Raw genomic sequence first — 288,358 nt, forward strand, 5'->3', positions numbered from 1 at the left:
ACTTTTTGATAGACCCAGGAACCCATGTTATCTTGGGACCTCAAGAGTAGAGGAAGTTACCCAACTCATAGGTATTTGAGGGTACAAACCCATGGTTGGCTGGGCTTTTTTTTTTAAAAAAAAGTCTTTTCTGAGATTCCTTATGAAACAGAGTTTCATCAAAGCCAATTTAAAAAGCCCATGTGAAAAATAATTATTCTTGCTGTACTGTATGCAAATAATCAGGCCGAATATAATAAAGCATATTGGTCTTACTATGATTTGATTTGTTTTTAGTAAAAATGGGAGACTGGAGAGAGAAAATTATGTTTCAAAAAATGTGATACACCTGTTATTAGATTCTAGTCTCATCAGTTGTTTTTGAGGTTTTTTTCCCTGCAATTTATATTAACCCTGCTTATTCTTGTGACCCAACCAGTGATCTCTTGTTGCTGCTCAGAAGAAACAAGAGAGATGGGTAATGTAAAAATCTGGATTAGTATTCTAATTCTGGGCACATATTAGAATCGTCTAGTGACTCCATATTAGCTTGTCTTCAACAATTGCCCAGTTCATGGAAGGCCTTCTTATTTAATTTACTTGGGGTAGCATTACTTATTTATCTTTACTGTTGTGGAATATATTGTATTGTATTCTATGTGTAAGAATCCAGGATAAGCATACTCAATGTTCTCTTAAACTAAACATGTATTAATCTTCCCAATATTACCTTTTGCCAGAGTTCAAGAGTTCTGAGTGGGCCCTTGACATACCGACGCTTTCTGTCTGAGCTCCTCTCTACCCTTAATACAAGAGACCCTAATAGTTAGGAATATCATTGTCCTTACTCAGCCTGAAGAAGTTACAGAAAATGAATCTACATCTCTCCATAACTCTTAAGGTTAAGGGTTCCCTTATAAAAGGGAGGGGAGAAATATGTCAGAGGCATTTGAACCACATCAACTTCATCTTGTATAGGGGCTGGTAAAATAAGACTGAGACCTGCTGGGCTGCATCCCAGGAAGCTAGACATTCTTAGTCACATAATGAGATAGGAGGTCAGCACAAGATACAGGTCACAAAGACCTTGCTGATAGGACAGGTTGTGGTAAAGAAGCCAGCCAAAACCCACCAAACCCAAGATAGCAATGAGCGTGATCTCTGGTTGTCCTCACTGCTTATTACACCATTTCACACTAGTTATAATACATTAGCACCCCAAAAGACATTCCCACCAGTGCCATGACAGTTTACAAATGCCATGGCAATACTAGGAAGTTACTATATATGGTTTAAAAGGAGGAGAAACCCTCAGTTCTGGGCATTGCCCATTTTTTCCCCAGAAAACTAATGAATCATCTACCTCTTTTTAAGCACATAATCAAGAAATAACTATAAATATCCTTAGTTGAGAAGCCCATGCCACTGCTCTGCCAATGAAGTAACCATTCTTTTATTTATTTGCGTCTCTAATAAACTTGCTTTCACTTTATGGATTTGCCTTGATTTCTTTCTTGTGCAAGATCTAAGAACCCTCCCTTGTAACAGTGGTATGAAGCTGCAATGTGTTGAGATCACTTACTAAAGGTCAAAGTTACCAGTGGAACTTCAAGATGCTTCAACTTCCCAGGAGTTGGTTCACTAGATGTATAAGGAAATACAAACTAATAATGAAAAAGTGAAATACTCAATCTCTTTGTTATTGTTATCTGTAACAGTTAAAATGAAATTAAAAGAGAATGCTGTGATGGATTTCAATCTGGGCTTAGGGCACCAGCCTCAAAGACACCCCCAAGGGCAAAATTACACAGTAACAACAGAAAGTACCTCTAAGACCCATGGTTGCCAAGAAGATGGTCAATGTGAGAGAAGGGCAAAACCAAGCAACTCTTGAAACCAGAGGGCACAGTGTGAGGACTTGTTTTGTAGATAAATATCATTAGCTTCCTATGGAAATGGATTATGAGAGTGACTAACGTCGGGGCAGTATTTTTGGTTTTAAATGCTGCAGAGTGCAAGAGTATGTTTGGATTGATGCCGGACCCACTGCTTACCATTGAACAATTGCTGATGAATATATCATGCAGACACACAGGAGGTTAATCCTGATAGAAAGCCAGCCTGGTGGGCTGGATAAAAGCCACTGTAAACTCTGTTTACTGTGAGAGAGGGATTATCCAAGACTACCTATAAATGCCAAGTGGAACACCCCAGATGAGGCAGCTGATACGCTTTGTTTGCAAGCCATGTGGGACTGGCTTTATGATGACAGGAATATTCACCTGCTGAATATGTACATTACCTAAGTCATGATAAATGCTGTGGTTAAGGGGGCCCCTTCTATGTGGGTACCCCATGTGATGTTACTCCTGCAGAATTGAACAACAGTTCAAGAAGCTTTGTCAAATTTACTGTCTCAGCTTGCCAAGTCTTACAGATGCTAAGAAAAACATTAAGCTAATTAACAAGAGAATTGGGAAAGGCCAAAAGGAGAGTCAAAGGGCTCATCCAGGAAGGTGGAAATTTTTAAACAGTTATTAAGGAATAAGGTGAATAAAGAAAGTAGTAATGGGGTAGAACTAAGAAGAAAAAGAAAGGGAGAGTCATGTGACACATCCCAGCAGGGTGGAAATCTCTAGAGGGTTATTAAGAAATGAAATGAATAAAATGAAAATTGATGGGTTAGAACAAAGGACTTACCACATGAATGAAGGCTGAGTGAACCAAAGGGAGCCCCTTCTTGTCCCCTAACTTTGAAGGGCCCCAAACTACTTTGCTGCATTTCTCCCAGTTTGGAGAAATTTTAAAAGTTGGAAGGCAGAGATTATAATGAAAAATCTGACCTGAAACCACCTAGGGCAATAGTCAGGCCCACTAATCAAGAAAGATTGACAAAGGGGCCAGGATCCTTTGAATCAGCTGAGGTTTCACAGCCTTTTGAACAAATGAGGGTAAATGGGTCTGGGAGCAGAGAAGAGACATTCTTGAAACTAGAATATAAAAATGTAAAGGTTGATAGGATTATGAAAGCTGGTATGTTTGAATACACTTCATGGGAATTGATTCCATCTCTTTTACCTGATTGTGTCATGGGAATGAACATTGTATCTGATTGGGGAATGTTTCCCATACCAGGCACTATAAAACAGAAGGCATGTAAATCTGCCCTTCAAGCGATGTTAGCTGGACATGCTAACGGTAAACCAGTGAGATTGCCCAAGCCAACACAATGAATAGCAGAACTTAGAGTGCTAATAGGGACAACTTCTCTACTTGATAACTCTCTGTGGAACATTCCTGGAGCTTATGGCAAAAGCCTCTGAGCACCTCCCGGCAACACCTACTGAGAGACTAGACTAGAGAATATCCACCTGAGAAGCATTTACTGTCTTGCTGTGAAATGTTAGCTGAAGCTACCCCTATGACACCTGAAATACCCATACCATCTTGGATGATGTCAGAGAAACATTTTAATGCGGATGGCAGTGCCCAGAGGAGTCCCATAATATGGGAATTGTTTGTAGAGGATCATGCCACTTAGGGAATGCAAGGAGGAGATACTCTCCAGCAGGGAGTTTCTTTTCCCCTAGGACTGACTCTGAAACTGTAAGAAATTGCTAGATTCTACAATGCCCAATAAACAGCTCTCAGTTGACCAACCAAGAGCTGGTTTGTTTGTGGATGGTAATTCAAAGATAAATGGACACCATCCGTTCTGAAAGGTTGCTACTTTGACCGAAAAAAGGTAGAAACAGATCTGCTTGGTGGGCTGAATCGAGTGCTGTTTTCTAACAGTGATGGACTAATGGAGCAGTGGTAGAAGCCCCTGAATTTGAGTTTTTACTGACTCATTGGTAGTTACAATAGCTTGGCCCTACTCATGAAAGAGGGCAATGGAAACCTGGCCTAATAAAAGGATGCCTTTATGGAGCAAGCCCTATGGAAATGTGAAGGTTGGATTAATGTAGAACAAGTCAATGCCCGTAAGAAGAACTAACCTCCAGGTTCAGAAGGTGACTGGAATCGACAAGCAGATATTCCCATTTTTCCCCTTGAGGTGGCTACCTGGTTCCATGGAATGAGTGGGTATTGCAGCAATGCAGAGATGAGATGGGCTGAATCTAGTAATGTTCCTTTTGCACCCTTTCAGGCACGAAATGCCAGGAAGAACTATTCTGTTTCTCAGTAAGAGTGACAGAGACTGCTGATGGCTACGAGGCAGATTCTCTGGTGAGAAGGCCCTGAACACAGTGGGCAAGTAAGACCGAAGTTGCTAGCCTTGCAGGGCTACAGATGGGTCTTGACAGGAATAGACACTGACTCTGGAGTAAGCTTTGCTTATTCAGTGAAAGATGAAAATGCTCAGAGTGCCATAAAAATAATTAAAAAAAAAAAAACAGAATAGAAGGTATTGCTTGGCTGTTTGGATTGCTGACCATCATTTCCTCAGACCAAGAAACTCACTGTACAGTCCATAAAGTCTAACAACAAGCAGAGAGTTATCTATGTTGGAGTAATAGTTTGATATAAAAGTAGAATGGGCAATTGAAACATTGGTTGTCTAAAATAAGGGGAAATAAAGGCAGGAAGGGCTGGCTTACATACTGTCACAAAGTCGGTGCTCACACTCAATGTGAATAGGACTAGAGTGTTGCTGCTTGATTGTTTTCTGGTTGACTTGGGGAAGAGGAGGTGGGAAGGATGCTGGTATGATGTTGCAATTCTTGTCAAGGGAGGAGTACATTGGTATAATGACTATAATTTTTTCTTTCTTCCTGAAGTCACTGCAAAAAAAAAATTAGTTTTTCCCCTCTACCTGATGCAGAGGTCCTAACACTAGGGCTGCAACTACAAGTTGTAACAGCAGAGGGATGATTTATAAGCAAAAAACTGTAACTATATTTTTAACCTTATGTCAAAATTCCTAAGGGTATAGTTGGGGTAGGTTGTGCCTTCACTCCCTCTAGCAATATTGGAGTTAGGATTGAATGCAGCTATATTGCTCGGTGGTAAAAATAGCTCACTAGCTCTGCACCTATGTAACCTTACCCCATCTGGATGAGAATTAACTGAGGAGGAGCTACTTAAGGAGCAATAGATTTGTATTGTAATTTAGACCAGCACAGTGGTGATTCTAGTGTCTCTTCCAAAGGCAAAAACTTTGGGTATTAATGGAGAGAAGGAGGAATCATAGCTGAGAGTAAAGAAGTGAATAAACGTGTTACTGAGGAAAATGTTATCCCAGATGCCTGAATGGGTGAAACTGTATATTTACCATGGCCACTTTTGCTTTTGGAAGATGACGAGATTGAGAGGAAGCCTGCAAATCTGAGTGGTCTCAGGAGACATTCATACAATCTGATGAACTGGATTAATTATTAATGATTGTGTGTAATATATGTTTCACATGCATATTTATGGGAGCACAAATTGTAGTTGCAAAAATATGGAATCAGCCCAAATGCCCATCACCAATGAGCAGATAAAGAAAATGTGGTGTATACATTTATACACACACACACACCATGTAATACTCTTCAGCCATAAAAAGAAACTAAATAATGGCATTCAGAGCAACCTGGATGGTGTTGGAGACCATTATTCTAAGTGAAGTAACTCAGGAATGGACAACCAAACATTATATGTTCTCCCTTATAAGTGGGAACTAAGCTATGAGGACATAAAGGCAAAAGAATGATAAATTGGACTTTGGGGACTCAGGGGGAAGGGTGGAATAAAAGACTATTCTTTCAGGGGGATGAGGAATAAAAGACTACACATTGGGAGCAGTGTATACTGATCAGGTGACAGATGCACCAAAATCTCAGAAATCACCACTAAAGAACTTTTCCATCCAACCAAACACCACTTGTTCTCCAAAAACTATTGAAATAAAAAAGCAAAGCAAAACGAAACAGGAGCTGTGGTGTTATGGTATGTATCGGTTTTATCCAGGGTTCCTGGCTCACAAATCTCATTGTCCTTGTTTCAATCTTTTGTTATAATGTTGGATTTGTCAGGCCTCAGGGGCAGGCCTAAGACCTTTCCCTGTCTTCATTTTACTCTAATGTTTCCCTGCTTTTCTGATTGTGGGTCTTAAGATGCTCCCACGAGAGGGTCCACCCTATACCCTGGAGGAAGGAACACTGATGTCACGAAGCTTCCATAAAAACCCGAGAGGAGAAAGTTCAGTGATCTTCTGGGTAGCTGAACATGTAGGGGTTCCTGGAGGGTGGCATGCTCATGGAGGGCACAGAAACTCTACATCCCTTCCCTGTAACTCACCCTATGTGTCTCTTCATCTTCATTCTCTGCAATATGCTTTATAATAAGTCAATAAGTGGGAAAAAAAAGAAATTGAAATTGAAGGGACAGACAAGTGTGCAGTGCTCAATAAAGCAAGCAGGAGGAGAGTTCCAGGCTTTACTGTCTTTAAAGTTTCTATCTCTTGCTCAGAGGCTGGGATTCCACTGTGCCTTGAGCCATTCACCTGAGTAATGTGGGGTACATGGGAACTTGGAGGCACACATCCATGTAGCAGGCAGACCTAGTGTCCTTGTACTTTGGGAAAATTCTCCTGGAGTCATGCATATCTATAACAGTACAACCATCATTCAGAACCCGCAAGGTAAAGATGGAGAACTCTCCATTTCACTCATAATAGCCACAAACTATTGACCTGAGTGTTTGGATCTGACCCAGAAGCTGGTCTCAGGAGGCTCAACTGATAGGCTCCAGTGCCTCACACTTTTTGCTCTGGGCCCCTCCGTCTGAGCCAGGAACCAAAGTAGGAAGAGCTGGAGAGGGACCCTGGGGAGCAAGTGGTTAACAGGGAGAAGACAGCAGGAAGCAGAGGATACTATTGGTTGGGTAGAGGGTCGGAGGGTCTTCCAATACTGAAGCCGATACTGACCTTTCGGCCTTTAGGCTGAACTGAGAGATTGAAACCTCTGAGAAATTAAAACCAATATGGTCAGAGTAGGGGAGGCTGAGAGGAGGGAGTAGAAGAACTGAAGAGCCCTTAGCACAGCCTAGCCCCTGCCCTCAACTGCTATGCTCATGTGATACATGACATAGTGAGAAGATGCTGGACAGGCAGTCACAGAAAACTGGGTTCTAGTCCTGGCTCCACAACTCCATGGCCTGGTGCAAACTCCTCCCCATCTTTCAGCCTCAGTTCACTCATCTCTACAAGGAGAAGGTGTGGATGATCTGGAAATTGAAACATTTCCTGCTTGGCCATCAGGATGCTGTGATGATTCTAAGGAAGTGGAGGCAATCTCTGGGGATCTCTGGAAAGTATTACTGGAAGCTTAAAAAATTAAAACAAAACAAAACAGAAACAATAAAAAAGTGATTCCCATCCCCTGGCTTCCTGTTGTGACTCTCAGATTTTCAGACGTGACATCTGAGAGTTCCCAAATACAGGTATCTGACATGGGTGAAGCAAGAACAGAACACCCACGAGCACTTTGCAGTGCCCACAGAGAGGAAAGGTATGAAGCATGGGACAAATGAGAGCATCCATTCAAAAATCACTCTGGTGGCAGATGTTGCTAATGCATGGGGCTGTTAGTGTGTGGGGACAGGGAGTGAGTGTATAGGAACTCTACTTTCCACTCAATTTTGCTATGAATTTAAAATTTCTCTAAAAGTCAATTTTTCTAATTAAAAAAACCTCTCATCCACTTTTCTAAAGACTTTTATCTCCTTCACTCACAAGTTTTATCCTGAGAAAACGTCCTTATTTAGTTAAATACACAAAGGATTGAATTTCAGTGTGTTCGAGAGCAGAGAGGCTTTGCCTTTCAAAGAGGATTTTTTCCTATTTTCTTTGAAAACCTTAATGTTTTGTCATATGACTTAAACATTTTCATGACTCCAGACCAAATAGAGGCGTTCAAAGGTCAGAGAAAAAACAAGAGAGAGAGGAATCTTGAAATCAAGAAGTTGAATAATCTTCCTTAGCAGAGATTTCTAAGTAAATAGGGAATCCTTTATGAGGTTTAATTCCAAAGTCTTTATTCAGACAAAAATTATCTTAGTTAATGGAAATTTTATTTGGATAGAGAACATAGAATTAGGAGATTGAGAGGCAGGTTATAAGGAATCCAAAAGACCTGACCCTTGCTTAGCAGAATTCCTGTTGGAAGCCAAGTAGTCTGATCCGAGGCACTTTCCTTTTTCCCTCTCCTTGCCCTCTATATTTCTTTCTTCCTTTGTTTTTTCAGACAGGCTCTCACTCTCTCACCTAGGCTGAAGTGCAGTGGTGAGATCATGGCTCACTGCAGTCTCAATCTAGGCTCAAGTAATCCTCTGACCTCAGCCTCCTGAGTAGCTGGGACGACATGTGTGCACCAGCACTTGCTCCCCGTCTTAGCCCAATGCTCTTTAGTGCCTTCTCGCATTTACCAAACGAGATCTTTAAGGGGGCAAGTTTGGCAGATTGTGGTTAAAATATGAGCCAAACAGTTTCTCCTCCACCTCCCTTCCACCCTGTTCCTCTTTGTAGCTTTAAAGGGTCCTCCATGCTTATTCTATGATTCATTTTTATAAAGCTTTGCCCTCTTGTTGCAGCTCAGAGATCTCTTTGAGGTGGTAACTGATCACATCTTAACAAAGACTTATTTCTTAAGAGGAGCTATTGAAAACTTACAGTATCAGCTCTGTCTCATTCCCTCAGCCAAGGTTTTCTATCCCTCCTTGAGGGTGAACCCAGTTGGCTTTATTCCTAAGACTTCCCCTGAGTGCTGGGACACACTTGATATTCTTTCTCACTAACAATTGGATTTGGAATTAAGTACTATTCATCAGATTTGGGACCTGGGACCTATGACATCTTTATACCCATATTCCTAAGTTTTCTCTTCTTCTCCAGTTGTTGAACATAACTGGGAATCAGAGCACAAGGTTAGGGTTTCTGGAGTCACCACACCCTTCCCTGGGAGGCTAAGAGGGTCTTGCTTTTCATCGAAAGGAGGTTAAGTCTGTCTGATCTCCAGTTAGAGACATAACAGGGAACTACCAAAGACAAAATGGCACAATGTTGGGAATTGTTGAGACCAAGAAAAATGTCAAGACTGGGCCACAAGTAGAATCAGGGTTGGGGGTTTCCAGAGCAAAGCAAACTAAACAATCTGGTTTGGGGATAAAAATCTACTCATGTGGGATGGTAAGACCCCTGTTATGCCTCTCTTGCATGTCTGACTGAGGTATTAAAAGAAAGCTTCAATGCTCAAAAAATAAAAGTACAACACTGGGAATGACAGGCTGAGGAATTGAAGCTTTTGTTAGGGTCTCAGCCAGGTACTTCTGCACACTGTACTAGGTCACTGGCTCTCTTCTGCTAGTGCAAGAGTGACTAGATTATTATTTTAGAGACAACTGTTTCCTTTCTGCCTTCCCGTCTTTCATGATGGCAAAGCCTATCTCTCCCTTGTTCTTCTGTATGTTCACGTATCACAGAAATCCCATAACTCTCTTAATTCGCTCTGCAGGAAATCTGCTCTAGAAATGTACAATGTGCTGTGTTATAAAAATGTGTTATATAAAAAGAAGCTATTAGACTTTGGCTTCTGGGAAGATGGAGTAGACATTCTTTTCCTTATTCCTTCCACTAAGTACAACTAAAAACACAGAATATTATAAACCATACAAACATAACACTTTAGAAAAAAGAGAGAAGACAGACTGCCTAGGGACATTGGGACCTAAGGAGTGCCATAGTGGTGAGTCACCTAGGTTTTCTTTTTGCTTTGCATGTACCAAACTTAGAGCTGAATAAGCCTGCAACCAGCAAACACCAGTGGGCACAGACAAAACAAAAACAACAAAATAAAAACCAACAAAAGTCATTCCTCTCCAGTCAAAGGATCAGAAAAGGGTCAGCACAGCATGAGAGAAAACTTTTAGATAGCAACTGCTCCAATCTATTCAATCACCACAGTCAAAAGGCAGCCCTATGATCACTCACACCAGCAAAGTGGGGCACCTAGATTTTCACCCGCTTGAGACTGTAACAAAGCATCCCAACATCCCCTCCACATTGTCTCCACTGACCCCACAAATGTCCCCCCACCTCAAATGTTAAGGAGGCAAAGTGGGGAACCTGGACTTCTACCTCCCCCTGAGAGCTCCATGAGGCAGCACATCATTCTTCTTCTGTTGGAGATGGGTCAGAGAGAAAGCCAGCTAAAAGAGAAAGTTTAAATAAAATCCTGGGTCTCATAACATAATTCAGTCATGTGTCACTTAATGATGGAGAAATGCATTGTTAGGTGATTTTGTCATTGTTTGAACATTTTCGATATGGTTTGGCTCTGTGTCCCCACCCAAATCTCATCTTGAATTGTAATTCCCACTTCAGGGAGGGACCTGGTGGGAGGCAATTGGCTTATGGGGACATTGTTTTCTATGCTGTTTTCATGATAGTGAGTGAGTTCTCACAAGATATGATGGTTTAAAGTGTTTGGCAGTTCCTCACCTACTGCTCTCTCTTTCTCCTGACACCCTGTGAAGAAGGTGCCTGCTTACCCTTTGCCTTCTGCCACGATAGTAACTTTCCTGAGGTTTCCTTAGTCATGTGGAACTGTGAATCAATTAAACCTCTTTCCTTCATAAATTATCCAGTCTTAGGTAGTTCTTTGTAAGAGTGTGAAAATGGACTAATATAATTATAGGGTGCACTTACATAAACCTAGGTGGTACAGCCTACAACACACCTAGCCTTCATGGTGCAGCTTGTTGCTCCTTGTGTTACTGCACTGAATACTATAAGCACTTGTAGCAAAATGGCAAGTATTTGTGTACCTAAACATATCTGAACGTTAAAAAGGTACAGCAAAAATATGGTGTTATAATATTATTATTTTAGACAGAGTCTGATGTGATTAAAAATGTATATGGAAAAAATATCCTATATAAGACAATCTTAGTATAAATAAAATAATTAAAAGGATGTTAAAGGAAGTAAGATTTTTATTCTTTACTTGAACAGAAAAAATAATGGCATCAGTAGGTTATGATTAAGATCTCTCTCTCTCTCTATGTCTAAAATAAAAGGTACAAATATCAGCAGAACATATAATGTTTTCAAGTGCTCACAGTGCATATACCTACATAGACCATATCCTGGGCTGTGAAACAAACTTCGATTATTTTAAAATAATTGAAATCATACAGAATGTGTTTTCTGAACACCATTGAATCAAACTAGAAATCAATAGCAGAAATATTTCAAGAACTTAGAAAAAGAAGAACAAACTAAAACTAAAGCAAATGGAAAGAAGAATAAAAATAAGAACAGAAGTCAGTAGGACGCAGTGGCTCACGCCTGTAATCCCAGCACTTTGAGGGGCTGAGGCAGTTGGATCACTAGAGGTCAGAAGTTCGAGATCAGCCTGGCCAACATGGCAAAACCTTGTCTATACTAAAAATACAAAAATTAGCTGGGCATGGTGGCGTGTGCCAGTAATCCCAACTACTCTGGAGGCTGAGGCAGGAGAATTGCTTGAACCGGGACCCAAAAGGTGGAGGTTGCAGTGAACCGAGATCATGCCACTGCACTCCAGCCTGGGCTACAGAGCTAGACTCTGTTTCAAAAACAAAACAAAACAGAAGTCAATGAAATTAAAAACAGAAGGCCAGGCACGGTGGCTCACACCTGTAATCCTAGCATTTTGGGGGGCCGAGGCAGTTGGATCACCTGAGGTCAGGAGTTTGAGACCAGCCTGGCCAACATGGCAAAACCCCGTTTCTACTAAAAGTACAAAGTAGCTGGGCATGGTGGCAGGTACCTGTAATCCTAGCTACTCAGGAACCTGAGGCAGGAGAATTGCTTGAACCCTGGAGGTGGAGGTTGTAGTGAGCCAAGATCTTGCCACTGCACTACAGTCTGCATGACAAGAGTGAGACTCCATCTCAAAAAAAAAAAAGGAAGAAATTAAAGACAGAAAACAATAGAAAAAATAGGTAAAATAGATTTGGATCTTTGAGAAGATCAACAAAATTGACAAACTTTCAGCAAGACTGGCAAAGAGAATAGAGAGAATATATAGATTACCAGTACCAGGAATAAAACAAGGGATATCATTACAGATTTTGCAGACAGCAACAGGAAAATGTTGAAATCCATTACTATAAACAACTCTACACACATAAATTTGACAACTTAGATGTAGTGAGTCACTTCCTTGGAAAACAAGAATTACTACAATTTACCCAATGTGAAAGAGATAAATAGCGCTTTAGCTATTAAGAAAATTGAATGTATAATTTTAAAGCTTTCAAAAAGAAATCAGCAGGCCAGAAGGTTTCACTGGAGAATTCTACGAAATATTTTAAAAAGAATCAACATCAATTATACACAACCTTTACAGAAAAGGAGGGAACACTTTCCACTTCATTTTATAAAGCTGATTTTATTCTCATACCAAAACAGACAATAAAAACAGAACAAACAACTTTCAGGCCAATATTTCTGATGATTATATATACAAAAATCCTTAACAAAATATTAGCAAATAGAATTCAGCAATATATCAAAAATGTACACCATATTTATGTTTGTTCCAGGGATGCAAGGCTGGTTCCATATTTGAAAATTAATCAGTGTGAATCACCATATCATCAGACTAAAGAAAACAATTTACATGGTCATATCAATTGATGCATGACAGACATTTGACAAAATTCAGTAGTCACTAATGAAATAACTTTCAGAAAAATAGAAATAAAGGGGAATATTCTCAACTTGATTTTTAAAAATTCACAAAAAATCCTACTGCTAACATTATACCTAATGGTGAAAGCATGATGCTTTTTTCCTAAGATTGGGAACAAGGTAAGGGTGTTTTCTCCTCTTACCATTCTTATTCAACATGGTGCTGGAAGTTCTAGTCAGTTCAGTAAGGCAAAAACAAAAACAAAGCAGGCAAGGAAAAAAAAAAAAAAACAAGCCAGAAAAAAAAAAAGACATGAAAAGGAAGAAATAAAAAATAAGAATCTCTATTTGTAAATTATATTATTGGTTATATAGAAAATTCCAAAGAACCAACCAAAAAATTTCTAGGCCACATAAATGCGCTCAGAAATAAATTGCTGAATATAATGTAAGTATACAAAAATCGTATTTCTGTATGCTAGCAGTAAATGGGTAAATGTCAAGAATATAAGTATAAGACTGTTTATAACTGCTTAAAACATAAAATATTTAGGTGTAAATCTATGAAAATGAGTATAAGACTTGTATGCTGATAACTACAAAAAGCTGATGAAATAAACCAAATGAAAGTAACCAGAAAGGATCTAAAGTAGATGGAGAATTATACTGTGCTGATGAACTGGAAAACTCCACATAGTGAAGATGTCAATTTTGCCTAAATTTATATATAGGTTTAATGCAATTCCTATCAAAATCTCAAAAATATTTTTTGTAGGCACAGATAAAATTATTTTTAAAAATATATGGAAAGGCAAAGGAACCAGAATAGCTAAAACAATTTTTATAAAGACCAGTAAAGTGGGAGGTATATGTCTTTCCCATATATAGCCTTAACATATAGCTACATAATATGGCACTGGTAAAAAGACACATAGACTAGTGGGACAGAACAAAGAACCCAGAAGTAGCTGCATACAAATATGCCCAACTTATTTGTGAAAGAAGTGCAAAAGAGGCTTTTCAACAAATGGTGCTGAAGCAACTGGACATCCACAGGCAAAACAAAAACAAAAACAAGAACCTTAACCAACACAACTTATCCAAAAATTAACTCAAAATGGATTGTGTCTTAAGTGTTAAAAAGACTAAACTTTAGAAAAACCATGGGAGAAAATCTTCAGTGTCTAGGGCTGGGTAGAAATTCCTATACTTGGTATTTTAAATGCACAATCCATAAAAAGAAAAATTAATAAATGAAACTACACAAAAATTAAAAAGATTTGTTCTGCAAAAAATGTCCAAGAGAATTAAAAAACATGTTACAGAGTAGAAAACATATTTTCCAACCACATATCTGACAAAAGACCTGTATTTTGAGCATATAAAGAACTCCCAATATTCAACAGTAAAAAACCTGAGCAATCCCATTAGAAAATGGGAAAAAGACATGAAGAAACATACAATCTAAGAAGATATATAGATTATAAATAAGCACATGTAAAGATGCTGAGCATCACTATTGCTTGGGGAAGTGCAAGTTAAGACTATATGCTAACAGTAAACTTATAATGGCTAAAATAAAATGGTGATAACACCAAATACTGGTGAAGACATAGAGAAACTGACCACTCATTCACTCCTGGTGGGATTATAAAATGGCACACCCACTCCAGAAAATAATTTGGCAGTTTCTTAAAATACTAAACATGCAGCTCTATACAAACTGGCAATCACACTCATGAACACTTATTACAGAGAAAGAAATACTCATATTCACATAAAAACCTGTATGCAAATGTTTATAGCAGCTTTATTCATAATATCCAAATTCTGGAAACAATTCAGATATCTTTCAATGAATGAATGAGTGGTGAAACAGTGGAATACTGCTCAGCGAAGAAAGCAAGAAGCTATTGGTACATACATCAGCTTAAGTAAATTGCCAGATTCATTCCATATTGTGCTGAGTGAAAAAGCCAGTAACAAAACGTCATATGCTATATGATTCTGTTCATATAACACTTTGGAAATGACAGAGTTTTAGAAACGGAGAGTACATTGGTGATTGCCAGGTGTTAAAGGGTGGGGGCAGCAGTGGGGAAGTGGTGTAGCTCTAAGAGGGTGACATGAGGGATCCCAGTGGTCATGGAAATGGTTGTGTCTTGACTGTATCAATATCAACATCCGGGTAGTGATACTGCACAATTGTTTGTTGATGGTACTGGTAGGAAAAATTGGGTAAAGAGTGTTCACTAGGTCTCTCTGTATAAATTCTTACAACTACATGTGAATCAAAAATTATCTCAAATTTAAAAGTAAAAAAAATATTTTAAAGAGCTGTCAAAACTTTTTTTTTTTTTTTTTTTTTTTTTTTTTTTTTTTTTTTTTTTTTGAGATAGAGTCTTGCTCTGTAGCCTAGGCTAGAGCACAATGGTGCAATCTCAGCTCACTGCAACCTCTGCTTCCCGGGTCCTGGTTCAAGCAATTCTCCTGCCTCAATCTCCCGAGTAGCTGGGATTACAGGTGCACACCACCATGCCCAGCTAACTTTTGTGTTTTTAGTAAAGACAAGATTTCACCATGTTGGCCAGGCTGGTCTTGAACTCCTGACCTCCTGATCTGCCCATCTTGGCCTCCCAAAGTTCTGGGATTACAGGCATGAGCCACCATGTTCGGTCAAAACTTTGTAGTAATAAGAGAAATGTGAGTTTTCAGTGCAATGAGATACTAATTTACACTGACGAGAATGGCAAAGATAGAAAGTTGGATAATACAACATTTGGTGGGGTTTTTGGGTCACAGGAACACTCCTGCCCTGCTGGAGGGAATGTAGGCTAGTATAGCTCATGATTTTGCAGTCCTCAGTCAAATTAGGTACCCATAGCTCTACTACCCTTCTGGGATCATAACAGGACATGAATAGAAAGTAAAGGAGTTAAGATGTCCATCACTTGGAGTGAGCAAGTAAACTGTGGTGGATGTACACCATGGAGCACAATATCACCTTCAGAAGCAATGAATTAGATGTACACATAATAGCACAGACAGAGCTTTAAAACATGATGTGGAGTAAGAAAAGTAAAGCGTAGATTAGAACCATTATATGTTTTAAAACAGACAAAGGTTTTAAAATAGACAAACAAGAATACTTTTTTTTTACAAGGTTGCATACAAATTCAAGAAAGCATATAAGCCATATTACAACTGTTGCCTATAGTTGGAAAAAGAACAGGGATGGTAGGTAAATAGTATATACATAAATAAACAAAAAGGGACTGGGTATGGACCTTGATGATGATACTGTGCCTTGAAATGAGTATGATTAGCTCCATCCTGGCACCTGAGGGAATTAAAGGAGGAAGAGATGAAGAAGTAAGGGAAGGCTGGTGATATGGAATTGAAAGCTGGGTGGACTGAATGTAAACAGCAGCTAAGAGGTGTTGATAAATTTAGTGCTCGCTTCGGCAGCACGTATACTAAAATTGGTATGATATAGAGAAGATTAGCATGGCCCCTCGCAAGGGATGACACTCAAATTTGTGAAGCATTCCATATTTTTTAAATTCCCTACTCATCAACTAGGAAGAACCAAATTTGCATATTCATTCACACAAACATTTACTCATTTAGTAAATAACTTTTCCCTGTCCACTGGGAAAAAAAAAAAGGAGAGAGAGAGAGAGATTGGCAAATTTAGAAAGATGCCAGAAGCATGCATAGCTCAGCTCTTCATCTTTCTCTTGGGAGTCAGCCTCCATTGTGAGGACTTGCTTAGGTTTGAGCCTCCTAGGATTGAGTGGGTAAATCTTCCTAATTCTGTGGTTTAGCCAGTAGGCCCATTTGGGGGGGTCCACACTTGCAGCTGAATTTGATTAATAATGACTTCCATTCTTATTTTCTTACTCAAATTACTCACCACTGGGTAGGTAAGAGGGGTGTTACTAATTGGGAGCCCCTCTTGGAGATTACAGCTTTCACAGGCATGCAAGTCACTTAAACTTTGTTATGACTATGATTTGCCAACTGATTTATCTATCATCTTATCCACCTGGATCAAGGTACAGCCTGGACTTAGCAAAAAGCAGCATATTGAGCTAAGGAATAAAGGTACTATTCTCACCGCTAGAGAGGAGTGAAGCTGTTATCAGAGCTTCATATCAGAATCTGTTGACTCAGGTTTGTGTGTAAAAGTAATTCACAGATTAAACAAGCTTGCTTATCAGGCTTTCACTGGACATTTTCAATTATTATTATGTTTCTAGGGTGGGGTATTCTAGAAGGAAAAATGAAAAGAGGATTGTAGACATGCTGGGAACAATGGGTAGGAGATAGCAAGAGAGTCAAACAGCTCTTAGGAACAGTAGCCATCAAGGAGAACAACAACCGACATCCACAGCCTCAGGACAAAGCTAACTTCTGCTCCATATTCTGCTCATTAGGTGAGAAAATATCAAATCCAGTTTAAATAGTTTGTCATTTTAAAAAAGAAGTTTGAAATGGCTAACTTTGGCTATTTGAAAAATCACTAATGTGCAACACCTCATCCTTCAGTCTTACTTGATAAATGAGATACGGTTTGATATTAGTATCTTAAAATAATTGTATATTTGTAAAGTCTACTTTTGATACTATTCTAAAAATGTACACCTTATTCCTTTCTGTAGTGATCTAAATAATAAAGCCAAGTTTATTAATATGAATTCTTTGTAATTCTAAGGTCTTTTCTAAACCAGTTAAACATGTATGTTAAATAAAGAAGTATCTTCAATGTAAACCATTAACTTAGATGCTCTCTTGCTTTATAGAATGCTGTGAATTTGCAATATGTGTGTTTTATATTATGCAATGGTAGACTTTGATCAGGTGAAGCATAGTTAAATAGTAATCTGTAATAAATTTATATTACATATATAGCCTTGTTTGCAAAACTTCTTTCCAACTTAGAATGCTAATAATGACTTTAATTTTTAATTTCTTCAGTTCTAGTTTGAGGAAACTGTGAGTGTGTTTGGAAACCTTGGCTGGCACGAATGTTTCTAATAGCATTAGAACACACATCTTCTAGTGTGTTAGAAACACACATCTGATCTCTGGGATCATTATATTCACTAAAATGCATAGATCTTCATCCACACTGAATTAGAAGGAATCAATATAAATATGAGTAGATATCTTCATAATGCAGAGTAGAACCTGCTGAGAATTGTTTATCACATACTCCAGAAGCCAAACATAAACAACAATGTAAGTGTTTTTATGTTTAAAATGCAATATGTGATTATTGTATAAAGGTAAACATTTCAAAAGTATAGGACAGAGTTAGTTTTGTGTCTTCTTAATTTCTTTTCTGACGGTCCTCAGATAACCACTGTTATATTTTGTGTGTATCCCTCCAGAACTTCCAAAACTTAATTTTGATTTTTTGGCACAAGAATGTTGCTATTCAAATATAATTATTATACTGTGACTACATTGACCATCACACAGATAAAGTTTTAAATGCAGATAAAACATGGTTTCATATATGTAAAGTTATAACAGGGACTTTGAGGAATCATTTTACAGTGTTGAACCTGACTCATTTTAAATTCAATTCTTTTGTACCAGAAAAGCTGGTTAGGCTTGTTTCTCTTGGTTTCCACAGTTTTCCTGGTTCAATCCATCTTTAGTAAAAATTTTTGCACACCCAGTGAAAATTTGCTTTTGCAATATCTATATATTTAACTTGTAAAAATTGTAAGGTAAATAGCTTTTCTGCTTTTCTTTTTGGTAGGAAAAAAGTCAATTATTATAGGCAATAGTAGCTTGAACTCTGCCTCTGACATATTGAATACTTTGAAGATGGTTATTGCCAAGTTTTTGAGTCTTAAATAAATCAAAAGCTTAACGACTTGCCATTTCAGGCTTTTAAGTACATCAAATGGAGTTGGATGAACTTAAGTAGAGGATTAATTTTCAGTTTTATATTTTCAATTATCAATCCTTGATTAGAGTGAGCAAATACTAAATAAATGCATAAAAATGCTTACTAAATAAATGGGTATGTAAGTGGCTCTAATAAAAATGTTGCAATATTTTCTCATCAATAATTGAAAAGACAAATGATTCCAAGTTCATTCATTCATTCATTCACTTGATTCTTGATTAGTGCATCCAACTATCCATCCATCCATCCATCTATCCATCCATCCATCAATCCATTCATCCTTCTACTCATGCACTCTTTTAAAAAATACTTTTTAAACACCTTCTCTGGGCATGGCATGTAAGAAGATATTAAAACAAAACAAAACAAAACACATCAATGATATCTCCAAGAAGCTAAACATCAACAGCCTAGTTAAAATTCTTGGAGAGGATATTTTGGGGTAATATTTCTCAAGAAAAAGAATCATAAAGTTGATTTACACAGGCCTAAAGTAAATTGTAAAATTAGAGATAGAAATTTGTATTTCATGACCATACCCTGGAGGATCTTGATTTAATAGATCTGGATTTGCATACATAGTTATTAACTGTGAGTTCTTGATCAAATTGCTTTTTTCAATGCTGGATTCCTCATCTATCACAGATAATTAAATCTACTTCTCAAACTTATCAGCAATATTAAAATATTATACTTGAAAGCCTTTGTAATTCTAAAGTGTGGTACAGTTCTAAGGTCACTTTTATAGGTATTTCCTTCTTTCTTTTATTTTTCAAAACAGGGTCTCACTCTGTTGCCCATGCTGGCCTGCAGTAGTGTAATCATAGCTCACTGCAATCCCCACTTCCTGGGCTCAGGTGATCTGGGACTACCGGCATGCACCATCATGCCGAGCTAATTTTTTATATTTTTCGTAGAGACAGGGTTTCTTCCTGTTGCCCAGGCTGGTCTTGAACTGGGCTCAAGCAATCTGCCTGCTTTGGCCTCCCAAAGTGTTAGGATTACAGGTGCGAGCCATCACACCCAGCCAAATTTTTGATGTTCTGTAGAGACAAGTTCTCACTATGTTGCCCAGGCTGGTCTCAAACTTCTGGACACAAGTGACTCTCCCATCTCGGCCTCTCAAGGTGCTGGGATTACAGGTGTGAGCCACTATGTCCAGCCTACAGGTATTTCAGTGAGGTAAAAGCACATTTTCAGAAGTACAGAAGGTTTTTTCTTATACCGTACAACCACTGTGTTTGCATAATGGTTAATGATACTTTGTTCCAATGTAAAATTAGTCCATGTTGATAAGCCAAGATAAATCTGTATCTAAATATTTGGTCTAGTTGATTTCAGTATAGGAAGGAGTGCCGAAAGCAAGGAAGGGTGGACAGAAGAGAAAGATAGTGCTGCAGTGTGGGGTGAGAAAACAGGAGTGGGCATGAGAGATGGTGTGGGCTGGTAGCTGTACAGAGCTGGCCTTACCATAGATTGTTTTATGCTGGCGATCATTATGGAGATGATCATTTCAATTAATCTGAGGGCCCATGGAAATTTTGAAAGACGTACATAGAGGAGCTGGTACCATTCCTTCTGAAACAATTCCAAACAATACAAAAAGAGAGAATCCTCCCTAACTCATTTTATGAGACCAACATCATCCTAATACCAAAACTGGGCAGAGACACAACTAAAAAAGAAAACTTCAGGTTGTTATCTATGACGAACATTGACACAAAAATCTTCAATAAAATACTGGCAAACAGAGTGCAAGAGCAAATCAAAAAGCTAATTCATCATGATCAAGTAGGCTTCATCCTGGGGATGCAAGGCTGGTTCAACATACACAAGTCTATAAATGTAATCCATCACATAAACAGAACCAAAGACAAAAACCACATGATTATATCAATAGATGCATTGAAGGCCTTCGACAAAATTCAACAGCGCTTTATGCTAAAAACCCTCAATAAACTAGGTATCGATGGTACATATCACAAAATAATAAAAGCTATTTATGATAAACCCACAGCCAATATCATACTGAATGGGCAAAAACTGGAAGCATTCCCTTTGAAATCTGGCACTAGACAAGGATGCCCTCTCTCACCACTCATATTCAATATAATATTGGAAGTTCTAGCCAGAGTAATCAAGCAAGAAAAAGAAATAAAGGGTATTCAATTAGGAAAAGAGGAAGTCAAATTGTCTCTATTTGCAGATGACATGATTGTATATTTGGAAGACTACATCATTTCATCCCAAAATCTCCTGAAACTGATAAGCAATTTCAGCAAAGTCTCAGGATACAAAATCAATGTGAAGAAATCACAAGCATTTCTATACACCAATAACAGACAAACAGAGAGCCAAATCAAAATTGAACTCCCATTCACAATTGCTACAAAGACAATAAATACCTAGGAATATAACTAATAAAGGATGTAGAGGACCTCTTCAAGGAGAACTACAAGCCACTGCTCAATAAAATAAGAGAGGACACAAACAGATGGAAAAACATTCCATGCTCATGGTTGGGAAGAATTAACATTGTGAAAATGGCCACACTGCCCAAAGTTATTTATAGAATCAATGCTATCCCCATCAAGCTACCAATGACCTTCTTCACAGAACTGGAAAACACCACTTCAAACTTCATATGGAACCAAAAGAGAGCCCATATAGCCAAAACAATCCTAAGCAAAAAGAACAAAGCTGGAGGCATCATGCTGCCTGACTTCAAACTATACTTCAAGGCCGCAGTAATCAAAACAGCATGGTACTGGTACCAAAACAGAGATATAGACAAATGGAACAGAACAGAGGCCTCAGAAGCAACAACACACATCTATAATCATCTGATCTTTGACAAACCTGAGAAAAACGAGCAATGGGGAAAGGATTTCCTGTTTAATAAATGGTGTTGGGAAAACTGTCTAGCAATGTGCAGAAAGGAGAAACTGGACCCCTTCCTGACCCCTTACACTAAAATTAACTCCAGATGGATTAAAGATCTAAATATAAGACCTAACGCCATAAAAACCCTAGAAGAAAACCTAGGCAAAACCATTTGGGACATAGGCACAGGCAAGGACTTCATGGCTAAAACACCGAAAGTAATGGCAACAAAAGCCAAAATAGACAAATGGAATCTAATTAAACTCTAGAGCTTCTGTACAGCAAAGGAAACAATCATTAGTGTGAACCGGCAACCAACAGAATGGGAAAAAAATTTTGCAATCTACCCATCTGACAAAGGGCTAATATCCAGAATTTACAAAGAACTAAAACAGATTTACAAGAAAACAAACAAACAAACAAACCCATCCAAAAGTGGGAGAAGGATATGAACAAACACTTTTCAAAAGAAGACATATATGAGGCCAACAAACATATGAAAAATGCTCATCATCACTGGTCATTAAAGAATTGCAAATCAAAACTACATTGAGATACCATCTCACGCCAGTTAGAGTGTCAATCATTAAAAAATCTGGAGACAACAGATGCTGAGAGGATGTGGAGAAATAGGAACACTTTTACACTGTTGGTGGGAATGCAAATTAGTGCAGCCATTGTGGAAGACAGTGTGTTGATTCCTCAAGGACCTAGAAATAGAAATACCATTTGATCCAGCAATGGGATTTTACTGGGTATATACCCAAAGAATTATAAATTGTTCTATTGTAAAGACACATGCAGATATCTTTATTTACAATACAAAATATGCTATATTTACAATAGCAAAGACCTGGAACCAACCCAAATGTCCATCAATGATAGACTGGATAAAGAAAATGTGGCACATATACACCATGGAATACTACACAGCCATAAAAAATGATGAGTTAGTGTCCTTCACAGGGACATGGATGAATCTGGAGCCATCATTCTCAGCAAACTGACATAAGAACAGAAAACCAAACACTGCATATTATCACTCATGGGTGGGTGTTGAAGAATTAGAACACATGGATACAGGGTGGGGAGCATCACACACTGTGGTCAGTTGGTGGAGGCTAGGGGAGGGACAGCGGGGTGTGGCGAGAGTGGGGAGGGATAATGAGGGGAGAAATACCAGATATAGGTGATGGGGGATGAAGGCAGCAAACCCCCTTGCCATGTTTATACCTATGCCACAATCCTGCATGATCTGCACATGTACCCTAGAACCTAAAGTACAATTCCAAAAAATATAATAATAATAATAAAAGAAAGTACACCTTAAAATTCTAGAATGTTAACTCTAGAGGAGGATGCAAACCTATCCATTCCAACCCTTTCATTTTTAGAGGAGGAAATGATAGCAGAGGAAATGATAGAGGAGGAAATTATATTTTCCTGCCACTCACTATGTGACTTTGGGCAAGTCACTGAGCTACGCAGGAGGCTGAGACAGAAGGATCACTTGAGCCTGGGAGGTGGAGGTTGCAGTGAGCCAACATGGTGCCACTGCACTCCAGCCTGGGTAATGGAATGAGACTGTCTCAAAAAAAGAGAAAATAAGTACCTTCATTGCCTTAAAAATTACAAAAGTAATAGGTACATGGAAATTCCAAACCACATAGACATGAGTAAAGCAGAAAAAGCCTTGAAATGAGGCAAAGTTAGGGAAGGATAAGAGGCAGGGATATCTTAAAGAACCACTGATGACATTTTGTTGGAGGCAAGTGTTCTGTCTCAGTAGTTCTAGGGCAGGGGCCACAGCTGTCCAGCTTTCTACCTTGCAATAGGACCCATGTCACTGTCTTACTGCTTCTTGGGTTAGCCATACAGGTATTTCCCATACAAGCCCCCGTCTTCTCTTGTATAAGGAGCCCCAGGGCAACAGGATGCCTCCATGGAAAAAGGTCAAGGTCAAGGTCACTATCAGACCCCGGTTCAAACCTTGCTCTGTGCTAAGTAGGTCACTGAGCTTTCCAATCTGTTTCTTCATTTGCACCCGTGGATAAAAACCACTTTGTGGTGTTGCAAGGATTAAACAGCTAGTCTGGGTAGTAAAGAGTTCAGTAAGTGTGAGCTATTATGATTGCCACACTCAGGTAGTTCTAGTTTGAACTTCAGGACCTCAAAAATAGTAACTCAGATTTTCAGAAGTCACCACAGGCAGCTCCAGGGGAAGTTTCTGCAGACAAACCTTAATGAGCTCAGAAAGCTGGTTTTGCATGCCAGAGCAACCAACAACAGACAGGTTGCCTTCATGGGCCTTTGAAATCTGTTACAAAGGTGAGCGACCATCCCTAAAAGAAACATTGAAGACTTAGTTTTCAAAAGCATCATTCATCTCAAAAGAGTGCTTGTGTTGCCTATTCTACCAGACAGGATGTTATTATATAAACTTCAGGATTTATTGAGAAACTCTCCACGTGGGAAGTCCCTGCCTCGTGGGAAAAGAGAGTACTTGTATTAACTAATTAGCAAAGGATCACTTTACACATATCAGGCAATATTACTTACAGAAAGAATTATTTAACTCCGACTAATACGGGAGTTTTCACACTCCTAGTATATATTTTATGCCTCAAAGTTCCTCTGCAGCAAGAGGATTGCAGTCCAGGAGGATAGTTGTTAATATTAAAAACAAACAAACCAAAAAAACCCTCAGATCAATCTAATTGTTGTTATCCAGTAGTTTTGTTTAGAAGAGTCATAGGAGTAGGTATTTAGATTGTCAAAATCAACATTCATAGACAGAACAGGGTAGATAATTTAAACACGTGCTGTCTTAGTCTCTCCTAGATTAAATTTTCACTGTCTACATGTTTGGATTTCAGCACTGCCATCATAAATGGTCTGAATCAATGTGGCTAAAAGAAACACCACTAAGATTGAACTGAAGACTTCTAAAAGAAAACAGATAACAGCATAAAAAGCCCTGAGAGATCAAATTGCCTTTTCTTCCATGGAAATCATAATCTGATACAAAAAGGGAAGAAAATACAAATATGTATCACCAGGTTCAAATTTAGTTTGTGTTTATCTTTCTTTTGCTAAATTATCTTTGCTCAGCTGTTGAGACTATGGTGCCTCATTATTAACAGAAGGTGAAAGCTGGCCTGGGGTGACAGTTACCAACATAACAAAGAAGCTGCTTTTCTCAGAGATTTCAGTGTTGTTTTTTAATCATGTAAGTTGCTGGTGCATACATTTTCCCTTACTTTTAATCACATGAACAAACTAAAATAGCTTCTAAATTCCAAGTCTGTTGCTGTTTGCTAGAAAAAGTATATGTTTTCTTCTAGACTCTTTTTTCTTTTCCTGGGGAAAAAAGAGTCTAGAAGAAAAAAATATACAAAATAAATGTCAGGCTTGCAAACACTGACTTTATGCTAATGGTGCTGATGCAGATAAAAGGTCATTGTTTTCGCGTTCATTTCCCTGAGGGTAGATATCTGTTAAGGATGTTGTAGGAGTGGGTCCTGCATTCAATGCAAGGTTGTACTAAGATCATGCTTTCTTACTTTAAGGACTCTCACACACACTTGTGTTGGGATTGACCGTAAACCATGTAGAAGTAAGTCATTTCTAAAAATCAAGGATTGAAGCCAGGGAATAATTAATTTAAAAATAAAGATTTGAGATTACCCTTATAATGTCCCTTAAAGTCACTCATGTGAATTTCAATATTCTTTCTTAAGTGAAAGCAAAGAGGTGAAGTTGCATTCTATTAAATATTATAAGCATATATAGAACTAGAAATGTGACTTGTGGCTCTTTTGGTGGGAAAATGTCTGAAAATACTAAGTTGTGTGATTTCTAAGGTTTCTATGATTCTATAATTCTGTCAAAAGCATTTTTTTTTTTTTGAGACAGAGTCTCGCTCTGTCACTCAGGCTGGAGCACAGTGGCACAATCTCGGCTCACTGCAGCCTCCATCTCCTGGGTTCAAGTGATTCTCCTGCCTCAGCCTCTCGAGTAGTTGGGACTATAGGTACCCGCCACCACACCCAGCTAATTTTTTGTATTTTAGTAGAGACAGGGTTTCACTGTGTTGCTCAGGCTGGTCTCGAACTCTTGACCTGGTGATCTGCCCACCTTGGCCTCCCAAAGTGCTGGGATTACACGTATGAGCCACCGCACCCCGCCAGCATTTTTAAAACAACCTCCAAAAAAGGTATTATTTGTATTTCCTGTCTTTAACCTGTGGTTCAGATATATCCATAGTTAGCCAGTGACTGTTTATTACTCTAAAATAAAGCCACTTGTTTCACAAGTAAAAATGGTTGGTCTGATCCATTTTCCTATAAAATCACTTAGTTTCAGTAAATGATGAAGTTGATTAATTTAGCTTTTACGTCAATTCTGAGTTTGCAGAGTATCACACCGCCACCCTGTGGACATAAGTTTTTCAGCTTTTAGCAAGGCTTTTTTTTTTTTTTTTTTTTTTTTTTTTTTCCTGTCTTTGAGACAGGGTCTTGCTCTGCCATCCAGAATGGAGTACAGTGGCATCATCTCTGCTCAATGCAATCTCTGCCTTCAGGGCTCAAGTGAGCCTCTCATCTCAGCCTCCGAGAGGCTGGAGGTCCAGGCCCATGCCACAACCCCAATTAATTTTTGTATTTTTTTGTAGAGATGAAGGGTTTTACAATGTTGGCTGGGCTGCTCTCAAACTCTTGGGCTCACGTGATCCACCCACCCCGGCCTTCCAAGTGTTAGAATAGTAGGTGTGAGCCACTGTGCCTGGCCCCAACAAGGCCTTTGAATATGTAACTAGTATTCTACTTAAAAATTATGCAAGACAAATAGCTGCATCAATTGTAACTCCAAAATGAGTATATATAAAAATGTGAGGCATTGTTCACTACGTAAGAATTAAAAATAATTTTTTCCTGTTAAAGTATGAAAAATGATGGTTACTGCATAAGCTAGTTTCTTTAAATATAACTACACCATTATCAGAAACCACAGAACATCCCCAAAGTAGATTTTCTAGAGTTGTCTTCTGAGCTAAATCCCAGTCTAGGATGATCAACTGTTGCATTTTTCCTGGGACAAAGTTTCCCCAAGACTTTAAGTACCAAAAATGGGAGAGCTGTGGGAAACTGGGCAGAGTGGATCAGCCTGCATATGACACACATATGGCTGTCTTGCTCAGGGATCGTCAGCTTTTTTGCTTCCAGCAATTTGTTACTTACGGGAGCTCACGGTAACCTTCAGGGTGAAATGAAAGTCTGATGAATTAAAAGTAAACGGATTCAATGTTATTAACAATATTATTTACTATAGTCACAAAGTGAGGACAATCTAAATGTTTGCCAACTGTGAATGGGTAAAGAAAATGTGGCATATTCATGTAATAGAGTATTATTCAGAAATAAAATTTAATGACGTACTGACACATGATACAACCTGGATAAACCCTGAAGACATTATACTAAGTGAAGAAGCCAGACACAAAAGACCACATTTTGTATGATTCATTTATATGAAATGTTCAGAGCTGGCAGTAAAGACAGAAAGTAGATTAGTGGTTACCAGGGACTGGAGGGAAGGAGAATGAGGAGTGACTGTTAAAGGGTTGGGGTTTCTTTTTGGGTGATGAAAACGCTCTGGAATTCGATAGCAGTGCTGGTTGCACTACTCTGTAAATATGCTAAAAGCCACTGAATAGCACATTTTAAATAGGCGAATTGTATGGTATGTGAATTATATCACACTAAAGCTGCTTTAAAATAAGGTAAATAGAGCCTTGGTGTTATGTTTACATTGCAGCAGACTGTCAGCAAAAGGGATGATGAGTAGAATGGCAGTAAATGAAAAACCAGTTTATTTCTCAACGTTTCCATGATTAACTGCTTTCAGGTCTGTAAAATGTAGAATCAACTCACTTGAAATAATTTAAGAGAGTCAAGAAGCCATGAATTTCAGATGCAATGTTGGCCTGTATAGAGATTTGGAGATGTAGTGTCAGACACATCTGGGTTTGACCTCTGGCTCGATCAATCAAGCTTCAGTTTCCTCAAAATTATCAAAATAGGTTTGATAATTGTGCTGACTGAATTGGGCTGTAAGGAATAAAGGAGTGGGGACCTTGAGTGATCCGGTTGGCCTCCTGAGCAGGATGACCGTGACCGTTGTGTGTACACCCTCTCCTTTTCCTGTTGTTGCCATTGTTTCCTATTGTTGCCGGGTACAGACCAAGTGCTGAGTCTGGGTGAAGGAGAGAAAATTTCTTTTCTCAGGCAATGTTGGCTCTTTGCCCCTCGAAGAGTGGCTGTGGTCTGGTTATGTGGATAAGCTCCACAGAGCTGCTATCTATCAGAAATTCAAATCAGCAGATTGTTACTGGGAGAGTTTTTCACCCTAAGCTTCTGGGAGAGACAGGGCTTCAGGCATTCTGGATCGAAAGCAGCTTCTGAGGTGGGATGAGGGACAGGGTGTGATGTTTTCAAGAACCTTCCTTCTGAAGAACTTGCTCCTTTCTTCTTACACCACGTGTTCTTCCTTTATCTTTGCTTTCTTCTGGCATCATTTTATTTCATGATGCATAATATCCTGTTCTATATTTAAAGCACGCATTCTGTAGTGGTCCAAAACATGGGCACTTAGCAAAAGTTTTAAGTTTTAGTAGCCAGCCATTTCGGTTCCTTTCTTTTTGATCATTCCTATTTTTCTCTATGTCATCAATTTATCTCTTCTTCTTTTTTTAAAATTATTTTTGTTTTTTTGAGACATGTTCTTGCTCTGTCACCCAGGCTGGAGTGCAGTGGTGTGATCATGGCTCACTGCAGTCACGACCTCTTGGGCTCAAACATTCCCCCCATCTAAGCTTCCCAAATAGCTGGGACTACAAGTTAAAAAATTTAAAAACTAGCACCCACCATGCCAGGCTAGTGTTTAAAATATTCTGTTCAGATGAGGTTTTGCCATGTTGACCAGGCTGGCCTTGAACTACTGGGCTCAAGTGATCATCCTGCCTCAGCCTCCCAAAGTGCTGTGATTACAGGTGTGAGCCACCTTGCCTGGAAACTTATCTCTTCTTTACCTTCCTTGGTCCTCATGAGCCAGGATGCCAGTGCTTCTAAGGTGCCAGTTATCACAGAACTGGCACATAGGATATGCCTATTGAATGCTTGCTTGAGGTGGGCAAACCGTTTAATTTATGAGCATTTGGGGTGAAGACAGAATTCTGTGCAGTCTTTATTAAGTCCCACGTCACTGCCTTCTCCTGTTTTTCCGGATGTTTTCCTCCCTCAGTATTCCTCTCATTCGGAGTCTCTGAGCGGGTGACTCTGTGGGAGGAATAAAACGGAATGTTTTTAAAGTGCCTTAGCTTGGCTTAACTATGGTACCTCAGACGTGGTATCACCATACCACTCATTTTTTGTTGCGCATGAATGAGAAGAATTACATGGAGTTACAAATGTTAGGGGAGTTTGGGCCAAGCATTTCTGGAGAGGAGTTTCTGTGTGGGAGAATAGTCACGGTCTTAAATGGCTGAATCAGTTTCAGGAGGACAGAATCAAGAAGGGTTTCTGGCCATTACTGTCTAGCCTAATGCTCAGGGATAGAAGGGGGTGCTGGTTCAAAATTTGGATCTGTTCCTGGTTCCTCCTTCCACAGGTCAGAAGGAAGTCATGCAGAAATCACCTGCAAGGAATCCAGAGAGCTCAACAGGTGACTGAATTTAATCTCACAGAAAAATAAAGAAAACTCAGGAGAATAGAAAATTAACCTAAGATCAAAGGAGTTGAGGGAAATTGCCAAATTTGTATTTCTAGTAGGGCCAATTTTTGAAATTTGTTGTTGTATTTAACTTTGAAAATTATCTATAAAACTTAATGAAATAAATTTTAAAAATTAGCAGAACTTAAGGAGTTTCTTTTTAAAATAAATGTTTACATTAATAGCTGAACACACACACACACACACACACACACACACACACACACACACACACGCACAGAGCCTAAAACCACAATGCATGGTTTATTAATGTATTTATTTGATAAATATTTATTGAAGGCTTATTGAATTAGATTATATAAAATTGACTTTTTTTTTTTTTAAGACAGTGTCTTCCTCTGCCATCCAGGCTGGAGTACGATGGCACGATCACAGCTCACTGCAGCCTCGACTTCCTGGGCTCAAGTAATCCTCCTGTCTCAGCCTTCCAAGTAGCTAGGACCACAGGCACGCACCACCATGCCTGGGTAATGTTTTCTTTTTTTTCTAGAGAAGGGGTCTTGCTATGTTGCCCAGGCTGGTGTTGCATTTCTGAACTTAAGTTATCCACCTGCTTTGGCCTCCAAATGTGCTGCGATTACAGGCATTAGCCACTGCACACAGCCTAAAATAGACTTTTTTTAAGATCAAGATGTTGGACTATCAGCTATTTCACATGGTTGAACCTATCAGCTAAAATAATTGTTCAAGGAATTAGCAGTGAAACCTCCTCTAGTCTCAGGGGAATAAACAATCAAAAAGTTCTATAAAACAACAAAATAATTACAAGTGTGGCATCTGTAGGCAAAAAGAGCATGCAATGAACCCTGGGACCATACAATGAAGAAAGAATTTAGTCTTGGGGGTAAAAGGTGCCTCTAGGAAAGTGATGTGAGGGATGGGTAGGATGAATCTGCTGGAGAGAGCGATGGGCTTTCTAGGTAGTGGAGATTTTTGGGAAAGGCCATGGGGGAGGGAAGGACCAGAAGAAGTCTGGCTGATTGAAGGGTGATGTAGGAGAGGAAGGTCAGAGAGGGAGAGGGTGACCAGGTAGGCTGGGGAAGTCCTTGTACACCATATAAACTTTAGGGATTTCAGAGATTGTTCTAAGGAAAATGTAAAAGTTTCTTAAGAAGGGGAACAACTGATTTTTACACAGTGTGTTGGTATAGAATTAGATTTGGTAGACTGCCATGTTGACATTTCCAAGTGTTGCAGTAAAATCCAAAGAGAATGAAGTGTCTGGAGTTTGACTTGGTATCCAGCAACTCAAGTCTGCGGGGAGCAAAAAAATGTGTACCTGTCCCTCTAGATAGAGTATTCACTCCTGATGAGGCCAGTGCCTGTCCTGAGGACCGCAGGCCAGCTATCTTAAGATAGCCCTCACAGTTGGGTTGCTTGAGACCCATTTCCAGGCTCTCTTGTTCCTTTGGGCATCTCTGACTCTTCAGTTTCCAGAGGAAGAGATGGAAGTAGAGGTTTAGGAGGCAGGTGGGGTGAGGAAGGGAACATAGTTTTCTTGTAACTTAGAATAAGTGGCTTGGGGTATACCGGCTATTGAGAAATCCTCTCAAAAACAATTGAGCAAGGGTTTCAGAGTGAGTATTACAGTAAGAATTCAGGGTAGATATAAAAGCAACTAGAAAAGCCAAAATGCCTACACTAGCTGTGTCATCTATACTACATATACTATGTGAACATACAGCTTTCTTGGCTGTGAACAGTAAACTGTAGTTGAGCAAGACTACTTGACATCTGGGATGAATCTTACTGGTAAATAAACACCATGTGCTCCTGAGGTTTAACTGGGACCCATCCTGAATGTGTTAGTGAAATAAGCTCCCAGAAAAATAGATATTTTGGGGGGGATATTTTTGAGATTAAAACTTCTCCTTTGATAGTTATATCCATGAACATTTTTGGAATATCTACTACATCCAAGGTGTTATGCTTCACCTTTTGTTAACACTTTATATTCTTTTGCTTCTATTATATCAATTGAAAAGTTCCTGACTAAGAATTAAAATAACAAACTGAAAATGTCTTAACACAAACCTGATCTCACTTAAAGAAATCTGGTGGATTCAGTGTTAATTTTTAATTGATTTTTATATTAAAACATATCATAGAGTAAAATCCTAAGTTTGTATGAATTTTAGAGCCAAAACTAGAGATATGAAGAAAATTTGACCTTGTGCAAAGCTCAAAGCTCAAAACTCAAAGCCCACATCCAGAGATGGGCATCATCACCACTTAATTCTTATTGCTCTTCTACAATATGTTAAAGTGATTTGGTTAGGAAAGATTAGAATTTAGTTATAAGAAGAGAAAAACAGATGAGCCAGTGACTCCAGGAATCTAAACCTATTATTAAATATTTGTTTAAGAAGTGTTACTATTACAATGGATAATAATAGACTTAAAATATTACCATTACCCCTGAAAGCTTTACTCAGATTTCAAAATGGAGAGATGTTTAGCTATGGCAACCCATAGAATGCAGTTCCCTATAGTTGAGGGATTGTTTCTCCTCTGTGTTTGATTACTGGTTTTCGTTTTTATTTTTTGTGGTGGTAGGGGTTATTCTAAACTTTGAAGTGATAGTTATACATAAAATAAATTCCCTCCTTAAAAGGGGCAGGACCATTCAAATGAGATAGTCCAGCCTCCTAAAATGAAAAGAATACTAATGACTCATTTAAAACATTACCTGGTTAATGGCAGTTTAATGTTAAGGTTAAGGTCAAAAACTTTACGGTTACATAAACGTAGGTTTTATTTCCAATTCTGCTACCTCCTATCTATGTGTACCTATGAAACTTTTAAAATCTCTTTATCCCCCACTTTTCTCAGCTATAAATGGATATGCTAACAATAATTTTATTGAGTCTTAAGAGAATGGAACAAGATAATGCTCATAAACCATTCTCCAGTGAATAGTTAATACTCATTAAGTTTAAGTTAAGAGACCATGCCTCATGTCTGTTTCAAAATGGTTATGATTCTGTGTCAAAGGCAGAAACCATCAGAACCATTCTGAATTACATGTATTTTCAAAATAAGGGAATTAAACTTTGATATGTTATGTAAAAATTTAAATAGCTCATATGTTTTGGCTGTGTCCCCATCCAAATCTCATTTTGAATTCCCATGAGCTATGGGAGGCACCTGGTGGGAGGTAATTGAATCATGGGGGCAGGTCTTTCCAGTACTGTTCTCAGGATAGCACATAAGTCTCATGAGATCTGATGGTTTTAAAAAGGGGGAGTTGCTCTGCCCAAATTCTCTTTTTGCCTGCTGTCATTCATGTAAGATGTGACTTGGTCCTCCTTGCCTTCCACCATGGTTGTGAGGCCTCCCCAGCCATGCGAAACTGTAAGTCCATTAAAACTCCTTTTCTTTCCAGTTTCAGGTATGTCTTTATCAGTAACGTGAAAACGAACTAATACAATAGCATATCTTCAAAATTCCTACTGTAGACTCTCTTTTCCTTAACAATGACCTTTTAAATAGGAATCCTGAAAGAAGCTCCCAAAGCAGTTTACTTCCCACTCACTAGGCAGACAATGGGCACACAAGCCTGCTTCCTTAATGAATCTGCAGCTCTGCACTGAGGACAGTCTCCTATTAATGTTTTGATGCCCGTGGTTTGCACTAACCTGCTTTTGAAGCCCAGTCTTCGAGAGTAAAGTAAAAATTGTATTGTTATATGTTAGATGGGTTTTGCAACCATTTTGCATTGTGAAATTTCTTTGTATCAAAGAGTACAATTGAAAACTTTGTCTGAAATATATATTGCAATGTTTGCAAATGCAGACTAGCTGATTGAAGAAAGAAATGCAAATCTTTGCTAAGTCTGAAGTCGTGGTTTCCGACTCCTTCATCCTCTATGAGTTTAAATGGTACTTATATCATAGAAGTACTAAAATGAGGTACTTTATGCTTACTTGTAATCTTTAAGTGGTCAAAGTGCTCTCGTTGAAAGCATGTAAGAAATACTGATAAACTTTTTTATTAAATATAAATAGCTTCAAAAGTTTGTGTAGATGTTTTTAATTTAATTTGTGAGCAGATAACCTTGCTAACTTAGGAAATACTAATTCATGGTTTTAATTAAAATCATAAATTTAATATCTCACTAACAATAACATTGTGCAAGGTATAAGTAATGTTATTATATTTAAAATAGCAGCCTGCAAACCTAGCCCTCTATCCCTACAAGCCTGTCCTTTTTTCTCTTTAACAGTTTTCATTATATAATAACCTAATACATGAATTACTTGCTTATATCTGCCCTGTCCTCCCCTAGCCCTACCCAGATGAGGACAGCAATTTTTATCTGTTTAGTTCACTGTTGACTTCACAGTGCTTTGTACAGTCTTTGGAAAATAGCCAGCACTAAATAACTGTTGAATCTTTATGCGACACATCATTATGACTAATTTACCCTCTAACTTGAACAACATGAATTTCTAAAATTTTTAAACATATGAGGTAATTTATTGGGAATTTCCCATGTTTTGGGTACCAAAATTTTGAGGTTATTACCTCCATTTACAGATGAGAAAATTGAGGCAGACAGATCTTAAGTAATTCCTGAGGTCACTTGGCTTATTATAGGTGGTTACATCAGGGTTGGACATTGACGAATGTGGAAGTCCATGTCATAACTAGTGTATTATTTTAGGAGATGGTGTCAGACTAAATAAGCAGAAGGCCATTTGCCTGAGGCTATCTTCATTCTTTAATTTTTAATGTAACAAATTGCAATATAACTTAGTACTTAAGTAAATAAACAATTTAGGATCATACTTTTGTAACAAACAGCTAAGCTTCATCCAATCACAGGCTGGCAACTGATCGGACTCATCATACCATGCCTAAATAAGGTAACTGTTGAGCCGTAGCCAATCAGATGATTTCTATACTTTCTTCAGTGTTCAGCCTGTAAAAAGGTCATTGCTCATCCTGCTGGGTGGAACTCTCTGAACCTCTCCTGATTCTGAATGCTGCCTGATTCATGAATCATTCTTTACTCAAATAAACTCTGTTAAATTTAATTTGCCTCAAGTTTTGTTTCTTCAAATTGTTTTTAAACAATAGAAAAGGCAAGGGCTTTAGTGTTACAGACCTGATGTAGTGGATAAGAGAAAGTGCATCACAATATCTAACAATATGTTCTACCACCTGATAAACTCTCCATACCCATTAAAGTTCAAGAACCATTTCTTGATTTCTCAAGAACCTCACTTTAACACTGCAATAATTTTTGAAGCAAAGAAACCTGAAAGATTCTTATTCTTTTTGTTCCTAGATGAACCTTAAGGTAACTTAGAAGGATAGTTTTTTTAGTCTGAAGATGATATTCATAGTTGATTTTGTGCTCAGAGCAATTAGTTGTAAGTGGCTAACAACCATAAATGATGTAATTAGTAGGGTTTCCTTTTTTCTTTTTCATTTTATTGGTTTCTCAGTATCTGTTTAAAAGCCAGTGTTGGAGTTTTTTCTATATTACTTATAGCTTAATAATTACAGTGATGATAGCAACCTTCTTAAAGTGTGTGATGTGATTAAAAGACAAAAGTTCTGAGACTTAAATTCTAACCAATGGCAGCATTGAGAGCCCAAACCTGGGCACAGATGAATTACTTGTTGGGGGTGTCACTTGAGAGAAGTCGGGGGCCATGGGTGACGGAAATCAGAGGAACAGACAAAAGATTTCATGAAATTCGTATAAACAAATCTCTAAAGATGGTACTGGAAGTAATGAAACTACTGCTCTTATTGTAGCACTTGTCTTGCAGAAAATATGTAAACTAGGGAAACGTGTAAAGACACAGAAGTTTTATTTTTTAGACCACTCAGAGATAAATATTTTGGTATATTTCTATCAAGTTTTTCTATTTTATTTTACATAGTTGAGATCATTATCATAAAAAGTATATAGTTTTATATACAGTCATACATCACTTAATGATGAAGTACATTCTAAGAAATGCATTGGTAGGCAATTTTGTGTGAATATCATAGTGTGTGCTTTCATAAACTTAGATGGTATAGCCAACTACATACCTAGGCTATGTGGTATAGCCTATTGCTTCTAGGCCACAGACCTGTATAGCATGTTACTGTACTGGATGACGTAGGCAATTGTAACACAATGGCAAATATGTGTGTATCTAAATATATTTAAACATAGAAAAGGTCCAGTAATATATGGCATATAAGATAAAAAATGATACACCTGTGCAGGGCACTTATAATGAATGGAGCCTGCAGGACTGAAAGTGGCTCTGGGTAATTCAGTGTGTGAGTGGTGAGTGAATACGAAGGCAAAGGATGTTATTGTACACTGCTACAGACTTTATAAACACTGTATACTTCAGCTGCACTAAGTTTATAAAACTATTTTTCTTTCTTCAATAATAAAATAACCTTAGCTTACTTTATAAACTTTCTTAAAATTTTGACTTTTTTGTAATAACACAGCATAAAATACACACATTGTACAGCTATCCAAAAATATTTTCTTTATTTATATCCTTATTCTATTAGCTTTCCTCTAATTTTTGTATTTTAATTTTTTACTTTTAAAACGTTCTTGTTAAAAACTGGAACACAAACATGCATTAGCTTAGGCTTGCACAAGATCAGGATCATCAATATCTCTATATTCCCCCTCCAGATCTTGTCCCACTGGAAAGTTTTAAGTGGTAATAACACACATGGAGCTGCCATCTCTTATGATAACAAGGCCTCCTTCTGGAATACCTTCTGCCTAAGGATCTGCCTAAGGCTGTTTTATAGTTAACTTCCTTTTTAATAAGTAGAAGAAGCCTACTCTAAAATAATGATAAAAAGTATAGTTTAGTAAACACATGCAGTATGACCACAAACACACAAGTAATACTTTGTACTATGATGTTATGACAGCTACAATGTCACTAGGCAATAAGAACTTTTCACCTCTATTGCAGTCTTATGGGACCACCTCCATATATCTGGTCCATCATTGACTGCAACGTCATTAGATGGTTAATGATTGCATTTCTTTCTACCTAATATCATAGCATTAATTTCCTCAAGTCATTAACATTTCTTATGAAACTGATTTTTTAAAAAACAGGTTTATACTCTGTCACCCAGGCTGGAGTGTTGACTGCACCCTTCACCTCCTGGCTCAAGTGATCCTCCTACCTCAACATTCCAGAGACTGATTTTTAATGACTATTAAATATACTCATTCAAATAAAGAGCACCACTTAAAATCCAGCCTTTTAGAACTTTAAGCTTCTGAAAAAGCTCCAGACTTGAAAGTGGCAGGGAAAAATGCTCTGAATAATAATAACAACAACGACAATGATGAAAACATCCCCTGTGCACTCAGAAGTAAATATTTGAGGACAATGAAAAAAAGCCTAAATTATGCCTTTTACAATGTGATTTTATTTTTCATTATGTCAAGCAAAAGGCATGCTGTGATTGATCCCATTTTCATCTTCAAGCCTCAGGGATGGAATACAGAGAGCAAAAATGTCAAATAACCTACTTATGCATTTCATCAACCAAGTTCCTAGCCTAAAATAAAATTTTAATTTAAAAATTATGTAGCATTGGCTGAGCATGGCGGCTCATGCCTGTAATCTTGGCACTTTGGGAGGCCAAGGCAGCTGGATCACTTGAGGTCAGGAGTTTGAGACCAGCCTGACAATATGGTGAAACTCTGTCTCTATTAAAAATACAAAAATTAGCTGTGCATGGTGGCACAGACCTGTAATCCCAGCTACTTGGGAGGCTGAGGCAGAAGAATTGCTTGAACCTGGGAGGCAAGGTTGCAGTGAGCTGAGATTGCACCATTGCACTCCCTTCTAGGTAGCAAGAGTGAAACTCCATCTCCAAAAAAATAAAATTATATAGCAACAAAAACAAATGGGGTTATATCAAGCTAAAAACCTGCACAGCAAAGAAAACAATCAACAGAGTAAAAAGATAACCTACAAAATGGGAGAAAAACATTTGCAAACTATTCATCTGACAGAGAATTAATATCCAGAACAGAATAAAGAAGAAACTCAAGCATCTCAGCAGCAAAAAAAAAATCAAACAATTTGATTTAGAATATGGGCAAATGATCTGAGAATCATTAGCATTAACAAATTGCAGACTAGAAACTAAGCTTCTTTTCTGTTTTCTGCTTCTGTTCTTCTAGGCTGAGACAGGGCTTTTAAAACTCAAATATAAATTTTTAATATTTCTATTCCTGGGATTCTGTGGCATTATCTCTTTCCCAAGACATACAGATGAGATGCACTGGGTGTAAGGAACTTATAAATAAGAACAATATCAGGTGGGATATCTTGTGATATCATTGATTAATATCACAAAATGTCCCATGAGAGAAATAATTATTGCTCTGGTGATGTTCAGTGTATCTGTGTTTTGGCCAATTTTAACCTGTGGTAGACCATGACCAGGATTGCCATGGGCCTGATACTGCAGTAAGAGATGATGGCAAGCCACAGCAATTGGGCAAAAGAAAGAAATAATTTTCCAAATTGGAAAGGAGGAAGTCAAATTGTCCCTGTTTGTAGATGACATGATCTTAAATATAGTAAAACCTAAAGACTACTGCAAAACTCTTGGAACTGATAAATACATTTGGTAAAGTTGTAGGATACAAAATCAATATACAGAAATCCGTATATTTCAGACAAAGAACTAGCTGAAAAGGAAATCAAGACTGTAATCTCATTTACAATAGCTACAAAAAATACCTAGCAATAAATTTAACCAATGAGGTGAAATGCCTTTATGAGGAAAACAACAAAACACTGATGAAAGAAATCGAAGAATATTCAAACAAATAAAAAGCATGCCATGCTCATGGATTGGAAGAATATTGTTAAAATGACCATACTATCTAAAGCCCTCTGCATTTGATACAATCCATATCAAAATATCAATGTCATTTTTTATAGAAATAGGAAAAAAATCCTAAATTTGTATGGCACCACAAAAGACTCCAAATAGCTAAGGAAATCCTAAGTAAAAGAACAAAGCTGCAGGTGTCACACGACCAGACTTCAAAATATACTACAAAGCTGTAGTAAGCAAAACAGCCTTGTACTGGCATAAAACAGACACATAGACCAATGGAAAAAATAGAGAGCCCGGAAATTAATTTGCATATGTCTAGCCAACTGATTTTTTGACAAAGGTGCCAAGAGCACTCATTGCAGAAAGGACAGTCTCTTCAATAAATGGTGCCAAGAAAACTGAATATTCATATGTAGAAGAATGAAACTAAACACACACCTCTCACTCTATACAAAAATCAACTCAGAATGGATCAAATACCTAAATGTAAGACCAAAAACTATAAAATTACTAAAATAAAATCTAGGAGAAATTCTTCAGGACATTAGTTTAAAAAAAGTTTATGAATAAGAGCTCAAAAGCACAAGCAACGAAAGCAAACAAATGGGGTTATATCAAACTAGAAACCTTCTGCACAGCAAAGAAAACAATCAACAGGGTAAAAAGATAACCTACAGAATGGGAGAAAACATTTGCAAATAATTCATCTGACAAGGAATCAATATCCAGAATATAGAAGAGACTCACAATCAAACAATTTTATTTGGAAAATGAGCAAGTGATCTGAGAAGACATTTCTCAGAAGACACACAAATGGCCAACAAATACATAAAAAAATGCTCAGTATCATTAATCATTAGGGAACAGAAAATAAAAACCACATTGAGATGCCATGTCATTTAAGGTAGGATGGCTATCACAAAAAAGACAAAAAACAACAATGGCTGGCGAGGATGTGGACAGAAGGGAACTCTTACACACAATTGGTGGGAATGTAAGCTAGTAAAGCTACCATGGAAAACAGTTTGGAGGTTCTTTTAAAAAAAACCACAAAGGAACTACTACTATATAACCCAGCAATCCCACTACTGGGCATTTATCCAAAGGAAGAATATCAGTATGTTAAAGAGATCTCTTCCCCCACATGTTTTTTGCAGCACTATTTACAATAGCCAAGATATAAAATCAACCTAGATATCCAACAACAGATAAATAGGTAAAGAAAATCTAGTACGTATACACAATGGAGTACTATTCCACCATAAAAAGAATGACTTTCTGTCATTTGCAGCAACATAGAATTAGAGGACATTAGGTTAAGTGAAATAAGCCAGAAACAGAAAGCTACAAACACTGTATGTTCTCACTTACATATGGAAGTGAGTTTTTAAAAAGTTGATCTAATATAAGTAAAAAGTAGAAAGAAGGATATTAGAAACTGGGAAGGGTAGAGAGAATGGAGGGATAGAGAGATATTTGTTAAAGAACACTAAATTACAGCTAGAAAGGAGGAATAAATTCTAGTGTTCCATATCATTGTAAGATGACTATAGTTAACAACAATATATTACATAGTTTCAAATAGCTAGAAGGAGGATATTAAATGTTCCAAACACAAAGAAATGATAAATGTTTGATATGATGAATATGTTAATTTCCCTGATCTGATCACTATACATTATGCATATATAAACATCACTATGTATCCCATAAATTGTGTCAACTAAAAAAAGAGAGAGAGAAAGATGATGGCAGAAGTGTGTGCTTGAGTAAGAATTTTCTTACATGGAAAATTCTGAGGTCTTGAATGTTGACATGGCTCCTCTCTAGCCTCATGGTAAAAAGGTAGTGGATCCATATTTGAGGCTCTTTTTCATGATTGTGCAATTTAACTTCCCTTGGGTCATATGATATTGACTGTGTACAACTGAGTCTGAGGATATACACTTTATATTTTCAATACATACAATTTCAGAACTCCTAAATGTATCTCATGACATAAAGTAGATTCTGTTACTAACTAGTTGTAGTGCTAATCCCCAGGAAGAAAGATTAGGCAATGAGAACCATTTTAACAATTTGCTCTTTTACAAAGCTACCTCACTGATGCAGTTTATAAAAAAGGCTATTGTTTCAGAATGTAATCTCTTAACTGTAGAATTGATCTGATGAAAAATTTGATTTAGTATAAGGGACTGTGCAGAAGTTTTAGTTTTGTTTATTAGGACAACACTTTAATACTTTCACCTAAAATTTTGTTCAGACACTTCAGAGGAACTTACTTGGTCTGAACTTTTGTCATGTATTTAGAATTTCTTTTTCTAAATTGAGTTAAATTCAGAGGCTTATAAGTCTTACTATTTCAAATCCTAGTACAGAATAATTTTTAAATTGTTACTTTTCAATTAATTTTTAAATCTCTAATGCTCATGGCACAAAATTCAACCATAATGACTAGGTAGTCAGTAAATCTTTTTCTTTCTCCTTTGAGGAGACCACCAGTTGTCTGTAAACTATGACCCTCTACCCCGATAGTGACTTACTATACAGGCAGTCTTTATCTTACATGGTCATGCATAAAAGTGTGTAAGCTGAAACCATACAAAGTGATATTAATAATGGGTGGGCAACTTACAATTGTTCTTTATTCTCTTCTCATCCTACAACTTAATTCAAAGAGCCTCCTTTTTATGCCTTGGCAAACTGTCAACTGCTTTCTAAGTTTGAATCAGTGTTCAATGTTTTATGCTTTGCACTTTTAGTGTCATAAAATGTTTCTAAGAGATATGTTTAATGTGAACTTTTTTGCCAGCATGACTTCCTCTGGAACATCTTCATCTTGTTCATCACGATAACTCTCCTCATTTACATTCAATTTACCTTCACTTATTTCTTCTGACTGCATATCTGTTAAAAAGTAGCAATATGAAGACTGTCATGGTCAGCTATTTCTTTTATAACTCCATTTGTGTTTGATTCAAATCTCACTTTAAGTTTTATCATTTTTTCATTTCTTTGCTGCATTTTTATCTTTGTTGGCCAATTTTCCGTTTCAATTATCTATTTTTCTAAGTATCATTTCATAAAATGTCACATGGATTTACCACTGGGAGACAAGGAGGCAACACAGCTATCTGCTTTGCTGTCTGGGCATGAACTGAATGACAGATGTGCCAGGACCAATCACTGACAGACATTGAAAGAAGTGACATGATTGGCTTACCACAATTACCATCTATTATTTACAGCTGATGTGTGGCTGAAGGGATAGCTGAGAAGTTTGAAATTTATGTTGTCATTCACAGTTAATCTACTATGGGAACTAAAGTATGAAATGTGTTATTGGGAAATGTGTTATTTAAGTAAACTGTGGTATTGTAAATATTTGCATATCAGAACCATACAAATTATGACTACCTATATGAAAGCAGATCACATTTTCCAAAAGTGGTGTAATAATCTCTTCCATCCCACATGTTCTTCTAGAATCCTTACTTTCCCACATTAAGAGACAGGATTCTAATTATCTCCTTAAATCTGGGCAGGTTTGTGACTCTCTTGTAATAAATAGAATGTAGCAAATATGACTGTGACTTCTATAGCTGGGTCATAAAATAAAATATGGCTTATGTTTCGAGAGCTGGAATACTTCCCTCAAGCTCTAAGCCACCAGGTAAGCAGTCTGATTGCCCAGAGACTATCATGCTTCAAGGAGGTCCAAATAAACTTATGTGGAAAAAACACATGGAGAAGATTATGTGAGTGAATTGATCCAGTATTATGTTATTGGACTTTTTTCATGTTTTCAATATTTTCCTGATATGAATAATTCTGCAGCAAGTATCTTTGAACACACTTCATCTTGCATGAGTACAAATTTGTGTGCCAGTAAATTCCAAAAAGCAGAATAAACACTGAATCTTGTAATTGGAAGGATACTTCTTTTTCACAATAAAGCTAGGTCAAGTAAGATAAAGAATGAATTTCGGTTTTAAAAAACATATTTGCTGGTTCATTTTGTTAGTGAAGTAAAAGTTACAATTATTACTTATATTAGCAAGGTAAAAGTGAAAGAGTTAAATTTTGTTGGGATGATAAAATCTTTAAGCAAGCTACTTTATTCTCCGATTTTAAAGTGCATTTTGTAGAAAGATGGCCACATTCCTCTGACCAAGAAGTTGAGTAGCTGCATATTCTTTAATATATATTCCTAAAAATGCAGAAAATGGGCAAAGAAAAAGCGGACAACAAATTTTTTTTTTTCAAGGAAACACGTTTAGGGATCAAGTCTGGGGTGAGTATCTAGTCATCTTTATGTTTTACACTAGTTTTGTCAACCTTCAGAAAACGACATTCAGCTCAGGAGGCAGAGCAAGATGGTGGAATAGAAAGCTCCACCAATCATGCCCCCAGTGAAAACACCAAGCTAACAACTATCTACACAGAAAAACACCTTTGTAAGAATGAAAAAGCGGGCAAGCACTCACAGTACTTGATTTTACCTTCATTTCACTGAAAGAGGCACTGAAGAGATTGAAAAAACAGTCCTGAGTCACTGACACCACCACTTTCCTACCCCTGGTAGATGTTGCGCAGTGCAGAGAGCATCTCTGGGCTATGGAGCAGGAAGAAAACAGCAATTGTGAGGCACTGAACTCAGTGCTGTCCTGTTAGAGCAGAAACGAAAAGCAGACCAAACCTAGCTGACGCCTGCTCACAGAGGGAGCATTGAAACCAGCACTAGTCGGAGGAGAATCATTGATCCCAGTGGTCCAAACTTGAGTGCCCACAGGTCTCACAAGGGCCAAAATGCTCTTGTTCTCTAAGTAATTTTGAAAGGCAGTCTAGGCCATAAAGACTGCAATTCCTGGCAAGTCCTGGGCTGAACTAGGCCCAGAGACAGTGGACTGGTGGGGCATACTGAGGCACCAGCTGGGGTAGACAAGGGAGTGCCGGGCTGCACAACTCATGGCTCTAAAAGAGACCTCCTCCTTCTGCTTCAGGAGAGGAGAGGGAAGAGTGAAAAGGACTTTGTCTTGCATCTTGGATACTCGTTTGGCCAAGAGATAGGGCACTGGTGAGAGTCATGAGATCCCCATTCTAGGGCCTAGCTCCCAAATGACATTTCTATACATACAGCCAGAAGGAAACCCACTGCCTTGAAGGAAAGGAGCCAGCCCTGCCAGTATTCATCACTTGCTAACTGAAGAGCCCTTGGGCCCTGAATAACCAGCAATGAAACCCAGGTACTACATCAGGGACCTTGCTGAGTCTCTGAGACTTGCTGGCTTCAAGTGAGACTCAACAAGATACCAGTCAAGGTGTCTACAGGGCAAATCTCCTGCTTAACCAAAGCAGAGGGAAAAGTAAAGGGGACTGTCTTGCATCTTAGGTACCAATACTGCCATAGATGGGTAGAGCACCAAGTGGGTTCTTGGGGTCCCTGATTCTAGGACTTAACTTTTAGACAGCATTTCTGGACCTGCTCTGGGACAGAGAGGAGCCCACTACCCTGAAGGGTGAGTCCCAGGCCAGGAAGCATTCACCACAAGGTGACTTAAGAGACCTTGGGTCTTACAAGACCATCAGTGGTAGCCTGGCAGTACTCCTCATGGCCAAGGGTGGTGGTGTCTAGGGGTGAGGGTTCTGTGCCTTTAGAAAGGAAAGGGAGAGGTGGGAAGGACTGCATATTGTAGTTTGAGTGCCAGCTCAGCCATAATACAATAGAATACCAGGTATACTTCTAAAGTTTTTGACTCTAGTCCCTGACTCTGAGATGGCACTTCTGGACCCACCTGGAGCCTGGTGGACATCAGTGCCCTGAAGGGAAGGACACAGGCCTGGCTGGCTTTGCCACCTGCTGATTGTAGAGCCTCAGGATCTTGAGCAGACATAGGCAGCAGCCAGGGAGTGGTGACAGCAGGCCTTGGGCAAGACCCAATGCTGTGCTGGCTTTAGGTCTGACCTGGTGCAGTCATAGTGATGGTGGCCACAGGGGTGCTTGTGTCACTCCGCCCCAGTGCTTGGTGACTCAGAACAGAGAGAGAGAGAGAGAGAGAGAGAGAGAGAGAGAGAGAGAGAGACTCTCTGTATATTTGAGAGAAAGTAAGGGAAGAAAACAAGAATCTCTGCCTGATAATCCAGAAAATTCTCCTGGATCTTGTCCAAGACCATCAAGGCAGTACTTCTATGAGTCTGTAAGAACCATAGTGTGACTGGGATTGAGATGCCCTCTGAAGTAGAAACAGCTTAGATTATAACATGCAAGCCCTTTCAAGTGTCTGGAAAACCTTCCCAAGAATTACAGCTACAAATAAGCCCAGACAATGAAGGCTACAATAAATATCTATTCAATGCTCCAACACCAAAAAACATCTACCAGCCTCAACACCATTTAGGAAAACACGACCTCACCAAAGGAATTAAATAAGGCACCAGGAACCAATGCTGGAGAAACAGAGATATGTGAGCTTTCAGACACAGAATTCAAAATAGCTGTATTGAGGAAACTCGAAGAAATTCAAGATAATGCAGAGGAGAAATTCAAGATTTCATCAGATAAATTAAACAAAGAGATTGAAATAATTAAAAAGACATGAGCAGAAATTCTGGAGCTGAAAAACACAATTGGCATACTAATCAATGCATCAGAATCCTTTAGTAACAGAATGGATCAAGCAGAAGAAAGAATTAGTGAGCTTGAAGACAGGCTATTGTGAAAATACACAGTCAGAGGAGACAAAATAAAGAATAAAAAAGAGGCCAACAAGATCTAGAAAATACCTTCAAAATGGCAAATCTAAGAGTTATTGGTCTTAAGGAGGAGGTAGAGAAACACATAGGGGTAAAAAGTTTATTCAAAGGGACCATAACCCAGAACTTCCCAAACCTAGAGAAAGATATCAATATCCAATTACAAGAAAGTTATAGAACACCAAGGAAATTTAGCCCAAAGAAGACTACTTCAAGGCATTCAATAATCAAACTTCCAAACATCAAGAATAAAGAAAAAAATCCTAAAAGTAGCAAGAGAAAATAAACAACAAATAGCATGCAATGGAGCTTCAATATGTCTGGCAGCAAACGTTTGGCGGAAACCTTACAGACCAGGAGAGAGTGGCATGATATATTTAAAGTGATAAAGAAAAAAAATCTTTTACCCTGCAATTGTAACAGATCCATCTTACAAGAAATGCTAAAGGGAGTACTTCAATCAGAAAGAAAAGCACATTAATGAGCAATAAATAATCACCTGAAGGTACAAAACTTACTGGTGAAAGTAAGTACACCCCAAACCACAGAATATTATAACACTGTAACTGTGGCATGTAAACTACTCTTATCCTAAGTAAAAGACTGAACAAAAGGCTGGGCGTGATGGCTCATGCCTATAATCTTAGCACTTTGGGAGGCCAAGGCAGATGGATCACCTGAGGTCAGGAGTTCCAGACCAGCCTGGCCAATCTGGTGAAATGCTGTCTCTACTAAAAATAGAAAAATTAGCTAGATGTGGTGGCAGATGCCTGTATTCCCAGCTACTCTGGAGGCTGAGACAGGAAAATCATTTGAACTTGCAGTGAGCTGAGATTGCGCCATTGCACTCCAGTCTGGGTGACAGAGCAAGACTCGACTCAAAAAAAAAAAAAAGACTGAACAATATACGAATCAAAACTAATAACTAACTACAACTTTTCAAGACATAGTACAATAAAATATAAATAGAAACAACAAGAAGTTAAAAAGCAGGGGGATAAAGTTAAGGTGAGTTTTTATTAGCTTTATTTTTGCTTGTTTATGCAAATAGTGTTAAGTTGTTATCAGGTTAAAATAATGAGTGTTATTTTTTTCTTTTTTAACAATGCAAACACTTGGCATGGCAATCCAAATTTATTGAGCTACTGATGCTGTTATGCAAAGTTGCACCACCTTAATTAGGGCTTTTAGTTTACATTTGGCCATTTTAAAGTAGTTGTAACATGAGGTTGATCACTTTAAATATTGTGGCTTTCTGTTAGATAGACATACTATCTTTACATCCAAACATTAATGCATGCAAGGCAACAAGGCATTGTTAGGTAACAACAGTTACTGCAAATTAGTCTTTGTGACCAATTACACATGATTAAAATTACTTCCTACATTTATGTCCACATTACTCATCCACCATTTAACATGTCAACTAAAATGTTACACTGTGAAACAATCAATAACAGGCAAAAATACTAAACCTGTATATTTGGTATTACAAATACATATATTTGTATGAGCAAGCAAGGAATCCACAGTGAGAATCTATAGCTGCAGAAGTCTGAAAATAATTTAGAATGAAAATATCCACTTCTTGTAGACTCACACTGTGCACACAACTATAAACACTGTTTCCTATGTAAACAGAAAGGGAAAATATAATAAGAGATTTGAAAAGTCTGGACATTTCCTTCCCAACAGATAGCAAAGGCAACATCTTTAATTTAAGATATTATACTGAAAGGACTATCAAATTTTAAAGGCAAGATCACTGTCTTCATAGTTTCTTTTTTAAAACATTAAAAAACTATATACCTGTGTTAATCAAAATGCATATTTTGTACAATGATAATAATCTTGGTTTTTTTAAATTATGATAAGCTACAAGTATAAACAAAGCAAAGTTATCTGGAGTAGTCTGTATAGGACCTCTTTGGACTTTCTTTTATTATGCTAAAATAGTGGTGCTTTTAGGATTTGCATTATTGTACTCTCCAATACAAAGCAGGGGGCATGTTCAAGTGTACAGTACACCATTTTCATACATGTATAACATTGGTGGGTGAAAAATGTTGTAATTAGCATTAATAAGAATGTAGCGTCTGGTTTTACCAGCTGCATACTCTACGACTATTATATAAGTAAAAATCTCTCTTGTGATACTGGAAAGTTATTGGAATGTGCAAACTGATATAGTATCTTTCATCTCTCTCTTAAAGGGTACCACCACAGGAGAGTCTACTTAAGATGTTGGTAGGTTTAACAAAGTTGGAATTGCTCAGGCACTATTGAATTGGGCAACATTCTTCAGACCTAGCTCAGAGCTATAATACATTTAGTACATTAAAACAGCTGACATGATGACTTTTTGCAAGCCTTCCCAGGCACTGAAGTTTTTCTGTTAATTTGCCACACTAGGTCATAAAAGTGTCGTTAACTATTTTTTTTTTCTTTTGAGATGGAGTTTCACTCTTTTTGCCCACTATGGAGAGCAATGGCGTGATCTCAGTTCACTGCAACCTCTGCCTTCTAGGTTCAAGTGATTGTCCTGCCTCAGCCTCTCGAGTAGCTGAGATTACAGGCATGTGCCACCATGCCCAGCTAACTTTGTATTTTTAGTGGAAACAGGGTTTTACCCTGTTGATCAGGCTGGTCTTAAACTCCTGGCCTCAGGTGACCCACCTGCCTCGGCCTCCCAGAATGTTGGGATTACATTACATTTATTTTTTATTTTGGAGAAGATCCTAAGACTGCACAGTTGTTCCATTGTCTTGCTAGATTTTGACCTTGCTCCTTCCCTACAAATCTTTTATCTTCCGAGTCACCTTTATTAGCAAGAATCATTGGGACATCATCGGTGTCTTTGACTTGAAGACTCTGCTCTCTCAGATCTTGTAAATCATAAAATGTAGACTGTGGTGAGATGGAATAAGCTAATGTAAAGCCTTGTCCATTTTTTAATGTACAAGTCCCTCATTGCTATAAATTGTTCTGTTCCTGTAGCATTCAAGATTTCAAGCAAATAGAATTGTGCATGTATTTCTACTTGCTTTCTGTAGTATCTTCTATTGTAGGATCATGTTTTTCAACAAAAATTCTTTGTACAAATTGTACAGTCAAAGCAGAATTTCCAAAACTTCCTGAGCCAAGAATGACTAATTTATACTCAAGCATGATACAAATTTTTAAAACCTGGTACTTCTCATGCTGTCACCAGATCTCTGCCCCCAGTGCTGCTCTGTGCTTTTTCTGGGTTGCTACTCCAGGTGCTATGGTGGTCTTGCCTCTGCCACTGCCACTCTGGCTGGTTTATATCCCTGAATAATAAGTTTGAAAATAGTATTTGCAAACCCCATGGTAACCTCAAATTAAAAAACATACAACGAATGCACAAAAAATAAAAAGCAAGAAACTAATTCATATCACCAGAGAAAATCATCTTCACGAGAGGAAGAAAATAATGAAAGAAAGAAGGGAGACCACAAAACAAGAAGAAGACAACAAAATGACAGGAGTAAGTCCTTACTTGTCCATAATAACCTTGAATATAAATGGACAAAACCCTCCAATTGAAAGACATAGACTGGCTGAATGGATAAAAACAAAAAACAAAAAACAAAAAACCTTTGATCTTTTGCCTACAAGAAACACGCTTCACATATAAAGACACACAGAAACTGAAAATAAAGGGTTATAAAAAATATTCCATACCAAGAGCAGGAATAGCTATACTTACATCAGACAAAAGAGAATTCAAGACAAAAGCATTAAGAAGAGAAGTAGGTCACTATATAATGACAAAGGGAGTCAACACAGCAAGAGGATACAATAATTTTAAATATATATGCACCCAACACTGGAGAGCACCCAAATATATATAAGAAATACTATTAGAGATAAGGAGAAAGATAGATTCTAATACAATAATAGCTGGAGACTTCCATACCCCACTTTCAGTATTGGACAGATCATTCAGACAGAAAATCAATGAGGAAACATCAGACTTAACCTGCACTATAGATCAAACGGATCTAATAGATATTTACAGAACATTTCGCCCAAGAGCTACAGAATACACATTCTTTTCCTCAGCACATGGATCATTCTTAAGGATAGACCATATGTTAGGTCACAAAACAAATCTTAAAACATTAAAAAATTGAAATAATATCAAGTATCTTCTCTGACCACAATGCAATAAAACTAGAAATTAATAACAAGAGCAATTCTGGAAATGATTCACATACATAGAATTTAAACAATATGTTCCTGAATGACCAGTGAGTCAATGAAAAAATTAAGAAGCAAATTGAAAAATTTCTTGAAACAAATGATCATGAAAACACAATATACCAAAACCTATGGCATACAGCAAAAGCTGCACTAAGAGAGAATTTTATAGCTCTAATGCTTATACCAAAAAAAGAAAGAAAGAAAGAAAGAGAAAGAAAGAAAAAACTTCAAATGAACAATCTAATGATGCATTTTAAAGAACTAGAAGGGCAAGAAGAGCAAACCAAACCCAAAATTAGTAGAGAAAAAGAAATAATAAAGATCAGAGCAGGAAAAAAAAATGGAAAAAATATCACTGAAACAAAAACATTATTTTGAAAAGTTAAATAAAATTGACAAACCTTTAGCCAGACTGAGGAAAAAAAAGAAAGAAGATAAAATAAATAAAATCAAAATGAAAAGGGAGACATTACAACTGATATCTGCAGATATTCAAGGGATTATTAGTGGCTACTATGAGCAACTATATGCTAATAAATGGAAACACAGAAGCAGTGGAGAAGTTCCTGGATACATATAACCTGCCAATATTGGAAGAGGAAAAAATCCAAAACCTGAGCAGACCAATAACAAGTAATGAGATTGAAGCTGTAATAAAGTCTCCCAGTAAAGAAAAGCCTGAGACCTAATACTTCATTGCTGAGTGCTAGCAAACATTTAAAGAAAAACTAATACCAATCCTACTCAATTTATTCTGAAAAACAGAGCAGGAGGGAATACTTCCAAAATCATTCCTTGATATCAGAATTATCCTGACACTAAAACCAGACACAGACACACCAAAAAAGAAAACTACAGGCCAATCTTTAATGAATATTGATGCAAAAGTCTGCAACCAAATACTAGCAAATTGAATTCAACAATACATTAGAAAGACCATTCATCATGGCCAAGTGGAGTTTATCCCTGGGATGGAAAGATGATTCAACATATACAAATCAATCAGTGTGATACGTCATATCAAAAGAATGAAGGATAAAAACCATATGGTAATTTCAATTGGTGCTGAAAAAACATTTGTTAAAATTCAACGTCCCTTTATGATAAAAACCCTTAAAAAACTGGGAATAGAAGGAACATACATCACCATAATAAAAGTCACATATAAACTACCCACAGCTAATGTTATACTGAATGGGGAAAAACTTAAAGCCTTTTCCGTAACGTCTGGAACATAACAAGGATGATCACTTCACCACTTTTGTTCAACACAGTACTGGACATCCCAACTAGAGCAAGCAGACAAGAGAAAGATATTAAGGGTGTCCAAATTGGAAAGGAAGAAGTCAAAATATCCTTGTTTGCAGATGATCTATCTTAAAGTTGTAGAAACCTGAAGACTCCACAAGAAAACTACTATGGCTGATAAGCAAATTTAGTAAAGTTGCAGGATACAAAACTAACATACAAAAATCAGTAGCAGAATTTCTATATGTCAAGAATGAACAATCTGAAAAAGAATTCAAAAAAGCAATCCCATTTACAATAGCTACAAATAAAGTTAAGTATCTAGGAATTAACAAAGAAGTGAAAGATCTCTACAATGAAAACTATAAAACACAGATTAAAGACACTGATTAGGATTCACAAAAATTGGGAAAAAAATTCCATGTTCATTGATTGGAAGAATCGATACTGTTAAAATGTCCATACTCCCCAAAGCAATCTACAGATTCAATGCAATCCCTATCAAAATACCAATGACATTCTTCACAGAAATAGAAAAAACAATCCTAAAATATATATTGAACCACAAGAGACCAAGAATAGGCTTCGGATAGCCAAAGCAATCCTAAGCAAAAGAATAAAACCGGAGGAATTACATTACCTGACTTCAAATTGTACTACAGAGCTATAGTAATGAAAACAGCATGGTACTGGCATAAAAATAAACACATAGACCAATGAAACAGACTAGAGAACCCAGAAACAAATCTACACACCTACAGTAAACTCATTTTTGACAAAGATGCCAAGAACTTACACCGGGGAAAAGGCGATCTCTTCAATAAATGCTGTGGGGAAAACTGGATATCAGTATGCAAAAGAATGAAACTAGAACCCCATTTCTCTCCATATACAAAACTCAAATCAAAATGGACTAAAGACTTAAATCTAAGACCTCAAACTATGAAACTACTACAAAAAACATGGGGGAATCTCTAGGACATTGGTTAGGGAAAAATTTCTTGAGCAATACCCCACAAGCACAGGTAACCAAAGCAAAAATGGACAAACAAGATCATATCAAGTTAAAACCCTTCTGTACAGCAAAGGATACAATTAACAAAGTAAAGAGACAACCCCTAGAATGGGAGAAAATATTTGCAAACTACCCATCTGACAAGGGATTAATAACCAGAATATATAAGGAGCTGAAACAACTCTATAGGAAAAAATCTAATGATCCAATTAAAGGACATACAAAAGATTTGAATAGACATTTCTCAAATGAAGATATATGAATGATAAACAGGCATATGAAAAGGTGTTCAAACATCATTGATCATCAGAAAAACGCAAATGAAAACTAAAATGGGATATCATCTTACTCAGTTAAAATGGCTTATATCCAGAAGACAGGCAATAATAAATGCGGGTGGCAACGTGGAGAAAAGGGAACCCTTGTACATTTTTGGTGAGAATGTAAATCAATACAACCACTATGGAGAACAGTTTGAAGTTTCCTCAAAAAACTAAAAATTGAGCTACTGTATGATCCAGCAATTCTACTACTGGGTGTATACCCAAAAGAAAGGAAATCAGTGTATCAAATAGATATGTGCATACTAATGTTTGTTGCAGCACTGTTTGCAATAGCTAAGATTTGCTAGCAACCTAAGTGTGCATTGACAGATGAATGAATAAAGAAAATGTGGTACATATGAATGAATAAAGAAAATGTGGTACATATACACAATTAAGAACCATTCAGCCATATTCAGTCATTTGCAACAACACGGATGGAACTAGAGATTATTATGTTAAGTGAATTGATGTTGGCACAGAAAGGTGAATATTGCGTGTTTTCAATTATTTATGGGATCTAAAAATCAAAACAATTGAATTCATGGACATAGAGAGTAGAAGGATGGTTGCCAGAGGCTGGGAAGGGTTGTGGTGGGTGGAGTAGGGGGTGGAAGATGGGAACAGTTAATGGGTACAAAAAATGTAGAAAGAATAAAGAAGGCCTACTATTTGATAGCACAACAGGGTGACTATAGTCAATAATAATAAACATATTAAAAATAATAGTTTAATATGTATAGTCAAAACTGTACATGTTAAAATGACTTAGGGTGTACTTGGATTGTTAGCACCTCAGTGGATAAGTGCTTGAGGGAATGGATGCACCATTCTTGACGATGTGCTCACTTCACATTGCCTACCTGTTGCAAAACATCTGTACCCCATAAATCTATACACCTACTGTGTACCCACAAAAATTGAAAAAAAAAATCCAATGATAAAGACGTTCGGCTCAAAACAAAATCTCAGGCATGTGTTACTCATAATGAGAACCTTATATTATTAAGAAAAGGTTAAGTTACATTTAGTACAATTTATTTAAGAAAACAAGGAAGCTGGCCGGGCGCAGTGGTTCACGCCTGTAATCCCAGCACTTTGGGAGGCTGAGGTGGGCAGATCACGAGGTCAAGAGATCGAGATCATCCTGGCCAACATGGTGAAATCCCATATCTACGAAAAATACAAAAATTAGTTGTGGTGGTGCCCGTCTGTAGTCTGAGCTACTCGAGAGGCTGAGACAGGAGAATTGCTTGAACCGGTAGGCAGAGGTTGCAGTGAGCCAAGATTGCGCCACTGCACTCCAGCCTGGCAACAGAGTGTGACTCCGTCTCAAAAAACAAAACAAAACAAAAAAGAAAAAAAAAAAAAAGAGAAAAAAAGAAAAGAAAACAAGGAAGTTTATTCAACACCTCAGCTTGCCATGTAGATGGCATCACTACAAAAATATCTGGCTTTTAAGAGTTAACTCTAACAATCTAAAAAGTAGCTATCGAGAATAATTCTCTTCCATACTTTGTAGATTTCAAATTCTTTGTTTTAGGCTTCAGCTTAATTTTATCTTCATGCTTGACTAATTGAAATTCTGTACAATATGGCCTAGTGCAGTGGCTCACACCTGTAATCCCAGCACTTTGGGAGGCCAAGGTGGGGGGATCAGCCTGACCAACATGTAGAAAACCCGTCTCTACTACATATACAAAATTAGCTGGGCGTGGTTGCACGTGCATGTAATCCTAGCTGCTTGGGAGGCTGAGGCAGGAGAATCGCTGGAACTCGGAGGCTGAGGTTGCACTGAGCCAGGATGGCGCCACTGAACTCTAGCCTGGGCGACAGAGTGAGAGTCGGTCTCAAAATAAAAAAAAACCTGTATAATGTTTCCTTCTCAAGGCAGACACTTGTACATATCTTAGGTTTCTGGTAACTAGTTTCAGCTGTTTCAATAGACCTGATAAGGCAGTATTTTAGTTAATATGTAGTGAAGTTCTGAGAGTGCTCTAGTGAACTTCCTTGTTTTTAACTCCCAGGGTATTTGTCTATTAATTTCAGCTTTGTTTGCTCTTAAATTTAAAAATATGTGTTTGGCTTCAGAGTTCTGTTTTCCCTCTCAGTTGCAGTGCTTGAGTTGGGTGCTTTTATTTTTTCAATAATTCTTTATTATAATAGTGCTACTGTTTGCTAAGGCATACGTGGTCAAACCTAATTTCCTGCAGAGCTGAAAGGAGCTCAGAGAAGTAAGGTGGAGAACGTAGTGGACGACCCACTGAAATGTTCCAGTTTCAGGTTATGCGTGTTTCACACCCTTGCTGAAATACAATTTGCGTTTCTTTAATTTCCATGTGAAGTGCTCTTCTAAAAACTAATCTTTAGTCAGTGGGTGACTTTCTTTATGGGAGTAAAAGGAAGCTGTTGTGAAATAGCTATTTTGGAACTGTTACAAGCTTTCAAGGATTTCAAAGGTCTAAATATTATTTCAAAAGTCGAATATATTCTAATACAGCAAGACAAACAAAAGAAGATCCATTAGCTACTCCTTCAATTGAAGTGATGAAGCCCAAATAATTCATACGGCAAAATGGAGAAAATTAGAAGACTGGCTATCTAAAAATCCGCCATTGGTGAAGTGATGAAGAACATTTACTGGCTTATTCTGAAACTTGCCAATTTTGCAACTCTTGGCTGCCTATGGATTTCTGTGGTGCAGTGTACAGTTTTAAATAGCTGCCTAAAATCGTGTGTAACTAATCTGGTAAGTCTCACAATCTAATATTTGTCTTTGCAGGAACTGGAACATGTAGAATTCAGCTTGTTATAACTGGTAGAATTGTTTTTTCTTTAGGAGGAGTTTTCTTATGAGAAGTGGTGGCAGCAAGGCAAGATAGATTATTTTTTCTTAAATAAGTTAGGAGCACTTATAATTGCAGAAGATAAAGCAGAGTATTTTATTTCTTTAGGGTAACTGGTCATGTTTTTGTTTTTGGGCTAAAGGATTGGGTAAAGGAGGTTTAAATGGAATCAATTTTGCACACTTAAAAAATTCAATTTAAACTCACTTGTTACAAAGTCATTAATAGTTATCTTGAAACATGAAATAAGTTTGGCCACAGGATAATGCCTGTTAATTCCAGCATAACAGTAATAATTACATCAGAGATGGATAATGTGTAGGGAGCTGGATGACCAAGGAATGATGACATGATACAGATGCCATGTAAAATAATATATTTTAAAGCAATAATTGTTTATACATTTCTTTATTTCTGTTTATGCATTTATAATTTTAGTTAGTGAGTTTTTTATATGGAAATTTATGATTTCATTCTCATTTCTGGATATCATCCCCTCTGTAAATATTGTATCATCTCTTTTCTGCTGTAATTTAGTTTTAAACATAATACTAGTAATAAATATAGTGCTGATTATATTATGCTGAAGTGTTGGAGATAGAATTCTGTGACAGATTAAAAAAGAAACTTGTACTTACTTTTGATTTAGTTTAAACTGTAGTTTAAAACAATACTTAGGCTTACTGTGGTTAATAGCATTTTTAAAAAAGTTTAGTATTTTATATAAATCTTTACCAATGATTTCATTGCCTTTAATATAGAATTGCATGCTTTAGTTTTTTTATATTTGTAACCCAAACTTAAAAATGGAAGAGTGGAACTAATAAATGTTTTAAAAAGATTTTAATTATTTTAATTATAAGAATATACATTTTAAATAAAATATTTATAAGATATAGAACTAGAGAAGAATAAAAAAACTTTATAATTATGCCCCAGTAAGCTTTTGATTGAATTTTCTTCTAGTATTTTTTCTCATATATATATACGTGTATGTATGCATCTATAATTTACACGCAGCTATGCATCCAGCTTTTCCATTACATTATATTGAGTTTTCCCCTAGACCCTGAAATTTTTTAAGAAACAGAATCTTTAATATCTTTAGAGTATTTCATTATATGACTGTACTACCATAATTTATTTGTTAATTTCCCCACTACTGAAACTGATTTTGGTTGTTTCCAATATTGCAGTCTCCATTTTATTTTACTGTAGTTTCATTTATTCTTATCTTTTTGTGTGGGCTCCTTGCTTTCAGGATTTGGCAGTAGGAACAGACACTTTGTTCCTTTGTTGAGTTGCCTTCCGTTCACCACCTACACAGAAAAGCACAGCTGATATGCGACGACAGCAAGAGAGACCCAGTCTGCCAATTTGACCAGTGAAAGTACAACATGTTCCCACACAGGGCTTGGAGGGACAAAAGTGAAGTGAATAAACAATTGAATGTAGCCATTGTTCACAGGAGAGGATATACAAAGTGCTCAAATTTATTATATTTTCTGTGCCATTTTTAAAAACATAAGCATTTACTCTGAAGGTCATCTATAATTTTATTGGTTGATTCTTGATATTGAGGCATGTTTCCTTAAAAAAGAAAAACACAAAAATGTCTAGTCCAAAAAAAGAAAATGTTAGAACTGCGGACCAAAATGCACAAAGCACAGTTCTATGCTTGAGCATGGGTATTTTACATTAATTTTAGCTTACATTAACAGAGATCTGCATGTATTCGTTTAAAGAATTAAAAGATTTTTTTTGAATTCTAGATGCCATGTACTGCAGAAAACAACAAATGATTAATGCTCTTCAGAACACTAGTATTGTGAGATCCTTTATGAAAAAGAAAAAAGAATTCATGGTTGAGTAATTTGTAGAAGTGTATTTTGCTATGCTCTCTTTTTGTTGATCCACATGGCACGATAGCATAATTATAATTATTAATTATAATTTCCCCATCTTCTTTAGCAACAAAACCCTTTTTGGAATGTTTCCATAAGTTATTGGGGGTACAATTGGTATTTGGTTACATGAGTAAGTTCTTTAGTGGTGATTTGTAAGATTTTGGTGCATCCATCAACCAAGTATATACTGCACCATATTTGTAGTCTTTTATCCCTCCTTCCCCTTCCCACTCTTCCCGAGTTCCCAGAGTCCACTGTATTATTCTTATGCCTTTGTGTCCTCATAGCTTTGCTCTCACTTACTAGTGAGAACGTATGATGTTTGGTTTTCCATTCCTGAATTACATCACAAATCTCTCTCTCTCTTTTTTTTTTTTAAATTAACAAATCACAACAACTGAGGAACTAACATTGACAAGGGCTCAGTTAGGAGTATCAATTCCATTCGATAAATTTTCCTATGTATTGATGTATATTCAACTCTGTGGGGGATGCAATTGGCAATACAAAAGAAGTAAATTATGTAATCAGTGCTCTAAAGGAAGTTATCAAATACTGATGAGGTACCAAGGTTGCTGTCACTAGACAGTTAAAAGCTATTACAAACATGATATGTTTTTATTGTATTAAAGGGTTATGACAAAACATTCATTTTTTATTTGCATCTAAAGTTCCAAAGAAATAAACCAAAAATCAACTGAAAGACTATTAGGAATAACAGCATTTGGAAGATTTTTAAAAATTAATGGATAGACATCAATACTTGTCTTGTATATAAATACATAACATTAAAACAAGATAATATAACAAGATCATAATGCAGAAATTGTATAAAATATCCACAAATTAGCATAGTTTTTATTGATACATGAAACAACCTGTGAGTAAAACAATACAATTGAGAAATAAAACCATGTACATAAGGTAATGTGAAATATGATAAAGATGACAATTCAAGCTAATAAGTTGCTATCCATTTAGAATAAAGAATTCCTACATAACTGCCAGATTCAAACAAATTTCAGGATATATTTTGTAAAAAGGTACAATTTTTGGTTGGGTGTGAAGGCTCATGCCCGTAATTATAGCACTATGGAAGGCTGAGGGAGGCAGATCCTTTCAGCCCAGGAGTTTGAGACCAGCCTGGGCAACATGGTGAGACCCCTGTCTGTACAACAAATACAAAAATTAGCTGGGCATCGTGGTGTGCACATTTTGTCCCAGCTACTCAGGAGGCTGAGGTGGGAGGATTGATTGAACCGGGAGGTCGAAGCTGCAGTCAGCTGTGATCTCACCACTGCATTCCAGCCTGGGTGACTCTGTTTCAAAAAAACAAAAACAAAAAGAAAAAGGTATTATTTAAATACAGACAGACAAAGAAATAAAACAAAGTAAGAGTTTACCTCATAAAAATACTAGAAGAAATTAGGGGTTACTCTTTCTATAATCTTGAAGTAGAAATGCCTTAAGAAGCCTAATTTTAAAAATTCATACTCCCTAAAATGAAATTATCAGTAAATTTGGCTACTTAGAAACTTAAACTGTTATGACAATAAACAGAATACAATAACAGCAAAGCCAAAAAGTGGAGTATTACACATGATAAATAATTTTTTTAAAGAAAAAAATCCAGGCCAGGCACAGTGGCTCATGCCTGTAATCTCAGCACTTTGGGAGGCTGAGGCAGGTGGATCACAAGGTTAGGAGTTCCAGACCAGCCTGACTGACATGGAGAAACCCCATCTCTATTCCAAAAAAAAAAAAAAAAAAAAAAAAAAGAAAAAAGAAAAAAGTCCCTGATACAAATAAAAGCATGTAAGATGAATTTAGAATATAAACAGCTACTTCAAAAAAGAAGTATGTGTCCATTAACCAATGAGAAGATTAAAAAAAGTTACATATATACACCATGGAATACTACTCAGCTATAAAAAGAAATGAAATAATGTCTTTGCAGCAACATGGATGGACCTGGAGGCCATTATTTGGCCAGGAATGAAAAACCAAATACACTATGTTCTCACTTATAAGTGGTAGCTAAGCTATGGGTACACAAAAACACACAGAGTGGTATAACAGATTTTGGAGACTCAGAAGGGGGAGGGAAGGAGAGGAGTGAGGTATGAAAAAACTACATGTTGGGTGCAGTATATACTACCTGGGTGACAGGTGCACTAAGGTATCTGATTTCACCACTATACAATGTATCCATGTAACCAAAAACCACTTAACCATTTGTACCCCAAAAGCTATTGGAAATTTTATATATAATAAAATTTTTACATATTTGTATATATATAGTACATATATATACAATTGTATACATATATTATTTTATATGTACAATTGTATATATGTTAACATTTTAAATATATGTATATATAAAAAAATATAAATGGCTCAAAAGCATGTAATATTCAACCTCACAGCAACCACAGAATTGTGGAGTAAAAATAAATTATCAGTTTTTCTTCTATCAAATTGGTAAAGATAAAAGCATTTATAGCTCGAAAAAGTATGGGTAAACTGCCATTTTCATGAATTGTTGGTTGGGATGTAAATGGATAAATTTCTAGAAAAAATTATTGAATGTCAAAATTAAAAGAGAAAATATACCTCTAATCTTGTACATGAAGAAATTTATCTGAGGATATTATTCCATAACTAACCAAAGATATGTATGCAAAAGGATGTTAACAGCAAGTTGGGACCTAATACTACTAATAAATTCCCAAGTGCCTGCACTGCACTGTAGTAATTAATGGATTTAATTAAATCTTCACAGAAGCTTATGAATTAAGTATTATCCTACTTATGTCCGGGATGCGAACACTAAGTTTGGATGGCACAGGTAACTTTGAAAATATCACATTGAGAGAAAATATCATGTGGAATTAAAATACAGATCATTCTACTCTGTTCCATTTAAATAGGGTAGGAAGTAAAAATGAGATTAGTTTTGGCTGAGCTTGGCGGAATAGAAAACTTAACGTCAGGAAGTAGTTATTAGGTTAAGAAAGTTTGAGATCTGGGACTGAGTTTGACTCTTGGAAGCAGATAATTGGAATAGTTGGAGCCGAAGTAAACCAGTGGGGATCCTAATGTTCAAAATGAAAAATGTGATTTTGTTGGAGATCATGGAAGGCATCTGGTTAAGAGCACAGGTTCTGGAGACAATCACCCTGCCGCCTTCAAATCCTAACCCAGGTAATTTACTAAACTTTCCTGCGCCTCAGCTGTAAAATGAGGTTAATTATAGCACCTACCTTATAGGGTTGCTGAGATGATTCAGTGAGATTTAGTGTAAAACACCTGCAAGAGTACCTGAAATATGGCAATAATTCAATATATGTTAGCTATTATAATTACGAGGAAGAGAATGGGGAATGAATGGAGATTAGGGAAGAGTGTTGACAAAATCTGCCTCATTGGAAACCCTTAGACCCGACTGTTGAGGTTACCTTTCCCAAGACCACTTGATGGTCATTTCACTCAGCCTGTTAAATTTACTCCAGAGAAGATCCATCCAGAAGGACTCAGTGCTGTTACAATGTGACTATGATCATCAAGTAATATCTCTGCTCTCCTACTATTAAAATACAACACAAAGACTACTTAGCACTCACCCTTTTGCTTTTATGAGTTAAAATACATTTTTGAAGGAGTAGGAAAAGATTCAATTTTGAACTCATTATCTCTCACCTGATTTTTACATGCTTGCAATTCAACCACCTTTTGAACAAAATCATGGAAACAAAGTAATATGAAGCACTTGGTTGCAAAATTCATCTAACAGAGTTCTTACTGTCTAAATGCTCGTTATCTAAAAACAAAATCAAATAATCATCCTTCTTCTTTGCCTGCAAATATAACTGGTTATGGAGTTTAAAGGAATCCTCACTCATGCTTCAAAAAAGAAAAAATAGGCAACATTTGTTCTTTGGTTTTTGAGTCTGATTACTTTTCAAGTCAATCCACACAATATTAAGCCATTGGATAATGTTTCCAGGGGACTTCTGGAGCATCCGTACATGAGAAACCTCTTTGAATTCATGGATTTACTCCTTTGGCATATCTGTATTTATTGAACACCTATTTCCATCAGGCACTGTTCTTGGTGTTGAGGATGGCGTGAAAAGCCAAATGAATAAATAGGAGGCTTATGCTCCGTGAGCACAGTAACAGAATGCTGCTCTCTTCCCTCTACCAAGCACGGTCCACTATTTGGGTACTTACCTGATTATCACAGGCCCAGTATTTCTATCCTTTGTAAACGGTCTTGTTTATGACAGACTCTACTCAAGTTATGACCAGAGAGACAATGAGCAATTTATAGATCTCTGTGCTTAGTTCCCATTTCTTTTATTTTCCTCCAGTATAAAAAAGTTCCTACAATTTGTATGTGAGAAACAAAATAATAATCTTATGGTTTATTGTATACCAATTTGCATTTTCTCCCGGCTCTTGATTTTAAAAAGAAAAATCTGAACACAATTCATCACTAATTTAGGACTCCTTTGACTTGATAACTGACCAATGCCACAGGTTTATTTAATTGCCACACCCTTACTCCCACCTTTGTAGTTCCTACAAAATTCTTTGGCATTATGTTTATAATTTGCACGAGCATTTTGTCTGGTAGTGATGGATTTAATGCCTTTAAAACATTTGGCTCCTTATTTTACAGTTACAAAATGCCGAGGAGGCAACATTATTTCAGGAAGCCTTTTTAAAAGGTGTATTAGTTACACAGAACCCAGTACTGATGGCTGGTGTTTACTATCTCCTTCATTTCAGGGCCGGCAGCTTGACCTTGGCACACCACATAATCTGAGTGAACCGGTAAGTAACTGCTTCAGTTGTCAAGAATTTTACAATGTTTGTGTTGATAATGAAGGGACCATGATCAGGTTTTATTACAGCAAGAATTGCTAAGTAAAATATCATTTATCCTTGCTGGAAGAAGACCAATTGAAAATAATGAGAAGTCTGAATTTATATAAAAAGGAAGTGTGTTGAAGTGGAAACAGCACAGGACCAATCCAGGTGCATGATTTTGTCTCTATATAACTGCGTAGCTTCCGACAAATTACTTAATTTTTCTGAGATTTAGCTTTGTTCTATGTTATTTGATAGAATTTCTTCTAACAATTACATTTTATGGTTTTATTGCTGTTCTGCACATGCGTTCATTTGTTTCACAAGTGTTTAGAGACTTGAGGCATAAGTATGCACAAGACACTGTGCCAGGAACTAGAAATTTAACAATGGAAAAAATAGGGTCTCTGTTTAAAAGAACTCTCAACCTTTTTGCGATGCATACTTAAAACCAGAGAGACACAAACACACATAAAACCATGGCCAGATAGTATCATCAGAACCAGAAGTGTGGTGTGTGTGAAGAGTAAAAAGAGAATACGTAAAGGTAAAAGGCATCACACTTGCCTGCAAGACCTTCAAACTAAAACTAGAAAGAGGAAGAGTTTTCCAGATGGACTAAAGGGGAAAAGGCATATTGATGAGACAGGGCCATTAGTGTCAAGACACAAAGGTGTGAAGGAGCCTCAAGTTGTTAAAGTCCTTAACTGAGTATTTGTTAATTTGTTAAACAAAGGTGTGAAGTAGCCTAAGTTGTTAAAGTTGTAAAAGAACTGAGTATTTGTTGCTAAGTTGTTAAGTTGTTTAAGAACCTGAGTATTTCAGCTTGCTTGGAAAATGGGGTACATGTGTAGAAGGTAGGGAGGTGGAAGACCAGTTGTCAAGTTACATGGAACCAGATCATGAAGGGCTTTGTCTGTCATGCTTGCTAAGTTGGTCTTAACCCACAAGATGGTGAAGAGACATACAGAGTTTTAGGTAAGAGAAGAGTGCGACCAGGTTTTGTTTCAAAAAGATCACTCCAAATGTGGGAACAAGAGGGATCTCCCTGAGGTTTTTGGCAAGTGGCATTGGCACAGCAGAAAATCGAGGCAGTGAGTGATGAACCCAGATAGATTTTTAATGACCAGATGAGTCAGTAGAACTTAGCGATGGGTTTTCCATAAGAACGGAGAGTGGGATGAGAGAAGACGACACCCTGGCTCCTGGTTTGGACCACTCAGGAGAATGTAGCGTGTTAATGGGAGACACAGGAGAAAGAGCAAATCTGAGGATGGAAAGTGAGGAATTGAATTCCACATGATGAATTTGAAGTGCTTGTAGGAACTTAAACAGAGATATCCAATGAGCGAGTGGATATCTGGGTCTGGAGCTCAGGAAGGAGCCTCAGCTGCAGTTAAAAGTTTGGGGAATATCAACACCAAGATCACCTGAAGCTGCGGTAGGGGATGAACTCGCTCCAGGAGAACTAGAAGAGTGTGAGGAGAAAAAGGTGAGGATAGAACACAAACACCAAAGGGGTGGAGAGAGGAAAAAAGAGATGGCAAAGTAGGAAAAAGGAATCCAGGTGCCACCATGGCCTGTGGAAGGAGTGGTGGTCAAGACAGGCACAGATGGATCAAGTAAGGTAAGAAGAAACCTGTCGAATCTGCCTACTAGCAGGTCAGGGCAGCTTAGAGTTTTCAGGGCAGCTGTGGGGCGAAAGCTGCTAGTAGACAGCCGACTCCCCAAACTGCCTACCTATTTAGGTTTCAACGTGCTACCATCTGGTTGAATCTCCAGTTTTGAGTTTTACTTGACACGTGTGGACACCTTAGGATATACTAAATGCCACGTTGTCCTGGGCTTTACCTTTGACAACTACCCAGTGTACAGTGTCTTCCCTGAAGATTGGCTGTTCTCTGGCTTCTAGGCCTGCTCATGCCAGGCTTAACTCCACTCAGTAATTTGGCTGCCCTGTAGTAAGCCACAAGCCGCCTTCTACCTGTAGATAGGACAGCTCTGTCTGGAACCCCGAAAGTCCTGATCCTTTGGAGGCCTCAAGTTTCTTGGTAGATTTCTATTTCTAAAACACAGGGTGCTGCTTTGTGTTACCATGTTGTACGTTCAGGTGATGAGAAAAAGTCACATTTCTTCAATCATTCACTCTTGTTTGTTATTGTCTCTTCCAGTGCATCCAAGGATGTCACTTTTGGAACTCTGTAGATCAGAAAAACTGTGCTTTAAAGTGTGTAAGTATTCATTAGGTTTCTATTTTGATACCGTTGTTTCTTTCAAGGGGAAAGTTTTGTAAGAGGAGTCCCATTTGCATTTCCATTGGCTTTCAACTAGTTTGATTGACCCTAAGACAAACCAAAACTAAACTAAAAAGCCGTTAGCATGGATAATACATAGCAATAAAAAAGAGATTGAGATTAACATTTTTAATGCTGCTAGAGGTCAAGGAAGTTTAATGCAAATCATAGAACCCAGGGATGCTCAATTGCTCCCAAACTATAAATTTCTTTTAGTAGACTGTTTGGTATTTGTTAAATTTCCTAGGTCTATGTTCTCAAATTTTAATGTACAATTATCCGGGATCTTTTTAAAATGTTGATTCTGATTCAGTATGTCTTGGGTGGGGCCTGAAATTCTGCACCTGTTACAAGCTCCCAAGTGATGCAAGGCTGTTGGTCCCCAGATCACATTTTGGATTGCAGGGCCGTAGGTCATGTTCAAAGTTTCTATGCAGGAAATATGGCAGGTATCTAATTCAGGGCTGCAAACACCTGGTTTACTCCCTTTTATATAGGAAATACATGCCCAGATATTTTATTTTTTATGTTATTATGTTGCCTTACAGAATGGAAGTTACCGAAATGTAGATCATGTGCTATCTGGACTTAGTAGCTATTAAATATTTCTCAGAAATTGCAGCTCAAACAATTTGTCTAGTTGTGTGTTTTGTATCTTTTATCTCAACGAATTAGCACCACTGGGGCAGGATGCTGTCCGTCTTTTTTAGATTGTTATCTCTTGCGTCGAATGCAGTGAGGGGCATATAGCAGCTGCTCAGTCAACATTTGCTGAAGGAATGAATGGGAAGCATCATTTGTTGCTGGGCAACAATTCAGGAGGTTTTGTGGCTGCTGGAGGGGCCAGCATGGGCAGAGGAATCTGCTGTCCTTTGCTAGCAAGAGCTATTGGTGGTTTTCACTTCCTGTTCTGTTTCCTTTTGGCATTTGCAAATACTCCCTCACTCTCTAACTTGGTCCACCACAGATTATTTTAGCCTGCTGAGATTTTTCTAGTGGATATCATATTCTCCCATTTTTCCAGTGATGCAAACAGTTTACTGTTTTTAGAGCTCCTTGTATAGTGTCTTGCCTAGATAAGAGCTCCAGCTTTGGGCTCCGTTGCTTTTGTTTGTTTGGTCATTTATCAATGGAGGGGCAAGAAATTAATTTGAAATATATGTACAGCTCAGTGTCACTAAAATTATTTACAACTTTCAAGATTTTAAGTAGTCTTTCTTTCTTTTTTTTTTCTATACAGAATGACACTTATACCACTGTTTGTGAGGTGAGTTGGCAATCCCAAAAAAAGATGTCATCAAGCCTCATGTCTTTATCTCTGGTCTCTAAAAAGCTTTTAAAGTAGGAGTGCAGAAACCGAAGGTATTCTCAGTGCACAGAGACATTCTTCCTGAAAGTGCTATTACTCTGAGTATAAAAATGACTGTAAAATTCCATTTTGGCACAAATATTTACTATTTTATGTATCTATGTGCACATATATTATATGTATATATATGTTTGTATATAGATACATGCACATTCACTCTGTGTGTGTGTGTGTGTGTGTGTGTGTGTGTGTGTGTGTGTGTATTACTCTGCTCTGGTTTGGGGCGTTGGAGTTGGGGAAATGGAGAGGGGAGGAAGAAGCGGTACATTCAGAGACATTTCTGCTGATTACGTTTTCTTCCCCACAATGTATAGTGCTCTATCATTAAATATAGGACATTAAAAGAGAATCCTTTAATTGCAACTGTGTCTTTTCTTGCTTTCGTTTTTCTTTTTTCTTTTTCTTCTTTCTTCTCTGTTCTTCTCTTTCTCTCTCTTTCTTCTTTCTTTCTTTTGTTCCTTCTTTCTTCTCTTTCTTTCTTCTCACAGTCTTGCTCTGTCACCCAGGGTGTAGGGTAATGTTGCAATCTCAGCTCACTGCAGCCTCCGCCTCTGGGTTTAAGTGATTCTCCTGCCTCAACCTTCTAAGTAGCTAGGGCTACAGGCCCGTGCCACCACGCCTGGCTAATTTTGTATTTTTAGTAGAGATGGGGTTTTGCCATGTTGACAAGGCTGGTTTCGAACTCCTGATTTCAAGTGATCCACCCACCTCGGCCTCCCAAAGTTCTGGGATTACAGGCATGAGCCACCATGACTGGCCTCAGTTTTCTTTCTTATGCAACAAAATCCTTTGCCAACATTTTGCAACACAGCTTCTCCTGCCCCTCCCCACAATGGTAAGTGGTGTCCCACACTGCCCCTTCCAGGTGTCCTTATGGTCCTCTAAGCAACCTCTGCTGCACTTGATTTTCTCTTTTTCAAAGAGACCTTGACATTTTGATCTTTTCCTACTTGGTCTTCAACTAAGCTTACCTGTTCTGTATTTCATCCCTTCAAAATAAGTTTATTTGACAATAGGTGATATGAAGAAGCTACCTTATTTATTAGTTTAAAGCCTATGGTGGCTGGGTATGATCGTGTGCACCTGTAGTCCCAGCTACTTGGGAGGCTGAAATAGAAGGACTGCTGGAGGTCAGGAATTTGAGAGCATCCTGGGAAACATAGCACGACTGTCCCCTAAGGGAAAAAACATTAAAACCTATGTTGTATTCTATTGAAATATCCTTGAAACTGGTGACCAGAAGCCTGGGGAAGGAGTATAAATTATCATCCATTAGTAAAACAGAAAAATTCCCTCTTACTAGGGAGCAAAAATACAAACAAAAAATTAAATTGGAATATTTTCTCAGTTGTTACCAGCTGGTTATAAAAATTGTGTCTGAGCAATTTTTCTTGGGAATGGGTGGAGGTGAGGGTTGGCTAAGAGAGAAAACAGAGGGGAAAAGTCACCCATATGTAAAGAGACAATTAAAGGTCTCTCCTGATTGAGATAGAAAAAAAGTTGTCTGCAAATCCTTTTATGTGATGAAAGCAAAATTACCCGCAAAGAATAGTCCCTAGGGTAAATGTACCATTGTCAGGAAAATCAGGGAGAGAGTCTTTCAAGCACTGAAGCAGCCCAGGATTGGATTTCTAATGTGCTAGTTCTCTGTTAATCATTATGCTGTTCAGTTTTCTGTGCTTATATAGCATAAATCTTTCCTCTCAGTGTTATAACTTGTATAACTATTCTATTTTTTCTCTTTATACTTTGCTATTTTACACTTTAAAATGTTTCACTTTAAATAAAGTAGAACTGAAGAGGAATACATGCTATATGTATCTCAATGAATCAATCTTCTCTGTCTTCTATCAGTCTATCATCTATCTATTCTGTCTGTCTGTCTGTCATCTCAGTTGTCCACACCTTTAGGAAATCAGACTCCTTAATCATTAATGTTTGAACGTAGGAAGCTTGTTATTTTTGCAATTCATATTTCTTGGAGGGAATAATCTTGAAAGTGATAGGTCAGTGAAATAGAACTTGGAAAATGACAATAGCTAGTGAAATCCCTGATAATTGAAAACATAAATTAGATCTAATTGCCTGTTGGTCTTTTGGCTATTTTCTAAGATCTATTTCACTGAGATATCACTTTCAAGATTACTCTCTCCAAGAAATATGAATTGCAAAAATAATAAGCTTCCTACATTCAAACAGTTATACCCTATGCCTTTGGCTTATTTTCTTCCTGGCAATTTTTATTATTAGAATTATTTTTTCTTTTTAAAAATTTGTCACTCAGTTATTACCTATCTCCTTCTAAGGGAAGTCTTGCATGGCAGGGAATTTAACTTTCTGGCTTACTGTCATATTCTTAGACCCCAAAACCATGGTTGGCATGAAAAAGGCCAACTGTTAAAGTATTCTTGAATGAATAAATAAATGAGCAATATTTAAGGGAACAATGCCACCTTTTATATGGAGGGTGGTGAGGGAGTCTTCCTTGTGTTACAGAAGCTAGAAAGGGCACTGGCAGTCTATTTGCCAGTCTGGGAAACCAAGGATGGAGCCAGAGGGACAATAAAGATGGTCTGACTATGATGGGGAAGATGGGAGTATGGGCGGGAACAGACAGAGCAAGCTAATGTAGCCCCCAGGAAGAGTAAACTTGGCTTCCACTGTGGGAATGGCAGCTCACTAACTTGCAATATGCCACATGAATGTCCCATCCAAGGGCTTCAGGCTCAGATTCTGTAAATTCCTTAAATCCAATCACCTTTAGATTCTCTCTAGGCAACTCGAGCTTGAGAAACACTGGATAACTTTATTTGAAGTCCAGTGTTGAATTGCCACCATGGTTCAGGGAGGGGTGAAGGGAGGTGAAAGGGGTGGGACAATGGGTTGGGGAGAGAGGTAGAAGGAAACATAGTTGTTAGCTTTGTCTCCACTTGAGATCACTTTTAAACTCCCAGAAAGATGGGAATTTTATTATCTATTTCCCCTGAAAGTATCAGAAAAAACAGGAACACGATTTTCTCTGATTGTCAGGACTAGCTATGTTTCAAAATAATCTGTATTTCCAAATATGTCTCCTTTCTTCTCCTCAGTTTTCTTTTTGAAAGAAAAAAACCCCTCATGTTATACAATAATTTTGCTGTAAATTGGTTTGTTTATTCTCTGCAGTTAATAAATATGTTGAATGCTTTATTAAAATATGTAAACAGTATTTGAAATGTATACTAAACTTTGAAGTTAAGTAATTCCAAACCCAAACCGAGGTGTTTAAATTAATCCTTAACTAAAGCAAACCTGGACTTATCAGGCATCCTTCCTTTTAGTGTGCAGATCAAACATTGAACTGTTCATATTTGCAAGTTACAGCCCTTATTTTTTAGGGCAAATGTATTGTGCCATGGTTTCCACTATTATCATGAGAAACAGTAGCATGTTGTCCTAGGTATTATAGTCGCAAATTGAAAGAGAACAGGAAGATAGATCATGACTGTGTTGTACTTTAACAATGTGTACCTTTTCTCCAAGTATGTGTGTGTGTTTTGTAGCTAATGTTAATGCATCTGTTAAGAGTTGCAGGAAATTTGTGTTGCAGTCATCAAATTGTGTACTGTATTTTTCAATAATGAGATAAAATGTAAACATCGTTAAGTTTTCATAGATTTGAAAACTCAACCTTGGTATAAAGATATTCATTAAAATGTTCAGCTACTATATAAATTTATAATCAATGTTTAATTTTCCAAGGAAGACCAGGATATATAAAATAAATAGGTAATCCCTAAGCATCATTTTAGTCTAAAGTTTTAGGTTTTAAGCTCATGAAAACATCGACCAAGTTGGCAGGCACATAATTGTACTGCTGAGTTCAGTGTTTTTTCAACCTATATGACATGATCCATTAGAAGGTCATCAAATCAATTCAGCAAATCAAGAGTCACATTAAACAAAATGAAAAAATAGAATAGAATAGCATTGAACATATAAGAGCACATCACAGACAAGGGATTTCTTTTGAAGAAAAGGAAAATGTTCTAAAATTAGATCGTGGTGATTATTGCACAACTCTGTGACTATTCTAACAGCACTGAACTGTGTACTTTGAATAAGTGAGTTTATGGTGGGTGAATATATCTCAATAAAACTTCTAAAATGGAAGGAAAAGTAAGGATTGTTTCAGGAATCTTTTTTTCCAACATGTATGTGTGTACTAAGCTGTTTTGTTAAATTACTTTTTGTTACAGAGCATGGTCAAAAGTTTGGGAAGTGCCAGTCTAGCAAGTGGGAATTTTACTGCAGTAGAAATAGTTTACATAAAGATGCACTTGTGTATTAGGCAGTCTGATTTCAAAGATTTGCTTACATATTAGGCAAAGATATACTTGCATGTTAGGCATTCAGATTTCAAAATTTAATTGAAGCTTATTAGGAAAACCAGTAACAAGGATGCCCTCACTGGCATGTTACCTGTCTTTCACAGTGGGAATCATGTGAGGTTGGCTGCAGCAGTGCAGAAGGTGCATATGAAGAGGAAGTACTGGGTAAGAGGACACACACGACTTTAAAAAAATAGTCTACACCACTTTAGTGACTTGTACTTATGTAAAGATAATGAAACACCTCTCAAAATCTCTTGACTTCTGCATCTCAGTATGATAAAAAAATACACAGAGAATTCAATAATTTCAAATGTAGAGGCCATTCCGACAAAAGACTCAGCAAGATTCTTCTTTCAGAACAAAACAGAGGAAACAGTACATGACTAATATTTAGGACCAGATTTTGTCCTCAAGTTCAGTAGGTATACTCACTTCTATCTTAATGACAAGATAATATATATCCTGAGCAGACTTGATGTCAGGGAATGCCACTGTTTTAATGAATGGAAAGTATAGGCATATTGTATTGAATGTACCTTCCATCATTAAGCTAACAGTTATCCAGTAGAGTGCCTATTGTGTGAAAGACTCTCCAAAAGGCCCTAGAAATTTGTAAAATGTATAGAAGCTAGGCTTTTTGGTGTTAGATTTTGAGCAAGTAGGGGGTTTGGGTGTTTATCAGCTCCCTCTGCCTGATTTCAAAGTAGGTTGGGCATGTCAAACTGGCCTTGCCTTAGTGTATTAATTCTCCAGTAGTTTCTTAAAGGCCAGTGCTTTGATAAGTCATATCTTGGATGTCAGCAGATAGCATTCCTGAATTCCCTAGGGCATCCTCCCACCAAGAGGTAGACAGTTCCGTTAAGTCTTAGAGATGATTGGTTCTTCCATACGTTGTAGTCCTTGACTCAGTGGCTTGTTCCTTGTTCACAGTGGCTGATAGAATTTGGAAGGGAAATCTTATCTTGCTGTTCTGATTTTCTTCTGCCCTTTAGTGTCCCACGAAAGATACCCTAGACATTTCTGTGGAGAGGTAGTAATATTACATTCTTTTTCTGTGTCATGAGAATTAGCTGTGGATAAAATTTATATTTTATGGTTTTCCCGCTGGGTACTGATGTGCTCCAGGCCATTACAGCAATCCCATAGGTAGCCATGGAGTAGTTTAAACACTCAAGAGAAACATAAGGAGAGGTGAAATCTGTTGGATGGTGATATCCAATCTGATCCTAAGGTTAGAGGAGTTGTGCAGTGCCCAACAGGTACACAGGTCCCATTAGGATGCAATTATTTTTATTTAAGGATGAAATAAATAAACAGTTTTATCTTTCAATTTCTTATTTGTTTCAATTATCTTTCAATTTCTTATTTGTTTCAAATATCTACCAAATTGTGAGATACTAGCAATTAATATCAAATTGTTAATCAATTTGGTATTAACACATACTTATTAAGTTAATACTACTTAAAAAAATGGAACTGTTCTCCAGAGACTTCTTTTGGTTCAGAGAACCAAAAAAAATTTCTGAGAAACTAAGGATACCAGAACTGAGGAAGTATGAAATCTTTTATTTACATTCCTTTATTTTTTTCTAAAATTATATTACCAACTTAATTATACAATTCTGTTAGAATACAAGTGTAATCAATGCTTTATTTTTAGTTTCTCATTGGTAATGGATCAGTGTCTATGTACCACTAACAAATGAGATGTACCAAGTTAAAATAGAGGCATTTGTACTTAGAGACCATATCTGTAGTCTGTTAGAACAAATCATTTTGTTCATGATCCTAAGATTTTACTTGTCTTCAACACATCCGATTCCTGAGTCCTTTATCTGTAGGTTTGCCATATTCATTTTACATATCTCCCATACCCCCTTTCACATGATGGAAAATGATAATAGCTAATAACATATTAAAATGAATAAATATGTATTTGTATATACAAATGTATATGTGCATATATATGTATGTGTGTGTGTATATATGTATATACATATATGAGAGAGAGACAGAGTCTCGCTCTATCACCCAGGCTAGAATATAGTGGCACAGTCACAGCACACTATAACCTCAAACTCCTGAGCTCAAGCAAACCTCCTGCCTCAGCCTCCTGAGTAGTTATGTATGAGCCACCATACCTGGCCAAAAATAGCTATATTTTACTAGACATTTATGAGTTGACTACTTATTTATTCATATGTATCAGCTCCTTTTGTCCTCAGAGTTATACATACTATTATTAACCTCATTTTACAGGTGAGAAAATTGAGGCACAAAGTTTATACATTTGCTTGAGGCTGCATAGCTGGTAAGGGATATTTCTGGAATTATAACCCAGGTGCCTGGTAACAGAGCCTTTTCCAACCCACTCTGCCATATATTGAAAATAGGATGGAGCTCAGTCTAGCTTCCCTTTTTCTTTTGGTTCTTCTTTGCCTTGATAATTTAGCATAAACTACTTTACCTTTTTAAAATATGTATCACCATGGCTTTGAAATATGTCTATATTTAGCTATGATACTTACATTTACTTGTACTTATATAACTGATCACTTCTGCCAGTTCTCAACTTTTGTTTCTGATGCCTCCTGGTTATTTTTTTCTCACTCTGCTGACAACCCCATCACTGGACTCCTCTTCAGGATGTCCACAGCATACTCTAATTCCTGGTACTGAGAGTCTCATAACAAGAAAGGGAAGAAAAGTGGGGCTGTGCTTTGCTTGTTCAGTTATAATAGCCAAAAATTAACTCTAAAAAGAAGAATCAGCAGAGAAGGGTTGTGCTAGGTCCCTTTGTGGGCTAGGTCCTCAGATGGCAATGACTCTGATTTTTCTGGATTACAGAGTATGGACTTTAATTGGTCTATGCTTGGCGTCTGTAGTGATAAGAACTGTATCGATTTTCTCTTAACCAGAAAGACTGAGATCCTGGGAGTTTGTATTTAGCCATTTTAAGTTCCCTACCAAATTTACCATGCTTTCTCAACCAGAGTGCTGATTTTGTTTCCAGAAAAGAAAGCTAAAGCATTAAACTCATCACAATTTTGGAAAAATATAAAAAGTAAAGTAAAATAATTTCATCCCAGTGGGATGTACCACTCAGAAGCCTAGCCCTTAGTACGATGCCTGGTAAGCAGCACCTCAGAAATATGTGCTGCCAATTGTAATATGTCTAATGTTTAGATGTCCTGAAATATTTTATAATGTGAAACAGCTGATCACAGAATCCTTTGGAGTAAAGGCAATTGCTTTGTATGTATAAAAATAATTTGTTGTTAAGATGCACAGCAATAGTAGAATTAGAGTATAAAATTTCAGAAATATGTTGGGGTACATATCCCATGATAATGGATGGTTCTGTTCTGCCACAGCTGTGCTCTGAGCACTGTCTCCCCTCGCTTGTAAGAGAGTGATATTGTAAGAGAAAACTGGACAGATCAGAATGCGCTGTGTCATCTGCCTATAAAATCAAAATCAGAACAAAAAAAAAAGACGATGTTCAAAGATAATAGTAAATTCTGTAGAAGAAAAGGTTGAGAGACTGATTTTTAAAAATAAATTGAATATGCATACCATTGATTATTCAGGTGAGTTATTGTGGCAAAATGCAGTTTTAGCAAGAGAACATGAAGAGCCCTAGATGAGACAGGCACACACTCTCTTGCTCTGATGAACACGAGTGCATAGTGAGTGAAATCTTGTTTTCTCCCCAGAAAATGCAGATCGTCCAACTGCACCCTTTGCTTCTTCCATTGGAAGCTACAATATGACATTACGATGGAAATCTGCCAACTTCTCTGGAGTAAAATACATCATTCAGTGGAAATATGCACAATTTCTGGGAAGCTGGACTTACACTAAGGTATGAAAGGCTGCCTTTGTACCTAAACCGAGACCGATCCCTATTTTTAAAAGCACCAAATTATTACTTACAGTTATAGGCATAAAGGCCTTCTAGAAAAGATTCAAGCATGAGATGGATGGTTGGATTAGATGAAATTTAATCTCAGCCACTCTGTAACATGTTAATGCTAAGCCTTAACATTAAGGCTTATTTTATAAGGAAAATATAATATGTATTTTATAAGGAAAATATAATATTGGACATATGTGCTATTCCTTCAGTATAGCATCACATAACTATTCTTCCCATTAGTCATTATCTGCCCATCCCAGCTAAAATGAGTCCAGGCGGGATAGAGGGCAGAAGAAAGATTTGCATGGGGGCTGTTGCAGTTTAGAAGTACTGTCTATGGTGGTCATCCAGGACTCTGCCTTTTAGGAAAACATGAGAAAGTTTAGAAAGAAAAACAGTCCCAAGACACTATGTGTACTAACATAGAAAAATATAAGTCCTTCAGGTAAATGCCAAATAATTGAATCTGTAATTTTGCTATTTTGAAGGAGACAATTTCTCAGTGAATTCTGCACACTGATATCTGAATGGCTTAGCTCTAAGCTCCAGGCCTCTATTTTGTCTTCTCTGGAAAGCCATCCATCTTCTACAAATTTATCTGTGCTCTTGAGTCCCATTGTGAGGTGGTAATTCTGTGTATGCTGATTATTGATCACTCATTGATCTAGACTGTGTCCAAGCTGTCCTGTGTGGTTAAAGCCCTGCACCCCTTCACGGAGTACATTTTCCGAGTGGCGTGGATCTTCACAGCGCAGCTTCAGCTCTACTCTCCTCCAAGTCCCAGCTACAGGACTCATCCTCATGGAGGTATGTTATGCACACATTGCTTATGAAAAGACATAATTCCAAAGCTTTGATTTAGTTTTTATTTTAAACAATGAAACAAAACTATTCCTTCCTATTAATTGATCCATTCAACAATTGGGTACATAAGTATGTGCCAGGTAGTATTCTAGGTACTCACAATATGTTTATTATCAAAACACACAATGATGCCTGCTCTTGTGGAGCTCACTTTTTTTCTTCTTTTGAGACAGATTCTTGCTCTGTTGCTGAAGCTGGTATACAGTGGTGCGATCTTGGCTCACTGCAACCTCCACCTCCTGGCTTCAAGTGGTTTTCCTGCCTCAGCCTCCCCAGTAGCTGGGACTCAGGCATGTACCACCATGCCTGGCTAATGTTGTGTATTTTTAGTAGAAACAGGGTTTTGCCATGCTGGCCAGGCTGATCCCGTACTCCTGACCTCAAATGATCTGACCGCCTTGGCCTGCCAAAGTGCTGGGATTACAGGTGTCAGCCACCTCGCCCGGCTGGAGCTCATATTTTGGTGGAAGAGAAATATTCTTCAATAAACATAAGAAATAAATAAAGTATGTTATAAGTGGGATGGTGCCATGTGCTATAGTAAGAATAATAATTTGAGCAGATTTGTCCTTTAGGGGACTGGAAATGAAGAGTAAGGAGGGAAGGAGAGGCCAGTGGCAGTATGAAATATGGCCAGAATGAGCTTCAGTGAGATGGCAGGGTAAAGTTTGAGCAAAGACTAAAAGGAGGCAAGGAAGTCAGCCAGAAAGCTATCTCAGATAGAGAGTTCCAGGCAGAGGGCTGGCCTATGTGGAAGACCTAAGGCAAAAACATCCTTGGCCTGATCAAGGAGCAGCTAGGAGGCCCATGTGGCTGAACCAGAGTGAAGGAGGCAGAGGAATAACAACTAAGATCAGAGAGGTGGTGGGGGCCAGATCCCAGTCTACCTCAGGGACCTTGGTAAGGACTGTGGCTTTTATTCTGGAAGGAGAGTCACTACAAGGTTTTGAGGAAAAGAGTGGCATGATCTAATGAGACCTGCCTTATACATTAAAAGATTACTGGCTGCTGTGTGGAGAATGAACTCTGGGGTATGGGAGGAAGCAAGAAGAACTTGTAGAAAGCTTAGCAGTGACCCAGGTGAGAGGCCCAGGGTAGAAGTGGTGTGGTATAGATATGTTTAGATTCTGTTTTTATTTCCTGATATAATTTTAGTCTTTTATTGCCTAGGTTATAAACTTCTTTGGCTGTAGAAAAAATAACATCTGTAAAAAATTCACTTCCTTTTTTTTTTTTACTGGAAAGGTGGTTATTTTTTGTATTATATTTTTAGTATCATTGAAAAGAAGATTGGACAGTTTTTTCATTCATTCAAGTAGTAATCAAGGACCTATATACACCAAACATTGTTCTTGCATTCCAGCTAGGGAAGATAGTTAGATAAGTAATTAAGCAAAAGTATTTGTTGGGTCATGAGAAAACCCAATGAATAGCACCCTTCTTATTCTGAGTACTGGACCAATGGAAGATAAAAAACAAAAATGGCCAGAAGATGGCTGCAGAAGTATCAGTATTATTTCTGATAAAGATTAAATTGGATGATGATAGACTTTAAAACAACCCACTTAAGAGAAGGTTTGAGTCTGCTGAGCAGACATGGCTGCTTCTTGCTGAGTTTGTTAAACAGGGCAGGATAAGGAGACCAAATTACTTCTCTCAAGACCTCTGAATCATCACCGCCACCCTAGAGAGAACCAAGGCTCCTGCTACTAAGCAGGTATTTATCCTTCTCTAAGGGGCAGAGTGAGGTAGGGTAAGAAGCAGAAATAGTTACACAAAATTCATGGGTTGATATAACATGAGGAATGAGGAAGCATCTCACCAAACATTACAGTGTAATTTCACATAGAAGTGAGTGCTAAGAATAAAAGTAAAGTATGCTAATAATAGAGAATAACTGGGGAGGGAACTTGGGCTGGTTGGGGAAGAGCTGCTTTGAATGACATGAGACAAAAAGACATGCAAATATCCAAGAATGTGTTTTCCAGGAAGAGGTATGAGCAAGGACAGAGAGCCTGCCACGGCAATAAGCTGGGTGTACTGAGGATGGCCTTGAGTGGCTGGGGCACCATGAGTCTGGTGGAAAGTAGGAGGTGGGATATGACAGGTAGCCAGAGGCTTGGTCACATGGGGCAATACTGACCCTGATAAGGAGTACAGATTTTATTCTAAGTGTGACAGAATGTCTTTGGAGAGTTCTAAGCAAAGGAAAGACTGGTTCATGTTTTAAAACTTTCAATCTGGCTGTTGCATGGAGAACAGACTGGGAGGGTGGAAGGAGGGCCAGGGAAGCCGGGGAGCTGTTAGGAGGCCAAGCAAGTCAGGCTTGATTTGGTGATGGCTCTGTCAAGGATGATCATGGGAAAAGGGGAAAAGGTTTGTCATATATTTTGAAGATTGAGCTGTTGGGGTTGCTGAACGGATTTGGTCAGGAAGATGGGAAAATCAAACTTGCTAACTTAGGCTTTCAGTCTGAATACCTGAGTATCATCATTTACGGAGACAGGAACAAGGGTAAAGGAGGAGGGGCTTTCCTAGAGAAGATCAACAGTTCTGTTCCAGCCAAGTAAAATTTGGATGTCTATTGGATATCCCAGTGGAATTGCTGAGGAAGCAATGAAATGAATGGATATGGAACTCAGGAGGTAGGTTGAAGGTATCTACACTACCAGTTTAGGAGTTATCCACATAGAGATGTGATTCAAATCATAGGCCTGGAGGCAACATGCTAAACGTGAATGTGTTAGAAAAAAGGAGAATATCAAGGTGTCAGCCTGGGGCCCCCCAATATTTGGTTGCCGGGAAGAAGAGGATGGACAGCAAAGGACACTGAGAAGGAGATATTTGGGAGCTTGTGGTATCTCAAAGCCAAGTGATGAAAGTGTTTCAAAAATGAAGGTGATTGAGTATGACACAGTGACATTATCTCTGGAAAGCAACAAAAAGCTTTTTGTCTGCTAGATTCCTGCTTCCCCACTTTCCCATCCTTCACACAGAATGTTGCCCTAGCAGAATATAACTTTACCTTAGCTGCTGTCCTCTGAATACTAATATATCCTTAGAGCAATTCTAGCTCTACGTAAATGTTATCGTTCTCTTGTTCAAAATACACTCATGGGCTATCTATGGATCATGGATACTGACTTTAAAAAGCTTACTTTCATGTGGAAGAGATAAAGCACACGCCTAATTAACTCCACAATAAGGTAATGCTTGATTAAACTCACAGAAAAGGTACTGACAAATTCCCATGGAAGTTTAGAAGAGGGAAATATTATTTCTGAAATGAAATATCTGAAGAAATCTCTCTGGAGGAAGTTTCGTTTGTTGAGTTAGACATGAGATGAGGAGAGACAAGGACAGGTGCAGGTGTCTGTGTGATCAGAGTTATCAAGATTTGATTCTAAGGCGTGGAGGGAAAACAGTATTTCGTCTGCTGGAAGCATAGGATACAGGAAGAAAAACAGTGAGAATAACATTGGGAAGGCAGACTAGGTACAGATTACCAAGAATATAAAATGTCCTGGCTAAGGAGTTTGTATTTTATCTAGAACATAGTTAGGAGTTGTGGGAGGTTTTAAAGCAGAGCAGTAATTGCTTCACATCCTTCTCAAAAAGAAAATATTGGCAACTGCACATAGAATAGATTGAGAGAATGAAAGAGATTTGCAAGTACAGGGGAAGAGACCAGCTTGGAGACTACTATAATATTTTAAGATTTTATCAAAACTGCTTTTTAAAAACAGAATACATGTTGGGGTATTCTCTGACTTATTATTTTGAAGATGTGACTTCCACACCGGGAAAAGGATTCCAGCCAGAAGCAACTTGCCTTAGAGGAAGGCAAATGCTGGGGCAGACACTAAGGAAGAGTTGTCTGGTGCCTTCACCCCCAGAGTTAGCGGAGGCAACCCAGGAAGACTAGCTTTGGGCTGGATGCCTTAACCCTCAGTTCTGGAGATGCGCCTATGTGCAGAGAGCCTCAGGCTGATCTAGGCCTTGGACCTAAGCAGAGCCAAGCAGCCAATGAAGTTGGTTGGGGCATTTACCCCCTTCCCTCATGAGTGCTCTCTCTTTGCTTGTCAGATCTCAGGGTTTGTGTGGCCACCTCTGCTGATTATTCTGATATTCTTGCTAAGAACCTCAGATCAGACCTTGGCCTAGGACCGTGTTTGAAATTTTCCATATCAGGGTAGAATGAATTCTTTCTGTTCCAAACAATGCCACATGTTATCCAACAGTTTGGGAACATTTTCTGGTGCTAGAGAAATAACCATGCAGATACAATGGCTGGGCAAATTAAAATAGTGAAAGCAACTTTTGCTGTCCATTTCTGAGCCTTTCTCCTGGATAAGCAAGCTCACATACCCTCTGTGTCTTCTAGACCCTATGGATGTCCTTCTTATGGATAGCATCTCATGTTTCTGATTCTATCTCACTTTTCTAGTTACATCAAAACTTAGATACTATCTGTATTATGTTAATTGCCTCATAGTCCTATTCTCTTTTAGCTATGAGAATGACATGATTTTAAATTATGCTATTGCCTTTTTTTTTTTTTTTTTTTTTTTTTTGAGATGAGGTCTCACTCTGTCACCCAGGCTGGAGTGCAGTGGCACAATCTCAGCTCACTACAACCCCTGCCTCCAGGGTTCAAGTGATTCTTGTGCCTCAGCCTCCCGAGTAGCTGGGATTACAGGCATATGCCACCATGCCTGGCTAATTTTTGTAATTTTAGTAGAGATGGGTTTTTGCCATGTAGGCCAGGCTGATCTCAAACGCCTAGCCTCAAGTGATTGGCCCACCTCAGCCTCCTAAAGTTCTGGGATTACAGGCATGAACCACTGCAAGTGGCCTAAATGGCACTATTGTGTTTTAACTGAGTCCTTTCAGAAAATAACTTCTTAGTGAAGATGAGTGATTGCCGGGCAGGGGATACCAGCATTTCAGGGAAGATTTTTGTTTTGTTTTGTTTTGGTGGGGAAGACCTGGACAATCATCACATCTTGCCATGTAGGTGACATTTAACTTGCTTCAACAGTAGCAGGTCACATTTGGGCATTGACCCTAATGGCTTAAATTTTGACATTCTGATTCTATTATAATTCCATGGGAGAAATTTATTTCCTCCCTGTTTATCATGGTGATTGACTACATGGAGCCAAAGAGTGATGCAATGACGCTTGTGTTTGCTGAAAATTAGCCTGAGAGTTGGAGAGGAATTACATCAGAGAAAGGCTGAGAGAGCAATTAAGAGGGCTTTTAAAAGTCAGTGGCGATGCAGAGCATTTGCCAAAAGTGTTCAGAGGGAGAGAAGTCTACTCAAGAGCAGAATGACTTCCAATTGTGTCTTTCTATGGAAAGAGGAAATAAGAGTGTGGTTTCAGGGGTTTGGGTTTGAAAAGTAGATGGTGACACAGATGGAAGCTAGGCTGTCAGATCATTTGCTATCCTTTCTTTTTACACTTAAGTAGCTTCTGGGGACTGTGTGTGAATGCTCAGTCATTTCATACAGGCTCCTTTAATTCCTTTGCAAGGGCAGGGGTGCTGAAGCTCAGTCAGCATGGATTTCCAGGACCTGAGAACTGGGATAAGGAAAGTGTAGTCTGAATCATTAGAGCCGATGCCAACAAAATTGAAGCTGATGGTTCAAATTCCAGCTTATCTGAACCCACATCTCTAGCTGGAACCAGAAAGGCTATCCCAAGTGAGTGAAAAGGCCTCAGATGGACTTTTTTTTTTTTGAAAAAAAAAAAAAAAAAAAAAAAAAAAAACAAAAAAAACCCAAAAACTCATGTCGATCATTGACTCCAGTTTTGGTCAGATTTTCCTTTTTTTCCTAAACTGGTTCCATCCCATGTTTCAACTCATTTAAGTCTCTAGAGATTTCTGATGACTTTTTTTTTTTAAAGAACTGTTATTGTATTTGTATATTACTATATTTAATTTTACTTCATTAATTAGAAGTGAGGAAAGTAACATTTGAAAGAGCCTCTTGAGAAAGGAGCTAACTGGTTTAGACATCTTACCACCTTTCCTCTGTCACATATTTTGAATATTAACACAATTATTATATTTCCATTAATTATTTTTTAAAACAAGACTTTTTAAAATCTCATTTTTAAAACATCACACTTGCACATTTTTCTGTTCACTTTGTTACCATTGTCTCTTCCAGTTCCTGAAACTGCACCTTTGATTGGGAATATTGAGAGCTCAAGTCCCAACACTGTGGAAGTCAGCTGGGATCCACCTCAATTCCCAGGTGGACCTATTTTGGGTTATAACTTAAGGCTGATCAGCAAACATCAAAAATTAGATGCAGGGACACAGAGAACGAGTTTCCAGTTTTACTCCACGTTACCAAATACTATCTACAGGTAAGAATTAAGTGAGGCAGAGGAAAATGTAACCAGCATGGCTGCAGGTATGATAATTATTTAAGAAATATGTCTGTCAAGTAGTTTAAATGTACTTTGAGAAGTGCCACTGACTCCATGGTGTTGGACTGAAGTCATTGTGGTTTTCCTCAAGCTTATATGCTTATTAGATTATAGCATCCTAAGCAAAAACTTCTCAAGTGTTTCTCTTATATACAGAGCATGCTTATAAACATGGGCTAATGAAGACATCATAAACACATGAATGTAAAATTTTCATTGAATCCAGTATGAAAAAAGTAAGGAGGTGGAGTTCTGTTTAGGTGTTTTTCTTAACCACCAGGGGAATTATTTTATTATTGTTAGCTATTCTAGCATTTACTAAGGCCTCTTTAAATTTGGAGAAGAATGGGGGTCGTGCAGATAACAGAGTTCAGCATCTGACCTCCATGACCCTGAACTGTTTTAGGGGAATGCAAACAAGGATGTGATTGATGGTCATTTTAGTGCTGAGCAGTGGTAGCACGTAACTAGACCCATGCATTGCCACATCATCCTTTAAATAGAAATGTTATTGCTCCTTCTATTTTTGTCTCATGTTCACACCATGCCATGTGAAACACATCTCTCCAAATTGTTTTTGGAATAGGTTTTCTGTTGCAGCAGTAAATGAAGTTGGTGAGGGTCCAGAAGCAGAATCTAGTATTACCACTTCATCTTCAGCAGGTATGGCTTAGGCTTGCTTCTTTAGCTACACAGGAATGAGGGTGGCAAGGGTGGTTTCAGAGCCAGGTCACCTGGTAGACCTCAAGACTCACCTCTTCTGCCCAAATGAGTATTATTTTTTGGGTACTTGATAAGTTTTCAATTTAAATGAACCTAAGTATTTAATGAATTGAAGGAAGTGGTTAGATTTAAAGTTTTAATATTAGAATTTGGGAATTAAAAATCAGAATTAAAAGTTCGGGTTTTAAAAAAATGGCCTCAAATCTTTGGTTTCAGTTGAAATTACTAGTGTTTGTGACTCACATTTACTCACTTAGGGGATACATATAACTTTTCTGTCCTAATCCCTATTTTACATTATTTATAATTATTTAATATATATCAGACATCATTTTTCCAGTATCTTTGTTTTTAAATATGTCCAGACTTTAAGATTTATCTTTTACTATATGAGTATTCAATCTGCCAAAGTATCTTTTGTTATCATTTTGTAAGCACTCTTTTTTTTTTTGGCTTTGGTGTTTTAATGATTACCTCAAGAGACTGAATACTTACGGTATGATATATGTGTGAGCAAAATAATAAATGAAAATGCTTTCTAAGAAGTACTGGAAATTTGGGGGAAAACTAGTAAAATATTTTTAAGAACATGCAAAGATTCAGAATTCTAGGAGTCTGTTTCTATTTTTACTAGAACCCTATTTGCTGACTCGTCTGCCCCTTACTCTAATCTGTACATGCCTGTGCCAAAGGATATTGAATGTCATCTATCATCAGCCTTTGTTTTTTTTAGCTGTTCCTAGACTCTAGGAAGGGAGAGGTATTTTTATTATGTCAGAAGCACACCCAAAGGGTGAGTTAAATATAAAGCAGAGTTGAGGTTGTTGTTACTGTGATTATTGCATAACATTCACTAAATACCCTAAAAATGTACACCCTGCATCAGTCTCCACTTGAACAGGTCATCAAGCAGAGTTCTGCAACATCCAAACACCCTTCCTCTAAGGACCTTTCTTCTATCCCAAAGGGAAAGATACTGAAGATAATACAGAGATAACCAGTGTCTGTTTATATACGTGTGTTATACATAACCCACTCTGGTCTGGGGTGGACCACTTCCACCGAGCCAATTCTCATGGCTGAAAATAATGAGCTGAGCTGGGGCAAGACTGTTGTGAAGAGTGATACAGCACATGATGTCATGTCTGGGTTATTTAGGGGCATATGTATATAAATCCTATTTGATTGTTACTGTACTTCCCACCTCCAGTCATAAAATAATGTGGATTATACCACAGATGCAATTCCCCACTGTCTTTGGAGAAAATTTGACCAGCCTCTTTCAAGCACTAGTCCCCTTGCTTTGAAGGGTAATATTGATCTTTTTTGTGTGTGTTAGTGTACCTGTGGTTGGTCTACCTGTCTGCAAATCATGTTGTTGTTTTCAGTTCAAGAAGAGGAACAGTGGCTCTTTTTATCCAGAAAAACTTCTCTAAGAAAGAGATCTTTAAAACATTTAGTAGATGAAGCACATTGCCTTCAGTTGGATGCTATATATCATAATATTACAGGTCAGTATGATAGTGAGAAATAATTTCTTAGTGTGCAAAAAAAGATTCTAAAAGAAGTACTTCTAGAATAAAAGACAATTTTTGAATGTTTCTAGACATATTCTCTTAATATCCTAATAATATTAGAAGAAATTAGAAGAATATTTTCTTTTAAAATAAAAGACTTCTATTTTAATTTATTAAACATTAAATAAATAAATTCTCATTCATATAAGTTTTTTGTCCTGGTTGTTATATAATAATGAATGTGCACTTGCATTGCTTTTCTAGGAATATCAGTTGATGTCCACCAGCAAATTGTTTATTTCTCTGAAGGAACCTTCATATGGGTGAAGAAGGCTGCCAACATGTCTGATGTGTCTGACCTGAGAATTTTCTACAGAGGTTCAGGGTTAATTTCTTCTATTTCCATAGACTGGCTTTATCAAAGAATGTATTTCATCATGGATAAACTGGTTAGTCTGAGAAGTTAAAGAGGAATGGTGATAGGTAGTGCTACTGATATGCACATCTTGGTATATTTAATATTAAATACAATTCTCTTATTCAATAAATTCTCAAGTATTTACTATGCTTTATGTACTAGGTTATCAATGAATCATAGATCTGGCCTATAGGAGGGTATAGACTTTACCTCACCTTTATTCATAATTTTTTAGAGTCATGAGTTCATACTAAAGATAATTCATCTTCCATAAGACAGTGGTGGTACCTGTGTTATCATTAGGTAATACTGCCAGTCATAATAAAAGCCAAACATTTAAAATTATATCATAACCAGAGGGAAATTTAGTAGTTCTCCACAAATACAGTAGTACTGAAATTTTTGGAAGACAGTTTTTTTTTTTGTTGTTGTTGTTGTTGTTTAGTTGCATAAGGATTATTTTGAGCTGATGAAGACACACAGTATTGACATGTTTCAAATTCTATTTCTTTGGAAGGTACAGGCACATCGCAATAAGCAACAGCCATTGCTATGGTTAGAAGCCCATAAACTTAAATATAGCTTAAGTGTTAAAAATAGTCGAATGCCTCTACAAGCCAGGGAATAGGCATTTTTATTGCATTGATGTCAATAATATATAAGCTCATTCGGATATAGGATATAAAACTGCCGTTTAAGGGCTTTTTTGTTTGTTTGTCTTGGACAGTGCTTGTTGCCTAGTACAATGCCAAGCACAGAACAGATCCTTGGGGATACTTGTTGGCTGAATTGAATGCTATACAGATGGATGCTAATCCTACTGGTATATTTTTTATGTCTTAGGTGTGTGTCTGTGATTTAAAGAACTGCTCAAACATCGAGGAAATTACTCCACCTTCTATTAGTACACCTCAAAAAATTGTGGCTGATTCATACAATGGGTAAGTGTTAGCCTTGTAAAAATGAATTCTCTTCCATTGGCAATAAATAGTTTTTGAGAAACTTGCTAAAGAAACATTGTAGTACTAGATGAGCCTATCTATGCATCTTACTTTAAGTAAATTTAATTACATTCAGGCAAATTTTTCATTTGGTAGAGCCAGGAGGAAAATTTTTTTCAAACATAAATCAACTCCTCTAAAGTAATTTCTTTTTCCTTCATGGCCAAATATGGGCACATGGGAAAGACTTGTCTCAGAGTCAGGGACCTGGGTTCTAGTCCTGAATTTGCCACTTCTTTACGGTGGAACTCAGAGTCTCATTGCCCCCCTCAGTACTACCTGTGAGATGCCCCTTTATTGCACCTGTTCCTTTTGCTAAGCCATTCAGCTTTAGTTCACTCCTCTGGTCTGGTTCTTACAACTATCAAGAGTCTTCTTAATAAGAAAGCTACTAGCATCCACCTTAGGAGACAGGAACTGATAGCTCTGCTTCCTACCCACAAATGAAATGGACACATTGTACCGCAGTGCTGTTAAATTGCAGTAGTACCTCAAGAAAGTAACATCATGTCTGTGACCGTTGGTTTATCATTCCATATAGGGAAGGTAAATAATACTTACCCAGTTGGATTATTTTGAGGACAAAATGAGATATTCATTGTGAATGTATTTTGTGAACTCCAAAGATATATGAATGTGAAGGATAAACACATAGAAAGTTATTTTGGGGTTATTATTTCTCAGATATGACCAGATAACATTAGTAACCAATAGACAAAGCCCATATTTGCAAGAGTAAATTTTTTTTGTTCCTGTAGGAATAAAGTTGCTTTCATTTTGAATGAAAAAAAAAAATACAGCTCATAACATGTTTTTCACAAATAAAGCCTTCTTAAAAAAGATTGTTCATTATTGATTTTAAAATCAAGCTTTCTATTCCTATCCATTCACAATTTACTAAGGATTTATTCTAACTTCTTGGGTTTAAGTGAATTACTGAATTATGGGATATTTCAAAACGCTTTGTGATGTAGGACAAGGATCCTCTGGATCTTATTATTTTCATTTGTAAAGGTCTGCGGTCCTATGAAATGTAACTTTGTTATTGACACACAAAATGACTCATTCTGATGATAATGAATTTCACCAACTAATCAATCATTCAAATGAGATCAGTGAGGTCTTCAGTGGCTCTTTTTTTCCATTAGGATAAAATGGGTTTGTGCTTATATTTTGCAATGTGACTAGAAATGATAATAATAATTAGTATTTATACTTAATGTGTGTTTCTAAGTGTATTATGTCCAATAATTCATTTAATTTGTATTCAACGATATGAAATAAGTACTTGTATTATCCTAGTTTCTAGATAAGGAAAGGGAAACACAGGTTGATTCAGTAATTGTCCAAGATAATAGAGCTGTTTTGTGATGGAACCAGTGGAAAAAGTGGAACCAGACAGGCCCTGGAACAAGAAGTTTTGCTACAGGACTTCTTGCTCCACGGCTTGTCTTCTAACCATCTCTCCATACCATGATAGGAGAGTTTCTGTAAAAATCAGCATGTACCTTTTAGCAATAGTTTGTGTACAGTGGTCCTAACGGACAGCAAATGTGTGAAACAGTGTATTTTCCTGGTATTAGAAATATTTTTCCCCATGCTGTTCTTTTTGCACTGCTGAATTATCTCCTCACTGAGGTCAGACTTACTGTAAACCTCTGCTCTTCTTCCTACCACCACTTCCCCATCTTCCTTCCACCCCAGCTTTTCCTCCTCACTCTGTCCTCCTCTTCCAATGCACCAAATCTCTTCACCTACTATTTTTCTTTTTCTTCCTCCCTGCTTCAATATGATAATTGTAATCTTTACCACAGATATTTTTCCTTTTATCTACTCTGATATTTCTCCAAATTCCATTAACAATTTTGAATTTGGGAAACAAAAGCAGAAAATTAAGAACCAAGCTGTTTTTGCTTTTTGCCTGCTACAATCCTTCCTCAGGGAAAAGAATAGCTTCTTATCTCAAAATGGAACTTATATCTTGACATTATTCTAGCATAGGAGTTTTGAAAAAGTTGATAAAGATTTGGAATAGACATCAAGGGAAATTAGAGCGGAACTAAACAAGGACAAGGAAAATGATTTGACAGTTGTGATGAGAGGTTGGAATGCTGCCAGTCCTTGGGGTTGGGATAAGAAGAATTTATCAAAGTATACTTCTGTTAGCACCTGTCTCCATAATCACAAATTGTAAATTAGCTACATCCATATTAATGGTTTTGTATTTTGGTTAAAACGTTATTTATGTATTTCATTGTTAATGAAGTATTTTGGTGGTATGTTTGCTTTTTCATTATTAAAATAACCTGCCTCATTACTGTGAGGTTTGACTTTAAACTAGATGTGCTTCTCTAAATCTTTCATTGGCTTCTTTCTCCTGATTGCTGGGTGGTCCCGCTTCAGTCTTGTGTGGGGTATTTCTTTGTGGTTTATAAAATGGTAGCTCTATTGCCTGAATCAATTGTAGATTTAAAAAACTAGCCCACTGCAAATGCAAAGTAGTCATGCTAGATTGTTATGGCAAAATGATAACTGTGCAACTAAAAATGGCTTAAATGTTTTGCTTTCTTCCTTTTATCACTCAGAATGCATGAGAAAAATTTACTGATAAAATTAGACTTAAGGATGTGTGTTTTTTGGAGGAAGGTATTTTATAATAAATACCATATTTAGCCATGTGATTTCTATATAGTATGTTTTTCTTTAAAAATTTGAAAGACCATTCCTGGCCAGACATGGTGGCTCATGCCTGTAATCTCAGCACACTGGGAAGCCAAGGTGGGGAGATCACTTGAGCCCAGGAATTCAGGACTAGCCTGGGCAATATGGTGACACACTGTCTCCACAAAAAATACAAAAATTAGCCCAGTGCAGTGGCACACCTGTGGTTCCAGCTACTTGGGAGACTGAGGTGTGGGAGGATCACTTGAACCCAGTAGGTTGAGACTGTAGTGAGCTGTGATTACATCACTGCACTCCAGCCTGGGTGACAGAATAAGACATTGTCTCAAAAAAAAAAAAAAAAAAAAAAAAGAGACCCTTTCTGTTTTTGAATTTTTTGATTCCTTAAAAAAAGAACAGAAGGCCAAACACCGTATGTTCTCACTCATAGGCAGGTGTTGAACAACGAGAACACGTGAACTCAGGGAGAGGAGCATCACACACTGGGGGCAGTTGGGTGGGGGTAGGGGAGAGACAGTGGTGGGTGGGGAGGAAGGGAAGGGTAGGGAGGGATAACATGGGGAGAAATGCCAGATATAGTATGTACCTAAAGTAAAATAAGTAAATTAAAAAGAAGTCACTTGTAGTAATTAAGAGACTATGCATTAGAAGTGAGGCTGATTTTTTGTATTTTTAGTAGAGATGGGGTTTCACCATGTTGACCAGCACAGTCTCGATCTCTTGACCTCGTGATCCACCCGCCTTGGCCTCAATTAGCTGGGCATGGTGGCGCGTGCCTGTAATCCCAGCTACTCAGGAGGCTGAGGCAGGAGAATTGCCTGAACCCAGGAGGCAGAGGTTGCGGTAAGCTGAGATCGCGCCATTGGACTCCAGCCTGAGTAACAAGAGTGAAACTCCATCTCAAAAAAAAAAAAAAAAAAAAAAAAAAAAAGAAGTGAGGCTGAAATTTGTTAATGTTCCAACTTGTAACAAACAAATAGAGTATATCTTAGGTAATTACATTTTTGCATCTTGGACAATCCCATACTTAGCAACATCAGAGATACGTAGTTCTGATTGTGCAACGGAATAAAGCAATTAGCCGAGGTTACTCACCCACCTTTGCATTGAATCTCATGAGGTTTTTTTTGTTCCTATGTCAGGTATGTCTTTTACCTTCTGAGAGATGGCATATATAGAGTAGACCTTCCAGTGCCATCTACCCAGTGTGCAGAAGCTGTGCGTATTGTGGAGAGTTGCACGTTAAAGGACTTTGCAATCAAGCCACAGTCCAAGCGAATCATTTACTTCAATGACACCGCCCAAGTCTTCATGTCAACATTTCTAGATGGCTCTGCTTCCCATATCATCCTACCTCACATCCCCATTGCTAATGTGAAAAGCTTTGCTTGTGAAAACAATGACTTCCTTGTCACAAATGGCAAGGTCATTTTCCAACAGGATGCCTTGTCTTTTAATGAGTTCATCGTGGGATGTGACCTCAGCCACATAGAAGAATTTGGGTTTGGTAACTTGGTCATCTTTGGCTCGTCCTCCCAGCCACACCCTCTGCCAGGCCGCCCGCAGGAGCTTTCACTGCTGTTTGGCTCTCACCAGGCTCTTGTTCAATGGAAGCCTCCTGCCCTTGCCATAGGAGCCAGTGAGTGCTCTGTCCCCAGGGTGGTTACTGGCCTTGCTGGAATAAGAGGAAGGCTTGAACTGCTTGGCGTTATGATTCAATTTTGAGAGCCCTAGTGTTTATTTAGTCATCAACCAGAAGCAGCTACTTGGCTTACAAAAAAGTTTATACATTTGTTCTGCATTTATTAGTTTTACATTACGAGAGTATCTATGTTTTCTATGTATATCCCAGTAGAATAATTTGAACATTTATTGAGTGTCTGCTAAGAACCAGGCACTGACATTCTAGTCGGGACAAATAGCCAGGGAGATAGAATGCTTGGGTTGAGATTTTTTGTGCCACTGAAAGCTTGCATGAATTTGAGCAATTCCCTGAAACTCTCTGGACTTGAATCTCCATCTCTAGAGAGAGGTAGTGTGTGTGGTGGGTAAACAGGTGGGCTCTGGAGTCAGCCTGGATGGATTCAAATGCTTGTCTTGCCATTTGTTGACAGAATGACCCTGGGCAAGTAAGCCACTCTGTGCCTCAGTTTCTACAACTGGAAAAGGGGAATATTTATTATATCTTTTGATGGAACTGTCACACAGATAAAATTAAAATACATAAGTAGAGCCCTTAGAATAGTATCTTGCACAAAGGTCAGCAAAATTTTTCTGTAAAGGAAAGGCCAGATAGTAAATATTTTTCTTTACTTTGTGGATCAGATGGTCCCTGTCATAGCTACTCAACTCTGCCATTATAGTGTGAAGACAGCCTTAGATAACATGTAAATGAATAACTGCGGCTGTGTTCCAGTACAACTTTGTTTACAGGAACAGGGGGCCAGGCTTGGCCTGTGAGTGGAGTTTGCCAACCTCTGGTCCCCTAGATAATAGTAAGTATTTAGCAAACATTGGCTGTTTTTTTGCTTTAGAACAAAGTTAATTATGTATGTTTGCTGCAGATCTCAAAGATGGCTGAGAATGAAGAGGTGATTTTTTTTCTTGATTGCACTTCTTGGAGGAAGGCACTATACAAACGGTGGTAATTACCTTAGAGATTCATCATTAAGAATTTTTTATTAAGAGCCTGATTATATCTGTTATTGTTGTAGAGAACCCCTCTGACAATTATATGCAGCAAGCGTGTAGCTTTGACTGAAGGACAGTCCTATTTGTTGGGAATGCTGTCTTCTTCAATGCGGCACGGCCTCATCAATAAACTATCCCTGGTGATTATCAGGGTAGCAGATACTGCTGCTCAGTTGCTCTCCCATTTGAGATGAGGCTGTAGGTGAATTTATTGAGAATCCTTGGTTTGCCCTTACAGCTGTTATCCCGATCAGTGATATTGTTGAACTCTTTGAATTAGGCCCTTCTGCCTGGCAGAACTGGACCTATGAGGTGAAAGTATCCACCCAAGACCCTCCTGAAGTCACTCATATTTTCTTGAACGTAAGTGGAACCATGCTGAATGTACCTGAACTGCAGAGTGCTACAAAATACAGGGTTTCCGTGAGAGCAAGTTCTCCAAAGGGGCCAGGCCCCTGGTCAGAGCCTTCAGTGGGTACCACCCTGGTGCCAGGTGAGAAAATGTTCTGGATTTACGGAGTGACTCTCACAAAATGAGACATAGCTGAGTGTCCTTTAAATTTCCTTGCTTTGGGTATAAAGGAATTAGAATGAGGGTGTATTGACCTCTTGAGTCTGTGTTTGAGTAAACACATACTGAGTATGTATTTATTTTCTGAGATTAGGAAAGCAAATAAAGCATTGTGTGATATTTAATTAGTGTTTCTAACCTGCCACTTTAAAATTTCCAAGATATTTTTAGGAAACACTATAATTGATTCTTTATGGGTTTCTTTTTTCTCATGGTTTATCAAGCAGTGGTGTTCCTGAACTCTGAAGGTCTTGCTGAGAGAAGTTGAGGGCCTGTGAATTATGTTGAATTCCATTCTCTTGGCTAAAAAGGAATGGAAAGATGACTATATCATTTCTGCTGCTATTGCAAAATTGTTTCTGGGTGCTCTGAATGAGACCATGACAAACAGTAGCCAACGCTACCTCAAAAAAAATTCTGCAATGATCAAGGCACTGTCACAGAGGCAATCTCACCATGCATTTTTCTTCAAGTTTCAAAAATTTATGTGAAAATCAGAGTGTGTTTAATGGGATCATTCTTGTTACACAGATCCTTTTATACAATTACTCATATCCTTTTATAGAACTTTTCAAAGTGTTGACGTTCTTTTACTTTATAAAGAAAATCTTAAGATATAAGATGTAGACATAAGTATATAAGGTATCTTTAAAGAGTTTGCTTTTTGTGATGTTTCTTTTAATTTCTTTTTTACCCAACAGCTACTGAGCCACCATTTATCATGGCTGTGAAAGAAGATGGGCTTTGGAGTAAACCATTAAATAGCTTTGGCCCAGGAGAGTTCTTATCTTCTGATATAGGAAATGTATCAGGTAAACACCAAGTCCTCTGTTCACTTGGATGACAGATTTCTACTCTTAAAACTTCCTACGTCATTCAATAAAGCAAAAGAATAGGGTATTTTGGTATTAGGTCAATAGTGAAAGGAAAAATATGATTGAACTCTACTGCCAGTGATTCTTTTAGGAAAATGTCAGTTCTTAAATAGTAATGGTATTTATTAAGTCACAAAATGTGAGGTTGTTTCTAGTTTTCTGCCCACCAGCAAGGCTTTGATATAATGCTCACATATTAATCTACCAAAGTTGTCTCATATTAACAGCCTACCTATCTTGTTCCATGGAGACAGTTATACTTAAAGATAATTTACTATGAGTTTGCTAGAAGACAGGAGCAGAAATTGCTGCATAGAGTTCTGAATAAGGTGTAAGGAACAATTGGTTGACAAAGAGGATTATTAAGTAATAAATGGGTAATTTGCTTGGAAGGCATTAGAAGGAAGAAGACTTCATTCTAGGGTGGCATAAAAGTGATCTTGCCTGAAGATGACATCTTCCATAGTTATCTGACTGTTTATTGATTTATTTGACCATTTAAAGTACAACAGCGTTTCGGACTAACAGGAGCCAGTTGCAGGTAATGTAGCATCAGTGAAGAGAATGCCACTTTGGCGTTGGCTGAGTCTGGGCTCCGTCTCAATATATGTGTGAGCCCTCAGGCAGAACACATGCTCTCACCTTGTCTCAGGTTTACCATCTCAAATGGAGATAATTCCTACTTTATAACTTTATTTTGGGAATTAAGTGAGATCTGCAAAGTGCCTGGGACAATATTTGGCAAATAGGAGATGCTTGATGTGTATTAGTTGTTCTGCCCAGTTCCAGGAGTTAAGATTTTGGGATAACATTACTGAAGTATTCTTGACAGATCCTTAAAGTTCTAGTGAATATATATCAGTGTGTTCTTTAAAATTATGTTGAGGTGCAGATGTGATTTATTGACTCAGCATGTTTTTGTTGGTATGTGTGAAAATTAACTGCTAATAATTCACTTTGTTTTGAGACATGGATTGGTATAACAACAGCCTCTACTACAGTGACACGAAAGGTGATGTTTTTGTGTGGCTGCTGAATGGGACAGATATCTCAGAGAATTATCGCCTACCCAGCATTGCAGGAGCAGGGGCTTTAGCTTTCGAGTGGCTGGGCCACTTTCTCTACTGGGCTGGAAAGACAAATGTGGTGAGTTAAAACATGGCATTCTGGATGCTCTAGAACAATACTTACTTCAGCGACTTGCAAACCAATTTCATTTAAAAAAATATTTGTGTACCACTTGTGTTATTATCTATTTCATGTTTATCTTTAACCAACTCATTTAAGAATATATATTTTTTTGAGACATAGTTTTACCCTACCACCCAGGCTGGAGTGCAGTGGCGTGATCTCAGCTCAGTGCAAACTCTGCCTCCCAAGTAACTGGGATTGCAGGCATGTGTCACCACGCCTGAATAGTTTTTGTATTTTCAGTGGAGACAGGGTTTCAACATGTTGGCCAAACTGGTCTTGAACTCCTGACCTCAAGTGATCTGCCTGCTTCCATGTCCCACCGTGCTGGGATTACAGGCATGAGTCACCACACCTGGCCCCATATCCCTTTTAAAATGGGTTTTTGTGTAAATTAAATTTGTTATCACCATTTGTTGAACTAGTTCTTTTTTTCCCCAAGAACAGTTTAAAATAAATACATAAACATGCTCACCTGAGGGTTGGTGTCTTGGCAGGAACATGGCATGCTCCAAAGTTATTCAAGGAAACTAAATAAAGAGACATTTTCAAAGTCTAGGGAAAATGAACAAATGATGATGAAACATCCTCACGGTTTGCAAGTGTGTGAAGATATAAGTCTAGGTTTGAAGTGGCCAGAGGAAGAAGTGGAAAAATCTGGTGATGGCTGTGACTATAGGAGAGTATCTGATATGAACTGTGACTTTAGGCACAGAAGCCAGCCGCTATCGAGATGCATGGTTTGGCAAGGAGACAGCTAAAGGAATAAGAACCCTTACCCCTCTTTCCCCCTGCCCTCTGATCTGCCAGTGCTTCCATTGGCTGAACCTCACCAGAAGCCAGACAACAACCCATCAGCCTAGCAGATGAAGTCCACAGATGTCGTCCTCTTGTGGGGCACTGAGTAGGATGGAGTAGCGTGGAGATTAGACCTAGAGGCAAAATAAAGACATCCAGCACACCTGTGGAGTGATATACTTTGAAGAGAAAGCTGATGGTTAGTGCCAAGAACATTGGCTTCACAGATCAAGAAATGTGGTATTGAAATCATTTTTAATCAGGAAAGTGCTTGCTGTCCATTCATTTATTTGTCCAGCAATCATTTGTCTACCACCAATGTGTTGAAAGCCTTGAAAGAAGGCAAAGTAGGTGAATATAAAATAAATAGCCAACATGTCCTTTATTGTGTAGAGTTCAGAGATTTTTTGTCATTTCCAGTGTTGTGCAGCCATCATCAGTTGTCCCTGCTCTTCTGATGAGACAAAATACATACATGAAATAAAGAAGCATATGAAGCAATGTATTTAGAGACAAAGCAATATGGTATAATCTGAATTCATAAGTGCCAAAGATGTGCAAGTAGAATGAAATTGAGTGGGGTTAGTCAGAGAATGCTACCTCAAATGAGTTAGTTTAAAAATACTTTTGAAAAAGGAAATGTAAGAGTGGGCATAAAAACCAGTTTTAAGTATTTTTAAAAATTTCTGATAAAAGTGTTTAACTCCAGGACAAATTGTTTAACTTTAACCCACTTTACCTGTGAAAAAATAGGGAATAGAAATCCTTTCCTAGTTTAATGTGAAGACTACAGGAGTTTATATTTTAAATATAAAAGAAGTACAGTGCCCGGCACATTATTGGTACTCAGTAATGAAATATTAGGGAACTATACTGATAGAGAAGAGCAGGAGAGCTGTCATCATTTATAAGGACATATACATCTTTTTTTGGGAGTCTAATCAAATGTATTCTTATCTAGCAGTGTTTACATTGTCTGCACATATAATTAGGAATAGCAGTCATTTTTATGCAAAATAAATTTACTTCCCTTCTCTTTGGAGGCATGTAAAGAGATAAGCCCCATTAGGGCAGGTGCCATGCCTATTTGCTTGTTGCTGTGTTTCCAAGACTTAACACTACTCAGCATATAGTTCCAATAACTATTTGTGGTTGAATGAATGGATTAATCAAGCAATTTATTAATGATTGCAATAAACTATTTAGAAATAACAATATCACTTGAAAGCCATTAACTGACCATACAATTATGCTTTTTAGATACAAAGGCAGTCTATGTTGACAGGACACACAGACATTGTGACCCATGTGAAGCTGTTGGTGAATGACATGGTTGTGGATTCAGTTGGTGGATATCTCTACTGGACCACACTCTATTCAGTGGAAAGCACCAGACTAAATGGGGAAAGTTCCCTTATACTACAGGCACAGCCTTGGTTCTCTGAAAAAAAGGTGACAAATGAAAAGATCTGACCATTTAGTAATACTATATAACTCTATAGTTATGATAATACTGTCTCTTGCTTATTGTGAGTAGTTAAGGCAGACTTCTAAAAAAATACTGTGTTGGTAAGACCTTGGTATAACAAAGATTTCTTTTATTTGAAAAACAAACAAACAAAAAGCCTTATTTGATGGTCATAATTGATTATGTAAGTTCAAATACACTATGAGGATTTTTTCAGTTTGCTTTATTTTGAGTGAACCCAACTTAAAAACATTTTAATTTATTACTGTTTGTATAGTCTTAAGGACTTCTGTTGAATATTTTAGAGCTTCGAATCAGGTGGTGATTAGGCATTTTACTATTTTCAATCAGTTTTGGGTACTGACTGTTCTAAAAACTGTTTCTAAAAACCTAGGCAAATTATTTGACTTCTCTGTATCTCTTTCCTTATCTGAAAAATGGAACTATTAACTATTATTCTACTTTTAGGATTGTTATAAAGATTATATGAGATAATTCATGAGAAGGAGTGGGAATAGTTCCAGGTACAATGTACATGCTCAGTAATTATTATTACTCAACCTGCAAAATATGCTTGATGTAGGAATGTTTCTAAAGCAAATGTTATTTTTACTTCTTCAGCTTCTGCAAGCAATACCTATTTTTCTTGAACCTGTTTACCCACTAGGTATTTTTTTCCGATTACAATAGTGACATAGTTCTATTGTAGAAAACTTGAAAATTGCAGAAATGCATTAAGAATAAATAAATTATTCACACTACTTCTACCTAATACATCTTTTAAAATTTTCTTATTTTTTCTGATTTTAAGTCATTTTTTTCTGCAGAGTTAAAATATACATAATACAGATTACCAGATAATTTTTAAAATATCTACATATTTATATACATATGAACTAATCGTTGAGTCACTTAATCTCCAATTCCAATAACATATATGGGCCTTAAATTTCCCAGGATACTTACAGATCATGATTTGCATTACATGGATTATAACACAGACATTTAAAAGAGAGAGAAATTTATGCACTATATCCATAGATTAATCATTCTTGTCAAATAATAAAAAGGTCCCTTAATTCTATCTTGGAGTCACTTGAATCTGAATACCAAGAAAACATATTTTTGTTTCTCAAATATAATTGTTAGGAAAAAGCATTTTCATTTTTGTAAAAACATATTGATAATATTATCTCTAGAGTAACTTCTCCACCTCAGGGACTTTGTATAATCTTCCCAGTGTTCTGATATGGTTGTTTGAGAACTCTCACCAACCAGGAAAAAGCTCTGGAGTGACCTTGGGACTTTCTTATAAATGAGTGAGTCATTCAACTTCTCAGCATGTTTGGGGGAAATTCATCCTTCTTACTCCTCTTTAAATCCCCACTCCAAATGCTTATACACTGCTGATGGGAATATAAATTAATACAACCTCTATGGAAAACAGTGAAGAGATTTCTTAAAGAACTAACAGTATTTCTTCCATTCGATCCAGCAATCCCACTACTGGGTATCTCCCCAAAGGAAAGGAAGTCATGTCAAAAAGACACCTACACATATATGTTTATGGCAGCACAATTTGCAAGTGCAAAGATAGGGAACCAACTTGAGTATCCATCAACTGATGAGTGGATAAAGGAAATGTGGTATAATTACACCATGGAATACCACTCAGCCATAAAAAAGAAGGAAATAATGCAGCAACTTGGGTGGAGCTGGAAGCCATTATTCTAATTAGAGTAACTCAGGAATGGCAAACCAAATACTGTAAGTTCTGACTTACAAGTGAGAGCTAAGACATGGGTATGCAAAAGCATACAGTGTGATACAATAGACTTTGGAGACACAGGAGGAAGGGTGGAAGTTGGATGAGGGATTAAAAAATGCTTCATTACATTGGGCACATTTTACGCTACTCAAATGACTGGTGCACTAAAATCTCAACCTTTACTGCTGTACATTGATCCATGTAACCAAAAGCTACCTATACCCCAAAAGCTACTGAAATTAAAAATATACATATATTAAAAGCAAAAGAATGGAAATTAAGAAACAAACAAACAAACAAAAACAAAACTTCTCTCCAAATCCTCTACCAGATTGTCAAGTGCTGTTGTTGCTTTTGGAAATCTGTGTTGTGGTTCCATGGTTTGATATCTAATCTATCTGACTCCATTTGTGCCAGTGGCTGTTTTGAAGGCAATGCATTTTGCAACCAGCAAAGCTCTCCATTTGTCTCTTGTTCACTTATATCATGTACAGATTTATTATGCAGTAATAATATATTTTGCAATCAGCAGATATAATGAAATAGCCAATTATTTATAGAAAGTCCCAATTATTTGTGTGATAAAAAAAGAATGAACAAAGTAAGATATTCTTCTAAGGTAAAAAGATATCTTTTGCCACATCTGATGAGCTGAACTCACAGCATATGGTACATTTTACCATAGATTAAAATTTAACCTGAAGGTTTTAGCTTAGATCAGAAAGGTTTGTATATAAGGTTTGGAACACCCTCTGACTGTTTAAATATGAAGCTGCTGACTGCTGCAGAAAAATGGGATGATGACCCAACACCTAAATTTCACTTAAAATTTGAATAGTTTGTTATATTCCAGCAAAAAAAAAAAATTGTAGAATCTTTTAAAAATAGATAAAGTAGACTTAATTTGTAATGTAGAAACTCTAGTGCATCTCATTGTAAATAACCAAACAAGATTAACCTTTTTTTAAAAAAAGATTTATTGAAAAAAAAAACAATAAATCTTTCTTAATATGGAGCAAGGACATAATTCAACTCCTAAAAGGCTGGAAATTGCCAGAATAGATTTTTACCTTCTGGAGAATAAGTTGGTTGAATTTTCCTGAAGATAGAAGGCTGTGATTTATATGACAACTGAAGGGTTTTTGCCACCATGTACCTTACAACTGCTTCTTTGTAGCAGAGTAACTTGTCAGGAAGAACTTTTGGTTCTTAGATACCTTATTGAAGTCTTTTCACATTTTTTCACTGGCTCATCATTTTTGTTCAAATGCTGTTGCATCTTGCTAAAGATGTAGTCGTCAACTTTAATTCTATTGGGGATACTTCACAGCCTCTAGGCATATTATAGGGAGATTCCACTGCTCTGACATCAGGTTACTGGCAATCTTAGCAATATTTGTAAAGCCAAAGAAAGCTAAAACAGAATCTTTGGATAGTAACGTCTATCTCATATATTCTATGTTATAGGAAAAGCAGCCTTTCCTCAGGCCTCACCCAGAAAACTGGATGTAAAATTAAGATACACATTGCAACAAGAAAGTAAAAAGTAGTAAGAAGTAGTTCTCATATGTCATCTGGAAATAGGACTTTATACACACATTACTATTCAAGTTTAATATAAACATCCTGTGTGTATGATCTTTTTAAAGTGTATGAGAATGTTTTGGGTTGCAATTAATAGAAAACACAATTCAAAATAGTTTAAACCATTGGTGGCATGTTGGGATTACCTGGGAAGTTTTAAAACATACTGGAGTCAGGTTCCATCCCCAGCAATCATAATATAATAGAGTGCAGCCTGGGAATAGAGATGTTTAAAAACTACACAGATCATTCCAATATGCAGCTATGTTTGATAACAGGTTTAAACAATAACAAAATTCACTGGCTTATGTTGCTAAAGAGGCCAGAGTTATCACGGTCTTTAGGCAAGCTTGACACAGGATCAGCATTTCAGATTCAGTAGCTCTGGCGTGTGATTGATAATTTGTATGTGTTCCAAGTTTCCAGGTGATGCTGTTGCTGCAGGTCTGAGAATCATACTTTGATAATTACTAGAGCTAAGTACATAAAAGTGAATAATATACTTATTGCCTTTTTGTGCAATTTTAGGACACCAGTGTTTATATCCAAATAACATAGTATAACATAAGCATAATCATATAACTTTTATATTCAGAAAAAAGTAAAAATTACTGAATTTATTATTTCAAAGAGGATGTTAATGAGATATCTATAGCTTAAGTGTGACCTGTTCACAAAGATATGCTTAAAACACGTATTTGGTTTATTTTCTTACCTGACTTTCTCTTTAGGTAACTGCTCTAACTTTAGATCTCAGTGATGGGCTCCTGTATTGGCTGGTTCAAGACAGTCAATGTATTCACCTGTACACAGCTGTTCTTCGGGGACAGAGGTAAGTAGGGTCCCTCAAAGGCATTTGATTGAGAAGAAAACTTGTCCCTAAGTCATAAATGATAATGCATGAAAATTCATTTATTCTTTCAGTAAACATTTCTTGTTATCCACTGTGTTGCAGGCATTGGGCTTGTAGGGGAAAGAGGTTTATAAACAGCTAGTTATAACAGAATATGGCAAGTGCTGTGATGAAGTATGAAGAGAGTACAGAATAGACACTCAGGAGAATGCCGCTCAAGAGCCCAGAAGTGTATGGATAAGCTTTTTTGCTCCTTCACAAAATAGGGTATACGTTATGGAATGAAGGCAGAACTCTTTCTGTGATGTCTTAAATAAAAACCAGAGAGTGAAAGGGACCACATGAATTATCTCCTTGATCTGCATCCTCAAACATATCCCCCTGTCCTGCTCTTGTCAGTATCTCTACATCTTCAACATTATCATTGTCAGATACTTTAAAAACAAAATTTACACTTTTGTTTTAAAAATTAGTTATAATATAAATAATGTGAAATGTTCAGATCTTAAGTGTTCCATTACATCAGTTTAGACAAATGCATTTTGAGACATAGAAAGTATCCATCATTACCAAAAATTCCTGTGCCCTTTCCCAGTCACTCTGCCCCCATCCAGAAATATGAATTTTTTGTGTCTGGCTTCTTTTACTTGGCATAAAATCTTCTGTGATATATCCACATTATGTTGGTAGTTTTTCCTTTTTATTGCTGAGTAGTATTCCATTGTGTGAAGATACCACTGTCTGTGTATCCATTCTATGCATATCTTGATGGAGATTTTAATTGCTTCCTAATTTTGATTATCATGCATAAAACTGAGTATTTGTATACAAGGCTTTTTGTGGATATATACTTGGATAAATACCTAGGAGTAGAATTGTTGGATGACAAGGTAGATAGATGTTTATATTCTTAAGTCATTGCCAAACAATTTTTCGAAATGTTTGTGCCATTTTATATTTCCATAAAAATGTATGAAAATTGTGGTTCTTCCATATCCTCCCAACAGTTGGCTTTGGCAATTGTTTTTATATTCACCATTCTTTGGTATGTGGAGCAGTAAATATTGTGATTTTAATTAGCACTTCCCTGATGACTATCAATATTGATCACTTTTTCTTTTGTTATTGGCCATTTATATATCCTCTTTTATGATGTGCCTGTTTAAGTATTTTTCTCCTTTTTAAATGAGTTGCCTTTTTGTTATTGAGTTGTTCTGTATATAAGTACTTTGTCAAAATATGTGTTGTGAATATTTTCTCTCAGTGTTTAGTTTATCTGCTTATTTTCTTGGTGGTGTGCGTTGATAAGCAGAATTTCATTTTTGATTAAGTCAAATTTCTGCGTTTTCTACATTCTATCCTTTCTGTGTTTTCTGTAAGAAATCTTAGCCTATCCCAAGGTTGCAAAGATTTTACATTGTATTTTTTCTAGAAGTTTTATTGTTTTAGCTTTCATGATTAGATGTATGATTCATCTTAAATTTATTTTGGGGTATGGTCTGAGATATGCATTAAAGATTTCTTTTTTTCCTTTCTGTAAGGATATCCAGTTGTTCTAGCACCATTTGCTGAAGAGATTTTCTCTTTCTTTATTTAATTGCTTTAGGACCTTTATTGAAAATAATTTGACTGTGTGTGTCTGGGTCTATTAATTGACTCTCTATTCTGTTCCTTTGATATATTTGTCTGTTATTTTTGCCAGTACTATATTGTCCTGATTATTAGAGAAATTTAGAGAAAAACTTAAAGATAGGCAAGATTCAGTCCTCCAACTTTGCTTTTCTTTTCCAATATTTTTACTTTGGCTATTCTTAATCTTTTGCCTTTCCAAATAGATTTTAAAATCATCTCACTAATTTCTAGAATAAATCCTGCTGGAATTTTGATTTCTTTTCAGTTTAGGGAGAATGAATATCTTAAAATATTGAATCTTCTAATCAATGAAAATGGTGTCTCTCTTTCATTTATTTAGATTTTCTTTAATTTCTCTTAGCAGTGTTTTATAGTTTTTAGTGTAGATGCCTAACATGTATTTTATTAGGGTAATGGCTAGGTATCTATTTTTTTGATGCTTTATAGATGTTATTTTAAAAAAATTCCATTTTCTAAATGTTCATTAGTAGTGTGGGAAAATACAGCTGCTTTTTGTATATTGACTTTGTGTCTTATACATTATTAACCTCATTTATATGTCCTAGCAGATTCTTCTAGAATATTTTAATAAGAGTGAGTCTTAAAAATGACTTAGGAAGCATTCTCTCCTCAGTTTTTTGAAAGCATTTGTATAGAATTGCTATTAATTCTTCTTTAGTTTTGATAAAATTCACAAGTGAATTCATTTAGATCTGAAGTCTTCTTTGTGGAAAATTGTTTGATTACAAATTCGATATCTTTTAAGGATTAAGGATATTTATTTTTATTTCCAGTTTTGGTAATTCATGTTTTCAAGAATTTGTCATTTTGCATGAGTTGTCAAATTTAATAATATCATCTTATTATCATTTTAAGACCTGTAGGGTCTATAGTGATATTCTTTTATACTTCTGCTATTGGTACATTTTTATCTTGATCACTCCTGCTAAATGTTTATCAGATTTATTCATCTTTTCAAATAATCTGTTTCTGGTATTGTTGATTTTTTTTCTATTTTGTCAAATTTTGATTTCATTAATTTCCAATCTTATTTTTATTATTTTTCCTTTTCTATTGATTTTAGATGTAATTTTCTGTTCTTTTTCTAGCTTTTTAGGGTGAAAAGAGAGGTCATTGTTTTTATATGATTCCACTCGCTGGCATTTAAAACTATGAGTTTCTTTTAAGGTCTATATTAGTTGTATTTAACAAATTTTGGTATGTCTCCAACTATGATTGTAGATTTGTCTATAGTTCTTTTTGGTTAATGCATTTGGGTGCTTTATATTTAGTTATTGGTTATCTATATACTTGATTATATTGCCTTTTTATTATTACAAAATACTTCTATTCATCTATGCTAGTATTCTTTATCTTAAAGATTCCTTTGTCTGATATTAGTGTGGCCACACCAGCTTTCTTTTGCTTATATATATATATATATATATATAAATATATATATATATATATGTTTAAAAGCCACTCATTATATATATTTAAAAGTAACTCATTTTTAAAAGTCACTCATTAATGGGCATTTGGGCTGGTTCTATATTTTTGCAATTGTGCTGCTATAAACATTCACATGCGTGTATCTTTTTCATATAGTGACTTCTTTTCCCCAGGTGGGATACTCAGTAGTGGGATTGCTGGATCAAATGGTAGATCTACTTTTAGTTCTTGAAGGAATTTTCACACTGTTTTCCATAGTGGTTGCACTAGTTTACATCCCTACCAGCAGTGTCAGAGTGTTGCCTTTTGACCACATCTATGTCAACATCTATTTTTTTTTTTTAATTTTTTGATTATGGCCATTTTTTCAGGAGTAAGGTGGTATTGCATTGTGGTTTTGATGTGCATTTCTCTGATAATTAGTGATGCTGAGCATTTTTTCATATGTTTCTTGGCCATTTGTATATCTTTTTTTGAGAATTGTCTATTCATGTCCTTAGCTCACTTTATGATGAGATGGTTTGTTTTTTTCTTGTTGATTTGTTTCAGTTCCTTGTAGATTCTGGATATTTCCCTTGTCAGATGTATAGTTTGTGAATATTTTCTCCCACTCTGTGGGTTGTCTGTTTACTCTGCTGATTATTTCTTTTGCTGCACAGAAGCATTTAGTTTAATTAAGTCCCATCTATTTATCTTTGTTTTTGTTGCATTTGCTTTTGGGTTCTTTGTCATGAAGTCTTTGCCTAAGCCAATGGCTAGAAGGGTTTCTTTGATGTTATCTTCTAGAATTGTTAAGGTTTCAGGTCTTAGGTTTGAGTCTTTGATCCATCTTGAGTTGATTATTGTATAAGGCGAGAGCTGAAAATTTTGTATAAAGTCAGAGATGAGAATTTTCTGCATGTGGCTTGCCAAACTATCCCAGCATTATTTGTTGAATAGGGTATCCTTTCCCTACTTTATGTTTTAGTTTGCTTTGTCAGAGATTTTGAGTACCAAACAAGTGTTATAATTTTAGAAACAACCAAGCAGATTTTTCAAGGAAAAATAATTGCAAAATTTTCTTCCATTGAAGGAAGATAAACCTTGAAACACAAAAACAATAATTTTTACTTGTATTTTCTAGTTTGAAAAGGAGCATCTTGATCAAACTATAGAAACTGATAAGCACATTGAAATGACAGTTGTGAACAGTATAAAGTGAATGACCCAGCAGGCTAAAATAATAAATGGCAGGTAAATCAGATGACTAACCAAGAGTAGGAGGAAGACATGGTTCAATGAGGAGAAACCATTCAAGAGACCATGCTTGCTGGATTGATTTTCCCATTCATCTTGTTATGCCTGGCGGGGTGGTGGGGTCATGGAATTGATTTGTTAAAAATCCATCTTTTTATTTCTTGAGAAAACCACGATGAAATGTGTTCAGCTTCATCCAAAGCTTCACCCAGATTAGATTTGTTAGTGCTATACCCACATTTTATAGATGGTTCAATGAGAGGCTAAGTTATTTGCCTCAAGTCAATCATTTAATAATTGGCTAAGCAGGGGTTCCATGTAGTTCTGTTTGTTTCTGAAGAATCCCCTACATTGCAAACTCATTACTTCACAGTGGGGCCTAGTCTTATTCAGAAATGAAAATAGTCATGTAGACATGCAGGCCATGCCTTCTTGGCATCATGTGAACTGGGTTACATGCATGGTGGTTGCTTTAAGAATAAGGAGTCTGAGTGAGGATTGTTGGACAGAATGGAAGGATGCCCACCTAGGGCAGTGTCAGAGCAGTGATGAACTCAGCTCACAACAGAGTTACTCTGTGTGTCTAGCTAGGGACTGGAGTCCTTATGGCTACCACATTTAAGAACTGTCATTCCTGTCAATTCTGGATAAATGCTTGCAAGTTCTTGCTCTTTCGCTGTGCCCTTTTAAAAAAATTCCTCAATGCAGTAGGCTTCCTTTTTAAAGTAACATGTACCTGAATCCTGGCCAGGAGTGGTGGCTCACATCTGCAATCCCAGCACTTTGGGAGGCTGAGGCCAGTGAATCTCTGGAGGTCAGGAGTTCAACACCAGCGTGACCAACATGGTGAAACCCTGTCTCTATTAAAAATACAAAAATTAGCTGGGCGTGGTGACACACACCTGTAATCCCAGCTACTTGGGAGGTTGAGGCAGGAGAATCACTTGAACCTGAGAGGCAGAGGTTGCAGTGAGCTGAGATCGCGCCATTGCACTCCAGCCTGGGTGACAAAAAAGCAAAACTCTGTCTCAAAAACAAATAAATACATAAATAAATAAACAAGTATCTGAATCCTAATTTGCTGTCTCCATCATGATTTATTGCATTGCTTGGTCCCAAAGCCCTTCTGCTTCATGTCTACCAGCTAACTTTTAACCTTGTGTACAGATGGCAAATTTATGCTTCAGCCATTGGTTTTTATGGGTTTCATTTCTGGATGATTGCCTTATTTCCAGGTCCTGTAAGAACCTTGCCTTGTGTCTTTCTTATGCTAATGCTAGTGTTGTAGGAGCACATAGAATAAACCAAAGATACAATCTCTCAACTAATGAAGTAATGAGAATCCAGGTTGTGCCTTTGTTGTAGAGTATTACCAAAATCACAAGTATTTTTTAGAAAGCTGCAACCTATCTAAACACTCTTGATATTGCAACATCATATTAATAAGAAAAGCCCCCAGAGAGGAGCGCAGTGGCTCATGCTTGTGATTCCAGCACTTTGGGAAGCTGAGGCGGGCTGATCACTTGAGGTTAGGAGTTCGAGACCAGCACCAGCATGGTGAAACCCCATCTCAACTAAAAATATAAAAAATTAGTTAGGCATAGTGGCATGTGTGTGTAATCCCAGCTACTTGAGAGGCTGAGGCAGGAGAATCACTTGAACCTGCAAGGCAGAGGTTGCAGTGAGTTGAGATTGTGCCACTGTACTCTAGCCTGGGCAACAGTGAGACTCCATCTCAAAGAAACAATAAAAGCTCTCAAAAAATTTACTTTAGGTCTACTACTTCAAAAATTTTGAAATAAAAGCTCAACTTAATATGAAACAAAAAAAAATGACAGTAATTGTTAGAAAGTAATGTACACAAGTGTGCACACATACTCACAAACACGTATTCTCATGAGTACTTGGATGGACCAGCCCTTCCACCACTCCAGAAACACACACTAATTGGTGTTATGTTTTAGCAGTGCTGAGGATACCACCATCACAGAATTTGCAGCCTGGAGTACTTCTGAAATTTCCCAGAATGCACTGATGTACTATAGTGGTCGTCTGTTCTGGATCAACGGCCTAAGGATTATCACAACTCAGGAAATAGGTCAGAGAACCAGTGTCTCTGTTTTGGAACCAGCCAAATTTAATCATTTCACAATTATTCAGACATCCCTTAAGCCTCTGCCAGGTACAGTATTTTATTCCTTCCTACTCTACTCCATTATACCTTCTGTTAAATAAATGTTTAGGTTGGGATTTTTTTTTTCTTAACAATTAAGTTTTAAGAGGAACAAGGTTTTACTTTCATTTGGTTTGCTTGCAGTGAGTTTAATCTTAACCCAAATTTATAGACTGAAAAAGTCAGAAAAAGATAATTTTTTTCAGGATATGTTAAAGGAAAATTTTGTTTCAGTTCTAATTATTAGCAATTTCTATTGATTTTCTATGATTTTTATATTGATCAATAATCCCCAATTTTTTTCTTCTATTTTTTTTTTCTTTCATCCTGTAGGGAACTTTTCCTTTACTCCTAAGGTTATTCCAGATTCTGTTCAAGAGTCTTCATTTAGGATCGAAGGAAATGCTTCAAGTTTTCATATTCGGTGGCATGGTCCTCCTGCAGTAGACTGGGGTGTAGTTTTCTACAGTGTAGAATTTAGTGCTCAATCTAAGGTATGGTGTTGGTTCTAGTAATTTTCATTTTACAAACAGACTGTACCATCTGTGTCAGCCCTGCCCACACTGACCTGTACCATCTTGACTTAGCCAAGCCCGTATTCTTTGCCATTTTCATAGCATTTGGTTATTAAGATTATTCCCCAGAAAACTTGTTTACAGCCAGTCTCCGACTGATTGGTACTAACTGCTGTGCTGGATACACTTTAACTGGTCTGTGTGGCACAACATGGAACTTGCCAAGCTTAGCATTTCCTCAATTGCAAGTTTTGATTTTACATGTGAACCAAAGTTTGGAGATTTTAGGTAATAAGGAATGAAAGATTTTAGAATTCTCTCCCTGAGAAAATAATGTTTTGTGTTTATATTTTAGTTCCTGACTAGTGAACAACAGTCTTCACCTGTATTTACTGTGGAAGGACTGGAACCCTATGCCTCATTTAATCTTTCTGTCACTCCTTATACCTATTGGGGAAAGGGCCCCAAAACATCTCTGTCACTTCGAGCACCTGAAACAGGTACAGAGGTTAAAAATCCCTCTTTTTAAAAAAAGCAGAATCTCACTTTTCATGATCTGGAATAGAAAGTTGGTACTTAAAAATAACTTTCAGTTTTTTAGATGTGTTTAGATTCAATATCCTTTCAATGACTTTTTGGAGATTAGAATAGCTCTATTAACATAAATCTGCATAATTTATTCAAAAACAATAGTTCAAAGATTTTTTAACAGCCATTTCATTTGATTGTAGTGATGTAGAAGATGCAGATGCATATTTCAGGTAATTTGTAAAATTCTTCATAAGAAAAATGGTAATTTAAGGGCAGAGACAGTTTTTTTTGGAAGGCAGACTGTTCTTATGGATGGTAACTCAGAATCTTCCGTGGGTGAATAACTGATATCTAAATTTAATGTTGGGGGGAAAAGATATTTTAAAAAGGATACTAGCCATATTGTTACATGTATGTATCACCTTAAAGTGTGCAAAGCACATTTTTATGTATCACTCCATTATTAAACATTTACTACATACCTATCACGTGTCAGAAACATCATTTCATTTGATCCTCACATAGCTCTGAGGTGGGTGGGAAAGTCTTGTTATCTTGATTATGCAAGAAAGAAAACGAAGGCCCAGCAGTTGCTTAAATAGAATAGTTACTAAGTGACTGGGCTGGGACTTAATCTGGACTTTTCACTACAGTTTCATCAAATCTCCATTCAGTCATTTTTACAAATGTTGGTAAATGATAGTATGATTTATTTAATTTATGTAAAGCTAATACAGGATTTGGCAGGTAGAAGAGCTTGATAAATATAGATATCCATTCACCATTGCATTTTTTACTATTAGGATGATTTCAACAATATTCATCTACGAATCACACAACAGGGACATAGTGGGGCCTGGACAGGTTCTGGAGCAGTTAGCATTGGATCCCAGAACATTCTGCTTGAGATTTCCTTGGAATATCAGCTTGGTTGAATTGTTCTGTGGAAATGGACTTGAGTGCATCCATCAGGGGATTTGGTGGGAGCAAGAGCCAACAGCTCTCTGCTGGATATTGGAGGCAATAAGAAAGGATGACAAGATTTGGCCTTTGCCTTCAGGAAATTTACAATACAGCCAGGAAATTATCCAAATTGACCAACCTTTATTAACCACTTACTGTGTGCCAGTTCTATACTACATTTGGGAGGATTTAACAAGGAGTAAGAAGAGATGCTTTCTCTAATGGAGCTCATGAAACACGGGGGAGATAAACTCATGCACAGCAAATGATAATAGATACTAGAGAGTTATACGTGAGCAGCAGTGGCATAGAGTGAGTAGAAAAACCTATGAAACCTTCACCTATATCAAGCTGCCTCAGGCATTCTTAAGAGATAAGATGCCTTTGGGAAATGGAAACTAGTGCACCCTGAAAGATGGAGCAAGGAACGGTATCCCATGTGAGAAGAGAAGCCCAATGTAAGAAGGCTTGGAGATTGAATAATAGCGTGAGTGTTAAACATTAAAAAGAAATGTGATTGGAATGCAGGAGGGAGTGAAGACTTTGTGGAGGAGTCCTAAGAGAGGAGAGGGCCATCTAGAGAGAATGACTTAGAAATCAGACAGAGACATTTCTCTTGATTAAAGGACTGAGAGATACCAAATTGCTTGGTTTGCCTCTAGAATAAATGAATACTCCCAAACCTGACTCTTGGGGTACTATCAGCCTCCCCTTAAACTTTCTGCTTCCTAGGGACTTCAGAGTGACAGGGCCTAGGTCTCTGATGCATGCTGTGTTTTACACCCTGAACTGGCTGAAGGCTGTTTGGACTTACTGCCATTCATCCCGATGATAACATTTTCACCCTCACTGAAATCACTCTGTCAGAATGAAAGTGAATGTTGTATTTTATAGGGAAAACCAGACCTTCCATGTACACAAGGCACAGAGAAGAAAGTTGTGCTTAAGTGGTAGTAGAAAGGATTTTATTTGACATAAGAAGTCCTGCCTGTCAGTCAGATGTGCTGAAATTAGCAGGATGGGTTCCTGAAGAAATCTATGGAATATTCTCTCCTGAAGATCTTTAAGAATGTAATAAATATACTGCAACTGTCTGGAATGAGAAATACTGTTAAGTTGTTTACACTCTCATATAAGTGGTAAAAGTCAGTCTTACATTCTTTTCTGCTCTATCTGTGCCTCTACTTTTCAGTTCCATCAGCACCAGAGAACTCCAGAATATTTGTATTACCAAGTGGAAAATGCTGCAACAAGAATGAAGTTGTGGTGGAATTTAGGTGGAACAAACCTAGGCATGAAAATGGGGTGTTAACAAGATTTGAAATTTTCTACAAAATATCCAGTCAAAGTATTACTAACAAAACATTTGAAGACTGGATTGCTGCCAATGTCACTCCCTCAGTGATGTCTTTTCAACTTGAAGGCATGACTCCTGGATGCTTTGTTGCCTTCCAGGTATGAAAAGAGACAATGGAAGATATGAGGGTCTGAATAGTGCAAACAGAAGAATAATTAAAGGACCAGGTTAAAAATTCTGCCACCCTATCAATAGTTTCGGTATACTGTGATCAGAAAGGTCAAGTGGGAAGCAAAAGTAGAGAGCGAGGTAAAGGACATTTTCACAACTTACTCACATTCAGAGAACTTTGCAAATTCAAAGTAACTCATTCTCTTTCTTTTTGCTTTTGTTTTTGAAGCTGCATCACAATTTAATTTTTTTATGTTACACATTACTTTTGCATTTTTTTATTGATACATATTGTAGTTGTACATACATTTAGGGTACACGTGTTATTTTTATAAACCATTATTTATCAGTAAGATCACTATAGGCCATGCACCACAGTAGGTACTTTTATATTTGTTATCTCATTTAATCCTTATACTGTAAAGGAAAAGTCAAGTCCTTGAGTGTATCAGTTAAATACCAAAGCTGTGTGGCTAGAAAACACTGTGTCATAATGCTTTCCACCATTTCTTTTGGGGGGAAATAACATCTTGGGGAGTGTTTTGGAGATTTGAGTTGCCTAGGGATTTGGCTTTTCTTTTCATAAAATTCTAATTTAATAATTATTTTGATGATTTGTTAAGTCTACATATACCAATCAAATATGTTATACATGAAAGTTAAAGATAATACATATTCCTATTTGGTAAAAATTAGGAGTTTTTTGGTAAAATAAATATTCTGGTTAAGTGTGCCTTTCTATATATATATAATTTCAAATTTTGGTCACCATGGAACCATGCAAAGTGATATATGTGGATATGTATGAGTTTCACTTAACACAGTTCTGTACAAAAGTGAAGACTATTATATATATGCACCATTATGAATCATACACGGATAATATATAAAGTATAGTAAAATGTTTTTAATACTAAGAATATAATACAAATAATACAATGTTTTGCTGATAAAGCACTTGAGGCTTTATATTTTGAGTTCACTGTTATAGATATCAATTTTCTTTGCAGGCTAACGTACATAGGCAAGATTTGGAAATGGAAATAATTTATTGTGTAAAAGAAAATATCTAAAAAAGTAAAAATAAACTTTACTGTCAGGATGTGGCATGGTTCAATGGGAAAAATGTATACAGACCCCAGAAGACTTGCCAATTTCTACATATGTCATTGTGGATGAGTTATTTACCTTAATTAGTATCCTGGTCCAGTTTCCACTCTTAGTAGTTGTGATGATTGAAAGAGACAATGTATGTGAAACTGGTTTGAAATGCACAATCATTTTCAAATGTAAGATTTAATTATTTCCAAAAATTACTCTTTTTAAAAAGTGTGCTAAATTAGGTTTTTAATCTTCTTGAATTGAAGAAAAATGGAAGTTTATCATAATTTATACAGTTTTATTTCTGTTAAATGTTCTACATAACTTAATTTTGAAAATAACCTTATAGTATTTAAAAATATGTAATTGAAAATTTTTTTCATTATACTTTAAATTCTGGAGTACACGTGCAGAACTTGCAGCATTGTTACACAGGTACACATGTGACATGGTGGCTTGCTGCCTCCATTCCCCCCATCATCTATATCAGGCATTTCTCCCAGTGTTATCCCTCCCCTACCTCTCCATCCCTGCTGTCCCTCCCCTAGCCCCACATCCCCTAACAAGCCTTAGTGTATGATGTTCCCCTCCCTGTGTCCATGTGTTCTCATAGTTCAACACCCACCTATGAGTGAGAACATGTGGTGTTTGGTTTTCTGTTCTTGTGTCAGTTTGCTGAGAATTATGGTTTCCAGATTCATCCATGTCCCTGCAAACGACATGAACTTATTATTTTTTTCCAGGGTGTATGTGTGCCACATTTTCTTTATCCAGTCTATCATTGATGGGCATTTGGGTTGGTTCCAGGTCTTTGCTATTGCAAAGAGTGCCGCAATGAACGTACGTGTGCATGTGTCTTTATAATAGAATGATTTATAATCCTTTGGGTATATACCCAGTAATGGGATTGCTGGGTCAAATGGAATTTCTATTTCTAGATCCTTGAGGAATTGCCACACTGTCTTCCACTATGTTTGAACTCATTTTCACTCCCACCAATATTGTATGTATTCAAGCTGTACAACACGAGTTGATAAATGTATACATTGTGTAATGATTATCACAATTGAATTAATTAAACATTCATCACCATCCTTGCTGTATTTTTAATTCCCAGACATTTTTTGGAAATTAGTTTTCTTGCAAGACAGATTTGTTTCGATTCTTGCACTTTTCTAGATAAAAAATCTATCAACATAAATATAGAGCAATATTTTTCCTTAATGATTTATATTGCTATATATTAATATAAATAACTATTAAAAACTATTAATGTTGTGTATCGGGAGTATGAAATGCAACATTTAGTAATCTCTCAGTCTCAGAACTTACATGTTGCCACTGAGAACACTATTGAACGCAGTTTTTGTTTTCTTTTCTTTAGGTTCAGGCCTTTACATCTAAAGGGCCAGGACCATTTTCTGATATTTTAAAGTCTACAACATCAGGTATTTGTTTTATAAAATCTATGCAAATAGTAATTTAGAGGCCTCTGTGTGTGTGTGTGTGTTTGTGTTTGCCCATTGATATCTTTAGGGATATGAACACTGTCTTTGAGCTAAATCTTAGATCAAAAACATGTTTTTGACCCCAAAACGTCACCAAAATAAGTTTAAAGAAACCTAGGGGTAGAGAGTCTAGAAGGTCATCACTGTGACAGATGTATTAGAGGAACCAAAGGGAGCCCAAGGACTTCAAAACTGCCTGATATTAAATCAAGAGACTTTGCTAAACTAAAGTTAATTTTCTCATGTATATTATCTACATGTTTTTTGTTTTCAGAAATCAAATCATTTCCTTACCTCATAACTCTTCTTGATAACAAGATCGCTTTTTTAGATATGGATCAAAATCAAGTTGTGTGGATGTTTTCAGCAGAAAGAGTTATCAGTGCTATGGGCTACACAGCTGATAATGAAATGGGATATTATGCTGAAGGGGACTCACTCTTTCTTCTGAACTTGCATAATCGTTCTAGCTCTGAGGTATTTTACTACATAATTCTTTTGAAATAAAGGAAGTATTTGCATATGACACTACTCTGTAATTAAAATGAGCAGAAAATGCTTTAGTCATTAAGATTAGAATGAAAAGGACAGCTACTGTATAATCCGTTAGCCACAAATGAATACAGAGTACATCTTGGGGAAATGCCATTCAACACTCAGTTAGCAAATAGTTACTGGGTTTAGGATGCTGTGTTAGAGCCTGAGATATTAGAAGGAAATTTTATAGACTTTGCTCTTAATAAACCCGGACTAGTAGTAGTCTAACACTAGGGAGGTGGTATTGCCTAGTGATTAAGAAAGTGAGTTTTAGGATTTGACTACCTAGAATTCAATTTGGGCTCTACTACTTGCTGGATTTATGATCACTGGAAAGTTATTTAATCTCTATGGTTAAGTAATACCCCATCATGGGATTCTCATGAAGATTTAATAGGATAATCCATGTAATGCATTTAGCACAATCCCTGGCATGTGGTAGGCATTCACTAAATGTTAACTGAGAGCAAAGACAGACTAAGATAATTGCTGTGCTGAGAACAGGATGTGGTGGAATCACAGAGAATGAACATGTAGTATAGGTTGGCATGGTGGTGATAGAGTGGAAAAATATCTTGGAAAAAAAGATGACCCTGGTGAAGGCAAGGCAGGTACAAGGACAGGAAAACAAAGAGCCAGGGAGTGTTTGGATGAGAGTGGAGTGAAAGGAAATGGGAAAGCTGGAGAGGTAGTGGGGAGCCTGAACATAATGGACCTGCTTTACTGTGCTAAAGAGCAGGTGTCAGTCTAGAAGCTAACAGCAAGCCAGGGAAGATATTTAGTGGGTCATTAAGATGGTCAAGTTGTGTTTTAGAAAGGCCTGTCTGTTAGCAGCTTGAATAGTGACTTGGAGAGGGTTAAGTCTGAGACAATTAGGAGGCTGTCACAGAAATCTAGTAGAAAATGTTATAGGCCTGAATGAGGGGATGAGCATGAGGTGAGAAAGGAGATGAAAATTTGGACATTTATAATGGGGCTAGTTCGAACTGGGTACAGTGACTCATGCCTATAATCCCAACACTGGGAGGCTGAGGTAGGGGGATCTCCGGAGGCCAGGAATTCAAGACCAGCCTGGCCAAAATGGGGAAACCCTGTCTCTACTAAAAATACAACAATTAGCTGGACGTGGTGGTGTGCGCCTGTAGTCCCAGCTATTGCAAAGCTGAGACAGGAGAATCATTTGAAACCAGGAGATGAAGGTTGCAGTGAGCCAAGATTGCACCACTGCACTCCAGTCTGGGTGTTAGAGCCAGACTCTCTCTCAAAAAAAAAAAAAAAAAAAAAAAAAAAAAGAGAGAGACAGACTAGTTTACTTACTTTGGCTAGTAATGAAAAGAAGAATTCAAGGAGGAACCATATTTGTCAGGATTAGCTTTGGGTGGGCGTTGAAAATCTATAAAAACATAAAATGCAGGAGAAAAAGAGATTTTTGGGGTGGGTAATGAAGTCTGTTTCCTGGGATCATTCATATGGAGATGTTCAGTAGACAGTTTGATATTTGAATCAGTAACTCATTAAAGATGTTGTCTGAAGATATGAATTTGTAGCACTGGTTTGTAGATTGCAGTTAAAGCCATGGTAGTTGAAATCATTTAGGAAAAATGTGAGAAGAGGGCCCATGTCACAATGACACACTATCCAGATAGCTGAGGTTTGGGATTACAAATGAGAAGTACAATAAACAAGTGATATGGGTGATTTTAGAAAAGTCTTCAAATAAAAATAACCACTCTCCTCTTGGCTGTGTTCTCTACCTATTGCTAAGCTTTTCCGAGATTCAGTGATTTCTGAAATCACAGTTATTACAATTGACTGGATTTCAAGGCACCTCTATTTTGCACTAAAAGAATCACAAAATGGATTGCAAATATTTGATGTTGATCTTGAATACAAGGTGAAATACCTCAGAAAGGTGAAGATTTGCAATAAGAATTCCACAATAATTTCTTTTTCTGTGTATCCTCTGTTAAGGTATGTAAATGCAAGTATCTTTATTGTGATGAAATAGATATAGACATATTTAATGTAATGTCTTTGGTTTAATAGTAGAGGACAATTATGAGAAAATAAGATGCTTAGGGCTCTGGGCTTGCTATATTAAAGTAAGTAATTCTGCATGAAAATCAGGAGCCACAACCACACATATGCAAACTTAATGCATACTGACAATTTGACTAACAAATTTAGGCTAATTACCATCAGGAAACAATAGCAGATTTGTATGCTAGGGAATGCAATAATATCATCTGTTGGTAAGCACAAGAAGAGGATTGAGGTGGTGGCAAGCAATGAGCAGGAACAGAGGGGCAGCATGTCTTGCACGGCAAAAGTTATTCTGTGATCATCCATCTTAGTTTAACTAATATCCTCATAAGGTGAGCTTTAAAGTCTCCTTTCAGCACCTAAGTAGCAATTTCCCAGGCTGAAAAGATACATTTTTGTTTGTACCATAAGCATGGGAATAGGTTATTTTGAAACTAGATCATTAACTAGAATTAAGAAGCAGAAACAAACCTGAGAGGAGGGGAATAGAGATGGACATTGATGAAAATTATGCAAATATATTTTATATTTCAGCTATTATGTGGGCCTTTTAACATAGCACCTAAGGTTATTATATTCCAAGACCTTAGTTGTAAACACGTTTATTGAGAAATCACTGGAATTGCTACAAGTTAGACTTCTTGTAACTTCTTTAATCTCAGTAAAACATTACTGGACACTTGATCATGCTCTCTCTAAAGGCTCCATTTGTCCCTCCTAGTCATTAGGAATGGTTGATCTGCATTAGAAACCAATATTTGAAATGATGTATTTTACTCATTAAGTTGGAGGGACTTTTTTTTCCTCCTATAGTCGCTTGTATTGGACAGAAGTTTCCGATTTTGGCTATCAGATGTTCTACTACAGTATTATCAATCACACCTTGCACCGAATTCTGCAACCCACAGCTACAAACCAACAAAGCAAAAGGAACCAATGTTCTTGCAATGTGACTGAATTTGAGTTAACTGGAGCAATGGCTATTGATACCTCTGACTTAGAGAAACCACTGATATACTTTGCCAAAGCACAAGAGATCTGGGTAACAGATCTGGAAGGATGTCAGTGTTGGAGAGTTATCACGGTACCTGCTATGCTTGGTAAGATGCTGATGTATGTGCACAGCCCCTTCAATCACACTGAAAAAGGGCTTGAATTCTCCATATACTCCAAAGAATATACATGTGACATTTGCTGTGCACCATGCCAAGTGTTCTTGTAGAATTTAAATCAAGTTGTTTTCAGGAAAATTGTATGTAGGCATTCACATAATTTTCTAAATCTGTATTTTAAGAATTGTGGTTAATAGTAGAGCTACAATTTAATAGGCTTAACTGTATATGCTTAGCATGTACTAAATGCATTATTTTATTTAATCTTCATAATGCCTCAGTGAAGTAGGTACTAATATCTTCATTTTACAGATGAGGAAACAAAGTCTGAGAAAAGTAAGGTAACTTTTCCCGAGGGCCACAATTAGTAAAGAAGTTGAAACTAGGTCTAATTACAACATGCATGATCTTCCCCCTATCCTAAATTGTTTCCTCTTTGTGATCCCATTTCAACATGGCTGATTCAATATTTGGGTCTATTTGTTGAAATTTAAATGATTGTAGAATAAATATTCTAAAGTCAAGTACAATTTGGAAGTCTCCTAATTAGGAGTTATTCAACAGAAAAAAAAATACACTCTAAATACTCCATATACTCTTAAGAGTCAACTCTTCGTTGCCCAGTATGGTAATCACTAGCTATATGTGGTTATTTAAGTTTAAATTAATTGAAATTAAGGCTGGCTGCCATGGCTCATGCCTGTAATCCCAGCATTTTGGTAGGCAGAGGTGGGTGGATCACTTAAGGTCAGGAGTTGGAGACAAACTGGCCAACATGGTGAAACCCCATCAAATACAAAAATTAGCTGAGCATGGTGGTGCAAGCCTGTAATCCCAGCTACTCAGGAGGCTGAGGCAGGAAGACTCATCTGAAGCCAGGAAGTGGAGGCTGCAGTGAGCCAAGATGGTGCCACTGCACTCAAGCCTGGTGACAGAGTAAGATTCTGTCTCAAAAAAAAAAAAAAAAAAAAAAAAAAAATTAAATAAAATTAAGCATTTAATCTCTCAGTCACACTAGCTACATTTCAAGTGTTCAAAAGCCATAAATAGCTAATGGCCACTGTATTGGACAATGTAGTATAAAACATTTCCATGATCACTATAAGTTCTATTGGTCATTGCTGGATTATACAGTGAAGTTTTGAAATTGCAAATGTGTATGTATGTGTTATAATTGCACATAGCTTTTGTTGACGTGTCAACCAAGCCCTTTTAGAAACAATTCCTAGGTACTCTAAATGGATTTTTAATGGTAGAGGTAATGTTTTGAGTGATTCCTTCTTAGGTATATTACTTGCTTCTGTTAAACCTGTGACAAAGACACCTTCCTTGATTAAACTTTAGTTATGCTCTTCTGAGTCCTCTTCTCGACTAGGCCTCAACCTTGGTCTTCCTGTGTCCATCCTTCTTGACTTCAGTTTTATCAAAAATCCTACAAAGTCAGTTTAGAGAGAACCTTCCCACCACTGATATCTGATCAAGTTCTTCATCTCTCACCCTTGATGGGCATTGGTCTGACTTAAGTAAGAATTGTGTATAGGCTCTTGGCCTGCCTTTAGCCGGAATCCTGTTAGGATAATTTAACAAGGATTGCCTTATCCTTGATGTTATCTCTTACTATCTTTCCACCCACTGACTTCCTCACTCAATTTTTTGGCTATAAAAACCCCACTGTCTTTGTTACATTGCACTGTTTGTCTTTCCTACTGTGCTATTGCAGTTGTCTTGACTAAAGTCTTTCTTACCATTTTAACAAGTGTCAGAATAATTTTTTCTTTAGTGTTTAATACACGAGACACAAGAATTATCTAGTGGACCATTAATATGTATAACACTGGTCAGTTTTTCGTAAAGCTGTAATTAAAATCCTAAAATTAGAAAATTAGAAAGATTTTAGAGATCGTTTAGATGTTATGATGTTGCAAGAAATCTTTTCTTTAAAAATAGTCCTGCATAAACACCTGTTTCTTTAAAAAACCCTGGTAATTTATAAGGAAGTCTGCCTACATTTTTGGACAATTCTGAATATTAGATTTTTTCCTTATATTTAGCCCATCTTCTCTTTGTTTCTCCCATTCATTAGTCTCGGTTCTGACCTCTAAATTTACAAAGAATAATTTAATCACTTTCCACATGATAGCCATTCAACTATGTAGTGATAACTGTCATAGCTCATTGTAAGCATTTTTTTTTTTTTGAGACAGGGTCTCACTCTGTTCTCCAGGCTGGAGTGCAGTGGTGCAATCATGGCTCACTGCAGCCTCATTCTTCTAGGCTCAGGTGATCATCTTGCTTCTGCCTCCCAAGTAGCTGGGACTACAGCTGCACACCACCATGCCTGGCAAATTTTAGTATTTTTTTTTTTTTTTGTAGAGACAGGGTCTTGCTATGCTGCCAGTCTTGAACTCCTGGGCTCAAGTGACCTACCTACCTTGACCTCCCAAAATGCTGGGGTTATAGGCATGAGACACCATGCTGGAACCAAACATTTTCTTTGGAGAAAAAAATTGAGTATCTGCAATTACTCCCCAGGCAATGTGGCGTCTTGATCTTTGCCCTAGTCTTCCACCTGTAATTTCATTCCAGCTGGTTAATATCCTCTTAAATATTGCCCCCATAAAGACACTGCACTCTCAATGTGTTCTGGTCAGTGAAGGGAGACTCTGGCTATGATGGTCTTCTTTTTGTTGTAGCCAAAAGTGGTATCAGATCTTTAGGATACTTGCCATTGAAAGACCACAGTCTTTCCACATTCATTATTATTAAGCCAGATCCCTTTCATGCGTCCATTTACAGAGTTGATATGAAACTTAAATTTAGGATTTTACGTTTATTCCTATAAAATTTGAATCAATTTCCTGATTCTGTTGTGATATTTTTGAATTTCAAGGTTGTAACCGAACCTGCTAGTGACAGTGATAATCATGTATTATCTGTAAACTTGATAAATATATTTACTATGCATTCATTTCAAACCACTGATAAATATATTGAGAAAGTCACTGAGACTTATGCCTATCATTTAATACTTCCCTCAGATTGGCATTATTTAACTTTGAGTCATATAGGTGGGTTTTAAATCCTGGATCTGCCCTTTACTAACCTAGTGTCCTCGAGCAGATTACTTAATTCCTTTAAACGTCAGTTTGCCTTTCCGCAAAATGATGCTGGTAAAAATAGTAGTTACCTGATTGGCTTGATATGGTGCTAAAATTAGAGAACACCCCTAAAACCCTTAGCCAAATGACATAAAAGAAAGTTTTTTTAATATATTAAAATAATAAATTCAAAATTTAAGAGTTACAATATAGAAAAAGAATTTTATATGTTCTTTAGAGTAAAAAATGTAAGACATTTATTTTGTTCTTCATATTCCTTATGCTTTTAACGGCAGGTAAAACACTTGTTAGCTTAACTGTGGATGGAGATTTTGTATATTGGATCATCACAGCAAAGGACAGCACACAAATTTATCAAGCAAAGAAAGGAACTGGGGCCATCGTCTCCCAGGTGAACGCCTTAAGGAGTCAGCATATCTTGGCTTACAGTTCAGTAATGCAACCTTTTCCAGGTAATAAAGTCACATTCATAATCAGCTTGTTCTCCCAATTTAGGTTCAGAAAATTCTCATAATGTCTTCTTCTCCAAGGCTGTCCCTTTAGCCCCTTTGTTGTGCTCTCATCCTTGCTCCAAACTGCCAGTCTTTAATGTGCATTCTGATTACTGTTTGCCCTGGATCACAAATTACTTCTATGTGTAAATGCAGCTTGGGCTGTGGTGGGCAACTTTAGACATGGGAAACCTGCATCCTGTTGTTCTCTCTGCCTGTCCTCTTTCTCTTCTCAGTCCCATAATTTCTCTTCTTTCTCTCATTTCTCCTTTGATCATATTTTAGGCCTCCCAATGGTGTCAAAAAGCATTGCATACAACCTCATTTTCAAGGTAATGGGTCATACTTGTGTTACTATTATGCAGTATTATGTATCAAAGCATTAGGTATTAATATATACTATTATAATATGTGGTACCATTTAACACGAATAAGCCTGTGCTACCATTTTTATTGTTTTAATCTTTTTTAAAAAAGTGTCTCTGATGAAGTTTTTTAGTGCTATGCCCCTCATCCTACTTTTCCCATAAACAGAATTTTACTGTGTGATTTGTATACTGCAGTGATTCCTAGAAAAGCATGTATCATGTTATAGCAGAACTGACTATATATTTTCTACTGACAGTCATAATAAAATCTTGTTGAAATCTAAAAACCATATAAACAAAAACAAAACCGGTATTGCACGGCCTCATTGGTCTCTTGTCAAGTCTCTCTTTGCCACTAAGGTACAAATGCCAGTCTAAACTAAGTATAACTCTTCTCTGGAGAGGGACAGAAATGAATGACATAAACTCCCTTCATTTAAATGTTTTCAGCTATAAAATATGTAAATTGAAAAATGTAAAAATGTATAAATAAAGACTACTTTGTATTTTTGTAAAATAATTTATTTTTCCCTTTGAGAAGTTTAAGGGATTTTGAAAGTTCACGCGGCCTCTGGTTTCTGGCTTAGCATATAAGAAGCTTAGAAATTGCCACTCCACCCAAAAGCAAGTAAAAGGCTGAGCAAATTGAAAACTTAACAGCTCTTCTTGAATCCACAAGAGAAGTGAGGTTACAGAGCAAACTGCTATCCCCAGTATTGGAAGGACATATTGGTAAATACAGAGAAGTACAATTTACCAGAGCAAAAACCCATAAACAGTTTTAGCAGTAGAAAAACCAAAAAAAGCAGTTTTAGCAGTAGAAAAAGCTAAACTGTAATTGAATTACTTGAGGCTCAGTGTGGGTAACTCTGAAAATCAGAGACTTGAGGGGGATCAAGCCATAGGGTGGGGGTGGGGCTTCACACTTTTATAAGTTTTACCTCCAGGAGCTTTAATTGTTTTTTTTTTTTTTTTTTTTTTTTTCTTAGAAAATCTCCTTGTGCTTCCTGCAGCGGGGTGGGTAAAAGGAACAATTGAAAGGGACCAGACCATTCTGTTCTTCTTTACAAGGTCTGCATTCAAGATATACTAACCACAGCTGGACCTGCTTGGGTTTTATCAGAGCTTAATTGACCTGGGCAAAGAGAAGTACCCAACTCCAGCCCACTCCAGCCATCCTGTCCCACCTAAGTAGGGTGGGAGGACTGAAAATAGCCTGTGAAGTTCACAGTTGAAAAGCAAAGCAAAGACCCACTTAAAGGCTGAGATCTAATCTAAGATTATAAAATGCCTCTCCTCTCCTTAAATCTTACCACCACATTGCTAAAGGCCTATTTACAGCAGTTTCTTTCACCCAGTAGTGCATCATATTCAGCTATTAAAAAAAAATTACAAGATATTCTAAAAGGCAGAAAACACAGATCGAAGAGACAGAACTATCACAATCAGATTTAAATATGGCAAGGATGTTAGAATTATTAGACTGATAAATTGAAACAACTATGATTAATATGCTAGGGGTTCTAATGGATAATGTAGTCAGTATGCAAGAACAGATGGTCAAAGTGAGCAAAGCTATGGATGTTTGAGGAAAAATAATGCTAGAGATAAAAACACTGTAACAGATGAAGAATGTTTGATGGGCTTAATAGTAGACTAGATGTGGCTGAGGAAAGAATCTCTGAGCTTGAAAATATCTCAATAGAAACCTCCAAAACTATAAAGCAAAATAATAATAATAAATAAAATAAAAAGGAAAAAAAACCAGAACAGAATATTCAAGAACTATGGGGAAACTACAAAATGCAAACATAGCAGTAGTCACTTTGAAGATCAATGGCCTACATATGCCAACTAAAAGACAGAGGCTGTTTGAGTGGATCAACAAACAAGATTGAACTACACATTGTGTATAAGAAACCCACTTCAAGTATAAAGGTACATCATATAGGGAAAGTAAAGGAATGGAGATAGTATATTATGCTATCACTAATCAAATGAAAGAAGAAATAGCTATGTAAATTTCAGACAGAGCAGACTTCAGAGCAAGGAAAGTTATAAGGGATAAGGAGGGACATTACATCATTATAAAAGGGTCAGTTCTCCAAGAAGACGTAATAATCCTTAAGGCATATGTCCCTAACAACAGAGCATCAAAATACATGAGGCAGCAACAGATAGAACTGCAAGGAGCAGAGGTAGCCACTATCACAATTGAAGACTTCAACATCTGTCTATCAGAAATGGGCAAATCCAGCAGAAAAAAAAAATCACTAAGGATATACTGATGAACTCAATAACAACATCAATTAATTGGTTATAATGGACATCTATCTACTATTAATAATTTGTCCAACAACAGAAGAATAAACATTCTTCTCAGGCTCACATGGAACATTCACCAAGACAGTCCATAAAATATACTTTAACAAATTTAGAAGAATAGAAATCGTACAATATCTGTCCTCAGACTATATGGCATTTAACTAGAAATCAATAACTGAAAAATCTCAGAGCACTTGAAGATTAAACAACACATTTCTAAATAACAAATGGATAAAAGAAGAAATCTCAAATTAAAAATATTTTGAACTAAAAATGAAAACAAAACATTAAAACTTATTGGAATCAGTAAAATCAATGCTTACAGGGAAATTTATAGCATTGACTGTGTATATTAGAAAAAAATCCTAAAATTCTTAAAGGTTTTGCCTTAGGAAATTAGAAAAAAAAGAGTAAATTAAATCCAAAATAATAAAAAGAAACAAAAGAAAAACAAAAGACAAAGAGAAGTATAGCAGAAATCAATGAAATTGAAAACAGGAAATCAATAGATAAAAATCAATGAAACTAATCTGGTGTTTTGAAAAGATGAACAAAATTGATAGCCAGGCTAAGAAAAAAAAGAGACTGTATGTAAATTGCTAATAGTAGAAATGAAGATGAAGACATCTCTATAAACCCATGGAGATTAAAAGGATAATCAAAGAATGGTATTAACAACTCTATGCCCACAAACTTAATAAGCTAGATGAAATGGACCAATTCCTTTAAAGATACAATATGCTAAAACTCACAGAAGAAGAAATGGACACTCTGAATATGTCCATATCTATTAAGTCAAATGAATCTGTAATTAATAGCCTTCTGAAATAGAAAGCACCTGACCCAGATGAATTCAATGGTGTATTCTACCAAACATATATGGAAAAATTATACCATCTCTACAATGTCTTTCAGAAAATTGAACCAGAGGGACTACTTCCAATTAGGCCAATGAATGAATTTATTCTAGGCCAGAATTACCCTAAAACCAAAGGTAGACAAATATATTACAAGAAAAGAACATTTTATACCAGTATTTCTCTTCAATAGTGCAAGAATTGCAGAAAATAAAGCAATATATTAAAATAATTTTATACCACGGTCAAGTGGGATTTATCCCAGCTATGCAAGTTTGAGTCAACATTTGAAAATCAATTAATGTAGTTCATTACATCAACAGTTGAAAGAGAAAAAATCAGATGATCACATTGATAGATGCAGAAAACGCTTTTGACAAAATTCAGCACTCATCCGTGAGGAAAAACTCTTAGCAAACTAAGAATAGGGGAAACTTCCTTGAGAAAAAACACCTATAAAAACCCTATTGTTAACGTCATAATAGTGAGAAATTAGAGGCTTTCCCACTAAATCAGAAACAAGGCAAGGATGTTCCCTCTCCCAGTTTCTTTTCAACATTGCAGTGGAAGTCACAGCACGCAACAATACAAGAAAAGTTATACATAGCATACTGATTGAGAATGAAGAACTAACACTATTTGTTTACAGATGATATGGTCATCTATATAGAAGATCTGAAAGAATTGACAAAAAGACTCCTGGAACTCAAGTGACTATAGCAAGTTTGCAGGACACAAGGTTAATATACGAAGTCAATCACTTTCTTATATACCAGCAATAGACAAGTGAAATTTGAAATTAAACTCACAGTATCATTTACATTAACACCCACAAAAATATGAAATACTGAGGGCCGGGCGCGGTGGCTCAAGCCTGTAATCCCAGCACTTTGGGAGGCCGAGGCGGGTGGATCACGAGGTCGAGAGATCGAGACCATCCTGGTCAACATGGTGAAACCCCGTGTCTATTAAAAATACAAAAAATTAGCTGGGCATGGTGGCACGTGCCTGTAATCCCAGCTACTCAGGAGGCTGAGGCAGGAGAATTGCCTGAACCCAGGAGGCGGAGGTTGCGGTGAGCCGAGATCGCGCCATTGCACTCCAGCCTGGGTAACAAGAGCGAAACTCCGTCTCAAAAAAAAAAAAAAAAAAAAGAAATACTGAGGTACAAATCTAACAACATATGGACAAAAATCCATATGAGGAAAACTACAAAACTCTGATGAAAGAAATCAAAGTACAAAGTAAGTGTAGAGATATTCCATATTCATAGATAGACTCAATATTGTCAACTTATCTATAGATTCGATAAAATCCCAGTGAAAATCCCAGCTAAAATTATTTTGTAGATATTAGCAAACTGATTCTACAGTTAATATGGAGAGGCAAAAGACCTAGAATATGTAGTACCGTATTGAAGGAGAAGAACAAAGTTGGGAAAGACTGATATCACCTGACTTCAAGATTTTCTATAAAGTTACAGTTATCAAGACAGTGTGGTATTGGTGAAAGAATAGACAAATATCAACGGAACAGAATAGAGAGCCCAGAAATATACCCATATTAATATACTCAAGTAATCTTTGACAAAAGGGCAAAAAGATAGAGAATACTTTTCAACAAACTGTGCTGAAACAACTGGACACACACATGCAAAAAAGTTTATGTGGACTCAAACCTTACACCATTCACAAAAATCATTTCAAAATGGAACACGGACCTATAGGTAAAGTCCAAAACTTGAAAATTCCTAGAAAATAATATAAAGTCTAGATGACCTTGGGTTTGATGATGATGTTTAAAGTATGACACCAAAGCCACAATCCATGAAAAAAAGAATTGATAAGCTAGACTTCATTAAAATTTAAAAAAAATTTGCTCTGTAAAGAACACTCTCAAGAGAATGAAAAGACAAGCCACGGACTGGGAGAAAAATATTTGCAAGAGATATATCTGATAAAAAAAAACTTTTAACCAAACTTTACAAAGAACTCTTAAGTCTTGACTATAAGGAAAGAAACATGATTTAAAAATGGGTCAAATATCTTAACAGACACCTCAACAAAAAAAGATAAAACAAATGGCAATTCACATCATGTATGACAAGATATACGAATATTCTACATGTCATCCAAAAAATGCAAATTTAAAACAACAATGTGATATCACTGCACACCTATGAGAAAGGTCAAAATTCAGAACATCGACAAGATCAAATGCTGGCAAGGATGTGGAGAAATGGGAACCTTATTAATTACTGGTGGGAATGCAAAATGGTATAGCCATTTTGGAAGACAGTTTGGTAATTTCTCACAAAATTAAACAAACTCTAGCAAGGATGCTCCTTAGTATTTATCCAAAAGAGCTGAAAACTATGTTTGCACAAAAACTTGCACAGAGTTGTTTGTAGCAGTTTCATTCATAATTGTCAAAATGGAGGAGTCACAAAGATGTTCTTTAGTAGGTGAGTGGATAAAGAGACGTGATACATCCAGATGATGGAATACTATTCAGAAGTAAAAGGAAATGAGCTACAAAGCTATAACAAGACATGAGGAAAACTTAAATGCGTAGAAGTAAGTAAAAGAAATGAATCTGAAAAGGCTACATATAATGACCACAACTATATGACATTCTGGGAAAGTAAAAACTATGTAGACAGTAATAAGATCAGTAGTTGCCAGAAGGCTGGGGGAGGAAGTGGTGAATAGAGCACAGAGGACTTTGAAGACAGTGGAACTATTCCATGTGATATTATAATGGTGGATACAGGTCATCACACATTTGTTCAAACTTGTAAAATGTACAATGCAAAATTGAACTCTAACGTAAACTATGGACTTTGGGTGATAAGAATGTCAGTGTAGAGTCATTGATTGTAACAAATATACCACTTTGGTGGGGGTATTGATAATGGGGGGAAGCTATGCATGTGTGGAGAAAAAGCGTATCTGGGAAATCTCAGTACATTCCTCTCAATTTTGCTGTGAATCTAAAACTGCACCAAAAAATCTTACCAAAAAAAAAAAAAAAAAAAAAAAAAAAAAGTCCAGGCAGTATCAGAAGTTGAACAAAACACATAATCTCTCCCCGCCCCCATACACAAACATCCTCCAAAACGAAGTCCTAAGAGTAGCATGAGGGTTTTTTTTTTTTAAACTGGAACTCATTAAGAATTTGATTAATATAATACTCATTATTTTCTGTAAAATCTAGTCAATTTTATGTTGCTAGTGCCTAGGTACATTATTAAGAGTACTTTATCTCCATCTGCTGGAAATTTTAAGAAATTACAAGTAACCTTGCTCTCTTTTTTTCTGAAGGCATTCATTTAATTATCTTCAAAATGTATGGTATTATAAAAAGGAAAAAGAATGTAAGGGAAAGACCTGTCTTTTTGTCCTGAATAATATTTCCAACACTTCAACATATCATATTTCATCAGTTAAATAAAGAAATGACAAAATTACCAATGATCTTTGAATTAGATAATTGCTCTGACTGCTCACTTGTGTATCCCATTCTCTGTTCAGATCAGAAATCAGTACAAACTAAATATTATTGCATAACTATTGATTGAACTGGAGTGGATCATCTTGTAACTTTAGTAACGTTATCTATCTCCAAACCCCCACACTTTCCAAATGTCCTCAGACTTAGGTTCACAGTGTTATTCTCTGTTGTTGGAGATTTGTGATGTAGTTCTAATTTTAAACATTTTTTTTCTGCATTTTGGAATTTATATTTGGAATTCCCAGACCAGATCAGCATTATTTTATCTAAGTTTTCATTTTAATCTCAGTAATGATGATAATAATAGCTAATATTTATTTAATATGCTCACCATGTGCTAGGGATAGAGTGATATATAAATATCTGTAAAGCAGGCAATCACCTCTGTTTACAGAAGAGCTGGAGTAACACTCCCAAGACCAAAAAGTTAGTAAGTGAGGGTGCTGGCTTGGTCAAGTTATTTGTCACTTAGACATTTACCCCCTAATTTTCTTACTTGTTGAATGTAAAGGATGTATTTTATATGTGGCTAATATAAAGTCATAAGGATCTACAACACTTACTAAATACCTAATATATGTCAGTCATGCGCTGGGGCTCTGGGAGAACAAAGATAAATCAAGCACAGTTTGAGCCAAAGATGCCTACATTCTAGTGGTAGAGGAAGACAAGAAAGCAGCAAAAGAAAACCAAAACCAAAATCACATGTGGCTAGTGCACTGGTAGAAAAACACGTGAAGTGTAGTGAGGACAGAGAGATGTTCTTCACCTGGAATAGGAAGGCAGAAAGGGCTTCGCAGGAGAAATCATGCAAGGACTGAGCCTTAAGTAAGGTTTTGTCGATGGGGAAGATCATTCCAACTTGAAGAGACTCCCTGTGTGAAGGGTCGGATGGGTAGAAGTCCTGCAGTCCTGTGTTTTTAGGTGATGTTTCACATTAAGACTTAGAGTGAATAGATCAGGAAGTTGTGTTCAGCGGCAAGTGACAGAATCGTGATTTTTGAGGCTTAAGCCTGCAGTATGGTTGTGCTACTGTACTGGCCTAGAACAGACCATTCCCATTGCAGTCTATGTGACTAGGGCTCCCTGGAGTTCTGCAGTGTGCAATGTGTTTGGTTGTATGTGGTGGCCAGGGAGCTCCACAATGCCATTAAGCACCTGGGCTTGATATTTCCCCAAACTTCCTTAGTGAGTCTTTTACTCAATTCTCATAAGATGACACTAAGACCCTCCGGCATAGTGTCAGCCTCTAAGGCTGGGAGATGGTGAAGGGCAGAGGTGTGCAACAGTGATAAGCAGGTACCCACCTTACATCTGTCTAACCAGACTGTGTCACATGATTGTCTGGGCTGTAATCAAACTTCAGAAACAGGTTTTCCTCCCAGAACGATGTCAGACGTATATGAACTTGAAGGAAAGAAGGAGGACATTGGGTAGACTGTAGCAGTACGTACTGCACACAGTATCATGATGCAGCCATTTTTGTTTCTTCAAAGAGAACATTATTTCAAAAGCATCTTCATATTTATCTTTTCAAGCAAAAGTTATGTATGCTCTACAAATTTCTAACTTTTGATATTATCCTTGTTAAGATATCTGCTTTTCCTCTCTTACACATATATGTATATATATTTAATCTTTTGCTTTCTTCTTATTTTAGATAAAGTGCTTCTGTCTCTAGCTTCAGACACTGTGGAACCAACTATACTTAATACAACTAACACCAGCCTCACAATCAGATTACGTCTGGTCAAGACAAACCTCACATGGTATGACATCACCAGCCCTACTCCAACATACCTGGTTTGTTATGCAGAAGTTAATGACAGGAAAAACAGCTCTGACTTGAAATATAGAATTCTGGTAAGATTGGAACTACTGGTCTTTGTGTTTTCACAAGACTCTCTTTTATGATATAAAATTATGAGCCATAGTAAAGTATTTCCTATATGTTCTGAAATGGACTAGTATGCAACTTTTTCACAGCTAGTGAGTCATCAGAAGATATTGTGTTCTAGTTTTCTTGACTGTGAGTAAGTTAAGCTTCAAGGAAGTATATCAACTCTTGCCTATTGATAGATTGCCATGGTAACAGTTTTCTGAGTGTCTAGAAAGAATTGGGTTTATTCTCCACTCTGATGGTCTAATTATCCTCAAAGAGAATGATAGAGACTTATTTTTTTTGTGTGCCCTATAGAGTGGATTGAAGATTGAGGAGTAAGAGATGAACTGGGCCAGGTGTGGTGGCTCACGCCTGTCATCCCAGCACTTTGGGAGGCCGAGGTGGGCGAATCACAAGGTCAGGAGTTTGAGACCAGCCTGAACAATATGGTGAAACCCTGTCTCTACTACAAATACAAAAAGTAGCTGGGTGTGATGGTGGGTGTCTGTATTCCCAGCTACTTGGGAGGCTGAGGCAGGACAATTTCTTGAATCTGGGAGGTGAAGGTTGCAGTGAGCCAAGATTGCGCCACTGTACTCCAGCTTGGGTGACAGAGTGAGATTCCATCACAAAAAGAAGAAAGAAAGGAAAGGAAAGAAAGAAAGAAGGGAGGAAAGAAGGAAGGAAAAAAGGAAAAAAGGAAAGAAGGAAAGAAAGAAAGAAGGAAAGAAAGAAAGAGAAAGAAATGGACTGGACAGAAAGAACATTGCCATATACCTCCATAGAATGTATCTAATATGAAAATTGTACATTATATTTTGTCTTTTGTTTCCTGTGTGAAGAGGAATATACTGCTATGCAGATGCTGTTTTTAGGCATCACTGTATCCCTTGCACCTAGCACAGTACTTGGCACTGTCAAGGCATTCACGAGACATTTCTTAAATGAATTGGCACTATTCTTTCAATCATTGAGTGATGAAATATATTCATTAATATTTCAGTTGCCTTAGTGACAGAATCATGTATATCCAATATTTTGCTTTGTGCTTGGCTTTATTTAGCCAATCCAAAAGGTGAAATTTACTAACTATTGGACATTAAACACTATATGCTTTCACATAAAGTATATGTGATTTTTCATTACTTCCTTTATTTGGCTAACTAACGCTTTTTACACATTTTGAACATGAGTAATTTCAGAGATAGATTAGCTCATTTGGCTGGTGAAGACTGGACTTGCGGCATTGGACATGGCTGTTATTAAATTTAATCTATCTTACAGTCTTCCCGTTGATTAACAGTGGTCTAAGACAGTGGTTCTCAACCTTGGTGGCACATGGAAGCTTTAAAAAAAATACTGCATCTAGGCTTCACCCCAGATAACTCAATCAGAATCTCTGGCAATAGAACCCAGACATAGCAGTTTCTTAAAACTTCCCAGATGATAGCAAAGTATAAACAAAGTTGAGAACTGTTGGTCTAAGGAAAGTCTTTTTACTCTCTTAAACTTTATTTCTAAGAATGATTAGGTAACATAACAATCTTTTATTATATTCACTTATGTGTCACACGTTTACTACCATCTTGCTGAATTTCTAACACAATGTTAATGAAATAGTGTCCTCTTCTAGGAATTTAACTTTCCATGTGAAATGATTTATGCCACAAAATCAGCTGAGGGCTACCAGTCACTTGGTATTTATTCCTGGAAATATTGAACAACTCAGGTCTGGGTAGATTAGAACAGTGGTATTACCATTAATAATCTAGAATTTAAAATAAATTAACTCCTTTGAGTTTTTAACTTTGTTCTCTCTTTGATTAAATAATTTCTACCCATTGTATAAAATGTTAAAAATAAGATAATGATTTTTAAAAAATTAATTACAGGAATTTCAGGGCAGTATAGCTCTTATTGAAGACTTACAACCATTTTCGACATACATGATACAGACAGCTGTAAAAAATTATTATTCAGATCCTTTGGAACACTTACCACCAAGAAAAGAGATTTGGGGAAAAACTGAAAGTGGAGGTGAGTTATGGGCTTGGTGTGGGTTTCTCAAGGAGGATATTGTGATATATGTGATGTGTATGTCGATGTTTATTTTTTAAATTTGAATGCAAAGTAATTTTAGCAAATAAGCTTTTTTAATGAGAAAAATGTATTTATAGAAAACTATGATCTGACCCTTACTCTAACCCTTGAAGTTGACTAATACTATTCTATCAAAATGGACACAACTAGGAGGTAAAACATTGAAATTAATATTGTTTGACCAAGAAACACATTATTTGGACTCACCAAACAGTGTCACTCTTTTTCCAGATACTCAGAGGTTTCTGTACATGTGGTGAGCTGTAGAAAAGCCAAGCCTTTTTTCTATGTGAATTTTACTGAGGCCTGAGATGTAAAGTTACACAACAGTATTGCCTTAAAGAAAATAGACCTAAAAAGGTTTTCTAAGATATGATTAGTCATCGATTATTGTGAGGTGATGACATTTATTTCAGATTTCTCTGATAGTCACAAAACTCACCCAAATTGGGTTATTTCCCGTTGTCTATATCCTTGAGTTGGAGTCAGAGAATGATTTACTCACTAGACAAAAGTAAGTGGGAGCCTTTCAGGCAGCCTGTTAACTTACCATTATGTAAGAGGCTTTCTTTCTGGACATCAGTTATTTGTTCTGCTCATACTATATGATTACTCCTCAACCCAAACTCTATTACTTCTTTCCGTCTTTAAGCACTATTGTAGCATCCTTTATCATTCCTTGCTATTTATTTCAGTACCAGAGGCAGTGCAGCTCATTAATACAACTGTGCGGTCAGACACCATCCTCATTATATCTTGGAGAGAATCTCACAAGCCAAATGGACCTAAAGAATCAGTTCGCTACCAGTTGGCAGTCTCGCATCTGGCCCTAACTCCTGAAACTCCTCTCAGGCAAAGTGAATTTCCAAATGGAAGTCTCACTCTCCTTGTTACTGGATTATCTGGTGGAAATATTTATGTGTTAAAGGTACAGTGAGTAAACTAGGCACTCTTTATTGTCATTCTCAAGTGTAAGGCTCTCAAAAGATTAAGCAACTGTTCTTTTTTTACAAAAAGGTTCTGGCCTGCCACTCTGAGAAAATGTGGTGTACAGAGAGTCATCCTGTCACTGTGGAAATGTTTGACACACCAGAGAAACCTTATTCCTTGCTTCCAGAGAACACTAGTTTGCAATTTAATTGGAAAGCTCCATCTAATGTTAACCTCCTCAGACTTTGGTTTGAACTACAGAAGGTAGACTTTTAATGCAACTCTTTATTTTATAATATAGAATAAATTGGAAAGGCCTTTTTCATACATCTAGAGAATGCTTATCTATAAATAAACAATATATTTTGCAACTTTCATTGATTTGGATTTGGCATGTAGAAGCAGTAAGTTATCCTGACTAATTTCTTGTGGGAAGAATTCTCAGGGAGATTAATTGGCTTTTAAAAGGCTTTATGTAAAAGGGTATAAGTTATAGTTACTAATTTTACAATATTTTATTTAGTTTAGATGTTAGCATGGTTCTCTAGCTTAAAGTCCATAGCAACTTGGTGATTTTTATTAAAAAAAATTTAAAAGAACGGAAGAAACAGAAAACCAAAACCTTGTTTAGAAATGTTCTTTTTATCATTTAAGGACTGTGCAGCAACAGGAGAGAAGTAAAACATAAAAACCAGCTTATTCTAAAGTAGTTTTGTTGTTGGCTTGCAAACTTTAAATAATTCCTTATCCAAAACTTTTCATGCTTTAACCAATAAAAAAGACTTTACTTAAATGGATGTCATTGAATTTTAAGACTTCAACAAACCTGATGAATTCATTGATGGGAAAGCCTATGTTGACTTTTATGGTGATAAACTTAAAATTGATTATTAAGTTTTTATAATTGCTGGTTATTTTAAATATTGTATATTTGCATGTGCATGTTAGTGGATTTCTGGGCCTGTGTGTATGTACACATTTTAAAAGATTAGTTAGAAATGTTTTGTTCAGTGGTAACTTAAAAAGCAAATCAGTATAATCATGGCCTCACTATTTCTTAAAATGCAGTTATTCCCCAGGATGTTTAAAAATTATTAAGTAAGATATTTTTATTATCTTATACTTTATAGATAAAACTGTGGAACAACACTGAATATTGAGTTGATAAAATCAAAGGCCGTAGTTTAATTGGACTTTTCCCATTGAGCATGCTTCTGACGATTTATTGCCTATTTAAAAAATGGCCACCTTATAAAAATGCAGTTAAATTGCAGAAATAAGTGTACCTTTTAAAATGACATCAATTTAAGGAAACTTAATGCAGTTCAGTCTAAAGCCAAGGGGAAGGATGTAAAGTTCATTTCCGAGATTATCAAAGAAATGAAATGAGAAAAGACTTTAGAGATGATTGACACTCTGGTCTCTCATTTTATTCATTGGACGATGGAGACCCAGACAGATGTCAGATCTCACCAGCCAGGCAGAGAAAAACCTCAGGCTGACTTCTCCCTATAGCAGTCCTTTTAGGATGCTGTCCATGGAAGGAATAGTAGTTGTTAAGTTGTCCATCCCACTCTGTAAAGTTTGGGGAGAAGGACAGCAGACAGAGACCTCTTGGTCCAGTTCTCTTGACTTTCATGTGGTGCTTTTGTTTCTAAACATCCTCTGCTTTTATACTTGCTCAACACAGATTTCAGACAGATCATTTAGAAAATCTTGAAGCTGCAAATATAAGATATAGTCATTTCTACATGAGTGGCCATCTAAAAATATTAACTATGAGTACAGTAAAAGTCTGTGGTTCTGCAAGTGTTGATGAGTGCTATCTAGTCAGAAGGTGCTGTCTCTTTTGAACAACTTGAACCTACTCCGCAATGACAGTACAGCTGGGAGTGATACTGTAACTTCACACTGAAACTCTGAGGAGTGGGCAATGAAGGGTACTATGTGTCTTTTTAATTAGTAATTTTTTAGAAAGGAAAGAGAAAAAAACGATAAACTTTGTCCCTGTCATTTCTGTCAAAATTCCTTTATCTGAAAAATGAGGGAACTAGAGCACAAGGTAAAGTTTTGATCTGGATCAGGGTGTCCAATCTTGTGGCTTCCTTGGGCCACACTGAAAGAAGAATTGTCTTGGGCCACATGTAAAAATGCTAACATTAACGATAGCTGATGAGCTAAACAAAGTTTGCAAAAAAAATTTCATAATGTGTAAAGAAAGTTTACCAATTTGGGTTCAGCCACATTCAAAGCCATCCTTGGCCACATAAGGCCCACAAGCTGAAAGTTGGATGAGATTGATCTAGATCTTAAATTCTACAGATTAAAAAAAAACAAAACAAAACAAAAAAACTCACAACAGTGTATAAAAGAACATATTGTAAATAGGGAGGAAACAAGTAATTTTGCTTTGGTATATTTTTTCACGGAAGCCCATTAAAATTGTGTTTTTCTCAGCTGTGCAGGAAAATCCCTACCAGAACCATAAATTTCTGAAGTTCCAAACTCTCAGACATCTTAACTCACACTCCCCTCACTCCCACCTGAATAATTGTAGTAGCTTTCACCCCTGCACTTGATATCCTCTAACAAAGAGTAAGTCCTGACATCCTTGTGATTTACTGGGATATCCTGTGGCATGTCTCCAAGTTGGTGGTCTGCCCAGACATTCATTGCTGTAGTGAGGCCAACACTCTATGGTTTTCCAGTGGTGGTACTCTTGGTCAAACACCTCCTGACATTTCAAGGAGCTCTGATAATTTCTGGATGATATGGAATGTTGGGTCACCTAGACTATTCACCTAAGGTAATTTCTCCACCAGATCATGGAGACAGAACCAAAAAGGGTTAAGACTTTTTTTTTTTTTTTTTTTTTTAGCCAGGAATTAATTTCTCTCTCTTTGAGGTTCACAGTAAATACTACGTATTCAATACACCTGTTTCATTAAGCCATTAAGATATATGTCTCAGCAGGATTGCTACATTTATGAGTTTAGTGCAGGTAGTGTCCCTGACATCAGCACTTCTGTTTTTTAATTTTTAATTTTCTCCATTCCCTTATTCCCCTTTCTTATTGTACATAGTGGTCTGCTGACTGAAAAAACTCTAGAGAATCACTCCTTATTGAATAGAAAACTAACATAAAGTGTCCATCTAATGAAACGATGTAACCTCATGAGTGTTAAGTGAAAAAGAAGATGTAAATTAATTTTATTTAAGGAAACTGACCTTTTTATGAAACTCTACAAAGGACAATACACCAAGAACCCTTGAAAGAGTGCCATATCTTTTTGTCTTTTCCTATTTGTATGTTAAGAAATTATCATTTTCAAATAATAATAAGTATCCAAATACAGATTTTTAAAAAGCAGTGTTGCAGAGCAAGAAATTTCAGGTAGCTATAATTAGAGGCCCAGTGTCCAAAGAGGAATGAAAACAAGATTTTCTGTATTTAACTTCTGGCCTTGCTACTTAGTAGCTTCACAATGGTGGGCAAAAATGTTCTTCTTTTGGCTATCTAGGCTTCCAGTATATAAAAATAAAGAATTCTGTTCACATGTCTGAAGAGGGCATTAGGAAGAAAAAAAAGTTAAAATACGTGAAAATACTATTTCTATGACATTAGCAAATCCCTGGAATTTGAAAGTACCATTGTTTTGATCCGTTGTTCCACAGCTGTGGATTTGCATTCTTAGCCATCCTGATTAAATGTAGGTATCTACTCTTTGGGATAACAAGAATTCATAGCTCTGAATATTCGTTGATGATATACAGTCAGAGGTGTATATCCTACCTTGATCTTCTCCCATGAACTGTCATGTAAGTCAGTTATATCTTATCATAAAAAGCAAAACGACTATAGGTAATGAGGTAATGTTTGGGATCATTCATAAAGATGTTCTTATTTTTTAATAGAAAAGAAAGCTTACATTTTAATCACTTGCTATAAACCCATACATTCTTGTGTTTTAAGAAGATTAAGAATACCTTAGAAAAATATTAATCAAGACTTCTTTTTCTAGTGGAAATACAATGAGTTTTACCATGTGAAAACTTCATGCAGTCAAGCTCCTGCTTATGTCTGTAACATCACAGATCTACAACCTTATACTTCATATAATGTCAGAGTAGTGGTGGTTTATAAGACAGGAGAAAGCAGCACCTCACTTCCAGAAAGCTTTATAACAAAAGGTGAGTACTAATATACTCAACACTCAGAAAACCCTGTGCCTCCATTCTTTTCTTATCACTTATTTAACTAATCCTAGAGATTGAAATTTAAAAACAGTACATTATTATTTCTATATTTTTATCTTTAAAAACGTACATTATTATTTCTAGAACCTGAAGAAATTGAGAAAACATAGGAGACCTTGCAGGCAGTAATGAAATAAAACTGACTGGGTCTGGCAGGATCCTGAAGTGGGCAAAGTTATTTCTTCTTTCAGTATCCTTATTTCATGTCTAGCTATGATGGTTTTGTGGTGGTAACTATATGACAATAGTGTTACTGAATGTTCAAAAAATATGTATTGACTACTATGTTCCAGATGCTAAAATAAAAAAATATATAAGAAGTTCATTAAAAATCAACTAGCGTCCTGCAAGATATACCTTAACTCTGAGTTGAGCTCTATAAGAATGGAGGAAACAAAGATCTAGAACGAGAAATACGATTTGACCCAGAAATTCCATGACTATGTTTATACCCAAAGGAATATAAATCATCCTATTACAAAGATACACACATGTGTATGTTCACTGCAGCACTATTCACAATTGCAAATACATGGAATCAATCCAAATGCTCATTAACAATAGACTGGATGAAGAAAATGTGGTACATATACACAATGGATACTATGCAGTCATAAAAAGGAATGAGATCATGTCCTTTGCAGGGACATGGATGAGCTGGAAGCCGTTATTCTCAGCAAACTAACACAGGACGAGAAAAGCAAACATCACATGTTCTCACTTATAAGTCAGAACTGAACAATGAAAACCCATGGACACAAGGAGGGGAACAACACACAGTGAGACCTGTCAGGGTTGAGTGGGGGGAAGGAGAGCATTAGGAAAAATAGCTAATGTGTGCTGGCCTTAATACCTATGTGATGGCTTAATAGGTGTAGTAAACCACTATGGGACATGTTTACCTATAGAACAAACCTGCACATCCTGCACATGTACCCTAGAACTAAAAAGATTTAAAAAAAGAATGGAGGGAAAATGCTCCAAAAACGTATAATTTTCTTTATTTGCATTTATCATTTATTTTGTGCTAAGTCGTGATATATTATTAACCTGACCACTAATTCATCAAATCCATAACTAATAAAAACTTCAAATGTTCATTTAAAAATATGTACTTATATCAAAATATTTCTTTTTAAAAAATATTCTTCTAAAAAGAAATGGGATGCATGTGCAGAATGTGTGGGTTTGTTACATAGGTCTACATATGCCATTTTGGTTTGCTGCACCTATTGACCCATCCTCTAAGTTCCTCCCGTCAGCTCCCATCCGTCAACAGGCCCTGGTGTGTGTTGTTCTCTGTGTCCATGTGTCCTCAATCTTCAACTCCCACTTATGAGTGAGAACATGCAGTGTTTGTTTTTCTGTTCCTGTGTTAATTTGCTGAGGATGATGGCTTCCCACTTCATCCATGTCCCTGCAAAGAACATGATCTCATTCCTTCTTATGGCTGCATAGTATTCCGTGGTATATATGAACCACATTTTCTTTATCCAGTTTATTATTGAAGGACATTTGGCTTGGTTCCATGCCTTTGCTATTGTAAATTGTGCTGCAATAAACATGTGTTTGCATTTGTCTTTATATTAGAATGATTTATATTCCTTTGGGTATATACTCAGTAATGGGATTGCTGGGTCAAATGGTATTTCTGGTTCTAGGTCCTTGAGGAATCACCATACTGTCTTCCACAATGATTGAACTTATTTACTTTCCCACCAACAGTGTAAAACGTTTCTATTTCTCCACAGCCTTGCCACGATATTGTTTGCTGACTTTTTAATAATCACCATCCTGACTGTTGTGAGATGGTATCTCATTGTGGTTTTGATTTGCACTCCCCTGATGATAGTGATGTTAAGATTTTCTCATGTTTGTTGGCTGTGTAAATGTCTTTTTTTGCGAAGTGTCTGTTTATATCCTTTGCCCACTTTTTGATGGGGTTGCTTGTCTTTTTCTTGTAAATATGTTTAAGTTCTTTGTACCTTCTGGATATTAGACCTTTGTCAGATGGGTAGATTGCAAAACATTTCTTCCATTTTGTAGGATGTCTGTTCACGCTGATGATAGTTTCTTTTGCTGTGCAGAAGCTCTTTAGTTTAATTAGATTCCATTTGTCAATTATGGCTTTTGTTGCATTGCTTTTGGTGTTTTTGTCATGAAGTCTTTGCCCATGCCTAGATTTTCTTCTAGAGGTTTTATGGTTTTGGGTTTTACATTTAAGTCTTTAATCCATCTTGAGTTACTTTTGGTATAAGATATGAGGAATGGGTTCAGTGTCAGTTTTTTGCATATGGCTAGCCAGTATTCCCAGCACCATTTACTGAATAGGAGATCCTTTCCTCATTGCTTCTTTTTGTCAGGTTTGTTGCAGATCTGCTGGTTGTAGATGTGTGATGCTATTTCTGAGGTCTCTGTTCTGCTCCATTGGTCTATATGTCTGTTGTGCTACCAGTATCCTGCTGTTTTAGTTACGTGGAGTATAGTTTGAAGTCAGGTAGCATGATGCCTCCAGCTTTGTTCTTTTTGATTAGGGTTGTCTTGGCTATATGGGATCTTATTTGATTCCATATAAAATTAAAATACTTTTATCTAATTCTGTGAAGACTGCCAATGGCAGTTAGATGAGAATAGCATTGAATCTATAAATTACTCTGGGCAATATGGCCATTTTCACGATATTGATTATTCCTGTCCATGGGGATGAAATGTTTTTCCATTTGTTTGTGTCCTCTCTCATTTCCTTGAGTAGTGGTTTGTAGTTATCCTTGAAGAGATCCTTCACATCACTTGTTAGTTGTATTTCTAGGTATTTTATTCTCTTTGTAGCTATTGTAAATGGGAGTTCACTTACGATTTGGCTCTCTGCTGTCTATTGGTGTAAAGGAATGCTTGTGACTTTTGCAAATTGATTTTGTATCTTGAGACTTTACCGAAGTTGCTTATCAGTTCAAGAAGCTTTTGGTCTGAGATGATGGGGTTTTCTAAATATAAAATCATGTTGTCTACAAACAGAGACAACTTGACCTCCTCTCTTCTTATTTGAATGCACTTTGTTTCTTTCTCTTGCCTGATTGCCCTGGCCAGAACTTCCAATACTATGTTGAATAGGAGTGGTGAAAGTGGGCATCCTTGACTTGTACTAGTTTTCAAAGGAAATGCTTCCAGATTTTGCCCATTCAATATGATATGGGCTGTAAGTTTGTCATAAATAACACTTATTATTTAGAGATATGTTCCATCAATACCTAGTTTATTGAGAGTTTTTAACATGAAGTGATGTTGAATTTTATCAAAGGCCTTTTCTGCATTTATTGAGATAATCAGGTGGTTTTTGTCTTTGGTTCTGTTTATGCGATGGATTACATTTATTGATTTGTATATATTGAACCAGGCTTGTACCCCAGGTATGAAGCCACCTTGATTGTGATGGATATATTTTTTGATGTGCTGCTGGATTCAGTTTGCCAGTATTTTGTTGACAATCTTTACATTGATGTTCATCAGGGATATTGGCCTGAAGTTTTTTGTTGTTGTGTCTCTTCCCAGTTTTGGTATCAGGATGATTCTGGCATCATAAAATGAGTTAGGGAAGAATTCCTACTTTTCAATTGTTTGAAATAGTTTCAGAAGGAATGGTACCAACTCCTCTTTGTATTTCTGGTAGAATTCAGCTATGAATCCATCTGGTCCTGGGCTTTATTTCGTTGGTAGGCTATTAATTACTGCCTCCATTTCAGAGCTTGTTACTGGTCTATTCAGGGATTCAACTTCTTACTGATTTAGTCTTGGTAGGATGTATGCATTCAGGAATTTATCCATTTCTTCTGGATTTTTAGTTCATTTGTGTAGAGGTGTTTATGGTATTCTCTGGTGGTAGTTTGTATTTCTGTGGGTCAGTGGTGATATCCCCTTTGTCATTTTTTATTGTGTCCATTTGATTCTTCTCTTTCTTTTTGTTTATTAGTCCAGCAAGCAGTCTATTTGTTATTTTATTCAAAAAACCAGCTCCTGGATGCATTGATTTTTGGAGGGATTTTTCATGTCTCTATTTTATTAAATTCTTCTCTGATCTTAGTTATTTCTTGTCTTCTTCCAGCTTTTGGATTAGTTTGCTCTTGCTTCTCTAGCTCTTTTAACAGTGATGTTAGGGTGGCGATTTGAGATCTTTCTGGCTTTCTGATGTGGGCATTTAGTGCTATGAATTTTCGTCTTAACACTGCTTTAGCTGTGTCCCAGAGATTCTGGTACACTGTCTCTATTCTCATTGGTTTCAGAGAACTTCTTGATTTCTGTCTTAGTTTCTTTATTTACCCAGGAGTCATTCAGGAGCAGGTTGTTCAATTTCCATAAAATTGTGTGGGTTTAATTGAGCTTCTTAATCCTGAGTTCCAATTTGATTGCACAGTGGTCTGACAGACTGTTTGTTATGATTTCAGTTTGTTTGCACTTGTTGAGGAGTGTTTTACTTCCAATTATGTGGCAGATTTTAGAATAAGTGTCATGTGGCACTGAGAAGAATGTATATTCTGTTGATTTGGTGTAGAGAGTTCTGTAGACATCTACTAAGTCCACTTGATCCAGAGCTAAGTTTGAGTCTTGAATATCCTTTTTAATTTTCTCTCTTGTTGATCTTGTTGATCTATCTGATACTGACAGTGGGGTGTTAAAATCTCCTACTATTATTGTGTGGGGTGTCTAAGACTCTTTGTAGGTCTCTAAGAACTTGTTTTATCAATCTGGGTGCTCTTGTATTGGGTGCACATATATTCGGAATAGTTAGCTCTTCTTGTTGAATTGTTCTTCTTACCATTATATAATGCCCTTCTTTTTTGTAATTTTATTCAATGAAAGATCTTTTTTGATCTTTGTTGGTTTAAAGTCTGTTTTGTCAGAGATTAGGATTGCAACCCCCTGATTTTTTTTGCTTTCCATTTGCTTGGTAAATTTTCTTCAGTCTCTTTATTTTGAGCTTGAATGTGTCTTTGCATGTAGAATGGATCTCCTGAATACAGCACATAAATGGGCCTTGGCACTTTATATAGTTTGCCAGTCTATGTCTTTTAATTGGAGCATTTAGCCCATTTACATTTAATGTTAGTATTGCTATGTGAGTTTGATCCTGTTACCATGATGCTATTTGGTTATCTCGCATGCAAGTTGATGCAGTTTCTTCACAGTGTCATTGATCTTTATATTTTGGTATGTTTTCACAGTGGCTGGTACTGGTTTTTCCTTTCCATATTTAGTGTTTCCTTCAGGAGCTCTTGTAAGGCAGGCCTGGTGATGATGAATGCCCTCAGGATTTGCTTGTCTGGAAATGATTTTATTTCTCCTTTACTTTTGGAATTATTTTGGCTGGATATGAAATTCTGGGTTGAAAATTCTTTTCTTTAGGGATGTTGAATATTGGCCTCCAGTCTATTCTGGCTTGTAAGGTTTCTGCTGAGAGGTCCACTGTTAGTTTGATGGGCTTCCCTTTGTAGATGACCTGGCCTTTCTCTCTTGCTGCTCTTAACAGTTTTTCCTTCATTTCAACCGTAGAGAATCTGATGATTATGTGTCTTGGGGTTGATCTTCTCATGAGGTATCCTAATGGTGTTTTCTGTGTTTGCTGAATTTGCATGTTGGCCTGTCTTGCTAGGTTAGGGAAATTCTGAGTAATATCCGGAAGTGTGTTTTCCAGTTCGTTTCCACTTTCTCCATCGCCTTCTGATACTCCAATCAATCGTAGGTTTAGCCTTTTTATGAAGTCTCATATTTCTTGGAGGCTTTGTTCATTCCTTTTCATTCATTTTCCCCCATTCTTATCTTCATGTCTTATTTCAGTAAGGTAGTCTTCAGCTCTGATATCTTTTCTTCCACTTGGTCGATTCAGCTGTTGATACTTGCGTATGCTTTATGAAGCTCTCATACTGTGTTTTTCAGCTCTATCAGTTCGTTTATGTTCCTCTCTAAATTGGTTATTCTAGTTAGCAATTCCTCTAACATTTAATCAAGGTTCTTAGCTTCTTCATATTGGGTTAGAACATGCTCCTTTAGCTTATCATAGTTTTTTATTACCCATCTTCTGAAGCCTACTTCTGTCGTTCATCCATTTGATCCTCCACTCAATTCTGCACCCTTGATGGAGACAGTTCAATCATTTGGAGGAGAAGAGGCACTCTGGCCTTTTGAGTTTTCAGCATTCCTTTGTTTTGTTGATTCTTTCTCATTTTTGTGAGTTTGTCTAGTTTTGGTTTTTGAGGCTGAAGACCCTTGGATGGGTTTTCTGTGGAGAGCCTTGTTGTTATTGTTGTTGATACTGTTATTGTCACTTTGTATTTGTTTTTCTTTCAATAGTCAGGTCCCTATTCTATAGGGCTGCTTCAGTTGGCTGGGTGTTCACTTCAGGCCTTATTCATCTGATTTGCTCCCACGCCTGGATATGTTACTCAAGGAGGCTGGAGAGCAGCAATGATGGGAGTTTGCTCCTTCTTCTGGGACCTCTAACCTCAAGGGGCACCAACCTGATGCCAGTAGAATCACTCCTGTATAGGGTGTCCTGACAACCCTGTTGGAAGGTCTCACCCACTTGGGTGGCACCGGGAGCAGGACCTCTTTAACAAAGCACTATGTGCCTTGGTGGAAAGGGTGTGTTTCACTGGGAGGAAACCCACTTATCTGAGCTTCCCAGATTCCTCAGAACTACCAGGAGGAGAGGCTAAGTCTGAGAGTGTAGCCACCCCTCCCTCTAGGAGCTGAGGCCAAGGGAGATTTGAATTCTGTCCCTGAACCTCTGGCTGGAGTTATTGGAGATCCTGCAGGGAAGCCCCACCCACTGAGGAAGGATGGGTCAGGTTTAGCCCTGAAGAGGCACTCTGGCTGCTGACTGCCACAGCTGGTGTGTTGGGGTGTGGGGACATGTTTTGAGACCAAGCTGTCCAGCCTCCCTGGCTCCAGAAGGGGAAAAGTGCAGCCTGGAGCTACAGAAATGGGGGCTACATTTCCCCCACCCAAGGAGATTAGCGTGTTTGGCAGTTGGCGGTCCCAGTGCTGGCTGCTGCCTCTGCCCCAAAGGAGCTCAAAGGGCTTAGACAGCAGGCAGCAGAAGCCGGTGCTGGTCACCCCTCCCCCAGGGAGTTCTGTAGGCTTATGCAGATTTCAGCTAAGAGGCCATAAGAATCTGCACATTCTGGGTTGGGATGCTAGGCCTCGGTGGCATGGATTCACAAGTGGGATCTTCCCATCTACGGGTTGCTCAGTTCCATGGATAAAGCAGTTTCCCCATCTGGGTAGCCGGCTCACTCGCGGCCACCTCCTTTGGCTGGGGGAGGGAGTTGACCTTCCCCATGTGGCTCTTAGGTGGGCCGCTCCTGCACTACACTGCTCTTCCTTCTCTCTGTGGCTCTTGCCAGCCTTCTAGTCAATTTTGATGAAAGAATCTGGATACCTTGGTTGCTGGTGAAGGATTCCCACACTTACAGTTTTTTCAATGGGAGCCTCTGAATGCAGTTGCTTCTTTGGTCCCACCTCTATGAATATTTCTTTAATCTTATTTGTTCTTTCCCCTTAACATATTCTATAGAAAGATTTCAATGCAGAAGATTAATACTTCAAACATATCAATCAATATTTTCTTTTTTTTTTCAAAGCTGGAGTCCCAAGTAAACCAGGCATTCCCAAATTACTAGAAGGTAATAAAAATTCAATACAGTGGGAGAAAGCTGAAGATAATGGAAGTAGGATTATATACTATATCCTTGAGATAAGGTATGTGTGTTTGCAAAGTACTTTGTAAACTACAGAGAACTAAGCAGTTATTTATAAAGTGATCAAAAGTAACACTATTTACAAAAATGTGTTTATATAGAAACACAAAGACCTTTAGTTTAAGGACCTAAATAATGCATAACATGCATCATTATGTTCTTTGCTCAATTCCTAGAGGTTGGTCTTGGCACGCTAACTGTAAAACAGATCTCATCATTCTCAGAAATATGTAACTGCTCATTGACATTTTACGGAAATTGTTTGGTTATAGGCTCATGCAGCCAATATTTACTTTATCAGTTTTGTTTAAAAAGCTTAGCTGATGTTTAATGTTAAATGATGATGGCATGTAAATTTCTGAAGATAATTTGCTTTAGCAAGGTGAATACTTTCTAGGGAGAATTGGCAATGAAGCAGATATTTTTCGTACTGTAAAATTAGGTCAAGTTCCAAATTGGTCTGAAGCATATAGGTCACACAGGATTCTCTGTTCGTTGTGAAGACTGTAGTTTGCCGTGTGTTTCCAGGGACTGAAAACACACCACCGATGAAAACCAGCCACTGATGAACAGCCTCAGACCTGGCCAGTATGGGGAGCACAGTGAACCATAACTGGCTCAGAAGGGCTGATTCCATGCCAACTTGAGGGGAGAATTCCAAATTCCAAAGACACTTCTCTCACAGGACTATGAAACTGTCTTTTAAGAAGTTCCAAGGACAAAAGTCACTTCCATAATTATAGTCCTGGCACCTTGATCTTTAGGTCTATTTTTGCTTCATCTGGCTCTGGCATTCCCATAACCTTAAAAAATGTTCCTGCTCATACTAGAGAATTCCCTTGACCATATTTCTAATTGAAATCTCCTTGAAGTTTCTATTACTTCTTTTCATGCAGAGTGAAATACATTCTAACCTGCAGAATTATCTTGGTGGCTTGTGACTGTAATTATGTTCATCAGTCAAGTCGCACATCAGATTTTTGCTAAGGCCTCTTTAGTGTGTCACCCTGAGTAACACCTTAAGTGCTACTAAAATGACTCCATCAAATACTCTGCATACTCCTTGCCCCAGGTCTTCACTGTCAGGATGTGGACTATGGGGCAACTAAATGATTTTTGTAACTTCAGTATCTCAAAATAAGTCCCCCAGTCGGGACACTCTAGTTAGACTCTGTGTACATGCTGATAGGGTAGTATAAGTGCCAAGTGCATGAACTTGGGAGTTGAACAAACCTTATCAGTTTCTAGGGCTGCCACAACAAAGGACCACCAACTGGGTGGTTTGAAACAGAAGACATTTATTCTTACAGCTCTAGAGGTAAGAAGTCTGAAACCAAGGTGTCAGTGGGACTGTGCTTGTTCTGATAGTTCTAGGGAAGAATCCATCTTTGCCTCCTAGCTTCTGGCATCTGCTGGCTGTCCCTGGTATTCCCTGGCTTGTAGATGCATCACTCTTACCATCACCTTCTTCATCACAAGGTTTTCTCTGAGTCTAACTTTCTCTCTTCTTATAAGAGCCCCAGTCATTGGATTAGGGTCCACCCTAAACTGCTATGATCTCATCTTAACTTGATTACATTTTTCAAGATCTTATTTCCAAATAAGGTCACATAAAATATTCTGAGTGGGCATGAATTCTGGAAGGACATGACTCTGTCCAGTACACAAACCATGTTTAAGTCCTTGTTCTTTTCCTTTTTTGAACTTACGTTTCCTCATCTGTAAAATGGAGCTGATAATATCTCCATCTCTTTAGGTTGTTGTGGACTCAGTGAATAGAAAGAACATTATGTAAAGCCCCAGTACAGTATGTTGTAAATAAAAGGTGCTCAACTGATATAAAAATTCTTCTTTCTTTTCTCAATGGCCACTGTGTAAAGCCACCTCACAAATTCTTAAGGGCCTCTTTCTTTTGGATCAGAGTTGTTTGGTTAAACAATGAAATTGCCAGTGCTGAACGTGAGACTTCACAAAATGTGTAAAAACACTCTGTCCTAATGCTTTGCTCAGGATGGTCTTTAAAGGGACCCTCAGCTCCTGGGAACAACTGTGACCAACTCTGCTGTCCTGTTGCTCCTCATGTTCTTACCCTTCCTCTGCCTCCTATAAGGGCCAGTCTTCACTGTCTGTTGGTCTTCAGAAGAATGAGCCAATTCACAGGAACAGAACCAGATTCTCTCATGTATCCCAAGCTTACTGTGGATTGGTGCCAAGTCCTGAAACTATTGGTGCCAGGTCTGAAAAGTTTAAAACTCGAAATGTTCTTCACTGTTAGAGAAGACATAAATGGAAGACTTTGAGCTTGCTTTTGATGATTCTGTAAAAAGTCATTCCAGTTACATGTTTTGAACCCAGCCCTTGTGCTCTTTCCATGTTTCATATAAAAAAACAATTGGATTGACTTTGAGGTAGGGTGTAGGTCAATACAAAAGGAAGCAACAAACCTCAGAATCTCAGATACAATGATAACTTTGGTAGCTGAACTGTCACACCTTCCTTATCAATTTTGTATTCTGTATGTTATCCATTATGGTGTAAGTAAACTACAAATAATGTAAAAGATGGAAAATTAAGAAAATGGAAACTTCCCAATTAAAAATCATGGAATAATTGTCTTATAGGTTTAGAATTCTGAAGAAAGTTTGCTTGTGCAATTAGTAGGAAAAAGATGCTCAGCTTTCTCCTGACCACTGATCATTCACAACTTTCTTGGTGGGCTGAGTTGGTTGGCTCCATGCCTCACTAGGATCACTATAAAACCACACTGTGTTCTGTAGCCAGATTATAGGAGAGGAATGAGGTCAAGGATAAAGTGTGCCAAAGGACACTCTCTGGAGTTCAGTCACCAAGAAGATCTATGAACAACTAGAAATAACATGTATGTTGTCATGTATATGTCTATATTTACCATTTTACTGTTTCTTTTGCAGAAAGAGTACTTCAAATAATTCACAGAACCAGAATTTAAGGTGGAAGATGACATTTAATGGATCCTGCAGTAGCATTTGCACATGGAAGTCCAAAAATCTGAAAGGAATATTTCAGTTTAGAGTAGTAGCTGCAAATAATCTAGGGTTTGGTGAATATAGTGGAATCAGTGAGAATATTATATTAGTTGGAGGTATGTTACCATGTCTGACTACACGCTAGCTTATTACTTAAAGGTTTAGTAGTAAATATCAGTACGTTCTTAACATTAGCAATAAACAATGATTAAATATGTGTGTGTGTGTATGCACACACACACACACACACACACACACACACACACACATTCATATCTTATTATCCAAACTATTAAAGTATTCCATTCATGTGATGTGATCTTTCTAAAACATCATCGTCATGTCATTTTTCTTCCCAATAATAATTAGCTACCCCCTTAATTCCTACTGCATCAATTCCATGCTCATAACTAGGCTTTCAAGGCTGTTCACAATCTGTTCTATGCAGCCTTATTTTTCTATTCACATTATACCAGCCTCATTGCCACTCTCACATTTTACGCAACAGGCCTAAGACCTTTGTTTCTTTCCCAATCGCTGCCTCTTCCACTGTGTATCTCATTTTAGCTTATGATATATTGTCTTTCTAATCACATAGGCAGGAAATCTCAGTGCCACATGTGATTTTTTCCTGTACTCAGTCATCAGGTCCTATTGATTTTGCCATCTTGATTTCTCTCTGATGAGTTCTTATCTTCCTCTTTCCACCTTGGCTTTCTTAATTTAAATTGTCATTTCTTGCCTGTGCCCTTAGCTTACTCATACTGCAGACAGTGAAGTCTAGTTGAAGCACAAGCTGGGTTACTTAACCCCTTTCTGAAATACCCACAATGGCTCTCCATTCACTGCTTTCAAAATCAACTACAAACTTCTTTGTGGCATGTAAGCTCTCCCATAATTTGTCCTCCAATTGTGGCCTATCTTTTCCAATATTTATGTCTGTGCTGTAGCCACATCAGACTGGTAAAAAACTTTTATGTCACTTGCTCTTTGGCCTTGTGTTTGCCTCAGCCTAGAATACAGGTCCCTACCACCTACCCTGTGCTCCCTGGCTGGGATGTCCTTTACTTCATTTTCTGCCAACTGAAATTCTTCTCGTCGTTCAAGACTTAAATGAACTCATCAAATGCCTAACCGATGCTCCTTAGTCAAATGAATTATTGCATTTTATGCACTCACATGCTATATAAAACCTATTGTATTCTTCTTTGTATTAGAGTTACTTGTCTACAGAATCATTCTGATTTGTATTATAGTTAGTTGTCTACAGAATCATTCTTATTTGTATTATAGTTAGTTGTCTATAGTTAGTTGTATACAGAGGTTTGCTTCCCAGCTCAGCAAACTTCTTCTGAAAAGAACCAAATAGTAAATATGTCAGACTTTGCAGGCTACATCTGATCTCTGTTCTTCTTTTCCTTTTCTCTTCTTCTTCTCTTTCTCCTTCTTCTTACAAATAACACTTTAAAAAAGTAAAACTTACTCATTACTAATAGGGGGTACAAAATCAGGCTATAGCCAGATTTGGTCTTCATGCCGCAGCTTGCCAGACTCTGGCCTACGTTTGTATCCTCTACACAACTAAAACTGCCTAAGAGAAATTACCGTGTTTATTCCTCAGTTTAATATCCATGAAATTGAATATGTATGAAGATATTATAAAAAATAATAATGCCAACTATTTTGATATGAAGACTGAGATTTCTTGGCTCTAAATATATTAAAAAGATAAACATGTGTGTCCTCAGTGATTTTAAAATAGAAGATTGAGTGGATATATTCCAGTAGTTTGTTGGTAAACTAGCTCTCTGAAAAACAACAACAACAACAAAAACTCCCTGATTTTGGCTCCACATGGCATAAATATTCTCTGTATGGATGCTTTCAAGCTACCAACTGTCTAGCAAACAACTGGCTTGCAAAAATCCAGTAGCAGCCAGCTCTGCCGTATTACTCTATGTGCCTAGGTAGAACTGGGGCTACTTAGCTTTAATCTGTGAATTAATTTCTTTTTCTCATTTTTGTCATTAGTTGATTTTTGGATACCAGAAACAAGTTTCATACTTAGTATTATAGTTGGAATATTTCTGACTGTTACAATCTCACTGACCTTTGGTAAGTATAATCAAATTTTAAAAATAAGCAACAAACTGTTTACTTAATCACACCTGATCGGTTTATCTCTTAGTTGCTCTAACCTCCCACATGAAATATTACCTGATTAAGTTAATAAAATTTATAAGGTTACCTTTGGTTATACATTCATAACCACAAACTTCTGTGAATTGTTTTCTGATCTAGGCATAACTATTTTATTTAAAAAAATGTACATTTCATGGCATACTTTAGATAAAACTACTTACAAGGGCACCAACATTTAGCTTTCTTTAAAACGTTATTTATTTTGGATTGGCTGCATACAAATGTTTTGTGGCTTATAGTTTGAAATAAATAAAAGAAAAATAACCCTGGGTACAGAAAAAAATATAGGATTAATGGGAGGCCAGTGACAATCTTTGGTTGGGATAGTTTTGGTTTCTAAGCAGACAGGCTGGTTTGGAATGAGTAAGGCCTCTGTTGCAGAAGATCCATTTCTGGCTTGTAGGATCCACTCTTGCGAATTTCACATAACCGATTTGCTTATTTCAAATCTCTGCTCATTTACAAATAACCAGGAAAGCAGAAAAATTAGGTGAGGTAGACAGAAAGCTATTTTTAAATAAGATTTACTTTAATGATGATAAAATGCAGTGACAACCTCAAAGGAATGGTCAAGTATTGGACTTTTAGTTATCACGGTGATCATACATTCTTTTTTATTTCAGTTTCAGCACAAATATTAATAGCATTTTCTTTCAGTCCTCAAACTGTCCAGGTTTGGCTTATAAGATATATGGTCCCCTGTCTATTGCTGCTGTTTAGAGTTCCCAACACACTGAATCATTTAAAAAAGGTCATGATTCTTACCAGAAAAGAACACTCAAACACATTAAGAAAGTTGTGGCTTATTTTGTTCACAAATAGGGGTAAGCTTCAAGGGAAAGTTGATGGAAAAGTCACAAACATAAAGTTGAACTCTCAGGATAAAGAAAGCCAACACTTTACTGTGTTCTAAATCTTGATTTTCTTCTGCAAACTGATTGGAGTCACAGTCTATATGAGAGCACTTTGAAGCTAATTTGAGATTTTTTTTCAAAGGTTCCACCCAGACAATATGTGAAACTCCTTTAGCAAACTTGGAAAGCTAAAAATTTCAGCTGACCCTGCCAGGATTTTAACCTGTGGTTCCAGAGAGTCTAAGTATTGCACAGCTGATGTTTGTGCCACTAAGCCAGCCCCTCCAGAATTACGCATATGACTGCAGTATATTTGGCAGTTGGCATATAGGCTTGACTGCTTGTCTGCTTTCCTACTGGGAAGGAGTATTACACGAAGAATCCCTCGGCTGACCTTTGCTTGCTTTCTTGTACATCATCATTGTTTAAACTCATAACTCTAGTGGATGAACATGAGATAATTTCAGACAACCTATTGTGCTTCCAAGACATCCTATGGATATCTGACTTTCTCAGGACTTAAAGGTCTTTATTCCTGTTTGAAAATTCACAAATTTTTGAGTCTAGCTAAGCTAATTCAGTTTTTTGCTTTTAGCAGCAGTGCATGTGGTTTTACTAGTAAGAGTGTGTGCGTGCATGAGCAAAGATTGAGTCATTAAAATAACAGAAAGTCTCAATTATTTGAAAATTTGTATCGTGCTGAGGGCACTCAATGGTTATACTTATAAAATTAAGACAGTGTTAAAAATGAGTGTCGACAGCTTTTGCTTCTGAGTGGTCATATCTAATCTACAACATTAGTCTTCTGCTTCTGCTGGGAGTACAGGGAAATGTAAGCCTATAAAATACAGCTGTTGGCCTCAGGAGCTTGTCATTTAATGAGGGAGGTAAGACATGCCTGTGTGGAAAGATAAATAGCAAGATATGTGTTAAATAATAACAAAAGACAATAGCAGATGAAATAAAGAAGACAGCGCATAGAGTGAGCGCTCATGGAGAGGCACAATTGGTCTTTATAGTTCAGATATGAAAGATCAGCAGAAGTCGTAGAGGTTTCAGAAGGCATCATTGAGGATGTGGGCTTACACTGGGCATTTAAAAGTGAAACAAGGTGGTGAGAACGTTTCAAGTATGAAAAATTAATTTAGTAAGGGTACTTGTGATCTTTCATTGCATAGTCCCTCAAATTGAATTTCACGTGAATAAAACTTTAATTTCTTGCGTATGAAAGCTACTGTGGAATTAAGTTTAAATTTTAATGATCAGCTCTCAAAGCACACTTGCTATTTTCAACTTCTAAGCCAATATTCCAGTAGAGATGAATGATCTTATTGGCATAATTATATTTTAATATTAAAAAATAACATTTTCTTTATCATAAAACTAATACTGCTTATTATATAAAGAAGACAATACAAATCACTCATGATTCTACAACTAGGGCAGGCAACTGCTAACATTTGGTAAGCTTCTTTCCAATACTTTTTTCTACATATTTGAGTGTGCATATATGAACAACAAAGATATACACTCTTGTAGTCTGCAAAAAAAAAAAAAAAAATTGCCATTACACTGAAAGCATTTCCTTTTCTACTGAGGAGTATAACCTGGATATGACTGAACTCAAAAATGATTTTTTTCATTAATAATTATGTTTGTTTTTATTTATTTTGACTCAAGTTTATGGGTGATTTTGACAAATTAATTTTAATATTAAGATACTTTAATTTGTTTATAACAGTAAGAAATATGTTAAACTTTAAAAAGTGAGATTAAAAGTGATGTAGTATGATTCGTGTGCTTTTATATGGCTTTTTACTGGGATTTAATTAGTTTTTTTATGAGCATATTTTAAAATCAGATTATGAAAACTTTTATAACTATTCTATCAATAATGTTCTTACATAAAAACATTTAAAATGCACTGTTAACATTTCCAAAGAAATAAAGAAGCAATATTTTGCTTTGTAAATTATGTCATTTTTTTCTCTATAGTCTGGCATAGAAGATTAAAGAATCAAAAAAGCGCCAGGGAAGGGCCGACAGTGCTTATAAACGAAGACCAAGAGTTGGCTGAACTGCGAGGTCTGGCAGCCGGAGTAGGCCTGGCTAATGCCTGCTATGCCATACAGTACGTAGCTCTGGCTGTCATTACAGAGCACATAGGCACAGGGTGGGCAACAGCAATGAGAGTGCCTATGAATTCCGCATTGCCCAGGACTGTCATGGTTTATACCCATTTTTCTGGCCTATTTATTAATAACTTCCTCTTCCACTCTCAAATGTGGAATGAATGGCAAATTATGTGGTTATAAGAAAAATACAGGAAAGTCCATTATTTTCCAGTGTTTTATTATGTAGCTCAAAAACAAATGACAGAAGGAAAAAAAAAATGCTACATTGATGAGAACAGATGATAACATGGTTGGTTCACCTGGGGGCAGTGTTTGAGAGGAGAGAAGTTTCAGGAACCTTGTGTACATGGTCAGCCTTAAGTCAGTCTTACTCCATTTCAGAAGGTGTATGATAATTGCCCACAAAACCTTCATAAGACTGATGAGTTTCAAACTTCTGTTGTCATCATAATTAAGGAAAATATTCAAGTGTCTTATGCAAAGGTTTATTATATTAGGATCTGTGCAAAAAGGAATTACATGGTCATAGGCCTTGCTTTCAGAAATGTATAATGCAAGGTGTAAAAACAAAGGATTTGAAGTAGACAAAAAGGTGATCTAAATCAAGTGTTTAAAAAAGGTGACTTTCCTTTGAGCAAATATCTGCTACTCAAGATTCTCTATTCAAAACTGAAAACATTTTTAAGATAGCAGCTTTCCACCATCTTGTAGTGTTCCAAGTGAGAAACTATGCTTTCTAAAGTTAACCCGATGGTGATGGGGTGATATTTTTTGGTCGTAGTAAATTTTGTTTTATATAAGATGTCACATGTGTCAAATAGTTAAAAGAAAAGCTTATAAACCCAGATGCATTTGTACTAATTTGCAATAGCTTTTTACACAAATTGGTAATCTGTAGAAGTTAATATCTACTAATTTTGACACAACAAGTAACAATGAAAGTCTTGAGACAATGCATACACATGTATGTTTTTATCAGAATTAAGTGGACTATCATGCTCTGACTGGGTAAAAGGTGGTAGTATAGGAAAGTATATTAGGGTCACAAAGCTCCACATCACCATGTCACATAGAACACACAGTGCCGCAAAGCCATGAGACATTTCTTTCTCTCTCAAACACAATTACCAATACCAACACAAATTTGTATACCCTGTATATGTGGAGGGTGGGGAGACAAAAATGTTACTATTTTACAGTACTCTTCCAACGCAAGAGGAGATTGAAAATCTTCCTGCCTTCCCTCGGGAAAAACTGACTCTGCGTCTCTTGCTGGGAAGTGGAGCCTTTGGAGAAGTGTATGAAGGAACAGCAGTGGACATCTTAGGAGTTGGAAGTGGCGAAATCAAAGTAGCAGTGAAGGTAATCTGGATCTTAGAACTCCTTGAGACATTATATCACCATATCTACAAGGACTGACATGGATATAATTATAACAAAAGTGTTGAAAAGAGCACTGGTAGAATGTCGAAGCCTATCCGTAGCTATAGAAATCACATTTTAAAGAAACATTTCCTAAATAGGAACACTGTCTGTAACCAACAATCTCCAGGCTTTGCATTACCTCTAAGGCTACTAATTAGCTAAGACCTATCAGACAGTCATTTTCCTTCAAATATGCCATAAGAGAACTGGAGCTGTAAAACACATTCTTAAGGTACTAGACCAAGGGTTAGCAAACCTTTTCTTAAATGGGCAGATAGCAAATATTTTAGACTTGCTGGCCGTACAGACTCTGCCATCTTATTGTCATAGATAGTATGTAAATAAATGAGTGTGGCTATGTACCAATAAAACTTTATGATTACTAAAATTTGAATTTCATATCATTTTCATGTTTTATGAAATAATAGTATTCTTTTGACTTTGTCAACCACTTAAAAATGGAAAAACCATTTTCAAATCAGAGGCTACACAAAAAGAGGTAACAGTCTGGATTTGGCCCACAGGCTATAGTTTGTCAGTTTTGGACTACATGATTATTTATCATGGTGTATTTAATGTATTTTTTAAGGAAGCACTGGATATACTGTTATATTTTTGTAAAACTTTCCTTTGATAAAGGGAGGATGAATCCTTTTTTTTTTCTTTTTGAGACAGAGTTTTGCTCTTGTTACCCAGGCTGGAGTGCAATGGCGCCATCTCGGCTCACTGCAACTTCCACCTCCTGGGTTCAGGCAATTCTCCTGCCTCAGCCTCCTGAATAGCTGGGATCACAGGCACGCGCCACATGCTCAGCTAATTTTTGTATTTTTAGTAGAGACAGGATTTCACCTTGTTGACCAGGATGGTCTTGATCTCTTGACCTGGTGATCCACCCGCCTCGGCCTCCCAAAGTGCTGGGATTACAGGCGTGAGCCACCACGCCCGGCGGGAGGATGAATCTTTTATGTCATTGAGCAGTATCCTGATCTCTGCTTTTTAGAAATATATTGTTTTGAGGGTGAGCTATACAACTAGAAAAGTTGGCAAACTTCTGTCTGCTTCCAAATGATGTAATTCAAAAGTTCTTTAACTTACTCCCATCTTCACTGTTTTAAACAAATGTTTATTTCTCAAATAACAAGATGATTGCTGGCTTTGGTTCAGGATAGAATGTCAGGTCAGAGCCAGTATCTTGGAAATTATCTTGGCTATTGTTCACGCTTGCTGCCTCATTGTTCCAAGATGGCTGCCAAAGAGACAAGCATCACATTTTCATTCAGGCCGGGGGGAGGGGCAAAGATGGTGGAAAATGCACATGTGCAGGAAGGCAAAAGTCTTCAAACCTCCTGCCCTGCCTCAGCAGTTTTTCTCTTATATACCATTGGCCATCACTGAGTTATATGACCACCCCAGTTTCCAATGGAGGCTGGAGAATTTCAGAACACAGTTTTCATTGGTAGCTTTGATCAATTGCTTGGGACTGGGAACCTTACCTCCAAGAAATAAATTGAACCCAAGGAGTCAGGGGAAACCTATTGAGGAGAACATTGTGAAAATTAAGAAATTGGCCTAAACAACAAAACTTGGTCTCTTAATTAAATTTCTACCTTTTGGAGGAACATTGTGTAAATACTACTAGAACTTTTTATCTTGCATATTCTTCTACTAGCAATAACAGGAGGTAACATTTGAAAGGTTTACATAATGCATGTACATGCTTTATCTACGATCTGTTTCCAGCTTTCAGGGTAGATATTATAAAACAAACAGAGCAATCTCCATTAACCTACTGAGCTCACAGAAATGTTTGCTATACTGATTCCTGACTTGTTTTTATGTTGCACAGACTTTGAAGAAGGGTTCCACAGACCAGGAAAAGATTGAATTTCTGAAGGAGGCACATCTAATGAGGTAGTTCTGAAATAATTTTCTCTTGATATGAGTAAGAAGTTTTAAGTCTGCTCAACTTATTTTTAACATCCAAAATGACCTGACATAACAGATCATGCCGAAAACAAACATGGTTCAAACATTTAAATGGGACTACATCTGCAGAGCGCCAGAAGTCAATTTTCTAAACCTGGGTATAGGTACTTCTCAGGCAAAAGGTTCTCCTTTCTTTTATCTTCAACAAGGAGAATGTTTTGCAAGTGACTTCTGAAGCTGTTTGGCTTTTGACATGCTTGTGTTCATCTAAATGTGTGATAATGGTCAAGTATACCCAGTAAGAAAGAGTTCTCTCAAATGCTGTAATGTCAATGAAAATATCCCTTGTCCTAGTAAAGTTGTCTGCAACTTTGAGTTTGTGGTCATAAAAACTGCTCAATCACATCTTATAGGGAAAACTTGAGGCAGTGGTTGATTGGGTCTCAAGCTCTGGGTTCCAAATATTAGGTTAGGGCTTACTTGGTTTAATGTCTTGACAAAACTGTTTAGCCAAATCAGCATTTCTGAGTTGTTTTCCTGAAAGGGAGAAGATATATTTCATGCCTGTAATGACCCAAAGCATAATGTTTTACAATATCTTTTCAAGGAGGCTACTAGTCAAAATTGCTTTCTTTTCCAAAATATGCTTAATGCAAATGTTATTTCTTGTAAAAACCAACCGATTTTATCCATACTCACGGCCACTAGGGGTTGCTGTATTACCTCCTTAAGGTAAGCACACAAACCAGTATTTGGAAAAGGAAGGATTAGAGACAGTCAGGGGTTTCAAAGGAAACTATTGATAAAGAATTGCTGTGCCCCATAAAGAGTCCAAGGGGCTAGTACTCCTGCCTCTGTCTCGTCATCCTGTGTCTTTCCACCTTTCAGCAGGTTTAATCATCCCAACATTCTGAAGCAGCTTGGGGTTTGTCTGCTGAATGAACCCCAATACATTATCCTGGAACTGATGGAAGGAGGAGACCTTCTTACCTATTTGCGTAAAGCACGCATGGCAACGGTAGGCAGCTGGGATCTAAATATTGGTTTCATACTGTTAATGCCCTATAATTCCCTATTAATTTTCTTTAAATTTAATAGATGGCAGTGGTAAAGCCTTAGAAGACTTCTACAGAAAAAATTTTTCTATTTCCTTCATGTCAGATTTTGACAATCAGAATCCTTGGTTAACATTCTGGCATTTTCTGATCATGTGAGCTTGAGCCTGCTTTTAGTGTTTAATGGGAGAATAAGACCCTCATTGCCAGAATCATGTTTTTCTGGAGCACAGGGATCATGTGGAGTTTGGAAAGCCATTATCTCTATAATTAATCTATATGCCTGTCTGTCCCAAATTATATTTCCAGTCCTGATGTCTTTATTGAGTACAGACGTGTATGTCCCTTTCTAGTTGACATATCTATTTGGATTTTGGTAGGCATCTCAAACATATTTTGCCCCAAACAGAGCTCTTGATTTTGTACATCCTCCCCTATTCCACCCATCTAGTTCCTTGATTTCAAATCTTTCCCTACATCCATACTAACAAGCTCTGTCTGTAAAATGCAGCCACCCACAGTCCTTCTTCTGTTGTATCCCTGGTGCCTGGAACAGTAGGTGGCATATTATGAGCCCTGAAAATACTGTGGAATAGCTGACAGGGCCAAGGGTGACTACCAGCAGGAGCCTACTTTATACCTTAGATGAAAACACTTGAAATAAGGCAAGTCACCAAAGTTTGAATCTGGTGAATTTAAAACATTTCTTTCTCTATCACAGTAAACATCATATGGCTAAAAATTAAAAATGTGTGACAAAGCATATAGTGAAAAACAGAAGCCTCCTGCACTGCCTCATTCCCACCTCTCAGGCCAGCACATATATTCTAGTATTTACTGTCATGTTCCTAAATAGTCTGCTGATACTGACACACGTTGATTTTTCAATTTAGGGTCAATTGCCCACTATGGAAGAAGAGGATTTAACTCTTTTAGACATCCTCATAATATACTTGTCCAACCCCCACCATGCTACACGCAGGAAAACTTTGCTTGCCCCATCTTCCAACAGTTATCACAGTTTGCAGATAAACCATCCTTCCAGGTTTGCATTATTAGAACTACTTAGTTATTATTTTTTGGAGTTGAATTACCCAAATGTTATTATTGTAAGGTTTTTTTCCTTGGGCTAGTTTAATAAATACCTCTTTTTTAAAAATTTTGATTTTTTATATATGTAAACTCCTCGACTGAATTGTAACACTTTTCTCAATATGGCTAACAATATCAGATTATCCAGTACTTAATTTTTTCTTGGACACTTCCTTCCTGGAAACAGTGTGCATACTTGTGCTCTAGGGTAACTACACAGCTGCTCTTGTAGGGGTTTCCTTCACATTTACCCTGGGAATTTCCCTCAACTCTTGTCCATGTGGGGCTTTTTCCTTGTATCTCATGACTTTTTGTCTATTTGTTTTAGAAAAGAGAAAGTATGAGAAAGTATGCTTGTGCAGCAAAAATCTCCTTTTTCAAAAAATTTCTGAGAAAATGTCCTTTATTTTTCCCCTCACACTTCGTTGATAATTTGACTGGACTTTTAAATTGAAACCTTTTTTTTTTTTTTCTGTGACAAAGTCTTGTTACCCTGTTGCCCAGGCTGGAGTGCAGTGGCATGATTTTGGCTCACTGCAACCTCCTCCTCCCTGGTTCAAACAATTTCCTGTGACAGAAAGTGATTGAATGGCTACTTTTTTTTTTTTTTTTTAGATAGAGTATTGCTCTGTTGCTTAGGCTGGAGTGCAGTGGTGCAATCTCGGCTCACTGCAACCTTTGCCTCCCAGGTTCGAGCAATCCTCCTGCCTCAATCTCCCAAGTAGCTGGGACTACAAGTATCTGGCTAATTTTTGTATTTTGGTAGAGATGGGGTTTCACCATCTTGGCCAGGCTGGTCTTAAACTCTTGACCTCATGATCCACCCATCTCATCCTCCCAAAGTGTTGGGATTACAGGCGTGAGCCACTGCGCCTGGCTGGAAAACTCTTCATCTAACAGATAAAGCCATTACATCTTTGATTCCTAGCTTCTACAATTGCCAATAAGAATTTTTATGCCATTTTGATTCCTGAACTTATTATCAGTAGTCTGTTTTTTGCCTCCTCCCCTTCAAAAATCTGAGGAAAGTTTTATCTGTGGTACTGTTCACTTATAAGAGTACTTATAAGAAAAGTAACAGTTACTTTGCTAATCATTCCCTTCAGTTCCAGGATTTTTTTTTTTGCATTGTTTCTTTGATAATGAATAAAATTCCTTATTCCCTCTATTTCTCTGTTCTAGAAATCCTATTATAATGGACTGCTTTGTTTCATCTTATTCTATTACCTGCTCTCTCCTATTTTCTAGCTTTTGTCATTTTGCTTTCGATTTTGATAGATTTCCTCAACTTTGTCCCCTGATCTTTTTGTAGAATTAAAAATTTTTGTTAATATATTTTAATTCTTCACAGACTTGTTTGTATTTTGACTGCATTTTAAAATAGTATTCTGGTTTTGTTCACAGATGCAAAATTGTACTCATCTTTCTTTAGGATATTAATTATCTTTTTCAAAAAGTGTTAATTTGCTTCCTGAATTGTCTTGGCTTCCTTGTTCATCTTTGTTTTGGAATCTGATTAGATGTGAAAATCTTTCTCAAATGTTCAGTATTCTTGGCTGGTTTCATATTTAATCCTGAGCCTTACAAAATGATGGTCCAAGCAAGCTACATGTCCAGAGAAGCTTCCTTGTGGTGTTAGGTGGAACCCTGCTCTTCCCCTGGGGGTCCTCCAGTGTCAGTAACTGGATCTCTTCCCTGACATACGCCAGTTTAACCTGGGGGGAAATTGCTCATTTCTTCTCTGGGCAGTAAATGCCTGCTACATCCACTCAGGGCGTTTAGAGTGGGCTGGAGGTCTCAAGGCTCAGTATGTGGACTCTCACTTAATTTTAATTCTCCCCATTTCAGTACAGTGCCTCAGTGTGACTGGTAGTATCTCTGAACTTGGAGTTATTTTGGTTCAGATTTCTGTTGTCTGTTTGTTTCCTGTAGACAAAAGACTTCATCTGTGGTAGAGGAATCTATGATTTAGTTAGGTCTTAAATAACCTAAACATTCCTCTTGCTTTCAGTCCTTCTTCTCATCCCTGTGTTCAGGGATGCCTGCTGCCTCCCATTCTCAAGACTTTATGGAGTTCCATAGTGAAAAACAGCTCAATTCTTGCCTCTATTTTCTGTAGGCAGTCAGCTTTCATCTCTCTTGGCTCTGCTAAATTACCATTCCGTTTGCTTTCCCTCTTCTAGAATGCTTTGTCTGCCATGTCAGTTCTCCTGACATTTGATTTGCCCTTGTGAAATTATAAAAACTTTCCCTGCACTGCTATGTTAGTAGGGTTTGGGGAAAGAGTGGAACTAAACATGCACACATTCAATCTCTCATCTGAACAATAAATTTAATCTGTGGATTTTCTTATTTTGTGGTGGGGCTGGGGGTAAGAAAAGAGAAGAGAGGATAAAAAAGGATGGACTGAAAAACACATGGATCTATTTTTTCCAAATCATTTTGATTCATCCAGGATCCTGATGTTTATAAAGATTGCTTCTCAAATGCACTCCAGTTGTTCTGCAGGTTTTCCTGGTGGCTGCCAAAGACAGCTTCCAGGGCTTCGTCTCCATCGCTGCAACCATAGAGATGTCATTAGGTGCTGAGGCAGAATGAGGGCCTGAGGCCTACGGGAGCCACCACAAATGCTCACCCTCAAGCTGAGTTCATGTGAGGCCAGCATCTCTCTACGTGGGATGCTCAGAGGCACCATACCAGAAGAACCAGCAGAAGCCCTTTTCTCTCTCCCTGCATTCAAGGACTGTTTAGTTGGGTTGAATGCCTAAGAATTGACTGCAACTAGGCCCAGAAAGCTTAGTCTAGTCCTTTGCTTTGAGGATTCAGTTTCATCAACAAACGGAATATTTAATCAAAAACTTCCTAAGTCTCCTTGTCACTTTTTTCTTTTTTTTTTTTTGAGACAGAGTCTTGCTTGTACTTCAACTTGCCGAAGTTGAAGTACAGTGGCATGATCTCGGCTAACTGCAACCTCTGCCTCCCAGGTTCAAACAATTCTCCTGCCTCAGCTTCCTGAGAAGCTGGGACTACAGACATATGCTACCATGCCCAGACAATTTTGTGTGTGTGTGTGTGTGTGTGTGTGTGTGTGTGTATATTTATATATATATATTTAGTAGAAGTGAGGTTTCACCGTGTTGGCCAGGCTGGTCTCAAACTCCTGGCCTTAAGTGATCTGCCTGCTTTGGCTCCCCAAACTGCTGAGATTACAGGTATAAGCTAGCACACCTGGCCTTAACTTTTGTTAAAAGGATTGTATTAAGATAGAAAAAATCAAAACAAACAAACAAAAAACTGTCAAATACAAGTATTCAGTAAATATGCTGCCTTCCAGATAAAATTCAGTTCACCAAATTTTTGTTGGGTGTTTACTACACAGCAGTGAAGGATGTGGCTCTTGTAAGGGACTTGCTGCATGGTAGAGATGTTAAGTCACACATAAATAATCCACTTAAAGTAGGAAATAGGTGGACTCATTAGAGTGCAGTGGAGAATATACTGCAGAAGCCCAGAGGAAGGAGACATGATTTTCAACTGAGGAAAGCTGAGGGGCTTCATGGAAGAGGTCTTTTGATTAAGACACAACCAAAGCAGGAAGTAGAAGAGTAGCTGAACTATACTTTCCCACTGAGTTATGAAAGGCTTTGACTAGGGATAGACTGAAATCAAAGTTTAATATGTCTGAAGTGTTTAACAAGAGATAACAGATGGTAAGTCCAGGGTAACATCTACAGTCAAGGAAACCCAACATGGAGTGATGAGGTATCCCAACAGGTTGACACATGGGATATCAGAAGGAAGGAATAGTCAGAGATCCAAGCAGGCATGCAGGCAGGCAGCATTATGAAAATCTGTCAGCAGGGAACAGGGCACTAGCCACCAGAATGAAATTTGGGAGTAAGACCCCAGGCCGAGAGAAAGTCTTCACAGATAGAGTAGCTTTTGCCAAGAGCAGAGGAGGGTTCCATTTACACAGGAACCAGTGAACCATTCAAGACATCCAGCAGACACTCAGATACAGGCAATGAGACAGTGGACCTGAATAATGTTGGAGAGGCATTGATTTGGGAATAAGGTCAGAGCCTAGTTATTAGCTGTAGGTGTGGTTGAGCAGGATCACAGCAATAGTGAGCCCAGAACATCAGGATTCTTCCCAGTTTGGGGGCAAGAGATAAACTTCTCAGGGGAGGTAGGGAGAACAGCACTTAAGAACATTTGTTTTTAAGAAATTGAGGAACTTGGAGGTTGGGAATCATTTGAGATACTCAGCTAAGGCTGCGGATAGAAATCAGGAAACAGGAGGGCATTCCAGGAGAAGAAAATGATAGCAGGAATAAAGAAGACAGGCTGAGAAATGCAGAGTAGGTATAAGGAACTGCAAGTGGGCCAGCGTAACTGAAGCACAGATTGAGAAAGGAGAAACAATCAGAAATTTGTGGACTTGGAGAGAGGCGGGTGCAGCCTGAGGGTGCTGTGGAGGCTATGTTCAGGAATTTATAACAGACTCCACAGGAAGTGGGTCACAACAAAGCAAGCTAATGAAAGCAAAGGAGGCATACATGGGAAATTTTTGAATCTATCAGATTAGGGATGACAAAGGCTTGAACCAGGGTAATTGCAGGGCAATGGTAAGAGACAGACAGTGTAGGAATACAGCTTCAGGGCAGGAACTTTGAATTTTCTCATATGGTACTAATAAAAACTTCGACTGGCTTTTTTTTCACCTAGAAATCATTGCAACCAGTACAGGCTCAAGTGTATATTTGTACTGGCTCTCTTAGATGAGAGGAGTAATTTGGAACCTTGAAATAGGATATTGCTAACAATTTATATGGGGCTTGTATGAGAAACAAGCCCATTGTCATGACTGGCAAAACAGAGTGCCATTGGGTCAGTAATTAAACGAACTAGCACTAAATAAGTGATCATTATTACTACTTATGAGAGCAGTAACTGTTAAGTGCTTGGGTTCTACCAACCATATTATGTAACTTACTTGAGTCTTGCAAGGTCAGTATTATTGCCCATTTTACATATGAGAAATTTGCTTAGTGAGTTAAGTAACTTTAGCAAGTTCACACAACTAGTAAGTAGCAGAACTAGGTTTCACATCTTGATCTGTCTGACCTGACACCTGGAGGTCTCTCTAATGAAAATTCCATATTGCCTCTACTTCCTAAACATAGCCATCATTTACTTATATATATTTGCATAGAAAACACAAGCTTGTTTTCCTCTATGTTTGAATTCTTATAACTATAACTAAAAATCCCTTTAAAGTATCAGATACATACATGTATAAGCATATACATGTATTTACTTATATTCACACATACATGTATATATTTCATGCAAACTAGAAAACCACCTGTAATTTTTTCTTCATTTCTTACAGTTTTATGGTCCTTTGCTCACCTTGGTTGACCTCATAGACCTGTGTGTAGATATTTCAAAAGGCTGTGTCTACTTGGAGCAGATGCACTTCATTCACAGGTACAATCCCCTTCTGGATACAGGGTTATTATGGATATTGGCACAGTAGTTACTTGTAGTGTGGGAAAGCACACATGATAATTAAACATTTTAATTCCTTCAAAATAGCAATAATTTTAATAAAACATCTCTTTTATAAATCATTCTACTATAAAGACACATGCATATGTGTTTATTGCAGCACTATTTGCAATAGTAAAGACTTGTAACCAACCCAAATGCCCATCAGTGATAGACTGGATAAAGATAATGTGGCACATATACACTATGGAATACTATGTAGCCATAAATAACAAAAGAGTTCATATCCTTTGCAGGAACATGGATGAAGCTAGAAACCATTATCTTCAGCAAACTAACACAGGAACAGAAAACCAAACACCCCATGTTTTCACTCATAAATGGGAGTTGAACAATGAGAACACATGGACTCAGGGAGAGGATATCACACACCAGGGCCTGTCATGGGTGGAGGGCAAGGAGAGGGAGAACTTAGGACCAATATCTAATACATGTGGGGCTTTAAATCTAGATGACGGGTTGATAGGTGCAGCAAACTACCATGGCACATGTATACCTATGTAGCAAATATCATGCTCAGCACATGTATCCCAAAACTTAAAGAAAAAAAAAGCCTCTCTTCTTTACAGACCTACTAGGGTTGTCTGTTTGATTTTTGGAATGTTATTGTTATTATTTTATTAAATATAACTTCTGCCATAGGGATCTGGCAGCTCGAAATTGCCTTGTTTCTGTGAAAGACTATACCAGTCCACGGACAGTGAAGATTGGGGACTTTGGACTTGCCAGGGACATCTATAAAAATGATTACTACAGAAAGAGAGGGGAAGGCCTGCTCCCTGTTCGGTGGATGGCTCCAGAAAGTTTGATGGATGGAATCTTCACTACTCACTCTGATGTATGGTAAGTTTAATGAGACACAGAGTAATGCTGACAGAATCATCAGATCTTAGAAGGGATTTTAAAAGGGCATCTAATCTTGCTTTTTTAATGTGAGAAAACAGATGATCAGAGAGATTAAGTGATTTGCCTCAAGCTAAAGTGAGAGTTGGTGGTCATGGTAGGACTATTCCTGGGCCTCAGTAGTTCATGCTTCTCCCTGAATTAGTTTTGTTATGAAATAGATATATTTAATTTAAATATTTTATTACATGCCAAAGTTGAAAAAGTATATGACTAATAGGAATTAGTACTTAGGAATTAATGTCCAAGTGTGTGCCCAAATGACTACTATTTGGGACTGTTTGGTCATTAATTTATTGTAAATTTTAAATCATGGATTTCAAAAAGATCAGGACACTGGGGAGATTTGGACATCTCTTCATTATTTGAATAACACTTCTTATTTTTGTTTGTTGACTCCCAACTTTTGAATGGAACAGCTCAAAATGTAAAGGTTTATTCAATGACTTTTAAGTTGGGCTGGCCCTAGGCAAAATTAGGGATGAAACAAAATGTCTCAGTGCTGCCAATTTTTAGTTATGCCTTCCCTCTCAATGTTTACTGGCACTGTATCACGTGCAAACTTAGGAGGAAAATGCTGAAATGCTTTTGTGCTCACCCTTATGTGTGTCTGCATGTTGATGTTCTGAAAGTCTAAGATAATGGAGACCTAAAGTGGGGTTTCAGACAGGGAGAGTGTGTCTATGAGTGTGTGTATACGTGTATGTATATATGTGTGCATGCATGTGTGTGTGCATGTGTTTCTGTGTGTGCATGCATGTGCCTGTGTGTCTGTTTCTGTGTGTGCATGTGTGTATGTGTGTGTGGATGTGCATATATGTGAGCATGCATATGAGTCTGTGTCTCTGTGTGTGTGCACACATGTGCCTCCTCCAAGCCTTCCTATCACCCTATCACCTTTGAAGTATTTTCTCAAATGCAGTGTCTTGTTCTACTTTTTCTTAAGGTCAGCCTGCTTTTATATCTCCCATTTGCCTTTTATGAGGCCAATAATACCCCAACAAAGTAGATCCTGCTAGCCCCAGGAAAAAATGTTGTTGGAGAAACTACTGTAAACCTGGTGTTTGTAATAAGTATAATTAAAGCAAACCCTCTAATATTCTTAGGTCTTTTGGAATTCTGATTTGGGAGATTTTAACTCTTGGTCATCAGCCTTATCCAGCTCATTCCAATCTTGATGTTTTAAACTATGTGCAAACAGGAGGGAGACTGGAGCCACCAAGAAATTGTCCTGATGATCTGTAAGTTAATTATGTTACCATAAGCACCTCTAAAACAAAAACATGTGCACATACAATCTTTGGTCTCTTGGTATAGCTTGTTAAATTGTTAAAATAAAAATTGGAACTTATATATTTCTATACTCCACATAAATATAAATTCATTGTGTCAGTTTATGAATAGATTATGTTTTCTTTTTATTTGTATATACACATGATATTTCACTGAGAAACAAAATTTTGGAGAGTATAATATATTTATACTTCTGGTTAAGTGAATTCTAATAAATAAAAGCACTCTGTGTGTGTGAGAGAGACAGAGAGAGAGTATACACACACATACACCTTTTATTTTGGGAGATCTGATTTGAATAGTATCTTAATCTACATATTAAAAGATTCTACTAAATAGGAACATATTGTTTAAAAGTTGGATTGCCTTTGTTGATATAGCTGATATTGACTGGTAGGAAATAGTATTACTAAAAGTTATACAGGTTATGATCTGTTTATGAGCTTAAAAAAATGACTAAGTATTGTAACTTCAGTGAATCCTGGCCATTATTGAATTCTAATAGTGATTTCTCAGAAGAGTGAGTGACTTTGAATCAAATTATAAGGAAAAATTTTTATTCTGAGTATTAATCTGCCTCCTTGTGGAAAATCTCAGCAGAAATATTGAGTCTTGACAACTTTTTCCAAGAATTGTCTTATCCAAGAAGTTTCTAAAAGAGCAAAGAAGTATGAACTCTGTACGTGCACTACAGCATGCCAAGGATTTTATGGATTACAGAGGTGTTTAAACCAGGGACCCAGCTCTTCAGCATCTTAGAATGTATTTTGAATGAAAAGACACCCACACGGAGCAGTTGGATGCCAAGCCAACATGTAATAAAGTGCTAAACTGTGTGGTACAGACAAGTGCAAAAGGAATTAGCAGTATGCGGATGCACACCATGGTTGTACTGCCTTGACTATGCTGTGTTATTTAGAGGATTATTCAGACTTGAGCCAAAAGATGATTAAGAGCTGGGCACCTTAGTTGGATGTTGTACTGGTGAATGTTTTTGTGTGATTTAAATCTTCCAGCTAGAAGACGATTAGAATCACTGCTTGTTCTCATTTAGCTTAATAGTCTCCGGGATATTTATAGGAAGATCAGATGCACACACATCTGACCAAATTTGGAAATAGTGCCTAAAAAATGATTCATAATTATTTTGGGGAAAATTATATAAATTAAGGATAATTAATTATACAAAATTTGAATATCTTTCATGTAGGGCTTAAGAAAAAAGACCAGAATACCTAAATACAAAATAAATTTTAACTAAATAATTACAAACTAGTCACTGTTTTGCATCTCTTACATGTCAAACACTCAGAATTTTTGCCAGAATTTCAGTTGCACAAAATTTTCCTAATGCTGTTAGAATGTTATCTGGCTTATTCTACTCTCTCCCCAAGGGTTAACGTGCCTCATCACAATCATGCAATATTTTTGGATAGGCTCCTTAGAAACTGATCACTAAACTATTAATTTTGACTGATACATTTGATGATTTTGTTTGGGGCAGGGTGATTAATAGCAAATTGCTGTATTGTGGAGCAGCAAAATGTAGACATGTTGAACTTTGCTCAATCTAAAGGTATCAAAAATGCAACTAGAAGGAGGAAGAAGTGCTAGAAAAGTATTCCTGATTATGAGTGGAAAAATAAAATATTCTATAGTTTTATCTTAAATAATTTATTGATTGGGTTGCCCTTGTTTTATTAAAAATATAGTTTATTTGAAATGAAAAATTTCCATTGGTGGTTTTGAAGTCCATCTGAACATCATTAATACAAATAAGCCATACAGTGAGCCCTCTAAATGCTGCAGGACTCTGACAAGCCCTGGGAAGGGTTAAAGATCCATTGCCAACCAGGAAAACAAGCTGGGCTAGGAAATGGAGATCTCAGCAATGCCATTCAATCTGGTCATGGCCTTAAGTTGTCATGATAAAGATTAACTACTCTCCTTAGACTACAGAGGGAACTGGTATTTATTTGAAGCAGTTTTCTGAGATCACAGGCCCAGCTTAGGGGTTTGAAAGTCTGCACTGAGCCTTGCTACATCTTCCATTCACTGCTTAAATACTCAGCACCTGGATGCACTCCAGGTCAGGTGAGCCCACAGATAGCTATGCTGTACTCAGCTATTAATGGAATGCTAGGTTCAGAGCATTCCTGCCCTTCTCTCCATAGCCTGGGATGTACGGTAGAAAGCCCAGCCATCAAGATTCTCTTCAGTTTTTAGTTTGCACAACAACTACACCACTCCTGAGAAGAAATAGGATCAAAGGGCAATCTACTTCAAGTGAGAGCTTTTTGGGGTTTTATAACAGATATATTACAGAGGCAACTGGAATTACTGGAGAGTCCCTTGGTTGTAAGAAGCAACCACGGGAGAACACAGAGTTTCACCATCTTATTTTTACATCTTAAAAAATATGTACACCTAGAGACTAATTGGGTGTCTCCAGGTTAGGTATAATGAGTAAGGAAAATCTTAATGTCTGTATTTTATGTACTTTGTATAAATATCTGTAGAAACTTTTTCCTTTAATACTGAAAAACACTATGGCGTTTTCATGTACTAAAATTCAATTGCCTTGTGAATTCAAAGTCTTCAATATTCATAGAGGCTAACACTGGATATAGCCAATGAGTCCTGCGCTATTTTGAAAAAAAAAGTTGAGGAAAAGAGTTGTTAAGGGATTTGCATGGTGAGTGGAGGAATTGGAACCTCTACTTAGTCAAATGAGATACTTCAAGTATAACGAGTATTTTTCTGGAGTCATAACAAACAGCCCAGGTAAATTTTAACAAACTTGAAGGAACTGCAAATTTGTTTAGAGTAATATGTTTGAATATTTGTAACTATAACTTGGTGAAAGCATATACTGCATGATATAGAATGGTGACAAGGGAGTATTTGGAAGGGAAGATCCTCTATGCCAAGATAGTTTTCATTGTTAATTTACTTAAAAGACAAAAGGAATAACCTTTTTAGGATTATTAAAAGCTCTTCATTTCATTCCACTGCCAATTTATTGCTGTTTGAGAACATGAATTTTATTCTTTACTTTTAGATGACTATTTTTATATAGCCCCTCTTTTTTTAGTCCTTATTTATCCCTGGATCATGGAACAGAAATGTTTTATATATTAACAGGTCAAATGTGTTTGTTATCAGAAAATTAAGTAGAGAGTAATGATTGGATTCAACGTCAATTAGAGCCTGCATAAATGAAAAAATTAGGAATTTCTGCTTAAGTGGATTTCACAATTTAAACAAGAGGCTGAACTTTTGGAGACAGAATAAGTGGGTGATATGCAAGTGGCTAGATGGCAGCTATAAGGATGGTTTCTTTCTCCCCCCGCCTTCCTTCTCCCTGACCTCCTCTTCCTTCTTCCTTTTTTTTCTCTCCTAAATAATCTCCATTAAGGATCTTGATTTTTTTTTTTTTTTTTTGCAGAATAAAGCAGGTTACAAATAAGTATGTCAATGGCGATTTTTTGTGAGGGATATATTCCAAGGCCCCCATTGGATGCCTGAAACCAAGAATAATACCTGTATTAGTTTATTCTCACACTGCTTTCAGGAACTGGTAACTTATAAAGAAACTGGGTAATTTATAAAGAGAACTGGGTAATCTATAAAGAAAAGAGGTTTAATTGGCTTGTGGTTTCACAGGCTCTACAGGAAGCATGGCTTGGGAGGCCTCAGGAAACTTACAATCATGGCAGAGGGGGAAGAAGGCACAGTCTTTCACATGGCCAGAACAGGAGGAAGAGAGGGAGCAGGAGGAAGAAAGAAGTAGATGCTACACACTTCCAAACCACCGGATCTCATAAGAACTCTATCACCAAAGCAGCAGTGGACATCTGCCCCCATGATTCAGTCACCTCCCAAGAGGCCCTCCCTTCAACACTGGTGATACAGTTTGACATGAGGTTCGATGGGGACACAGAGCCAAATCATATCAGTACCCAACCTTATATATACTATGTTTTCTTGATCTGACAACCTAGTCAACTAATGAGTAGGTGGCATATACAGCATAGATATGCTGGACAAAGGGATAGTTTCATGTTTCAGGTTCATGTTTCATTACACTATTCAGAATGGAATACAATTTAAAACTTATGAATTGTTTATTTCTGGAATTTTTCATTTAATATTTTTTGGGTGGTTGACCTCAACTGACTGAAACCATAGAAAGCAAAACTGATAAGGAAGGACAACTGTAAAAGCCTCTTAACTGAAATATGATCAACCTTGAGAGATTCTGTCTATGTGCCTTGGCAATATTTTTGAATCACAGCTTTATTTTCAAAAATAAAATGCTTCCTATGGAGAATTATAATACTTCATTTTTTCCTCTCAACTCTGAGGACAACCCTTAGATTAATCATTAAAACTCAGGCCGGGCGCGGTGGCTCAAGCCTGTAATCCCAGCACTTTGGGAGGCCGAGGCGGGTGGATCACGAGGTCGAGAGATCGAGACCATCCTGGTCAACATGGTGAAACCCTGTCTCTACTAAAAATGCAAAAAATTAGCTGGGCATGGTGGCACGTGCCTGTAATCCCAGCTACTCAGGAGGCTGAGGCAGGAGAATTGCCTGAACCCAGGAGGCGGAGGTTGCGGTGAGCCGAGATCGTGCCATTGCACTCCAGCCTGGGTACCAAGAGCGAAACTCCATCTCAAAAAAAAAAAAAAAAAAAAAAAAAATCATTAAAACTCTGTTTTTTAAATTCAGTGATCTGACATTGGTAATAATATCTCATTTCAAAGTCTAATGATCCTTCATTGACATCTTTGTATCATTCCTATTTCTAAATGATACATCTTTGCATCATTCCTATTTCTATAAAAGGTTATAGAGAAATATGTAAAAGATTAGGTTGTCTTTTGGTTATTTCTCAGATATGATTTTCATTTTAAAAAAATAGAGCCAAGTTTGGTATTGTATACACAGTATGTAAATTCTTTGTAATACATGTGAAGTCATCAGTTTAAAACAAAAACATTGAAACAGTCCAGTATTAGTTTTCCCTGATATCATTTATTCTGATACAGAGTATCAACTGTGACCTGAGGTGCTTGTCAAGAAGTGAAATAAATGGAAGTGGAGTTTGCATGCTACATTGGAATGGAATGGAGATTGCATTATAATTCCCAAAATGGATACTGGCTATTTTAAATACAATACCTATAGTAATTTCTGGGCTACTGTTATCTAGTGGTTATAATCTTGTTCTAGCTCCATAGGCATTACCTTAGTCCACACTATCATTATCTCTCACCTAGTCTTCTTTAATAGCTTCCAACCTGCCTCTTTATGACTTATTGTCCACATATCTGCTAGAGTAATCCTTCAAAAAATGTCTGCTTAAAAAATCTTGAAAAGCTTCTCCTTGTAGTGTTGTAAAATCCAACTCCTTTCCTACCCTGTAAGACCTGCATGATCTCGCTTTCCTCCTTTGATCTCATCTCATCCTTTCCCCTCAGTGACTGCACTTTAGCGACACTGGCTTCCTTTCAGGTTCTAAAATGTACCAAGCTCTTTCCAAATTTAGGACTTTACACATGCTTTCCCCACTTGTAGTGTGTTCCCTGACTCCCATCCACACCCTATTCCCATGACTAGCATCTTATTTTCCAACGAAGTTCTTTGGCTTAAATGTCACCTCTTCAGAGGGGCCTTCTGTAAGCAACTTTCCAAAACTGGTTCATGTTTATTAGAATTCATGTTTGTTTTTATTATTACTTTGCAAAAACTTATACTTTGTAATTGTATATTTATTCATATAGTAGTACTAATGTTTTAAGTACCTCCCAATCTGTTTCTTTATCAATTGTCTCTCCCTGATTCTGATCTGCCATATAGCTCCAGCAAGTCAAAAAAGAGAGCAAGTACCTGTTTATAAGAAGTCAGTACACTTGAAAACCAGGTTTGGAATATAGAGAGCATCTATATGCTAAAGATGCTCTCTAAAGTCCTTTGGCTCCTTGTTAACGTTTTAAGTACTAGGTTTAATTGTATGTATAAAAACATACAATTTTATATAAGGTAGTCAAATAAAAAAATGCAGTGGATAGTGTCCTCATTTCTTCCAAGCCCTGAAGAAGTGTAGAAAGAAAGAACTTGACAGAGGTGGGAGGGTGAGATACTGGATATCTGGGTTCAGAAACCTCCTCTGCAGGTTCCAATTAGAAGATATGGGTACCACCAAGGCCAACTGCTCACTCACCCCTAGTTTGGAAGAATTACAAGGAGATCATTGACTGGAGGGCTTTCACTTTTGTGTGAGAGACCCAGCACTTGTACAGACAGGTCTAGCTGATCCTTCCAAACTTCCTTTGTTTCCTGTATTGTGAGCTAGAGATTCTGCCAAGAAGCACCCTGTGGGCATACAGCAGAAATGGGAACGGATTCCCTGGGCCTTGAGAGCATGTGCAGGACTTGAGAGTGTCTGAGAATCCCACAGCTAGAGAGAGACCAGGGTGGACCACTTTAGTGGGGAAACATCAAAAGAATAGGTAAAGAATTCATAGACTATCAATAGGGGCTGCTGCCTAGGCTGGATCAGATCAAACACTCCTTGTTCAATTCTGGATTAGCCACTGAAACTAGCAAAGATCAGGAGAGCACAGTGGGGTTCAAAGGATTCTTCACTGTGCCTCTAGAAGTCACATAAGCCTCATACCCAACCTATATCCTGACACTACCTTAGAAAGGAAGGCAGAGGGAGTGGGGATGGCCTGAAAATAAGAAAGCTTGGGTTACTATCCAGAAAAGATGGAATATTACTTAAACAGATTGCTTAAAATAATGGGACTAAGTTATAAACAACATTGTACTAAATGAAGTTACTTTTCTTCTGCTAAGTAGGGACTCTGAAAAAGACCTAGTTAATTATAAACAACACAAAAGAGTCACAATTTTTCTGCTCATATGAGTTGAGGTGTGATGAATTTTGCCTTTCTCTTATAATTACTATACATACCATCTGTGAGGACGAAAGTCACATGACCATGTCCCTAGCTCCTGATGTACTGCTGGCATAAAGTAAGTGTCCAAAATCTTTGCTGAGTAAATTAATGAATACTACTTAAGAGTGTTGCACAGATATTTCTTGGACAACCATTAAGGAAAAGATAATGTTTAATTAACCAGCTATGAATGTCTGGGAAACTCAACCTCTTACTTAACCTGACTGTATCATGAGCAATAAAAGCACTGGCATAAAATCTGATTTCTGCCTCTGGTTCTGTCACTAAATATCTGTGTGGAATGGAGTAAATCTTCTAAATCTCAGCCTCTTCAACAATTTTTTTAGTTATTACTTTCTTTATGTGTTAAGTAGACATTTTTCAACCATCTACTTATCCATCTATTTATTTGGAATAATAGCTGTTGAAATAATGTCAGCTTTTCAAAAGAAATGTGTTATTTAATAAACATAGTAACATTACAAGCGACTCTTAAATAAGAAACCAAAGCCTTTGTTATGATTTGTTTACATTAATTGTGGAAAACTGGCAATGAATCAAATTCTTTCCTTTCTAAAATGACCCTACCTGGGTTATCAATAATTATATCCAATCACTATTTACTTTTCTATCTTTCTCCATATTTAGGTGGAATTTAATGATCCAGTGCTGGGCCCAAGAACCTGACCAAAGGCCTACTTTTCATAGAATTCAAGACCAACTTCAGTTATTCAGAAATTTTTTCTTAAATAGTATTTATCAGTGCAGAGATGAAGCAAATAATGGAGTCATAAATGAAGGCTTTGAAGGTAAGTTTGATTCTTCAGAATATTCTAGTTTTCTCTCTACTGTGAACTGAACAAGGTTAAAATGGGATGTACACAGAATGCATTTTAGGTTAGGCAGAAAGAATAATATACTGGCGCCTTTGTCATCATAATTAGGTTTTTGTGGCATTCCTCTTGGAAAATTATTTATATTATTAATTGAAAAAATAAAAAATTTTCAATTTTAATTGAAAAACTGAAAAAATAAAGGATACTGCTATGGCCCCTGGATTTATAATCTAAGATAGTAAGGAGGAGAATTAACATGTTAAACTCTATTTTTGCAAGGTCTGTTCTCCTTCTCCTCTCTCCCCACACATCAGTGTGGACCTCAAGTACAATGTTAATTATAGACTCTTTGTTTATGGTACATTATTATCATTGGTCTATGCATGGCTCCTGTTTTGTTTGTTTGTTTAGCCATTTGATCCCAGTATTCCTCACCTCTTCAACGTCCTCCCTCCCCGTCAGGCAACCATTCTAATGTCTTTAGTGCATATCTTTTAATTTGCATGTTTTCCTGAAAAATGTGTATTGCTTTTTATGCATGAATGTGTTTTTTCTTTTTTCATTAAGCACTATGTTTTTAAGATCTATCCATGTTGATAGGTATATTTCTAATCCTTTGCTTCAAACTGATGAGTAATTTTGCTGTAATTATTGTAGTGGATCAGGTCTTGCTAAGATCTAGTCTGATTCTATGACTTTAGTATTTTGGTGATTAAGATAATAATCTTCTGGAAGCATTCTGCTATGATGGACAGACTAAGCCTTTTAGTTGAATGTAAATAGACTTAAACCACAGTAGTCAATTCATTTCTAAAGTCACATTTACTGTATGTATGTCTAATTGGCTGCAGAAAAATTAATTTAAATTATTTCTCTTTCAGTTGATCTAAAACTTCTTGTTATTAAAAGTATTAAAAATAAACAAAGGCCCTTTGCTTATTCAAATGCAGATGTCCTTGCTTACAAACAAAGCTGGCAAGATGGACCACAACTTAGAAACTCTCAGAAATTAAGCTTCTTGCTATTTGCTGTGATTGACTATAAAACTGACAGTGCAGGTGAAACCTTTACCTTGAGAGCTTAGAGAGCTACTAGCACACCCTTGATTAAAGAATGGTCCTCTTCTATCAGGGAAGGTCATCCTCTTCAACCCATTTTTCAACTTGAGGAGGGCTACATGTGGAATAGTGGAGGAAGGGGACACTTGTGTAGCCAGGTGAATCAACCCTGGTGATCAGTGGGTGGCAGATGTTGAAGCCAGATTACCCTCACATGAGACCTTCACCTTGAGTGATGTACCTGACTAATAGCAGATGTAACAAAGAAGCCCATGGACAGAAATCTACTTGTATATGCTTCTTACTACATATTTTGGGTGACTTTGGGTCCATTATATGAACATAAAAGTCCGATCATGTAACTTCTTTAACACTATCTGCTTAGCGACAGATTGGAAAGGTCTGCACATGCCTTGACCATGTGTCATAACTCTCATTAGAGTAAACCTTGTGCATAGTCTCACATTGTTTCTACTCACTATCATCATGGACAGAACTGATTCTAAGAATGCCAATGGCAGAACACTTGGGACTTCTAGTATTTTCATTGTTTCGGGTCTTACATTTAAGCCTTTCATCTATCTTGAGTTAATTTTTTTATATGGTGAGAGATAAGAGTCCAGTTTCATTCTTCTGCAAATAGCAATCCAATTTTTCCAGCACTATTTATTGAAAGGTGTGTTTTTCTCCCCAGTGTGTGTTCTTGTTGACTTTGCCGAAGATCAGTTGGCTGTACATATGTGACTTTATTTCTAGATTCTGTATTCTGTTCCATTAAATTATGTTTATTTTTATACTAGTTACCATGCTGTTTGATTACTATAGCCTTGTAGTATTTTGAAAAATTTTTTCATTTTTAACTTTTGTGGGTACATAGTAGATATATATATTTATCGGGTACATGATATGTTTTGATACAGGCATGTAATGTGGAATAATCACATTATGGAGAATGGAGTATCTGCTCCCTCAAGCATTTATTCTTTGGGTTACAAACCAACTTTTCACTTTCAGTTATTTTAAAATGTACGATTAAATTATTATTGACTATAGTTATCCTACTATACTATCAAATATTAAGCCTTATTCATTCTTTCTATTTTTTGTACCCAATAACCATCCCCACCTCCCCTACCCAGTCCCTTGCTACCCTTTCCAGCTTCTGGTAACCATCCTTCTACTCTCTGTCTCCATGGGTTCAATCATTTTGATATTTTTATTTCACAAATAAGTAAGAACATGAGATGTTTATCTTTCTATGCCTGGCTTATTTTACTTAACATAATGATCTCCAGTTCCATCCATATTCTTGCAAATGAAAGGATCCCATTCTTTTTATGGCTGAATAGTACTCCACTGTGCTATATGTATATACCACATTTTCTTTATCCATTTATTTTTTATTTATTTATTTATTTTTAAGACAGAGTCTCACTCTGTTGCTCAGGCTGGAGAGCAATGGCATGATTTCAGCTCACTCTAACCTCTTCCTTTCAGTTTCAAATGATTCTAATGCCTTGGCATTCTGAGTAGCTGGGACTACAGGCAAATGCCACCATGCCTGGCTAATTTTTATTTTTATTTTTATTTTTTATTTTTTTTATTTATTTTTTTTTTTAGTAGAGACCAGGTTTCACCATGTTGGCCAGGCTTGTCTGGAACTCCTGACCTCAAGTGATCCACCCACCTGAGTCTCCCAAAATGCTGGGATTACAGGCGTGAGCCACTGTGCCCTGTCTATCCATTTATCTGCAAATGGACACTTACGTTGCTTCCAAATCTTAGCTATTGTAAACAGTCCTGCAATAAATATAGGCACGCAGATATCTATTTGATGTACTGATTTCTTTTCTTTTGGGCACATGCCCAGCAGTGATATTGTTGAATCAAATGGTAGCTCTGTTTTCAGTTTTTTGAGGAACCTCCAAACTGTTCTCCATAGTGATTGTACTAATTTACATTCCCACCAACAGTGTATGAGGGTTCCCTTTCTCCACATCCTTACTGGCATTTGTTATTGCCTCTCTTTTCAATGTAAGCCATTTTAACCTGACTGAGACAATAACTCAATGTAGTTTTGGTTTGCATTTATCTGATGATCAGTGATGTTGAGCATTTTTTGACATGCCTGTTTGCCATTTGTATTTCTTTTTATTAGAAATATCTATTCAAATATTTTGCCCATTTTTTGATCAGACTATTAGCTTCTTTCCTATTCAGTTATTTGAGCTCCTTATGTATTCTGGTGGTTAACCCTTGTCAGATGGGTAGTTTGCAAGTATTTTCTTACATTCTGTGGCTTGTCCCTCACTTTGTTAATTATTTCCTTCACCGTGCAGAAGCTTTTAAAATTTGATGTGATCCCATTTGTCTATTTTTGCTTTGATTGCCTGTATTTGTGGGATATTACTCAAGAAATTTTTGCCCCAATTGATATCCTGGAGATTTTACCCCGGGTTTTCTTGTAGTAGTTTTATGGTTTGAAGTCTTAGATTTAAATCTTTAATCCATTTTTATTTGACTTTTATGATGTAGAGAGATAGGGATCTAGTTTTATTCTTCTGCATGTGGATATCCAGTTTTACCAGCAGTATTTATTGAAAAGATTGTCTTTTCCCAAGTATATGTTCTTGCCATGTTTGTAAAAAATGAATTCACTGTAGGTGTGTGAATTTATTTCTGTGTTCTGTATTCTGTTCTTTTTTGTGGATGAATAGTATTCAATTGTATATATGTATTGTTGGTCTACATGTTGGTTTTCATGCCAGTACCATGTTGTTTTGGTTACTATAGGTCTGTAGTATAATTTGAATCTCGTAATGTGATTCTTTCAGTTTTGTTCCTTTTGCTCAGGATAGCTTTGGCTATTCATTAACTGAGTCTTTTGTGGTTCTATATAAAGTTTAGGATTTTTTTTTCTATTTCTGTGAAGAATGTCATTGATATTTTTATAGGGATTGCATTGAATCTGTAGATTACTTTGAGTAGCATGGTCATTTTAACAATATTGATTCTTCCAATCCTTGAGCATGGAATAGTCTTCCATTTGCTTGTGCCTCCTGTAATTCCTTTCATCAGTGTTTTGTTGTTTCCCTTGTAGAGAATTTTCATTTCCTTGGTTAATATATTCCTAGTATTTCATTCTTTTTGTGGCTCTTGTAAGTGGCATTGCCTTCTTGATTTAATTCTCAGCTACATTATTGTTGGTATATAGAAATGCACTGCACTTTCGTACAATAATTTTTTTGTCCTGAAACTTTATTGGATTTATTTATCAAATCTCAGAGTTTTTTGGTGGAATCTTTAGATTTTTCTAGATATAAGATCATATAATCTGTGAATGTCTTTTGTTAGATGCCCTTTTGTTTTCTTTCCCCTGCCTGGTTGCTCTGGCTGGGACTTACAGTACTATGTTGAATAAGAGTGGTGAAAGGGGACATTCTTATCTTGTTGCCATTATTAGAGATGATGTCTTCAAATTTTCCCCATTTATTACAATGTTGGTTGTGAATTTTTCATATATAGCCTTTATTACTTTGAGATATGTTCCTTCTATGCCTAGTTTGTGGAGAGCTTTATTATGAGAGCTTTTATTATAAGAGCTTTTATTATTAGAAAGGATGCTAAATTTTATCAAATGCTTTTTCTGCATCTGCTGATATGTTCATATGGTTTTTGTCTTTCATTCTGTTGATGTAAGGGATCATGTATATTCAACATATACACATATGTTGAACTATCCCTACATCCCTGGGAAAAATCTTACTTGATCATAGTATAGTCTCTTTTTCGTGTGCTCTTGGATTTGGCTTACCAGTATTTTGTGGAGAATTTTTGCATCTGTGTTCATCAGGGATATTAGCATGCTCTTATCATTCAAATCAACAAATAAGGCTCAGATTTTTTTGACTGCTGAGGCTCAAATGTTTTTGATTTAATTTTATAGACTTTATTAATTAAATACAATCATGAACTTTTTAAAAGTTTAAAAGTAATTTTTATGCTATTTTACACCAATCATAAAAATGACTCCTGATTCTTTTCTGTTTTCCTTGTAACTTTTCCAGTAATTAATCTCAGTAACTGTTCTTGCTGTATTATTTTATAACTGTGTCTACATTTTAAAGATCTTTATTGTAAAAGTAATTCATGTTTATTGTAAAAAATATAAAATTATTTAAGCAGTGTAAAAAGTAAGTTTCCTAATTCATCTCTATCTCACTCCCCAGTGTTAGCCACAGATAAAGATTTGGTTATATACTTGCAAATATTGTATATACTATCCAGATTCAGAGATTAAATTTAGGTAATCTAAAGGAACTGATGAGCTGTAGATTCTCTAGTAGTTTCTCCAGCATTTTAAAAAATTACAAATAGGCTTTTAAAAAAAATTTGGTGAGAAGATGATTTTGTATGATATCTTCTGCCAGAATTCAGGAGAATAAGCATTCTATGTTGTTATTGAGAGGAAATCCATGTTCTGTGGGAGTCCAGAGGAAGGATGCCAAGTCCACACTATGGCAGATGGTGAGTCAAGAAAGGCCGTGGGGAGGAGATTACATCTAAGCTGAGACCCACTTAGAAGCAGAGGTATGAGAAAAAGAAGCTAAGGCATCCTGTCTATTTCAGGAGAGAAGGGGCAGCATGTAAAAAGGCAGGGAATAATAGAGAATGAAGTATTCCCAGAACTGCATATAGTTTATTATGCATAATGGTAGAATGTGGGAAGTGGTAAAATTGGAGGGTTACTGTTCACACTGATCAAAGTAAGGAATGAAAAGTAATGAAAACTGAATTAATGAATGGTAACAGTTTTAGAGAGAAGAAAAGAGAGTCCAGAGTTACCATAGAAGTAAATGCTATCAGACTTGGCAGCTAAGTGGATGAAAAAGGAGAAAGTTTGTAAAAAACCAATGCTATTGCTGGAGATGAGAAACATAGGAAGAGGAACAGTTTGCATGAGTTTGGTTTGAGTTGGCTGTTGCATATCTAGGTAGAGAAGTCCAGGACACAGTCATGACATGGGTTCATACTCAGTTGAAATGTCTGTCCTGTAAGTGTAGATTGTTGAAGTCCTGGGTGCAGATGAGGTCATTAAATTAGAGTATATGAAATAAGGAGAGAGTGACAAGTATGTGGACCCCAGAGAGCAGCCAGTTTATGAGGGGCTTACAAAGATGGTAGACATGGGGAGGAGCAGCCAGAAAGGGAAGAGGAAAGTCTTAGGGAGGGTTGTTATGGAAACCCAGAGGAGAGAGGCTTTCAAAGATGGGAGTGACCAAATGCTGCAGAGAGGTAAAGCAATCCAGAGGCTTGCACAGATGTTACAGTTTACTTGTATTTTAAAATTCAACTGTTTGCTCATGGAATCCTTTTCTTCTAATGTATAAAGACATATTATAAAAGTCACAGAGGCTGCCATAATGGGTGTTAGCAAGCCTGGGAGCTTACCTTTACTTTAGATTTTATTAGAAGTCTCACAGACCCTTGAGAAAATCTTTTCAGCATTTTGCATTGCCTAGTTCATCTATGAGGCTGCAATAGGTAATAAACAATGCTCACACTCAATATAAAGAATAAAATACCACCATGAAAGGCTTTTAATTAGAATTACTATTCTAATTTTATTTTAGTACTTTTCTAAGTTACACTCACTCTGCTCTGTAGGTTACCTCATTAAATCTTTACAACAGCCTTACGAAGTGGGAATTATTATTATCACCATTTTACAGATGAGAAAACAGGTTTGGTAACTTGCTCATAATAATACTGCTGAAATAGGGATAGAGTCTGTCTCCATTGTTGAGCCTTTCCTCTAAGCCTTCACAAAGCCGTGGCTGTGGTAAGGAAATGACCCACACAATCTCCCCAGTTATGTTGTCAATAGTGTTCTGCACATCTAGGTATAATGAAAGAAATGATTACTTATAACCTGCTAGAAAATATACACGATCTTTTTTGGTTATACCAAATCTATTTAGGTACCAGGTTGTTGACGGAAAGAATTAAAATTCTAAATAATATTCATAACAATAGAGAAGCAAACAAATATTCAAAGTAATGATGCAGGAAAAATTTAACAGGGAATATCATCAAACTATTATAATTTAAAAAGCAACAGGCATTTCTGGGCCATGACAGAAATATAATTTTAGGAAAAGAGAAATCGTTATTCTGCTATTTACAAGGAAAGTAAATCCTGAAGGTAAGGAAAGAAAAGAGATGTGGAAATCACTAACTTGTTAAATGAGATTGTGACTGCACAAGAGAGGCAGGGAAGAGAGAAGAAATTGAACTAAAGGCAAAATTTGCATATCTGCAAAGGATAAAAATAATGGAATAGACCCTTCAAGCCAAGCCTAAACTTAATTACTTTTTCAATGAAAGAGAATGTGTTTAATAATAGTATACTGCTTTGCAGACTGGTGGGCATATTTGGCAAAGCAATAAAATGACTGTCTTCATTGTTGTTGGAGATATATAAGAAGATAAGAAAAACATTTGGAAGGACTTTTAAAGTAAAAAAGTGGGGGCCCTCAGGATAACAAGGAACAATCATACCATGCCTATCCTATGGTCCTACTGACCTAATGGGGTGGAAAGGGGATAGAGAGAGAAGATTAGTAACATATCTGGGCATCTAGTAAAAATATCCCAGTGACTTCATCCAAACATTTGTGTAAACATCACCTCATCAGTCCCAGAGAGTTCTACAGGAAACAAATCTAAATGCTCCTCTGCTGTTCTAAACATAGCCAGTCAGCCGGCATATGTCTAGTCTGTAAATACCCCTTCTTACTTGGAAGTCTTTATTTTAATATTTCTCTCTTAAAGAGGTTGCTGAGTGCATGCTATCTTTGTTCAGGATATCTGCTTTAAGGTCTACCCATAGACTACTTATTAAATAATTTTTAAAAACCAACAAACAAAACAACCTATCTCTACTATTGCAGTCTCTTGTAAGCTCTTTATGCAACAAGAAGATGTACTAATTGCTGAAACCTTGCCAGGGTCAAGTTACTAAATATTGCTACAAGTACTATAAACCAATAAAGTAGTTAGCTAATGATTTTTCTTTGACACATGGCAACAGAATTTCAAAAAGAATTTATTTGCCTCATATATAATATTATTTTTCACACAACTCAACAAGCAAAAAAGTTTAAAAAATTAAAACCATATTTTGGTAGGAAGTTTTCCAATATGCTGTTTCATGGATTAAAGGTATGACAATGAAATAGCTTATATGAGTAGGTAGACCACATTGTAGATTTAAGTTTTTGTTGAAATTCTAAATTTTCCTTTAACCTGACTTATTTAAATCTGTTAAGAACATCCTAATTTCCCCAATTATCAGACTACTGGACTACTTAAGTATCTTGTTTTTTCCCTAACATTTAAAAATTTTTTACATTGCTATTATTACATATACCAAGTTATTCTTATGGGTGTCCTAATTGCTATTTGTGCATATTGGCAATAATCATAACAGTTGAATAACTTCCACAGGTGTTCAATAACCCTGATACTAATCAAACTTGGCATCTGATAAAGTATTTTCTATTCGGGAGTTAATTTTGCAACACGTCTAACTATTCACGTGTTTTGTAATATGCTATAATGATGTTTGAACAATGAAGAGAAAAATGAGATGATACCACCAAAGAGACTGCGAGCTTTGCTATCTTGTTCTTCAGCAATTTGGAAGATCTAGAAAAAGGAAATGCACGCCTAATGATCTGGGGAGAAGGGATGTGGTCCATATGCTCTTACAAAATAAGCTTTGTAGTTCAGATGTTAAACGTAATAAATAGGTAGATCCATTAAATTTTTATTGGGAAAAATAGGTACAGTTTTACCTCCTGTAGTCTTCTGAAATCATTTTATTTTCCCCATATTTCAATTTAAGTTCATTACAAATAAATCAAACCTGGGTATGTGTTGGGGTGAATGTAGAGGCAATATTGTTTTCTTCATTGGTATATCCATTGATAACTAGAACACAGGCTTGGAATGTAGCAGTCATCAGTAAATATTATATTGAGCAATTAATTTAGCAAAATTTCTAAATCTAGAAAAATCAGTCGTTAAAAGTAGATATTTCAGTTGCTGTGGAGGTATAAAAGAGTAAACACTTTAGACGAAAAGGGCCCTCTTAGGGCCAATTAAATCCTATCACAAAGACCATGACCTGCTCCACTTGTTAAGGCAGAGTTAATCACCCCTATACTCCTACTACATTTAAAAATATTCCTTTATTAAAGTACATGTCACCTTCTATAGTAATTGGTCTGCTTCCCTACTAGACTAGCAGCTGCAAGGATAAGAAGCGTGTTTTATTTATCTCTATATTTCCCATACTTAGGAGTCTTCACAAATGTTTGCTGAACAAGTGTATAAGGTTGGTGTTGCTATAATTCTGATGTAGCTTGTATATTATTACAAATAAAAAATTAAATAGATGTTAAAATAACAGTCATATTTTTTCACAGGTGATGATGGCAATGTGATTTGTTTGAATTCAGATGACATTATGCCAGTTGCTTTGATGGAAACCAAGAACAGAGAAGGGTTAAACTATATGGTACTTGCTACAGAATGCAGCCAAGGTGAAGAAAAGTCTGAGGGTCCCCTAGGCTCCCAGGAATCTGAATCTTGTGGTCTGAGGAAAGAAGAGAAGGAACCACATGCAGACAAAGATTTCTGCCAAGAAAAACAAGTGGCTTACTGCCCTCCTGGCAAGCCCGAAGGCCTGAACTATGCCTGTCTCACTCACAGTGGATATGGAGATGGGTCTGATTAACAGCGTCATTTGGGAAATACAGAGTTGAGATAAACACTCTCATTCAGTAGTTACTGAAAGAAAACTCCACAAGAATGATAAATGCCATTATGCTCTATGACTCTAAATAAACAGTGCAACGTTCCTGAGTTCTAATCTTGGTTCTGAGTGCCATTTGGTTTCAGTTGTAGCAATCCCCATACCAGCTGCCTGACTTTCAGTAGAATTATGAGATGAACACTAAGCAAGTGGAAAGCTTAGGAAGACTCAGTAGTCTGGAAGGGAAACACTGCTTTCCCTCTCCCTTGAGGTGCTTTAGGCTGTTACCCACCTTTCAGTTTGGACTGTAATATAAATATCCTGGCCACATGTTTGTAAACAGAATAGGTATGTTCAGGGATCTGAAGAAGAGGCTAAGTAGTAGGCTCAGGGGGTTGACTGAACTACAAGTAATCTCAATTGGGACAGAGGAAATGAAAAATAACTCAACACATACAGAAGAAACCAGCACCTGTGACATGGGAAATCACTTGGAAAGTTATTACTGCAATGTCATATGTTATCTTTAATCACTACTGTAAAATATTTTGTATTTTGGAGGCTTACAGCAGTAGATTCAGTCATATTGAAAATAAGACTATGAAGATCTCTAAGTCCTGAAGTTTTGCATTCTGCAATCTTTGAGTTGTATAAAAATCACTCTGACTTATGTGGTATTATGGAAATTATCTAGCATAAAGATTGCTATTTACCATATCTGTTTTATATATAAAATACTTAAGATTACATTTTGTATCAAATTATGCTTAAAATAAATATAAATGATTATACAATATTAATTCAAGCTGTGTGATTTTTAGCAACCACATGAAAAAATAAACACTGAAATGAGAACTGTTACAAAAAAACTCTTCAGAGAAAACTTTAATTTAAAAACAAAATATATATTTTGCAGTTGTCTATTTAAATCTTAAAACCACAATTGCTCTAACAGCAACACCAGTGAAGCCATTCTCTGTGTTATTCAGTTAGCAACACCCGTGAAGCCATTCTCTGTTTTATTAAGTTGCTGTGCTCAGGAAGTTTGCTAGATATAGAGAAGAACATTTTGATTATAGCAGTTGCTAAAATCTGCCTTGGAAAAGAATCATGTAAGCACTTTCACCTTGGATAATTTAGTTAATATTATAATTTGCCTACTACCTGAGAGCCTGCACAGATGATCAGCAAGGAATACAGAGAAGTAAATGTGTTAGTTCTATGGTGAACAGCCCCCAAGTTAAGGCCCAGGATTTGTGGTCACTCGGCCACATCTGATATTCTGCTGAATAATGCAGGATATTTTGTCTCTGATCTTCTCATCCTCTAATGGGCATTTGCTATTCTTTTTGTTATGCCATGATATGAAGCCCCTTCCTGTGCTGGGTAAATCCTCTGCCTTTATAATCTGGGTGGGAACTGTGTTCCATTCACTTTCCTGGCATTTCTTGCAGCAAGGAAGCAGGCATTATGACCCAGGCCTCACCACTGAGACTCATCCACCGACTTGCCCCAGGCTTCTAATTGAGACCTAGGGATGCAAAGAATCAGAGACCATGGCAAGTCTTCTCTGGGGATGATGCCAACTGCAATAGTCTGTGTATTAGACCATTTTCCTAATGCTAGGAAGAAATATCTGAGACTGGGTAATTTATAAAGAAAAAGAGGTTTAATAAACTCACAGTTCCACATGGTTGGTGAGACCTCACAATCATGGTGGAAGATGAAGGAGGAGTAAAGGCCTATCTTCATGGCAGCATACAAGAGAGTATGTGCAGGGGAACTGCCCCTTATAAAACCGGCAGATTTCCTGAGACTTATTCACTATCACAAGAACAGCACAGGAAAACCCACCCCCATAATTCAATTACCTCCTACTGGGTCCCTCTCACAACACCTGGAGATTATGGCAGCTACAATTCAAGATGAGATTTGGGTGGGGACACAGCCAAAACATATCAGTCTGGCTCCTGGCACAAAGGAGTTAGTGGTGCTAGAAGTGGTATCTAGAGTCCAAGGCTAGGAGAGTCAGCAGAGCTAGTCTGGAGGCTGGTGCCTCTGATAGCTTGGGCAGCCAGGCTAGACCCATTCTGCTGTCTGCTCTCAAGTCCTCTCCAAGGTGCTGAGAGTTATCCCCATATCCGTTTAATAAACACTTACCTTTTAAACCAGCCAGGGTCAGTTTCTGTTGTTTGTAGTGAGATTTTTGCTTTGACAGTGGCATGGACCTTTGGAAGATATAAGAAAACATCAAAAATGTATAGAAGAATTAAGTTTGCAGTATAATACATTTGCATTACAATTGGGGTAATAGAGAATGTATAGGATATCTGAGGGAAATGGCCTACAAAATTTTCATGTTTCTAAGAAATGTGTGAATTAGCAGTATTTTTTTTATAATTCATAATGATAATAGTGGTAGAAATACTTTTTTTACCCTTTTATCATTTTTATTGCACACATCTAAAAACCCTGAAGATACTCAATAAATGTTAATTGAATGAGTGGATGTGCCATTATCTGGTGCAGTAACGTTTTTTAAAACGGTCTGGTCTGGCTTTTCATTATTAAGTGTAGAGTTTGCCATAAAGTCCCTAAGTGCCTTTTGGTGGCTAACAATGTCATGTGTAAAATGTATTATAAATAAAAATAATTACATAAAGTATAGTTCGTTGGTTAATTCTGAAATTATAGTACTACAATTGGAAGTTAATTCTAGAAAAATTAGATCTTATAATCCAGAGGAAAAAACTGACAGTGGCTAAAAATGGCACTTGTTAAAATAAAATTAGCAGAAGAATAAAATCTTACTGATTATTATTATTATTATTATTATTATTATTTTGAGACAGAGTTTCGCTCTTGTTGCCAGGCTGGAGTGCAACGTCGCAATCTTGGCTCACTGCAACCTCTGCCTCCTGGGTTCAAGTGATTATCCTGTCTTAGCGCTCCAAGTTGCTGGGATTACAGGCATGTGCCCCACACCCAGCTAGTAGAGACAGTGTTTTTCCATGTTGGTCAGGGTGGTCTCAAACTCCCCACCCCAGGTGATCCGCCTGCCTTGGTCTCCCAAAGTTCTGCCATTACGGGCATGAGCCATCGTGCCCGCCAATATTTTTTTTTATCTGCGTTATGTGACCTAGGAAGACTTCAGAGAAGTAATGACTCATAAAGACAGAAGATCTAACTGTTAGTGAATCTAACCTTCATTTAAAATTGTTCAAGGAAAAGAATCCATAAGGAAAATACTTTAATAAGTTGAAATGCAATTTAGGGTTGGAAGCAAATGCTAAATTGTTTATGGTTTAACATTGCCAATTGAGGAAACATTTATCTAGATAAAATTAATATGTTGATATAATTCTGATTAAAATGCTTTACTCCAAATGTTCTTGAGAAAAAGTCTATTTTGGGGCCTAGATGCACTCTATGTTGCTTACCTATATTGGCTTTCACTTTCCTATTGGGATCTCCTGGCCTATTCTTTTCTGCTTACTAAATCTCACTCAACATTTATAACCAGCTCATATTCTAACTTTTTGGAAAAGCCTGCCCCTAACCCTCTCCTTTCTCAGAATTACTATTGCCCTTAATGTCTTTAAATCTCATTTGGCAGTAATCGCAAGTCTTTTCTATTCTATTTCTATGCATTTTACCTACTCAGATAAATTGCAAACGTTCTGAAGATAGAATAGTGTCTTTTACTCCTCTGTAGATTCTCTAAGCCAAAGTAAGTATTTGCTTTTAATGGATTGATACATTAATTTTATCATTATCTTCTTCCAGCCTATTTCAGAACAAATCCTTGCTTATGGCTCATACCAAGAATACCAGAAAATTGGTGTAATCCCACTGGGGACTCATGAGGATTCTTTCAATAATGAGTTATCACTTGAGACCTGGACAGATTACGGACATTGGAGAACTGCTTTGAGGTTCATATCAGACATAGGTGACGCCCAAATTTTTGGAAGCCTTTGAAATAATAGTGAACATATGCTAAAGGAAGCAAACATTTATTTTATCATTCTCCGTTTCTACCCTGTCCCAAACCCACCTTTTAACCTCAGAATAGTCTCTGTGAATCTAGGATGAATGTTAGGGTGTCCTTGACTTCTCTTTGCTACTCCTTGGTAAAAGGAAACCTGTCCAACTTTCCTTTTGGCAGCCGGTCAGGGTTACAGGGAGCCTGAATCAGATGACCTGTCCTGATCCTTTCGGGCTTCTTCACACACAACCAGAGAATGAAGGGGCCAAATTATACCTCCCAAACATTACTGTGAATATTTTAGGATATTTCCTTTCAGTTTTTTCTCCCCAATATGAGCTTATTTTCATGCTGGAATAGTTGTAGTTGTGCCTCTCCTAGTTTTATTCACTTAACATTATTACATAAACTTTCCCTCTATTACATAATCTTTTGCACGTGCTTCTGATGGCTGCATAAAATCCCTTAGGATGGATCTACTATAGTTTACTTCTCCTTTGTAGATTTTCAATTCATTAATTTACACATTTAATAAAAATACTGAGTGGCTGAAATGCAGAATGCATTGTTATAGGTGCTAAGAATAGAGCATTAAACAGAGCAAAGTCTGTGACTTGATGCAGGTTACATTCCAGCATTGTAGTTGGAGGAGGATACATAATAAATTAAAAATACACACACACACACACACACACACACACACACACACACACACACAGGTGAGGAACAAACTCAGCATTTGATATAGTGTTGCAGTGTTTTAGATGTTTAAGTGCTCAGTCAAGGTGGGTCTGTTCAGAAAATCTAGTGCCCTGACACACAATAAAGGTATTTAGATAAATACCTCAAAGATTTTGGCTCAGCAGACCCTTCTGATACTTCAAAGCTTGTAGAAGTGGCCCACTCCTCCAAAGTAAGAGCCAGCACTTTCTCTGTAGAGGAAAATGATAGAGACCTTTTCTCAACCAGGCAACTGGTGTGCCCTCAGAAACCACATTCATCTCTCTTGACAGCCAGGTTGATAACTATGCTGGATAAATCCCAGTATAACTTGACTAGAGATATTCTGGGTCTGATAAGGAAGGAAAGAGATTACATCTCATAGGAGCTCCAGGAATTAGCTAACATGCACTGGCAGGAGTGAGGGGGCTAATGCCGGGATTGCATTCTGAAGGTGTTTGGTCAAGGGGATGGAAAGGTAAAACTGGGTAAGCAAGAATTCATTCACTGGGTGAGCCTTTCTTGGGATGTGAGATTTAACATTCTGGAAAAAACCAATGGAGATGAGACAGATTTGTGGCTAGCGTGGCTTCAGAATCCAGGAGAAAACAAAGGCCCTTTCTGAGTTTCCCTGTCAAAAGGTAGAGGAAGGAATTCGAAGGCTGAGGAGTGGGGATGCTGAAGTGGACATATAATGTGAAGCCCAAAGACCCACCAGAGGATGCAACATTCACCAAGGTCATCAGGAATGTACTGATGAAAGGGGTCTCATAAGCATCACAAATAAGCTCAGTGATAGTCTCCTGTGCAGGCAGAGCTGTTGGCAGGAGAGGAAGATGCAGAGCTGAGTTTGTTAACATCCATGGTCACGATGCAGGCCTAAAGCAATAGAGGGCAGATGGCTTCACTTGATCACCAAAAGCCAGGGGACCCTCATCACCAATGACAGAGAGGAAGCCAAAGGGGCTTAACTATAGATAGTTGTGGATATGGTTAATAAAGCATAAATTAGTTTCTTCTCACACTGCTATGAAGAAATACTTGAGACTGAGTAATTTATAAAGGAAAGTTGTTTAATTGACTCACAGTTCTGCAGAGCTGGGAAGGCCTCAGGAAACTTACAATCATGGCAGAAGTGGAAACAAACATGTCCTTTTTCACAGAATGGCAAGAAGGAGAAGTGCTGAGCAAAGGGGGAAAAGCCCATTATAAAACATCAGATCTAGTGGGAACTCACTATCACGAGAATAGCATGAGGGTAACCATCCCCATGACTCAATTACTTCCAACCAAGTCCCTCCAATGACACATGGGGATTGTGAGAACTACAGTTCAAGATGAGATCGGGGTGAGTACACCTCCAAACCATATCAAAGCATGTTATCCCTAGGGCAGCCAGTCCTTAACATCCAACATCAGTAGAAAGCTTTATTAGTCAGGGTTCTTAAGAGAAACAAAACTGATAGAATATTTAGATAGATGGTAGATAGATATAAGATAGATAGATAGATAGATAGATAGATAGATAGATAGATAAAGAGGGGATTTATTAAGAGTATTGGTTCTCATGATTATGGAGGCTGAGAAGTCCCATGATTTTCCACCTGCAAGCTGGTAATCCAAGGAATTTGGTAGCCTGACTCAGTCCAAGTCCAAAAGCCTGAGAACCTGTGGGGAGCAACTGGTGGAATTTCCTGAGTCCGAAGGCCAGAGAATCTGGAGTTCTAATGGCCAGGAAAAGGAGAATATGAGTGTTCCAGCTGCAGAAGAAAGAATAAGAGCAAATCAGCTTTTCCTCTGCCTTTTTGTTCTATTCAGGCACCAAGCCAACTGTATGATGTCCATCCACATTCAATACGGAAAGATGTTTCTTCTTAGTTCAATGATCCAAATGTCAATCTCTGTCATAAATGCCCTGTCTGACAAATATAGAAATAATATGTTACCAGCTATCTGGGCATCTCTTAATCCAGTTAAGTTGACGCCTAAAATAAACTATCACAAAAGCAAAACTGTGACCCCTAAAGTTAATGATCACAAAGGCAAAAATGAAGAAACAGGGGGCTGAAGTGGTCTTTCTAATAAAAATCATGATCCTTGCTCAATTCCCAGACCTGAGCCAGTTTTGCAATCTGCAACTCATTGACTGTCAATTCCGGGGCGGAAGGACCCTGCAATATGATCATAGCATATACTGCAATGGAAACTATGGCCATTTACTTCAGTGACTGTACACTGAAGAAAGGGGAAATTCCCAGACATTTCAGACAGTTGGATACAGGGTCTGAGTTGATATGGGTATCCAGAAACCTGATGCATCATCATAGTCCCTCTGTTGAAGTGGGGCTTATGGGAGCAGGTATTAAATTGCATCCTGGCTAAAATCTAACCTATGATGTGTCCACTCAGTCCACAGCCCCACCTAGTGGTCATTTTCCTACTCTTTAAATGTGCAATTGGGATCAACATACTTTGTAGTTGGCATAACCCCCTTACTGGATCTGTGTGGTAAAAGATACCATAGTGTGGAAGGCCAAGTGGAAACCTTTAAAACTGGTCCCCTTTTCCTTCCCCTCTCTCAGCCCAAATTGTAAATCAAAAATAATGCAAATCTCAGGGGGATGACAGTGATTAGTACCACTATTAAAGATCTAGAGATTTCAGGGTTCATGGCTTCTATCATATCTCCATTTAACTAGGCTCCTGACAAAACTGGATAGATCCTGGAGAATGACTGTGTAGAATACCATAAGTTAACCCCAATAAAGGCCTTAGTTACAGTTGCTATGCCAGATGCATATTTGCTAGAATATATTAATAAGGCTTCAAGTGCATGATATGTGTCTTGGCATTTGGTTCTCAGGGGATCCAAACTGATATATTATCTTATTGATAAGACAATTCAAAAGGCTACTTACTGATAACTGCTCTTAAAGTTTAAATATAAGGAGCTAACAAGTTTATGTGTAGAGAAAGCTAAATTAGAGAGGGGGAAGGATAAAACAAAAAGGTAAATGGAAAGTGCAGAGATGATTCATTTAAAGCATTTTTCCACTTAAAGGGAATGGAGAAGTGAGGTAGCAACTGGAAGAAGAGGGACCAAGGGAGATTTTGTCTTGGGGCTTGTGTGTGTTTTAAAGACAGGAAATATTGCAGCCTGTGTTATTAATGGGAATGATTCAATAGAGAGGAAAAAGAAATAATGCAGGAGGAAGAGAAGATAATTGTCAAAATGATACCTTTGAGCAGAAGATAGAGATTGAGGCTCAGGATATAAAGGCAAGAAAAGGATATCTGATACTAATTGGCTCCTATTAAATGTGATAGACTCTTTCTCCACTCCTTTTAATGAGAGATTTTCTTTAATGAAGCAGACTTCGAGCCAGGCTTTCTTTTTCTAACTTACACTCCGAACTTCAGATCGACCTATATTTTAAAATTTGCTTACACATAATAAAATATTTTAATACACTGTGTTTTTTTTCATAATAATTGGTAGTACCTTCTCAATGTACTTAATATCTAGCTAATGTTAAAGAATATTATCAGTCAAGGGTCAACTGAATGATCTGTAGGACTACTGCAACCTCTGAACTCCTAAACTTGTATCATGTGATATTGTTGTTACATAAGTGCCAAATAAGTGGTGGAGACATTAGGTGGTAAGAGTTTCACAGGGTGAGACCATATACTGTGGCATGATGTGGAGACAAGATTTTGTGGAAGAGACAGAACTAATCTAGACTTAAATAACAGATAGCATTTGAGTAAGATGGCAGTGAAGGTGAAGGTTTTCTAATCAGCTGGAAGGTAGGAATTCACAAGGACCTTCTGTGGAATATGAGAAAATGTTGCAGACTGCTCAGGGGAACAGTCAACCGAACAGCTGTGTTTAGGTACTCTGGTAACTTCTTGTGTACCGGTGGGCTGAGGCCTTACCCTACTGTGAGCTTGATATCCTCCTGAAAACTTAGACAAGATAGCTCTAAGTTCATTCTGATAATTGATACAGAGACACAGGATAGGCAAGCACAATAAATAGATCAGTAAACTAAACGCTATCATGCAAAGCATTTTATAGTGTCACTTCTAGAGCTTTTTCTGTTTATAATAAGGAGAATGAGAATAAAGGGTGTGTAATTGAGTTCAAGCTAGAACTTCCTCTGATAAAGAAGAAAAAAAATAAGTACCCTAAAATAACACTAGAAAATGTAGCCAGAAGGTTTCGTGATGTGAAAAATATATACTATTAAATTGTACACATTATTTTATTTTAATGTTTAATGTGTTGCCCTTGTTGTTCTGTGACACAGGAATATTCAGTGGTATCTGTACTTTCTGCCTCATTCTCCTAAGACCCAAAGCTTACATCAATTGGCAGCATGAGTATATATTATGACTGTGAAGCATTATTTTTCTTTTTTTAGTTTCAATCCTTTATAACTCAAGCAAAAAGAAGAAATGGCAGTATTCCATGAAAAGTTTTAAATTTTCTGCCTTATCTATAACACCATTCCTTAAGCATCAAATGACCAGACATCCCAAGTTTCAATGGGAGATGATGGTGTCTGGTGTTACTGTTTTAATTTATTCACTAAATGGTTTGAAACTGTTAAGTATAAAATTGTGAATAATTTTTCATCTCAACAATTCCGATTGAATATAACCTCATAGGTGTTTTCCCTCAGGGTGTTTTTCCCCAGATCATTTCTTATGCCTTTAAAAATATATAAGTGAAGAATACATTATTAAAAGAAGTTTTTGAACAGGGAAGAGCAAACATCATAAGTTCTGTTCTCTATGTTTCTTACCAACATCTGTCTGTCAGCGACCTTTTATCAGTTTCTGAGTGTGGAGAAGAAACTGCCTGAGGTAAAAATGGGATTTGACACTACACAATGCAAGGTGGAATACAACTAATACAGCACCTTTAGGCAGTGCTTCCAAAGGCATCAGGAAATTCCATCAAAAAGCTGGTACAATGGGAAACAGCCATTTGATACTAGAAGAAAATTATCCAATTGCTTATACTTTGGATATAACTGATTATACATTGGGTAAAATATTCTTAGAAGAAAAAAAAACATGAAATAGGATTATACCGGTAAAAATAAATTTTAAAATAAATCATTTTATTTTCTTTTCCATCCCATTTCTCAGTAATACCATTATTGCTAAAGGGCCAATAATGTAGTTGCTAAAAACAGGAGCAAGGCTGTAGTTTGGGAATTAGCAGGAAAGGAAATAAGTTTGGGACATTTCCATCAATGATCCCAGTCATAATTGTTTCTAGCAAGTTTGTGCTTAGAATTTTTAGATCCTTAATTTTTGTTTCTGAGTGAAAAAAATTTATATGAAATATTCTAAAGAAGCTTCCAAATTATAAGGTAAATGTAATATTTTCCTAGTTATAAGTATGGTAGAGATTAAAGTATGTACTCCAAAAGTACATGTTGGTAAAAATTTCTAATTGCCTGCTAGATCATTTAGAGTGGTGCAAATATTGATCAGGAATAAAAAAAGTTTTAATTCTTTAGTTTCATTTTTGAGAGTTTAGTTTACCTTTAACCTAAATTTCATACATGTAATCATAATTATATACTTATTCATTTATACATTTTTGATAGGAAGTAGAAACAACTATGAGAGGATAGTTTGAGCAAAGCTGATGTAGCCATTTTGAAGCACTTGGTAGAGCTTACTGAGTCTAAGGACAAAACAAAGGAACAGGAAATATGCTGCTGCTGCTTTTCTAGGTGAAATAACTGAATTCCAGCAAGGCTGAGGAAATTCAAATGTCTCCATTTTGTTTTACAGGAGCTTAGTTTCACAAGAATATACCGGAAACTCACAAAAATACTGTGATTTGAAGTAGATCTGACACTGTGTTCTGGAGAACTTCAGATTTTTCTCCTACTGAGTTAACTCGTTTTTTTAAAGTGAAAAAATCCAAATGAAGGGGTCATATGCTTTACCAAAGTTTTATATATATATATATCTCCATACCTTACTAGAATAATGTGTGTATACACACACACATACATAAACACGCATATAGACACATTCTAGTAAGGTATATATATGTGTATACACATACACACGCATAATGTTTGCATTTCTCTAAAGATTAAAAATTAATTCTTCAGCGAAATATCTTACTCTTTTTCCTTGAAAAGAAAATTTGCCTGTCTCTTAAAGTCAACTTGGATTAGCAGAACCACCTCTGCCGACGCTTGTCAGTGGCCACTCCTTGCCTGGACACGATATTTGGAGGTCATAGCTGGAAACAAATGGGAGCTGTTTTTGGAGGCTGCATTGCCTTTTTAGGTTATGAGGGTCTCTCTGTGTTTAGGATAACATGATTGACAGCTCTATTCTAGCTCCAATTAGCACCCTATAATTTATTAGCTTCTGCTTTCAGATTATGCGTTAACTTCACAAATATTTCAACCACGGAAACAGCAGCTATCAAGTGTCTCTTTCCTGATCCAGCCTTCTGGGGCTGCAGTGAAATACAAGGAAAGAGCAGTACAGTTGGTCTGTCAAGTGAGAATAATCATTTGTGCCTGTGCCTGTCTGAGGGCATGATGTCTCTGATTTCTCTTTAGCCTGCATCTGTGTGTGTGTATGTGTATTATATTTGTGGATAGATTCTATTGTGCAGATATCACATTTGTATTATTATAGTTTCATATTTATAAGCAATAAGCAAGAGTTGGTATTTAGGAAATGTGAAATTAATATTTGCTTAACACTACTGCTTGTGTAAACACCACAATTTCAGTTACATGGTAATCATAATACTGTCTTATATCTATTCCTTTCCTCCAGATTTTAGGAACATATAATAAATCCTAAAAATCTCGTAAGAAAAAACGAAATATATGGAGAAAACAGCTTGGTAAGTATAATTAAAATGTGAATTATTTGCATGAGAATTGTCAATAAACTGTCAAAGCACTTTTAAAAAGTGATCTTAGGTTTTTCAGTTTCATTTATATTTAAAGTATTTTCACATATCTTTCCATTTTTCTTCCATGCTTAGATGACATCCTAATGAATTACACTAATAAATTTAATTTATGGACATAGCATTTACATGAAAGCAGTTTGTTTAAGTTCTATTAATTTTTATCCCCTCGAACTCCAAGGTAATTTTTCACTAAGTACTTAAAAAAAAGAGCTTTTTAATTTTGACAGAATACATGCATAGCTGCACAGAAATGCAGGCTTTCTTATTCTAAGTAAAATGAAAATTGAAGTTACCCAAAGAGCTGTTTTATCCAGATGCAGAAGGACACAGAAAATACCATACTTACCCAGAAAGAGTGAAAAGAGAAGTGTTCAGTCAGGGGTTCTGAGTCCCAACACCCACCATCTCCCATCCAGACCCAAGTAAATCTTAAGTTATTGCTAGAATTTGCCATGCATTTAAATAGAACTTCAAAGAGGGAAATGAGACGGGATGGCAACTCTTTTTACACTGAAGGAATAGAACAGATAGAGTTCCCTGTAGCTGGGTGACCGAATTCTCAGCCAGAGGGCAATCGGCAAAAGGATTACTTGGTGGTAGAGAGCCGTCTCTTTCCTTTTCATCACCTCACCTTCGACCTAGGCCAAGTGCAAAGGGAAAACTGTGGGCAAAGAGGACACTAATGCCAAGGCGGGAGTGATTAAAGGAGAATATAACCTTTCTCTGAGCCCCCTGACCAGGTATAACATATGTAAAAACGTCAAGTTTGCCTTTCTTCATGCCATTCCTTATTTCCTTGAATGTCCTTTTTTCAACGCTAGAACCTTCTCTGATCTGCATGGTTTGACTACTATTAGCAAGACAGGTATGAGAGTTCGTATTTTGTGTGACTTGAAGTGAGCCTGAAGAATGTCAGGTAGGTCTACCATTTCACCAAAGTTCTCCTTGATGCTCTTATTACACAGGACGAAGTCATTATAGATCTAGGTCATCTTGCATTTCTACCTGAGGAAGGTGTGGAATGGAGGGAAATACTGTGGTTCTTGTGTCATATGTGCCAGGTCGCTGGAGCCTGGACCGGCTCAGCAGTCTGGACGGTCTGTTCAGGACCGCCCCAAAGGCCGGTTCCAGTGAATGAGTCTTCTCACCAGCAACCTGATATTCGGGTCAGATGTAGCTTAGGTGAGAAGTTTCAGTAATCAGAACCGTGTGGCTGGGAAGATGTTCCCTGTGGGTTCTGATCGCAGGTCTTTGAGTGTTAATGAAAGTGGGGTGCAGGTAAACAGCCCCTTCAGTGGGGCATAGGTGGAGATGTCCAGCAGAGAATGAACTGCCATGCTTTCTTCAACAGTATAGTTAGTAGCAAATTCTGAAAAGCACACTGGGATTCAATGCATTTTATTTACACTTGTATATACCACGGATTCATGCCAGTGGAACATGGATTAAAAAAATCCACAGACAAGTCCAAAGTTAATTTTAGTTATTGCTTCAATGTCCAAACCTCAGGCTAACTCTTATGCAGCTTGATTAGGTTAGGTGTGAAGAATTTCAGAGTGGTGAAGGCTGTTAAATACTGAAGTAAATAAGGGAAGCAATAATAGCTCCCTCCTGAAGAAGAATTGAGAGCTGCATCTGACTGAATGGTCTAAGTAGTGTCATTTGACGGAGTTCGGACAATGTCCTATGACAGTTCATTTGAGACTGAAGATTCTGGAAGTTCTACCAAAACATCATCAATCTGTACTTCTCTGACTTTTTCCCTTCTTTATGCATCTATTGTGGAGAAAATAAGCCCAATGTTGAAGAGCATAGAGACAAATCAGAACTGGACAAGGGGTCACTGCAGTGAGTAACACTGCAGCCCTGCACCGGCACTACATGAGTTTGCAGCCTGACTCTGCCACTGATGAGCTTCATGACTGGAAAAATTATTTCTCCTCTGCGTGCCTTAGTTTTCTAATAGGTGAGAAGGAGAACATCATAATAAATACCATATAGAATTGTGAGTCTTAAATAAGTTAATCTATAAAGATCAGTGCCCAGTGGATAATAAACAATTAACAATAAATTATGATTATTGTTATCAGATGCGATGCACATAATCACAGAGTACCTTCCACCAGACTGCAAACAACAATAGTCTTGGAATGATCACACCTACTTCACAGGTAGCCAAATGACAGAAAGAGGGTATGGGGAACTCTGCCAAGCTCATGCTGTGAGTTAGATCCCTTAACTGCTTCCAATTCTTGAGACTTATCCAAGATAAATTATATTTGCCTCTCATGTTATAATGAAGATCAATGTTTGGACTAATATTTTTATGGGCATCAACAAGGTACAAGGGCACTTTGAGCAGCACACAAAATCTCTCTACCGGGCACTTTTGTGAAAGAATGGAAATAACTTTGGTATCAAGAGGAAACAAGGGGAAAAACTATCAGTTTCTTGCTTAATAATCTTTTATTGCCTAGTGAGAGATTTGGTTTCTTAGCCTAGTTTATTAAAATATAAAATAGCCAATATTTCAGAAACACTTTTAACTGATGACTCTGTATCTTGAGTCTAGAATTAACATGTAACAATAATTCTTTTCTGGAAAATACTAAATCTGTACCGGACTGAATGGTCTGCAGGTAGTGCTTTTTGTACCATCTTTGCTTCTAACTTCTGAATGCTAACAGGCAAGACCTTGACCTCTGTAGGCCACAATTTTCTCCTTTGTAAAACAGACAGGGGCACCTAACTTCTCATTCTCCAAGGCTGATGTGAGATGGAAACACTTAACAGATGCCTAGCACAGCAAACACAGTGGAAACACAGAAAGAACTATCTATTTATCTATCTATATCTATATATAATATTACTGACATCAAATCATAGCACTGTTATTTTATTCTACTAGAAAAAAACTAAGTTATTTTCTTTTTATGAATCAACACAGTGAATTCATAGTGAACAGACATCTTTAATGTTCGTCTCTTCTTCCTTATCACCTTCAGCTTTGCCCACGCACAGACCCTTTCCCCTGCCCCAACACTAAATCACAATCAGAGAGACTGAGAAAAAAATTTGAGGTAATGGAGACTTCATGCACTTTCTTCTGCTTGTGGTGGTTCCCAGTTCTTCTCCATGGAGACAGTTCGGGTCTCTCTTTGCTTTTTTCATCCAGAGGATAGAGGGACAGAATTTGTGGGAGAGAAGGCAGAGAAGGGTTTCTTCTTTCATCGTAAAATGTTCCTCGTAAAAAATATGATATATATACATATACATATATATATATATACATATATATATATATATATATATATATATATATATATAATATATCCAGTGCAATTGCAATTGTTCTGCCAAATACTGAGAAATGCCACCTTGGTTGATATATTTCTGGAGTTTAAACAGTTGTCTTACAACAGCTGCATTTTAGTAAGACTTGGGCAGGTGGCTCCAGATAAGCCACTTGCCACTCACATTCAGGCTGAGGCTTCCATGTTCACAGTCCAAAGGAAAAAAGTGTATCTTTGCGTCTGGAGTGGGCGTTGTAGGGCGAGGATGGACAGGAAGGGATCTGGAGGCTGAGAGGTGAGGAAGAAGGAATTGACTTCTTTTTACTTCTCTACCACAGTCTTAGATGCAAGTACACATACATTTTAAAATCTGACATTAGTAGTGCTATAGTCACACTACCTAACAAAATAATTCACATCAGCATAAAAAATATTCACACCAAAAAGTCTCATTTTCTTTCCCCCCTTTCCAAGAAAGCTTATGATATCATATCACCTGACTAAGCCATCTCACCACAGATATTTCCAGTGATTCGGCCAAAAGTCAAACGTAACTCAGAGTCTTTGGATTTGCTATTTCAGCAGCAGGAATTATTTTTAGATGAATTTCTGCAGTTGTGGTTTTTGGTTTTCCCAATACACTGAGAAGTCTGAAGTCTCTGCCTTCCCCCATGTCCTCATCCACGGAGTGAGAGGCACAGATGCTGAGCCTCCAAGGCTGGTCAGAAGGGAAGGGGAAGGGGAAACCCTGGGTCAGCAGATCAGCTCAGGAGGGATGCACCACAGAGGGAATAACGACGAGCTGCAAACCAAGATCAGAAGCTGTTACAAACCCACTCCATTTCAGCTCTGAGTGGCATCAACTGCACTATGCAGAGACCTACAGGGAAGAAGGTGGGCTGTCTAAAACCAGTACACATCCTTGCTTTTGTCCTGAGGCTGCAAACCTGAAAATAGAAGATAAAAGAGAGAGAGGAGGTGGAGAGGGAGGGAGGAAGGGAGGGAGGGAGAGAGAAAGAGAGACAGAGAAAGAGAGAAGAGGAGAAGGAAGAGAAAGGGAGGGATAAAGAAGGAATGGGAGAGGGAAGGCACAAGATATTTAAGGAAAGAAAGACAAAACACCACTGTTTTATTGTGAAAGTCACAGACTTCATCTAAAGTTCAGGGTGGGGGGCAGTGACTGAAAGCAAAAGCAAAGCAAACAAAAAAGTCAAATCACTTAAGGAAAGGGGCAGGGGCAGGCTATAAGCCAGTGATTGCACTTATTTTATAATTATTTCTTTCATTTGCCCTAACAATAAGAAAAGAAAGCAAAAAAGCAAACTCTTGTTAACTATACATTTCCAATTCTTTAAGCTAGAAACTTAGGATTGTTATTTTAAAATATTCTTTAAGTTTTACATTTTTAAGAGAGCTATTTTATTTGGCAATTAACTTGATAGCAGGATCACATTTTTCTTTTCTTATAACTGTCACTAGGTGACGAAATTCCCCAAGCCATGTTAGATTTTAAATTGTACTCTCAGCAGCTACTCTTGATCAGCGCTGTCCAATATAAATACAATGGAAGCCATAAACATAATTCTAAATATTCTAGCAGCCACAATTGGAAAAAATAGTAAAAAGAAATGACAGATGAAAATTAATTTTTATAATCTATATGCAGTATGTTGAAAACATTTCAACATGTAATCAATATAAAAGTGTTAATGAGACGAATCTTACATTCTTTTTCTGCACAAAGATTTGGAAATCCAGTGTGTATTACACACTGACAGCACATCTTAATTCGGCCTCACCACGTACCAACTGCTCAGTGGCACCATGTGTCCAGCGGCTACAGTATTGAACAGTGCAGAGCTAGAACTTCTCCACCAAATTTTATTGGGAAAAAAAAAAAAAAAGTCCTCTCTAATATTTACCATCCAGGTTAGGGTAGGGTCCTATTTTCTCACCTCGCCTACCCGTTGGCACAGAGCCATCTATCAGTGGAAACACGACAGTGCCATGTAGATCCTTGGGCCACAGAATTCAAGGTCTCCAAGGAGGATTAAGGGGGTCTAGGCACAGCCCAGGGTCGGGTACGTGGGGCCGAGGGGTTCCGCGGAGACCAAACTTCTTCCTCTGCTTACCTGAGTCCACGCTGAGGCCCAGACCCTGGGCCACGTCCCCCGAGGGGCTCGAGAAAGGACCCCCCGGCGCGGCCCACGCGGCGCCCGCAGGCTCGCCCTTGCCCGAGAGCTCGCAGGGAGGACTGCCTGGCGCGGGCGCCGGGGCGGGTGCGAGGCGGGCCGGGCGCCCGGAGGCGGCGGGCATCAGCAGCGGCCCATAGCGCGGGTCGAAGTGCGGTGCGTAGACCTCGTGCACAGCGGCGGGGCGCGGGTAGGCGGCGGCCTGGGCGCCGAGGGCGCCGCCCAGGGCGTAGGGGTGATGCGGGTGCGCGTGGTGCGGGTGCGCGTGGTGCCAGGGCTCGGTGGCGCCCTGGTGCAGGTGGCCATGCAGCGCGGCGGGCGAGTAGGGGTCGGCGGCGGCGAAGGGCAGCTCCGAGTGCGCGGTGGCCAGAGGGCTGCCTAGCGGCGCGGGCATCGGCGCCTGGTACGCGCTGTTCCAGAAGGAGGCGGGGAAGCTGCGCTGGCTCATCGGGAAGGAGCAGTCTTCAGGCCGGGGAGGCGGAGTGGAGGAAAAGAAAAGAGGTGCGTGTCACTGCGGCGGGACTCAGCGCCGACCTGCAGAGCTGAGGGCGCCGAGCGGGCACTGTAGGCTGGCAAGTCAAGGCCGAGGGCAGAAGGCAGCCCCCGCCTCTGCAGCGGCGTTTTTCTAAGGAGGCTGCAGTTTGTGAAAGCGAGGTGGGGGCACTGCAAAGGAACCCTGGGAAGGAGGCCTGCTTCCCCCCATTTCGCAGCCGCTTCCACCGTGTGGAACCGAGTGGCTCGGAGAGTGAGAGTAAGAGCTGAGAGACGCCCTCCGAGACTCAAGCCTCGAAACGCAAAGGAGCTTCCCGCGACTCAGTGCAGACACGGTCTCCCTTTCTCAGCCTCAGCCTCTCCTCAAGCTAAAGATACCTCTCCCCACTCTTGGTCGGCCGCCTAGGGATCTCACTACCCCTTCTCGTGTTTCAGCCTTCCTGGCTCCAGAAAATGTGCTCCTCCAAGGTCTCTGACAGCCTGAAAGTCCACCGACATATTTTGAAGTTTTGCTATTATTAGTTTTCTTTCTAGAAACCTTCTTTCAAAAGTTTTTCTCCAAGAATTCAAGCAGAAGAGTAAACTAGTCACATTAAAAGTGCAGCTCTATTATTTACACAGAACGACACGAATAACAAGTCTTTTATCCGACGTTTTCATTAACTTTCTGCATTAAAGTGAGGACGCCAGCAGTAATAGTAATTATTATTACTATTGTCAGTATCATTGTTGGACCCTAGCCAGTGGTAGCATTTTAAGATAACAGCGTTTAGGTCACATTTGTTGCCATTAGTAGAGAGGGAGAGAAAGACAGATATTTAATTCATGGAGCCTTTATGGAACACCTCCTCTGTGGAAGGCATCTGCACCATATACTAGAGAATTTTAAACGAATTGAAAATGCATTCTAAGTGGTGAAGAATCTTCCTGTTAAAAATATTTAGGCAGAGATTAAGAAGAATATTCTGTATCTAAAATGAATGTTTTTTGGATCTTGTCTAAGGGCAAGCCTTGTGCAAACTGCCAGACTCTCTTAAGGAAAAAAGTGGGTGAAGGGTTGCCATTTCCCTCCCAAAAACAAATGAAAATTTGTTTCCTTTTTTTTCCAACAACGTCCTCTTTTCTTAGCTTGGTACACATCAAATACAGCTTAGTGAGCCAAATTTACTTAATGGTTCCCCCACCTTTGTCTTGTTGGTAATAAAGTAAAGTTGAGATTTCAGAATAGAAGGGAGATTTAGTTGATTTGTCCAACAAATAATTGTCCTAGGCTACAAAAAAGCAGTGCTTTGTGGGGGAAGGTAGAAAAATAAAAAGGGGATGTGTTTTGGGAAAACTCTTAGAGGTGTTTTGGCTGTGTCTAAATTCTTGTTTTTTGTTTTTTGTTTTTTATTTTACTTGCTATTGAGACACTTCTGCTTCAAGATTTCCCAAGTAATAGGAGCCTGGTGTAAGGCAAAGGTTGGTTTTAGGAGACATTCTCAAGCAAGTGTTGCTTGCATGGAGCTCTAGAACTGTTTGCAAATGGGAAAGTGTTTGCAAATTGGGAAAGTCCCCTTTAAGTTATTGGCGCTGAAGATCCTTCACTCACTGGTTTGGGAGGGTGCTGGAAACCTCACATTTTTCACAGCATATTTACATCCATTTTCTTGTTGGAGTCTTATAGCTTTCTCTGGGGATAGTTAGGAGGGTAAGTGTTATTCTAATTTTAGAGAGCAGTAAATAAAGTGACCTCAAAGAGGTTAAGAGACTTGCCCAAGGTCATATTGCTGGGAAGTGGTGGAGCCAACACACAAGCCTAGGCCCTCCGACTCCAAAGACAGTGTTTTGTCCAAGGAGTTTTTTCTTATACCTACGCCCTTTCCCTGTGTGTTTTCCTTACTTTTCCCAAATGCTCCTCTGCACATTGTCTCTGACACCTAATATTCTTTCAGCTGCACATTTTTAGGCTCCTGTAGGTGGAGCCCACACTGAGAGGACCCTCTGTGGGTCCTTCCCAGCAGAACCCCATACTCACCTCGCCAGGGCCCAGAGCTCCTTGGTGCTTTGCTGCTGGTACAGCTGGGAGAGTAGCTGCTGGGTTGGCTCAGGGCCCTGCTGAAATGTTCATCCACCACAGAGCTGATGTCCCCCTGGAAATAAGTGAAGAGGACGCAGCGGGAGTTGATGTACTCTGCCTCTGGTGGGCGCTCTTTCTCTGGGCTGCCTTCTTCCTCTTTTATACTGGCTGGGGTTTGGCTGGAAAACGAGGAGCTGCCACTGCCACTGCTGCTGGGGCTGGCATTGCACTCCTGGGCTTCCTGCATTTTGGAGTAATAGGCTAGTTTCTGCTCAGAGAGAGAGAGAACAGATACATCAATTTCAAAAGTGATGGCAAATTCGGTTCAGACTGACTCCCTCATCCTAATTCCTAAGGTATTTATGGGAAAACTGGCGTATGGGCCTAAGCCTTGTGCTGTTAGCATAAAACCAGCAATAGCGGGGCAACATAATTAGCAGGCCTCCCAACCTGCATCCACACAAGGGCAGGCTTCCTTGGAAGAAGATTGTGGTCCTTGGTCCCTCTGATGCCCGGAAAATTTCTCCTAAAATGTCTGGGTGAAAGCCTCAGGAGACACCTAAGCAGCTAGGTTTAGAGCTGAGTTTGACCTCATAGCTGGGCTCAGGGCAGATATATTTTTAAAATCAGACTCCAGGGGTAAAGGGCACCCAAGTCCAGTTAGGGCCTGACTGTTCTCTGCCTGAGAATCCAGGGCAGAAGCACAGGATACAGGACAAACATCCTCCTGATGGAACGGGGGAGGGGGAGTTGGGGACATCTATCCCTACAAAATCCACTCCCTGCAAATAAGAATGTGTGAAGGAAAGCAACCAGGAATGTAAGGGAGGAAATGCCACAGTGGGTTTGAAATAATTACATTTAGTAATGAATTGTGTGAGATAAAAATCTGGGGTAACGTTATGACTGGGGAATTATGGATCATTTTAACAAATGCAAGCTGATATTTGTTTACCCATACAACATCCACTTAAAAGTCTGCCTCAGTTTCTAAACAGAGCTTCTCTTTAATAAGGAAAAACTAGTGGATTATGAGTATTTCCACCTTCATCATCTCCACACACATTGAGGAAATGATAAAAAGGAGCAGACGGAAGAAAGTTAAGATCCTGGCTGTGAGTTGGGGTAAATCGAGATATCTGATAGTGATTTTAAAAAGCAAGTGCAGCTTCTGTGAACATTTTCTCAGAAATGAGCAATGGACTGAATAAAGTGTTAAAGCATTCCGCAGGCAGAGATGGCCTTGAAGAGGGGGCCTAAGTAGTACAAAAATGAACAAAGATCTTAATGCAATAGATTGGTTCAGGGTCTGGGAGGAGAAAGGGCCAGTCAGAAAACCAATCCACCTCTCTCCCCTTTACTTGCCTTAGTCCCGTCCTGGGAAGAAGTACATAGAAGCCTTAGCCAAAAGGTTTGAGTTATTTGGGGCTAAAACAATGTAAGATTTAGCAATATCACCACTTCCTAAATACCACCTCCCTACAATGAGGAACACTGGTGATTCCTCAAATTAACATTGATACAAAACAAACTGCAGGTTGTGAAGTTTACAAGAGGAGAAGAGGAGGTAAGAAAACAAAAAGTGAACCCTACCAGGTCCACCATTAATTTATCAGGAAATTTCCGAATGGACATTCTAAATTTGAAGAGAAAATTAGCAAAACCATCCACTGGGGTGTTGGGGTGTATTTCAATTTTCCCAAAGTAGGTGACCAAGCTTTCACTTTCCAACCTGGAGGAGACCCCTACGGCTCCCCAAGTGTATGCTTTCGTTCTTTTCCTGGACTACTGTCCTCAGTTTCTGCTACCTCAGCTGAGGAAATGGAAGGAAAATGGTTCAAACAGACGCAGCCTGAAGAAAAGAGAAATTGGCAGAATTGAATGGAACTTGAAGAGCTTGCAGAACCCGGGTTGAGTGGTCTTCTACAAGTGCTTGGTGAAAGCAGGGCTGCCCCATTCAGCTACTCAGGCTGGAGAGAGGCAAAGTACTGTCTATCAAGCTCGCCTCTGCCAGGTCAATCGGACTCCAGATAACACTCCCAGAAATTCGCTAAGAAAAAATTATAAAACTGCGAGGTGCTCTTTGAAACGAATTCGCTGGATCTGGAATTAATTGCCCTGGTCGCCGGAGAATTGAAACGGAAGAAACTACTTCTGAGATAAGCTTGCAGGGATGAGAACACCGGGTCTTGAATCTCAGAAAGAGGCTGGCTTTTAGTTTTGTTACTTTTAACATTGGGACCAAAGTTTGATTTTCCCTGCATGAGCTTTGCCTGCATTTCCTGTTACTGCACATGGCTTGGAAGAATCTGGAGTCCGACAGACTTTAAGAAGAAAATCCAGCCGGTGCCATCCTCCTCTGATTATTCCAGGGAAACCCTAGGCTCACATTAGCAGGGCTTAGTTGCTTCCCGAAAGCAAACCGGGAGCTAAAGACTAATTGCACTACCAACTGGGGGCGGCTCGGGCAATCGCTGCATCCCGGCGGTGCCCGCCCTGGTCGGACACCCGCGACGCGCGGAGGCGCAGCGAACCTTGGCGTAGAGGTCGGGTCGCCGCAAGCGCGGGGCGCGCCACTCCTTCCCAAAGACCCCGCAGGAGACACGTACCTGGTGGTAGGGGGTGTAGGCGGCTGCGAAGTAGGGCTGCGAAGGACCATAGACTTGGTACATAACATCCAGACAGCTCATGACTCTCTGCAGCGGAGACGGTTAAGTGTTTTTTCATTAACTCTCCTTCCGCGGAGCTCAGGGGTGCTGCCTGGGCGGCGCTTGGACCCGAGCTCTGGAGTCATCAGGCGGAGCCAGGCCAGCGCGCTCCGCGGCTCGGAATCCCGCTGGCTCGCTCCCCTCCCACTCTTACGATTTTAGTCCCGACTGCGGTTCAGGGCAGAAGCGCTTGAGCTCCCGCTAGTGGGCCTTTAAAGCCCACGCCGGGCGGGCGTGCTGACGCCACTCGTGGGCTGCGGAGGCGGAGGGGGCGCTGGGGGGCGGGGACCGGGGGCCCAATGGGGAGCGAGGGACGTCTGTTGGAGAGGCAGCGAGTGTGTTTCCCGGGGCCCCCCTCCGGCGTGCAGGCGGTCAGGGGTGCCAAAGACTGAGCGGTTCCGAGCGGATCTGAGACTTCCCATCGCGAGTAGGAATCTCCCAGGATAAAATAGGAGAGAGACAGGGAGAGAGAGAGAGAAAGAGAGAGAGAGAGAGAGAGAGAGAGAGAGAGAGAGAGAGAGAGAGAGGATGGACGGAGGGATCCGGGCTCTTACATGCAGAGAAAGAAAATTGGAGAAAGGTCTCGTAGGAGAGCCCTTGTCTCATTCTGTAGAGTTGAGGGGGTGCGTCCAGAAGTGCGAGGTGGTGCAAATTCTCTGCTTTCGGTTCCTGATGATGTGTGAGGAGGACAGTGCTGTCCCTAGGGAATCCGGGTCGTGGCAGACAGAGTGTCGGAGTCGGGGTACTCCTCCAGGGCACGGAGGAGCTCCCTCTGCGGGGAAATGGCAGTTGCTGAAACCTGTTACCCTTGTCCTCTGATCCACCTCCTTTCGCTCCCTCTGACCCGGTCCTCCCGCCGACTGCATCGCACCCAAATTCTGCTCTCTTGGTCCGCACCCTTCTGCCCCTCTAAAGTTCGATCCCGCCCCTTTCTCTTTGAAGTTCTCCACCCCAGCCCGTGAGCTTCTCGTCGATCGTGCCCCGCCTCCGGCTGCTCCCGGGGTGGGCTGCTTTCGAGGAGTCCAGGAGGCCTTATCCGGCCCCCTATGCCTGGCTTTCCATGCTGGGGTCTCTTCGGCCGGAGTCCTTTAAAATTTTGGCAACTTTTGGGACAAGGTCTCCTTGGCGCTAAGAAGAAGCATCCTAGGAACTGCAGAGAGGTCTTTTGCTGCCTCTTCAGCCGGTAATACCAGCTGCAATGGTATGTTTCATTTTGCAGAGCTGGAAGTAAATGCATTCCAAATATAAAACCTGCACCACCGGTCTCTCTCTGGCCCGCCCTGAGAGCTCCGCTGGCTTCCTCCTTCCAGCGACCCTCCCCATCCTTCCCAACCCTTCTCACCACGAATCCCTCGGAAAGGGGTGTGTAACAGTGAAGTCTTCAGTTCTACAAGTTTAGGAACACATTGAGACAGGCTCTTTCTAAGGCTGGGTCAGGTGGCGGAAGGGGCATTACGGGAATAGTGGTGGGCTAGACTTGGGGGCCCAAGGGAAGAGACTGGGAGCATTAAGAGTCTAGACTGAAGAAAGAGGCAGCATGATTGCAAACCCTAGCTATCTGCCACTTTAAATACAACAGAAATACTTTGTAGATTCTCAGGCTATAAAACTGTGAATAAATGAATTCTTGAAGATCAATTTGTGTTTAAAAAGTGAATATTTGAAGCCAAATTGTTTTGATATTGCACTTTTGGTTTGCCTAATTTATATATGGGAAATGACTCCCTGTCTCCAACTCCTTGTAACTGGTGAGCCATCTTGAGCGATTGGACAATTTCCTTAATTAACTACAATGTAATCTATTTTAATGAAAATTTAAAATGAAGACACTCTTCTAGAACATTTCCATGCAAGCCTCTTTTTAGGGGCCAAGCTGCCTCGTGGAACTCTGCCGGCTTCTGGAGCTTCTGACTATCCAGGCACAAGGGTGAAGCAGAACATCCGTCACACCTCCACCCCAATGCGCTCTCCCTAGGAGTTTCTCCAGAGAGGCACAACCGCTTATCTGCATTTTCTCTGGGACCAGAACTGGAACTCTCACCGAAAGAGCCACAGTGCGCTCTTCTGTGTGCGGGAGATAGGGAGTTCAGGTCCCAGTCTCGCTGGCCGCTGCTGCGCACCCTTTCTGCTGGGTCGGCTTCACTCAGGCCCAAAGGAGTACAGGTGCCAGTGCAATCACCGCGCCAGGGACGCCGCGCGGCGGGTGGGTGAGGCCAGGGAGGGCCCCATCCTCCACTTTCGCGCAAGTCCCGCAGTCCCTCCTTGGACACAGACGCTCCGCTCTGGACATCTCTGGATGTAAGCATCCGTCGCTGAAGTCCGCTACTTCTCGCGCAGCCTGGGCTTGGCAGTCTTGTGCAGCGAGGATGAGAGTTGGGGGCGCGGGTTGGGGAGAAGCGGCGGGAGGCAAGCTCCACTAGCACGTCCAACCGACGCATGGAAACCTTGCTCTTCTACTTGCTCACCTCCCAGTAGCTACCTCCTATTACCTGTACCCGCTCACTTTGACACTTTTAAATTTTGCTATGGTGATAGTACTAGAAGACCTTTATTTTTTTTTTTCTTTTTTCAGTTTTCAGAGAAAGTCACAACAACCTCTCTAAGTCCAGCAAGGCCCAGCAGAAAGTTATTTTCGAAACGGATTACAGGAGGAACAATTTCGCATATCTTAAACGAAGAAAACGAAGAGAACATTATTTTATCTGCCCACGGCTGCTTTCCGTTCACACTGCTCAGTCTCATCTTACTTGAAACAGTTTATAAAAATCTTACCGAAGCTAAGCGAGGGTATGGACTACACAGGAGTTCGAAGGAACACAAGAAACTGGGTCAGTGAGCATCAATCTTGAATTTAGGCAGGAAACCATTCTCTTCCCCCTAAATCCACAGTGAAGGAAGAAAAACAAACAGCACAGAGTTTTAAAACACATCCCAAAGATTGGAGATTGTTTCCTCTTTTTTTCTGTGTCTAAAACTTCATCATTTACAAGGGGGTTTATTTCTCAAGCGCATGAGATTGCCTCTTGTTTCTTCCGCTAAAGCGGAAAGTAAAACACAGCTAAATTTGACTCCCCCAGCCATTCAAACGGCCAGCACATTAAGAAGTTAGATTTTGATTCAGAGCCTTGGGAATGGGCTACAGGTTGAAAAAGAACACTGAGAAAAATCTCTCTTTCCTTCCCTTTGGAGTCCTGTTCCTCAAGAAGAGACTGAAAAACAGTTAAATGTCACTGAATTTGGGCCCCAAGCCCCCAGTGAGATAAACTATTCCTATTTGCGAAGAATTGACTTTTAACTCTCTAATTGGGCAGAGGGAGAATCAAAACTTCTCTTTGAAATAAATTTCACTTTATGATCAATTAATGGCAATTTATTGAACTGCTAGGAAGGAGCTATATGAAAGTAAATTCCACTAAAATTTCTTTTTAATATCCTAGTTCTATTCTGCAATTCTAACAGTATCTAAAACTGTGAAAATAAAGGCACCTTTAGTCTCAAAGTTAATAAGTGAAATTAAATTACTTTAGCATGAGTCAGTGTTTCAAGATAGCATCACAATGAAATACCTGTTTTCTCTTCAGAAAGGTTTACCTCTCATAAACTAGCTGATTTAATTATCTCTGAATTTATCTGTCACTTCTGTCATCTTATTCTGAAAACTGCAGAGACACTGCTTAGCAAAGACATATGAATAGAACTGATTTGGACACTGACTTGCAGCCAGCCAGGCCCTTTCTTGCCAGTGGTTTATTTAAATCATGAGTTGGCATTTTGTGCTGCTTTATTCTGCCAGCCAAAGGGGATAAACGCAATGATAACCTCATAGATTTTCCCCCACAAACTCATTTTTTTAATGTTTTACTGACAGGAGTTGTGTTTGGGTTTGAGAGAGTAGCTGAGATTTTGTGGACTCAAGCTGTTAACAATATTATTTAAAAACATTTCTGCAAAAGCTGGAGCTTTCAGGCATGATCTGTTACTTAGGAATAATACTCGAGTAATGGAAAGACTGACTAGCGATTTAATTTTAAAGAAAAAAGGGGGAAACAGAGAAAGCCATATATTCTGAAACCTCGCTAAAAAGAGAAATAGAGAGGAATTAACAGTTTGACTTAGTGAAAAAGAAAAGAAGAAAAAGAGGGTTCTGTTATTTTCATACAAACTTTGAGTAGCTCTTAACAGTGCTTCCAAGTAAAAATCTTCCATGATCAGTTCAAATGAATAGATAAGGCTACTTTTATTGACATATAGTTGATTATTAAAAGAATGTTGAACTTTTTCTTCTTTACATATTTAAAACCATATTTTTATGTTATGTACATGTCAACTTTAGCTTTGGTGAAATAATTATCTTTTTAATTTAGTCTATCTTGTATTTATGTTAATGTTAGTACCCGTTTCTAAGACTGAGAAATATAACTAAAACCATATTCACCTTTTAGAAATGAGCTCTTTTTAATGAGTCTCTATGAAATGGTTATATAAAGATAAGATTATACAAATTCAATTCCTGTGACCCAATCCTTTAAAAATGATAACATACAAATAGCAAATAAGGAACACTTGAAATAGATGTGTGTCAAATATTTTGCCTTGTCATATTTTTTACAAGAGAGAAAAAATTAGAGGGAAATTTACATTATATAATGTTTACTTGGATAGCTAAGTCAGAGAGCATACATCAATTATTTTTTAATAGGAAGAAGTTGTCATTCATCTCTGCTTTGCCTGAAAAAGTAGCTCTCATTGCCTATAATTTCTGATGCTATAATTTGCTTTTCTTTAAAGACACACAGTTTGGAGAAAGCCTCATGACTAATATATTTGTGGAACTACTTTTGTAAGATATAGAGATATAGTGGAATTTACAAGTTCAGAAAATGGAAGTAAACTAAAGGATTAAGGCGGGTGGATCACAAGGTCAAGAGATCAAGACCATCCTGGTCAACATGGTGAAACCCCGTCTCTACTAAAAATACAAAACACATTAGCTGGGCATGGTGGCGCGTGTCTGTAATCCCAGCTGCTCAGGAGGTTGAGGCAGGAGAATTGCCTGAACCCAGGAGGCGGAGGTTGCGGTGAGCCGAGATCGCGCCATTGCACTCCAGCCTGGGTAACAAGAGCGAAACTCCGTCTCAAAAAAAAACAAACAAACAAACAAACAAACAAACAAACAAAAAAAAACAACAAACAAACTGTTGACTTAGATATTTGACAGTGTAGGTGTTGATCCATTCTCAAACTTCTGTTTATAAACCTGATTTCAGCAGGATGCTGAAGGCATTAAAAGGAGATCACAGCAATAACAAACCGAAGGTGAAGATATTCATCTGAGTGTGGTGTCCTGTTATATGTATGAAGAGATTTTAAAACAGCTTTTTAAAAATTCTCATAGAAAGTTTTTATTCGCATGCATGGAATAAGTTCTAGCATGGACTGCTACACTGTCATTGTTTATTTATTTGGCACTTAAAAAAAAATAATAAAATGAAGTGCTGAATGGAGGCAACCATTACCAACACTTTAGAAAGAAACAAAGGTCCTTTTTACCTTGGAAAGCAGACCACAACGCCATGGAGAGTTACATCAGCAGAAGGGAAGTGCAAACAGTAGTCATCAAACAGAAGCATTTTTAATTTTTTTGCTTAACTTCATACTGTAAATGCCACACATCATATCTGAAAATGAAAGTTCAGTTGTGGACTATGAAATTAAACCTCCTCAGGTGGTATCATTGTTTTATCTTTCTTTCTTTTTTTTTTTTTTTTGAGATGGAGTTTCGCTCTTGTTACCCAGGCTGGAGTGCAATGGTGCGATCTCGGCTCACTGCAACCTCCACCTCCTGGGTTCAGGCAATTCTCTTGCCTCAGCCTCCTGAGTAGCTGGGATTACAGGCACGCACCACCATGCCCAGCTAATTTTTTGTATTTTTTTTTTTTTTTTTTTTTTTTTTTTTTTTTTTTAGTAGAGACGGGATTTCACCATGTTGACCGGGATGGTCTCGATCTCTTGACCTCGTGATCCACCCGCCTCGGCCTCCCAAAGTGCTGGGATTACAGGCTTGAGCCACCGCGCCCCACCTGTTTTATCTTTCTTTAGGAGAGGCATGAGCCAACTAATTTTTAAAATAATTCAACTCACAGTATTATCCAAAAAATTTAAAACATTGGAATGAAAAATTTTAAAAATTATATGTCATTTTGTATGGCTCATGCAGTGTATTGTCACAGTGAATGAGAGTGGAAATTTGGCAGTTGTCCAGATAATTTGGGAAAAAATCCCAGCAAAATATGACCATATAAGAAATAATACTGAACAATTCAGCCCTCAAAGTAGGCTTTCACTAAGAAAACTTCTTCCCATTTAGTAAATTAATGCCTATACTTCTAAGCATAGATAATTCTTTCTCCAAATATATGTATGCTCAGAATATAGCCATGACTTTAGTAATGTCTACTGGTATTTGGAACTATTTTAAGAAGACAGTGATTCTGAAGTGCTTCAAAATGACTATATATTTTCATCCTTAAGCTTTCTTTTTCTCTGTGGATATTCAGTGGCAAAATAAATTAAGGGTGTAATCTGTATCAATTTATATAACTATGCCAGTGGGTGTATGAGGGAGTGGCTATTACCAGGCAATGAATGCCTTTTATTATTTTTGGTAACAAATGTGGTAAAATCCTTTCAGAAACACAATGTAATAGCACCATTATGAAACATCTAGTGTTTTTAGAAAAATAGGCCATATCTGTACATTTAAAATGAAGTGCTATGGGTGTAGGGAGATTGGGAGATGTTGGCCAAAGGACACAAAATTCCACAGACAAGAAATATATTGTATATCGTGGTGACTATAGCTCTATAAATTGTACTTAAAAATTGCTAAGGGAGTGGACTTTAAGTGTTTGCACCCCCTAAGAAAATCATAAACATGTAATGTGATTGATATATATGTTAATTTGCTAGACTTTAGTCATTCCACTATGTATACACATAAATATATACAATTTGTATTTGATAATTAAAAAACAACAAAACGAAGTGCTAAATTGAGGCAACCATACAAACAAGTTAGAAAGAAACAAATATGCTTTTTTACCTTGAGTAGCAGACCTCAAAGCTATGGAGAATTACCTCAGCAGAAAGGAAGTCCCAATAGTAGGTGTTAAAGAGAAGATGTGTCAGAGCACATGTTGTCAAATAGTTACGTAGGAGAGTAACTGGAGAACTGGAGAGAACCCCCAGGTCTTAAAAGTGGAATGGAAAGAGGGAAACCTGGTGCTGATTGCCACTGTTGAAGCACACAGAGTGGCAGACCTGATCCCTGGATGCCCAGAGCTCTAAAGGTCACACATTTGGGGAACTCAGCCTACTGGTCTCATTTCATGGGACATTGCCCTACCTTCTCTGGGAAAGCCCCATGGCTTCAACCAGATGAAATTATCTTAGCTACTTTCTTAAGAATGTAGAAGCCTGAAGTGTACCATGGAAAGAATGGATATCAAGACACTGGTTTTGGACCCATGGTGAGAAAAAAGTCACCCTTTCAGCCCTCAGTTTATTCATTTGTGCAATAAAGAAACTGGACTAGACGATCTCTACAGATGTTTATAGCACCAGACTCTGAAACTGGAAATTTTAAAGTAGTATATAATGTTTGCAAACATTTCTGACATGAGGGATTTTTCCAACCTGAGATCTTTCTTGAAGAATAGCATATTATAAACTTTACTGGAAAACCAGTAATTCTGTGGGAGATATTATTAAAGACCTGGCAGTAATAGCCAGATATTCTTTAGAATTCCCGGGAAGTGTAACTCTAAAAGGAGCCATGTCTTCCTTTTAGAGTTACACTTCCCAGGAATTCTAACACATCAGTGAGTGAAGATGAAATCTCTCATATCCATTTCCGGAAGCCAAAATGCCCATGTGTTTTCTATGGGCTTGAGTCAACATAGTACATATATCGGGTATCTGCTCCTTGAAAAATAAAAGTTCATCCTTTCTAACTTTCATGAGACTAAGAAAAGAAGCTACCCATTCTTGTATTTAGTTAAGTTGGGGCTTCAAAACTAGAACTTTTTCATGTTCATCCTATTATATAGTTAATGTATATTTCACTGTGAAGTAATATATAGCATATTTAATAGAGAAAATTACTAGCATTATTAGTTACAACATCCTTTTTGGTGACTGGGACCTCCAAATCCTCTTGCCTAGGGGTAGGTGAATGCTTAAACAATAGATTTCTGGAAGAAAATGAGCAATAATACATATTTTGTTAGGTTTCTTAGCTTACTTAGAAGTTTTGTTACTTTGTTTATTCTAATGAATATTTGAAAATCACTTCCTGCAGAGCTGACAGTAAATTTGCCATCAGACCATGGAACATTTATACATTTTGTTTCAAGCCTGTGGAAATAAATAAAACATAGGAACAGATAAGCAGAAAACATGACTAGACACCCCTCATACTAGGTAAACATTTTGAGGCAAAAATTTAAAAGTCCATTTTAGGCTGCTGTTAGAGTACCATAGATTAATGAACAGAAATTTATTTTACTTATGCCTCTGGGGGCTGAGAAGTCCAAGATTGAGGGGACGCATCTGGTGAGGGCCTTCCTGTTGTATCATGACATAGCAGGAGGCATCACATGGTGAGGAAATGTGAGAGCTGAACTTCTCCTTCATAAGGACATTACTCCCTTGATGATGGCATTAATCTATTCACCAGGGCTCTGCATTCATGAATAGATCAATGTCATTAATCTATCATGGGAGAAATGTCCTTATTAAGGATGAATTCAGCTCTCACATGTTTCTTCACAATATAATGCCTCCCACAGTGTCATGCAGGAGGCATGCGGAGCCCTCATGACCTAATCACCTTTAAGAGTTCCCATCTCTCAAGTTTCCAACACACACACGAACACATTCCAACATAACAAAAAGACACAAAGTAATAAGCAGAGCTGGTACCTGGGCTTGCCGGGCTCTGGGCTGGGAGATGGCCATAAGGCTTTGGGCTCCTGCAGGGGAGTAAGACTAAAAGTTCTGAGCTGGACTCATTTACCAAAAGGCTTGTCTGGGGCTCTCATGCCTACAAGGAGAGTGAAAATGATTACTGTTGGCTTGTTGCCCTGAATATGTCTTCATTAAAGCTTTGGCCCTGACCAGGCAGGAGGAAAAAGCCATAGCCTCATGATCAAGAACTGGGCTAGCTGGCCCTCTGACTCTGTACTGGGATTTGCATTATCTCAGCTATCACAGAGGGGCAGGAGCCCTGAAATACACACACAAGAACAGGTAGTGGACTAAGACATATGCATGTGGTGGTGGCAGGGGCAGGTGCAAACAGAAAAGCCTTAGCAGGGAAGATAAGGGAGTAATTGTTTATATACTAAAATACGTTATTATTATATAGTCAGAACTCATCATGAAAGTAAGGATACCCCCCAAAACAAATATATGTCAAATCAGGGTTCTCTCAACAAGAAAGAAGGGAGAATGATATTGGATAGACAACTAGAAATATCTTATACAGAATAATGAGGTTTTTAAAAATCATATTATTTCATTCAAAATACAACATATACATATTGTTCTACAGAGAAGTTTTATCACATCCTTTCTTTTACAAAGTGTTTGAGAGAATAGATGGTCTTATTAACAAAACTGGACAAAGATATGATAAGAAAATAAGGTTACTGATCAGTATCAGTTGGAAACATTGATGAAAAAAATCTTAAATAGGTTTCAGTCTTTATTGGTTTATTTTCACACTGCTATAAGGAACTACCTGAAACTGGATAATTTATAGAGAAAAAAAGATTTAATTGACTCACAGTTCTGCATGACTGGGGAGGAAACTTACCATCATACCGGAAGAGGAAGAGGAAGCCAGGTATGTCTTACATGACAGCAGGAGTTGGGGGCGGAACTGCCACACACTTTTAAACTGTCAGCCCTGGAAGGAATTCACTCGCTATCATGAGAACATTAAAGGGGAAACTGACACCATGTTCCAGTCAGCTCCCACCAGGTGCCTGGACACTTGGAGATTACGATTTTACCTGTGATTTGGGTGAAGACACAGAGCGAAACCATGTCACAGTATGATTTAGAAAAAGATACAGGTAGGAGGGATTTATCCCAGAATTAAAGTTCAGAAATTCAATCAATTAAATCATGCCACCTTAGCAGATAAAAGAAGAATAAAATACATGATGATTTCAATGGATGCAGAAAAAGCATTCAATATAATTTTACCCTCATTCATTATGAAAATCAAAACAATCATGGCACATGTATACTTATGTATAAACCTACACATTCTGTACTTGTATCCAGAACTTAAAGTAAAATAATTTTAAAAAAGAAAATCAAAATGGATGGGAACTTCCTTAATTTGATTAAGTGTAGTCCTTAAAAAAATCTGCATAAACATACATAATGGATAAATTTTAGAAGTTTTCCCACTGAAACTAAAGCAAGATAAAGATATCTGCTATAATTGCTTCTCACAAACATTTTTTTGTTGGTCCTAGCCAATCTAACAAGACAAGAGGGGAGAAAAATGCATAAGCATTTGAAAGGAAGATGCCAAATACACTAATTTGTCAGCAGCATGATTATATACTTAGAAACCTTAAAATAATTTGTAGACATAGTAATAAAACTACTAAGAGAGATCACCAAGATTGCTAGACTCAAGAGATCAACTTAAAAAATTAGTAAACTTCATATACCTAAGTAATTAATCAATTAGAAAATGTAATAGGAAAAGATCCCAGTCAAAATATTATAATGTATGCAGAAATAAATATAATAAAATATGTTCAAGATTGTGGGAGAAAATTATGAAATATTATATAAGGCCAGAAAATGACCTGAATAATATCACATTATGAATGGAAACAGTTAATATTATAAAAATAGCAATTTTTCTATCAATAATTTAAAAATCTAATTTCATTTCAATCAACCTCCCAACAAGAGGCCTTCATCAGACTTCACAAGCTGATTCTAAAATTTCTTTAGTAGAAGACATGCTTAAGAATAATTAAGACAATTAAGAAGTGCGAATTATCTTTTTTTTTTTTCTTTGCTTTATGTTCTGGGGTACATGTGCAGAATATGCAGGTTTGTCATATACATATACACGTGCCATGGTGGTTTGCTTTACCTGTGAACCCATCATCTATATTAGGTATTTCTCCTAATACTATCCCTCCCCTAGACTCCCACCCTGCTGACTAACCCCAGTGTGTGATATTTCCCTCTCTGTGGCCATGTGTTCTCATTGTTCAACTCCCACTTGTGAGTAAGAACATGAGGTGTTTGGATTTCTGTTCTTTTGTTGGTTTGCTGAGAATGATGGTTTCCAGCTTCATCCATGTCCCTGCAAAGGACAGGAACTCATTTTTTTGGCTGCATAGTATTCCATCGTGTATATGTGCTACATGTGCTTTATTCAGTCTATCATTGATGGACATTTGAGTTGGTTCCAAGTCTTTGCCATTGTGAATATTGCCAAAATAAACATACATGGGCATGTGTCTTTATAGTAGAATGATTTATAATCCCTTGGGTATATACCCAGTAATGCAATTGCTGGGTCAAATTGTATTTCTGGTTCAAGATCCTTGAGGAATCACCACACTGTCATCCACAATGGTTGAACTAATTTACACTCCCACCAACAGTGTAAAAGCATTCCTGTTTCTCCACATCCTCTCTAGCATCTGTTGTTTCCTGACTTTTTAAATGATAACCATTCTAACTGGCGTGAGATGGTATCTCACTGTGGTTTTGATTTGCATTTCTTTAATGACCAGTGATGATGGTGGTCATTAGACCAAACATTTTCATATGTTTGTTGGCTGCATAAATATCTTTTGAGAAGTGTCTGTTCATATCATTTGCCCACTTTTTGATGGGGTTATTTGTTTTCTTCTTGTAAATTTGTTTAAGTTCTTTGTAGAGTCTGGATATGAGCCCTTTGTCAGATAGATAGATTGCAACAATTTTCTCCCATTTTGTAAGTTGCCTGTTCACTCTGATGATAGTTTCTTTTGCTGTGCAGAAGCTCTTAAGTTTAATTAGATCTCATTTGTCTATTTTGGCTTTTGTTGCCATGAAATCTTTGCCCATACCTATGTCATGAATGGTATTGCATAGGTTTTCTTCTAGGGTTTTTATGGTGTTAGGTCTTATGTTTAAGTCTTTAATCAATCTTGAGTTAATTTTTGTATAAGGTGTAAGGAATGGGTCCAATTTCATCTTTCTGTATATGGCTAGCCAATATTCCCAACACCATTTATTAAACAGGGAATCCTTTCCGCATATCTTGTTTTTGTCAGGTTTGTCAAAGATCAGATGATTATAGATGTGTGGTGTTATTTCTGAGGCTTCTGTTTTGTTCCATCGATCTATATATCTGTTTTGGCACCAGTACCATGGTATTTTGGTTACTGTAGCCTTGCAGTATAGTTTTAAGTCAGGTAGCATGTTGCTTCAGCTTTGTTTTTTTTGCTTAGGATTTTCTTGGCTATGTGGGCTCTTTTTTTTGTTCCGTGTGAGATTTAAAGTAATTTCTTTCTAATTCTGTGAAGAAAGTCAATGGTAACTTGATGGGAATAGCATTGAGTCTATAAATTACTTTGGACAGTATCAACATTTTCACAATATTGATTATTCCTATCATAAGCATGGAATGTTTTCCCATTTGTTTGTGTCCTCTCTTATTTCCTTGAGCTGTGGTTTGTCATTTCCTTGAAGAGGTCCTTCACATCCCTTGTAAGTTGTATTCCTAGGTATTTAATTTTCTTTGTAGCAATTGTGAATGGGAGTTCATTCATGATTTGGCTCTCTGTTTGTCTATTATTGGTGAATAGAAATGTTTGTGATTTTTGCATATTGATTTTATATCCTGAGACAACTAAAATTGCTTATCAGCTTAAGGAGATTTGGGGCTGAGATGATAGAGTTTTCTAAATATACAATTATATCATCTGCAAACAGAGACAATTTGACCTCCTCTCTTCCTATTTGAATACCTTTTATTTTCTTCTCTTGCCTGACTGCCCTGGCTAGAACTTACAATACCATGTTGAATAGGAGTAGTGAGAGAGTGCATCCTTGTCTTCCACAAAGTGTCTTCTTTGTGCTTCTTCTGAATTTTCTTAGAGATTAAAATATTTATAAAGTTAAAGAGATTGAGACATTTATAAAGTCATAATAATTTATACAAAATGACATTCATATTATAGACCAATGAAATAAGAATATGCAGCCTAGAAACAGATCTGTATAAATATAGAAACAATAAATGGCAGAGGTAACATTAAAAGTAGCAAGATAGGATCTGCTGTCAAATACATGGTTCTATGATTCTTTTTCCATATTTAAAAATAAAATTTGATGCTTAACTTACAATGTGTGCAAAACATAAGTACTCATTAGATTTATTTTAATGCAAATTTTAATGCAAATCTTAAAGCCCTGAAGAAAATAAAGGCTATAACTTTATCACCAAGCTGTAGGAACGATTTTTGTTTTCCTGAGACAGAGTTGACATGGAGTCTCTCTGTCACCCAGGCTGGTGCTTCTTGGTGCGATCTTGGCTCACTGCAACATCAACTTCCTGGGTTCAGGAAATTCTTCTTCCTCAGCCTCCTGAGTAGCTGGGATTACAGGCGTCTGCCACCATGCCTGGCTATTTTTTTTAAATTTTTTTTTAAATTTTTAGCAGGGATAGTGTTTCACCATGTTGGCCAGGCTGATCTCGAACTGCTGACCTCATGATCTGACCACCTAGGCCTCCCAAAGTGAAGAAAATACTGTTAAAAATACAGCAGAAAAAGAGTGGGCCATAATGGAAAAAAATTAACAAATTTGACTTTTAAAATTAAAATATCAGTTTAATAACATACACAACAAAAATTAAAATACAAATCATGTTGTGAGAAGATATTTGTGAAGCATATTGCCAACAAATAATTAGAATCCAGACTTTTAAGAATTCCTATAAATCAATTTCAAAAGACAATCTACTAGAACAAAGTAGTAAAGAATATGAACTGCTAATTTGCAGAAGAGAAAACTAAATAATTATTAAATATAAAAACAATGACTAATCTTACTAATAGTGGTAACCAGAGTAATGAAAATGAAACCAATAAGATAACTTTTACAATCACTGGATTGGAAAAAAATGACATGAAGTTGAACAAGACCAAATCTTGGCTAAGATATGCAGCAAAGGAAAATTTCAAACACTTGATAGAAATGTAAATTATTATAGTCAAACTTGAAAGAACTTTAACAATGTGTAGTACTACTATAAAGATTCACATATTCTTCAAGCCAGCAATTTCATTTCTTGGTAGTATATACTCTGGAGAATTTCACACACACGTGTACAGGAAAACAAATACAATAAATTCATTTGAAGCATTATTTGTAATAGCAAAAAATAAATGTATTTCATGTTCTCACTGTCATGTGAGAGCTTTAAAAAAATGGAAATAGAGAGTAGAATGATGGTTACCAGAGGCTGGGAATGGTGGTAGAGAAGGAGGATTAAGAGGAGGTGCTTAACAGTTACAAAAATACCTATAAAGAAGGAATAAGATCTAGTGTTCGATAACACAATAGAGTGACTATAGTTAAGAATATCTTATTGCCTATTTCCACATAATTAAGAGAGTGGAATTGGAAAGCCCCCAACACAAAGAAATGATAAATACTTGAGGTGGTGGATGTCTCAATTACCCTAATTTGTTATGGTTTTATCAAAATATCACATGTACCCCATGTATTACTCTGCTCTTGAATTGCTATAAAGAAATACCTGAGACTAGGTAATTTATAAGGAAAAGAGGTTTAATTGACTCAAGGTTCTGCAGGCTTCACAGGAAGCATGGCACTGACCCCTGCTCAGCTTTTGGGGAGGCTTCAGGAGTGTTACAATCATGGCGTAAGGTGAAGGGGCAGCAGGAACATCTCTTGGCGAGAGCAGGAATAAGAACAAGAGATGGGGGAGGTGCCACACACTTTTAAACAGCTGGATCTCTTGAGAACTCACTCACTATTGTGAGGACAGAACTCACTCACTATCTAGAGGACAGGGTCTTGTTATGTTGCCCGGGCTGGTCTCAAACTCTTGAGCTAAAGAAATCTCTTCTTTCAACCTCTTCAGCAGCTGGGATTACATGTGTGAGCCACTGTGCCTAGCTGAATTTTTAAGTAAACATCTTACATATTTATTTATTTATTTATTTATTTATTTTTTTTTTTTTTTATTGCATTTTAGGTTTTGGGGTACATGTGAAGAACATGCAAGATTGTTGCATAGGTACACACTTACATATTTTTCCTAGTTTTATCATTTGTGATGAATATTCTTAAATAATATATTGTGTAGTTTTGTCTTTTATTAATTACATGTAAATTGATTCATACCGCATGTGGTGTTCTGTGACCTGCTTCTTACGCTCCAATTTGTGTTTTTGACATTTATCCATGTTGATATGTAAATTTTACTCTGTTTATTCACTACTGTTTAATAGTCTATTGTAAAAATTTACTATATACTAATACTAGTTTATTTTTATGTTGCTGATAAAGAAAGACCTGAGACTGGGCAATTTACAAAAGAAAGAGGTTTAATGGAGAACTCAGAGTTCCATGTGGCTGGGGAAGCCTAAAATCATTGTGGAAGGCAAGGAGGAACAAGTCACATCTTATGTGGATGGCCACAGGCAAAGAGAGAGCTTGTGTAGGGAAACTCCTGTTTTTAAAACCATCAGATCTCGTGAGACTTATTCACTATCATGAGAACAGCATGGGAAAGATATACCCCCATGATTCAGTCATTTCCCACAACACATGAGAATCCTGAGAGCTGCAAGATGAGATTTGGGTGAGGACACATAGCCAAACCATATCAATAGCATTGTAGTTTATTCATTCTATGGTTAAGCTCATTCGATCTGTTTAATTTTTTGATATTAAAAAACTCAGCTTTGAACATGTCTCCTGGCATGTATGTGTAAAAGAAGTTCTCTAAAGTATATACCTGATAGTGAAATTGCTAGTCATAGGGTTTATGCAGGTTTAACTTTACTAAGTAATATCACGATGTTTTTCTAATTGTACTCATTTATACTTCTACTGATAAAGAATGAGAAAACTCCTATTTTTAAGCATTTTTTTTCCATCACACCGTCTTGTCAATTTTTAAATTGGCCAATATGTGATATGTGTATTGGAATCTTATTTTCATTTCATTTCCTTCATTGCTAATGACAATAAGCCATTAATGTTTCTCATTCTGTGAAATGCCTGTTATCTATTTTGTACATTTTTTCTAATTGATTACTTATCTTTTTCTTATAGATTACAGGAGTTTTACATAACAAAGGATACTAATCCTTTGTTATATGTGCTATAAATATATCTTGTTATTTGTGACCCACTTTTCCACTCTTGCTTAAGAAGCAACTCCAAATCCATTTAGATTTCATCACGACATTGCAGCAATTCAGTCACATCTTCAGGCTTCGCTTTTAATTCTAGTTCCTTTGCTATTTCTACCACATCTTCAGTTACCTCATCTATTGAAGTTTTGAACCCCTCAAAGTCACCCATGAGGTTGGAATCAACTAAATTCCTGTTGATATTGATATTTTGGCCTCTTCCTATGATTCATGGATGCTCTTAATGCTGTCTAGAAGGGTGAATCATTTCTAGAAGGTTTTCAATTTACTTTGCCCAGATCCATCAGAGAAATTACTCTCTATGGTAGCTATAGCTTTACAAAAGGTTTTTAATTAATGACTTGAAAGACAAAATTATTGCTTGATTCATAGACTATGGAATGGGTATTGCATTAGTGGGCATGCAAACAACATTCATCTTCTTGTACATCTTCATCAATGCTCTTGGGTGACCAGGCGTATTATTAATGAGCAGTAATATTTTGAAAGGAACCCCTTTTTTTCTGAGAAGTAGGTCTCATCAGTGGGCCTAAAATATTCAGTAAAACATGCTGTAAATAGTTTTGCTGTCATCAAGCCTTTGTTGCTCCACTTATAGAGCACAGGCAGAGTAGATCAAGCATAATCCTTTTTTTAAAATTACACTTTAAGTTCTGGGGTACATGCAGACTTGTGTAGATTTGTTATATAGGTATACATGTGCCTTTGTGGTGGTTCATTGCATCAGTTGTCCTGTCCTCTACATTAAGTATTTCTCCTAATGCTATTTATCCCCAATCTCCCCACCCCCTGCTATTCCTCCCCTAGCCCCAACCCCCCAAGCCCTGGTATGTGATGTTTCCCTCCCTGTGTCCATGTGTTCTCATTGTTCAACACCCACTTATGAGTGAGAACATGCAGTGTTTGGTTTTCTGTTCTCGTGTCAGTTTGCTAAGAATGATGGTTTCCAGCTTCATCTATGTCCCTGCAAGGGACATGAACTCATCCTTTTTTATGGCTGCAGAGTATTCTATGATGTATATGTGCCACATTTTCTTTATCCAATCTATCACTGATGGGCATTTGAGTTGGTTCCAAGTCTTTGCCATTGTGAATTGTGCCACAATAAACATACATGTACATGTGTCTTTATAATAGAATAATTTATAATCCTTTGGGTATATACTCAGTAATGGGATTGCTGCATACAATGGTATTTCTATTTCTAGATCCTTGAGGAATCACCACATTGTCTTCCACAATGGTTGAACTAATTTACACTCCCACAACAGTGTTAAATCATTCCTGTTCCTCCACATCCTCTCACGCATCTGTTGTCTCCTGGTTTTTTAAAGATTGCCATTCTAACTGGTGTGAGATGATATCTCAATATGGTTTTGATTTGCATTTCTCTAATGACTAGTGATGAACTTTTTTTCGTATGTTTGTTGGCTGCATAAATGTTTTCTTTTAAAAAGTGTCTGCTCATATCCTTTGCCCACTTTTTGATGAGGTTGTTTGTTTTCGTTTCTTGCAAATTTGTTTAAGTTCTTCATAGATTCTGGATAGTAGCCCTTTGTCAGATGGGTAGATTGCAAAAATGATCTTAGCTAGATGTTCTGGATAACTTGCTGCAGCCTACACCAGCACTTGCTGTTTCTCCTTGTTTTATGTTATGGGCAGGTTCTTTTCTTAATCCTCAGGAGCCATCCTTTGCTAGCTTAAAACTTTTCTTCTGCAGCTTCTTCACCTCTCTCAGCTTTCACAGAATTGAAGAGAGTTAGGGCTTTGCTCTGGAATAGTCTTTGGTGTAAGGGAATGTGGTTGGTTTGATCTTCTATGCAGATCACCAAAACTTTCTCCATCTTAGCAATAAGGTTCTTTCTTGTTCTTATCACTTATGTGTTCACTTTTAACTTCCTTCAGGATTTTTTTCTTTGCATTCATAACTTGGCTAACAGTTTGATGCAAAAGGCTTAGCTTTCTTTTGACATGCTTTTTTTTTTTCCACTAAGCTTAATTGTTTCTAGCTTTTGATTAAAAGTGAAAGACATGTGACACTTCTTTTCGCTTGAACACTTAGAGATTATTGTAGGGTTATTAACTGACCTAATTTCAATATTGTTATCTCAGATAATAGGGAGACTTGAAGAGAAGAAGAGAGATGGGGGGAATGGCTGGTCATTGTTGCAGTCAGAACACACACAACACTTTTCCATTAAGTTTGCCATCTTACATAGGCATAGTTAGTGGCACCCTGAAACAATTGCAATAGCAACATCAAAAAGATCACTGATTACAGATCACCCTAATAGATATAATAATAATGAAAAAGTTTGAAATACTGAGAGAATTACAAAAATGTGACACAGAGATGCAAAGTGAGCACTGTTGGAAAAAATGGTCATTGTAGATTTGCTTGATGCAGGGTTGCCACTACAAACCTTCAATTTGTTTAAAAGAAAATGCAGTATCTGCAAAGCACAAGAAAGCAAGATTCAATAAAATGAGATACACCTGTAGTTAACCCCTGCTACCTGTCATTCCCAGACCTTTGCAACCACTGATATATTTTCTGTCATTGTAGTTTTGCTTTTTCTAGGATGCCGTATAAATGGAATACAATGCCTAGCTCTTCTTGATGTGGCTGCTGTCAATTGGCAATATGTATTTGAGATTTATTTAAGTTGTTTTGTAAATTAACCGTTTGTTCCTTTTTATTATTGAGTATTATTCTATTGTAATAATGTGGCACAATTTTCTTACCCATTCACCAGATGAGGAACATTTGAGTTGCTTTCAATTTTTATGTTTTTCGTTTGTATTGTATTGTTCTTTTTCTAAGATTTAAAAGTAAGCCACAATTTATACATGAATAAAAGTATATGACAAGTTATTTTCCAGTCACGTAGTGAATGTGAACTGCCTTCAGACATACTGCTGATCCTTTCTCTTACCTGTGCTTTCCTTTGGCTTACCTATTAAGTTCTAGAGTTGCTGTTTTATGATGCACTTGAAACTGCCTTTTCAAATCTTTTCACACTGATCTTCCTTTCAAGGAAGCATGACTTTATATTTGAGTTACAATAATATATTCAGTGGTTTGAATTTGATCAATTTCTATGCTTCTTAATTGCTTTTAAGCTCCATAGGAAAGAGGCTCTATCTCCTTTTGCCAACCTCTATTATCCTAGGACCTTACACAACTCAGAGCCCACAGTAGGCTTTCAATAAGTATTTGTGAAAGGCATGAATCCTCATGCTATTACTCTAAGCAAATAATTACTCTAAGCAAATAATTTCCCTTCATGCATTTCTGAGTCCATCTCATCTTCTACATCTCAAAATTATTCATTCACTTACCTTTCTTCTATCTACATATGTGCCTATGTGTCTCTTTATATTTGTCTCAGAAAAAGAAATGCCTATCATTTTCTTCATGGCTAACTCCTTCTCTCATCTTCTTACTATCATTCTCACCACTCTCTCTAACTCCTTTGGTACCTCATTATATAAATCATGCCAGTATTCTCTTTTTTTCCTTCTCTTCCTCTAGTTATTGCTTGCCTGCATCTTGGAAACGTGGTGCTCTATCTTCTAGGAGTCATCACTTTGTATTATTGTCCTATCTTACCATCTTCCCCTCTCAGGCAGCCAGGGCTGGGAAGACTTAAAAGCCCCAGGGCCTGGGACAAGTTGAAGTGTTGATGGGAATGTAGGAAAGGACATGCATTAGATGATCTGAGAAGCAGCATCTGGAGGACAAAAAAAAAAAAAAAACAAAACCAAAGACCTGGAAAGACTAGTTATGAGATTCCTCAGTCTAAGGTAGCTCCAGAGGTGGAAGAATCTGAAGCCTGGGTCTCCTCGCTCTGTTGAGTAAAAGCATGTATAGGGGCTGGGACGAAAGTGCAAATGGCAACCCATGTACCATTTGTCTAAATATTTCACAATTAAAAATCAAGCTAAGAAACTGCTCAATAGAACAGGTTCTATCTTCCTACTTCAAAAATATACTTCAGAACAATAAATATAAAACAATGTGCAGAGCTATAGTTATGGACTCAAATGGGTTAAAAAAAAAGACAACTGGGTTTAATTATTATTGCATAAATTTAAGAACTCTGTTGATGTTTGGATGACTAACAGTATCGCCAAATAGATAAAAAGGATTTTTTTGCCTTTATTTCAGCAAAATTGCTGATTGGGTTGTTAGGAGGATTTTAACATAATTTATTTTCTGTTAATAATGTCAAACTATACACTTTTCTTGAGTCACTGTAGTTCTTTGATAGTTTTTACAAGTTTTAATTTGAAAGAATAATTCAATTTGGAAATGAACCATGAACCTTATGAATCAGGTTAAACATTGTTATGAGTTATCATATGAGAAATTATTACAGAAAATATTACACCATATAAATTGCTAGCACTTAGATTGTGACAGTCATCATCTCTTATGGCAGTATCTAGATGTCAAACAGTACTTCTTAAGTTATTTTTCCTTCAGAAATTTTAATGTTAATATATTGTAAAAAAAAAAAAACCTTAAAAATAGCAGTACATCGATTAATGATAACTTGATCTTTATTGGCCAGAAAATAGTATAGAAAATTTTTCAGAATTATTTGTATCTGAATCATCAATTTCACAGTCACATAAACTTCCCCCATGTTTGAATTTTCTTATAGTTTGTTGGAATATTACTTTTGGAGTATATTTTGTATTTTTTATTTTAACAATTGTCTTTAAATTAAAGAAATAAAATTTATTAAAAAGTGAAACTACTAAAGTTATATCTTTTTAAAGGTAAATTTTACAAATGATATTAATAGCAAGCAACACTTCATACCAATAGCTGTGGCTCTCACAAATTCAAAATTAGTTTCGCTTCCTGCCAATGTCCATGATTCACTCTTTGAGGATCTTCTGTGGTTTGGCTTATCTCTCTTTGTGCATCTCATATCTTGGCTAAATTAAGTTTAATTGCTGTAACAACATTTTGTCAAAATTCCTGTCATGTGTTTGAGACTGATTTAAAAGTCACATTCATTTAATCAAGATGTTCTGTCTTTGAGAAGACCCAGAAAATATGTAGTTGTTAAAATTTTCCCCCAAATTTATTATCTGCACAGTAGAGTTTATGTCTCCTAGTAACAAATTCAAATTATGTATTGTACCTGGCAGAAAAAACACTTTCAGATTTTCAGCTAAAGTTCTAGTTTCTACACATTTTTCTTCAACAGCAACATTAGTTTCATTATCATAGGGTTCCCCTCTGAAACTTCAAAAATTGATTTCTAAATTTAAAGTTATTTTCTTATTCTTCACGTAATTCAGAACCAAGGAAATACTAATTAATTGTGATATTCTTGTTTTCTTCTCTAGTAACTTAAAAGTACATGAAATGAATGTGAATTTTCCACATGACTTTTATCCCTGGTACAACTCAGCTGAAATGAGTGATACTTGCTTTTTCAAATTATAGCTGCAATAATTTTCTTTCAGTTTTGTGTTCATTAAACACAGTCCCACCTTGAATAATCCCACCTTGAATTCTCCACACTAGACAGTGATCATTTGCTTTATTACGACTATTTTTTCATCTACTTTGAATGTTTGGCCATTTTACCACTGCATTTTGAAACCCTTTCTATTAAACCTAGATATATTCCATTGTTTTCTATATGTATTATACCCATAGTTCTGATATTTGTTTAAATAAAGTTTACATAATATTTTTTGAATAATGTTACACTACTAGTCTTTCTTCTTTCTCTTCCTTTTCTTTTTTTCCCCTAGAGACAGGGTCTTGCTCTGTCACTCAGGCTACAGTGCAGTGGTGCAGTCATGGTTTACTGCAGCCTCCACCTCCTTTGCTCATATGATCCTCCTGCCTTGACCTCCTAAAGCACTGATTGGTATTATAGGCATGAGCCACCACATCCAGCTTACACTAATATTCTATATTGATGTCTAATTTCTTTGTTGAACCCATTAGTTGGCTGCTTATTCAGGGTTTTTTTTCAGTGTTAGAAATTGCCCATATGCTTTTTAATAAGTGCAAGTGATATTTTGCATTCCTTCAGTTGAGAACATAAGTTTCCTGTCAAAAAAAATAGCTTCATTGGCTAAAGATGATCTTGAAGGTTGGCTGTGAATCATATCACAGCAAGAGCAAAACAGGTTGTATTTGAACGTTGTTATTTCTCTGCTTGGAACACTCTTAAAGTTTTCCTTATCACAGCTCACTCTCTCACTTAACTCAAGCCTTTGTACAAAGGGCTCCTCAATGAGGCTGTTACTGGACACAAGATCTCATAGCACCCTGCCCCCATCATTTCTACCTCTAGCGCTTGTAACCACTTGCATGTCCCATGTCTTCCCCACTAGACCTTAAGCTGCATGAGGAAAGGACTCCGCCTGTTTTGTTCTTAACTGAATCTCTAGTATCTAGAACAGTTACTAGCCTACAGTGGGCACATAAATATTTGTTGAGGGAAAGTAGTGCTCTCTATTCAGAAACTGCATTCTTTAGCTCGTGATGAATTTCTTTGGTCTGGGCCAAAGGCCCTTTAATATTTTCTATTATCTTCACTTCTGTATAGCAGTGATTCTCAAAGAGCAGTCCCCAGACCAGTAGCTTTCTCATAACCTGAAAACTTATTGGAAATGCAAATTCTTAGGTCCCTCCCACCCTAGATCTACTGAATCAGAAGCTCTGGAGGTGGGCCCAGCAATCTTTTCATAATTTCCGTAGGTGTTTCTGATGCATGATAAAGTTTGCGAACCACTGCTTTAGGAGCAAATGATTTGATGTTGTGAATTGTTTTCTTACTTTAAGTCCTATTGTGATTTCTATTAAGGGCACACTGAATGTCAGAATTCTTTTTCTTTTCTTTTCTTTTTATTATAAGCTATGCAGATGGTATTGATCAGACATTACTGCATGACTCGTACTTAATCTTATTCAAGAATCAAGAATGAAGAGAATCTTTGATTATATGTCAAGGAATAAATTAGAATTATAATCTACTGCTTGCTCTTTAATAAGAGACTAAATGATGCAATTAGTTTAAAATATTTTATGGTTTATATTTTATGGTTCATAAAATATATTAAACCAATTGTATCATTTAGCTTGTGCTTATAGCAGGTGACTGTCTGCTTCAGGCCTACGGTATTTTATTTATTCCTATTTTTTTCTACTCATTCCTCTTTTTTATTTGAGTTCCTGTCACTTGAGAGGAAAATGTATTTGAGAATGGAAGAAAAATCTATCCTAGGACCAAGTTAAAAAAAGAGCCAAAGCTTCCATTGCTCTTCTTGCAGAGAGAATAATTAGGATCTTAGTGGCATTTCCATTTTATGCATTTTTAATGGTCTCATTCAATATCCCTAATCTTTCTGACAGTTAATCTGAAAAAGATCAAGAATTCTTATTATTGTTTCTTAACTAGTGTGAGTTGCGAGTTGGTTTTTATGGTATGTCTCGCACTCTAGGGTTTATAAATTAAAGTTTACTAAGAGTTACTCTGAGTGCCTGCAAAACTCTGTCCAAGCTTCAGTGTCTAATCCAAAGCTCTTAATTGGTGTTGAAAATAAAATAGCAAAAAGATTATCCTCAAAATAATGAGATACTAGTTAGCAATGTTGTTTTACTTTATTTGGTTTAAGCTAGCGATGGAGTCCTTTTCCCTTGCATATTTTTGAGAGAGCGAGAAAAATGTTTTATTGTCACAAATTTCATTTTTATGCAAAGAGAAAAAAGTTTTTAAAAAGGGTCACTTAGCCGGGCGCGGTGGCTCAAGCCTGTAATCCCAGCACTTTGGGAGGCCGAGGCGGGTGGATCGCGAGGTCGAGAGATCGAGACCATCCTGGTCAACATGGTGAAACCCCGTCTCTACTAAAAATACAAAAAAGTAGCTGGGCATGGTGGCACGTGCCTGTAATCCCAGCTACTCAGGAGGCTGAGGCAGGAGAATTGCCTGAGCCCAGGAGGCGGAGGTTGCGGTGAGCCGAGATCGCGCCATTGCACTCCAGCCTGGGTAACAAGAGCGAAACTCCGTCTCAAAAAAAAAAAAAAAAGGGTCACTTAAAGGTATGGATCCTGAGGGAGGGAAATTGAAAAGATGGCATTTATTGGAAGTACTGCTTTTTTACACACACACACACACACACACACACACACACAAACACATATGCACACACACACGTGTGTGCTCAAGCACAGAACTCTACCTTTCATATCTTCTCAGCACAAACCAAGTTCTGAAAGATTTGAGAAAAGGACACCAAATCTCAAGTGAGAGTGATTCTTCATAAAAAGACAGATTTTCCAGATTCTCCATTTCAGTAGTCATTGAGCTGGTGAGTAGAAAGATTATAATTTTTTTACACACAGTCACACACACATGGATGTGACTTCCTTCATGGAGGTAATGGTATGACACCCCAGATGAACTTCTCAGGTGCTATGTATTTCACCTTGCCCGCAGTTCTGGATCACAACTGACTGGCATCACTTGAGTTATGGACCAGGCATGAATGTGGAAAGAGCCCTGAACTTGGAAACATAATATCTCAGGATAAGTTTCACCTTGGCCTTCTTTTCAGCTCTGCTCCCTGGGCCCTTTTTTGACCTCCTGTGTTTTCATCTCTAAAATAGGGATGCCACTGCATATTATTCTTATTTCCTGGAGTTTCAGATGTAGTTGTGAATGTGGAAAACCTTTGTAAATGCTGTGCATGGCTCAGAAGGAAGATATTGTTAGTATTATCGCTATTAATAACTGCAGGCTTTTGAGATACGACATGAAAATAGTGGTGAGGAGCAACCCTGAAAGACACCCACACATTCTGAGTGCAGAGAGAATTGTGGTCAGGTTGACAGCATTTTAAGAAGCATTGAATGATTGCTTGTGTCATAATTTTTCTCTTTCTCTAAATGACATTTTGAGGCTCTTCGGAACCAATGCTTCTCACTGGGTGTTCAGCATTAATCTCAAGAAAATGAGGAAACTGAGTATCTCCCAGGGCTGCCACATTGCTTTCCCTCTCTGAGGACATCCCTATCATTCTCCCAAAGACTGCATTGTGCAAGGATGTTGAAACCTTGAACTCCCCTAGTGAAGGGATTGGGAAAGTGGCTGCACACTGAAAAATGCAAGGCATCTGGAAAAAGTGCCCAGAGGATGTAATGTGTCTCGGTGACCAACTGGCTGACTGTATCCTGTTCTCTCATTCTTTTATTCCCTCCAGACATCCTCCGTTTCTTTTCCTGCCCTGAATAGTAATGACTTCTTCATCTGGCACAGCCACAGGAGAGGGAGAATAAGGGCCTTCCCAGGCCACACCGGCCATGCCCTATTTCTATTGGCCAGAAGAGATGATGGATGAACGGCAGATGCTGCTGTCAGCTCAGCTCCTTTGCTCAGCCTCTGGAGATTATTGAAACTGGAGGTCAGTTAGCTGCTCAGTGGAGGTGCCCCAGGGTCAATATGGGTCCCAAATCCAGGAAAATATGCTGGTATCCACATAGTTATCAAATCAAAACTTAAGGCTATGTATGTCCCCCAAAGTCTGCACTCTCAGAAAAGCAGCTGTGTAAAATTTACTGATCTCCCTGTTCCAGAGACTCTAAGAGGTCCTGGCAACAATGGGATATTGCCTCTTTCCTGTCCCACTTCTTCTTTATTCCTCATACTCTATTTCCCAGATTCAGTGAATGCAGTGTTTATAAGACAAACCTGACAAGGGCTGTAAACACCAGTTTGTGCAGCACTATGCACATTATTGACCTGGCTACAGGATGCCTAGTTGAACCCTTTCCATTTTGCCTAGCTTTTGCCAGCCAGCAAAAGAATTTCATCCAGGAACCAAGTCTGGCCTCTGAATGACAAGTTTGCATACAAATCCATGATATACCTGCAGCCCCAGGACCTGGTTTGTGCTTTGGGTTTATGGCTTGTGGGGAAGTGAGGATGGGCCTGCACACTACTTCTATGAACTGGACATTCATAGATTCAGTTCATATGTAGGTATACAAGATGCCAGTCCTAGATGTGGGCTCTTTACTGAACAACTGAGTGGTCTCTAATATATTTCAGTCAACGATCTTTTTAGACTGAAGGTAGAGCCCATGACTGATGGAGGACAGCAGCTGCTGCTGTCTATCATTCTCTCCCTGGCCAATAGGAAGAGTGTACTAGGAGCGGCCTGTGGGTAGGAGAGGCTGACTGCTAACTGTTAAATGAAGTAAGCATTACTCAGGCTTGCGAGAAAATGGCATAATGCCATGATGGAATATGTGAATATGTCAGCCCTTTGTTAGGTCAAGTGTTTTTCAGACTCAGAATGTCTATTTACAGTGTATTGTTGCATAGTAATTTCTTAACTTATTATCTGATTGCATAGTTTAGGGCTAGTGTGTTATTTTGGGCAAAATGACGTAGCTCATAAGGCTGTCTAAATATATTATTGATGTTGGGGAGGTGAAATTTGAAACATACATTATTACAAATTAAACCCAACTGGTAAAAAGAATACAGAATTAATTTATCTTTTAATAGATAACAAGAACCCTAAGAAGTGAATTTTAAAATGTCATAGCAATGAAACATTTATTTTTTTCTCTCAAGCAGTGACCTTTCTAGAATGTAAAGGTAAATTTTAAAAAGCAGTGCTATGTATTTCTGCTTGTCTTCTTCCCCTACTCTTTCTATGGGCTTAAAAACTATGATCATAAATATATGAAACAAAGTTTGATGAAAATGGAAATGATAATGTAATATTTTTGCTTACAGAACTGGTGAACATTTTAAAAACAATAATACTTTGCACTTTCAAGAGCATGGTAAAATGATGGGAATAAGTTCGCAAAACTTGTATATAGGATAGCTGATATGGTTTGGATCTGTGCCCTCACTCAGATTTAATGTTCCATTGTAATCCCCAATGTTGGAGGTGGAGCCTGGTGGGAGGCAATTAGATCATGGGGGTGGTTTCTTATGAATGGTTTAGTACCCTCTCCTCAGTGCTGTTCTTATGAGACTGAGTGAGTGAGATATGATGAGATCTGGGTGTTTGAGAGTGTGTAGTACCTCCCCACCTCACTCTTCCTTCCTGCTCCAGCCATGTGAAGATGCCTGCTCTGGCATTGCCTTCTGCCATGAATAAAAAGCTCACTGAAATGTCCCCAGAAGCATATGCTGCCATGCTTCCTGTACAGTCTTTAACTGTGAGCCAATGAAACCTCTTTTCTTATAAATTACCCAGTCTCAGGCATTTCTTAATATCAGTGAGAGAATGGACTGGCATGGAAAATTGGTGGTGGCTCCAATCCCCCATTTCTCCTCTGCGCTGCTCACCAGTCTCTCCAGCTCCAACTATGGCTCAAAGAGGCCCAAATACAGTTGCTGTTTCAGAGGGTGCAAGCCATAAGTCTTGGCAGCTTCCATGTAGTTTAAGCCTTCAAGTGTACGGAATGCAAGAGACGAGGCTTGAGAACCTCCACTTAGATTTCAGAGGATGTATAGAAACGCCCGGATGCCATGCAGAAGCCTGCTGCAAGGGCAAAGCTCTAATGGAGAACCTCTACTAGGGCAGTGCAGAGAGGAAATGTGGGGTTGGAGCCTCCACACAGAGTCCCCACTGGGCCAATGCCTAGTGGAGCTGTGAGAAGAGAGCCACTACTCCCTAGACCCCAGAATGGTATATCCACTGGTAGCTTGCACCCCTAGCCTGGAAAAGCTGCAGGCACTCAACTCCAGCCCATGAGAGAAGCCATGGGGCAGAGCCCTGCAAAGCCACAGGGATGGAGCTGCCAAGGGCCTCGGAAGCCTACCCATTGCATCAGCTTGCTCTGAATATGGTACATGGAGTCAAAGGAAATTGTTTTAGAGCTTTAAGATTTAATGGCTACCCTGCTGGGTTTTAGACTTGCAAAGGGCTGGTTGCCCCTTCCTTTTGGCCATTTTCTCCCTTTTGCAATGGGAGTATTTAACCCATGACTATATCCCCATTGTATCTTGTAAGTAATTGACTTGTTTTTTATTTTGTAGGCTCCTAGGTGGAAGGGACTTGCCTTGTTCAGATGAGACTTTGGACTTTTGAGTTAATGCTAGAATGAGTTAAGACTTTGGGGGACTGTTAGGAGGGCATGTTTGTGTTTTGCCACTTGAAAAGGACATGAGATTTGGGAGGGACCAGGAATAGAATGATATAGTTTAGATCCGTATCCCACCCAACTCTCATGTTCAGTTGTAATCCTCCATGTTGGAGGTGGAGTCTGGTGGAAGGTAATTGGATCATGGTGGCGATTTCTCATAAATGGTTTTGTACCATCCTCTCAGTGCTGTTCTTGTGGCAATGAGTGAGTGAGTTACCATGAGATTTGGTTGTTTACAGTGTGTAACCAATAGCAAAGCCATAGAATCAACCTAAATGCCCATCAGTGACAGATTGTATAAAGCAAATCTGAAGGTGGAGGGTGGGAGGAGACAGAGGAGCAAAAAAACCTATTGAGTACTAGGTTTACTACCTGTATGATGAAATAATCTGTACAACAAGTACATGTACATGTGGTACATGTACATCATGAAATACTATACAGCCATAAAAAAAGAATGAGATTATGTCTTTTGTGGGAACATGGATGGAGCTGGAGGCTATTACCCTTAGAAAACTAACAAAGGAGTGGAAAACTGAATACCACGTTTCCACTTATAATTGGGAGCTAAATGAGGAGAATTCATGAACACAAAGAAAGGAGCAACAGCAGCACAAGAGCCTTCTTGAAAGTGGAGGGTGAGGGGAGAGAGAGGAGCAAAAAGCACTATTAAGTACTAGGTTTAGTACCTGTGTGATGAAATAATCTGTACAACAAACCCGTGACACAAGTTTATCCATATAACAAACCTGCAATGTACCCCCAAATCTAAAACAAAAGTTAAAAAAAAATTTGAAAATAAAAGTTTGTAGCACTTCACTGCTCTCTGTCTCCCTCCTGCTCCATGCATATGAAGATGGAAGATGCCTGCTTTGGCTCTGCCTCTGCTGTGAATCAAAATTCTCTGATTTCTTCCCAGAAACAGATGCTGCCACGCTTCCTGTACAGCCTGCAGAACCATGAGCCAATTAAACCTCTGTTCTTATAAATCAAATGGTTATTTTGACCTTAAAAAAAAAAAAAACATTGATTTAAGAAATAGCAAGAATGTTTCACAAAGTTCATTAATTATTCTTTGAGAAAGTTCAAGCAGTTATTGCAACATAAAACAAGAATGGGGCCGGGCGCGGTGGCTCAAGCCTGTAATCCCAGCACTTTGGGAGGCCGAGGCGGGTGGATCACGAGGTCGAGAGATCGAGACCATCCTGGTCAACATGGTGAAACCCCGTCTCTACTAAAAATACAAAAAATTAGCTGGGCGTGGTGGCGCGTGCCTGTAATCCCAGCTACTCAGGAGGCTGAGGCAGGAGAATTGCCTGAGCCCAGGAGGCGGAGGTTGCGGTGAGCCGAGATCGTGCCATTGCACTCCAGTCTCAAAAAAAAAAAAAAAAAAAAAAAAAAAAACAAGAATGGGCTACTATGGGCTGGACGTGGTGGCTCATGCCTGCAATCCCAATGCTTTCGGAGGCCAAGGCAGGCAGATCATATGAGGCCAGATGTTCAAGATCAGCCTGGACTAACGTGACGAAACCCTGTCTCTACTGAAAATACAGAAATTAACTGGGTGTGGTGGTGCACACCTGTAACGTACCTGTAATGTGATGGTGTGGTGACTGAGGTATGAGAATTACTTGGACCCGAGAGGCAGAGGTTGCAGTGAGCCACGATCATGCAACAGCACTCCAACCTGGGTGACGGAGCAAGACCCTGTCCTGAACAACAACAACAGAAAGAATGGGCTACTATGAAAAAAGAGTAATCAAATAGCATAACTGCAATAGGCACTGTTGGTGCACTGCCCAGGTTCCCTCTTCTAGGAATGAAACATTCATCCCTCCAGCTGTTGGGATAGTTGACAGCCAATAACTCCCAGCTAAATTATTCTTTGAGCCTTGCCTCAGCTGAAGAAGCCACCTGGCCCAAGATTGTACTGGGGTCATCTTTGCTAGCCAGTCAGCTGGTGACCCAGCTCCAAAATCTCATTTTAGGGCCTGCTGTCTCCATTTCTGAGAAGAAGACTCTGAGGCAGATATTTGCATTCAAGATATTACTGGGGAGGCTCTTGGGGTCAATGCCTTTAGGGGAGTGAAGGAAGTGGGACTGCACAGAGAAAAAAAGTGAAGAGGGATGCAGTTGTAACAAAGACCTGAGAAAATTCCAGAGGCACTCTGGAGCTAGGATAGCCCTTCACAATTGTTCCAAGTTTTGGAGGAGAAGCTGTGCCTTTTACACTCTTTTACTGACCTATGTAGGGTACCACCAAAGCTACAAGGTATGAACTGGTGAGAGGGTCACCAGCATTAAAGATAAATCAACGGCAATACTTTGTAGGCCAACTTGAACAGTAGAAGATGCTGTATCGAAATGGTACTCACTGATAGCAAGGGAAACAATAGGATGCCAAAATGATAGAAGCCAGATGGTAGCACTTAGCCATCAGAAATGAGGTGACTGCAGTATTATAATGATCGACAAGTGCATACTGGCAGCCAGAGTGGGCAAACATGCAGAGAGGTAGGAAGATGGTTAACAAAACACAGCGTTCCTAGTCACAAGATACTTGGACAGCCACCAAGCATATTGCTGACTTTATACAACAAAAATAAATCAAGGATGGATGATCATGAGGCAGGGAAACTGCCCCAATAAAATATCATGATCAGTCTCCTGTTTTTCCAGCCGTGGGCCATGTTACAGACTGGGATCCCTTAGATTGAAGGAAAGGGCAGGTCTCCAGGAGGAAAGAATCTGCAATATTACAGCAAGTGGTTTCTCAGTCCTTCCTTAAAGGAGTCTATGACCATTTACTTATGTAACCAGCCACCAAGTGTATTGCTCAATTTATACAACAAAAATAAATCAAGATGGGTGACCATGAGGCAAGGAAACTGCCCCAATAAAATATCATGATCATTCTCCTTTTTTTTTCTGGCCATGAGCTATGTTACAGACTGGGATTTCTTAGATTGAAGGAAAGGGCAGATCTCCAGGAGAAAAGACTACAACATTACAGCAAGTGGTTTCTCAGTCTTTCCTTAAAGGAATCTATGGCCTATACTTATGTAACCATACACTGGGAAAAGAGAAGTGTGTACATTTTCTAAGAACTGTTGGCAGAGGTTCCAAGATGGCTTTGATACTAGGAAACCAGTAGCACTATTATGAATTCCTTTTTAGAGTGGAGGCCTAATAACTACTCCAGTCCCTTGACATACAACTAATATGTTTATTCAATTGTGAAATTGATCCCTGGCATGTGGAATAAGAGCTATCATAATGAAACAGGCTAAGCAGAAACCTCTGGTCAAGAGGGTAGACTAAAACTAACATTGGATTTAAGGGGAATGGCAAAGATTATTGTCACCCTTAAAGATGTGAAAGTTCAAAAGCTGGTGGTACACATAATGTTCTCAAATATTTAATTCACTAGTCTGTTTTTTTTTTTTCCAAAATATGTTGAATCCTGGAAGATAATAGTGAGCTGCCTAAAACTTCACCAATTAGTGACCCCTTTGCAGTAGCAATATCAGATGTGATATCTTTATTAAAGCAGATAAACATAGCCTCAGGTACAAGGAATATGGTCATTGATATGGTGAGTGTGAGCTTTTCTACCTATAGGATTAGAAAGGACAACTGTATGTATACATTTATGGTCTGGCCCAAGGACTATGTTAATTCTCTGTTCTCTGTTATATAGCTTGAAAGGACCTGGACCGTTAAAAAATTCCACAGAATATCACATTGGTTTGTAATATTGGTGATATTAAGTTAACTTAGGCCAGATCATCAGTGAGTGACAAGCACATTGAAGGCCTTAATAAGTAACATGTATGCCAGAGGTTAGGTAACAATAAACCTTATGGAAATTCGGGTGTTCCATACTTGATAATACTCCAAAACAGTATTGGCTACACAAAAGCTCCCAAATTTGAGTGGGATCCAGAGCAGAAAAGGCCTTTCAGCAGGTCCAGGCCATATTACAAGAAGCTCTGCTTATTTGGATGTATGACCTTGCAGACTCTGTGGTATTAGATGTGTCTGTAGTAAGTAAAGACACTGTGATGGTCTGAATGTGTCCCTCAAAATTTATGTGTTAAAATTTTAATCTCTAATGTAACAGTGTTGAGGGGTGAGATCCTAATGGGAAACATTTAGTTCATGAGGGCTCAACTCTCATGAATGGATTAATGCTGCTATAAAGATGGCTTGAGGACATAAGTTTTCTCTTTCTTCTGCTCTTCTGCCCTATGGGGACATAGTATTTCTCCTCTCTGGAGGATGCAGTGTTCAAGGCACCATATTGCAAGAAGAGAAACCTAGGCCTTAATCTACCTGTGCCTTGAGGACTTCTCAGATTCCAAAGCTGTGAGAATAAAGCTCTATTCTTTATAAATTACCCAGTCTGTGGTATTCTGTTTATAGAAGCACAAAATGAATTACAACAAACAGCATGTGCAGTTTATGGCAAAGCTCAATAGGAGAATCACAGCACAGACCCATAGCATTCTGGCATGAGACCATGCCATTGGCAGTGGCGAATTATGCACTTTCAAAAATAGTTTCTGATGTGCTACTGAGCCCTGGTGGAGATGGAGCCCCTGACCCCTGGTAGAGATGGAGCACCTGACCATGGGACTTTAAATGGCTAGGTGACCAGGACTGCCTACCATGATATGAGTTTTGCCAAATTTGCCAAATTATAAGGTTTAAAATGCCTAGCAGAATTCATTGTAAAATGAACTGGTACATCTGGAATTGGTCATGAACAGGAATAGAAGGCACAAAGAAGTCACAAACCAGGTGGCCTCCAAGTACATATCATTCAACAGTGTTGCATTAGTTCAACTTTCTTTTTGTTTACAAATATGGCTGGAAGTTGGATGACAGATACTCAGAAATGGCTGAATTTTGTTCATGACTATGTGGGTGCAAGCTAAAAATGAACCATAGTTGCACTGTAGCACTATTCAGAGGTGGTTATGAAAAACTATGGTGAGTATAAATCTCAATGGGAAGAGCACTGGGTCACTACTTTGTTTTTTGGAACAATAAGCGACCCAAGGTTAGTATTTACATGGAATTATGGGCAGTGGCGAGTAGCTTGGTCACATTGGTGAGGTGCCTGAATGGAGGAAGATTGGAATATTAGAGGCCAGGAGTTCTGAGAGAAAGCATGTGAATGGGCCTAGGGAGCAGGACCTTTTATAACATTTAATGGAACAAAGAAGCTCATTCTTCAACAAAAGAGATGCAGTAGCTAGGAATTCACTGGTGCAATCAAATACTACATGATCCAGGAGTTGCTGGACTGAGATAACAATGGAATACCTTGTTGAAGACAACTGAGGTGCTGACTTAGAGAGAATACCCAATGAGGGTGTGGCATTTTACTTCAGAAGTAGGCATACATCCTCAATCAATGACCATTTTATGGTTATTTATCCTCAGTAGGCAGAATTTATTGGTCCAGGACCCAAGTGATGGATACAGGAATGAGCTTAGTTACCATCAGTTCTAGTGACCCACTTAGGGAATTTGTGTTTTCTGTTCCCACGATTCTGGATTATGTGAGTTTAAGGGTCCATTTTCTAGAGGGGTTGTTTTACCATCTGTGTTGATGTTACAAGAAAGAAAGAAAGAAAGAGAAAGGAACGAAGGAAGGAAGGAAGGAAGGAAGGAAGAAAAAGAAAACACTGACTAATTTATAAAGAATAATGTATTTCTCATAAACCTGTAGTCTGGAAGTCCAAGATCAAGGTGCCAGCAGGTTTGTCATCTGTTACGAGTTCAGTCTGTGTTTCCAAAATGGCACCTTGACCACTGGGTCGTCCAGAGGGGAGAAATGCTGTGTTCTCATATGGCAGATGGTGGAAGGGCAAAAAAGGAGAAACTCCTTCTGCCAAACTCTTTTATAATGTCATTAACCCATTCACAAGAGCAGGGCCCTGATGATCTAAACACCTTTCAAAAGGCATTGTTACCACTAAGTGCAGAAGTCCTCAGTTCTTGTCTAACCTGAGGAAAAGATTTCTGCCAAGAGAAAGTTCAAAGATAGCAGAGAGTTTTATTGAAGGGAAATAAATAGGGACCAAAGAGCTTATGGTATGGAAAAAAAAAAAAAGTACACTCCAAGAAAGAAGTGGGCTGAACCTGCAGGAAAACAGCTCCAAGGGTCCTGACTGTGAGTTTTATCATGTTAGGCTCCCTCCTCAAGTTCTGGCTTCTTGTCTCAAGTCTGCACCTTTTTTCCTTGTCTAGTTTTCCTGCTTCTGCCTTTGGTTCCTGCCTTTGTCCCCACCTAATTCTTGCTCAGGCCTGTGGGACCCTCTGTTAGTGTTGGTTGCCTAATGGAAGCATTTATCCTTACTGCCACCCCAGGAAAGTTGTCTAGCAGTCAAATCTATACTTATCAAATCTGCATATCTTTTAGGAATTTTCCCCTTTGCCCCTCTTTCCTTCCTTGTCAGGATGTACCTAGCAACATTCTGATATTATAACTGCAGAGTAAAGGATTATTGGGGCATCTTAAGGAGTGTTTCAGTGAGTTTGTTTCTGCCTATGGAAATAAACCCTCTGAAACACTGTGTAAGATGTTTCTCCTTTCTACTCACAGTTAACTAATTGCTCACTCACTCCAGCATTAGAGATGCTATTAACATGCAAATTTTGGTTGGTCCTTCAGGCCAGAGATTTCTTAGACTCTTCCTTTCTCAAGGGCTCCGTCTCCTGCTTATGTCTGGCTGTCTGCTTACTCTAACAGCACCACCTCCCAACACTGCTGCACTGGAGATTAAATTTCCAACACACAAATTTTGAGAAACACATTCAGAAGATAGCAGGAGTAAGACTTTTTAAAGAAGAAATAACCATAGTCCCTTTGAACTTCAAGCTATAGCTGCTTCCTCTTCCCTTTAGGTTCTTTGTAGTAGTAAGAGGCCAACAGGCATGGAAAAGGATCATCATCCTGGCAGGGCTGACAGTGATCATCAGGAGATAGAGCTGCTGTTACACAGTGGGGACAGGGCTGAATATGTAGGCACTCAAGTAATACATTTGCATTTCTTGGCACGTCTCTGTTCTATTTAGATGGCCTGAAAAGGGTATGGTGACAAGGGGCTTATACCCTCAAGGATGAGGTTCTGGGTCATGTTATTAGAAAAGCCAGAAGTGTTAACTAAGGGAAAGGAGAAACTAAAGTGTCCGGCTAAGGAAGGGGATTATTAGGATCAGTTTCATCCTGGACATCAGTTGCAGTAGTGGAGATTGTATCTCATTCCACTAACTTCCCATGTGTAAACTTCTTCCAGGAAATAAGATCCAACATAATTTTGGAGTAGCTGCTTCTAAATTGTATTATATGGAAAAAAAATCCTAGTCAAGAGAGTGAAAAAAAAAAGTATTATGTGAAACAAGTAGATGTGGATAGTGTAAGGCATAGCCAGTAGTAGATGTTGTAATGTGCCAATAACTCATTCTTCTAGCTTCTAGGAATGTTGGTGACTGACATTATTACTCAGCCGAGTCCCTCCTCAGGACTTGCTCTTGGTTGAAGAGAGCTGCCTTGTACAAAGTCACAACATCCAGATTCTGGAACATCCTACAGGCAATGCTTGTCAATGGGGTGTATAAATTCCTCATTCCTTTGCTGATTAAGGTCTTTGTTGTGATGCATCCATCACATTTTAACTCCTTTCTTTGTCTTATCTAGTTTTTTTTCCCTTCTCTTCTCTTCCCTTCCACAGGTGTTCATCTAGCAAACATTGTACAGTAAACTTCCTGCATATCAGAGTGCTTCTTCCTGAGGAGCCCAATTAGTGAATGTGATACTGCGATGTAACAAACATATATTTGGGGAATGCTGGGAAGATGGCCGCCTAAGAACAGCTCAGGACTTCAGCTCCGAGCGAAAGTGCAGAGGGTGAGTGGATGCCGCATTTCCAGACGAACTCTTATTGCCCACAGAGCGGGAGATACCCAGGCAGAGGGGTCGGCAGCGTCGCGGTCCCAGCCAGTGCGGCTGTTTTGGCCCCCATGGGGCTGATTCGGCCCGCGCGGCTGCTGTGACCACGCCCTGTTGCTGCGGTTCTCCGTACAAAAGCCACTGGTCTGGGAGCCCTCTTAGCTGGCGATCAGAGCCCTGAGACGGCAGAGTTGCCCACTCATCTGAAATAGCGAGCCAGGCCAGGAGATTCCTAGGTAAAAAATCCGCCAGGAGCCGGCGCCGCAGTTCGAGCCCACTCAGTGAGTCTCAGCAGGGGAGATCCCGGCGCCTTTTCAACAAGCGACTGGAACGCAGGGTCGTTCAACTTAAAAGAAAAGACTCTGAGTCAGGGAGCCAGGTGATCAGGCTCGGTTGGTCCCACCCCTCCACCCCAAACCACAACGAAAACAAAAAACAGTAATTGGAAACCCTCTGGGTTGAGCCCTTCAAACCAAGCACAGCTGAACCGGGACGGTCGGGCTCGGCCAGGGAGGGGCTTCCGCCATTACTGACACTCTCCACCGCTATGGAGGCAGGCCCCCGTTGCCGAGGCAACCCACTGTTGCCGAGGCAACCTGCCACAACAGAGAGTGTCCGCCATAACAGAGACGGGGCCACCTTTGCAGAGACAGTTCTAACTACGCCCATATAAACAGGACTGCAGGAAAGAGCTCAGGGCAGCTGGGTGGAGGCCACAGCAGCTCAGCAAAGCCCCTGTGGGCCGGCAGTGGCTAGGCATGCTGCTAGCTGGGTGGGTCAGACCTGAAAGAAAAATCAAAAAAGGCAGTAGTGCAACGGAAACTCATAAAGCTCCAACTCCCTGGGACAGAGCACCTGGGAACAAAAAGTGCTTTATGAGTTCAGTTGCAGCAGACCTAAACATACCTGCCCAGCAGCTCTGAATGAACAACGGAGCTCACAACTCAGGACTTAAGCCCCAATAAAAGATAGACTGTCTCCTCAAGTAGCTCCCTGACCCCCATAGATCCAAAGACACACCTCATAAAGGAGAGAACGGACTGACAGTAGGCGAGCATCCTTCTGGGACAAAGATAGCAAAAGAGGAAACTGGCAGCAACCCTTACTGCTCTGCAGCTGCTGCAGGTGACCCCCAGGCAAGCAGGGCCTGGAGAGGACCTCAGCAGTCCTACAGCAGAGGGGCCAGACTGTTAGAAGGAAAGCTTAAAAAAAAAAAAAAAAAAAAATGGAAGTAACTTCAGCATCCACGAACTAGAAGCTCACTCAGAGACCCAATCTGAAAGACAGTAATTACAAAGACAACAGGTGGATAAACCCACAAAAATGGGAAGAAACCAGTGCAAAAAGGATGAAAACTCCCGAAACTAGAACACCTCTCCTCCTAAAAGGGATCACAACTCCTCACCAGCAAGGGAACCAGACTGGATGGAGAAGGAGGGTGATGAAATGACAGAATCAGACTTCAGAAGGTGGGTAGTAAGAAACTACAGTGAGATAAAAGAACATGTTCTAACCCAACGTAAAGAAAATAGGAACCTTGAAAAAAGATTGGATGAACTGCTAACGAGAATGGACAGCATAGACAGGATTATAAGTGAATTGATGGAGCTGAAAAACACAACACGAGAACTTCGTGAAGCATGCACAAGCTTCAACAGCCGAATTGACCAAGCAGAAGAAAGGATATCAGAGGTCGAAGATCAACTCAATGAAATAAAAAGAGAAGGCAAGAACAGAGAAAAAAGTGCAAAAAGGTATGAACAAAATCTTCAAGAAATGTGGGACTATGTGAAAAGACCCAATCTACATCTGATAGGTGTACCTGAATGTGATGAAGAGAATGAATCCAAGCTGGAAAATACTCTTCAGGATATTATCCAGGAAAACTTCCCCAACCTAGCAAGGCAGACCAATATTCAAATCCAGGAAATACAGAGAACACCACAAAGATATTCCTCAAGAAGAGCAACCCCAAGGCACATAATCGTCAGATTCACCAGGGTTGAAATGAAAGAGAAAATGCTAAGGGCAGCCAGGGAGAAAGGTCGGGTTACCCACAAAGGGAAGCCCATTAGACTCACAGCAGATCTCTCAGCAGAAACCCTACAAGCCAGAAGATATTGGGGGCCAATATTCAACATCCTTATAGAAAAGAACTTTCAACCCAGAATCTCCTATCCAGCCAAACTAAGCTTCATAAGTGATGGAAAAATAAAATCCTTTGTGAACAAGCAAGCACTCAGAGATTTCATCACCACCAAACCTGCTCTACAAGAACTCCTGAAACAGGCTCTACACATATAAAGGAACAACCAGTACCAGCCACTCCAAAAACACACCAAATGGTAAAAGAGCATCAACACAATCAAGAAGCTGCATCAACTAACCAACAAAACAGCCAGGTAGCATCAAAATGACAGTATCAAATTCACACATAACAATACTATCCCTAAATGTCAATGGACTAAATGCCCCAATCAAAAGACACAGACTGGCAATTTGGATAAAAAGCCAAAACCCATCAGTGTGCTGTATCCAGGAAACCCATCTTACCTGCAAGGATACAAAAAGGCTCAAAATAAAGGGATGGAGGAAGATCTACCAAGCAAATGGAAAGCAAAAAAAAGCAGCAGTTGCAATTCTCATCTCTGATAAAATAGACTTCAAAGCAAAAAAGATCAAAAGAGACAAAGAAGGACATTACATAATGGTAAAAGGATCACTGCAACAAGAAGAGCTAACGATCCTAAATATATACGCACCCAATACAGGAGCACCCAGATGCATAAGGCAAGTTCTTAATGACTTACAAAGAGACTTAGACTCCCACACAATAATAGTGGGAGACTTTAACACCCCATTGTCAATATTAGACAGATCAACCAGACAGAAAATCAACAAGGATATCCAGGACCTGAACTCAGACCTGGAACAAGCAAACCTAATAGACATTTACAGAACTCTCCACCCCAAATCCACAGAATATACATTCTTCTCAGCACCACATCACACCTACTCTAAAATTGACCACATAATTGGCAATAAATCACTCCTCATCAAATGCAAAAGGACGGAAATCATAACAAACAGTCTCTCAGACCACAGTGCAATTGAGTTAGAACTCAAACTGCAGAAACTAACTCAGAACCGCACAGCTTCATGGAAACTGAACAACTTGCTCTTGAATGTTGACTGGATAAACAATGAAATGAAGGCAGAAATAAAGATGTTCTTTGAAACCAATGAGAACGAAGACACAACATACCAGAATCTCTGGGACACATTTAAAGCAGTCTCTAGAGGAAAATATATAGCAATGAGTGCCCACATGAGAAGAAAGGAGAGATCTAAAATTGACATGCTATCATCAAAATTGAAAGAGCTAGAGGAGCAAGATCAAAAAAACTCAAAACCTAGCAGAAGACAGGAAATAACTAAGATCAGAGCAGAACTGAAGGAAATAGAGACACAAAAAACTCTGCCAAAAATCAATAAATCCAGGAGCTGGTTTTTTGAAAAGATCAACAAAATAGACAGACCTCTAGCCAGATTAATAAAAAAGAAAAGAGAGAATAAACAAATTGATGCAATAAAAAATGATAAAGGGGATATCACCACAGATTCCACAGAAATCCAAACCATCATCAGAGATTATTACAAACAACTCTATGCACATAAACTAGTAAACCTGGAAGAAATGGATAAATTCCTGGACACCTGCATCCTCCCAAGCCTAAACCTGGAAGAAGCCGAAACCCTGAATAGACCAATAACATGGTCTGAAGTCGAGGCAGCAATAAAGAGCCTACCACCCAAAAAAAGCCCAGGTCCAGATGGGTTCACAGCCGAATTCTACCAGACATACAAAGAGGAGCTGGTACCATTCCTTCTGAAACTATTCCAGACAATCCAAAAAGAGGGAATCCTTCCCAAATCATTTTATGAGACAAACATCATCCTGATACCAAAACCCGGCAGAGACTCAACAAGAAAAGAAAATTTCAGGCCAATATCCATGATGAACATAGATGCAAAAATCTTCAATAAAATACTGGCAAACCGATTGCAACAGCATATCAAAAAGCTCATCCACCATGATCAAGTAGGATTCATCCCAGGGATGCAAGGCTGGTTCAACATACGCAAGTCCATAAACGTAATTCACCACATAAACAGAACCAAAGACAAAAACCACATGATTATCTCAATTGATGCAGAGAAGGCTTTTGACAAAATTCAACAACGCTTTATGCTAAAAACCCTCAATAAACTAGGTATTGACGGAACGTATCTCAAAACAATAAAAGCTATTTATGACAAACCAACAGCCAATATCATACTGAATGGGCAAAAACTGGAAGCATTCCCTTTGAAATCTGGCACTAGACAAGGATGCCCTCTCTCACGACTCCTATTCAATATAGTACTGGAAGTTCTAGCCAGAGCAATCAGGCAAGAAAAAGAAATAAAGGGTATCCAAATTGGAAAGGAGGAAATCAAATTGTCTCTATTTGCAGATGACATGATTGTATATCTGGAAGACCCCATCATCTCAGCCCAAAGTCTCCTGAAACTGATAAACAACTTCAGCAAAGTCTCAGGATACAAAATCAACGTGCGAAAATCACAAGCATTCCTATACACCAGTAATAGACTTCAAGAGAGCCAAATCAAGAACGAACTGCCATTCACAATTGCTACAAAGAGAATAAAATACCTAGGAATACAACTAACAAGGAACGTAAAGGACCTCTTCAAGGAGAACTACAAGCCATTGCTCAAAGAAGTAAGAGAGGATACAAACAGATGGAGAAACATTCCATGTTCATGGTTAGGAAGAATCAACATCGTAAAAATGGCCATACTGCCCAAAGTAACTTACAGATTCAATGCTATTCCCATCAAGCTACCAATGACCTTCTTCACAGAACTGGAAAAAAACACCTTAAACTTCATATGGAACCAAAAGAGAGCCCGCATAGCCAAGTCAATTCTAAGCAAAAAGAACAAAGCAGGAGGCATCACACTACCGGACTTCAAACTATACTACAAGGCTACAGTAATCAAAACAGCATGGTACTGGTACCAAAACAGAGATATAGACCAATGGAACAGAACAGAGGCCTCAGAGGAAATACAACATACCCACAACCATCTGATCTTCGACAAACCTGACAAAAACAAGCAATGGGGAAAGGACTCCTGCTTAATAAATGGTGTTGGGAAAACTGGCTAGCCATGTGCAGAAAGCAGAAACTGGACCCCTTCCTGACACCTTACACCAAAATTAACTCCAGATGGATTAGACTTAAACATCAGACCTAACACCATAAAAACCCTAGAAGAAAATCTAGGCAAAACCATTCAGGACATAGGTGTAGGCAAGGACTTCATGACCAAAACGCCAAAAGCAAGGGCAACAAAAGCCAAAATAGACAAATGGGACCTAATCAAACTCCACAGCTTCTGCACGGCAAAAGAAACAGTCAGTAGAGTGAATCGGCAACCAACAGAATGGGAAAAAAATTTTGCAGTCTACCCATCTGACAAAGGGCTGATATCCAGAATTTACAAAGAACTAAAGCAGATCTACAAGAAAAAAACAAACAAGCCCATTCAAAAATGGGCGAAGGATATGAACAGATACTTTACAAAAGAAGACATACAGGAGGCCAACAAACATATGAAAAAATGCTCATCATCACTGGTCATCAGAGAAATGCAAATCAAAACCGCATTGAGATACCATCTCACACCAGTTAGAATGGCGATCATTAAAAAATCTGGAAACAACAGATGCTGGAGAGGATGTGGAGAAATAGGAACACTTTTACGCTGTTGGTGGGAATGTAAATTAATTTAACCATTGTGGAAGACAGTGTGGCGATTCCTCAAGGACCTAAAAATAGAAATCCCATTTGACCCAGCAATCCCATTACTGGGTATACATCCAAAGGATTATAAATCATTCTACTATAAGGACACGTGCACACGAATGTTCATTGCAGCACTGTTTACAATAGCAAAGACCTAGAACCAACCCAAATGTCCAACGATGATAGACTGGATAGGGAAAATGTGGTACATATACACCATGGAATATTACACAGCCATCAAAAACGATGAGTTCACGTCCTTTGTAGGGACATGGATGAACCTGGAAACCATCATTCTCAGCAAACTGACACAAGAGCAGAAAATCAAACACCGTATATTCTCACTCATAGGCGGGTGTTGAACAACGAGAACACATGGACACAGGGAGGGGAACACTACACACTGGGGTCCGTTTGGGGGAAATGGTGGAGGCACAGGGGGGTGGGGAGGTGGGAAGAGATAGCATGGGGAGAAATGACAGATACAGGTGAGGGGACGGAAGACAGCAAACCACACTGCTATGTGTGTACCTATGCAACAATCTTGCATGTTCTTCACATGTACCCCAAAACCTAAAATGCAATTATATATATATATATATATATATATATATATATGTATTTGGTCTTCATCCTTTGTTTTTGACACAGAGCTCCTAAAGCCTCTGGGACCTTTCTGAGTTACAGAAGTGTCTTTTTTGTTATTCATAAAAGTCCCTTTGATCATACCTTGGTTTATGCTAATTTGGTGACTTAGGGTGAGCCCAATTGACAACCTCAGTATGCGCTATAGCTCAAGTAATTAAGGAATAGCCCAGGTTATTCAAGGGTTGAAACTTCAAGTCACTGGTGGCAGAGAAAGATGGCCAAATAGAAGCCTCCAGTTATTGTCCTCTGTCAAGCATAACCAAACTGAGCAACTATCCATAGGAAAAAGCACCTTTATAAGAACCAAAAATCAGGTGGGCAATTACAGTTTCTGGCTTTAAAATCATATTAAGGGAAGAGGCAGAGAAGAGGGTTGGAAAGAGTCTTAAATCGCCTATAGTGCCCTTCCCACATCCCCCAGCAATAGCTGTGTGGCAGGGAGAAAGAATCTGTGTGCTTGTGGGAGGAAGAGAGAATCTGTGTGCTGTGGCAGGGAGAGAGAATCTGTGTGCTGCGGGAGGGAGAGAGAATCTGTGTGCTTGTGGGAGGGAGAGTATAGTGATTGTGGGGCTTTGCATTGGAACTCAGTGCCACCCTGTCACAGCAGAAAGCAACATGGTGCAGAACTCAGCCAGTGCCCACAGTGGGAGCATTTAGACCAGTGCTAGCCAGAGACAAATTGTTCATTCTAGCCATTGAAATATGAGTTCCAGCAAGCCTGGCTACCATGAGCTGAAGTGCTCTGGGGCCTAAATAAACTTGAAAGGCAGTTCAGACTATAAGGACTGCAATTCCTGGGCAAGTCCTGGCGCGGTGCAGAGCTTGAAGCCAGTGGACTTGGACTTAGCCAGTGATCTACTGAAATACCAGCTGGGGTAGCCAAGGGAGTGCTTGTGCCACCCCTCCAGGCAAATATTTCTGGAGGATAAATACAAACCCAGGCAGCATAACCTACAACTCTGGGAGAGACCGCTTCCCTCTGCTTGAGAAGAGGAGAGAGGAGAGTGAAGAGGACTTTGTCTTGCAACTTGGATACCAGCTCAGCCACAGTGGAAGAGGGCACCAGGCAGGCTGTCATTCCATACCCTATCTCCCAGGTGATGTTTCTAAACACACCCTGGGCCAGAAAATAATCTGCTGCCTTGAAGGAAAGGACCCGGTCCTAGCAGAATTAATCACCTGCTGACTAAAGAGCCCTTGGGTTCTGAATAATCAGTAGTGGTAGCTAGTCAGTACTCACCACAGGCTGTGGTTGAGGCTCAGAGCTGTGCTGCCTTCAGGTGTGACCCAGCACATCATTTTCAGTTGTGATAAAAAAAAAATGAGAGGAAAGTGTACAGAGGACTTTGTCTTGCAGCTTGAATACCAGCTCAACACAGTGGGAGACAGTACCAAGCCTTCCCTGGGCCAGAGTAGAGCCCACTTCCCTGAAAGGGGAGACCCAGGACTTGCAGCATTTACCACTAGCTGACCGAAGAGCCCTGAGGCCTTGAGTGATCATCAGCAGTAGCCAGGAGTACTTGCTGTAGGCTGGGGCTGTGGTGGCCACAGAAAGACACCTCTGCTTGAGGAAGGTGGAAGAAAGAGTAGGAGTAATTTTCCCTTGCAGCTTGAGCATCAGCTCAGTCAGGGGAACAGAGCACTGGTAGATTCCTGAATTTCCTGACTTCAGTCCATGGCACCCAGATGACATTTCCAAACCCACCTGGGGCAGAGGGAAATCAATACTCTGAAGGAAAGGCCACAAATTTGGCTGGATTGCCATCTGTTGATTGTAGATTCCTTGGGCTTTGAGTGAACATAGGCAGTAGCCAGGCAGTGGTCACTGTGGGTCTTGGGAGAGACCCAGGGCTGTGCTAGCTTTGGATCTGGCCCAGTGAAATCCCAATGGTGGTGGCCACAGGGGTTTTTGTGTCACCCTTCCCCCAGCTTCAGGCAGCTCAGCATAGAGAGGGAGACCCTATTTGTTTGAGGGAAGTTATGAAAGAGAAGAAGGCTCTCTGCCTGGTAATCCAGGGAATTCTTCCAGATCTTACCCAAGACCATCAAGATGGTATCTATATGAGTCTGTAAGAGCCACAGCATTATTAGACTTGGGGTGTCCCCTAAAGCAGATATGGCTGCAGTGACCAAAGAGTTAGATCACAACACTTACGTCTCTGAATATTTGAAAAGTCTGCCCAAAAAGGTTGGGAACAAAGAAGCCTAGACTGTGAAGACTACAATAAGCATGTAACTCTTCAATGCCTAGACATCAATGAGCATCCACAAGCATCAAGACCATCCAGGAAAACATGGCCTCCAAATGAACTAAATAAGGCAACAGATACCACTCCTGGAGAGACAGAAGTATGTGGTCTTTCAGATAGAAAATTCAAAATCACTGTTTAGAGAAAGCTCAGTGAAATCCAAGATAACATAGAGAACGAATTCAGAATTTTATCAGATAAATTTAATAAAGATGTTGAAATAATTAAAAGAGAATCAAGAAGAAATTCTGCAGCTGAAAAATGCAAAACACGCTGAAGAATGCATCAGATTCTCCTAAGAGAATTTATCCAGCAGAAGAAAGAATTAGTGAACTTGAAGTCAGGCTATTTGAAAATACACAATCAGAGGAGATGAAGAAAAAAAGAATAAAAAAGAATAAAGCACACTTATAAGATCTTAAAAAAAAAAGCTTCAAAAGGGCAAATCTAAGAGTCACTGGCCTTAAAGAGTAGGGAGTGAAAGATTGGGTTGGAAAGTTTATTAAAAGTTATTCAAACGGATAATAAAAGATAACTTCCCAAACCTAGAGAAAGCTATTAATATTCAAGTACTAGATGATGATAAAACACAAGCAGATTTAATCCAAAGAAGACTATCCCAAGGAATTTAATAGTTAGACTTATAAACATCAAAGATAAAGAAGGGATCCTAAAAGCAGCAAGAGAACAGAAAGGGATAAAATACAATGGGGCTTCAATACGCCTGGCATCAAACTTCTCAATGGGAACCTCACAGGCCAGAGGAGAGTGGTACAATATATTTAAAGTGCTGAAAGAAAAAACTTTTGTCTTAGAATAGTATATCTAGCACAAAATGTCCTTCAAACATGAAGGGGAAATAAAAATTTTCCCACAAAAATGGAATCTGAGAGATTTCAGCAGCACCAGACCTGTCCTACAATAAACGCTAAAGAGATAATTCAGTCTGAAATCAAAGGACATTGATGAGCAATAAGAGATCATCTAAAGGTACAAAACTCACTGGTAGTCATAAGTACACAGAAAAACACAAGATATTATAATGCTGTAATTGTGGTGTGTAAACTACTCATATCTTAGAAAGATTAAAAGATGAGCCTATCAAAAATAATGGCTACAATAATTTTTCAAACTGTAGATAGTAAAATAAGACATAAATAGAAACAACAAAAAGTTAAAAAAGCAGAGGGATGAACTTAAAGTGTAGACCTTTTATTAGCTTCCTTTTTGCTTGCTTTCTTGTTTTTTATGCAATCAGTGTTATCATGATTTTATAATAATGGGTTATAAGATATTATTTGCCAGCCTTATGGTAACCTCAAGTCAAAAACATATGAGATACACAAAAAATAAAAAGCAAATTTAAAACATATTACCTGAGAAAATCATCTTCAGTAAAAGGAAGACTGGAAGAATGGAAGGAAGAAAGAGAAGACCAAAAACAACCAGAAAACAAATTTTTAAATGGCAGAAGTATGTCCTTACTTATCAGCATTAAATATAAATGGACTAAACTCATCTGTCAAAAGACATAGAGTGACTGAATGGATAAAAAACAATACCCAACAATTTGTTGCCTGCAAGAAACACACTTACCTAAAAAGACACATATAGACTGAAAAATAAAAGGATGAAAAGAGATAGTCCATGCAAATTAAAACCATAAAAAGATGAAGGGTAACTAATACTAAGACAAAATAGATTTCAAGATGAAAAGCATAAAAAGAGACAAATAAGATCATAATATAATGATAAAGAGGTCAATTCAGCAAGAGCATATAAGAATTGTAAATATATATGTGCCCAACACTAAAGAACCTAGATATATAAAGCAAATATGATTAGAGCTAATGGGAAAATAGGCCCTAACGCAATAATTGTTGGAGACTTCAATATCTCACTTTCAGCATTGGAAAGATCTTTCATACAGAAAATCAACAAAGAAACATTGGACTTAATCTGTACCATATACCACGTGGACCTAGTAGATACTTACAAAACATTTCATTCAATTGCTGCAGAATATATATTTCTCTCTTCAGTACATGGATTATTCTCAAGGATAGACCATATATTAGCCACAAAATGGGTATTTAAATTTTCAAAAAAACTGAAATTATATCAAGTATCTTCTCTGACTACTTGGAATAAAACTAGAAATTAATAACAAGAATTTTGGAAATTATACATACACATGGAAATTAAACAGTTTTCTCCTGAATGACCAGTGAGTCAGTGAAGAAATTAAGAAGGAGATTTTAAAAATTCTTGAAGCAAATGAAAACGGAAACTCAACATACCAAAACCCATGAGATACAGCATGATATCATTTAGATATTTGTCCTCACTCAAATCTAATTTTAAATTGTAATCCTCAGTGTTGGAGATAGGACCTGGTGGAAGATGTCTGGGTAATTAGGGTGAATCCCTGATAGCTTGGTGCTGTCTTTGTGACAGTGAGTGAGTTCTTACAAGATCTTTTTTAAAGGTGTGTGGCATCTCCTCTTTCTTGCTCTTGCTTTTGTCATATGACGTGCCTGTTCCTTCTTTGCCTTCTACCATTAGTTAAATTTCCCTTTGGCCTTCCTAGACACCTAGGAGATGTTGCTATTATGCTTTCTCTACAGCCGGCAAAACTGTGAGCCAATTAAACCTCTTTTGTTTATAAATTGCCCATTCTCAGGCATTTCTTCATAATAACACAAGAGAAGACTAATAGGCAGTGAAAATGGTAGTACAGGAAAGTTTACAGAAATAAGTGCCTACACCAAAAAGTAGAAAAACTTTAAATAAACACTAACAATGCATCTTAAAGAAATAGAAAAGCAAGCGTTAACCAAACAAAAAATTAGTAAAGGAAAATAAGAAAGAGCATAAATAAATGTAATTGAAATGAAAAAAAAAATACAAAAGATCAACTAAACAAAAAGCTGGTGTTTTGTAAAGATAAACAACATCAACAAACCTTTAGTCTGACAAAGGAAAAAAAAGGAAGACCCAATAATTCAAATTAAAAATGAAAAATGAGACATTACAACTGATACTGTAGAAATTCAAAGGATCATTAGGATTACCATGAACAAGTATATACCAATAAATTGGAAAACTTAGAAAAATGGATAAACTCCTAGATATATTTAACCTACAAATAATTGAACCTTGAAGAAAGCCAAAACTTAAACAGACCAATAAGTCATGACATCAAACCTGTAATTAAATGTCTCCCAGCAATGAAAATCCTAGGGCCTGATGGTTCACTGATGAAGTTTATCAAATATTAAAGGAGAACTAATACTAATTCTATTCTACCTATTCTGAATATACAAGGGGAGGAGGGAATACTTCCAAACTCATTTAGCAAGGCCAGTATTACTATGATACCAAAACCAGACAAAGACACATCAAAAAAAGAAAGCTACAGGCCAATATTCTAGATGAACTTTGATGCAAAAACTCTTAACAAAATACTAACCAACTGAAATTAAAAACACATTAAAATGATCACTCTTGGTAACCAAGTGGGATGTATCTCAGGGATGCAAGGATGGTTCAACATATACAAGTCAATCACACCTCTTGTCAACAGAATAAAGGACAAAAATCATATAATCACTTCAATTGATGCTGACAAAGCATTTTATAAAATTAAACATGTCTTCATGATAAAAATCCTTAAATAACTGGATATAGAAGGAACATACCTCAATGTAATAAAAGCCATGTATAACAAACAGACTCACAGCATCATACAAAATGGGGAAAAATTAAAAACCTTTTATCTAAGATATGGAGCATGACAAGGGTGACCACTTTCACTACTGTTATTTAACATAGTGCTAGAAGTCCTAGCTAGAGCAACCAGACAAAAGAAAAAAAAGGACATCCAAATTAGAAAGGAAGAAGTCAAATTATCCTTGTTTGATCTTATATTTGGATAAACCTAAAGACTCTACCAGAAAAGTATTAGAACTGATAAATGAATTCAGTCAAGTTGCAGGATACAAAACCAACAAACAAAAATCAGTAGCATTTCTATATGCCACCAGAAAATAATATAAAAAAAGATCAAGAAAGCAATCCCACTTGTAATAGCTACAGATAAAATTAAATACCAAGGAATTATCTTAACCAAAGAAGTGAAAGATCTCTGCAATGAAAACTATAAAGCATTGATGCAAGAAATAAAGAAGGCACAGAAAATGTAAACATATTTCATGTTCATGGGTTGGAAGAATCAATATTGTTAAACTGTCTGTACTATACAAAGCAGTCTACAGATTCAGTGCAATCTCTATGAAAATATTAATGACATTCTTCACATAAATAGAAAAAACAATTCTAAAATTTATATGGAACCATAAAAAATAAAAAACAGAAAAGCCAAGTTTTCCTGAGCAAAAATAACAAAACTGGAGGAATCACATTAGTTGACTTCAAATTATACTACAGAGCTGTAGTAACTTAAATAGCATGGTACTGACATAAAAACAGACATTTAGACCAATGGAACAGAAGAGAGAATGCTGGATATCCATATGCACAAGAATGAAACTAGACCCCTATCTCTTGCTGTATACAAAAATCAAGTTAAAATCTGTTAAAGACTTAAACCTAGAACCTCAAACTGTGAAACTACTACAAGAAAACATTGAATATACCCTCTAAGACATTGTAATGAACAGAGGTTTCTTGAGTAATACCCCACAAGCACAGATAACAAAAGCAAAAATGGACAAATCGTATCACACTGAGTTAAAAAGTTTTTGTAACACCAAGGAAACAATCAACAAAGTGAAGAGACAAACTATAGAATGAGAGAAAATATTTGCAAATTTGCTATCTGATAAGAGATTAATAACCAAAATATATAAGGAGCTCAAACAACTCTATAAACAAAGAAATCTAATAATTCCATTAAAAAATGGGCAAAAGACCTGAATAGACATTTCTCAAAAGAAGACATACAATGTCATACAGGTATATGAAAAGGTACTTGACATCACTGATCATCAGAGAAATGCAAATCAAAACTACGATGAGGTATAATCTAACGCCAATTAAAACAGCTTATATTCAAATAGCTTATATTATAGGCAATAACAAATGCTGGTGAGAATGTGGAGAAAGGGGAACCCTCATACGCTGTTGATGGGAAAATAAATTAGTACAACTATCATAAAGAACAGTTTGGAGTTTCTTCAAAACACTACAAATAGAACTATTTTATGATCCAGCAATCCCATGGTAGGTATTTACCCAAAAGAAAGGAAATTTTTATCTTGAAGAAATACCTGAACTCTCATGTTTATTGCAGCGCTATTGACTATAGCCAAGATTTGGAGGCAACCTAAGTGTCCATATGCAGATGAATGGATAAAGAAAATGTAGTACATATACACAGGAAGTACTATTTAGTTATAAACAAAAATGGGATACTGTCGTTCACAATAACATGGATGAATGGTCATCATGTTAAGTGAAATAAGCCAAGCATAGAAAGACAAACTGCATTTTCTCACTTATTTGTGGGAGCTAAAAACATTAAAACAATTGAACTTATGGTGATAGAGAGTAGAAGGATGGTTACCACAGGCTGGAAAGGGTAGTTAGATGGGTGGGTGGAAAGATGGTTACCAGAGGCCAGAAAAGATGATTAGGGGGCAGGAGTTGGAAGTGAGGATGGTTAATGAATACAAAAATACAGTTATGTAGCATGAATAAGATTTAGTATTTGATAGTACAACAGGGTGTCTATATGTAAAATAACTTATTGTACATTTGAAAACAAAGAGCATAGATTGCTTATAACACAAAGAAAGGATAAATGGTTGAGGTGATGAATACCTCCACTTACCCTGATGTGATTATTACATATTGTATGCATGTATCAAAATATCTCATGCACTCCATAAATATATATTCCTACTATGTACCCACAGAAATTAAAAGAAAAATAATATTCATTGACATGAAAAAATGCTGATATCTTAAATGAAAAAATATGCTATTGAACTATTTATGTATACCTAAATGTTTCTTTATTTATACCTATAGCAAATATCTATAATCTCAAGTGTATACACATATATACTATATTTATAATCTCAATGATATATTAAGATGATCTCTATATTTATAAATAATAGAGCTCATATATTAATATTATAGGTTATATATAATTTCTGGAAAATATACGCATATAATGTCAATTTTATAAAAGAAAAATTCTAGGTATATAAAAACTGCTGGAAGGAAATTACCAAAATATGCATAGTGGCTGTCTCTTTAGGTGATGAGATTACAGATAATTTTTAGTCATTTTTATTGAACTAATTCCTCAGTGGCAGGAGGTCATCTTTGCAGGCTCTTATTTGAAGACAGTACCCCCTGAAATGGAACCTCAGCCACTGCAGCCTGTGGTCACCTCTCAAGCCCTGTTTGAGTCCTGTTGCTGTCAATTGTATCTGTGTGACTGAGGGAAACATCGGAGAGATAAGGAAAGCAGAAGAAAGGAAGAAGACAGAAGACCTGGGGGAAGGGATGACAGATGCTTCTTAGGGCAGTAACACATCAGCAGGCGTAATTACAACACAATGATGTGTGGCATCCAACATGCAAGAACATGATCTTCGTATAGGTTTCACAAAGTCTGGTGAGAAATGAGGAGTAGGCAGAGGAGAACTATGCACCTGGACATGTGATTCAGGGGGTCAGATATCTCCCAAAACCTCTATTCTTCCTTTAAAAATGTCAACAAGTATCCTTTGCCTCTGCTTTGTCCTTCAGATCCTTCTGTGTGGCCCAACTCTCTTCCGCACATACGTCACACACACATCTTTCAGTGCTGCCCTCAGAGTCCAGCCCATGCTTGCCAGCCCTCCCTTAATCCCAGCCTTCCAGCAACCTGCACACCCAGCGCTCCACACATTCCACGGGTCAGTACCCAGCTCCCAGGGCTCTGTCATCTTTGGAAGACCAGACAGTTGTTGCTAGGAAGAATATACAGGGCACAACTGTAGCCAACTGTTTAACTCAAGCCTATTCATGGTATTTCTCTGTTTGCCTGGATTACGAATCAAGGAAGCAATGATTTTTCAGTTTACTACACAAGCTGATGTTCCTTCATGACCTGTTATAAAAATGATAGTTATGTTCTATGACTTTAATTCTACTAAAATTCTGGGATGTAAAATAATATTCAGTGTTTATGATTTGCAGGAGAATGATTAGCTCTGCAGAGTAGTAGGAAGTAACAAAAGAAATAGATGGCATTGGAACTATCTTATATAGTAACACACATGTATGGATAGGGGCAGGTTTGTCCTGTGTCAGCTTTTTGTATTACTTAATCAAGTGGCCTAAAATCAACTGTGTATGCCTGTACAAGTTATGACTTCTGACACATGGAGGTCGCTTGAAATCAAATAGAAGTACAATTAAGTTCTGATTTTAACTTGTACTAGTGCTGTGATATATGCTTAGTTGCTTTACTTTCCTGAGTTTTAATTTCTTCATCTGTAAAATGGAGGTAATAATAGTCAATGTGAGCATAAATGAGAACATATATGTCAAGGGGCATCTCAGTATATACAACACAGTTATTGCTTAGTAAATGTGAATGCTCACCCCACCAATAAACATCTGTTACATGGACTTGAGCATATAGCTGAACTTTATTTCAATCTTGAAAAATGCTAGATTGGTTTATATTCATTTCTTAAGGAATAATACAGCAAGAAATTATACTATAATGGGAAATGAAATGGTCATTTAGAACTTCATGTTCTAAAATCATTTCTGATTTACTGAAACTGATAATTGAATGTAATTGGTTGTGGAGAGTTGGCTCAAGACTTGATAAAGTTATTCTGTTTTTATTTATTTTAACCAAATATAATATATGCTGATACTATCAACTTCCAATATCTTATTGGTTAAATGAATATGAAAGATTAGGCTTTTTAAAATACCAAACATGATGGCTTTATCATAGTAGACATTCAATGCATTTTTGTGATTTTCAGAATGAAGGTTGGGACTCTGTTGTCCTGTGTGTGCAGCTTGGGAATGTTTATTGCAGAAGGATTCTCAACTTCTCTGTGGTAGGTAATAGAAGAACCCATTAGAAATCTTTCTCTTGTGGCTGAAGGGCTGTTGACATTTATTGGATGCTGCCTGGGTGCTAATCACCTCACTCATTTACATCTTTTTCTCTTTTATTTCTCCCAACCAAGACTCCCCGCGGACTATTCCTGAACCAAATGAGGGAGGGCAGTGTCTCCACAGCTTTGAAAAAAACGCACACTTCCCCGTGACCTTTTGGGCAATTTACAATCATTGGAGTTGAGGAAGGGGGATACATAGGGTATCAGCTTAGGGGAAGAAAAATTAAAACTAAACCAAACCAGATCAAACTTGAGCACTGTGAGACATGACGAAAGAAGTAGTGAGGAATGAAAAGGACTGTATATAGAATGTTAACTGTACATCTGTGACCTTGAAAGGGTCTACTGCAGTGATTCTCCTTTTAGAATTTGGTCCTCTTTATCTTGAAGGACATTTTTTCCAGGCTGATTGAGGAATAATTGACAAAAATTATATATATTTAAAGTATACAACTTGATGTTTTGATAATTGTATAAATTGATGATTAATACAATCAAGCTAATTAACATATTCATCACTTCACATAATTACCATTTTCTTTTTTTGATGTGGAGAGAACACTTAAGATTCACCTCTTCATTAATTTTAAATATATGTACAATGTAGTATTGTTAATTGTAGTCACTGTGCTGTATATTAGATTTCCAGAACTTACTCATTTTACAAATACAAGTGAAATAAATACAGGCCAGCTGAAGGACTTTGGAGGGTGTAGGATGGAGGGAGAAATGTTAAACACATCTTAGACTCTTTCTTCTCCCTGACACTTTGCATAGATCAGTCACCCCATGTGGGGTGTCTTCCTTGAGCTGAAAAGAGGTGGTATACAGTGGGGGATCAGGGAAAGCCCAGGGCTTAAAGCTGGCTCTGCTCTACCTACTGTGTAACCTTGAGAAAGTAGACCCTGAGGCTGTCAGTTGCATCAGTTGACTGTCTGGGATATTATCAGAAATAATAACCCCCTTAGAAGGTTGTTTGAAATTTAGAAATAATGCTTTTAAAGTGCCTACCACACATTTGTCACTCAAAATACTGTGGTTATTTCTTGAATCTGTTACTGTCCCTAAATTCAGTCTTTCTAAACCACTTTCCTAGACTATATAACAGTTTTTTAGTTGACTTATCTACTAGTCTTTCTACATAGTTAGACACCAGAGTGAACTTTGTAAAAAGCAAATTTAATGTCCTTCCTCACGTCGAAATCTTTTGTGTTTAAAGGACATCACGAGCTCTTTCTTAAGTCATTTAAAGAACTTTAAAACCTGTCCCCAGGTTTGAACACTTTAAAAACTCTCTTTCCCATGTGTTATTCCCCCTCCCCAAGGCAGGCTTTATGGCACAGTGGCAGTGCAGTCACAGAGTCCCTGCCCTCTGATGAGGCCCCATGCTCAACTTGATCCTCTGCTATGGACTTCTTGAAATTCTTAATATTTTATCTTTTATCTTGTGTTTTTAAGTGATGTCACACAAAACAACAGAGTGTAGGCAGGAGCAGCAGAGGCGTGCCAGGCAGCTGACTGTATATGTGTGGGCTCAGGCCTGTGGCAGCAACAGATGGGCAGTTGCCCTGGCCTACTGGCACACATGTGCCTGGGGGACCCTGGGAGTCATTAGCTTCCAAGGGGCTGGCCAAGGCTAGAACCTGGGTCCAGATTAACAGTGGCAATGGCAGAGCAGAAGCAGAAGCAATAGTAGTGGCTGCAATGGCAGCAGGGACTGTGACTCCTGGAGTCCATGACTGTGTATCTGCACAAATAGGAATTCTCTGGCCTGAGTGAAGGGTCAAGAACTCTGGAGATCAATGATTAGGAACATTGTCAGTAAATTATTACAAAGTAAAAGCATACTTATGATATTGCATAAAAGCATATCAGAATTATTAGAATTCTTCAAAGAATTTTGAATTTCTGGTTTTGAAAATTGCTACAACATTGCAAAGCAAATATCCCCAGGCTTGGAAATAAAAATTAAATGATTGTTACATTTGACAGAAATGAATGTTATTTTCATATGAAACTGCACGTGAACCATTTATAGGAAGGATAATTTTAAAATTAATTTTCCACATAATTGAAGACACAGAGGTGAAATGCATAAGCATGTATTTTTAATTATATGTAAATTGTAAAGTTGCTTTCAGTTACTTGTGTAATTGCCACAAATTTCAAGAAATGACAGAGGAAACAAAAATGTCATTGCATAAATTTACATTTGAAATTACATTTAAAAAATTAAATTAAAACATACATGAAATTCATTTGTATGAAGAGTCAAATCTTCAAAAATGATTCTACAAGAATCATCAGCTCTAGATATACTAACATTTATAGTATAAAATAATATATCAGAAATGTATCTTTTGCAAGCTAATGTGGCCATAGCTTGCAAAATAACCTTAACAAATCTTTTAAATATATATATATGTAGATAAATAAATATATGTGTGTGTATATATATATATATATATATATATATATACATATGTTGTTGAGGAGAAAAACAGTCAACAAAATAAATAAATATATATATATATGTGCAATTTACAAGTTTATGTTGTAGTCCTATATCACAACCACTCCATTCCCTTTTGTTAAAAAACAGAAAAAAATTTATACTTTGGTTTATCTTTAACTGAACCTTTCCCCCTGCTTTTGAACCATAGGCTTCACATTTTCATTTTGTACCAGATCCTACATATTACATAACTGATCCTTCCCAGCCTCTCCAACACAGCTTATCTCCCTCAAGTAGGCACTTCACGCACACTTCTTTCTACTGCCAATGATGTCTTTCCTTTGGTTATGTCTCCTGCTCACTATGTTTTTCCTGCCTCCTTATCTATAAGAATCCTACTCACCCTTACATACTCAGCTCCACCTATAAAAAGGCTATAGCACTTTGACCACCCGTTCTGTATAGCCTTACTGTTTTGTGCTATTAGGAACTATTTGTATGTTTCTCCCTTTTGGTAGACTCTGATCTCTTTGAGGGCAACAACTCTACATCTTTAATAGTTACAATTTCTTAGTACCTCGTACTGTGCTTTTCTTATTTTAGGAGTTTAATGAATATGATTAAGTATAGACTTTTGAGGAGAACGACAGTTAACAAAACTGATAATGAGGAGATGCAGATAAGTTGGCAAAGGCATTGACCAGGGTTTCTCCAGTGTGTCTGGTTGACATAGCAAGTATCCTGTTCTCTTACTGATTTACTCCTGAAGAGGTGACAGAAGAACCTAAGACCTGAAGGATACATTGTTTCGTCAGCAAAGGGGAACTGAGAACAGCATAGCATCAAAAGTCAAAGGGATACCAAGTGCAAAGGCCCAGAAGCAGGAGAAAGCACAGTGAGTTCCATGAACTGAAGGGGTTTTCCTCATCAGGGTGCATCCTTATTCCCAGAGAATGGCCTTCACAGAGAGAGAAGGAATGGTTTTGTGTCTAAGAATATAGAGTTAGCTGTTTTTCCCTTGCAGGACCTCCAAATAAGTTTTTTAAGATCCATCTCTAGAACAATAATAATGACAGGGAGATATTTTACAGTGAAAATATTTAACATCATGCTTAGAACTTTCCTTTATTATTAAAGTTTGGATCATTACATAAGTCCTTGGCTCATCTTCATCTATTAGCTCATTAGTTAAGCAGTGATGGTGTTGGCCCTATTAGATGGTTCACTGAATTAATCAGTCTGTGTAACAGAGGTTTGTTTCTGGGTGAATTGTAGATGGGTGTGACTTATGTCTGTAATCAGAGATGGTTTCCTATCTTCCATGTTTAGGTCATGACAAGATACAGGTAAGCAGAAAAGAGCATGTCCAATCTATTTCTACCACTGCTGGAAAAAACTTCTTAAAGCCAACAACCCTTTTATACAAAAAGGAACTCAATTCTGGTTTTCTAGATTCAATGTGAAACTCATATTTCCCTTTGAGTGGAACAAAGTTAATACACCTTAAGAGTTCCTCTGGGGTAAAATTTTTTTATTAGAATTCAGAACTTTAATCATTTTTAAAATATGGTGGTTGGTTGTAATATGTATTGATTATTTAATTTTAGCAACCATTGGTAGCTGATAACTGTTAAAAAAATCTTCAGAAAATGACCCAGAGATGTTATGCTGTATGAGGTTGCAGGCTTCTCTTCTATCTTTTCTGAACAAGACTGTTTCATTCTTTTTGTTCGTTTGTTTGTTTTTGTTTTTTTAGATGAAGTTTTGCTCTTGTTGTCAAGGCTGGAGTACAGTGGTGTGATATTGGCTCAAGCGATTCTCCTGCCTCAGCCTCCTGAGTAGCTGGAGTTACAGGTATGTACCATCACTCCTGGGTAATTTTTTTGTTGGTGTTGTTCTTATGTGTTCCTTCTTAGGTATCCTAGGGAGTCAGTCATAGAAAAAACAAACACATTTATAAATGTGCTATTTTTTTTTTTTGGCTCTGTAGACTATCTCAACATATGGCAAAGTTTCTGTGGAAGAGGATATGAAGGCCCTAGAAAGCTGAGAAAAAATGAACATATCGCCAAATTTAGATACCTTAAAAACAAGTGCTTATAAGCATAAAAATAATTTTCTCAGTAAATCTACTACTAATAATAATCAAAAGGGTGAGAGAGGGAGTGTAGGAGTTTACCCTTTACAGATATATTTATTTTTAAAAACCCTAATGAGAGAGAGAGAGAGAGAGAGAGAGAGAGAGAGAGTGAAACAAGAACAAGGAGAATTTCCTTCAGTTCAAAGAGAGAGAGAGAGAGAGAGAGAGAGAATGAGTATATGTTACCTGCAGAGAGTGTCAAAGGACTGTAAAGGTGTACCAGTTTTAGAAGTTTTTAATGAAATAACATATCAAGGTAAAATATATTAAAATATTTTTTTTCAACCATTCCAGAAACCATAGTCCAAGTTGGCATGTCAAGGCTGGTATGTCATGCACTTTTGACTGTAGCTCGGATTGCTGGGAGTCACATCCTCCTCGTTAGTTTCAGGTGACAGCTCACTGTACATGGGAGATCCACTTGTAGAGAAAGAGAGAAGAGGGAGAGGAAGATTTAGCACTGCATTTTCACAGGGCAAGAAATTCCAACCTAGCTCCAATGTGTGTTGGCCCGTTGCCTGGGATCTTGTTAAACACATGACCATCACTCTTCTGCCTATTTCTGGCCTGGATTTGGAGCTTGGTGGCTAAGCAAACCCTACTGGAGCTAAAATTAGGCAGCCAAATTGTGACAAGACATACTTGTCTTCAATAAAGAAGAGATGTCTATTTAAAAAAAAAATTTTGGATTTATCCATGGGTCAATGTAAGGCATATGCATCTTAGCAGACTGTTTGCATTATGCAGAAACAAAATTAAAATAGACCAGCTAACTAGCCTGACTGCTTTCTGTTTTTTGCCAGAGTAGCCCAATTCTGTTGTTAATGATCTTGTCTAGCTGTAGGAGAGTTTAAGGAGTAGAAGCAAAAAAAAAAAACAAAAAACGAACAATTGACATGAATGATGAAAAGCATAGCAAACAGATGTAACCATAGCTTTTAAATTAATGTAATTTCATGATTTCAAAGTTTGGAGGCTTTTTACGTAATAGGAGGAATGTGTTGGGGTTTGAGAATCAAGGCATTCTCTTTCACTTGACTGGTATCTTACATAAGTGGAATTGCCGTTGAAATTATAGCAAAGGATAGTAACAAGAATTCTTTATATTTGTGTAACATTTTTAGCTTTTAAAATATTTTTACTCTTATTTTTTTCAATCTTCTCACTAAATATCTTTTGACTGCCCCAACTTTATGAGTATGGTATTGTGGGAGAAATAAGAGATGAATCAGAAATTTTCTCTCCCATCAAGGAACATAGGATCCGATTTTAGAGGCACGAAATAAATGCAGAAAAAATTAAAGAACCGCAACAAAAGAATTCAATGGCAATTTGAGCTTATAGTAGAAGAGCTATTTAAAAAGTAGTAATGATTAACTGTTTAACTGCCACAAAACTTCTATAGAGAAATTTAGAGGAAAATAACCACTTCTGTTTTCACTGATTATTGAGGAAGAATATCCAAGAATATATAGAGGTCCATGGAGAGAATGGTGCAAAGAAAGCAGGGAGACTAAAAGAAAGGTTGCCAATAATGGTGGGTACATTCTTTTGATGGAAGCTTATATAAGGAATTAGCTGTCTTCACATTGGGTGTGTCTATAGTATACTTACTTGAGAGATGAAGCCTTGGTAAATTCAGAGGAAGCCTGAAGACATAGAGCTTGCTGTACTTCTGGAAGGAAATCAAGCCTGTGCAACAAGACTCAGGCTGCTACTCTTTCCATCAAACAATACTTAAAATCACAGCCAAAACATGAATAAGCAAAAAACTAAATAAAATCAACCAAATAACACCTCCCCTTCAAATGTAATCACTTCAAAGTTAAAGAATCCATTCTTCCTGCTTACGGTAGGTTTTTTCTCTTTCAGTTATAGCCATGACTCATCCCATTTTTCTTCACACCTTCAGAGCTCAAACACAGCCTATGACTAGGTTTCTAGAATGGGCATCTGCCTGTAGATGCCCAACATTTCTGTTATTCAGGAACTTTCAGGTTGGAGGTACTTCCTACCTGTAATAAATTATTTCAGTACTTCACTATTTAGAAGATTTAATTCCTTCTCAGTAGTGATCAACAAAGACCAAAGACATTTAAATATGTTGGGCTCAAAAGACATCATATTTTAAAAATTCCTATGTTTTTGTATGAATAAGAAAATAGGAAATTGAAGGTTTTGCTAAGCATCTTTCATAATCAAAATTTCATAGTTTGATTTTATAACCAGACCGAAACAAAAAGATGCGTATGCCATGAAATAGCTTTTGCCAAGATTGTCATGACCTTGTTGTTAAAACTGATCATCATTTTAATAATGATTTTATGTGATTTTTCAGCAGCAATCAAGTGATAACACTCCCTTCTTTCCGAAATGTTCTTTTTCATTGGCTGCTGTAATGTAATCATACTCAGTTTTCCTTCTACTTTGACCTCTTTCTTTCAATTTCCTTTGCAGTGTTCTCTTCTGCTACCAGTGCCTTGGTACCTTAAATATTGGGATCACTTGGAGTTGTGACCTGGTCATTTTGTCTTAGAACTCTGTATACTCTCCTTGAACAAACTCATCTGTTTTCATTTTTGAAATTAACTTTTTGATGCTCATTACTTCCTTCATTCAAGTGTTCAACTTTTGACTTCTATGTCAAAAAGTCTACTCTCTACATTCAAAATTCTGTTCTGAATTTTCATGAGCACCTTGCTACAGCCACCCCCCCACCACCTCCCATCTCTGCCCTTCCTACTGTGCACCTTCAATCTGTGCATTGCGCTACCATCCTACCAGCCCCCTATACCCCTGTGTCAGGGCAGAGCTTTTGTCCTGTTGGCTCCTTGTCACTTCTAGTCCTAATAACTGGTGAGAGGAAGAAAGCCAGCATAATCATACCAAAGTTATACTCTGAGAGGGAGCAGTGTTAGGAAGAGAAAGATGCGTTTATACTGTAGGTTCTGTACTCTGAGAGATGCCAGGATCTAATATTACTGTCCCAGGATGAAGGCAGAACTTGGTTTTGCCAACCTCCAACAAATGTGTTGAAATCAGGACACCTTTATATTCTTTCTATTGAGAACCCCAGAGAGCTTTTGTTTATGTAGTTATATCTACTGAGAGTTATCATTTTAGATATTAACATTGACAAAATAAAATATTCATTTATTTATTAAACGTAATTCATCCATTGTACACTAATATTGCACGTATTTTATAAAATATAACTAGATTTTTCAAGACAATATTATTTTAGTAAAGAGAATAGGATTGTTCTACGTTTTTCCAAGTCTCTTTAGTACCTGCCTTAACAAAGGACAGCTGGATTCTCATACCTTCTTCTGCATTCGGTCTGTTGTAATATCGCATGTTGTACACTCTCTAGTACACCCACTGTTTATTCATACAAGAATAAGAGTGAAAAAGACAAATAGCATGTTAGTTACAGTATGAAAATAGTTTTGGCTTCATGGAGTCCCCTAAAATGTTACAGAGAGCCCGAGGATCTCTCAGAAGCACATTTTTAGAATCATTTCCTCACACGTTTTTTATTTCTCTCACGATGGATGTTGGGCCCAAAGTAGATCCTCAGTGAGTACTTAGCTACCTATAGAAATTGAAATGTGGTTTAGTTTCTTCTGCTTGTGATTTAGTTATTCATGTACTTAAGAATATGTGGAAACCCATCAGTTTCCAGCCAATTTGGAATTATAATGATTTACTTTGGGAAACAATCAATGGATGTGGAGGAATGGGGAAAATAAGGAACACATATACTGCATTGTCATGTGAGGATGGTGGTGCATATTTCAGTGAGAGAAAGCCAGGACAGCAGGAATTTCAGGCACCTGAGAGAGTACAGAGAGGGGTGGATCTGGGGCCAGGGCTTGGTCTGTTCATACAAGAAGTGCTCAGTCAATGTGATATTAATGCTCAAGAGCATGCAGTGGGAGTTGGCAAGATCTAATGGGTCATGGAAGACCTACTTGCAAGGCTAGAATGGAGCCTTGTAAAGAGTAATTTTCTTTCTAATCATGCATAAATCTCAAATCTCAAATACTTGGCTTGCTATTAAAGTACTTTCAGACTTTTTAATGGCATGCATATAACATCTAATAAATTTTAGTAAAAGATATAGAGATGCCAAGTAAATGGGTGCTTCTGAACCCTCTTACAAATGGCCTTTGCAGAAGAGCTTACAAATCAGATCTGGCAATAAAAGCGAATCATATAATCAGAGTGAAATGACAGTTTTGACTATAAGAGCTGTGCCCAGAAGTTTCCCAGCATGAACTTCTAACAAGCTAGACGAAAGACTTGCTAACTGGATGGGTTGCTTTGAGAGCATTTTTCCTAAATTCCTATAAATAGGAATGAAAAGCTCCTTAGTATTTTACGGAGTATGTGACAACTTTAAGTCATGGATTGGTTTTAGCTATACTGTTTATAGGAAGGGCATGTGAATGAAAAGATCTTTCTTAAGAAGACCTTCAAAAAGTCTGTAAAAGTACCAATTGACTTTTCTGCTTCAGGACTGTTTCTGTAGAGAAACAAACATCAGAACAGACTAAAGAGAAAAGCCAAGGCATCAATAAAGTTTCGAGTGAAATTTATGGTCAGTTTTTGTGCCAGGGTCACTGAAGTAACTGTAATTCTTTGGTTAAAAATCAGTTATCAGTAATAGGAAGGGGAAAAGTGAAGGAGTGTTAGACTACTGATGAGAACTTTTAAGGATTTATGTATCAAAAAATTTCCTCGGTCGGAATGTATGTTTGGCCTTTTTAAAGGAATTAGAACGCAGGTGAGCTTCTGAGTCATCCTCTTGAGTTGCTCAGTTTGGGCATGACCTTGACACTGGAGAAGTTAACCACTCTGCTTCTTCATTTTACATTGTCTTTTTCTGGCCTGGAAGTTCAATTGGAAAACAAAGAATATTTAATGACTCTAAAACATTGTTGACAAGTTCAAGATTTGTCGAAGATCAGATGGTTGTGGGTATGTTGTATTTCCTCTCAGGCCTCTGTTCTGATCTTCGACAAACCTGACAAAAACAAGCAATGGGGAAATGATTCCCTGTTTAATAAATGGTGTCGGGAAAACTGGCTAGCCATGTGCAGAAAGCAGAAACAGGACCCCTTCCTAACACCTTACACCAAAATTAACTCCAGATGGATTAAAGACTTAAACATCAGACCTAATACCATAAAAACCCTAGAAGAAAATCTAGGCAAAACCGTTCAGGACATAAGCGTAGGCAAGGACTTCATGACCAAAACGCCAAAAGCAATGGCAACAAAAGCCAAAATAGACAAATGGGACCTAATCAAACTCCACAGCTTCTGCACAGCAAAAGAAACAGTCAGTAGAGTGAATCGGCAATCAACAGAATGGGAAAAAAATTTTGCAGTCTACCCATCTGACAAGGGGCTGATATCCAGAATTTACAAAGAGCTAAAACAGATCTGCAAGAAAAAAACAAACAAGCCCATTCAAAAATGGGCGAAGGATATGAACAGATACTTTACAAAAGAAGACATACAGGAGGCCTACAAACATATGAAAAAATGCTCATCATCATTGGTCATCAGAGAAATGCAAATCAAAACCACATTGAGATACCATCTCTCACCAGTTAGAATGGCGATCATTAGTAAATCTGGAAACAACAGATGCTGGAGAAGATGTGGAGAAATAGGAACACTTTTACACTGTTGGTGGGAATGTAAATTAATTCAACCATTGTGGAAGACAGTGTGGCGATTCCTCAAGGACCTAAAAATAGAAATCCCATTTGACTCAGCAATCCCGTTACTGGGTATATATCCAAAGGATTATAAATCATTCTACTATAAGGACACATGCACACGAATGTTCATTGCAGCACTGTTTACAATAGCAAAGACCTGGAACCAACCCAAATGCCCAATGATGATAGACTGGATAGGGAAAATGTGGTACATATACACCATGGAATATTACGCAGCCATCAAAAATGAAGAGTTCACGTCCTTTGTAGGGACATGGATGTACCTGGAAACCATTATTCTCAACAAACTGACACAAGAGCAGAAAATCAAACACCTAATGTTCTCACTCATAGGCGGGTGTTGAACAATGAGAACACGTGGACACAGGGAGGGGAGCACTACACACTGGGGTCCGTTGGGGGGACGTGGGAGAGGGATGGGGGAGGGACGTGGGGGTGGGGAGGTGGGCAGAGATAGCATGGGGAGAAAGGACAGATACAGGCGAGGGGACGGAAGGCAGCAAACCACACTGCCAGGTGTGTACCTATGCAACAATCTTGCATGTTCTTCACATGTACCCCCAAACCTAAAATGCAATAAAAAAAAGAAAAGTTCAAAATTTATAAATCATCCAGTCATGCTAATGTGACTTTTACAATATTGACCTTTCCCCTCATTCTCTGTATTAACCTAATTATGTATTGGTATTAGCTGGATGTAACTTTAGGATATTAAGTACCCTTAGCTGATTTTTTTTTTTTTTTTTGCAGAATTTCTTAAAAGCATTTAAATTCAGCAATCCATAACAGGATACAGACTCATATTTTCCTGGCATTGTACAAAACACATTTCAGTGTTTTTCCTTAAATAAATGACAGGGAAGACTCCTGTCTGGCATGGAGGGGGTCTCAAGAAATTTCTGAAATGTGTTCTTTGAATCATTAACAAATTGGAAAAAAAAAAATAGAAAACGTCTGTAGAAAATGAAACAACCTTTCCACTCAACCAAACAATGAAGGACAGCTGCTGACAGGGAGACGGGATTAACAAAGAAGCAAGTGTATGAAACATAGAGGGATTTGCCCAGACTCTGAGTTTCTTTCAGCCTCCAGGCTGGCCGTGGTGACAGAGCCATTTGTCCTATCATTTTGCCCTCTGTAGTCAGCCATTAATTTTCCACAAGGGCTCTCAGTGACAGCTACCTCATACTGGCCATACTTGGACACAGGATATATGACATGCATGAGAGAATAGCTTCAAGGATTCAAGGCTTATGACACTGTGTGCAGGAAAAGAGAGGTGGAGAGATTTCTACACAGGCAAAAGGTAATTAAAAACTAGAGAGACACTGACTAATTTGGGGCCACTCTTATTTTTATTAGTGTTAATGTTTTTTCTTGAAATCCCATGCTGTATGGGTATAACTCTTGGCCCACATATACTGGGGCTGGTAAACAACGGCATGATTGGACAGAGAGGAAGAAGGCACGGAATAGTAGTTCGTACTTGTAATCCCAGTGCTTTGGGAAGCTGAGGCGGGAGGATTGCCTTAGGCTAAGAGTTTGAGACCAGCCTGGACAACATATTGAGACCCCCATTTCTATAAAACATTTAAAAAAATAGGGAAGAAATGCTAATAGGTTATTCCTTAACGCCAGAGAAAGGACAAATACATAAATTCTCCTTTATCTTACTTCACAATGAGTTTTCTTTTTTATAACAAGGTCTACAAGATCCTCTCCTCTCTACTTTCCAGTGTGCATTCTCTCTCTCTCCTGCAGCTGTTCTACCCTCACTGGAAATAATATGCATAAAAAGAGTATTCTACAAATATGCATCAAAATTGTCATGCTATTTTCCTCCTGCTCACACTGATAACTAGTGAGTACTCAAGCTTAGTTTCAGAGCTCTAGGTTTCATGAGGTAAGATTTCAAGGATACATTTAAAATAATCTCCTCGAAATGTTATTCTGATAAAAGAGCATGAGGTCATTGTGAATATTCCTGGAAAACCAACATTCCATTTTGGGGGGTATTCAGTAACCTGCTTCAAATTGGTTTTGGCTGTTCTGGAATTTTATCATTTCCATTGCTGCTCATAATAAGTGAATTACTTTTTCTGGGAAAGAAATTCTTTTTTGTGATTTTGAAGATAGAAAGTTGGGCTAAGAATTCTATTTTAATTTTTCTGTTTGTATGATTTTTTAATTTTTCCTGTAGAAAATAAAACTTTGTATGTCTAACTGATCATTTGCGAAATATCTTCTTAAGACTTGGGCTATAAATTATGCTAAACTCCAAACTGGGGACAGTTTTTTAATCAATATTTGTAATCCTAACTGGTGAGAAAATAATTCTCAGAAAAAGTTTCAGACAACTATTAAATGCATTATTGAATATAAACTGCAGAGGTAATTGTGGAATTGGCAAACATATGAAAATTAAAAAGTTATAAAAACAAAAAACAGATTCAAGGAAAACATTTATAATGCAATAAATATACAGAAAAATTACCTGAATTTATTAGGTTGGTGCAAAAATAATTGAGGTTTTCCATTAAAACGAATGACAAAAACTGCAATTACTTTTGCACTAACCTAAATAAGCTCCCACAAACACCAAAGAAAAAAACACTAAAATAGACAAAGAATATGGCCATGTAATTTGCACAAGCACAAAAGCATACTAAAAGGCAAATAAGTAAATGAAAATATGTCTAGCCTCACTAGCAATTGAAGTTTCCTCTCGTGGAAATTCTAACAAAAAACAAAAGGCAATTTTTGCCTGTTACGTGGTAAGTATTAAATACACATCTAGTGCTGCAGAGGATCTAGAAAAACAACAAAACATATTACGAAGAACTTTGGATTAACTTACAAAGGCACACAAACTACACAGAAATCTTGAAAATAATTGGAAAAATTCTAAATATGGACCAGATATTAGACAACTTTAGGGGATTCCTATTAATTTTGTCAGATATGATACAGGTTACAGGTATTATAAAGAGAAGTTCCTATCAGTTAGAGAAAAAGCAAAATAAGGTGGGTGCAAGTGAAATGGTGAATGGTCTAGGATTTGCTTAAAAATTCTCCAGAATAAAACATATGTGGTGCATGATAGACAAAGCAAGAGTGACAAAATGATGATAATTATTGGAGATGGGTAATAGGTGTATATAGATTTCTTATATTATTCTCTTTGCCTTAGTAGAGAATGGATGAACTTCTCCATAATGCATTTCTAAAAAAGTACGAGATCATATGTTTTAGAAGGAAAAAAAAACAAAAGAAAAAACAGGAGAAGACATTTCTTTTATCTATCAATCTATCTATCCAGCAATCATCTAAATTCATCATCACCAACATCATCTAATCTATCTTTGTAATTGCATAAAAAATGGAGGCGTATAACCAGTCACACCACTGCACTCCAGCATGGGCCACAGAGGGAGACCCTGTCACAAAAAAACATTTTTAATTAAAAAGAAAAGAATAAAAAACAAAAAACAAAAAACAAAAAACAGATCTCCAGACTGGGCAACAGGAGAGAAACTCCATCTCAAAAAAAAAAAAAAAAAAAAAAAAAATACAGATAACGAAACTTCTGGATCTGTCTTTGTATCTTTTCTCTTCCATTTTAATTTCTCTTTGTTTTTTGCATGTTATTCTGGGATAATGACCATGTTTGATGGGCCAACTTGCTGATTTGCTTTTCATTTATGGTTGTTTTACTGGTCAACTATGCATTGATTGTTTTTAAAAGGCAAAAATCAGATTTCAGATTTCCAAACTCTTTAGTAATTTATTTCCCAAGGATGCCCTATTTTTTGTTGGTGTTGGTGTTGGTTGGTTTGTTTATTTTTGTCACAAAGTCTTGCTCTGTCATCCAGGCTGGAGTGCAGTGGTGTGATCTAGACTCACTGCAACTTCTGCCTCCTGGGTTCAAGCAATTCTCCTGCCTCAGCCTCCCAAGTAGCTGATATTACAGGTGTGCACCACCATGCCCAGCTATTTTTTTCTTTTAAGTAGAGATTGGGCTTCACTATGTTGACCAAGCTGGTCTTTAACTACTGACCTCAAGTGAAGGAGTTGGATTACAGGTGTGAGCCACTGTGCCTGGCCAAGGGATGCCCTACTTTTGAGAATCTCTCTGAGCATGTCAGTTATACTTATTTTAAATTATTTTTGTTTGTCCTGTTTTATTTAATGTCTATGTATTATAATACCTTTCCCCCTTGGTTATTAATTCTTTCTGCTTTTTCAGATACTTGCTGCTTCCTTATTTTGTACTAAAATTTATATTTGAAAACCCTTGCTTATATGAATGGAAAGCCTAGTTTTGTGTAAAACATTATTTGATGCAGCTAGATATGGTGTCAGGTGTACACATACTCCTCGAGCGAGGGCAGTCTGTTATGATGAAACTGCTGGTTGGGGTGTATCCTACTTGCCTGGGCTAAGTTCTCATGCTTACTTTTATTTGAACTTTCTGCAATGGGTCTGTATTGTTATTATGATTAATTTTATGTGTCAACTTGACTGGGCTACATACAGGATGACCTGATAGCTGGCAAAACATTTCTGTGTATGTCTGTTAGGTTATTTCCAGAAGAGATTAGCATTTGAATCAGTATATTGATTAAAGAAAGGGTGAATATTGTCTCTCTCTTCTTGAGCTGCTATATCTGTCTTCTGCCCTTGGACAGCAAAGTCCCTGGTTCTTGGGCTTTCAGACCATGACTGAATTACACCACTGGTTTTCCTGGTATTCCAGCTTGCAGATGACATATCCGGGGACTCCTTGTTGTCCATAACCATGTGAGCCAATTCTTATAATAAATCTTTTGTATACACAATCTCTCTATATCCTATTGGTTCAGTTTCTCTGGAGAATGCTGATTAATACAGTAACTTTGTAACATTCAAAACAATAAAAAGTAAGTTTTAGTGCATTAAAAATATCTTAAAAATGCAATGTCAGTGTTTTATGCAATAACTGACTTCTCACTGACTGAATGTGGCCAACACACCTTTTAAGTTTATACTTCTGAGGAATAATTGGAGTGATTGCCTCTTAGAAAATGTTGTGATGATTGAGAATGTTTATCCTCTAACAAAATCCTTTAGTGGAAGATATATGTATATATCTCCCTAAGTCTCTGACTTAATGATATTTTAACTTCTGATTTTTCAATTTTGCTATGATGTAAAAGCAACATTTATTCAGTAGAAATTGTACTCCTAATTTAAAATGCTTTGCAATGTTGAGTCAGGGCAGTGAGCTGTAGCCAGCAGTGCTAATGTGTCTGAGCATGTTTAAGGTCTAGGCTAAGCTATGATGTTTTGTTTATTATATACATTTTCAACTTAGAATATTTTGATCTTATAATGAGTCTGTTGGGATAAAGCTTTATCTAAGTTGAGAAGCACCTGTATATGGAGAGATGGGGGGGAGAGAGAGAGAGAGAGAGAGAGAGAGAGAGAGAGAGAGAGGACATTTACATATGCTGGAAAAAAGAAGATAGGTTTGTAAGAGGCTGTTAATATTGCTATTCCTTACTATTCTTTGATGTTGTTGATGTAGGGTAAATTCTTGTTATTAATAACTAAAATTTTACTTATCAAGGCAGGAACTAAATCTGCTGTATATTTTGAATAAGTACCTCTCTCACAGGTCAGACCAATGAAGAATTCTTAATAGTAAGATTTTCAGGCTGGGTGCGGTGGCTCACACCTGTAATCCCAGCACTTTGGGAGGCTGAGGCGGTCAGGTCTTGAGGTCAAGAGATTGAGACCATCCTGGTCAACAGAGTGAAAACCCGTCTCTACTAAAATACAAAAATCAGCTGGGTGTGGTGGCGCATGCCTGCAGTCCTGGCTACTCGGGAAGCTGAGGCAAGAGAATTGCTTGAAACCGTGAGGCAGAGGTTGCAGTGAGTTGTGATCCTGCCCCTGCACTGCAGCCTGGTGCCTGGTGAGAGTGAGACTCTGACTCAGAAAATAAAAAAAAGATTCTCAGAGATTTTGGGAGATATGTGATGAGACTAAGATAGGCACTGTATTGCTTGTCCTTACAAAATGTCAGTAATAGATGCATAATCTTTCCTCTGGGATATACGTGATAGTATTTTAAACGGTAACAGTCAGGAACAAACAAAAACTCCCAACCATTGCAAATACAAACTTTCCTTGATGCCACTTACTCTGGCTAATCTGAAGAATATCTGAAATAGATCACTATCGATGTGCTTAACTGATAACTACTACAGCAAAGGTAAGGCTAGACTGAAATATTTTCTTAGCAAAAATCAACACAACCAATTAGAAGTGTTGTCTGAAAGTAACTTGGATTCTACATGAATAGTTTTTTATTATTCTCTGCATTTGATTGATTCACATGTTTATTCATTTAACCACAATCCACTGAATTGGCCACTTGATATTAAATACTCATTAAACAGCTGTATTAGTCCATTCTCATATTGCTATAAAGATGTATTTGAGACTGGGTTATTTATGGAGAAAAGAGGTTTAATTCATTCACAGTTCCACAGGCTGTACAGGAGGCCTCAGGAAACATAGAATTATGGCAGAAGGTGAAGGGGAAGCCGGCACAAGCTTCAAATGGTGGAGCGACAGAGAGAGAGCGAAGGGGAAGGTGCCCCACACTTTTAAACAATCATGTCTCATGAGAACCCTGTCATGAGACAGCACTAGGGGAATTGTGCTAAACCATTAGAAACCACCCTTATGGTCCAGTCAGCCCCCGATAGGCCCGTCCTTCAACAGTGAAGGTCATAATTCAACATGAGATTTGGTTGAGGAGGGCACAGAGCCAAACCATATCAACAACATAATTCTATACTTGTGTGATGGCTGTTACAAGGCCAGTCATTATGAATTTCCTAAGGAAAAAAAAAAAAAACTCCTGCTTTGTTCTTTTTGCTTAGAATTGACTTGGCTATGTGGGCTCTCTTGTGGTTCCATATGAAGTTTAAGGTGCTTTTTTCCAGTTCTGTGAAGGTTATTGGTAGTTTGATGGGAATAGCGTTGAATCTGTAGATTACTTTGGACAGTATGGCCATTTTCACGATGTTGATTCTCCCTAACCATGAACATGGAATGTTTCTCCATCTCTAGAGATAGCATGGGGAGAAATGACAGATACAGACGAGGGGACGGAAAGCAGAAAACCACACTGCCATGTGTGTACCTATGCAACAATCTTGCATGTTCTCACATGTACCCCAAAACCTAAAAAGCAATTAAAAAAAAGTATGAAAGCAAAAAAAAAAAAACTATGAGAATTTAAAGTTTTATTTCAGCATGGCTTAAAATGAGATATCAAACTACTTTCATAGAACTTTCCTTTTGAAAAGTAGTGATAAATGAAACAGAGTTTAACAGATTTTTGACTGTAGGACATTTTGGAGTGTTTACTAAGCTGATGTTCACTGTTAATATCTCATTTGGGATAGCATACTGAATATCTTAATGTTGTTTTACCAAGATACACTCTTTCCTCCCGAAAGGAACAACTTATAGACTGCTGTTCAGTGAAACATAACTGGCACTGCTGCTTTACATGAGAGTTACTTTCTTGTTTTGGATCTTGTAGAATATGCTTTGTTTTTTCCTTTTTAGATAATGTATTAAAATGTAAAATAAAAAGCTTTCTCTTTAGTTTGTTAATAAAATATTCTCTAACATATGAAATAAACACAGCATAATACTGATATGGAGGCTCATAATTTATCTCTGAGCAACAATGCTTGCCTTTTTCTCTGGTGGCCACATGGGGGTGCTAAGAAGAGGTGAAGATTTCCATTTTTTCTTTAATAGGCTATTTTATCCTCTTTTATATATCCATCAGTGTGAGTGATTTAATGGCAGTTATTACCTTCTTTAAAGTTCGTTTCAAAAGGTGTATTAACAATGCTACATAGTGAGAAAGAAAAGCATTAAAAAGAGCATCAACTCTACCTTGCCACAAAATTTAGGGGGTGTGTGTGTGTGTGTGTGTGTTTCTCTTATCAGTGGATAGAGACTAAGGAGGTATACATTTTCAGAAAGAAACCTTCTTACATTAATTGAGAATTGTTAGAATTTGTGTTTCAGTATGATAGGAGAAACAGAGGTAATGATACTGTAAAACATTATAGTATATACTATTTTATATAAAGGAATAAATGTAACATATCTGTAAGTAATCAGACATAGTAATAAAAAAACTTTTTTGATTTTAATTCCTAATATAGGCACAACACTCCCAGTACTCTCAAAGATACAAATGTAATGTTTACACATGCCCTCTTCCTATCTCTTCTTCAAGACGTAAACATTACCCTGGATTTTGTGTTCATTATTCCTGGTCGTAAATGCGTAATTATTTTAATCACAAATGTATGTCTTCAAAGAATATTATTGAGCTCTATAAAATTGCTTTTAATTTGTCTTCTAAGCCTTCTTCCCCAATATTATGTTTACAAAATTCTTTCAAGTTGTGCATGAAGGTATAGTTATTTTCAGTGCTATATAACATTCCATTTTTGTCTGTTTCACAATTATTCATTTGTTCTTCTGTTTATGTATACTTGAATTTTCTTTTTTCCTTTTTTGTGGATATATTCTCTAGTTTTTATTTCTAAAAAAGTCACATTACCTTTAATTTTTACATTTAAAAAATAAAGGTATAATTTACATATAGAAAAATACATGCTTTTTTCTGGTGAGATAATTTATATATATATATCTGTGTGTGTATATATATATATATACACACACACATATATATGCATATACATATATATATACACACACACATATATATGCGTATACATATATATATATATATATATACACACACACACACATATATATATATATAATTGCACTTTAGGTTCTGGGGTACATGTGCAGAACATGCAGGATTGTTGCATAGGTACCTACATGGCAACGTGGTTTGCTGCCTCCATCTCCCCCTATCGCCTGTATCTGGCATTTCTCCCCACGTTATCCCTCCCTAACCTCCCTATCCTCCACTGTCCCTCCCCTATTATCCCTTAACAGACCCCAGTGTGTGATGCTTCCCTCCCTGTGTGCATGTGTTCTCATAGTTCAACACCCACCTATGAGTGAGAACATGTGGTGTTTGATTTTCTGTTTGTGTCAGTTTACTGCGAATGATGGTTTCCAGAATCATCGATGTCCCTACAAAGGACACAAGCTCATAATTTTTTATGGATGCATACTATTCCGTGGTGTATATGTGCCACATTTTTTTTGTCCAGTCTATCATTGATGGGCATTTGGGTTGGTTCCAGGTCTTTGCTATTGTAAACAGTGCCACAATGAACATATGTGTGCATGTGTCTTTATAATAGAACAATTTATAATCCTTTGGATGTATACCAAGTAATGAGATTGCTGAGTCAAATGGAATTTCTGTTTCTAGATCCTTGAGGAATCGCCACACTGTCTTCCACAATAGTTGAACTAATTTACACTCACACCAACAGTGTAAAAGTGTTCCTATTTCTCCACATCCTCTCCAGCATCTGTTGTCTCCAGCTTTTTAATGATCGCCATTCTAACTAGCATGAGATGTTATCTCAATGTGATTTTGATTTGCATTTCTCTAATGACCAGTGATGATGAGCATTTTTTCATGTTTGCTGACCTCATAAATGTCTTCTTTTGAAAAGTGTCTGTTCATATCCTTCCCCCACTTTTGAATGTTTTTTTTTTTCTTGTAAATCTGTTTTAGTTCTTTGTAGAATCTGTCTGATGGGTAGATTGCAAAAATTTTTTCTCATTCTCTTGGTTGCTGGCTCACTCTAATAATTGTTTCTTTGCTGTACAGAAGCTCTAAAGTTTAATTAAATTCCATTTGTCTATTTTGGCTTTTGTTGCCAATGTATTTGGTGTTTTAGTCACGAAGTCCTTGACTATGCCTATGTCCTGAATGGTTTTGCCTATGTTTTCTTCTAGGGTTTTTATTGTGTTAAAGCTTATGTTTAAGTATTTAATCCATCTGGAGTTAATTTTAGTGTAAGGTGTCAGGAAGGGGCAGTTTCTGCTTTCTGTACATGGCTAGCCAGTTTTCCCAACACCATTTATTAAACAGGGAATCCTTTCCCCATTGCTTGTTTTTGTCAGGTTTGTCAAAGATCAGATGGTTGTAGATATGTGGTGTGACTTCTGAGGCACTGTTCTGTTCCATATGTCTATGTCTCTGTTTTGGAACCAGTACAATGCTGTTTTGATTACCTTAGACTTGTAGTATAGTTTGAAGTCAGGCAGCGTGATGCCTCCAACTTTGTTCTTTTTTTTTAGGATTGTCTTGGCTATGCAGGTTTTTTGGTTCCATAGGAGGTTTAAGCTGGTTTTTTGCCAGTTCTATGAAGAAGGTCATTGGTAGTTTGAAGGGGATAGTGTTGAATCTATAAATTAGTTTGAGCACTATGGCCATTTTCACAATATTGATTCTTCCTAACCATGAGCATGAATGTTTTTCCATCTGTTTGTGTCTTCTCTGATTTCTTCGATCAGTGGTTTGTAGTTTTCCTTGAAAGGGTCCTTTACATTCTTTGTTAGTTGTATTCCTAGGTATTTTATTCTCTTTGTAGCAATTGTGAATGTGAGTTCCCTCTTGATTTGGCTCTCTGTTAGTCTGTTTGGTGTATAGGAATGCTAGTGGTTTCTACACATTGATTTTGTATCCTGAGACTTTGCTGAAGTTGCTTATCAGTTTCAGGAGATTTTGGGCTGAGATGATGGGGTCTTCTAAATATACAATCATGTCATCTACAAATAGAGACAATTTGACTTCCTCCTTTCCTAATTATATATGCTTTATTTCTTTTTCTTGCCTGATTGCTCTTGCTAGAACTTCCAATGCTATATTGAATAGGAGTGATGAGAGAGGGCATCCTTGTCTAGTGCCAGATTTCAAAGGGAATGCTTCCAGTTTTTGCCCATTCAGTATGGAATTGGCTGTGGGTTTTTCATAGATAACTTTTACTATTTTGAGATATGTTCCATCGATACCTAGTTTACTGGGGATTTTTAGCATAAAAGGTTGTTGAATTTTGTCAAAGGCCTTCTCTACATCTAATGAGATTATCATGTGGTTTTTGTCCTTGGTTCTGTTTATGTGATGGATTACATTTATAGATTTGTGTATGTTGAAACAGCCTTGCATCCCTGGGATGAAGCCTACATGATCGTGATGAATAAGCTTTTGGCGTACTGTGTCATTCAGTTTGCCAGTATTTTATTGAAGATTTTTGTTTAGATGCTCATCATGGATATTAGCCTGAAGTTCTCTTTCTTAGTTCAGTCTCTGCCAGGTTTTCATATCAGGATGATGTTGGTCTCATAAAATAAGTTAGGGAGGATTTTTTCTTTTTGTATTGTTTGGAATCGTTTCAGAAGGAATAGTACCAGCTCCTATTTGTATGTCTAGTAGAATTCGGCTGTGAACCCATCAAGACCTGAATTTTTTTAGTTAGTATTCTACTAATTGCTACCTCAACTCGAGCCCTTGTTATTGGTCTATTAAGGATTTCAACTTCTTCCTGGTTTAGGCTTAGGAGGGTGCAAGTGTTCAGGAATTTATCCATTTCTTCAGATTTAGTGGTTTGTGTGCATAGTGTTGTTTGTAGTAATCTCTGATGGTAGTTTTATTTCTGTGAAATTGGTGGTGATATTCACTTTATTGTTTTTTATTGCATCTATTTGATTCTTCTCTCTTTTCTTTTTTATTAGTCTGGCTAGCAGTCTATTTTCTTGATCTTTTCAAAAAACCAGCTCCTGGATTTTTTGATTTTTTGAAGGTTCTTTTGTGTCTCTATCTCCTTCAGTTCTGCTCTGATCTTATTTATTTCTTGTCTTCTGATAGCTTTGTTTTTCTTTTTTTTTAAATCTTGCTCCTCTAGCTCTTTTGATGATAGGGTGTTAATTTTAGATCTTTTATTGTTTCTCACATGGACATTTATTGCTATAAATTTCTCTCTAGACATCACTTTAAATGTGTCCCAGAGATTCTGGTACATTGTGTCTTCATTCTCATTGGTTTTGAGGAAAGTCTTCATTTCTGCCTTGATTTCATTGTTTATCCAGTTGACATTAAAGAGCCAGTTGTTCAGTTTCCATGAAGTTGTGTGATTTTGAGTTAATTTTTAATCCTGAGTTCTAATTTGATTGAACTGTGGTTTGAGAGACTGTTTGTCATGATTTCCATTCTTTTGCTTTTGCTGAGGAGTGATTTACTTCCAATTACATGGTCAGTTTTAGAGTAGGTGTGATGTGGTGCTGAGAAGAATGTATATTATGTGGATTTGGGGTGGAGAGTTCTCTAGATGTCTATTGGGTTCACTTGGTCCAGATCTGTGTTCAAGTCCTGGATATCCTTGTTAATTTTCTGTCTCATTGATCTATCTAATAATGACAGTGGAGTGTTAAAGTCTCCCACTATTATTGTGCGGGAGTCTAAGTCTCTTTGTAGGTCATTAAGAACTTGCTTTATGTATCTGGGAGCTCCTGTATTGGGTGCATATATGTTTAGGATAGTTATCTCTTCTTGTTGTATTGATCCTTTTACCATTACATAGTGCCCCTCTTTGTCTCTTTGATTTTTGTTGGTTTAAAGTCTGTTTTCTCAGAAATTAGGATTGCAACCCCTGCTTGTTTTTTTTTTTTCTCTCTCCATTTGCTTGATAAATCTTCCTCCATCCCTTTATTTTGAGTCTATGTCTGTCTTTGCCAGTGAGATGAGACTCCTGGATACAGCACATCAGTGGGTCTTGACTTTTTATACAGTTTACCAGTCTGCATCTTTTGATTGGGGCATTTAGTTTCTTTACATTTAATATTAATATTGTTATGTGTGTATTTAATCCCGCCATTTTGTTACTGGTTGGATATTTTGTGCTCTGGTTGGCACAGTTTCTTCATTGTGTCATTGGTCTTTACTATTTGATTCTTTTTTGCAGTGGCTGGTACTTGTTGCTCCTTTCCGTGTTTAGTGCCTCCTTCAGGAGCTCTTGTATAGCAGGTCTGGTGGTGACAAAATCTCTCAGCAATTGCTTGTCCATAAAGGATTTTATTTCTCCTTTACTTATGAAGCTCAGTTTGTCTGGATGTGAAATTCTGGGTTGAAAGTTCTTTTCTTTCAGGATGTCGAATATTGGCCCCCACTCTCTTCTGGCTTGTCAGATTTCTGCCGAGAGATCTGCTGTGAGTCTGATGGACTTCCCTTTGTGGGTGACCCAACCTTTCTCTCTGGCTGCCCTTAGCATTTTTTCCTTCATTTCAACTTTAGTGAATCTGAAGATTGTGTGCCTTGAGGTTGCTTTTTGTGAGGAGTATTTTGTGATGTTCTCTGTATTTCTTGTGTTTGAATGTTGGCATGCCTTGCCATGTTGGGGGAGTTCTCTTGGATAATATGCTGAAGAGTGTTTTCCAGCTTGGATTCATTCTCCTCATCATTTTCCAGCACACTGATCAACAGTAGAGAGGTCTTTTCACATAATCCCATATTTCTTGAAAGCTTTGTTCATTTCTTTTCACTTTTTTTCTATTTTCTTGCCTTCTCATTTTGTTTCATTGAGTTGATCTTCAATCTCTGATATCCTTTCTTCTGTTTGATCAATTTGGCTATTGAAACTTGTGTATGCTTTGCGAAGTTCTTGTGCTGTGTTTTTCAGCTCCATCAAGTCGCTGATGTTCTTCTCTAAGCTTATTATTCTAGTTAGCATTTTGTCTAACCCTTTTTACAAGGTTTTTAGTTTATTTGCATTGGGTTAGAACATGTTCTTTTAGCTCAGAGAAATTTGTTATACTGGTTTATTTCCATCTTCTTGGATTTATCCAGCTTTAATTTCAGGTAGCTGCTTGGGGAGGCAGCCTTTCCTTTGTTTGCCTGCAGAGGTGCTGCTGGGCTGCCACGGATTCAGTGAAGCTGATGTGTAGATTTCCTGCATCTTTTGTTTACTCAGAAAGATTAGGTCTACCTCTGCAATGGTGGCTGCCCTTCCCCATGCTGAGCTCTAGCTCTCCTGTTTATGCTCTAGCTAATGTGTACTCTCAAGTGAGAGGGATTCAGCCTGCTGTGCTTTGTAGGGGAGGGATCCTCCCAGCCCTGTGATCTGATTCCCTGCTTTCAGTTCCCTTTCTTTCTGGGTGGTGGATAGCTCCATCCCGTGGGCTGTCTGGGGATCAGCCAGTGCTTCCACCTAAATCTGTGCTGACACCCCCAGCACTGCCAGAGTTGCTGCTCAGCCCTGTTCAGGCAGCTCACGGGTGCTTTTCAGCGCAGCAAAGATCTGTTCTGTGGGTTGTGGAGGGCTTGGGTGAAGTGCAGTATCCCAACCGAAGTCTCGGAGGGGGAGAACTCCCAATCCTCCAGTCAGTTGCATGCACCTCCCATGTGGGGCAGTGCCCCACCTTGCCTCAACTTGCCCTTTTTGGTTTATACTCACTGTCCAACCAGGCCCACAAAATGAACCTGGCATCTCGTTTGGAACTGTGGAGACCACTCTGCTTCGGTGTGTGTCTCTCTGTCTATGGGAACTGCATTTCAGAGCTGCCTCTGTTCGGGTAACTTGATCAGAAGTCTGTTAAGTTAATTTTCAATCTCTGATATCCTTTTTTCTGCTTGATCAGTTAGGCTATTGATACTGGTGTATGCTTCATGAAGTTCTTGTGCTGTGATTTTTCAGCTCCATCAGGTCATTTATGCTCTTCTCTAAACAACTTATTCCGGCTAGCAATTCCTATAACATTTTATCAAGGTTCTTAGCTTCCTTGTATTGGGCTAGAGCATGCTCTTTTAGCTCAGAGGAGTTTGTTATTATCCACTTTCTGAAGCTACTTTTCTCAATTCATCAAACTCATTTTCCATCCAGTTTTGTTTCTTTGCTGGTGACAAGTTGTGATCCTTTGGAGGAGAAGAGGCATTCTGGTTTTTGGAATTTTCAGGTGTTTTGCACTTTTTTTCCATCTTTGTGGATTTATCTACCCTTGGTCTTTGATGTTGACCATAGGATAGAGTTTTTGCATGTCATCCTTTTTTGATGGTATTGCTTTCTGTTTGTTAGTTTTCCTTTTAACTGTCAGGCCTCTCTATGGCAGGTCTGATGTAGTTTGCTAGAAGTCCACTCCAGACCCTGTTTTCCTGGGTATCGCCAGCGGAGCATGCAGAACAACAAAGATTGCTGCCTGCTCCTTCCTCTGGAAGCTTCATCCTAGAGGGGCACCTATCAGATGTCAGCTAGAGGTCTCCTGCATGAGATGTCTGTCAACTCCTGCTGGGAGGTGTCTCCCAATCAGGAGTCATGGGGATCAGGGACCCAGCTGAGGAGAAAGTTTGTCCCTTAACAGAGCTTGGGCACTGTGCTGGGAGATCCACTGCTGTCTTCAGAGCTGGAAGGCAGGAACTTTTAAGTCTGCTGAAGCTATGCCCAGAACTGCCCCTTCCCTCAGATGCTCTGTCCTGGGGAGATGGTAGTTTTATCTATAATTCCCTGACTGGGGCTGGTGCTGAGGTAAGGCATTTTTATACCACATCTGTGGCAAGATTGTAATACCTAATAATATGAATATCTGCTTTGTAGAAGTCTGTGCTGGTGACTTTCTTTGTGTTTTAAAATTTTTCTTTTTATTGCCCTTAGGCTCATAGTAAAGAGTCCAAATGTAGGAAAAACTGATGTACTAATTCAAGCAGTCATGTGTGAGGTACTCTCTCTTGCTTAGCCTTTCTTTTCTATTTAGGACTTGAATTAATTGGGTTAAGCCCACAGTCAGAGAGGGCAATTGGCTTTGCTCAGTCTACTAGTTCAAATATTAATATCATCTAGTCACACCATCACAGACATATCCAGAATAATATTTTGCCACATGTCTGGGCACCTCATGACTCATGAAATTAATCACCACATCCACCCACACTTTTTTTGATTAAATATATTTAAAGTGAATCCAAGATATCACTTTTGTCACATGTAAATGCTTCAGTATTTATTGCTGTATAACAAGAATTTTAAAAAATAAACTTCATTTTTACACCAGTTTTAGATTTACAGACAAATTGCAAATATAGTATGTAGAATCCCTGTGTACCCTCTACCCAGTTTTCCCTATTAGCAACATACACTAGTATGATATATTTGCTACAATGTGGCAATATCAATACATAATTATTCATCAAAGTCTATAATTTATTTAGATCTCTTAGGCTTTACTTAATGTCCTTTTTTGAAATAAGATGCCATCTAGGATACTACATTACATTTAGTAGTAATGTCTCCTTAAGCTCCTCTTGGCTGAGACAGTTTCTCAGATTTTTCTTGTTACTGATGATTTTGACAGTTTTGAGTATTGATCAGAAAATGTGTAGGATGCCCCTATACTGGATTTTTTTTTCTTTTTTTGAGACTGAATCTTGCTCTGTTGCTCTGCCTCCTGGGTTTAAGTGATTATCCAGCCTCCCAAGTAGTTGGAATTTCAGGTTTGTGCCACCATGTCCAGCTAATTTTTGTATTTTTAGTAGTGATGGAGTTTTACCATGTTGGTCAGGCTGGTCTAGAACTCCTGACCTCAAGTGATCTGCCTGCCTTAGCTTTAAAAGTGCTAGAATTACAGGCATGGGTCACTGTGCCTGGCCTGGATTTTTTTTTTTCTTTTCTCATAATTAGACAGGAGTTACAAATTTTGGGTGAAAGACTATAGAAGAAAAATGCCATCCTCATCACATCATAAATGTACATACTATCTACACAGTTTATCAAGGTTGATATTGACTTGGTCACCTGGCTTATGAGTCATTTTTTAGTTTTCTCCACTATAAAGTTAGTTTCTAAAAACCTTCCTCCACATTGTACTCTGTGAAAAAGTCACTATGTGGAGACTATGGAGTGGGAGTTTTGCTTCTCTGCTTAAATGCAGAGCATCTACATAAATTATTTGGATTTACTCTTCATCAGAGATTTGTCTCTTCCCCCCATTTATTTAATCATTTATTCAATAATTTTTGTCATATGGACTAATGGGTACTTATTTTATACTTTGGGTTATAGTTCAGACCAATTTTATTGCATCGCTTAAATTTGTTCATTTATTTTTTTGTCATTTGTCATTTGGAGGTTGGCCATTTGGAGTTCTTCTAGTTTTCTTTTGTATCCCTTTGTCATACCCCTATCAAGACAATTTTTAATTTTTAAATTAATCAAAATTTTGATCACTTACTTACCTTCTGGCACAGTGATATGCTCTAGACTGTCTTGCACAATTTATACCTAAGTTTTAGCATCAGTCATTTCTCAAAGAAACACTGGGTCTTTTGATTGGAAAGTGGTTTTAGAAACAAGATCTGGGGACTAGGTGTGTGCATTACTACTGAAATGTCATTGATTCTAGTATTCTCAGCTGACAGAGCAATGAAACATATGTGTGTAGGCAAACATATATGAGGGGACTTTCAAAAGTTCTTGGAATAATGGAATTAAAGAATAAAAATTAAAAACTACACATTTTACTTCCAAATATAAGGTTCATCAAGTTCAATATGCTTTTGTAAGTGATGATACCAGCTGTTTAGTCTATCCTTAAAGAACTGAGAGTCCTGGGAATTTAGTCATGTCAATACAGTCTTTTTTACTTTATTAACTGAAGAAAAATGGGCTCTCTTTAATAATTTTTTAATATTAGGAAACAAAAAGAAGTTACAAGGAGTCAAATCATTACTGTAAGGTGGGTGGGTGCCCAACAACTTCCCATTGAAACTCTCAAACTTGCCCTTGTTCGATGAGAGGAATGAACAGGAGCATTGTAATGATGGAGAAGGACTCTGGTAAAGCTTTACTGGGAGTTTTTCTACTAAATCTTTGGCTAACTTTCTCAAAACACTCTCATAATAAGAAGATGTTATTATCCTTTGCTTCTCTAGAATGTCAATAAGCAAAATACCTTGAGTATCATCAAAACTGTTATCATAACCTTTGCTCTTGTCTGCTCTGGTTTTGCTTTGACTGGACCACTTCCACCTCTTAGTAGCCATTGCTTTGTTTGTGTTTTGTCTTCAGGATCATTCTAGTAAAGCCATGTTTTATCTCCTGTTACAGTTTTTGAATTGTATTTTTTAATGCTAAAGAAATGCTTTGGTATCTTGATCCTGCTTCTTTAAAATTTCAATTGAAAGTTTTGCTCTTGCCTGCAACTAATTTGGTGCAACGGTTTTGGCACCCATGAAGTGGAAAGTTTGCTCAACTTAATTTGTTTGCTATCTGAATTGTATAAGCTGAACTAATTGAGATGTCTATGGTGTTACCTATTGTTTGTGTTGTTAATCATTTGTCCTCTTCTATAAGGGTATAAAAAAGATGAGTTTTTCTCCTTCCAAATTGATGTGAATGATTTGCTGCTATGGGCTTCATGTCTCATCACTTCTTCAAGCAAGTTATTTATTTGTAAACTGCTGATTTCTTTGGGGTCATTTTCCCCATAAATATTTCTTAAAGCATCAATGATTTCATCATTCTTTAATCCAAGATTCAACATAAATTTGATGTTAGTTCTTGCTTCAATTTTAGCAGAATTAATATTGCTATAAGAGGGGCTCTTTTGAAGCTAATGTCTTATCCTTCTTAGTTCCTCAAACTAGATCCTGTTCAAACATATTAACAAGTTAGGATACATTCATTTGACGAAAAAAGTTTTTGAAATCCATGAGAAGTTTTTTCATAATACACATTTTGCATGAACTTTTTAGACCCCTCATATATATACATATCTCTATATATTTATATATGTAACTGTGTTAAATTAAATATATAATTCCAATTTTAACCTATTACAAAATAATCATTCCAGTCTCCTCTCTTCAGTTATTTACGAATTACCACCCCACGTCAGAGAAATCTGGCTGTCATTCACCATCCATTTACACAATTGTTTAATTTTAGTGTACACAGATAATTGTATCAGAATTGTTGACTTTTATGCTTGTTGGAAATCACTTTTTTGACTAGAGTATGCTGTTTATGTACTGTTCCTTTTGCCTTTAGCTTTAGAGAAACTGCTTCCCAACTTCAGTGAGGTTGTTTCATACATTTGTAATAGAGTTAGACTGTTTTGTCACATCTGCATTCCATCCTGCTGCTTCCCCTGACCTTTTAAATGATTTTTTAAAAATTTGCATAGATCAAGGTTCATGCTTTGTGTTATAATGTTCTATGGATTTTGCCAAATGCAAAATGGAGTTATTTATGTATAATTATAATGCCACACAGAATATTTTCACTGCCCTAAAAGAAACCTACACTTCACATAGTCAGCCTCTCTTCTCTACCCTCAAACCTCTGGAAACCACTAATCTTTCTACCTTTGCCATTGCCAGAATGTCATATAGTTAGCATTGGTATGTAACCTTTTCAGACTGGCTTATTTTACTTAGCAACATGCATTTAAGGTTAACATATGTCTTTTTGTGAGTTGCTAGCTAATGTCTTTTTATCACTGAATAATACTACATTTTATGAGTTTATGGGTTTACTCATTCACCCATGGACAAGCCTCTTAGTTGCTAATTTTTGGAGATTAAGAATAAAGCTATTATAAATATTTGTGTACAGGATTTTGTGTGAACATGTTTTCAAATCAATTAGGTAAATATTCAGTAGCACAGTCACTGGGTCAGATGATAGAACTATGTTTTTCTTTTTAAAAAAACAATCAAATTGTCTTCCAAAGTGACCATTTCCCACAACATTGAATAAGATTTTCTGTTGCTTCATATCCTTGTCAGCATTTGGTATTGCACATTTTTCGTACATTAGCCATTCTAATAGATATGTAGTAGGATCACATTGCTGTTCTAAAATAGGTTTTTAATGGTGAATTTAATCAAATAACCATCTGTATTAGCTAATATATCTGATTAACATTTGTTTTTAAAATAATGGCTAAAATTTAAAATATCCTACTTTATTTTTCAGATATACATGTATATCTCAATGTTTAATGAAATGTAAACACTCATGGTAACTACAGTCGTGAAAAGAATGTGGTTCTTCTATATTAATGCATTTAGATCATTTGCTTCCTGTAAAATACACCATTAATGCAAAGATTGCTTTTTGATTTTCTTACATGTCAATGGTTCCATTTATCTAATGGAAGATTAAAATTATGATTTTTTTTCTTTTGTACATTAAAGTTTTCATTTTTGTTTTCAAAAACCAAACTAATGTGGTAAGAAGTCAAGATATTTACATAAACCCCCACAAAAGGAATACTCTGAAGAAGTAATATTGCCCAATAATCAGATAATAGACAAATGTAGA

The 288,358-nt window shown here is 37.6% G+C and overlaps 2 protein-coding genes, 1 non-coding gene and 1 pseudogene across 10 annotated transcripts; 2 read left to right on the top strand and 2 right to left on the bottom strand.

Annotated features, from left to right (window-relative positions):
• Positions 1-16,092: 16,092 nt before the first annotated feature.
• Positions 16,093-16,199, top strand: LOC120363397 (U6 spliceosomal RNA). Its single transcript, XR_005578953.1, has one exon. It is a non-coding gene; the product is annotated as a U6 spliceosomal RNA (small nuclear RNA).
• A 30,984-nt stretch (positions 16,200-47,183) lies between these two features.
• On the bottom strand, positions 47,184-48,014 carry LOC120363275 (ras-related protein Rap-1b-like; annotated as a pseudogene).
• A 5,758-nt stretch (positions 48,015-53,772) lies between these two features.
• ROS1 (ROS proto-oncogene 1, receptor tyrosine kinase) lies at positions 53,773-182,527 on the top strand. Of its 7 annotated transcripts, none has more exons than XR_012517199.1 (44): positions 53,773-54,408; positions 61,210-61,254; positions 63,462-63,521; positions 64,825-64,851; positions 69,428-69,488; positions 73,043-73,191; positions 73,914-74,052; positions 80,288-80,489; positions 81,139-81,215; positions 82,664-82,786; positions 83,057-83,241; positions 84,054-84,151; positions 88,036-88,532; positions 89,865-90,077; positions 90,857-90,967; positions 91,998-92,176; positions 94,280-94,471; positions 98,571-98,671; positions 104,977-105,194; positions 105,519-105,679; positions 106,056-106,200; positions 108,387-108,649; positions 111,148-111,211; positions 111,546-111,748; positions 113,574-113,779; positions 114,665-114,951; positions 118,358-118,534; positions 127,297-127,499; positions 129,411-129,555; positions 130,314-130,546; positions 130,636-130,812; positions 134,571-134,739; positions 142,440-142,557; positions 145,487-145,677; positions 147,593-147,676; positions 150,613-150,748; positions 151,952-152,114; positions 154,024-154,088; positions 154,992-155,121; positions 161,646-161,743; positions 162,467-162,667; positions 163,834-163,968; positions 167,687-167,946; positions 171,639-171,706. XR_012517199.1 is itself a non-coding variant. In XM_010349304.3 (44 exons), exons 1-44 carry the CDS (start codon positions 54,286-54,288, stop codon positions 181,685-181,687), a joined length of 7,065 nt encoding a protein of 2,354 aa, XP_010347606.2. In that variant the 5' UTR covers positions 53,773-54,285; the 3' UTR covers positions 181,688-182,527. The 7 variants fall into 7 exon arrangements, 6 of the variants coding, with proteins under 6 accessions (XP_010347606.2, XP_039323837.2, XP_039323838.2 ...); XM_010349304.3 differs by lacking the exon at positions 167,687-167,946 and adding an exon at positions 181,377-182,527 and having other exon boundaries at positions 89,823-90,077; positions 104,980-105,194; positions 171,639-171,799; XM_039467903.2 differs by lacking the exon at positions 167,687-167,946 and adding an exon at positions 181,377-182,527 and having other exon boundaries at positions 154,995-155,121; positions 171,639-171,799.
• Positions 182,528-194,753: 12,226 nt separating this feature from the next.
• On the bottom strand, positions 194,754-204,324 carry VGLL2 (vestigial like family member 2). 2 transcript variants are annotated; one of them, XM_039467608.2, is made up of 4 exons: positions 204,032-204,324; positions 201,381-201,690; positions 198,812-199,333; positions 194,754-197,481 (listed from the first exon to the last, which is right to left on the bottom strand). In XM_039467608.2, exons 1-4 carry the CDS (start codon positions 204,110-204,112, stop codon positions 197,441-197,443), a joined length of 954 nt encoding a protein of 317 aa, XP_039323542.2. In that variant the 5' UTR covers positions 204,113-204,324; the 3' UTR covers positions 194,754-197,440. The 2 variants fall into 2 exon arrangements, with proteins under 2 accessions (XP_039323542.2, XP_039323541.2); XM_039467607.2 differs by having other exon boundaries at positions 194,754-197,626.
• Between the last annotated feature and the right edge of the window lie 84,034 nt (positions 204,325-288,358).

This window comes from Saimiri boliviensis, chromosome 4, assembly GCF_048565385.1.
Source record: "Saimiri boliviensis isolate mSaiBol1 chromosome 4, mSaiBol1.pri, whole genome shotgun sequence".
Lineage (NCBI taxonomy): Eukaryota > Metazoa > Chordata > Mammalia > Primates > Cebidae > Saimiri > Saimiri boliviensis.

What these genes read in the sequence shown, in the direction of transcription:
- ROS1 (XM_010349304.3), top strand. Translation starts at nt 54,286, where the DNA reads ATGAAGAACATTTACTGGCTTATTCTGAAACTTGCCAATTTTGCAACT. An exon ending in CAGGACTCATCCTCATGGAG is followed by an intron (nt 74,053 to 80,287) that starts GTATGTTATGCA and finishes TGTCTCTTCCAG; the next exon opens with TTCCTGAAACTGCACCTTTG. An exon ending in TACAATCTCACTGACCTTTG is followed by an intron (nt 147,677 to 150,612) that starts GTAAGTATAATC and finishes TTTTCTCTATAG; the next exon opens with TCTGGCATAGAAGATTAAAG.
- VGLL2 (XM_039467607.2), bottom strand. Translation starts at nt 204,112, where the DNA reads ATGAGCTGTCTGGATGTTATGTACCAAGTCTATGGTCCTTCGCAGCCC. An exon ending in CCTACACCCCCTACCACCAG is followed by an intron (nt 201,691 to 204,031) that starts GTACGTGTCTCC and finishes CTCTCTGAGCAG; the next exon opens with AAACTAGCCTATTACTCCAA. An exon ending in GGGCCTCAGCGTGGACTCAG is followed by an intron (nt 197,627 to 198,811) that starts GTAAGCAGAGGA and finishes TTCTATTTTCAG; the next exon opens with GTTTGCAGCCTCAGGACAAA.